Source organism: Oncorhynchus tshawytscha, linkage group LG27 (assembly GCF_018296145.1).
Source record: "Oncorhynchus tshawytscha isolate Ot180627B linkage group LG27, Otsh_v2.0, whole genome shotgun sequence".
NCBI lineage: Eukaryota > Metazoa > Chordata > Actinopteri > Salmoniformes > Salmonidae > Oncorhynchus > Oncorhynchus tshawytscha.
In genome coordinates, this window is record NC_056455.1 from 8,364,063 (window position 1) to 8,619,682 (window position 255,620).

General features: G+C 45.2%; 8 protein-coding genes across 9 annotated transcripts in view; all 8 read right to left on the reverse strand.

Moving 5' to 3' along the window:
* LOC112225983 (zinc finger protein 385C-like) overlaps nt 1-12,082 on the reverse strand; it is a 211,588-nt gene extending 199,506 nt beyond the window's left edge. Inside the window, exon 1 of the mRNA XM_024390153.2 lies at nt 11,868-12,082. Coding sequence (XP_024245921.2) covers nt 11,868-11,916 — 49 coding nt within the window. The 5' untranslated portion in view covers nt 11,917-12,082. The remainder of the gene's footprint in view (nt 1-11,867) is intronic.
* A 47,570-nt stretch (nt 12,083-59,652) lies between these two features.
* Nucleotides 59,653-64,943, reverse strand: LOC112225985 (probable ATP-dependent RNA helicase DHX58). 2 transcript variants are annotated; one of them, XM_024390155.2, is made up of 12 exons: nt 64,803-64,943; nt 64,437-64,649; nt 64,028-64,232; nt 63,506-63,696; nt 63,242-63,355; nt 63,017-63,149; nt 62,673-62,858; nt 62,287-62,537; nt 61,851-62,162; nt 61,414-61,604; nt 61,178-61,268; nt 59,653-60,142 (listed from the first exon to the last, which is right to left on the reverse strand). In XM_024390155.2, the coding sequence occupies exons 2-12, from the start codon at nt 64,611-64,613 to the stop codon at nt 59,957-59,959; spliced, it is 2,037 nt and encodes a 678-aa protein (XP_024245923.2). In that variant the 5' UTR covers nt 64,614-64,649; nt 64,803-64,943; the 3' UTR covers nt 59,653-59,956. The 2 variants fall into 2 exon arrangements, with proteins under 2 accessions (XP_024245923.2, XP_024245924.2); XM_024390156.2 differs by having other exon boundaries at nt 64,437-64,943.
* Nucleotides 64,944-65,445: 502 nt separating this feature from the next.
* Nucleotides 65,446-76,216, reverse strand: LOC112225726 (histone acetyltransferase KAT2A). Its single transcript, XM_042307562.1, has 18 exons — nt 75,883-76,216; nt 75,440-75,566; nt 72,328-72,473; nt 72,120-72,209; nt 71,837-72,018; nt 71,412-71,603; nt 71,154-71,260; nt 70,894-71,001; nt 70,566-70,702; nt 70,178-70,386; nt 69,937-70,063; nt 69,655-69,765; nt 69,425-69,568; nt 69,134-69,248; nt 69,003-69,039; nt 68,799-68,862; nt 68,034-68,118; nt 65,446-67,802 (listed from the first exon to the last, which is right to left on the reverse strand). Exons 1-18 carry the CDS (start codon nt 76,105-76,107, stop codon nt 67,609-67,611), a joined length of 2,400 nt encoding a protein of 799 aa, XP_042163496.1. The 5' UTR covers nt 76,108-76,216; the 3' UTR covers nt 65,446-67,608.
* A 701-nt stretch (nt 76,217-76,917) lies between these two features.
* On the reverse strand, nt 76,918-92,274 carry LOC112225986 (ras-related protein Rab-5C). Its single transcript, XM_024390157.2, has 6 exons — nt 92,117-92,274; nt 81,309-81,666; nt 79,599-79,750; nt 79,320-79,442; nt 78,994-79,087; nt 76,918-78,429 (listed from the first exon to the last, which is right to left on the reverse strand). The coding sequence occupies exons 2-6, from the start codon at nt 81,472-81,474 to the stop codon at nt 78,305-78,307; spliced, it is 660 nt and encodes a 219-aa protein (XP_024245925.1). The 5' UTR covers nt 81,475-81,666; nt 92,117-92,274; the 3' UTR covers nt 76,918-78,304.
* A 903-nt stretch (nt 92,275-93,177) lies between these two features.
* Nucleotides 93,178-131,374, reverse strand: LOC112225987 (potassium voltage-gated channel subfamily H member 4-like). The gene is made up of 16 exons (XM_042307522.1): nt 130,786-131,374; nt 112,776-113,009; nt 112,096-112,229; nt 111,801-111,923; nt 109,975-110,218; nt 109,249-109,406; nt 108,251-108,458; nt 107,345-107,539; nt 104,369-104,568; nt 98,977-99,226; nt 98,460-98,674; nt 98,319-98,357; nt 96,232-96,614; nt 95,903-95,982; nt 95,566-95,642; nt 93,178-95,072 (listed from the first exon to the last, which is right to left on the reverse strand). Exons 1-16 carry the CDS (start codon nt 130,859-130,861, stop codon nt 93,993-93,995), a joined length of 3,696 nt encoding a protein of 1,231 aa, XP_042163456.1. The 5' UTR covers nt 130,862-131,374; the 3' UTR covers nt 93,178-93,992.
* A 2,437-nt stretch (nt 131,375-133,811) lies between these two features.
* On the reverse strand, nt 133,812-136,353 carry LOC112225833 (orexin-like). Its single transcript, XM_024389933.2, has 2 exons — nt 135,722-136,353; nt 133,812-135,010 (listed from the first exon to the last, which is right to left on the reverse strand). Exons 1-2 carry the CDS (start codon nt 135,785-135,787, stop codon nt 134,621-134,623), a joined length of 456 nt encoding a protein of 151 aa, XP_024245701.1. The 5' UTR covers nt 135,788-136,353; the 3' UTR covers nt 133,812-134,620.
* Nucleotides 136,354-140,423: 4,070 nt separating this feature from the next.
* On the reverse strand, nt 140,424-241,603 carry LOC112225988 (inactive phospholipase C-like protein 2). Its single transcript, XM_024390159.2, has 6 exons — nt 240,855-241,603; nt 182,936-185,425; nt 168,793-168,996; nt 166,446-166,521; nt 149,431-149,540; nt 140,424-142,443 (listed from the first exon to the last, which is right to left on the reverse strand). Exons 1-6 carry the CDS (start codon nt 241,176-241,178, stop codon nt 142,033-142,035), a joined length of 3,615 nt encoding a protein of 1,204 aa, XP_024245927.2. The 5' UTR covers nt 241,179-241,603; the 3' UTR covers nt 140,424-142,032.
* Nucleotides 241,604-253,526: 11,923 nt separating this feature from the next.
* Nucleotides 253,527-255,620, reverse strand: part of LOC112225727 (signal transducer and activator of transcription 5B-like) — a 129,933-nt gene continuing 127,839 nt past the window's right edge. The window contains exon 20 of the mRNA XM_042307452.1: nt 253,527-254,112. Within this exon, the coding sequence (XP_042163386.1) occupies nt 253,989-254,112 (124 nt within the window). The 3' untranslated portion in view covers nt 253,527-253,988. The remainder of the gene's footprint in view (nt 254,113-255,620) is intronic.

Below are 255,620 nucleotides of genomic sequence, written 5' to 3' on the forward strand. Positions count from 1 at the left end.
GCCCCTTTCTTCCACCTAGATATATATGATTTAGATAGATAATATACGGATAGAACTAATCTTGAGGAAGTGCTTGAGCTTTTAGGGAATAAAGACTCAAACCAACAGTTGTTGAAGGTGAATGTATTGTAGGTGTACATGTAAAACAAGTCTCTGAAGCATGAGTGTGTGGGGGCTGAACAATGTACAGTTATTACAGCTAAATCTATATCCTGAGCACAAAACAGACATGAAGGATGATTTGACTGTTCCTGTCCATACTTCCTGAATTCTTACTCTTGCTCATTTTCCAAACGCTCCGGGTCTAAGGGGAGTGGTCCGTGTTTGTGTTGAGGTGCTGGGGTGAGGTGTCATGTAAAGGCAGAGAGGGGTTAGGAACCAGGGCTCCCGTTAAAGAGTTCAGAAATCTGCATTTACAATATGCAGACCATTGATACATCTGCGCTTTAAACCATTTCAGCTGTGTTTTATATTGAAAGTCAACCGTGTTGTTTTGCTTCAATACACTGACCAGGGACCTGCAACTATAGTTTTCCTTCGCAGAAAATACATTAGTGCAACACAGTCGGCAGAAAAATAGCTTCATTTTCATCAGATGACAGAAGTGCAACGCTATTTGCCAAGCAGCCACACAAGTAAATGAGTTTACAATGAAAAAGCAAGCTCAATTCCTTAAAGTTTTGCTAGAAGTTAATCTTGCATTTTACCGAAGTAAACATAGAGCACGGGCGCCAGGGTAGCCTAGTGGTTAGTGCATTGGACTAGTAACCGAAAGGTTGAAAGTTCATATCCCCGAGCTGACAAGGTACAAATCTGTCGTTCTGCCCTTGAACAGGCCGTCATTGAAAATAAGAATTTGTTCTTAACTGACTTGCCTGATTACATTTTGAAAAAAAAATAGGCTACACTGAGAAAAGTACCATAGAAAAACAGCTACACATCAGTCAGAGTGCTGTTTGCTGACAGAATCCCAGTTCGTGAAAAGTGCAACTAAGATCTGCGTTTACAAAACGCAGCAAGATATTTGTTACGCGTTTTATTTATTTTTCTGCGTGAAAAACGCAGAATTCTGTTTTTTTGGCAACCATACGGAGATGCAGCTCCCTTGGAGTTGTGAAGAAACAGATGGATCCTCGCCAGCTTTTTAAAGAAACTTCCTCACAATCTCTCACCCCAACACGACTTAGCTGTTTACCCTAGGGTGTTACTCAAATATACACACAAATAAACACACACACACAGCAGCTGCTCTTATGGAACGACTCACATGCATGGTCACAGACTTTGTTCAGCACATGGACAAGCTGGGTTCACATCTAATGCATATATGGTCAAATGCAGGTATATATACGCTTGTATTCTAGTGAAAGGTCATGCGCTCAGAAACGCATTTCATTTCATCTCATTCTTTCCCAAATGTTTTTGTTGGTCTGTGTGTGTGTGTGTGTGTGTGTGTGTGTGTGTGTGTGTGTGTGTGTGTGTGTGTGTGTGTGTGTGCGTGCGTGCGCGCATTTGAATCTTGCCATAAAAGCAGCTGTGTGTATATTTGTTTGTGTGTGTGGTTAGAAGTCTCTCTAGGCTGTTTTCATCATATGAATACATTCTGGTAACTTCCATTTTCATCTCCTCTATCCCTGCCTGTATTTTCTAACGCGGTTGACATTTGTTTCTCTCTTAATGCTTGTCCTATTATCATGTACCTTTCTCTCTTAATGCTTGTCCTATTATTCTGTACCTTTCTCTCTTAATGCTTGTCCTATTATCATGTACCTTTCTCTCTTAATGCTTGTCCTATTATTCTGTACCTTTCTCTGTTAATGCTTGTCCTATTATCATGTACCTTTCTCTCTTAATGCTTGTCCTATTATTCTGTACCTTTCTCTCTTAATGCTTGTCCTATTATCATGTACCTTTCTCTCTTAATGCTTGTCCTATTATTCTGTACCTTTCTCTGTTAATGCTTGTCCTATTATCATGTACCTTTCTCTCTTAATGCTTGTCCTATTATTCTGTACCTTTCTCTCTTAATGCTTGTCCTATTATCATGTACCTTTCTCTTTTAATGCTTGTCCTATTATCATGTACCTTTCTCTCTTAAAATGCTTGTCCTATTATTCTGTACCTTTCTCTCTTAATGCTTGTCCTATTATCATGTACCTTTCTCTCTTAAAATGCTTGTCCTATTATTCTGTACCTTTCTCTCTTAATGTTTGTCCTATTATTCTGTACCTTTCTCTCCAGGATATTCACTCACTTTGCTGTGTTTTATTCAGAACTGTATTGTGTGACTTAGGTAGGAGAAAATGTCCTTGGGTTTGAGAAAGGCATAAAACACATTATTTATTGCCGTAATTCTTATCATCCAAAGTCAAAACCCGCAAGATGACAAACTTGCCACTTTACACACCCACGTGAAAAGTGCCGCCACGGCCCCATCAAGAAAAGCCATTTACAAAGGCTGAAGAGTGGGTTCAGTCTGCTCTCTGTGGAGATCACAGTACAATAGGACATGCACTCCGTACACTGACTGAGGTAAACCACTCTCAGGTTTAGATAAAAGCCTCGCGGAAAAGGGCTCTGAATGATTCACTGCAGTTGAAAAATGCATACAACATAATCATAGCCTTCATATACATCTCTGTTGTCCTTATCCTCTATTTCTCCGAGAGCCACGTTGTCAACCAAACACTTTGTAGTGAGTTTAAAACACAAACCCGTCACAAACCCACAACCGTTATGGAGCACGAAGAAGAAGAAGGGACCAATGGACTCTCTGAGCTTGACTGTAATCAACCAATCACAGAGTATTAGTCTTCAGTCAAAATTCCCAATTGTGTTCTTACATGCACACCTAGACATGAATATGCATGCAGGCAGTCTTTTATATGGAACCTGTGATATAATCAGTTTAGACAGGGTCCCCACCCTTCCTGTTGAATAGTGACGGGGCCACAAAACAACCAGGCTATTTAGTGCTCCTATTGGGAGGGGGAGAGGGTCTGCCTGCCTACCTGGCCTCACACACTGACCCTCTGTTCAGCTCACGAGCACCACAACCCGCCAACTGCCATGGAACATAGACAGGCCACTGTGTGTGTGTTTGCGCGGGCATGTGTGTGTACGTGCATGTCTAACACTGGGCCCAGTGTGTGTGAGGGTCATTACGGAGGTGTGAGAGGGTATGTGTGTCCGTGTGTGATGATCACGGCTCTGAGGTAGGGAAGTAGGGGTCTGGCACTCTGTGTTAATTAGGATAATTATCCTGTAACGAGGAATCAAAACCCCTGCGCCAGGATCGAAATACAGGATCAGATAAAGCTCCACACATAGGTTCAATCTGCTGTTCATTGGGAGCTTACCCTCTGACATTGTCTCCCTCCTCTGACTCAGAGGGTACCTCTAGGCTCCCTTCTATTGGCCTGTTCACCTCCTGGTAGATCTTGGTGGGTAGGAGGAAGTACAGAAGGGATCAGGAGGGGACTGTGGTTAGGGAGAGTGACTGGGGACAGAGAGGTTCATGTGTTAGTAGCAGTAACACTCTATACCCTCTGCCCAGAGGGCACATACGAGGCATAGTGAAACCTTAGCCCTCCGACAACGCCAACCCTTCAGCACCCAACTGAGGAGCTAGGCAGTCTTCTGCTGAGTCGGTCCCAGCCGTGAGCACTGCCGGCCGGGCATGCCATTCAGCCAGGAGGAGGGTGGCTTTCTCCAGGAAAGGGCAGCCTGCTTGCCCTGAGGCGGGCTTCATGCAGCTGTCAGCAACTCTGACCCCCCCCAGCCTCCCTGGAGCCCCCCTACACACACACACCCGTCCTCTGCCACTAGTCGTACAGTACAGTGTGATCAGGGTGGCAGCGAGGGCTGGAGTGACCTCTCCATCTGTCTGAGTTAGGCGAGCGGAGAGCGGCCGGAGGGGGGATGTTCACGCCTGTTTATAGATATTTGCCCTTTTGAGTTCACCTGTCACCCAGCCTGGCTCAGCTGGGCTCCAAGCCTCCACTCCACTGACTCTGCTCATCTGCAACAATGGCTCAGGAATGATGACGGGTTTCACATCCCCCCTCCTCTAAATGCTATGGTTTTGCTTTGAGCCTCCTGCTTCGTGTAACAAGGCATCTGATTTGGATTATGTTTGATCACCAGGTGAATTATACTATGACGGTGTCACTGAGTCCAGGGCAGACAGACAGAACGACAGGACACTGACATACCTCCTGCTGTTATCCAGCATCCCCTGGCTAATAGGGATTTAACTGTGTGTTTGTGCTGGCAGGAGAAGAAGCAGCCAGCAGGGACGACACAGAACTTTTCACAGAATCACACTGAAGGTCGCTGTGATCCAACGTAACCTGAAATGAAGGACATCAGACCCACAGGATGTTCTTAAACTCACTCACTCGCTCGCTCGCACACAGGCACACACACACACACACACACACACACACAGAAAAAAGCAAGCTAACTAATGTACCCACTCCCCCATCACTTTGGCTCAGCAGGAGATGACATGGAGAACATCATAGAGGAACACACAACAGGAGGTCCCAGCACAATGGGGGAAAAAGGAGAAGGACATCTGTCTGGAGAAGAGGTCTACTCAAGATGTCAGACAGAGATGTCAGAGTGGTGTGGCACCATGGGAGGGAGAGACGCAGAGAGGGGATATGTCGAGACAGCGATAGAGCACTGTTTACGTTGATGAAAGAAAGTATCGGTGATGTGTCCTAGCATGACTGGTATAAGGGTTGCCTATTCTGTAGGTCAAGCTGTTATGTTTATTACCATATAATTGAGTCAGGCGCATTGAATACACCCTACAATTCATACTTAACTGTAAAAATGTCAAAGTACTATTTATAAAACAACAAAAGAAAGATGAATGTAGATAAATGTTGTTGACAAAGAGAGAAAGAACAACAAGTAGAAGAGGTTTGTGAGAATTGTGAAGGGATCGGGCTCCTGTCAAAAAGCCATCCTTAGCAATATAAACTTTGAATCCCCTCAAATCTAAAACAAGGCAGTACAAAGAAAAGAGCTACAGTTCCTCCTGACTTCAGGACACCTGTACCTCCCACACAGCAGCAGTTCATTTTGTGTGTGTGTGTGTGTGTGTGTGTGTGTGTGTGTGTGTGTGTGTGTGTGTGTGTGTGTGTGTGTGTGTGTCAATCTGTTATTTACAGTGAAACTGTAAACTGGGTATAAAAAGAAAAGGCACAGTATCCCCCCAAAATGCATATATATTCAAAAATAGAAATACATATTCATACATATAAATACATATTCATACGGATACATATTCATACTGTACATATAAATACCCACATGCATACATACTACACAGTGGTCTTGTCAGTGGGACCAACCCAGCTACCAGCCCAGCTACCAGCCCAGCTACCAGTCCAGCTATCAGCCCAGCTACCAGCCCAGCTACCAGCCCAGCTACCAGCCCAGCTACCAGCCCAGCTACCAGCCCAGCTACCAGCCCAGCTACCAGCCCAGCTACCAGTCCAGCTATCAGCCCAGCTGATTAAGTCCCAACATGATCCCCTCGTTGGGAGTGGAGGGGAAGGAAGCAGGGCGGTGTGATACACAGTGAGACACCAGCAGAGAGACCAGACCACTGCTAATGTAGCATCCACTTAATTGGCATAATGAGAGTGTCACTGTTCCGCACTGTAAACCACTCGCTGTGTCACAAATAATTTAGTCTTACCTTCATCAAGATGTGCATGTGGACTCTTTCTTTGTCTACAGATGCAGCCCTTGCTCTCTTTCTTTCTTTTGCTCCCTCTCTCTCTCTCTTCCTCTCTCTTGCTCTCCCTCTCTCTTCCTCTCTCTTGCTCTCCCTCTCTCTTGCTCTCCCTCTCTCTTCCTCTCTCTTGCTCTCCCTCTCTCTTGCTCTCCCTCTCTCTTCCTCTCTCTTGCTCTCCCCCTCTCTTGTGTTCTCTCTCTTCCTCTCTCTTGCTCTCCCTCTCTCTTGCTCTCTCTCTCTTCCTCTCTCTTGCTCTCCCTCTCCGCTCCTTCTCTTCCTCTCTCTTGCTCTCCCTCTCCCTTTTTCTCTCTCTGTCCATACATTGTCATTTCCACCATTCCAAATATACTTCTCCCTTCTCTTTAAATGTTTAAATTGCACACACTTTTCTTGCTTGGACAGTTGTGCAAATATTTGTCTTTGCTCAGTACGTAAATAGTTTCTGTTGGTTGTATATGGATGAGCAATAGTGAGTAAACTGTCTCAAAAATATTTTTTTACCCCAAAGAATTGTGATGATGCGCAATGGCCCCACAATGGACTTGACCTAGAGAGAGAGAGTGAGAGAGTGAGAGAGACAGACAGTGAGAGAGAAAGAGAGAGAGACAGTGAGAGTGAGAGTGTGTGAGAGAGACAGACAGAGAGAGAGAGAGAGAGCGAAAGAGAGAGAGAGAGACAGAGAATTGGTCCTCTGATAACATAGGACTGGTTGCTTTACTTCAGTGTAGCAGAGATCTAACCCCCACCGTGGCCATTCAAGCTGGAGATGGGACTGTGGTGTTGCACCTGTTGCCTGCTATAGCAGTACAGAGACACTCTGGACACCTAAGTGACAGTTTACGGCAGAGTAATCTCTGAGCACAAACAGCATGGACATATGTCTCTTGGCACAGCATTTCTTAAATGATCTCTATCAACATACAGTGCAAACAAAGCAGGCACCACAGTGTGTGCAACACACAGGTACACACACAGGCACACACACAGGTACACACACAGGTACCCACACAGGTACACACACAGGTACCCACACAGGTACACACACAGGTACCCACACAGGTACACACACAGGTGCACACTCAGGTGCACACACAGGTACTCACACAGGTACCCACACAGGTACACACACAGGTGCACACTCAGGTGCACACTCAGGTGCACACTCAGGTGCACACTCAGGTGCACACACGGGTACACACACAGCTGCACACACGGGTACATACACAGGCACACACTGGTAGTTACACAGGTACAGACACAAGCACACACACACAGGTACACACACAGGCACACACACACAGGCACACACACAGGCACACATACACAGGCACACACACAGGTACACACACAGGCACACACACACAGGCACACAGACACAGGCACACAGACACAGGCACACACACACAGGCACACACACACAGGCACACACACACAGGCACACAGACACAGGCACACAGGCACAGGCACACAGGTACACACACAGACAGGAACACACACAGGCACACACAGGCACACACACAGGCACACACACGCAGGCACACAGACACAGGCACACACACACAGGCACACAGACACAGGCACACAGACACAGGCACACACACAGGCACACACACAGGCACACACACAAGCACACACACAGGTACACATACTTCATAGTACTCTCACCAAAGACAGGAAAAGACAACTCCTCCTTCATAACGAAAATAATAATCTTGGGAAACAACTGCGACAAAACACAAGTGACACTAACAGAGTACCGTATGTACGCAGTCTGTCACAGCAACAATAACACGGGCCTCCATATTATTCATCCATAGGCATTCAGCAGGAGTAGCGGGCCTTAAGGTGGCGTCCATAAATGCTCTCCTAACCGCAGCAGCCGTATTTCACCTTCCCGGACTGAACATGTTGATATTTGCCTTGATGTATCTGCGTTCTCCTCAGCTAGAGCGAGTACAGAGTGCCCACAGCACAATAAACTCACATTAGAGACTACATCAAGCCAACAACTGACACTCTTTCAGAAGCCATCCTGGGACTGCTGAACTTGTTTCTCATGTCAGTCAGGCCTCACAGGGGGACATGGATGTTTGACTGCTGTTTGGACTATGTTATAGTAGCCTAGATCAGGGCTCACCAACCCCGTTCCTGGAGAGCTACCCTCCTGTAGATTTTCACTCCAACCATGTTCCTGGAGAGATACCCTCCTGTAGATTTTTACTCCAACCATGTTCCTGGAGAGCTACCCTCCTGTAGATTTTCACTTCAACCCTGTTCCTGGAGAGCTATCCTCCTGTAGGTTTACACTCCAACCATGTTCCTGGAGAGCTACCCTCCTGTAGATTTTCACTTCAACCATGTTCCTGGAGAGCTACCCTCCTGTAGATTTTCACTTCAACCCTGTTCCTGGAGAGCTATCCTCCTGTAGGTTTACACTCCAACCATGTTCCTGGAGAGCTACCCTCCTGTAGATTTTCACTTCAACCCTGTTCCTGGAGAGCTATCCTCCTGTAGGTTTACACTCCAACCATGTTCCTGGAGAGCTACCCTCCTGTAGATTTTCACTTCAACCCTGTTCCTGGAGAGCTACCCTCCTGTAGATTTTCACTTCAACCCTGTTCCTGGAGAGCTATCCTCCTGTAGGTTTACACTCCAACCATGTTCCTGGAGAGCTACCCTCCTGTAGATTTTCACTTCAACCCTGTTCCTGGAGAGCTACCCTCCTGTAGATTTTCACTCCAACCATATTCCTGGAGAGCTAGTGAAAACCTTTTAGTGAAAACCTACAGGACAGTAGCTCTACAGGAACAGGGTTGGAGTGAAAACCTACAGGTCAGTAGCTCTACAGGAACAGGGTTGGACTGAAAACCTACAGGAGGATATCTCTCCAGGAACAAGGTTGGAGTGAAAACCTACAGGTCAGTAGCTCTACAGGAACAAGGTTGGAGTGAAAACCTACAGGACAGTAGCTCTACAGGAACATGGTTGAAGTGAAAACCTACAGGTCAGTAGCTCTACAGGAACAAGGTTGGAGTGAAAACCTACAGGTCAGTAGCTCTACAGGAACAAGGTTGGAGTGAAAACCTACAGGTCAGTAGCTCTACAGGAACAAGGTTGGAGTGAAAACCTACAGGTCAGTAGCTCTACAGGAACAGGGTTTAGAGTGAAAACCTACAGGTCAGTAGCTCTACAGGAACAAGGTTGGAGTGAAAACCTACAGGACAGTAGCTCTACAGGAACAAGGTTGAAGTGAAAATCTACAGGACAGTAGCTCTACAGGAACAAGGTTGGAGTGAAAACCTACAGGTCAGTAGCTCTACAGGAACAGGGTTAGAGTGAAAACCTACAGGTCAGTAGCTCTACAGGAACAAGGTTGGAGTGAAAACCTACAGGTCAGTAGCTCTACAGGAACAAGGTTGGAGTGAAAACCTACAGGTCAGTAGCTCTACAGGAACAGGGTTAGAGTGAAAACCTACAGGACAGTAGCTCTACAGGAACAGAGTTGGACTGAAAACCTTCAGGAGGATATCTCTCCAGGAACAGGGTTGGAGTGAAAACCTACAGGTCAGTAGCTCTACAGGAACAAGGTTGGAGTGAAAACCTACAGGTCAGTAGCTCTACAGGAACAGGGTTAGAGTGAAAACCTACAGGTCAGTAGCTCTACAGGAACAAGGTTGGAGTGAAAACCTACAGGTCAGTAGCTCTACAGGAACAAGGTTGAAGTGAAAATCTACAGGTCAGTAGCTCTACAGGAACAAGGTTGGAGTGAAAACCTACAGGACAGTAGCTCTACAGGAACATGGTTGAAGTGAAAACCTACAGGTCAGTAGCTCTACAGGAACAAGGTTGGAGTGAAAACCTACAGGTCAGTAGCTCTACAGGAACAAGGTTGGAGTGAAAACCTACAGGTCAGTAGCTCTACAGGAACAGGGTTAGAGTGAAAACCTACAGGACAGTAGCTCTACAGGAACAAGGTTGGAGTGAAAACCTACAGGAGGATATCTCTACAGGAACAAGGTTGGAGTGAAAACCTACAGGACAGTAGCTCTACAGGAACAAGGTTGGAGTGAAAACCGACAGGTCAGTAGCTCTACAGGAACATGGTTGAAGTGAAAATCTACAGGACAGTAGCTCTACAGGAACAAGGTTGGAGTGAAAACCTACAGGACAGTAGCTCTACAGGAACAAGGTTGGAGTGAAAACCTACAGGTCAGTAGCTCTACAGGAACAAGGTTGGAGTGAAAACCTACAGGACAGTAGCTCTACTGGAACAAGGTTGGAGTGAAAACCTACAGGTCAGTAGCTCTACAGGAACAGAGTTGGACTGAAAACCTTCAGGAGGATATCTCTCCAGGAACAGGGTTGGAGTGAAAACCTACAGGTCAGTAGCTCTACAGGAACAAGGTTGGAGTGAAAACCTACAGGTCAGTATCTCTAAAGGAACAAGGTTGGAGTGAAAACCTACAGGTCAGTAGCTCTACAGGAACAGGGTTGGAGTCAAAACCTACAGGACAGTAGCTCTACAGGAACAGGGTTGGAGTGAAAACCTACAGGACAGTAGCTCTACAGGAACAAGGTTGGAGTGAAAACCTACAGGACAGTAGCTCTACAGGAACAAGGTTGGAGTGAAAACCTACAGGACAGTAGCTCTACAGGAACAGGGTTAGAGTGAAAACCTACAGGACAGAAGCTTTACAGGAACAAGGTTGGTGAGCCTTGGCCTAGATCAAAGTTTGACTGCTGTTTGGACTATGTTATAATAGCCTAGACCAATGTTTGAAATGAAAGGTGTTTCTGTGGATGATCATCATTATCATTGTCGTCATGTGACCTGGATGCTCCAGCCTCTGTCGAAGGCCATTGTTCAGCCCAATACCTACTTTTTAGGTCTTTAGGGTCTTTAGGGTGATCTTAATAATGAAAAGCCCTATATAAATTAAATGTTTTAGCAATATTATTATTATTATCATTTGACTGATTAAAAACAATGCCAGTGTCCAATTCCAATGTCATAAGAGTAGAGGTCAACTGAGATAGGCATTAAAACTGAAACTGCTGCCTACTGACATAAATGTAAAGTATAGCAAACTAACATTTGTCATGGGTCCCAGTGGGTGATAGCTGTGGAGTATGCAATGCCCAGGCCTGTGTTTCCAGAATACCTCTTGAAGCTTTAGAACTCTGTCTGATAAAGTTTGCCCTTCTTCAGAATGATTAGCCACCGGTTGCTTTCTTACTATACGTGATTAATTCATTCAATTCTAGGGCCTTATCGAATGCCCTTATCCGAGTGTAAAGATTTAAATAAACGGATGTTTTGTCAGATTAGACGTTCTTGAACCACATCACACACTTGAGAAATGGCTTTGGAATACGGGTGGGTTAAATAGTCTACTACAGATGATGGCGGAACATAAGTTTCATGTTTACAGTTTTCTATTGAGGGAATGCCTGCCTGCATCTGGCCATTGAGAACCACAAGCACCGGCTCACCCCATGCGGAAACACCCAGCCCGGTTGCGTGACGGGGTAGACGATGAACGGTCGAGCAAATATCATATTTTATTCAGTGAGTGATGAAGTATGAACAAATAAGCCCATTCAGATCGCCTAATGTGCAATTTAAATGATCAACGTGCGCTCAAATAGCCTCAAGGCGCAACAATTACCTAAAACATTTGCTTCGTAAGATACAGACAATACATTACATCGAAGCTGTAATCATATAAAACTACTAAAGGTGTTTTGATTAACAATCAAATCAAAATGAATATTACATGCATATTTAAAAAAGTCTAGCCTGCCCATGACAACAAATTGCCATGTCAGACATAAACAAATCCAACAATCGGTCGTTTGTCCATTCAGTGTAAATAAAATAGCTAGGCCTATACATGCATCTGCCTCGTAAAATGTATAATTTGGCCATCTCAGAATAACTTTATAGCTAATCATTCCATTATGAATGGAAAATAGGCTACTGTACACCCGGTAGACTGATAGTGGTGCGTGAAGAACTGTCACATGGGGGCCACAAACTTTGAATAGTAAACAGCAATACGTTAATATGTAAAAACAAACGCTACACTGTATATGTTGTATTTCTGCCTACCTGTCCCGTTCCGTTTCAGATTGTCCCTGTGGTCGTCCGTACCCAACATCTTTCGAAACGATGTGTGACAAGACTGACTGTCAAAGCCGAAAGCCCAGCTCGCACTCTGGAGTCACGGGTGTCAGAGCGCGCAGCCACTCTACACACGAATGCGCACTCAAAGGGTCTTCAACGTTATCACCGCCGCGCCTATACAATTTGATTTATGTTATTTATCACTTTGCCATCGATTATTTTATCTTGAAAGACAGGGAAGAAGTTAGTAATTCTATTAATATACACTACATGACAAAACCTATGTGGACACCTACTCGTCGAACATCTCATTAAAACAATCATGGGCATTAATACGGAGTTTGTCCCCCCTTTGCTGCTATAACAGCCTCCACTCGTCTGTGAAGGCTTTTCACTAGATGTTGGAACATTGCTGCTGGGACTTGCATTAGTGAGGTCGGGCACTGATGTTGGGCGATTAGGCCTGGCTCGCAGTCGGTGTTCCAATTCATCCCGAAGGTGTTTGATGGGGTTGAGGTCAGGCCAGTCAAGTTCTTCCACACCAATCTTGACAAACCATTTATGCAGGGGCGCATATCCCCCCCACATTCTGAAATTGCATTTTTGTCCCCCCCCCCAGTTTTATCATTGGAATGTGATATAAAATGAGGCAACGGTGAGCTTTAGTACTATGCAGATGCCTCTGAGGGGTTGGATTGGCTATTTAAGATATATATATTATATCCCCCCACTTCTAAAACCAAAGTTGCGCCCCTGAATTTCTGTATTGACCTTGCTTTGTGCATGTCTAGAATGTCATTGTACTCTGTCATTTTAAGATTTCCCTTCACTGGAATAAGGGGCCAAGCCCGAACCATGAAAAACAGCCTCAGACAATTATTCCTCCTCCACCAAACTTTACAGTTGGCACTGCGCTTTCGAACAGGTAGTGTTCTCTTGGCATCTCGCCAAACCCAGATTCATCCATCGGACTGCCAGATGGTGAAGAGTGATTCATCACTTCAGAGAACGTGTTGCCACAGCTCCTGAGACCAATGTCAGCAAGCTTTACACCACTCCAGCCAACACTTGGCATTGTGCATGGTGACCTTATATTTGTGTGTGGCTGCTCGGCCATGGAAACCCATATCATGAAGTACCCGACAAACAGTTACTGTGCTGACGTTCCAGAGACAGTTTGGAACTCGGTAGTGAGTGTTGCAACCGATGACAGACGATTTTTACACGCTATGCGCTTCAGCACTTGGCTCTCCCATTCTGTGAGCTTGTGTGGCCTACCACTTTGCGGCTGAGCCGTTGTTGCTCCTAGACGTTTCCACTTCACAATAACAGCACTACTTTTGATCGGGGCAGCTCTAGCAGGGCAGAAAGTTTAGGGAACTGACTTGTTGGAAAGGTGGTATCCTATGACAGTGCCACATAGAAAGTCACTGAGCTCTTCAGTAAGGCCATTCTACTGCCAATGTTTGTCTATGGAGATTGCGAATCTGTGTGCTCGATTTTGTGTACCTGTCAGCAATGGGTGTGGCTGAAATAGCCGAATCTACTCATTTGGGGTGTCCACATACTTTTCTATGCAGTACATTCTGAAAATATTCAGACCCCTTGACTCTTTCCATGTTTTGTTACATTACAGCCTTATTCTAAAATGGATTCAATTGTTTTTTCCCTTCATCAATCTACACACAATACCCCATAATGACAAAGCAAAAATAGTTTTTTAGAAATGTTTGCAAATTTATCAAAATGTAAAAATAATACATTTACATAAATATTCAGACCCTTTACTCAGTACTTTGTTGAAGCACCTTTGGCAGAGATTACAGCCTTGAGTCTTCTTGGGAATGACACTACAAGCTTGGCACACCTGAATTTGGTGAGTTCATCCCATTCATCTCTGTAGATCCTTTAAAGCTCTGTCAGGTTGAATGCTTGGCATTCAGGCCAAATATTTACATCTTGGTTTCATCAGACCAGAAAATCTTGTATCTCTTGGTCTGAGAGTCCTCCAGGTGCCTTTTGGCAAACTCCAAGCGGGCTGTCATGTGCCTTTTACTGAGGACTGGCTTCCGTCTGGCCACTCTACCATAAAGGCCTGATTGGTGGAGTGCTGTAGAGATGGTTGTCCTTCACAGAGGAACTCTGTAGCTCTGTCAGAGTGACCATCGGGTTCTTGGGCACCTCCCTGACCAAGGCCCTTCTTCCCCGATTGCTCAATTTGGACGGGTGGCCAGCTCTAAGAAGAGTCTTGGTGGTTCCAAACTTTCTTCCATTTAAGAATGATGGCCACTGTGTTCTTGGGGACCTTCAATGCTGCAGAAATGTTTTGGTACCCTTCCCCAGATCTGTGCCTCAACATAATCCTGTTTCAGAGCTCTACAGACAATTCCTTCAACCTCATGGCTTGGTTTTTGCTCTGACCTGCCCTGTCAACTGTGGGGCCTTATATAGACAGGTGTGTGTCTTTAGAAATCATGAGCAATCAATTGAATTTACCACAGGTGGACTCCAATCAAGTTGTAGAAACATCTCAAGGATGATCAATGGAAACAGAATGCACCTGAGTTCCATTTCGAGTCTCATAGCAAAGGGTCTGAATACTTGTGTAAATAAGGTATTTCAGATTTTATTTATTCTTTTATAAATTAGCAAACATTTCTAAAAACCTGTTTCCGCTTTGTCATTATGGGGTATTGTGTGTAGATTGATGAGGACATTTTTATTTATTTAATCCATTTTAGAATAAGGCTGTAATGTAACAAACTGGAAAAGGGGAAGGGGTCTGAATACTTTCCGAATGTACTGTATATACTGTAGTGCATTTTAGTACATGTTTTTAAAATTGTGTTTACACAGTTTATTGTAGTTTACTAGATTATAATAAATCACCTGTCATTACAATATGCAGAAATCAATTTAACTTGTTTTCTTCTGTTGAGTTGTACTCTATTTGACTTTTCCTTCACATATGTAATAAAAACATTCTACATATGTGACTATAAAGATGAACCCACCGGGTTGTTTAAAAATGGCGAAATGATAGGGATATTATAAATCTATGGCCCCATCAGACTTGTCAGAGCCTGGCAGAAATATATCTCTGTGAGATATCAGCCATGTAGTATTCCTTCACTGAGAGATGTCTATAAATTAAACATGAAATAGGACATCTATCCGCATGGTGTCCTATGTCAGGGACTGGCATTCACTCCTAGGAAATATCTAATGTGATAGGCCCATATGTATCCTGTCGGAGGTGCTCATGTTGGCAGATTTGGACAGTCATTTATAGAGCGTTGGATAGGAACAACATCTAGTGTCTGTTTATTGGCTCTGCTTTGTCTCGAGAAAGACAGGTGGAACTCGGCTTTTGTCAGATGTTAATGTACAAAGCTCGTCGGTTGGCTAAATTCTTTGCGTTTTGCATCTTGAATAACAATTCATCAAAATAAGATTCCTTCGATACCCTGCTTCGACATCCTGCATGTTTTAAATAAATAACTGGTCAATTGTAATTTCAAGTATGTCTATTCAAATTACAATAGGCTAAAGGCAAAAAGCCATGGGCCGTTTCCACTCGCCAAAGTGCGAGCGGAAGACTTTCTTTCCCCAACGCCATGCCACGGCTTTAACTCACGGGTCCGCGAGAGGCTTGTCAGCCGGAGGGTGATGGAAAAACTTGGATAGGCCTACATACTTGGGAGCTCAATATATCCTTCCCAAATGCGGGTGCGCTGGCACGCTTGTTCAAAGACTAGGCTCATATAAATAACCCCTGAGAACATTACCGCGACCGAGGACGTAACACTACCCCAGCCCAATGTCTGCCTCTCACTCACCGGTCACCGCTGCAACACTGGCACCTCACACCCTTATTCACATTTTTATTTTAAATAATATTTACCCGCCATCGTTATGTAAAACCATAGTTAACATGATACCCAGTGGTGGGGAAAGTACCCAATTGTCATGCTTGAGTAAAAGTAAAGATACCTTAATAGAAAATGACTCAAGTAGGCTAAAAGTGAAAGTCGCACAGTAAAATACTACTTGAGTGAAAGTCGTAAAGTATTTGGTTTTAAATATACTTAAGTATCAAAAATAAATGTAATTGCTCAAATATACTTAAGTAGCAAAAGTAAAAGTATAAATCATTTAAAATTCCTTATATTAAACCAGACAGCACCATTTTCTTGTTTATTAAATGTATATATAGCAAGGGGCAGCCAATACTGAGAACAAACAAAGCATGTGTGTTTAGTGAGTCCATCGGATCAGAGACAATAGGGTTGACCAGGGACCTTCTCTTGATAAATGTGTGAATTGGACCATTTTCCTGTCCTGCTAAGCATTCAAAATGTAAAGATTACTTTTGGGTGTCAGGGAAAATGTATGGAGTAAAAAGTACATGATTTCTTTTAGGAATGTAGTGAAGTAAAAGTAAAAGTAGTCAAAATGATAAATAGTAAAGTACAGATACACACACATTTTTACTTAAGTAGTACTTTAAAGTAGTTTTACTTAAGTACTTTACACCACTGATGATATACTATGACAAAATAAAATATACTGTTAAGCCTATATGCCTCCATCCATTGTCACGGTTGTTAGAATGGACGGATCAAGGCGCAGCGTGAGTTGGGTTCCACATATTTATTTGCAGTGAAACTTAACCAAAAACAATAAACACACAACGACGTGAACTACGTGGTGCAACAGGCACATACACAAAACAATATCCCACAATGCAGGTGGGAACAGGGACACCTTAAGTATGATCCCCAATTAGAGACAACAAATAATCAGCTGCCTCTAATTGGGAACCACACTAAAACACCCACATAGAAATAAAATAACTAGAACACCCCCGAGTCACGCCCTGACCTAAAACCACCATAGAGAACCCCGAGGGCTCTCTATGGTCAGGGAGTGACAGTAACCCCCCCCTCCCCAAAGGTGCGGACTCCGGCCGCAAAACCTAAAACCAAATGGGGAGATGACTAGTGTCGGTGGTGGCTCCGGTGCGGGTCGTAGCCCCAACCCAGACCCAACCCAGACCTCTCTTTCTTTCTCTCTCTCGGAGGACCCGAGCCCTAGGACCTGAGCTCCAGGACTACCTGACATGATGACTCCTTGCTGTCCCCAGTCCACCTGGCCATGCTGCTGTTCCAGTTTCAACTGACCTGAGCCCTAGGACCATGCCCCAGGACTACCTGACATGATGACTCCTTGCTGTCCCCAGTCCACCTGGCCATGCTGCTGCTCCAGTTTCAACTTCCACCTGACTGTGCTGCTGCTCCAGTTTCAACTGTTCTGCCTTATTATTATTCGACCATGCTGGTCATTTATGAACATTTGAACATCTTGGCCATGTTCTGTTATAATCTCCACCCGGCACAGCCAGAAGAGGACTGGCCACCCCACATAGCCTGGTTCCTCTCTAGGTTTCTTCCTAGGTTTTGGCCTTTCTAGGGAGTTTTTCCTAGCCACCGTGCTTCTACACCTGCATTGCTTGCTGTTTGGGGTTTTAGGCTGGGTTTCTGTACAGCACTTTGAGATATCAGCTGATGTACGAAGGGCTATATAAATAAATTTGATTTGATTTGATTTGATTTGATTTGATTTGACCATGGATCCGGCCATGGAGCCGGCCTGAACACCATGCCCGGACTGGGCATCAGTGCAGAGGAAGGCACCTGCCATGGAGCTGGGTTGGACGCCGTGCCTGGACTGGGCATCGGCGCAGAGGAAGGCTCCTGCCATGGAGTGGGACTGCACCCTGTGCCTGGACTGGGCATTGGCGCAGAGGAAGGCTCCTGCCATGGAGCGGGACTGAACACCGTGCCTGGATTTGTGCATAGGCGCAGGTTGCACTGGACTGATGACACGCTCCTCAGGTCGAGTGCGTAGAGTCGGCACAGGACGCTCCGGGCTGGGGAGGTGCACTGGAGGCTTAGTGTGTGGAGCCAGCACGGGTTTCACTGGACTGATGACACACACTTCAGGGCGAGTGCGGGGAGCCGGCACAGGGCGTACCGGGCTGGGGAGGCGCACTGGAGGCTTAGTGCGTGGAGCCAGCACGGGTTTCACCAGACTGATGACGCACACTTCAGGGCGAGTGCGGGGAGCCGGCACAGGATGTACCGGGCTGGGGAGGCGCACTGGAGGCCTAGTGCATGGAGCCGGCATAGGTGGCACCGGACTGATGTAACACTCCTCAGAGTGAGTGCGGGGAGCCGGCACAGGACGTACCGGGCTGTGGAGGCGCACTGGAGGCCTGTTGCATGGAGACGGCACAGGTGGCACCGGACTGTTGACTTGCTTTTCAGGAAGAGTGCCCAGGAACCGGCACAGGACATACCGGGCTGGGAAGGCGCTCTTCAGGTCTTCAGGGTGAATGCGCTGCAGAATACACCTCACCAACAAATCTCTCCGATCCCTCTCCCCCAACTGCTCCATCGCCTCCCTGACGGTTTCTGGCTCTTCAGGGCGAGTGCGGGGAACTGGCACAGATGGCACCGGACTGGTGACATGCTCTTCAGCACACCTGTGCTGCAGCATACTCCTCGCTAACAGCTCTCTCCGGAATCCTTCATTGAATTCCTCCACCGGCTCTGGCACTCTCTGTGTCACATTCTGACCTTTATTTCCATTGTTTTGTATTTATTTAGTATGGTCAGGGCGTGAGTTGGGGTGGGCAGTCTACGTTTGTTTTTCTATGATTTTGGGATTTGCTTCACGGTCGTTATTTAGTTTATTGTTTTTGTATAGTGTGTTTCAGTGTTCAGTGTTTTCTTTATTAAATTTCATCATGAACACATACTACGCCGCATTTTGATCCTCCGATCCTTCTTGCCTCTCCTCTTCATATGAAGAGGAGGACGCCCGTGACAGAATCCCCCACCAACCAAGGACCAAGCGGCGTGGTAAAAGACAGCGACGACAGCAGCAGCAACAACAGCGGCCAGCATCACAGGACTCCTGGACATGGGAGGAGATATTGAACGGAGAGGGACCCTGGGCACAGGCTGGGGAATATCGCCGCCCCAAAGCAGAGCTGGAGGCAGCGAAAGCTGAGCGGCGGCGATATGAGGAGGCAGCACGGCAGCGCGACAGGTACGAGAGGCAGCCCCCAAAAATGTTTTGGGGGCACACGAGGTGTGGGGCTAAGCCAGGTAGCAGACCTGAGCTCACTCCTCGTGCTTATTATAAGCAGCGCGTTACTGGTCAGGCACCGTGTTATGCGGTTAAGCGCACGGTGTCGCCAGTACGTGCCCATAGCCCGGTGCGCTATAGGGCAGCCCCCCGAAAGTGTCATGCGAGTGTGGGCATCGAGCCAGGGCGTATGGTGCCTGCTCAGCGTGTCTGGTCGCCGGTACGCAGTTTTGGTCCAGGGTATCCTGCGCCGGCTCTGCGTACTGTGTCTCCGGGGCGCTGGGAGGGTGCAGTGCGTCCTATGCCTGCGCTCCGCTCGTGCCGGGCAAATGTGGGAGTGGAGCCTAAGGGAGAGGTGCGCGTAGTAGGCACTAGATCTCCCGTGCTTACCCACAGCCCGGTTCAACCTGTGCCTGCACTCTGGCGGGTCCGGGCTAGAGTAGTGATCCAGCCTGGGGGAGGGGTGCCCAGGCTGCGCACCAGAGCTCCAGTGCTCCCCCACAGCCCGGTCCTTCAGGTACCTCCTCCTAACACCAAGCCTCTTGGAGGTCTCCCCAGCCTGGTGGGTCCTGTGGCAGCCCCACGCACCAGGCTGTCTCTGTCTCCTCCCTACAGGTTCTCCCACCTATCCGGTGCTGCCGGAGTCTCCCGCCTGTCCGGTGCTGCCAGAGCTTCCGCCCCTCAGTCCAGAGGTGCCAGAGCTCCTCCATCCAGCGCCGCCTGAGCCACCCGTCTGCCCAGCGCCATCAGAGCCGCCAGTCTGCAAGGAGCCGCCAGTGCCGCCAGTCTGCAAGGAGCCGCCAGTGCCGCCAGGCTGCAAGGAGCCGCCCGTGCCGCCAGGCTGCAAGGGAGCCGCCAGTGCCGCCAGGCTGCAAGGAGCCGCCAGTGCCGCCAGTCTGCAAGGAGCCGCCAGTGCCGCCAGTCTGCAAGGAGCCGCCAGTACCGCCAGTCAGCCAGGATCTGCCAGAGCCGCCATTCAGCCAGGATCTGCCAGAGCCGCCATTCAGCCAGGATCTGCCAGAGCCTCCATTCAGCCAGGATCTGCCAGAGTCGTCATCCAGTATGGGGCTACCCCTCTGTCCCGAGCTGCCCCTCTGTCCCGAGCTGCCCCTCTGTTCCCGAGCTGCCCCTCAATCCAGTGGGGTCATTTGGAAGGGTCGCCGCGGTTAGGAAGCCATGGAGGCGGACAATGAGGCGGACTAAGACTATGCTGAAGTGGGGTCCACGTCCCGCGCCAGAGCCGCCACCGCGGACAGACGCCCGCCCAGACCCTCCACTATAGGTTAAGGTTTTGCGGCCGGAGTCCGCACCTTGGGGGTACTGTCACGTTCTGACCTTTATTTCCTTCCTTTGTTTTGTATTTATTTAGTATGGTCAGGGCGTGAGTTGGGGTGGGCAGTCTATGTTTGCTTTTCTATGATTTTGGGATTTGTATGTTTCGGCCTAGTATATGGTTCTCAATCAGAGACAGGTGTCATTAGTTGTCTCTGATTGAGAATCATACTTAGGTAGCCTGGGTTTCACTGTTTGTTTGTGGGTGATTGTCTATGTTGATTGCTTGTGTCAGCACACTTCTCATTAGCTTCACGGTCGTTATTTAGTTTATTGTTTTTGTATAGTGTGTTTCAGTGTTCAGTGTTTTCTTTATTAAATTTCATCATGAACACATACTACGCCGCATTTTGATCCTCCGATCCTTCTCGCCTCTCCTCTTCAGATGAAGAGGAGGACGCCCGTGACACTTTGCTGCTCATCCGACCGCCCCTTTGTGCCACCCCCCAAAGTCTTGGGTTCTGTGGCCGCAGACCCCGGCGTTGTCTCTGTCCATCCAGATTCCTCTGCGATTCTCTCCAAGGAAGGGTCTAACATCCTCCCATGATCTCCTCCCAGTTCCAACTCACCTTTTCCTCCCGAGCACACTGCTTGGTCCTTGAATGGTGGGATATTCTGTCACGGTTGTTAGAATATTTATTTGCGATGAAACTTAACCAAAACCGTGAACTACGTGGTGCAGCAGGCACATACACAAAACAATAACCCACAATGCAGGTGGAAACAGAGAAACCTTAAGTATGATCCCCAATTACCTACGTATGTGCGCCGACAGAGATGGCCGCCTCGCTTCGCGTTCCTAGGAGACTATGCAGTTGTTTGTGTTATTTCTTACATTGGTACCCCAGGTCATCTTAGGTTTCATTACATACAGTCGAGAAGAACTACTGAACATAAGAGCAGCGTCAACTCACCATCAGTACGACCAAGAATATGACTTTCGCGAAGTGGATCCTGTGTTCTGCCTTTCACCAAGGACAACGGAATGGATCCCAGCCGGCGACCCCAAAAAACGACTTTGAAAAAGGGGAAAACGAAGCGGTCTTCTGGTCAGACTCCGGAGACGGGCACATCTTGCACCACTCCCTAGCATTCTCCTCGCCAATGTCCAGTCTCTTGACAACAAGGTTGATGAAATCCGAGCAAGGGTAGCATTCCAGAGGGACATCAGAGACTGTAACGTTCTTTGCTTCACGGAAACATGGCTCACTGGAGAGACGCTATCGGAGTCGGTGCAGCCAGCTGGTTTCTCCACGCATCTCGCCGACAGAAACAAACATCTTTCTGGTAAGAAGAGTGGTGGGGGCGTATGCTTTATGGTTAACGTGACGTGGTGTGGCCACAACAACATACGGGAACTCAAGTCCTTCTGTTCATCTGATTTAGAATTCCTCACAATCAAATGTAGACCGCATTATCTACCAAGGGAATTCTCTTCGATTATAATCACAGCCGTATATATTCCCCCCCAAGCAGACACATCGATGGCTCTGAACGAACTCTATTTGACTCTTTGCAAACTGGAATCCATATATCCGGAGGCTGCATTCATTGTAGCTGGGGATTTTAACAAGGCTAATCTGAAAACAAGACTCCCTAAATTTTATCAGCATATCGATTGCAAAACCAGGGCTGGAAAAACCTTGGATCATTGCTATTCCAACTTCCGCGACGCATATAAGGCCCTGCCCCGCCCTCCTTTTGGAAAAGCTGACCACGACTCCATTTTGTTGATCCCTGCCTATGGACAGAAACTAAAACAAGAAGCTCCCGCGCTGAGGTCTGTTCAACACTGGTCCGACCAATCTAATTCCACACTCCAAGACTGCTTCCATCACGTGGACTGGGATATGTTCCGTATTGCATCAGACAACAACATTGACGAATACGCTGATTCGGTGAGCGAGTTCATTAGAACGTGCGTTGAAGATTTCGTTCCCATAGCAACGATTAAAACATTCCCAAACCAGAAACCGTGGATTGATGGCAGCATTCGCGTGAAACTGAAAGCGCGAACCACTGCTTTTAATCAGGGCAAGGTGACTGGAAACATGACTGAATACAAACAGTGTAACTATTCCCTCCGCAAGGCAATCAAACAAGCTAAGCGTCAGTATAGAGACAAAGTAGAATCTCAATTCAACGGCTCAGACACAAGAGGTATGTGGCAGGGTCTACAGTCAAACACAGATTACAAAAAGAAAACCATCACCGTCACGGGCCAGGATGTCTTGCTCCCAGGCAGACTAAATAACTTTTTTGCCCGCTTTGAGGACAATACAGTGCCACTGACACTGCCCGCAACTAAAACATGCGGACTCTCCTTCACTGCAGCCGACGTGAGGAAAACATTTAAACGTGTCAACCCTCGCAAGGCTGCAGGCCCAGACGGCATCCCCAGCCGGGCCCTCAGAGCATGCGCAGACCAGCTGGCTGGTGTGTTTACGGACATATTCAATCAATCCCTATCCCAGTCTGTTGTTCCCACATGCTTCAAGAGGGCCACCATTGTTCCTGTTCCCAAGAAAGCTAAGGTAACTGAGCTAAATGACTACCGCCCCGTAGCACTCACTTCCGTCATCATGAAGTGCTTTGAGAGACTAGTCAAGGACCATATCACCTCCACCCTACCTGACACCCTAGACCCACTCCAATTTGCTTACCGCCCAAATAGGTCCACAGACGATGCAATCTCAACCACACTGTACACTGCCCTAACCCATCTGGACAAGAGGAATACCTATGTGAGAATGCTGTTCATCGACTACAGCTCGGCATTGAACACCATAGTGCCCTCCAAGCTCGTCATCAAGCTCGAGACCCTGGGTCTCGACCCCGCCCTGTGCAACTGGGTACTGGACTTCCTGACGGGCCGCCCCAGGTGGTGAGGGTAGGCAACAACATCTCCACCCCGCTGATCCTCAACACTGGGGCCCCACAAGGGTGCGTTCTGAGCCCTCTCCTGTACTCCCTGTTCACCCACGACTGCGTGGCCACGCATGCCTCCAACTCAATCATCAAGTTTGCGGACGACACAACAGTGGTAGGCTTGATTACCAACAATGACGAGACGGCCTACAGGGAGGAGGTGAGGGCCCTCTCGGAGTGTGGTGTCAGGAAAATAACCTCACACTCAACGTCAACCAAACTAAGGAGATGATTGTGGACTTCAGGAAACAGCAGAGGGAACACCCCCCTATCCACATCGATGGAACAGTAGTGGAGAGGGTAGTAAGTTTTAAGTTCCTCGGCGTACACATCACAGACAAACTGAATTGGTCCACCCACACAGACAGCATCGTGAAGAAGGCGCAGCAGCGCCTCTTCAACCTCAGGAGGCTGAAGAAATTTGGCTTGTCACCAAAAGCACTCACAAACTTCTACAGATGCACAATCGAGAGCATCCTGTCGGGCTGTATCACCGCCTGGTACGGCAACTGCTCCGCCCACAACCGTAAGGCTCTCCAGAGGGTAGTAAGGTCTGCACAACGCATCACCGGGGGCAAACTACCTACCCTCCAGGACACCTACACCACCCGATGTCACAGGAAGGCCATAAAGATCATCAAGGACAACAACCACCCGAGCCACTGCCTGTTCACCCCGCTATCATCCAGAAGGCGAGGTCAGTACAGGTGCATCAAAGCTGGGACCGAGAGACTGAAAAACAGCTTCATCAGGCTAAAACAGGCCATCAGACTGTTAAACAGCCACCACTAACATTGAGTGGCTGCTGCCAACACACTGACTCAACTCCAGCCACTTTAATAATGGGAATTGATGGGAAATTATGTAAAATATATCACTAGCCACTTTAAACAATGCTACCTAATATAATGTTTACATACCCTACATTATTCATCTCATATGTATACGTATATACTGTCTCTATATCATCTACTGCATCCTTATGTAATACATGTATCACTAGCCACTTTAACTATGCCACTTTGTTTACATACTCATCTCATATGTATATACTGCACTCAATACCATCTACTGTATCTTGCATATGCCGCTCTGTACCATCACTCATTCATATATCTTTATGTACATATTCTTTATCCCCTTACACTTGTGTCTATAAGGTAGTAGTTTTGGAATTGTTAGCTAGATTACTTGTTAGTTATTACTGCATTGTCGGAACTAGAAGCACAAGCATTTCGCTACACTCGCACTAACATCTGCTAACCATGTGTATGTGACAAATAAAATTTGATTTCATTTGATTTGATTCAATTAGAGACAACGAATAATCCGCTGCCTCTGATTGGGAACCACACCAAAACACCCACATAGAAATAAAACGACTAGAACATCCCCGAGTCACGCCCTGACCTAAACCACCATAGAGAACCCTGAGGGCTCTCTATGGTCAGGGCGTGACATCCATTGACATTTTCTCTCTCTCTCTCGTTGACGTTCACATTGTTCAGGTTCCTCAGATGCTTGTGTGGTTGCTCTCCAATCAGAGCTCCAAGGAGCATGGAGAGCAGGATGAAAGCCAAGGAAAAGATCTTAAAGGTACCCGATTGGCTACTCGTGCCAAAACACGCCTCTTCTTCAGTCATTACCCATACTGTGTGTCTTTCACAAGGCAGTAGTTGCTATACTGTACAGATATAGGATAGATATAGGGTTCAAACATCAATCTTATTCTTATCAGAGTTTGAATACATTTTCCCTTGTCTTACTCTCATAATATTGCATCGGTCTGTTCCATTAGGACTGAATGGAGAGTAATTAAAGTCTAAATCTAATCTAAGTAATTAAGTCTAAATGATGCTGATTGTGTTCAGTGCTTTTGTTCTCAAACAAAATAAATGATCTACAAACAGCACCTATATTTCAGAATGTAAGTTTTGGATTTCCATAATTACTCACTACAGTAGAAATGAAAAATATTCCTTGCCTTTCAAACTCTCCCGCCACTTGCCCACACCCATCCCTGATTAGGATTACCTGGTTCCCACAGTAACAATCTCCAAAACAGCACAGGGTCCATCCAGCATAACATTCTACTCTAAATGGAGCAGAGAGGAACAGAAAAAGGTTGCACAGCTGCACTTCAGGCAGCTGATTAACTCCAGTGTGAGTACAGGGAAAATGGAATATATAAACTGGAATATGAAAATGTTATGTTAAACTGCTGGCTGGAGAGAGAACAGATGATTCTGGGGTGGCAGGGTAGCCTAGTGGTTAGAGCGTTGGACTAGTAACCGAAAGGTTGCAAGTTCAAATCTCCGAGCTGACAAGGTACAAATCTGTCGTTCTGCCCCTGAACAGGCAGTTAACCCACTGTTCCTAGGCCTTTATGCAGTTTGACATATTTCTACAGAGTTGTCCAACAATCAGTATAGTTGTTCAACTACAGTTTTTAAGAACCTACTGCTCATGCTTGGTGAAATCAAGCAAGAGCTTCTAATATAACTGCGTGTACAAGATTCCCCACTAAAATACCATTTGTTGACTCAGACAAAGGTAACAGTCCTGTCCTGCCTTCCAGGTCAGGATGCCCCCCCAAACTCAGTGAGATGACGACATCAGACCTAGTGCTGTCTCTCATCAGTAGAGGCCGGGACTGCACTACAGTACAGGAGTGGTGGTGTTTAGGTGAGTAGGCTAGGCAATAGTTTTAATTAGCAGAGTCCGGTGGGTCCACTATGCAGCTAATTACACCAGCTGCCAATGGAACCACTAATGACCGACCAGCCTGGTCCGAGGACACACGGAGCAGGAGTCACTGACCCAGGCAGAGGAGAAACACAACAAACACAAACAACATTACGGAGAAAGGAAAGTCTGCTCTTTCTATCTCTCTCGAAGTCACCCCCGTCACTACTCATTTACACCCTCTGCGTGTCTCACACCATCTTGTGTCTCTGTATCGCTCTCAAGGCGCCCATTCTGGTTCAATCAATTTACACAGTTGCAACAGCGCACCAGCTCACAGTGACAGATTAATCTGCTACTGACAGGTACCTAATGCGAGATCATTGTTGGAGATGGAGCAGGAGGCAATGTGGATACCCTTGGTATATCTAACATGGAACACAACCACCTACATATCTCTCTCTTACACACACACACAATCATTGCAAAAAAGGCCATGCCTGTGCCTGTGCACATGAGGTCCTGTTAGGGTGTTTTCTCCCCTTCTCAGCTATCTATCACAGCATCCTGGTTTCCACCAATCAGAATGCCCGAATGCATATTTGGACTCTGACCGCTCCCACTCCAGGTCAGAGTGGGTATCGTTGTCAACAGATGAAGACGTTTGGCTACCAACCAGTGGGTTTTAATCTAGAAGTGTTGTGTGTGTGCATCTGCAATATCCATGAAGATCACTTCTTGTCTGTGTGAGTATGCTAATGTGGGGTGCTAACCAAAAGCCAATAAAACTCTGGATATGGAACTAGAGGTCTTCACGGATCCACCTGTACCCAAATACTCGAGACCCGATCTGCGATCCGAGCGGGTCCAGATCCAGAATTCAAAATAATGTCACGTGTCTGGGTCGGATCTGATTGTCACTGTCACGGGTATGTGTAATTTTAATTGACTTGTCCAGAAAGACATGATATTACTGCTCTTTGTTTTTCCCGAGAGTGGCGTGTGTTAGCCAATCACAAGTCATCAACGCGGCAATAGGCTACAGTTACAGAGCCCCCGTGTGGGGCAAAGGTTAGGAGATATCTAAACAAGGGAGGAAGACGGAATTAAAATGATGGAATGAAAAGTTAGAGGAGAAGGACCAAGAGCCAACAGGTAGGCTCCTACTTTATATTCTGAATGGAGCTGTTGTCATTTTTGCAACTGTGTAAGACGAGAAAGCACATAAACACACAGAATTATGCCTGGCAGGTCAGTCAGTATGGCTGAAGCTGGAACAAAGTACTGTAACATTCTCCCTCACAGAACACACACATGGCCTGACCTTGTCCTGCTATAGTAGGCAATGGATGCATACACCTGACGTGTGTGAATCAAACACCTGACCTATACCTCAGGAGGACTGGACAGACTCAGTACATCAAGTCTGGCATCAAGTCTTGAACAGATTCTATCCCCAAGCAGTAAGACTGATAAATAGCTAACAAAAGAGCTACACGGACTTTCTGAGTTAACCTTGTATCCTTAGTGACCTTTTGTTTTTTTGCACGGTCTCTATGCACACTCACAGGGCCCTACACTCTCACTCCATCACTCCCACTCTGCTCACTCGCACATACATTTATACTGACGCACGCACGCACACACGCACGCACGCACACACACACACGCACACACACACACACACACACTGCTGCTACTCTGTTAATCTTAAATCCTGTTGCCAATTCACCTTACCCCTATACATATCTACCTCTATCACTCCAGTATCCCTGCACATTGTAAATATGGTACTGGAACTGACCCTGTATGCTTACTTACTTACTTATTGTGTTCTTCATATTTCTTCTTATTTCTTATGTTTTTTTTCTAGTATTACATTGTTACTGATTATTGCAATTTGGGGTTTGCGAGAAAGGCATTTCACTGTACTTGAGCATGTGACATTAAAACTTGAAACTTGACTCAGCAGCTCCGCTACTCCCCGGCTCAGAGCCTTTATATTAAACTGTGTAATAAAACATAATCGATTAGACAGAAAGACTCACTGTGCCGGATCCTTCAGCTTCCTAAAGGTGACTGATCAAGAGAGAGCCAAGCTGTGGCAACTCAAAGGGCCCTAAAATAAAGTACTGAAGCTGTCCACTAACAATGGCCACATAGACTGTGATGTATGACAGGCCATTAGTACCCTAACCAAATAGCGCAGAGCTGCATTCTCCCCGCAGACTCCATGTGACTTTCACAGCTACACGCTATCTATGAACTAAATGGCACCCTATTTCCTTTGTAGTGCACTCATTTTGACACGGGTCCATAGGGGTTTTGGTGAAAAGTAAGTGCACTATGTAGGTACCAGGGTGCCATTTGGGACATAGTCTTCTCAGCCATGTGTCTGTCTGTCAGAGAGCCAGCTGGAGGTACGGTATGGTACAGTACAGAGCCGCTGTGCTCCCAATGTTAAACATTAACAGCTTTTTATTCTGCCAGGAGAGGAACACTCACAAAACGACATACATATTAATAAGCAGCAGGAATGCATACTCCCACACCTGAAAATAAGGCCTTGGGCTCAGAGCTGCACTACAGTCTATGAAGTGGCCTAGAGAACAGTCACCCCCTGGCATGTAAAGTGTCTGTGTGCAAACCTCTTGATAATACTATGAAAGAATACCTCACTGTGGCTTTATAAAATGTCCTGTTGAATAACATTATAGATTCTACGAAAATATAAATCATATAGGTGATGATTATCAGTTTGATCTCATCCACTTTAGAAAAAAAACTAAACAAAGCCAAACGGTTATGACGCATGGGATGGAGAAACCAAGTGTCCTCAAACTATGGAGATGCGTTTTATTATTCCACAGTAAGAAAATCTTATGTATGCTCTCTCAAGCCATTTGGATAAAGGCCTGTTTAAATGCAGGCTAAGTAACGTGGAGTGTTGTGCTTTAGAGGCTCAACGGTCTGAGTTTTTAATGGCATATCTGAAGGAGTGCAAGCTATTGTTAATCACTTCCTGTTCACAGGCACTTTCCCCACGGCACTAAAAACTGCTATCGTGAACTGCTTCTGAAGAAATGTAATCTAGATTCTTCAGCTCTTAGCAATTTTTGGGCAATCTCCAACCTTCCATTCTTAAGCAAAACTCAAGAGAAATTGGTTTTCAAAGAACAAAATAGTTGTTTTAGTGCCAACTCTATTTTTGAAAAATTCTAATTTGGTTTTCGTGCCAACCACAGCACAGAGACATCATTAATTAAAGTGGTAAATGATCTTAGAGCCAACACAGATGCCAAACAGCTCTCTGTCCTTGTACTCTTAGATTTAAGTGCTGCATTTGACTCTGTTGACCATGATATCCTTCTGGACAGACTGGATACGTAGGTTAGCCTCTCCGGTCCAGTTCTAAATTGGTTTGGGACCTTTTTTTAAAACTTTTTTTTTTAACTAGGCAAGTCAGCTAAGAACAAATTATTATTTACAATGACAGCCTAGGAACAGTGGGGTAACTGCCTTGTTCAGCTCGGGGATTCAATCTAGCAACCTTTCGGTTTCTGACCCAACGCTCTAACCACTGGGCTACCTAATCCCCCTATTTAATTGGTCAATAGTTTTTTATCACCCTTGGTGAACAATACATATCACGTGGCGTTCCACAAGGTTCGATTTTGGGTCCGGTACTGTTCAGTTTATATATGTTACCTCTGGGCAGCGTTATCATATTATACTATATTGTTTTTCACTGCTACGCAGACGATACACAACATTTCTGTTTCACCAAAGGATGTTATCGCCACAGACAAATTTTAGACTGTATTAGTGATTTAAATACTTGGATGGCTCACAACTTCCTCACGCTAAATCAAGACAAGACTAAGGTACTTATTGTTGGAGCCAAAGCACAGAGAGAATCTAGCCGCACATTTTAATTCACAGGCAATAAAGATAAAACACCAGGTAAAAAAAACAAGGGTGTTATTTTAGATTCTGAACAAAATTTTGAATCCCACATTAGGAATGTGACCAAAATAGCTTTTTACCACTTGAGGAACATTGCCACGGTCTGGCCGTTTCTCTCTCAGGCTGATACAGAGAGACACATCCATGCTTTTATTACAAGCAGGCTTGACTACTGTAATCCTCTCCTGTCAGGTCTACCCAAGAAAGCCATTGGTCAACTGCAAAACATACAGAAAGGAATACTGCAGCACAGGTACTGACCAAGACCGGACAGAGAGCAAACATTAAACCAGGTCTCTACACTGGCTGCGTGTGAGTTTTAGAATTAATTGTATGATTATTCTATTGGTTTTTAAATACATCCAAGATTGTGTACCGCAATACATGTCAGACATGCTTTTAAGTTATGTACCCAGTAGGCCCCTCAGGTCCTTTGGCCCTGGCCTTTTAACTATCCCAAAGACAAGGACCAAGAGGCATGGAGAGGCAGCCTTTAGTTATTATGCCCCCAGCCTCTGGAATAGCCTGCCAGGGAACCTGAGGGGGGGCAAAACTGTGGACATATTTAAAAGAGATCTTAAAACGTATTTTTTTAGCTTTTATTTTCCTTAGGGTGCTTTTTAGTAGTTCAGTTTTGTCATTCTTTTGCTTTTCATCTTATGTTTGTCGTGTAGTAAATATTTCTGCCAAAAAAAGACAACCTGTAAAGCACAAACTGTGTTGCATTCCATGTCTGAAATGAGCTGTATTAAATAAAGCTTTATTTGACACAGGGGAGAGGGGCAAGGTTGCTCTGAAATGTCACGTACCTTCTCCACTGCACTCTGTGGCACTGAGTGGCCGCAGAGAGGCACTCTGGAGGCAGACTATTTAATAAGGGTTGAGTGGCCCAATCCTCCTCTGGGTCATCACAGACACCCTGGTCTTCACATCCTACCTGCGAACCAGGGACTGATGTTCAGTGTCTCAATGTATCTTTCCTGTTGATTTGAGACACACGTTTGAAGTACCTTGACTTCTGAAGTTGCGTGAAGTCGAGTCCCAGTGGTGAAAGTACATGTCGTTTCTACCGGAGATATCTGATGGTTCAGTTCTGCTCTGGACCGAGACAAGGTGGGTGTTGAATTAGAGGCTTGTTGAGTGTCTTTCTTGTGGATTTCAAGAGGAAAGGTAACAATATTTCTGTAACAGCTGAAGAACGTGAAAGAGACTGAGAAATGGCCCTTAACTTCACCTGAAAAGTGTGTAAGCATTTGTTCAACGAAACATACCTCATGCTCAAAGAGTGACTCATCTCAGGAGGGGACTTGTTCACAATCTTTGGCTAAAATCTCGCTGTAGAATTTGGACGACCCTCTTCATTCAGAACATCTAGAATTCTATTGTAAATAACAACACACGTGCCCGTAACGCATCACAGAAATCCCTGTGCAAATTGCTATTGATGGTGGAATCTTCTTCACTGTCCTTTTCATCATGCAAGCCCAGAGGTGCTCTCAGATTCCACACTCTGGAGGAATAACGTGATTCCACGTCACGTGATCATTGGACTCCTTGTGAAATAATGCAGTGTTCCATGCCAAGCCAAGCGTCGCAATAACAACATTGATAGTTCCAGACGCTAGCAAACCAAACCCAATTCGTTCCACTAATCCTTAATTTGACCATTTTCTATTTTCAATTTGGTCCCCCCCAAAAAAAAAGCTGGAATCCCTCACTATGATTGAAAACGAAGCCATAGCTGCGTGGCACAAACGATTTATTGACATAAGTGATAGTTTGCTCGGAAATACTTGTGCAATCATACCAAGACAGAGACGGGAGAGACCCTTCCTGCTGTGCTACATTTGCCTGTCAAGTTTATTGAGGGGGGAAAAAAGAAAAATGTTACAATTGTAAAACATAGTCTTTATTCATTTAAAGTCGGTTGCCGTTATCTTTACATACATCATTGCATGATATTCAAGGTTGAGTGGGTTGAAATGGTTTGATAATGGTATTTAAGTAGTGCTCTGTACTGAGAGACTGGGTGAGGTTTTTTGGGTACAACATGTTCATTGTTTGAACCTTTCACAGAAACCACAAGTAGGCGACGGCCCGAATCATGCTGTCAGTAACACAACAGTGCCTTCATTCTCTCTCCCTCCATTCCTCACCATCTCCACCTCCACCTCTGTCTGTTTTAGTAGCCCACAGCTCTTACTTTACCACAGGATGTTGGTGGCACCTGAGTTGGGGAGGACGGACTTGTGGTAAAGGCTGGAGCAGAATAAGTGGAATGGTATCAAATACATCAAACACATGGTTTCCATGTGTTTGATGCCATTCCATTTGCTATCTTCCAGACATTATTATGAGCCATCCTTCCCTCGGCAACTTCCTGTGTACTGTACCTACTGTATGTGAACATGCCTCCTCCCTTTACTTCTCTCCATCCATCTCCCTCTCCCTTGTCCCTTCCTCTCTCTTTCTCTCTAGCTATACCTCCCTCTCCCTCTCCCTGCCACACCCTCTTCCTGCTCTCTCGCTCCCTCCCTCGCTCGCTCTCTTTTTTCTTTAATCTCTCCGTTTTCTCCTGAAGGTTAGTCGTGCCTGCAGGGGTATGAAAATGTCAGAAAGGCCCACTCCATTTTCAGCTACATAAATAGCTATTTCCCGCCAGAGCAAACCCACTTTCAGCACTGACCCAACAGCTCCACTTCCCACCTCCCGTTCCACTCAAGCCTGCTGCTACTGCTGCTGGGAGAAATGTACATGAAATATCTCTCTTTCACCCTCCCTCCATTTCTATATACCTCCCCAGTCCCAATGCTTCTCTGCACAACATTTTTCTCTCAGATTTCCAAATATTATAAGAGATGACCATGTACTTTCTTACCGCTTTGAAAATTCAGATTTAGTACCTTTTTCATTGTATTGAGACTGTACCAAAACATTACATAACCTAACATAAAAAGATAATTTATGAATATCTTTAGACTGCAACTTCAGGAAGAACGACAGTGAAAGAAAATGCTCAATTCACTTTTAAAGTGACCCGAACGAAGGCTTGAAATATACTGTTTCACCCTCGTCTCAAAGCAGCCATTATTCCCCAACCTGAAATGGCCAATTCATATTGTAATTATGATTTATCAGCACAGGAGAAAATATAGGGAACCGTTGCTCATTGACAGACAAAGGCTGAGCACTTACAGTGTCTGGGAGAGTGACAGTTAGTGAAAGGACGCCTCTCTTCCCTTTTCAATATATGAGTTTCAAATGTGGGACACAAAAGGTAAGTCCTGAGTCCTAACACAACAGGGAGGAATGCTCTTTTGCTATGTGTGTGTGTATGTTTCTCTGTGATTCCCCAGAGTATAGAATGCTTTCTACGAAGAGTGTTGGCATTGATGCAGGGTTATGAGGCCTGTCACTGTCAGGTATGACAGGAGAAGTGTTATAGAAAGATGTGTTATAGTGGAGATATAGAGGATCAATGTTATACATAGAACCTTACCATCCCTGTGAATTTACCACTGTTTTATTCAAGCTAGAATTAGAAGCACCTGTTTTATGCCTTAATAATGAGCATAAATCCAGAGTATTATTCACCTCTTGACACTTCCTCTACCTCCATCACCTAGCCAGGTCTCTCCAGTCCACCACACCAGACTGGTTTATTTCTGTGTGCTCTCTCTGTCCCAGAAAGAACCTGACATGTCGCCGTCGCGCGTCAATATTGTCATCCATGTTTTGTTTCCTCCAGGAACATCCTCCCCTAATCTTCCCTTTCAATTTTCTGGCTGCAGCTCCCCAAGACAATGAGAGGAGGCGTCAAAGACTGTAGGAAGACATTGGTAGCTCAAAGTCACAGCAGGAAGAGACAATTCCAGCTTCACGCTTGAGGTTGTGCAAAATATAATTTTCCATTACATTTGCAGCACAGTGTCCTCGTTTGGTGTTCTGTTGTGGAGCAGACAAAGATAGCTGTTCTGGAATCAGCCGCTAGCCAGCTGCCTGGGCTGGTGTTGTGATGAATAGTGGAAAGCCTTTAGAGAGATTAAGGAGGAGGTGGCTCATCTCTCTCAGCAGACACAGGTTTAAATCTATAGTATAGATCAGATAGACACAGGTTTACCTCTATAGTACAGACCAGATAGACACAGGTTTAACTCTATAGTACAGACCAGATAGACACAGGTTTAACTCTATAGTACAGACCAGATAGACACAGGTTTAACTCTATAGTACAGACCAGATAGACACAGGTTTAACTATATAGTACAGACCAGATAGACACAGGTTTAACTCTATAGTATAGACCAGATAGACACAGGTTTAACTCTATAGTACAGACCAGATAGACACAGGTTTAACTATATAGTACAGACCAGATAGACACAGGTTTAACTATATAGTACAGACCAGATAGACACAGGTTTAACTCTATAGTACAGACCAGATAGACACAGGTTTAACTATATAGTACAGACCAGATAGACACAGGTTTAACTATATAGTACAGACCAGATAGACACAGGTTTAACTATATAGTACAGACCAGATAGACACAGGTTTAACTCTATAGTACAGACCAGATAGACACAGGTTTAACTATATAGTACAGACCAGATAGACACAGGTTTAACTATATAGTACAGACCAGATAGACACAGGTTTAACTATATAGTACAGACCAGATAGACACAGGTTTAACTCTATAGTACAGACCAGATAGACACAGGTTTAACTCTATAGTATAGACCAGATATACATAGGTTTAACTATATAGTATAGACCAGAGAGGCACATGTTTTACTCTATAGAGGAGAGCCTAAGGAGTGCCGGGAGTAAGGAGACTAGGAAATGGAAAGAGATGCCTCTTGGGAGATCTATTTTCTCAAAGGACATACACATGTATCACACACTGTCATACCACAACCCGGCACCAACATTATCATACTCATGCATACACGTACCCAAAACATGCACGCAAACAGAGTAAACCGGACAGATGTCCACAAAAACATGATATACAGTATGTTGTTTAAATTATATACCGTTCCAAACAGAATACATGCAAACCACACGACATAAAAACACAGAATGCAAACATTACTGCTATGGTTTGAATAGAGACAAATGATGACTTCCTGTCTTATAGTAAAAAAAATTAAAAAACTCCATTCTTTCTCTCTGCCCCTTTTCTGCCTCTTCTTCTGTAGTGTCTCATAAATGTCATGCCCACCCACCTGTCCTCTCTCCTATGAGATGTAACATACAAAGGCCAAATTGAAAGCTAGATGGGAAATTACCCCCGGTACATTCAGGCTAATTTGCCTCTTTTTTTTACTGGGTGATGACCATTTCTCAACAATACACAGCAGAGTCCACACTCTCCTTTTCCAATACTCACGCTGTGATTCCAAATGACTTCTACAGCTTGATAGAATTAATTGGCTGACTTTGAGTAGCATGGGAATAGATAGAACATTAGCTATTGAAAAGGGAAAAGATTGACAAGTATGCTGTTCGCTGTTTTTCTCGGAAATAATTGAGAGGGAGGGTGAAAATAATTCTCTCTCTCGCCAGATGTGTGCTGTGCTCACTCTCTCTCTCTCTCTTTGTTGTGAAGTGACTCACTCCTTTTCTCTGACACAGAACCTATCATTTTGACTTTTTAATATGGACAGAACAGAGAGCAGCTGACCTACAGAGACACAAATAGATGGTGAGGGGTGTGGAGGGGCTGAGGGGCATGGAGAAAAGAATTCTTGGTCTGAGGCAGGACTTCAAGGAACAATTGTCCTCAACTATTTCTGTACTTTAACCAAGAAATATCTCATCGGCATATTTTTGCATTTACTCTAACACAAACAAGGGAGAGAACATGGTTTTATTTTAACCTCTAGTTTGAGGGCAATATCAAAGTCCTGAGTGCTATATAGTATCATAGGCTTTAGGAGAGACCAGGCAGCAGGAGGGGGCATGGGGAGATTTGGATGGCTGGCTACTATTCTGGGTGTGTGTCTGAGGCAGGTAGGCAGGTGAGCGCTGGTGGGCTGCTGGGGGTTGGTAGGTTGGTTGGGGCCGGGGGGCACTGCCATGGCATGGCAGAGTGATGGAGCGTTCTCTATAATTGGATCTGTAAAAACTCTACCCACGGTTAATGTGCAGCCGCCGGCTGACGTGGCCGTCAACCAGACCTCAGGCTTATCGCCTGTCTTGCCCCTAGCAGGCAGCTCTCTCTGCATGATTGATGGCTCTGTTTGTCTGTTATTGTTTGTCTGAAGGACTCTGCATCATGGCCTCCTATCCAATTAGAGTATACTTGGAGATTACAGTAGCCTGGTCTCTCCTCTTCTGTCCAGTTCAGCTGGAGAAGGGGATCCATGTCACATTCTATCAGAAGGACCTCAGTCCAGAGAAGTGTCCCTCTCTCCATCCTATATCCCTCTGTCTCTCTCCATCCTAAAAACCCTACGTAACTCTAATATCAATCTCTCCTTTCAACTCTAAAAGCTTACATCAAATGAACACAGCTGCCACTAACAACCGTACGCGTAATCCTGTGTCACAATGCATATAATACAGAGGCAATCATCAACTAGATTCAGCCGCTAGCGGATTTCTTTCTTGAGTGGATGGTCGGGGGGCCGGAATATAATTACAAATCATTTGTAGACTACAATTTGACCACAAGAATCCCAAACAGATATAATATTAAAACATGATCATTTCAAACCTTCCATTTTTATACAATCATGTGTCTCTCTATTATGCGTGGGAATACATTTCCAAAATTAAAATTGGATCACTTGGAGCTGATTTCCTGGTGTGTTTACAGACTTTTAGGTCCAACAATTAAAAAAATAAAGCAATAATTTGGCCCGCGGGCCAACAGTTGGGGTACCAGTATCATTTTAAATAAAGACTGTGTATTGGACAAAGACAAAAGGTATAGAGTGAAAAACAAGGTAACTGCCCAAAAAAAGAAACACTTAAGTAAATGAGGGATACAAAGTATGTTGAAAGCAGGTGCTTCCACACAGGTGTGGTTCCTGAGTGGATTAAGGAATTAACATCCCATCATGCTTAGGGTCATGTACTGTATAAAAAGGCCCAAGTTGCCCATTATTTTGGCAGCCATGGCTAGAAGGAGAGATCTCAGTGACTTTGAAAGCGGGGGTCTCAAATAGGGTTGCAAAGCTACCAGTAATTTACCGGAACCTTTAGTCATTTTGGTAATTAACAGAAAATCTGTCAATCTATCGTAACTTTGGTCATTTATTCTTCTATAACTTTGAAAAAATGTGTTCATACAGTTGAAGTCAGAAGTTTACATACAATTAGGTTGGAGTCATTAAAACTTGTTTTACAACCACTCCACAAATTTCTTGTTAACAAACTATAGTTTTGGCAAGTCAGTTAGGACATCTACTTCGTGCATGACACAAGTAAAGTTTGCAACAATTGTTTACAGACAGATTATTTCACTTATAATTCACTGTATCACTATTCCAGTGGGTCAGAAGTTTACATACACTAAGTTGACTGTGCGTTTAAACAGGTTGGAAAATTCCAGAAAATGATGTCATGGCTTTAGAAGCTTCTGATAGGCAAATTGACATCATTTAAGTCAATTGGAGGTGAACCTGTGGATGTATTTCAAGGCCTACCTTCAAACTCAGTGCCTCTTTGCTTGACATCATGGGAAAATCAAAAGAAATCATCCAAGACCTCAGAAAAAAATGTTGACCTCCAGAAGTCTGATTCATCCTTGGGAGCAACGTCTGAAGATACCACATTCATCTGTACATACAATAGTACGCAAGTATAAACACCATGGGACTACGCAGCTGTCATACCACTCACGAAGGAGGTGCGTTCTGTCTCCTAGAGATGAACACACGATGCGAAAAGTGCAAATCAATCCCAGAACAACAGCAAAGGACCTTGCGAAGATGCTGGAGGAAACAGGTACAAAATTATCTATATCCACAGTAAAACGAGTCCTATATCGACATAACCTGAAAGGCTGCTCAGCAAGGAAGAAGCCACTGCTCAAAAACCTCTATAAAAAATCCAGACTATGGTTTGCACATGGGGACAAAGATCGTACTTTTTGGAGAAATGTCGTCTGGTCTGATGAAATAAAAATATATTGGATATATTGATATATTGGATATATTGAAGCAACATATCAAACATCATCCAGAAAGTTAAAGATTGGTCACAAATGGGTCTTCCAAATGGACAATGACCCCAAGCATACTTCCAAAGTTGTTGCAAAATGGCTTAAGGACAACAAAGTCAAGGTATTGGAATGGCCATCACAAAGCCTTGACATCAATCCTACAGCAAATTTGTGGGCAGAACTGAAAAAGCGTGTGCGAGCAAGGAGGCCTACAAACCTGACTCAGTTACACCAGCTCTGTCAAGAGGAATGGGCCAAATTTCACCCAACTTATTGTGGGAAGCTTGTGGAAGGCTAGCCGAAACGTTTGACCCAAGTTAAAGAATTTAAAGGCAATGCTACCTAATACTAATTGAGAGTATGTAAACTTCTGACTCACTGGGAATGTGATGAAAGAAATAAAAGCTGAAATAAATAATTCTCTCTACTATTATTCTGACATTTCACATTCTTAAAATAAAGTGGTGATCCTAACTGACCTAAGACAGGGACTTTGTGTAGTAGGATTAAATGTCAGGAATTGTGAAAAACTGAGTTAAATGTATTTGGCTAAGGTGTATGTAAACTTCCGACTTCAAATGTAGCTTCTGCTGGTACTCCAACCCAAGTTCTCTTCTCTTTCTCACACAATGTGAGATCATCTTTCTTTCTTTTGCTCCCTTTATATTCTTTCTTTATTTGCTCAGGAACGTTTATGAAATAATGTCCTGTAACCGACAAGAACTTCTAGACATTAGATTGGAGATCACTCATCACAATTTCAACTTCCCAGACCTGGATCCTTTGTTTTGACTATACGAAGCAGCTCCATTCATCCGAGGTGCTCTACCAAAAAGATGCCACCAAAAGAGAGGATGGAGAGTTGGCATTCTAATCACATTCAAAAGTGAATACTGGAACAATATTTCTAGCATAGAACATGGGGAATGGTCAGAGGCAATCTATAGAACACTAATGTTATTTTGTGATGTCATTAAAAAGGTTCTAAAGGAAATACTGTAACTTGGAAAGAATACCCACTACATATATGAAGTTTCCATACTCTGCATTGTGCATGTAATGTGAAAATTGATGAATGTGTTTTTGTTAAGACAGGGATGTGATTTGAGAAGCTATAAAAGATCATTGTTTTACCTAACTTTGGACAGTGAGTAGTTACCGCCCGGAGTGAGGTCAGGGAGCATGCCAGCCTGTTGAAACTGCCCCTGTTGAGCGAACTGTATAAATGATGTTTTAATAAAAAAACATTTAAGACCAGAAAGACATGAAGCTGCAGCTGCAGCTGCACGTTTAAAGTGGTTTGAACTTTGAATCTCAACACGAGGTGGAGACGATAAACTCACCTCCCCGACAATCACTTGTATGGCTGATTAACTGTCCTAAGTAAAGTATCTTCGAAAGCGAATTTAAGTAGGACCATCCTGTTACTCTGCTCAAACCATCGATATGGCAGGCTAGCCTATTTTCAAAGAAGCCCCATCAAGAGTGAATGGAAGGAAAGTCAACTCTGTAGTTTTGTTCAGGACTACACGACAAGTCACCGGATACCAGACAACTACAAAGAAAGAGAACAACAGAAGAACCGTTTCAGACAATCAGAGCCTTACAAGCCCAACCCCCTTTCCAAGGCTGCCCTGTTCACCGAGAGACCCCCGGCGAACCCAGGAATTTCACGTAAATTTGTGTGCGGTTCGTGTGCAAAGTACATGGTTACTGTAAGTGAGAGTAGTTTCTGAATGTACCAATGTTAAGTGTCTCGGTCCTTCTCCATCTCTTCTTTAACAAGCATCAATGTTGTTGTCATTCTGCTAGGGATCTGTTTTCAGAGTATTATGTATCCAGTCCTGTGTTCCCATTTAATTAGCTAGTAAATAAATAATTAAACCAATGTGTAGTACTGAATCATAAGTAAGGCTTGGGTTTTTGCAGATGCAAGGAGGTTATTACTGTTCAGAATGATGATATGATACGAGGTTATGATTAATTAATAAGTTGACTGTTTATAGATGTGATAGGTAAAGACCTTTTAGAGTTTAATTCAGGAGATGATAACGGGAGATGATAACTCTTTAAATAACCACTCTCGTGGTGTATAGATCCTAATGAGTTAATTGTTACATGATTCATTTAATCAAGTAACAATTAAACATAGTTAGTTAATTAGATAAATAAGCGTCTTCAGATTAATGTTATAGTCAAGTTACGACAGATGGATGAAATCATACCTTGAAGGCAGAACCCAGTGTGTCAGTGAGCAATGAGCTGTCTCCCACTCTCAGCTATGATGTGGGCGTGCCCCAAGGGTCAATACTGGGGCCCCTCCTGTTCAGCCTGTACATTAATTGTCTGCCTTCTGTCTTTACTGGGTCTGAAGTTCAAATGTATGCAGATGGTACAGTGATATATGTGCATGCAAAGAGGAAACAACAAGCTGCACAACAACTCACTATTGTAATGGTCCAGGTTACAAAAAGGCTCAGTGACTCATGTTTGCATCTCAATGTGAAAAAACAGTCTGCATGTTCTTCACAAAGAGGGCAACTGAGCCAGATGTCTATGTGTCAGGGAAGAAGCTCCAAGTGGTATCCGATTTTAAGTACCTTGGCATCATACTTGATTCCAAGCAGGTGAAAAGGTAGCTAAAATAACCAAATTCAACCTAGCTAATTACCGATTCATACAACATTTTTGACTACAGAGGTAACAAAACTGTACTTAAATTCTATGATACTCCCCCAGTTAGCATACTGCTTGACTAGTTGGGCCCAAGCTTGCTGTACAACATTAAAACCCATTCAGTCTGTCTACAAACAGGCTCTCAAAGTGCTTGGTAGAAAGCCCAATAGCCATCCTTACTGTTACATCCTCAGAAAGCATGAGCTCCTGAGTTGGGAAAATATTGTACCAAATCCTAAATGGCTTGGCTCCCCCTCCACTTAGTACTTTTGTTGAACAGAAAACCCAACCCCATGGCAGCAGATCCACAAGGTCTGCCATGAGAGGAGACTATAGTCCCCCTAAGGAAAAGCATCGTTAGTCAATCTGCTTTCGCACTGAGAGCTTCCCATGTCTGGAACACACTGCCATCAGACACACACAACTGCACCACCTATCACACCTTCACAAAAAACATGAAGACATGGCTAAAGGCCAATGAGACTTGTGAACATAATCCCTAGCTGTGTATTGCCACTTTCCATGTTATCTGTTGTCTGTAGCTTGTGAGGTGTCGCTTTTAAAAATGTAGTTTTGTTGCTTTTTGTGCTATTGTTCTGTCTGCGTGATAAGTGTTGCTTGTCCTATGTTGCTCTGATTGTGCTCACTGCTCATTGTTTGTCTGTATTGTTATTGTAATTGTTTTTAATAACCTGCCCAGGGACTGTGATTTAAAATTAGCCGTCTGGCTGAAACCGGCACTTTTACTGAAACGTTGATTAATGTGCACTGTGTCCCTGTAAAAATACAAATAAACTCAAACTTCAGACACTCACAGATTATAAAGGGAAAACAAGCCATGTTGAGGACACTGACACGCCACTCCCAGACAAACTTAACATATTCTTTGTCCGCTTCGACGATAACAACAGAGCCACTGTCATGGGCCCTTGGTGAACATGAGGACAGCGGGCTCCCGATCTCTGTAGCTGACATGAGTAGGACTTTCAAGAGTGTTAACCCTCGCAAGGTTGCCGGCCCAGACAGACCAGCTGGCTGGAGTTTTTACAAACATATTCACCTCTCCCTATCCCAGTCTGTTGTCCCCACTTCCTTCAAGATTCCCACCATTGTTTCAAGATGTTACCATTGTTCTTGAATCCAAGAAAGCTAAGGTAAATTACTATCGTCCTGTAGCACTCACCTCTGTCAACATGAAGTGCATTGAGAGGCTAGTCAAGGACCAATTCACCTCCACCTTTTCTAACAGCCTAGACTCATTACAATTTGTATACTGCCCAACAAAATCCACAGACAACGCAATCGCTGTTGAACTGCACACCACCCTTCCACCTGGACAAAAGGAATACCTATGTGAGAATGCTGTTCATCGACTACAGCTCTGCTTTCAACACCATAGTGCCCTCCAAGCTTGTTACTAAGCTCAGGGCCCTGGGTCAGAACCCCTCCCTGTGCAACTGGGTCCTAGAATTCCTGACGGACTGGCCCCAGGTGGTGAGGGTTGGCAACAACACCTCCGCTATGATGATCCTCAACACTGGGGCCCCCAAGGGATGTGTGCTTAGTTCCCTCCAGTACTCCCTGTTCACCCATGACTGTTTGGCTACGCACTGCTCCAACTCAATCATCAAGTTTGCTGACGATATGACAGTGGTAGGTCTGATTACCAACAACAAGGAGACAGCCTACAGGGAGGAGGTTAGAGCCCTGTCGGAGTGATGCCAGGAAAATAACCTCTCCGTCAACAAGAAAAAAACAAAGGAGCTGATCGTGGAGTGCAGGAGACAGTGAGCCCCAATCCACATCAACTGGACCGCAGTGGAGAGTGTCAAAAGTTTCAAGTTCCTTGGCGTTCACCTTGGTGAAGAAGGCTGAAGAATTCGTCATGGCTCGTAAGACCCTCAGAAACTTCTACAGGTGCACCATTGAGAGCATTTTGTCGGGCTGCATCACTGCTTGGTACAGCAACTGCACTGCCCTCAACCGAATGGCTCTTCAGAGGATGGTGCGGTCAGTCCAATGCATCACCGGGCGCACGCTGCCTGCCCTCCAGGACATTTACAGCACTCTGTGTCAAAGGAAGGGCAAGAAGATCATCAAGGACCTCAGCCACCGGAGTCATGGTCTGTTCACTTTGCTACCATCTAGCACACAGAGATGGTACAAGTACATGAAAGCCTGGGCCGAAAGACTGAAAAACAGATTTTATTTTCTAGCCATTAGACTGTTGAACAGCCATTACACAATATCCTGTAGTAACAGACAAAGATAGACTCACTCACACAAAACACACACAAAAGTTCACACACACGCAGACTCCTGTACTTACATGCACACACATACAGCCAACTCTGGTGCCCCATGTACAGTGCATTCGGAAAGTATTCAGAGCTGTTGACTTTTTCCACTTTTTGTTACTTTACAGCCTTATTCTAAAATGGATTAAATAAAAAAAATCCTCATCAATCCACACACAATACCCCATAATGACATGCGAAAACAGGTTTTTAGAAACATTTGAAAATGTATTACAAATAAAAAACAGAAATACCTTATTTACATACAGTAGGTATTCAGAACCTTTGCTAGGAGACTTGAAATTGAGCTCAGGTGCATCCTGTTTCCATTGATTATCCTTGAGATATTTCTACAATATGATTGTGGTAAATTCAAGTTGGTAAATTCAATGGATTGGACATGATTTGGAAAGGCACACACCTGTCTATATAAAGTCCCACAGTTGACAGTGCATGGCAGAGCAAGGGTACCAACATTTTTTTACACAATTGAAATCCCCCAAGAACCCAGTGGCCTCCATCATTCTTAAAAGGAAAAAGTTTGGAACCACCAAGACTCTTCCTAGAGCTGGCCGCCCAGCCAAACCGAGCAATCGGAGGAGAAGGGCCTAGGGAGGTAACCAGGTTAGGGAGGTAACCAAAAGCCCGATGGTCACTCTGACAGAGCTCCAAAGTTCCTCTGTGGAGATAGGAGAACCTTCCAGAAGGACAACCATCTCTGCAGCACTCCACCAATCAGGCCTTTAATTGTAGAGTAGCCAGACAGAAGCCACTCCTGAGTAAAAGGCTCATGACAGCCTGCTTGGACTTTGCCAAAAGGCACCTAAAGGACTCTCAGACTATGAGAAACAAGATTCTCTGGTCTGATGAAACCAAGATTGAACTATTTGGCCTGAATGCCAAGCGTCACGTCTGTAGGAAACATGCACCATCCCTACGGTAAAGCATGGTGGTGGCAGCATCATGCTGTGGGGATGTTTTTCAGCGGCAGGAACTGGGAGACTAGTCAGGATCGAGGGAAATATGAACGGCACAAAAGTACAGAGAGATCCTTTATGAAAACCTGCTCCAGAGCACTCAGGAACTCAGACTGGGGTGGCGACAATGACCCTAAGCACAAAGCTAAGACAACGCAGAAGTGGCCCAGCCGGAGCCCGGACTTTAACCCCATTGAACATCTCTGGAGAGACCTGAAAATAGCTGTGCAGCGATGCTTCCCATTCATCCTGACAGAGCTTGAGAGGATCTGCAGAGAAGAATGGGAGAAACTCTGAGAATATAGGTGTGCCAGACTTGTAGCATCATACCCAAGAAGACTAAGACTGTAATCGCTGCAAACGGTGCTTCAACAAAGTACTGAGTAAAAGTACTGAGTAAAGGGTCTGAATACACATGTAAATGTGGTTTGTTTATATATATACATATATACAGTGGGGCAAAAAAGTATTTAGTCAGCCACCAATTGTGCAAGTTCTCCCACTTAAAAAGATGAGAGAAGCCGGTAATTTTCATCATAGGTACACTTCAACTATGACAGACAAAATGAGAAAAAAAATCCAGAAAATCACATTGTAGGATTTTTAATGAATTTATTTGCAAATTATGGTGGAAAATAAGTATTTGGTCAATAACAAAAGTTTATCTCAATACTTTGTTATATACCCTTTGTTGGCAATGACAGAGGTCAAACGTTTTATGTAAGTCTTCACAAGGTTTTCACACACTGTTGCTGGTATTTTGGCCCATTCCTCCATACAGATCTCCTCTAGAACAGTGATGTTTTGGGGATGTTGCTGGGCAACACGGACTTTCAACTCCCTCCAAAGATTTTCTATGGGGTTGAGATCTGGAGACTGGCTAGGCCACTCCAGGACCTTGTACCAATGATGAACATTACAGGCCTCTCTCATCTTTTTAAGTGGGAGAACTTGCACAATTGGTGGCTGACTAAATACTTTTTTGCCCCACTGTATGTATGTGTATATATATATATATATATAGACATGTATATATGAAACCTGTTTTTGCTTTGTCATTATGGGGTATAGTGTGTAGATTGATGAGGGAAAAAAACAATTGAATACATTTTTAGAATAGGGCTGTAATGTAACAAAACATGCATTTCACTGCACCCGTTATACCATCTGCTAAACTGTGTACACAACCAATAAACTTTGTTTACATTTTGATTTGATATTATTTTCTCACCCTCCTACCAAAAGTTGCTGAATAATTTCTCTCTCTGCAGTCTGCATGACCTTGGTTTCGTGCCTCTCCTCTCTCCCTCCATGTGTTCCGTCTGTCTAACAGATTCTACAAGAGTTTCACAGTGTTGATAAAGCTACTACTCTCCAATAGTGTAATTTCTAAGACATTTGTCAGAACAGCCGTGGTCTAGCCATGCTCTAGTTCTATGTTATTTTGGAGCTCTGCATTAAAATAGACTTAGTAGGCGATATCCGTGTGCCCTCGTCTCTTTAGTTTGCTGGTCCATGAGAGGGAGGGAGGGACATATTTGTGTAAGCCCTACTACCCTCAGTGCTAACCTCAGGCCTGGCCTCCTTTCCTAGCCCTAAACCCAGGCAGTGCTCAGTGGTTCATCAACCATTCTCACATATTCCCCACTCCGCAGCCTTGCCCTGAACAACATCGACACACAAGCACGCACATGTAGCAGAGTTTAAAAACTACCCTCATTGAGTTTTATGACTTCAACCCACATTTTTTCACACTCACAAATGCACACACTAGCACATGCAAACAGTACAAAGCTATGAAAAAATAAGCGAAACTATACATGTATTCTTCACATCAACCTCATTTGCTGGTGAGCGTAATAGATAGTTGTCACGACTTCCACCGAAGTCGGTTCCTCTCCTTGTTCGGGCGGCGTTCGGCGTCACCTGTCTTCTAGCCATCTTCGATCCACTTTACATTTTCCATTGGTTTTGTCTTGTTTTCCTACACACCTGGTTCTCATTTCCCTCATTAAGTGTGGTGTATTTAACCCTCTATTCCCCCAATGTCTTTGGGTGGAATTGTTTGTTGTAGGTGCACATGTTTACTGGTGTGCGTCGGGTTTTGTGCCCATGTTGGTTTATGCTTTATGCCGTTGGTTTTGAAATTAAACTGCTCCGCCTATTATGTAGTTCTGCTCTCCTGTGTCTGACTTCACTGCCACCAGTTACACACCCCATTACAGAATTCCACACCTCACCATGGAGTCAGCAGGAGCAGGTACCCCGGTTACAGGAGTCGAGGAGCGTGTCAGAGAACACATGGCGATGCTACAACATCTCGGCGTTGCGATGGACCGCGTCGTCCAGACCATGGACCGCTGGGAGAGACAGGGAGTCCCTCTAGCGCCTCCACCAGCACAACAAGGGTTCCCACTACTCGCCCCTCCTGTACCCGGTCCCAATGGGATGCGTCTCGCCCTTCCCGGAGAGTATGATGGGACGGCGGCACGGTGCCAGGGGTTCCTGCTACAGCTGGACCTATAACTGGGCACCATTTACCCGGCTCCCTCAGGAAGGGAGAGGGTGTCCGCCCTCGTCTCGTGCCTCTCAGGGAGAGCTCTGGAGTGGGCTAACGCCGTGTGGGGAGAAGGACATGCAGCGTTGGATGACTTCACGGAGTTCACCCGAACGTCTTTTCCACCTGAGGCAGAGGACGAGGAGCACCCAGGAGTTTGCCCTGGAATTTAGGACCCTGGCCGCAGGAGCGGGTGGAACGACTGGGCCCTTATCAACCACTACCATTGCTGCCTGCGCGAGGATGTCCGTCAGGAGTTGGCCTGCAGGGATACCACCCTCCCCTTCGACCAGCTGGTGGAACTGTCCATTCGGTTGGATAACCTGCTGGTCACCCGCGGACGTCCAGAGAGGGCTCTGTCGATTCCCTCTCCCAGCCCCAGCGCTCTGGTGCCTATGGAGCTGGGAGGTGCTGCGCTCAGGGAGGCCGGAGGAGGGGCTTTCACGTGTACCATCTGTGGCCGCAGAGGTCACACTGCTGTTCAGTGCCGGGTTGGTTCCTCTAGGGGTCGTGGCAGCAGGCAGGGCACTCTGGCATAGCCCCAGGTGAGCATGCACCTGGGAGGGAGATGAGTGGGAGACGGCATTCAGTACGACCTCAGGGCATTATGAGTACCTCGTCATGCCGTACGGGTTGATAAATGCTCCATCAGTCTTCCAAGCCTTTGTAGATGAGATTTTCAGGGACCTGCATGGGCAGGGTGTAGTGGTGTATATTGATGGCATTCTGATATACTCCGCTACACTCGCCGAGCATTTGTCCCTGGTGCGCAGGGTGCTTGGTCGACTGTTGGAGCATGACCAGTACGTCAAGGCTGAGAAATGCCTGTTCTTTAAACAGTCCGTCTCCTTCCTAGGGTACCGCATTTCCACCTCAGGGGTGGAGATGGAGAGTAACCGCATTTCAGCCGTGCGTAATTGGCCGACTCCCACCACGGTAAAGGAGGTGCAGCGGTTTCTAGGGTTTGCCAATCACTACCAGAGGTTTATCCAGCGTTTTGGTCAGGTAGCGGCTCCCATTACCTCACTGCTGAAGGGGGGACCGGTATGTTTGCAGTGGTCGGCTGAGGCGGAGAGGGCTTTTGGTTTACCTCGGCTCCCGTGCTGGCCCATCCGGATCCCTCTTTGGCGTTCATAGTGGAGGTGGACGCGTCCGAGGCTGGGATAGGAGCCGTGCTCTCTCAGCGCTCGGGTACGCCACTGAAGCTCCGCCCCTGTGGCTTCTTCTCAAGGAAGCTCAGCCCGGCGGAGCGAAACTATGAAGTGGGGGACCGTGAGCTGTTGGTTGTCGTCAAGGCGCTGAAGGCGTGGAGACATTGGCTTGAGGGGCTAAACACCCTTTTCTCATCTGGACTGACCACCGCAATCTGGAGTACATCCGGGCAGCGAGAAGACTGAACCCTCGCCAGGCAAGGTGGGCCATGTTTTTCACCCGTTTTGTTTTCTCACTTTCCTACAGACCAGGTTCCCAAAACGTGAAGGCAGATGTACTGTCCCGGCTGTATGACACAGAGGAGCGGCCCATGGATCACACTCCCATACTCCCGGCCTCCTGCGTGGTGGCACCGGTAGTATGGGAGCTGGACGCGGACATTGAGCAGGCGTTACGTGCAGAGCCCGCTCGCCTCCAGTGTCCCGCTGGGCGTCTGTACATTCCGTCTGTTGTCCGTGATCGGCTGATCTATTGGGCCCACATGTCACCTTCCTCTGGTCATCCAGGCATCGGTTGGACGGTGCGCGGTCTGAGTGGGAAGTACTGGTGGCCCACATTGGCCAAGGACGTGAGGGTTTATGTTTCCTCTTGCTCGGTGTGTGCTCAGTGTAAGGCTCCTAGGCACCTGCCCAGAGGTAAGCTGCACCCCTTACCTGTTCCACAACGGCCATGATCGCAACTGTCGATCGATTTCCTGACCGATCTTCCCCCATCACAGGGAAACACCACTATCCTGGTTGTTGTGGATAATTTCTCTAAGTTCTGCCATCTCCTTCCTCTGCCCAGTCTCCCTTCGGCCCTACAGACTGCGGAGGCCTTGTTTACTCACGTCTTCCGGCACTATGGGGTGCCTGAGGATATAGTGTCTGATCGGGGTCCCCAGATCACTTCGAGGGTCTGGAGGGTGTTCATGGAACGTCTGGGGGTCTCGATCCGCCTTACCTCGGATTTTCACCCTGAGAGTAACGGGCAGGTGGAGAGAGTTAACCAGGATGTGGGTAGGTTTCTGAGGTCTTATTGCCAGGACTGACTGGGGGAGTGGACGGCATTTGTGCCCTGGGCAGAGAGGGCCCAGAACTCGCTCCGCCACTCCTCCACCCCTTCCAGTGCGTACTGGGGTATCAGCCGGTTCTAGCTCCTTGGCATCAGAGTCAGATCGAGGCTTCTGCGGTGGACGACTGGTTCCAGCGCACGGAGAAGACATGGGATGCCGCTCATGTTCACCTTCAGCGCGCTGTGCTGCACCAGAAAGTTCACAGTGAAACCTGCCCCTCCACCTGCCCTGCCGGAACCTGGGTCCGCGGTTTTTGTGGGGCCATTTAAAGTCTTGAGGAGACTGAACGAGGTGAGTTACAGGTTACAGATTCCCCCCGATTACCGTATTAACCCCTCGTTCCATGTGTCTCTCCTCAGGCCGGTGGTGGCTGGTCCACTCCAGGAGTCTGAGGTGCGGGAGGTTCCTCCACACCCTCTGGTCATCGAGGGGGCCCCGGCGTACTCCGTTCGATCCATACTGGATTCGAGGCGTCGGGCGAGGGGCCTTCGGGACCTCGTGGACTGGGAGGGGTATGGTCCAGAGGAGAGATGCTGGGTTGCGGTGGAGGACGTGTTGGACCCTTCAATGCTGCGGGAGTTCCACCGTCTCCGTCCGGATCGCCCTGCACCTAGCCCTCCGAGTCATCCTTCGAGGCCGGTGTCGGCGCACTGCTGGAGCCATGCGTCAGGGTGGGGGGGTACTGTCATGACTTCCACCGAAGTCAGTTCCTCTCCTTGTTCGGGCGGAGTTCGAATGGCTTTCTCCAGTAATCCTCCTCATGCCCGTATGAGTGATTGCCTGGACAGATTAAAGGGCGAGATTCAAACTAAAGGATCTGTTTTCTGGGGGGAAAGGAAGAGTGAGAGAAAATAATTTCCGTCCGTGCCAACACGATCACACATGTAACATTCAACACAAATCACTTCCTACACAGATATACAAGTATCAGTGCCCACTGAAAGATGACTGGGTTTCCTTACAAAAAGAGTATCAATATCAGTCTCCTGCACCATTAAAAAATATATATTTATCTGGTTCTATAGGCAATACCTTACAATATGTTTCTTTAAGGGAGTAACTCACGGGCAGCCAGGTGGGCTGGTACCTTTTTAGCCTAGTGGGCCTATCATTTTTTACTGAAAATAATGGTCCTGTGTGGGAGCCTCCAGCAAATAAAAGGGCCTTTCTGTTAGAAATGCTAGGACTGATTTTTGGTCCCAGTCTGCCCCTGGGGTAACTTGTAAAGGGTTTATAAACAGTTGATTATCAGTTAATATGTTGTTTATGAATTAGTCATTGCATTCAAGTCATGCTATATTCCTATCCTCATTCTGCTCTCAATCAAACAGTGACAGGAACACAGTGGGGTGTGATGAAGGCGACACGCCAATTAAAGTTCCTAATCTCACAGGCAGTCCATCCAGTCTCCGAGAGAGACACGGAAGGGGGAAAAAAACAAGTGAGTCGGAGACAAAAGCACAGCCACTCTCAGAGTGGCACTGAGAGAAGGCTTCCCTTTTATCAGGGCCATAATACAGCATGAAGTAGCCTTTAAAATGAGTTAACTCCTGGCTCTGAAGTGAGGTCACGGCTAGCAGACCACTGACTCCAGCCCACACTGCATTTTAGAGAGCTCTGTTTGGTTCAAAGGAAGCAGAAGTCAACAAAGATGTTCTTCTTGATGTACTGGTTTATAATCATTTTCATGTTCCCTCCACAAAAAAGAAGCACTCCTAATAAACTGAGTTACTGTGTTTTCAAATATGCTTTCTCCTCATACAGACGATGAGAGACATGATTATGACCTTTGAAATATCCACTGAGCACTCAACTCAACTCTGAGCTTTGAGTGACTTCACAAGACAACAACAACAGGCCGTGTTTTGTCATTCTGAGTGTGATGGCGTGCTACACTGATCTGTTAGACTGCTCTGATGGTCAAATGGTGTTTTAGAGCTTAAAGTGCCTCCAAAGCACGCACGCACGCGCACACACACACACACACACACACAATACTGCCCATGTCATCGCCTGCCTTAGTGTAGAATCATGTGGTGGCGTTAAAACCAATTGTAACTGGATCCACTGCAGTGGCAGGAGAATAAGGCTAATGATGCCCGTCACCTGGCTCCAGGTCATCTACAAGTCCATGCTAGGTAAAGCTCCGCCTTATCTCAGTTCACTGGTCACGATGGCAACACCCATCCGTAGCACGCGCTCCAGCAGGTGTATCTCACTGATCATCCCTAAAGCCAACACCTCATTTGGCCGCCTTTCGTTCCAGTACTCTGCTGCCTGTGACTGGAACGAATTGCAAAAATCGCTGAAGTTGGAGACTTTTATCTCCCTCACCAACTTCAAACATCAGCTATCTGAGCAGCTAACCGATCGCTGCTGCTGTACATAGTCTATTGGTAAATAGCCCACCCATTTTCACCTACCTCATCCCCATACTGTTTTTATTTATTTACTTGCTCTTTTGCACACCAATATCTCTACCTGTACATGACCATCTGATCATTTATCACTCCAGTGTTAATCTGCAAAATTGTAATTATTCGCCTACCTCCTCATGCCTTTTGCACACATTGTATATAGACTCCCCCCTTTGTTTTCTACTGTGTTATTGACTTGTTAATTGTTTATTCCATGTGTAACTCTGTGTTGTCTGCTCACACTGCTATGCTTTATCTTGGCCAGGTCGCAGTTGCAAATGAGAACTTGTTCTCAACTGGCCTACCTGGTTAAATAAAGGTGAAATAAAAAATAAATAAATAAACCTGGTTCTCTGCTGGGAAGGGAGGGGGACTGAGCGGAGGGTACAGCAGCACCAGTTGACTCATTGGCAGGCAGCAGAGCACAAACACTCAGCCTGGCTGGGCAGCTGGCTGCAACAGAACATATCTCAGGGGAGACCATGTCCTGGTGACTGGCAGTATGTGTGTGTTAAAGTGTATGTGTGCATGTGTCTCTAAGAGCCTGTCTGTCAGTGTCCGTGTGTGAAAATATTGAGTGTGCCAAGTGTGTATGTGTCTGTACAGCATGTGAGAGTATTTATGTGTGGATGTGTGAGACAGAGGAGAGGCCAGACCCAGCAGGCTTTTCACTGTGCTTAAAAACAAAACAGCATGTAGAGGTAATTCACACACAACACATACGTAACAGGGGAGACGTCTTCGAGAGAGCCAAGCGGATGTTATAAAAAGACAAACTAAAGTATAATCGGAACCATTTAAATGTTGACACAAAGTGCCGTTTCTTTTCCAGTAATCCCTGCTGTGCTCATTTCCCCACCTCTCTACCAGACATCCTCTCCCTGCTTCTTCCTCTAACCTGTCATACTGCAACCTCTATTAATCATTCAACATACTACAGTCCAAGATCTAAACCACCTGCCCACCCAGTTCGGACAAATAACGTACCATTACATTCACCATGTGTTAGGAGGGAACATGTTGCTTTGGGCGGCATGCATTACAACATCCGGTAACAGAGTTGTTCTTACTCCTCTAGACCCTGAAAATAAACAAAATGAGCTGCCTTGGCCAAGCCTTCACCCAGAGAGAGAGAGAGAGAGAGAGAAAAGGGAATATTCCATGATAGACAAAGGTATGTTCAAGGCCTGTCAGTATCATTCTTTCTCCACGCAGCTATTCTAAATTCACTTCCAGGTCATCTCTCACATTGGAGTGGCTTTGACATTGGAAGTGTCAGGCAGTTATCATAAGTATAAACTATGTGGAAGTGGTGTGCCGCTGTCACTCAAGTCAATGTCTGCACTTATCTGATCAACTCCTTCACACAATCACAGACTGCCATCAGACGGCCTTGGCATCATAAATAGTTGCTCAACAACCTTGCTTTCATGTCAGACAAGGAGCTGATTGCAATTAACGTGAACAGAATTAGCATCAGCCAAGTAGTCAGCTATGATTACAGAGCCCAGGCCTGATTAAGCCAAATCACATCAGCTATTCTGCACATCAGCTATTCTGCTCCCTGTCGGTCTTCTTGTCTCTGATTGTGTCGGTGCATCTGTCTGTCTGTCTGAATATAGTGGATAACCCCACATGAAAAAAAAATAGGCCCTGTTTTGCAGGCTTTTCTGGCTAAATCATCTCCTATAATTCCTAGTTGTTATAAAACATGTCCTAGAGAGACAGTGGTGCTCAAAAAGCTCCTACTCTGCTGATCTTTTTGAAGGGATTAGTAATCATGTGACACGGTGAAGGTGCTCCTCAACATGCAGCCCAACTCCAATGAGATGTACATATTGTGGAGTTGAGAAACACAGCCAACCCCAATGAAGTCTTTTTTCTTTCAACAGTAAATTGTTTCAAGAAAATAATAACTGAACCAAAAAAGGCCATTCAAAAGACAATTAATCTTGTAATTAGGTGGCTAAATCTGTCATTTAGAAGTTGCTAAACCCTAACAAGTGTTTTCAAGAATGGAGATGAGGAGCAAAGAAAGCTTTGCACTGGAAATAAATATTGCCTTTCATGATTGACAATCTCTCCCCACACTAAACTAAATATCTCTCCCCATACTAAACTAAATATCTCTCCCCATACTAAACTAAATATCTCTCCCCACACTAAACTAAATATCTCTCCTCACACTAAACTAAATATCTCTCCCCACACTAAACTAAATATCTCCCCATACTAAACTAAATATCTCTCCCCATACTAAACTAAATATCTCTCCCCATACTAAACTAAATATCTCTAACCATACTAAACTAAATATCTCCCCATACTAAACTAAATATCTCCGCATACTAAACTAAATATCTCTCCCCATACTAAACTAAATATCTCTCCCCATACTAAACTAAATATCTCTCCCCATACTAAACTAAATATCTCTAACCATACTAAACTAAATATCTCCCCACACTAAACTAAATATCTCTCCCCACACTAAACTAAATATCTCTCCCCATACTAAACTAAATATCTCTCCCCACACTAAACTAAATATCTCTCCCCACACTAAACTAAATATCTCTCCCCATACTAAACTAAATATCTCTCCCCATACTAAACTAAATATCTCTCCCCATACTAAACTAAATATCTCTACCCACACTAAACTAAATATCTCTCCCCACACTAAACTAAATATCTCTCCCCACACTAAACTAAATATCTCTCCCCACACTAAACTAAATATCTCTCCCCATACTAAACTAAATATCTCTCCCCATACTAAACTAAATATCTCTCCCCATACTAAACTAAATATCTCCCCATACTAAACTAAATAACTCTCCCCACACTAAACTAAATATCTCTCCTCACACTAAACTAAATATCTCTCCCCACACTAAACTAAATCTCTCCCCATACTAAACTAAATATCTCTCCCCATACTAAACTAAATATCTCTCCCCATACTAAACTAAATATCTCTCCCCATACTAAACTAAATATCTCCCCATACTAAACTAAATATCTCTCCCCATACTAAACTAAATATCTCCCCATACTAAACTAAATATCTCCGCATACTAAACTAAATATCTCTCCCCATACTAAACTAAATATCTCTCCCCATACTAAACTAAATATCTCTCCCCATACTAAACTAAATATCTCTCCCCATACTAAACTAAATATCTCCCCACACTAAACTAAATATCTCTCCCCACACTAAACTAAATATCTCTCCCCACACTAAACTAAATATCTCTCCCCATACTAAACTAAATATCTCTCCCCACACTAAACTAAATATCTCCCCACACTAAACTAAATATCTCTCCCCACACTAAACTAAATATCTCTCCCCAACTAAACTAAAAATCTCTCCCCATACTAAACTAAATATCTCTCCCCACACTAAACTAAAAATCTCTCCCCATACTAAACTAAATATCTCTCCTCACACTAAACTAAATATCTCTCCCCATACTAAACTAAATATCTCTCCCCATACTAAACTAAATATCTCTCCCCATACTAAACTAAATATCTCTCCCCATACTAAACTAAATATCTCTCCCCATACTAAACTAAATATCTCCCCATACTAAACTAAATATCTCCCCATACTAAACTAAATATCTCTCCCCATACTAAACTAAATATCTCTCCCCATACTAAACTAAACTAAAAACTATCTCTCCCCATACTAAACTAAATATCTCCCCATACTAAACTAAATATCTCTCCCCACACTAAACTAAATATCTCTCCCCACACTAAACTAAATATCTCTCCCCACACTAAATATCTCTCCCCAACTAAACTAAATCTCTCCCCACACTAAACTAAATATCTCTCCCCACTAAACTAAATATCTCTCCCCAAAAACTAAATATCTCCCCACACTAAACTAAATATCTACACTAAACTAAATATCTCTCCCCATACTAAACTAAATATCTCTCCCCATACTAAACTAAATATCTCTACCCACACTAAACTAAATATCTCTCCCCACACTAAACTAAATATCTCTCCCCACTAAACTAAATACTAAATATCTAAAAACTATCTCTCCCCATACTAAACTAAATATCTCTCCCCATACTAAACTAAATATCTCCCCCATACTAAACTAAATATCTCCCCATACTAAACTAAATATCTCTCCCCACACTAAACTAAATATCTCTCCCACACTAAACTAAATATCTCTCCCCATACACTAAACTAAATATCTCTCCCCATACTAAACTAAATATCTCTCCCCATACTAAACTAAATATCTCTCCCCATACTAAACTAAATATCTCTCCCCATACTAAACTAAATATCTCCCCATACTAAACTAAATATCTCTCCCCATACTAAACTAAATATCTCTTCCCCATACTAAACTAAACTAAAAACTAAATCTCTCCCCACACTAAACTAAAAATCTCTCCCCATACTAAACTAAATATCTCCCCACACTAAACTAAATATCTTTCCCCACACTAAACTAAATATCTCTCCCCATACTAAACTAAATATCTCTACCCACACTAAACTAAATATCTCTCCCCACACTAAACTAAATATCTCTCCCCATACTAAACTAAATATCTCCCCACACTAAACTAAATATCTCTCCCCATACTAAACTAAATATCTCTCCCCACACTAAACTAAATATCTCTCCCCACACTAAACTAAAAATCTCTCCCCATACTAAACTAAATATCTCTCCCCACACTAAACTAAAAATCTCTCCCCATACTAAACTAAATATCTCTCCCCACACTAAACTAAATATCTCCCCACACTAAACTAAATATCTCTCCCCACACTAAACTAAATATCTCTCCCCACACTAAACTAAATATCTCTCCCCACACTAAACTAAATATCTCTCCCCACACTAAACTAAATATCTCTCCCCACACTAAACTAAATATCTCTCCCCATACTAAACTAAATATCTCTCCCCATACTAAACTAAATATCTCTACCCACACTAAACTAAATATCTCTCCCCACACTAAACTAAATATCTCTCCCCACACTAAACTAAATATCTCTCCCCACACTAAACTAAATATCTCTCCCCACACTAAACTAAATATCTCTCCCCACACTAAACTAAATATCTCTCCCCATACTAAACTAAATATCTCTCCCCACACTAAACTAAATATCTCTCCCCACACTAAACTAAATATCTCTCCCCATACTAAACTAAATATCTCTCCCCATACTAAACTAAATATCTCTCCCCATACTAAACTAAATATCTCTCCCCACACTAAACTAAATATCTCTCCCCATACTAAACTAAATATCTCTCCCCATACTAAACTAAATATCTCTCCCCATACTAAACTAAATATCTCCCCATACTAAACTAAATAACTCTCCCCACACTAAACTAAATATCTCTCCTCACACTAAACTAAATATCTCTCCCCACACTAAACTAAATATCTCCCCATACTAAACTAAATATCTCTCCCCATACTAAACTAAATATCTCCCCATACTAAACTAAATATCTCTCCCCTTACTAAACTAAATATCTCTCCCCATACTAAACTAAATATCTCTCCCCATACTAAACTAAATATCTCTCCCCATACTAAACTAAATATCTCCCCATACTAAACTAAATATCTCCGCATACTAAACTAAATATTTCTCCCCATACTAAACTAAATATCTCTCCCCATACTAAACTAAATATCTCTCCCCATACTAAACTAAATATCTCTCCCCATACTAAACTAAATATCTCTCCCCATACTAAACTAAATATCTCTCCCCAGACTAAACTAAATATCTCCCCATACTAAACTAAATATCTCTCCCCATACTAAACTAAATATCTCTCCCCATACTAAACTAAATATCTCTCCCCATACTAAACTAAATATCTCTCCCCATACCAAACTAAATATCTCCCCATACTAAACTAAATATCTCTCCCCACACTAAACTAAATATCTCTCCCCACACTAAACTAAATATCTCTCCCCACACTAAACTAAATATCTCTCCCCATACTAAACTAAATATCTCTCCCCACACTAAACTAAATATCTCTCCCCATACTAAACTAAATATCTCTCCCACACTAAACAAAATATCTCTCCCCACACTAAACTAAATATCTCTCCCCACACTAAACTAAATATCTCTCCCACACTAAACTAAACATCTCTCCCCATACTAAACTAAATATCTCTCCCCACACTAAACTAAATATCTCCCCACACTAAACTAAATATCTCTCCCCACACTAAACTAAATATCTCTCCCCATACTAAACTAAATATCTCTCCCCATACTAAACTAAATATCTCTCCCCATACTAAACTAAATATCTCTACCCCACACTAAACTAAATATCTCTCCCACACTAAACTAAATATCTCTCCCCACACTAAACTAAATATCTCTCCCCACACTAAACTAAATATCTCTCCCCACACTAAACTAAATATCTCTCCCCAAACTAAACTAAATATCTCTCCCCACACTAAACTAAATATCTCTCCCCACACTAAACTAAATATCTCTCCTAAACAAATACTAAAAACTAAATATCTCTCCCCACACTAAACTAAATATCTCTCCCCACACTAAACTAAATATCTCTCCCCATACTAAACTAAATATCTCTCCCCACACTAAACTAAATATCTCTCCCCACACTAAACTAAATATCTCTCCCTAAATACTAAACTAAACTAAATATCTCTCCCATTCTAAACTAAATATCTCTCCCCATACTAAACTAAATATCTCTCCCCACACTAAACTAAATATCTCTCCCCATACTAAACTAAATATCTCTCCCATACTAAACTAAATATCTCTCCCCATACTAAACTAAATATCTCTCCCCATACTAAACTAAATATCTCTCCCCACACTAAACTAAATATCTCTCCCCATACTAAACTAAATATCTCTCCCCATACTAAACTAAATATCTCTCCCCACACTAAACTAAATATCTCTCCCCACACTAAACTAAATATTTCTCCCCACACTAAACTAAATATCTCTCCCCACACTAAACTAAATATCTCTCCTCATTCTAAACTAAATATCTCTCCCCACACTAAACTAAATATCTCTCCCCACACTAAACTAAATATCTCTCCCCATACTAAACTAAATATCTCTCCCCATACTAAACTTAAGGGCACGGATTAGGGAAGGAGGGAATCTAAAACCATGAGCTCTCTCTACTGCAGGTATGGAAGTAGACATTGGAAGGCTAAGACCGCCATCTTGTGGAAGAGTGTATGAAGACAGCAATGAAGGCAAGATCTATATACTTCTATTATCTATTAGTTATTTTATTTTTCATTTATAACATTCAATATAGACATGTTCAGACAAATAATACCAAATTATTTATCAAGAACAAATACAAATATTACAGTAGATCATTTCATTAATTTAGGCAAGGAAATCTACACCCTTGTCAACACACATTAAAATGGTACACGTGGAATATATTGAATTCCCAATTTTAACATTTTTCATACATGATCAAGTAGCATAAAATATCAAAGAGTATCAGGCGAGGGGAATAAGTTTCAGGTTCAATCTAAAACAAAGACAGTACCGATTCACAGTAAATAACATTCATGACAAAATATGGACCATGCTGATACTACTTTGCTAAAAATAGAAAAACAGATAATTTGAGTTCATGTTAGAACAGGGTTGCTAAGTTCACATGTTTCTGCGTGCTTGGCTGTGATGGAGCAGAAGAAACCCAGGAGAGAGAGAGGGAGGGGGAGGGAAAGAGGGTAGAGAGGACCTTGGGCATAAACAAAGCTGACGCACTAATTCTAACCCTGACCATTGTGTAACATGCTTTAGCACACTGCAGCGTCACACTGCCTATAGCAGTGTGGAGGCCTGGCAAGACATAATTTAACAGGGCCAACCATACCCAAGGCACTGCATCTCTCCCCCTGTAAAACTAAATGCATGCTCTTCAACCGATCGCTGCCCGCACCTGCCCGCCCGTCCAACATCACTACTCTAGACGGTTCTGACTTAGAATATGTGGACAACTACAAATACCTAGGTGTCTGGTTAGACTGTAAACTCTCCTTCCAGACTCACATTAAACATCTCCAATCCTAAATTAAATCTAGAATTGGCTTCCTATTTCGCAACAAAGCATCCTTCACTCATGCTGCCAAACATAACCTCGTAAAACCGACTATCCTACCGATCCTTGACTTCGGCAATGTCATTTACAAAATAGCCTCCAACACTCTACTCAGCAAATTGGATGCAGTCTATCACAGTGCCATCCGTTTGTTTATTCCATGTGTAACTCTGTGTTGTTGCTTGTGACGCACTGCTTTGCTTTATCTTGGCCAGGTCGCAGTTGTAAATGAGAACTTGTTCTCAACTAGCCTACCTGGTTAAATAAAGGTGAAATAAAATAAAAAATAGGACAATGACACACTTCAGGATCATGCATAAGTAACACAATGGTAGTCTAGACTAAGCAACACAGACTGACAGACAGAGAGAGAAAGGAAGAGAAGGTTAGTGGAAAGGTGAAAACAGTACGAGGTGGAAACACCATGAAAGCCCCCCAGTTACAGTCCTTCCTCCAGTGTAATAGCGTATCAATCCAACATGTTAGGGAATTTGTTTTGACAGTACATGCTGAAGTTAAACTCCTCCACTGTAAACTCAACTTTCTTCCACTTGTTGGCTAATTTTCTTCCCTCCGGAGTCTCCATGGCAAAGTTCTCGATGGCCAGAATGGGCAGCAGGGCAATCTCCTTATATACCATTTCCCTTCCCCATTGCTGTTCAGATTGAAATACATAAACAAATATACTGATGAAGATTTCCATATATAAGCATATTAAAAGACAATAGAATAATCCTAGCACCATAAGATAAACGGAATGGCTGCTGGTCCAACTTTAACTGGACCTTTCTTCCCGGGGGCTAAAGGTTTCCGAAGTTTCTGCGCATGTGCAGGATTCTGTACTTACGTACAGTCTCTGTTCTAATCGTATAGAACAGGCTACTCTGGCAAATGGTGCTCGTTTAATATAGGGAGATCAAAGCTGAATCAATGTCGGCAAGATCACATAATGATAGTATTGCACATAGCAGAACTGAATATACACAGTGTACAAAACATTAGGAACACCTTCCTAATATTGTGTTGCACCCCCTTTTTGTCCTCAGAACAGCCTCAATTTGTCGGGGCATGGACTCTACAAGGTGTCGAAAGGGTTCCACAGGGATGTTGGCCCATGTTGACTCCAATGCTTCCCACAGTTATGTAAAGTTGGCTGGATGTCCTTTGGGTGGTGCACCATTCTTGATACACACAGGAAACTGTTGAGTGTGAAAAACCCAGCAGCGTTGCAGTTCTTTACACACACAAACCGGTGCACCTGGCACCTAGTACCATACCCCCTTCAAAGGCACTGAAATCTTTTGTTTTTCCCATTCACCTCTGAATGGCACACATTCAAGACTTAAAAATCATTATTTAACATGTCTCCTCCCTTTCGTCTACACTGATTGAAGTGGATTTAATGAGTGACATCAATAAGGGGTCGTAACTTTCACCTGAATTCCCCTGGTCAGTCGATGTCATGGAAGGAGCAGGTGTTCATAATGTTTTGGACACTCAGTGTAATAGCATAACATTACTGTAAGACAAAAAACACCACCTCAGGTTTTTAGGATGATTGTGTGAATGGCTGCATTTCTCTCTCATGTGTCCACAACCTCAACAGCGCACGCCACTAGGAAAAATATATGCCTACGGATCCGCAGTCTCGGCCTAAAATAAAAAGCTATAGATTAAAAGTCAACCTCACCTTGCCACAGGCAGCACAGCTGATCACACGGCCTGGCTCCCAGTCCTCAAAAGTCTTTAGCGGGGTCTGCTCACCGGTCTTATAGTACTTCCTGAAAACAAACACACATGCACAGGTTACCTCCTCACACACACTGATGCAAAACCACTTCAAACATGTGCTCTTTTAGCCTTGCAATGTGGACCAATAAGTCTTGTGATCAGTATCAGGACAGACATGAAAGAAACACAACTTACTCAAAGTCCGGGTTGATGTTGACATGGTGTGCGTTTTCAATGACTTTAATGTCATTGCCGAAGGCCACGGGCACAAAACAGTCTCGACACGAGAGCTGAACCGTAGCAGCACTGAAACGACTCCTCTTCTTGATCTTCAACTGTTCTGCCAACTGTCTGGTCAACATGGCTTCTGTCTGGAGATCAGTGATCTAAGAGTGGAGGCAGAGAGAGAAGAAATCAAGTGAAAACAAGATTAGATAATGAGGAACGGGAGTGCTCAACTCAAAAGTTTGTAGTAACAAAAATCATTTTGGTGCCGGGTTCAAAAGGCATATACATGAAAAAAGCAAAGTGAGTGAGTGTAGGTCTGTCCTTTTTCCCAAAGAGATTAGAGACATGCAGGGGTAGAACATGGAGAAAGATACCAGCCTCACCACCATGAGGAATCGCCTTACCTTAATTTGGAACTCCCTGGGCTCCATCCTCTGCACTTCGCCGATGGCCCTGCCAGTCAAGTCCTCCAGACATTCATTGAGGAGTTCCCGACGCACCTCCCGCCCCCCCGCCTGGGCCACCACAGAGTAAACGCTGTCACTCGCCCGAGCCCGGCCACTGGCCTGCTGTTGTGCGATCTCATTGGTCAGCAGCCCGTAGCGCACCACCAGGTTGCATTCTGGGATGTCCAGGCCCTCCTCGGCTACGCTGGTGGAGATCAGGAGGTTGAGGGAGCCCAGGCGGAAGTTGCGGATTGTGTCCTTCTGCTCATTCTATAAGCGCACCCACAGAAACACACAAACAGAGGTCAGTTGTTGGTATAACACAGGTCTTGGCACTTTCCAACCCACCTTGCTATACCTCCAAAAGTTCTGACTGTGTTTAATGTCAAGTTACCTGGGTCATGTAATTGGTGCCATTGCCAGCGCCAGTCAGAATGGCTGCCCTGATACCAGCACGCTGCAGTGCTGGGTTGTTGGACACCCAGTCATACAAGCAGCAGATGCTTTTACGGGTCTTGGAGAACAGGATGCCTCTGGAATGTTCACCCTGGTCAAACTGCTCCAGCAGGGTGTTCTGAAGCTTCCCCATTTTAGGGTTTTCAAACCGGGCATCGCCTGCCAGTTTCCTCAGCTCCACCTCGTTCTCTGTTGAGGAACAGAACACTGACTATCAATGTTCAGAAGTTGAACTTCCTATACCCTTAACATTCCAGAGAATCACACGCATACAGTATGTGAGAAGGTCAGAGAGATTGTTCCAAGGGAATTGCAGGTTCTCACCCTGGTAGAGCCCAAGCAGGAAGAAGTCGGTTCCATCCGTGGCGGTGGAGGTCTTGGTACTATAGTAGGACTCCAGGACCCTAAAGGCATCCACCATGCGCACAGTGTCGTTGATGAGCAGGGCGTCGTTGTATTGACGCAGGTGGAGAGCACACTGGGCCAGCAGTCTGTTCCTGTCTGTCACACCTACACCAGGAAACACACATCCAAAATAGGTTTTAATACAGTATTCAAAACTATGACATTGACTGAGGAAGGTTGCTTGTGTGATTTGGTGCATGAAAATAGTTCCTATGCTTAGGTTCTATAATGTGGTATTAATTCATACTGAGAGGATGATTTACCCTTCTTCTCCAGAATCACCACGTCTGCCTCGTACTCCTGCGTGCCAAACTCCTTGACAGGAAAGTCAGGCCCTAAGGCCATGAAGTCATGGATAAACTGCATCATGAACTTCAGGTGATCCCCAAATGGGTCCTTGAGACAAAACAACAGGAGTTTGTTGAATTCAAACCAATACAGCTCTCAAGTTCAAAGGCTCTATGTTTACAGAACAGAATTGAACTCACCTGAGGTCTTCTGTCAACGATGTCAAACCTTTTCCTGGGTCTGGGGACCTTTTTCTTCAGCTCAGGGGCGTACACTTTGGACGACACAATCACTGAGTCCAGGTTGGCACAAATCTGAAGGCCATAAATAACGAAATGAGCTGAATGTAAAGGGTGAATGTAAAGGGTTCGATGAGGGACATTGTTCGTTTTTTTACTCAGGAGGAAAGTTTGGGCTGAATAAATAGCATGTAAAGACCACCGGAGAGAGAGAGAGAAACTGACCTGCAGCACATGCTCCACAGCTCCTTTGATGCTCTTGGCTCCCCCTGTCCCAGGAGAGGCAGTGAGGCCCAGGATCTGCGGCAGCTGTCTCTCCCCCTTCAGCTTCTGTGCCACATAGCGCCCCATGATCTTATTGTAGACACCCTCCTTATGAGTGTGGTGGCACTCATCAACGATCAGCAGAGTGAACTCTATGGTTGGGAGAAAGGAACACAATGGTATTGTGAACTCAATGGAATCCAGTGGTTTTACTGTATAATATTTCAACATATGGTTTAAACCTAAGATATGGACCCGTCTTTAAGGTGTGTTAGCTTAGGTTCCAGGGCTTTACTGTGTCAGGTATGGGTACTCCTTATCATGAAGTGTCTGTCAATTGGGATTGATACCAAGGGCTACTGGTGCACAGTTCAACAAAGCCTGGGAGCCAACAACCTCACTTCTAAATAATCAGTAAAAAGTAGTGTGTGCTACACACACACCTCACAGCAATATGTGGAAGGAGGCAGAGCAGCCACTCACGTGAGAGCTCGACATGTTTTCCCTCCTCCTGGTTGGTCAGGGCATTCTCCAGTATCTGTGCTGTACAGATGACCAGGTCAGAGTTCTTGACCTCGCAGCCAAAGAAGTCTTTCTGGTCACAGTCCCCACTGATAGACACCAGGCTATAGTCCCGACCCAGGTAGGGTTTGAACTCTTTGTTGTAGTGTTGTTCAACCAAATGAACCTGGAAAACATCATGTCAACAACAGTTAGCCATGGTTTCCCCGGGAGTAGTGGAACCTTTATTTTCTGGTTTTGTATAGAATTAACACACCTATACTAAAAATACTACCTAGATACAATTACACAGATGGGTCAGTTACCTGGCCAGTTACTCTGAAACATCTGCTAAATCGGCCCAAAGCTCTAGTAACCCCTCCCTACCTACCATGTTGACCAGCACAGCCACCTTAGCTCCAGGGTTATTCTCCAGATGTTTTTTGGCCACATACACAGCAGCCCGTGTCTTTCCTCCTCCGGTGGGCAGCCAGATGATGACGTTCTCCCCCCGTAGAGCCCGTTGAACCACTTCCTCCTGGTACTCATAGAGCCCAAAGTCTGCCATCCTACTGGTCTATTGGTCCACACACAACTCCTTGTCCTTAGAAATAAAAACGCTCAGACTAAAGGCAGTGCACCACAAGGCTATTTTTAAACTGAAATGCAATACACACTGCAAATGTCCCTCCAGTACGACTACCATTTGTGGCAGTCAGCTACAGATGAAGTCAAGCCAATTTCAAACTCAGCTCACCAAGTGTTTCTGAAGCAGCTCTATGTTTTGGATCAGCAGCAGACAATGTCCATGGTCCATTGTGGCCAGGTTACAGAGGGGTTTTCACTGATACATTTCCACCCCACTGACACCCAAACAGAAAAACAAAACCAAAAGCACTTCTGTCTCATGTGAAGAGGGGGTCCCATTCAAGGGAGTTCTTGAGGGCCAACAAAGTATGTCTAAGTAAAAGAAGTGACACAAGGATGTGAATTATAGTTAGAGTAGAAGAGTTGTAGGGATATCAATACACATAAGGAGCCGTATCAGATATGAAATCTACCAAACTGCAGATGTGTTAATCTAGTGGCATTTTGTATAGAGAGGGACTGGTATGTCTGTAACTATCTGAAGTCCAGGAGAAATCTGTTGCAGATTTCTGTCAGCCCGACAAAGCACTCAGAGCCCTTAATGGGCCCCATTCTTACCAGTTGTGACATCAGGAGAACAAAACTGCAAGACACCATGAGAAACACAAGTAAAGCATGTCTTCAGGCATTTAAACAGCCTGAATAAACCTTATGGTCAAACCTACTAAACAACACTGCGTGGTTACTGGAACATAAAAAAACATGTGTTTACTGAAACTAGTTGCCATCTTATAAGATAATAAGCACAGAAATATTTGACTATAAAAACTTTATTTTCATGAACAGTATTACAGTAAAGAGCTCTTCAAACCATATAACTAAAAGAAACTGTAGCAGTGCTAATATTTTTACATTTCACTCACACAGTATTCTCAGAATCGTAATGCAGCATACATAGGTAGATTGAGAGATACATAACTGACAACCCTGAATAAAGAAACATTGACATCACTTTAGTTGCTCAAAGCTAGTCATGATTCAAGTACAAACACACACACACACAACAGTTCAGTGGAATACTCAACCACCCCAGCACAGACCAGTCATTTCCCCCCAAAACGTTTTACAAAATAGCAGAGAACCAAAGGCATCTCAAGAGGCAGACAATCAGACACCGACCATGAACAAGAAGTGGGTGTGTGTGAATAGCCGTGGCCATCTCAGTAACAACAGAACAGAAATGGATGTTCTCCACCATGCAGTACTGCTTGCGAGTATGGAGTGAACACCAAACCGGACACTTGTTTTTTGTGTGTTTGTCAGCCATTATCACATTAACACAATGCATATCCACCATAGAAGAGACAGAACCAGCAGGGAGGGTATGTGCTGTGCATCACCCACATACTGTATTGACAGGGCTCTATGGCCTTTCAGCAAAATACTGACAAACCAAACGGTCATGTTTACCACTGTGGTTGGATCCTGTGCTTCCATCAGAAACAGGTTATTTCTAGGACGAACAGAAACCTAAACAAAAGGGTGGCCAGTAACCCTCAGAGTAGTCTCCCTAGGCAGACGGGTTGGCTCCCACATTAACAACGCTCCTGCTGTTGCCCTTGGTCTGGGATACCAGAGACTACCACTACCCTCAGATCAGGCAACACCATTAAAACAACAATGACACATTACTACGCCATCTCTGATATTTCCCCAAGAAAAACAACCATGTTTGAGATCAGTGACATGGCCATACTGGCCCAGAAGAGAATGGAAAAAGAACAGTATTGACGACTACACTAACATTAGGCCTAAGTATCTTCAAATGTAGCGGTAGGTTTTCATTATACTGTTCAGGTGAAATAATAAATAAATACAAAGTTCAACATACAGTAGTTGTCGGGAAATTATTCGAGGGCAACCATGAAGATGAAACATATAGGAAAATTGGAAGTTTTGCTACTGACATGATGGCAAATCCAACATAACGCGATGTCAGACAGGGATATCTATGGTCACGCTTCAGGCTGACTACATTTCAGTTGTTGCATTATATCAACCGATGGTTAGCGTGTCCTGTTACATGTGGTTAAATGATGGTTAAATAGCTATCCGGGCATTGTGAGGTGTGGCAGGCGTCTGCGACGTAGTCAGCCTGCAACGTGGACATTATCTGTGACTGCGACCGGACTTTGACAATGCGAGTCGGAAAATTTCTCGTCTTGCGTTTCTACCCTCCAAGTCTACTGGCCTCTTTTCAAGTGTATGTCAGTACAGGAAGGCAACAACGGCGTAGGTCCCCCCCCACCCTACTCACGTTTCCACGACAGTACCAAAAAATACAACCCCCATCTGGAGGAGCTGCGAGTGTGAATGTCTAAGCGGGCATTATTTCATCCGATTGAGAAACAATCCCGTGAAAATGCCATCCTATAATTTGAACGTAACCTATGTGGAAAGTGTGACATGATCTGCTGTGGGACCAGCCGTTTAGGCACAGGAATACGATACAGCTCCTCCTGTGTGTCACTTAGAGCAAGGATGAAACCAGAATGAGACGGCAACACACAGAGATTCTATACTACAGAGGGTAGTGAGACGGGGATAGAGGGAGACAGACAAACAGAGAGTGAGAGATTGATGGAGAGTCATTTCGACACATTAACAAACTTAACCTCGCCCATAGAGCCTTTCCAATTACCTCCACGATTGTGTTGTTTTACTCCACTGTTCCCTTCAACCACCAGTAATATAAACATGCATAAACACACACTGCCATTTAATAAAGGCTTCCTAAAAGAAAAGACGAGGGGAAAAAGGGTTGGAATATGGCTAGCAGTGACCCCCTGACGATGTCATCACAAGACAGTGTGTGTGGGTGTGCGTGCGTGCGTGCGTGAGTGAGTGTCCACGAGCGCTCCTTCCTGCTGTTCCGCAGTGGGGCCGTCGTGCATGGTGACCCTGTGACCCTAGCTTCACTTCTCGATCAAGCCCCCTTCCTTCAGCTTAAAGTAGAAGAACTTCTCCAGGGTGTTGGCACACTTGCAGTACTCGCTGTCCGGGGGGTTGTATTCACGGCAGTTGGTAATGACACGCTGCAGGTCTGCTATGAACAGCTTCTTGGTCACATAGTATCTGTTCTTCAGCCTCTCCGTCATGGTCTTCAGATCTACAGGAAGGAGGGAGAGAGGAGAGGGGGACACGTAGGTTATATTTGAAATATTCCTTCAGCGGGTTTACTGACATATCCAGACAGACTTACAATTAAAAGAGCATCGAGTTGGTGCATGGAATGCTTTTTTTCCTATTTTAATATCAAAATGGGTTCAAAGAGCTGGATAATTGTCATGGCTGGGACATATAAACAAGCCAGGGAATAATGAGCAGATGATCTACTCACCAATGGGGAAGCGTATGATCTCGTAGTAGTCTGGAGCCTCAGTCTTTTTCACAGGTTCCATGAAGGGCCAGGCATCAGGGTGAGTCTGGGATAGGAACACAACCACACCGTTGTGACTTTCAGTCTGAATCCCAAATGGTCCCCTATTCCCTACTGAGTTTACTACTTTCGATCAGGGATGCCATGTCTTTTTTTTACCCCCTTTTTCTCCCCAATTGTATGGAATCCAATTGGTAGTTACAGTCTTGTCCCATCGCTACAACTTCCGTAAGGACTCGGGAGAGGCGAAGGTCGAGAGCTATGCGTCCACCGAAACACGACCCCACCAAGCCGCATTGCTTTTTGACACAATGCCCACCTAACCCGGAAGCCAGCCGCACCAATGTGTCGGAGGAAACACCGTAGCGTACAGCGTACACTGTCAGCGTACACTGCGCCCGGCCCGCCACACGACTTGCTAGAGAGCGATGAGACAAGGACATCCCGGGCCGGCCAAACCCTCCCCTAACCCGGACGACACTGGGCCAATTGTGTGCCGCCTCATGGGTCTCCCCATTCGCGGCCGGCTGCGACACAGCTTGGAATCGAACCAGGATCTGTAGTGACACAGCTAGCACTGTGATGCAATGCCTTAGACCGCTGCACCACTCGGGAGGCCTTTGATCAGGGATTATATAGGGAATAGGTTGCCATTTGGGATGCAGACCCGTCTGACCACTCCTGAGGTTGAACACTGGGTTGTATCGGTGCGTGTCAGTGTTTTACCTTGACCTGTGCCAGGAGATTCTTCAGCATGTTGTACAAAACGTCAGGGTCTTTCAACTCTTTCCTACAAGACAGGATAGGTAATAATATATGAATTCAATGACATGAGTGTGATTGTAAAGGCTGCCAGTTGTTTTAGGACAATACTGCACATCATTTTTTTTATTTTTTTTTATTTCCTGATAGACCAAACATTCAGCTTACACTTTCTCCTTTGCACTGGGCTTCCAGCCTGTCTCCCCTAGGGAGAAAAAAATCATTAAAACATGACATCAGACAAGGCATTAATAGTCTATACCCTGAACAAGGTATTAGAAGGTCCCACACCCACTTACTGATGCCAGGGATGCTCTCCACAGGGATCTGCCGTACCCCTTCTTTGAAGCAGGTGAGTCCTGGGTATACCTTCCTGATCTGGCTCTGCTTCCTCTCAATCAGCTTCTTAATGATCTGACCAGTCATGGAAACACAGGGACATGTTGACCAAAAACACACCAACATGGACATTAACACTGTCCTTTCATCAACAGATGGAGAAAGGTACAGAGATGCATAACCGTCCAATGACATTCACCTCAACCTGTGTGCCCCACAATGTGAGGACTTCCTACAGAGAGTCCTCTCACCTCTTTCTGCCTCTTGATGATATGAGAGAGCTCCGTGTAGGGGATTCTGGGATTCAGCTCACACTCCATGAGGGTAGCCCCCTCGTAGTCCTTGATGTAACCAAGGTAACGACTCTTAGTCACTTTGATGTCTTTGGAAAAACCCTGCAATGGCAAAAAGAGCCAGAGGAGAGAGGTCAAAGGAGAGGTGAGGAAGAGAGGGAGGTACATGTCATCATCCTATACCATACCTGCTTCTTGAAGTAGCCAATGGCGTACTCATCAGCGTAGGTGAGGAAGTACAGGATGCTGTGCTTGATGTGGTACTCCTTTAGGTGGTTCATCAGGTGAGTACCGTAGCCCTGCAACCACAATGGCAAACAATCAGGGGGAAATGTTGGGCTCTTAGTCCAACATACATTCAAACTCTGACAGATACCGTAAGTACAATAACCAGCCATTAAGTCCAACTTACCCAGGTAATTGCTTCCAGTATTTTTGCTGTTGTATGTAAAGGAGAGGCGCGTCCATACCTTGACTTGCTCGTTGGATGTGACGGCACAGAAGACGATCTCAGTGAAGCCCTGGGTGGGGAACATCCTGAAACAGATTCCCCCGATGACACGGCCATCTTTGATTAGGGCCAGCGTCTTGTGCTTCCTGGACAGAGAACGGTCCAAGGCAGCGGGGAGAAAGGGTCACAAAAAGTTCATTTCAAGAGGCTTCACTGAAGACGGGGTACAGGTGAGAGACACCGTTCAAATGTTTACGTACGGGTCAAACACTAGGCGTGTGATGTACTCTTTGGGCATGCGAGGCAGCTGGTGGGAGAAGACGTTCTGCAAGCCCACCAGCCACATCAGAATCTTCTTGTTGGACTTCTGGGAAAGGGAGTTCCCTATGACATGGAACTCTATGATGCCCCGCCTCTCCTCTAACCGGGCTGTCTCATCACGAGCAGCATTGGCAGACAGCAGACTCGTCTAGCAGAGAGTGACAGTGATGATAAACAGTCAATTAATTATATTCATTCTAACAAACATCCCATTTCCATACTTAGATGTTAAGACTAGATAAAACATATCCGCAGTCAACGTAAATATCCATGTTGCACTGGCGAAAGGACATTAAATGATGCGTCTCAGTCTTGGGAAGAACTCACCTCTGGGCCCAACATGGCAGCCGGGTCAGTGATGGTCATCATCACCTCGTTGACCAACTCCATCGGGATGTCTCCCATCACTCTGATCCTCTTAGCATCCTCCAGGGTCAGAACTTCTGGAAGCTTCCTCTTCTCTCCTGAGGAGAGACAGTACAACCACCATTCATTTAGACGCTGTTTATGTGTGAGGCTATATCCCACAGAGGCATGGGAAATAAAAGCTCCCACGTGGGACAGATAAGACATAAAATTTAAAAAACATCAGCTATTACTTCACACCTGGTGCAAAGCAAAAAGTTAGCTTGGCGGGGTTGCCAGAGTTACTGACCTGTTATGGGCTCGGCCACGCCAGAGTCCAGCCCCAGACTGCCTAGCGAAGGGCCACTGTTGCCTTTAGAGAAGGAGGGCGAGCCCGACACTGCAGCAGGGCTGATCACTGCCATGATCAGAAACACAGCACAATGACCGAAACCAGACAGAATTATTGAAAATGGAGAGCGGGAAATCATTCATTACATGTTGTACAACCTATAAGTGCCTTTTTGGATCTTATGAGGACCACTTATTTAGTTGTTAGGTGCCCCTCACCTAACTGGTGACCCAGCTGGCCCCCCTCGGAGGCAGGCATGGTGAAGTCAGCCTCCCAGATGGGAGAGTTTTCCCCATAGATCTCCTCCTCTAGCATAGACAGAAACCTGGGACACAAACCCTTTGTTACAAGCCACAGATACACGGCGTCCATCTCACTCACTCCAGAATCTTGGTTCGATTGTCACTCGAGGGAGAAACCACAATAAGTATCAACTTTCCAAGCGGATTACTACGGATTGGTTGCGCACCACGTACTTGGGAAAGTGTGTGAGGATGAGTGTGCGTTTCTCTGGGAGGAGCTTGTCCTTCTCCACTCGGAACTTCTCCAGGAGCTGGCGGCGCGTCACGGTGAAGATTGACTTGAGCAGACTGCGGCCAAACACCTGGGTGGTCTCATAGCGCGGCAGACTGTCGTTACTCTGGGGGACATGGCAGTAGCATAGCCACCTGGGAAACAAGACACAGATTAGATTACAGTAGTTGTGAGTCACTAATGATGGGAAAAAGAAGAGCAGAATGCAGTGAGACCTTTACATTAACAGAAAATAAACCAGATGCAATACAACAATATCAAAAAAGCAAGATGCAATACGCTGCAAATTAAAAAATATATATTTTCCACAACACATGGCTCACACACACACACACACACACACACACACACACACACACACACACACCTGGTGTAGTCCACTTTGTAGGCTGTGCCATCATCCTTCTGGGACCGCTGGCGGAACTGTGTGGGAGTCTCCAGCTTCCAGTAGTTGAGACACAGGAGGAACATCTTGGAGAGCTCAAACATCGTCTGCCTCTCTCTTGGTGCCAGGTGGCTGAATTTGTACTGAACGAAGTTCAACACTCCCTGACGAACAAAATAAAACAAACGTGTACAAAAAGTACTTTACCGTCGGGGAAGAAGGAAAGAACAGCTTGAGATACAGGTAGGAAGGAGACTGTTACTACCTGCTCAATGTTGGGCTTCTGAAAGGGGGGACTCCCCAATGATCCCTCCACTATCGGCTGACTCATCTGCAAGATGCATTTTCTCAGCAGCTGGGGGGGATAGAGACCAACAGAGAGAGAGGGTCAAGATGTGCTAAGCCAGAAAAGTAGAGGATATGGCCATCTACACTTGTCTGTCTGGTTGGAAAGGAGGGGGGTGATTTCCTACCTTGAAGAGGTAGAAGTAGACCTGCTTGGTGTCCGTGTCCTCCTCCTTGTGCACAGACATAAAGAGGTTCTCCACATCCACCACCATGCCCAGCAGCCGGTTGATCTCCTCCTCTGACACGTTCTCCAGGTGGGACACATGGGCCGCTGCACAGGAGGGGTTCAATAACAGATCAGCCTCTTAAAGCGTCAATCAGCAGTTGAAACAATGACAAAGGACCCCCTCAAAATGCTGAGGAATGGGGCTGGAGAAATGTAACTACTCTCAAATTCATAGACAGAGCTACGGATGCAAGGACTGACCATCCGTGGTATTACAATGATAGTTTTACCCATGTTTTTAGGCTCTACATTGTTTCACCTCATACAAGTACTTGGGAGTAAGGCTAGACGGTACACTGTCCTTCTCTCAGCACTTATCAGAGTTGCAGGCTGAAGTCCTAGAAGTCCTCTATCGTAATCGCTCCTCTTTCACCCCTGCTGCTCAACTAACCCTGATTCGGTGTACCATCCTAACCATGCAAGATGTCATTTATAGATCGCCAGGTAAAGGTGCTCTCGAGCGGCTAGATGTTCTTTACCATTCGGCCATCAGATTTGCCACCAATGCTCCTTATAGGACACATCACTGCAGTCTAGCAGCGACTGGAACAAGCTGCAACAAACACTCAAACTGGACAGTTTTATCTCAATCTCTTCATTCAAATACTCAATCATGGACACTCTTACTGACAGATGTGTCTGCTTCGAGTGATGTATTGTTGTCTCTACCTTCTTGCCCTTTGTGCTGTTGTCTGTGTCCAATAATGTGTGTACCCTGTTTTGTGCTGCTACCATGTTGTGCTGTTGTCATGTTGTGTTGCTGCCATGCTGTTGTTGTCGTCTTAGGTCTCTCTTTACGTAGTGTTGTGTTGTCTCTCTTGTTGTAATGTGTGTTCTGTCCTTTATTTTTATTTCATGTATTTTTCATCCCCATCCCAGCAGGAGGCCTTTTGGTAGGCCATCACCGTAAATAAGAATTTGTTCTTAACTGACTTGCCTAGTTAAAAAAAGGTTAAATAAATAAACATAAAATACAAAAAAAACTTATATTTTGGGTTCTGATGGGGTACGACGGTGAACTAAGCTCATTAAGCAAATATAAGTTATATTCTTCAAGAATCAATAGGTCTTCAAGGTCTTCGAAAGCCAAGTTAACAAACAGATCACAGACCGTTACGAATCCCACCGTACCTTCTCCGCTATGCAATCTGGTTTCTGAGCTGTTCACTAGTGCACCTCAGCCACGCTCAAGGTCCTAAACAATATCATAACTGCCATCGATATGAGACAATACTGTGCAGCTGTATTCATCGACCTGGCCAAGGCTTTCGACTCTGTCAATCACCGCAGTCTCAACAGCCTTGGTTTTTCAAATGACTGCCTCGCCCACGAACTACGACTCAGACAGAGTTCAGTGTGTCAAATTGGAGGGCCTGTTGTCCGGACCTCTGGCAGTCTCATGGGTGTGCCACAGGGTTCAAATCTTGGCCCGACTCTTTTCTCTGTATACATCGTTGATGTCACTCTTGCTGCTGGTGATTCTCTGATCCACCTCTACGCAGACGACACCGATCTGTATACTTCTGGCCCTTCTTTGGACACTGTGTTAACCAACCTCCAGATGAGCTTCAATGTCATTACAACTCTCCTTCCGTGGCCTCCAACTGCTCTTAAATGTAATTAAAACTAAATGCATGCTCTTCAACCGATCGCTGCCCGCACCTGCCCGCCCGTCCAGCATCACTACTCTAGACGGTTCTGACTTACAATATGTGGACAATTACAAATACCTAGGTGTCTGGTTAGACCGTAAACTCTCCTTCCAGACTCACATTAAGCATCTCCAATCCAAATTAAATCTAGAATCGGCTTCCTATTTCGAAACAAAGCATCCTTCACTCATGCTGCCAAACATACCCTCGTAAAACTGACTATCCTACCGATCCTTGACTTCAGCCATGTCATTTACAAAATAGCCTCCAACACTCTACTCAACAAATTTGATGCAGTCTATCACAGTGCCATCCGTTTTGTCACCAAAGCCCCATATACTACCCACCACCGTGACATGTATGCTCTCGTTGGCTGGCCCTCGCTTCATATTCGTCGCCAAACCCACTGGCTCCAGGTCATCTACAAGTCTTTGATAGGTAAAGCCCAGTCTTATCTCAGCTTACTGGTCACCATAGCAGCATCCACCCATAGCACACGCTCCAGCAGGTATATTTCACTGGTCACCCCCAAAGCCAATTCCTCCTTTGGCCGCCTTTCCTTCCAGTTCTCTGCTGCCAATGACTGGAACAAATGGCACAACAACAAAAAAATCACTGAAGCTGGAGACTCATAGCTTCCCTCACTAACTTTTAGCACCAGCTGTCAGAGCAGCTCACAGATCACTGCACCTGTACATAGCCAATCTGTAAATAGTCCATCCAACTACTTTATCCCCATACTGTTTTTTTTTTTTTTTTTTTTTTTAGAAAATATTTTTGCTCCTTTGCACCCCAGTATCTCCACTTGCACATTCATCTTCTGCACATCTATCACTCCAGTGTTTAATTGCTAAATTGTAATTTCTTCACCACCGTGGCCTATTTATTGCCTTACCTCCCTGATCTTACCTCATTTGCACATACTGTATATAGATGTGTTCTATTGTGTTGACTGTATGTATGTTAATTCCATGTGTAACTCTGTGTTGTTGTTTGTGTCGCACTGCTTTGCTTTATCTTGGTCAGGTCTCAGTTGTAAATGAGAACTAGTTCAACTAGCCTACCTGGTTACATAAAGGTGACATATACATTTAATGAAATGTTTTAAGTACACAAATGGATGTAGCAACTGCTGATTTCCCCTTTAAAAAGGGAGGATATCTAAGTATTTTACTTTACTACTCACTCAATAAAGATATGAGACTGAAACCTACATTGTGCAAATCATATTATAATTATTGCTATTATGGAATAGCATACAGATTCTATATCTATGATGTGTATTGATAACATTAGGTTCAGTGTGATCATGGAGCGTATCTATCCTTCAAACTAGTGTTGAGTCATAAGGCAGCCTACCCAGGGCATGCCCGCAGCTGCGGCAGGACTCGCTAAGGCTGGCCGCTTGTTGCTGTAAATCCATACTTCGGGTGGCAGTCGGCGGTTGTGGGTTCTTCCAGCCATTGCACTTGCATGTGTCACTAGCCTAAAAAAAAAAGAGGAAAGTAAATCAGAATCCCCACACTAGCACCATAAAGCAGATTCATGCTCGTTGGCTGTCTAGTTAGCAAAGTTGGTTAACCTTGCTGTTGCTAACTATATTCTTGACAGTAACGTTAGCTACGCCATATACATGTATGAAGGCTATTGTTGCATGTTAGAACCCAAATACAAATGGTGTTTTGTTTCTGTTTGTTGAGACTGTTATACCAGTAGGGGAAATGGCTAGTTAGCTAGTCATTGTTTTGGTGAAGTTGGCTATGCTAGCTAGCCTAGCCATATAGCTAACGTTAGCTAGCTACCTTGCAAGCGGAGAAGACGCCGAGTTTCTCGAGCTTTTTCGCCCGTGGAAAAGCTCTGACTTGGGCTTTTTTCTGACTCGCCCGCTGTTGTTGGCTAAGACCTGGTCTGACTGGGTCACTGTTCCCCGATCCAGATCCCACCGCAGCAGCGTTAGACCCAGCAGTCCCACCAGACTGAGCTTGATGTAGCCGGGGTTGCAAGGCCTGTGCCACCGGGTCCGACATATCAAAACGCACGCTTCACTGCTGCTTGTTCCACTCAATGGTGCGTATACACATCATTGGTTCCACTCCACCCCTGCTTGGGTCGCTCACCTCTCCCCTCGCCCTGGATCTGAAGAAAGGCAGTATGGGTACTGTAGTCTGTGGCACCTGCAGTTTGCCTAATGTATTGAAAGTAGCCGGAGTAGTCAAAGTATGCAATAAAAACATAGAAATGCATTTACATAGAAAAATACGTTTTTACACTGTTGAATTAGGTACACTATTTATTGAGCAACATTGAGTATAAATCCAACTTGAACGATCCAGTAGAGGTCAGTAGAGGACTGAGGACTGTTGTGAGAGGTTCTTATGTAACATGTAGGATAAATAATCGAAATAACTTAATGTGTACTTATCCCTTTGCTTTTTTAAATTAAAGGTTTCAGCTTTGGGGCAACAGCTGTTTACAATTAGTATGGGAAAATAGAATCTGCCCTAACTATTGCTGTTAAGTCAGAGAGAGCAAAGGGGTTTTGGCCAACTAAATCCACTGGGATGGGATGGGGGGAGCAGGAATGGGAGGAATTCAGTCAGACCAGTGTTAGACTCACTGAGCTCAGCTGGCTTCTTTTGAGCAGATCTTGATCTATTGAGCAGATCTTAAGCAAGATCGAGAATTAGAGAACAAAGGTTGGAATGACTGGAAACTACTATACGCTCAACATGTTGGTAGAGATACGAATAGCTGTTAGATTTCAACCTAACAGTGAAAAAAATCTACTCAAATACCCATTGTCATACAACAAATGAGAAGACAGGCAGACAATGAGATACCTTCCCCCTTATTTATTGGTAAAATGACAATTTGTTGTTTTGCTTTGTTTTCCCCCCTGGCCCCCATCTCACAGCAGTGACAGCTGCAGGTATGGTTGTGCTAGTAGTTGATGTCATAACAGACGCGGACTGGTCAGAGGAATCCCGCCCTGATAGGAAAAAGTAACAAAAAAAACCACAAAAAAAACAAAAGTGAAAGAAACTGAAGAGAACGTCTGAAACCACAAGAGGTGAAAGAAGCAGTGCATCCAATACCAGAGACTCTTCAGAAAACAAAAGAGTTGTACACAAAATAAAAATACATCTTCACATGACAAAAATAATTGAGGATGACAAAGCATCATGTTGAGATTGGGAAGGTATTGTATTGACAGTAACTACTGATTGGTTACATGTTTGAAGAAAATCATTATACAAATAATAGCAACATGTTTTCAATACACAATTGTGATTTTGGTCAGGAAAACAAATCTTGCTTTATCCTTTTCATCATTGTATATGAATGATTCAAAAACATTACATTAATGCTAATAAAAATGACTTATTGGTGACTGATGTTAATGCACTATGCATATGGTTGGATATCATAGATTAATGATTGGAAAACCTTAGGCGGTCTAGTCTTTGAAATCATACTGTTTAACGTGTGCCAAAAATAAGTCAACAATAATAATAACAATGTAATAGTTCAGTTCATCTACACAACTGCTATATCTGGAAGGAAACAACTGTTCTCCTAACTCCTTTTTGGGGGTTGAACACCTCTCCCTTCTCTTGCCCAAGGCTGACGATCGGGAACAAGGAAAAATGAAATCATGAGAATTGCTACATTCACCCACCCCCAAACTAAAATAGGGTTAGAAGTGACAGAAGACATACGTTGAAATACTGTAGCATTATGGTAAAGAAAGATGTGAGTGAGAGAGAGAAAGGAGAGGGCCAAAGAGCCTGTTCATTATTCCTCCCAGTTGCGTTTGATTTTCTTCTTACAGAAATACAGTGAAACAAAAAAAGAACAGTGCTCTGTTAAGTGCGATTGGTAAGGATTGATCTTTTCCCCCCTCCCTAAGTGGGTTGTTGTTTTTTGCCTGGGTGATGTCAGATGTCCATCGTTTGGTTGGTTGGAGATAATGGGTTATGTCCTCGGGCATGTTAAAACAGTTGTAGGTCGTCATGTTGGTCATAATTGTGTCATTTGTCTGATCATTGGAACCTTGGAGTTGTGTGTTGACAGCTGATTGGCCTGTGAGCTGGTTTGCTTATCAGTTGATCGGTGCATGGTGGTTGGTCAGACCGTCAGTTGGTTTGACCGTGGGATGTGTTTGTCAGCTGGTCTAATCAGTTGGTTGATACTGTAGGTTGGTTGGTGTGTCGGTCCAGTTGGTTAGTTCCCACCACAGCACTTGCTTCCACCAGCCTGTGGGGCGGCTTCCTGCAGGTCCACTCCTGCCCGACCACCAGCCCGGCCACCGGCTCCACCCGCTGGCTCGTTCTTAGGAAGCTTCTTGGCTACAGGAGAAGGACAGAAAGAAAAAAACAGTGAGTAGGAAGCCTTTATGGTTTCTACACATTTCATTTGTTCTGGGAAGAAATGTACACCGAGTATACAAAACATTTTGAACACCTGCTCTTTCCATGACAGACTGACCAGGTGAATTCAGGTGAACACTAGGATCCCTTATTGATGTCAATTGTTAAATGCCCCCAATGAATTGAGGCTGTTCTGAGGGCAAAAGGATGGGTGCAACTAAAAATTAGGAAAGTGTTTCTAATTAAGCAATAAGGCACCAGGGGTTGTGGTATATGGCCAATATACCACAGCTAAGTGCTTTTCTTAGGCACTATGCCCTGGATACAGTGCTCAGCTGTGGTATATTGGCCATATACCACAAACCCTTAAGGCGCCTTATTGCTATTATAAACTGGTTACCAACGTAATCAGAGCAGTAAAAATAAATGTTTCGTCATACCTGTGGTATACGGTCTGATATACCACAGCTGTCAGCCAATCAGGATTCAGGGCTCGAATCACCCAGTTTTATAAATGCACATACAATATTGTGGTACACGTACCTATGGCCATAAAGATCTCATTGACATTCATGGCCGTCTTGGCTGAAGTCTCCATGAAGAGCAAACTGTTGTCATCTGCGTACGCTTGTGCTTCCTACACACAAAACAAAGGGAGGACAGAGATCTTTAGAGCTCCATCACAAACATGTCGATACAATCAGTAATAACCCATACGCTTTGAGAGTTCGTGAGCCTTCTTGAACATCAACAGAAACTATAAAAATGACATTTCTAGGACATTCTCCTGTCTAAACAAACTTATCATTGACATGTTCCACTAATAGTCCAGTGGGAGCAGCATCTAATTGTTAGGAGTTCCTCAGTACCTGGAAGTCCACAGCTCTTTTGTTGGCCAGGTCAGCTTTGTTCCCTGCCAGTGCAATAACGATATTAGGGCTGGCTTGTCGTTGGAGCTCCTTCACCCAGTTCTTTGCACGTGTGAATGTATCCTGCACAGGAAAAAAAAAAAAATTCTTAACATCATAAAAACATTTGTGATATGATGAAATACATGACAAAGGCAGATTACACAATGGATGTTTGTTTTTCACACAAGAGCTCTATTTATACATCTACAGAAGTGTGTTACGAGAGCTGTCACTCACTGTGTTAGTGATGTCATAGACCACGATGGCAGCTTGCGCTCCTCTGTAGTACATAGGGGCCAGGCTGTGATACCGTTCCTGCCCTGCAGTGTCCCAGATCTCAAACTTAACTGTTGTGTCATCCAAGCAGACAGTCTGTGTGAGGAAGGCAGCTGGATGGGTGTAGAGACAAATCATAGACTTAGTTTGAGGGTCTATTTTTATTTTGAATTCTGAAAATGCTCTACACATAGGAAATAAGTATACATTTTACTTTGCCTGTGCATTTCCTCACAGTGGAGTAATACTCAGTATCTGCACAGGACAGGTATTCTGTTTTCTTCCTTAGATAGGGACAACTATACCCCCTAGGACACTATTTGACAGGACAGATTTAAACTAGCACAAGGCAAACAGAACCCCCAACAGCCAAGGCCATGAGACGGTTAAGAGGAAATGTGAACAGTGGCTTAATGAGAACTCGTGAAGCTACGAAGCCAGCGCTGAGGAGAATTGGGAGCCTTCCAACGTTAGAGAGAGGAGGAAGGGACAATTATGTAAATAAACAAGATCGAATCGCAGAGCACTAAGCACCGGGTAAAAGGTTACTGCGAGAAATGTAGTGAGAGTAATAAAAAAAAAAGTGACGAAGAGAACAAAACATGTGGCTGTCTATTGGCTAATCCATGGAACACAAAGAGAATGCTAATTCAGCCCGTTGTGTCACATGGCTGAGGGAAATGTACAGCAGCACTCAGAGGAAGCCTGCTCCATACTAAAAGCTCGGTGACCTTTGACCAGACAGCTGACAACAGGTTTTTAAAATGTTTTTAAAATGCTGACTCGTCCTAAGGCTTTGGCTAGTGTAAGCACCAAGCATCCTGCCTCTCCAGCCTCACCCTGCTGTGGCTTCATGATGCGACTCCAATTTATTTATTTATTTATTTATTTATAGGAAGGGTAATGCATAAATCATGAAGAAAGCAATCTAGCTAGTAAACCACTAAAACATCATGGAAATTCCCAACACCCGTGTGTAGGTTTGAAACTCTAGGTGAAGCTGAAAATAAATAGTTACTCATTAGTCATTATCCAACTTTTGCAGTGGAATTCTTTGAATGTTAAAACCAGAAACTTGAGCCATCAAGTATTGGCTTCCAGATGGATAGATATTAGAGCAGTTCCAGGACAGGAAATCCCATTGTTTGACCGACTTCCTTCCTGTTTTAAGAGCCCACAGGGAGAGACCCCCTTCTCGCTGCTCCACTCCGACTAGCAAGTCAATACATACCTTATTAGGCAGATGACAAGTACCTCTTTCTCACACTTACCTATTTTCAGTTTTGGTTTGAACATTCTCTATAAGGCTTTCTGTGGCCAGGAGTAAGGACCTTTCACTCCTTGTGGCATATTTAAAAGTGTCAGTCAGAGGCTTGGCTGTTCATGCAAGAGTCAGGTGATCAGCTGCCAAGAACGACCTGGTTCTGTAGCTCAAGGTCTACTCCTGACCTGGCCTTGACAACAGCCAGGGTAAGGGCTGCTAGCTAGCAGGAACATAGCCCCGGTTACCAAGGCATTCAAAGTGGTCTTCCTTCAGTCCACTACACATTCTATTTGATCTTTATAACATGATACTGACTCAACACAAGGACAGCTGTAAAGCAACACAAAACCTGACTAAGACACAGTCAGAAGAATGACAATCCCAATGCCAACGGCGTGCCTACTCACCTCCGATGGTGCTCTCCTGGTACTCGTGGAACTGGCCCTTGACGAAGCGCAGCACCAAGCTGGACTTGCCCACCGCTGACTCTCCCAGCAGCACCAGCTTGAACTGGCAGATCTTGTTGCTGGCCGCCGCGCCGTTGGTCCGTGCTGGTCCTCCTCGACCTGCCATGCTGCCGAGCTTCACCGGGGTAAGAGGCTCTTGGTGGAGGATGAGGCTGCCTTGGGCGGAGGACTGGGGCTCTGAAGCTGAGCAGGGACTGGAGCCGAGACAGGGCCAGGCGAGGGTGGGCTAAGCTGGGTCAGGCGAGTCTAGGCCAGGCAGTGAGGGGGCCGGAGGAAGAGGGGACTTCACCTGTGGGAGCTGGAAGAAAGAACCGACTGAGTAATAATATCACTAGTAGGCAGCCAGTGTGAAAGAAACTTTAGTAAACTAGAATGCCTTCAGAAAGTATTTATACCCCTTTTTTGTTGTATTACAGCCTGAATTCAACATGGATTAAATAGTTTGTTTTCAACCATCTACACACAATACCCCATAATGACAAAGTGAAAACATGCTTAGAAATGTTGCTCATTTATTGAAAATTAAATCTCATTTACATAAGTATTCACACCCCTGAGTCAATACTTTGTAGAAGCACCTTTGGCAGTGATTAAAGCAGTGAGTCTTACTCGCTGAGTTTTCCACACCTGGTTGTGCAACATTTGCCCATTATTCTTTTTCAAAATTCTTCAAGCTCTGTCAAATTGGTTGTTGATCATTGCAAGACAGCCATTTTTAAAGTGTCTTGCCATACATTTTCAAGTAGATTTAAGTCAAAACTAACTCGGCCACTAAAGAACATTCACTGTCTTCTTGGTAAGCAACTCCCGTGTAGATTTGGACTTGTGTTTTAGGTTATTGTCCTGCTGAAAGATGAATTCATCTCCTAGGGTCAGCAGACAACCAGGTTTTCGTCTAGGATTTTGCCTGTGCTTAGCTCCATTTTGTTTATTTTTTATCCTGAAAGGACTGGAGGATCTTAACAATTACAAGCATACCCATAACATGATGTAGCCTCCACTATGCTTGAAAATATGGAGTGTGGTACTCTGTCTTGTATTGGATTTGCCCCAAACATAACATTTTGTATTCGGAATAAAAAGTGAAAATGCTTTGCCACATTTTTTGCAGTGTTACTTTAGTGTCTTGTTGCAAACAGGATGTACGATTTGGAATATGTTTTACTCTGTACAGGCTTCCGTCTATTCACTCTGTCAATTACGTTAGTATTGTGGAGTAACTACAATGTTGTTGAGCCATCTTCAGTTGTCTCCCATCACAGCCATTAAATACTCTGTTTTAAAGTTACCATTGGCCTCATGGTGAAATCCCAGGGGGAGAGACTCACCCCACCCCCCAGACCTCTGTCTAGACACATTAGCCTAAAGCGGAGTTCAACTGTGTTCACATCCAACCCAATGCAACCTGTGTGTGTGTGTGTGTGTTCTCAGAGACCACAGAGCTGAGGACCACAGTGAAAATACAGAACAGGAACTGATAGTCTATGAGCTGCTTGCCCCAAGGACTCCTGTTTCTGTGTACAATCCAACTTGGGCCTGCACACATCCATCTTAATGTCAATAGTCACAGGATGATGTGCAGATTGTCATCTTATGGTTGGGCCAGTGTACTCAGAGTCCAAGTGTTGTTCTTTACATTGACTGTGGAATATGACTACAGAAAGAAAAACTTAAAAACACATCTTCCATAGTGCTACTTTACACGGTCAGTCAGCTTCTGCTTGTTGAAAGGGACAGGACACGGAATGAATATCAAAGCAGGAAGTGAACATTGCAGAAGGACAGAGTAGCACAGACAGACAGTTGGCCAGTTACACTAAACCATTAACTGTTAGGACAACCAGCCTAGGTTAGCCTACAATGCTAAAATCCATAATTAAGTGTGAAACATCACAATAACATCACAAAATAGGTCTACATGACACTACAGTGTATAGGTTTATACTCTAGGCCTGTCTTTCAACAGTGAGTGCAGATTGAACACACTTGACTAGAGGGGGAGAAAGAGTTTTCTGGAAGACATTTTCTGGAATATTGTTGAATTCTGTTTAAATTTTCTGAATTCCGTGATTCCGTCCACAACATGGATTTTATAGGGTCCTGGTTGAGGAGCGAGAGAGCGAGAGGGGTAGGCCAGCCAGAGTAGGGTTGCTGTTGGCACTCAGTCTTTCCCAGGCCAGGCAAGGCCCTAATCTTCTGCATGTGACAGAAGATCACACTGTGTTGGTACCACACACTGGCCTGAGAGGGTCAGCCCAGCACAGAGCAGACAGTACAGCAAGGTAGCACAACAAAGGCCTAGACTACTGCCACATACACACCATCCGAGGGATTCCTAGACGCACCACAGTGAGTGTGGAGAGAAACAGCTGCATGTTCATTGGGTCAACATGTACGTGCTAACATGATGAAGCCGAGGTGCAAACGAGAGGAAGTTGTAACAAAGCCAACATAGACCAGGACTGTGGAACTAAGCCCAATGTTCTTGTGTTTCTGAGAAGAACATAGAAACATCCTGGTATTTCTTCTAATTAAGCTCCTGAATGGCACAGCGGTCTAAGGAACTGCATCTCAGTGCAAAAGACGCGTCACTGCAGTTCCTTGTTCGAATCCAGGCTGCAGCACATCCGGCCGTGATTAGGAGTCCCATAAGGCTGCGCACAATTGGTCCAGTGTCGTCCGGGTTTGGCCCGGAGTAGTCCGTCATTGTAAATAAGAATTTGTTCTTAACCTTTTTTTAACTAGCAAATCAGTTAACAAAAAAATAAATACAAAAGCTAGCCTAAACAGGTCACTTCTGTCAAACGTTTTGAGGCACTTTTTACACAACGCGTTTACCCTTACCAGTATGTCTACCATTCTAAGGCAAAACAACAGGTGTGACTGCTCTCCAACCCGGATAGTCTACTACACACACTATGGAAATGAAGAGGTCAGCATGCCTCACTGCCCCAGGACAAGGCTCCATAGCCAAGGACTGGGAGAAGAGGGAGGCTGGAGTGATTCCCAGCCTGAGATAAGGGCTTCAGAAACAAACAGGATAAGAGTGAAAGAACATTTAACCTAGGCTAGTCATATATGAGGCCATATTGTATAATAGTGTCAGTAACACGGATGTTAACACTCAATATAATATGAACACAGAGGACAAATAACTGAAAATCTGAGCAGCATCAAAAGCCTGTGTTCAATCCACCATCATAAACCAAAACAGTGGATTTAGGCCTAAGAGTTTAGGACATGGTTATTGAACAGTATAGTGAACAGGACGGCACACAATTGGCCCAGCGTCGTCTGGGTTTGGCCAGGGTAGAGCGTCATTAACTGACTTGCCTAGTTAAATAAAATTAAAAATACAAATTAGCCTTGGTAATATGATTGACTGATTGCTAGAGGGCTGCAGTGGCTAGCCCAACTCTCACACACTCCTGTTCTGAGAGTCACTCAGAGCAGCATCCTGCTTCTAAGCAGCTCTCTGCTGGCATCTTTAATGGGCTCTGGAGACCTCCACACACTGAAGTGGGTCAGAGAGATAGAGAGATGAAGGGGAGAGAGGCTGGGTCAGAGAGAGTAGGCGAGAGGGATGGAGAGAGAAAGGTAGGGAGAGACAGTGAAATATTCATACAGCCTCCCGTGGGCTTTGCTGCTAGCTTGATATCCAAGCACTTAGTAAAACACAGCCACTGAGAACTGGTAGCAGCACACACACACACACATACACAATTAACTACATACAGATATTGCATGCATTGCCCTCATGATGCGACAGTTTCTCACTCGCATGCATGGGGTAGATTTTAACGCTATACAAGACAACGCATGCACAGATATAGCAAATGAAGAAGCCACGTTCATGATGGACAAACCGACTCCGCGTGTGCACGTTGGTTTTGTCTATCCCCACCAGACGTGTTTCATGCAGGTTCAAATACCAAAACCAACTATATTAATTTGGGGTCAGGTAAAAACACACATGAAACATGATTGGACATTTAGCTAGCTAGCTTGCTGTTGCTAGGTAATTGGTCCTGGAAGATAAACGGTGGGTTGTTATTTGACCTGAAATACACATGGCCCTTTTTTGATTTACTGGATCTTTGACCCATTTGGAGTCATAGAAAATGTGTTCTCTACTCCGACAATTAATCCACAGATAAAAAAATTTAAAAAGGGAAACCTAGTTAGTTTTTAGTCAAATTATTTTTCTTCTGTGGATTTTACATGGCGGTTGGCAATCAACTTTAGATGGGAGGTAGATGGGAGAGGCGGGACTTGCAGTGCGCCAAGAGTCTAAAATAGAACCAAGTTCTATTAGCGCCTGGCTACGCAGACGCACGTTAACGCACACAAGTACTTTGGATTAAATGATTGAATAACAAAATATACACATTCATGTTATTCAACATGGTCAGTTTTGTCAGAATGTTAGTAAGTCTGGAAAAGAGTGTGGGGGAGAGGGGGAAATTCTCAGTAACTTCAGTTTCTTTTTAACATGACCAGTGAAATCACTTACCATCACCTTGTGGGTTTCCTCTTATACTTGACATACCAAACATTTTACACACACACGATGACTGGTCCACCCACATGGCCTTAAATTGGCTAAATATGAGAGTGGGTACTTCAAATATTAGCCATGAACCCCATCTGCTATTCCCCACACTCTTAACTAGGGCCGGGACCCTACCACTATTGCAATACTCGTTAGTATCGTGGAATCAAAACAAAGTGGATTTAACTTTAGGAAAATAGCCATAATGTTGGAAACAAACATTTTATGTTGTCATCCAGGGTCACATTTATTTTCCAAGCTTTAGCACACTATTTTAAATGCAGCAGGTTTTTGAAGGACCAAAGAGTTAGATCTGCTTCGTGTTTTCATTTTTGACATTGAAAACATATCCTGGTATCGTCCCGGCCCTTACTCTTAACCTCAGAGCCCTCACAGCCAACCCCATTATTGACCACAACTAGCCTAAAGGTATGCTTCAGTCACAGCTCACAGTCCCACTGTTCTCTGCTGTCAGGTACAACTTAGCCTGGGAGCCGGTTAGTTTCTGCTCTCTTGTCAACTCGTTATGGAATTGTCATACCAAACATTGCTGAAAGGCTTGTCAATGACATTGGATTAGGCAAAAACACAAACAGATCTGGAATCAGGCTACGTAAAACTCCTAGGCCAGTGCTGTTCATGGTAATCAGCAAGGGGTGAAATGGGTGATGATCAGAAAGAGTAACGGATGCTACTGGACTGGGTAGAATGAAACAACCGATTAGAATATTTATTTATTTGACCTTTATTTAACTAGGCAAGTCAGTTAATAACAAATTCTTATTTTCAATGACGGCGTAGGAACAGTGGGTTAACTACCTTGTTCAGGGGCAGATCGACAGATTTTTACCTTGTCAGCTCTGGGATTTGATCTTGCAACCTTTCGGTTACTAGTCCAACGCTCTAACCACTAGGCGACCTATTGTAAGCACTGCTAACAATACACACCACCATAGGCCTATGAGCTGTGTTCCCAAAGGACAATTCAAACTAGAGGTCGACCGATTAAAATCGGAATGGCCAATTAATTAGGGCCGATTTCAAGTTTTCATAACAATCGGAAATTGGTATTTTTGGGCGCCGATTTGTTAAATGTATTTTTATACCTTTATTTAACTAGGCAAGTCAGTTAAGAACACATTCTTATTTTCAATGACGGCCTAGGAACGGTGGGTTAACTGCCTTGTTCGGGGGCAGATCGACAGATTTTCACCTTGTCAGCTCGGGGGATCCAATCTTGCCTTACAGTTAACTAGTCCAATGCTATAACCACCTGCCTCTCTCAATGCACTCCACAAGGAGACTGCCTGTTACGCAAATGCAGTAGAAGCCAAGGTAAGTTGCCAGCTAGCATTAAACTTATCTTATAAAAAACAATCAATCATAATCACTAGTTAACTACACATGGTTGATGATATTACTAGTTTATCTAGCGTGTCCTGCGTTGCATATAATCGATGCAAAGCTGCGGGATGATTTAACAAAAAAAAAAAGCAATCGTTGGACAACTGTACCTAACCATAAACACCAATGCCTTTCTTAAAATCAATACACAGAAGTATATATTTTTGCATATTTAGCTAAAAGAAATCCAGGTTAGCAGGCAATATTAACCAGGTGAAATTGTGTCACTTCTCTTGCATTCACTGCATGCAGAGTCAGGGTATATGCAACAGTTTGGGCAGCCTGGCTTGTTGCGAACTAATTTGCCTGAAGTTTACGTAATTATGACATAACATTGAAGGTTGTGCAATGTAACAAGAATATTTAGACTTAGGGATGCCACCCGTTAGATAAAATACAGAACGATTCCGTATTTCACTGAAATAAATAAACGTTTTGTTTTCGAAATTATACTTTCCGGATTCAACCATATTAATGACCAAAGGCTTGTATTTCTGTGTGTTATTATGTTATAATTAAGTCTATGATTTGATAGAGCAGTCTGACTTAGCGATGGTAGGCAGCAGCAAGCTCGTAAGCATTCAGTCAAACAGCACTTTTGTGCGTTGCCAGCAGCTCTTCGCAAGCACAGCGCTGTTTATGACTTCAAGCCTATCAGACTAATGGCTGGTGTAACCGATGTGAAATGGCTAGCTAGTTAGCTGGGTGTGCGCTAATAGCGTTTCAAACGTCACTCGCTCTGAGACTTGGAGTAGTTATTCCCCTTGCGCTGCAAGGGCTGCAGCTTTTGTGGAGCGATGGGTAACGCTGCTTCGAGGGTGGCTGTTGTCGATGTGTTCCTGGTTCGAGCCCAGGTATGGGCGAGGAGAGGGACGGAAGCTATACTGTTACACTGACAATACTATCGTGCCTATAAGAACATCCAATAGTCAACGGTATATTAAATACAAATGGTATAGAAAGAAATAGTCCTATAAATACTATATTAACTACAACCTAATACCTCTTACCTTGGAATATTGAAGTCTCATGTTAAAAGGAACCACCAACTTTCATATGTTCTCATGTTCTTAGCAAGGAACTCAAACGTTAGCTTTTTTTACATGGCACATATTGCACTTTTACCTCACACTTTGTTTTTGCATTATTTAAACCAAATTCAACATGTTTCATTATTTATTTGAGGTTAAATAGATTTTTATTGATGTATTATATTAAGTTCAAATAAGTGTTCATTCAGTATTGTTGTAATTGTCACAAATAAATAAAGCATAAAAAATTGGCCGATTAATCGGTATCGGCTTTTTTGGGTCCTCCAATAAATCGGTGTTGAAAAATCATAATCGGTCGACCTCTAATTCAAACAGACTCCCACTCCTAGACCCCAGTTGAAACATCAGCTAGCCCATTTCCTGGCACAGCCATTATCTACAGATGTGTCAGCATGTGACCGTGTCAATGTGCATTCGTCATCAATGCCATGGAATTAGTGGTGCAACAAGCTGTCAGGCAGGCAGAATTAATTTAACCAGTTACCTAGTAATAAGTGGTGACATGAGAACAGGTTCTCTGAACTCCAAGGGCGGAGGGACCAGAGGAATTAGATGTAACAGGGAGGGAGGGTGGAGCTAGCAGCAGCCATACCAGTCAGCATCCCGGTATTAGCTTGGCTTTCATCTGAAGTATAAAAGGGTCGGGCCTGCATGGGAAACCGTCAGGGAGGATAAACCCAGCGACAGAAGAGAAAGCAAGAAACCCCAATCGAGTAGCACAGTGGACAATTTCAATATGTATGCAAGATAAACTATAGCCTAATGACTAAGGGATGGGTCAATTGGAAGAGGAAAGGAATGGTGACTAAGGCTGAGTATAGACAGGCAGTCCAAATTCCTTTATTTTTTTTCCACTCATTGGTATTTTGACCAATCAGATCAGCTCTAAAAATTATCTGATGTGAAAAGATCTGATGTGATTGGTCAAAAGACCAATGGGTGAAAAAAATATCAGAATTGGGCTGCCTGTCTAAACACAGCCTAAATCTCTGGGAATGCAAACAGGATACACATCACTAGCAAATGGGGGCAGGCAAGGGGGAAATCATTTCCTTCTCTTTCTGGCTCCCTCTGTGTGTGAAACATGACAGCCAAGCAAAAGCCTGTGCAATACAATTCTACTCCGATAATTTTGGCCTACCACGTTAAAGGGAAATATAGCCAAAAAGTTGTGGAAAAAGACAACAATTTCAGAGTTAATTGAAAATAAAGCCATTGTTGATTAAGACGAGAAAATTCCTCAAAAAAAAAAAAGTGTATATTGAACCATATGGTCCATCTACTAGAATCTCGTGGACAATATGGACACAGATTTTTTAATGAATACTAATATGTATAATTAAAGTATAAATTACCAAACTTACCAGGTAATCTATGACCAAAAATGACCAAAGATTCAGGTGACAGTTTTAAATTACCGGTAGCTTTGCAACCCTAAGTGAGATTTTTTTTAAAAGCATTTGTTGTTGCATAAACCTACTAGACTAAACCCCAACCCCCCCATTCAGTTTGAGCATGGGGCTAGTGAGAGAGATAAGAACCCCAGACAGTGGCTCAGCTGCAGAGATAAAGGGTCAGGGTGGGGTTAGTGGGTGTCTCATCTGTCTGCAAGGAAGCACACCCTTAATGATTAATGACTCAAACTTAAAGAAATAATTTCCCATTTGTTTAGGCCTAAATGGTTGTGGTTTAATCAATAGGGGCCATACATAGATCTTGTAAGTCTCAAACAAGTCTGGTAGCAAACTGACCAGTAACCCACTCTGCACATAGAACTCTTCAGCTCGGGTAATAGAAAAAAAAAGTTGCACCTACAGGATGTCTTCAGTCTTTTGAGGAGTAATCAGAATGACCCGTTGTGAATGGGCATGCTTCTCCTCCTACACACCCGATTCATTCATTCCTCCATTGACTCCAATGCATTACAACCTTTCTGACCACACTAACGCATACCAATTAGGCTTACTTGGGATTAAACATTGAAAAGGGTTGGGTCTCACGCAGATGTGTTATTTTACTCGCCATTCTGTCAGGAATATTTGGAAATATCAGAGAAACTTTCTTAACTAGCCATACAACACCAATTCAAAACCATTTTATGCCACCTAGTAATATTGCCTTTTATATAATGTTTGCATGTGTCACCACTCTCTAAGGACAAGGTCCACACCATAACATGGCAGCAGCTTAGGCAAGTTATTAAAAATCCATTCTCTAGTCCTGTTATTAAGCCATAACACACCAATGAGTTTCCAATGAGGATTTACCCTGGTGTTTACCCAAAAGACACAATCCCAGTCCACTTTTCAGCCTGCATTTACATAAATGTTTAAAATGTGAACTTTAACAGCTTCTCACAAAGAAACGGTCTTGAATGATGCAGAGGTTGACTCTGCTTGCCCAAAGTCTTAGTGTCTCACTCCTGATAGAAACTCAATTACACTAGAGCTTACATTAATGTGGCACTTCAGTCTCCTCACCCCATTTAACAAATGACTTACGTAACAAAAAGGTACATCTCAAGACAAGTTGGTTATTTGAATCAGCCGTATAGTGCAAAGGAAAAACGTGCACCCAGGGATTGGGAAACTCTGCACTAAGATATGCAATCACTGACATTACGAGGAAACCGGACAACGCACTACCCAATTCCATAGTTGCACCTTGTACATTCTACTATTACAACTTTCAAGAGTAAGTAGAAAGCCGAACTGAGTTCTGGGGGTGAGGGCTACATCAGACAACTGACCTACCTGTACCACCATTGACACACCAAGTACAGACCAAAACTGTAACTCAGCATTGATGGCATTCAAAATGATGAGCCTAATTAGAGACAGCCATGGACTTTGAACTCCAATTATGCAAAATATGCTTTGAGACCTAGCCAAGTAAACGATTATAATCAGTGGCAAGATAACAATTAACGTAAAATACCTGGTGACATGTGGGTTTCTGCAAGATGGAATGTAGATTCGTTTTCATTACCAGGCAGAAACCATAAATAGCTATTAAGTTGGTGGGTTTCAAACTTCCTCATTTACTATCGGTCATCACCGCTGACACCAATGGCAATGAGCTAAGATACTCTGTTGAAAGCTTGAAATTAACATATGAAAGGTTTATCAAATTGATTGGACCAAATGGAAAATCTACTCGCTATATAGTTAGTTAGCTGTCAGTTAAAGGCTAACTAGGTATGAAATACAAATACAAATTTAACACGACATTTCTGTAATTTCGCTAGCTAGCCCACCAAGCTACAGTAACTAGCTAGCTTTTTAAAGCCATAATTTTTTTAAATTGTTATATAATGTCAATAAGAGCTGAAGTTGAGTAGCTAGTTAGCTGAGCAGACAACGACAAAAATATGTCTACTGTAAATTAACGTTTCTGCCAGTAAAAACCTAATTGAACGACACTGACGAAAGCTAGCTAACGCTAACTAACTTGGCTAAGTTTATGATGACATCACAAAGAAAAGACGGGGTAAACCAAACATCTAAAGATAAATAACTATTTGGTCAAATTATGAACAAAGCTTTTTATTGTTTGCTAACTAGTTACATCATTAGCTATCTGGACAAGTAATCAGTCCCATTTAACATATCAATCTGACAGTCGTTGGCTAGCGACGTATCTCTGGCTAGGTAGCTAGCTAACGTTAGTTTACTGGCTGGTTGCTTGAGCAAAATTTGACAGTGGAAATCTGAACCAAAATAGTATAGTTAACAGCTTACCGTTAAAGGCAAAGATCAAACATGCGTTCCCTTTTCTTCGTATACTCTCACTTTCCACAATTTCGACTTTGACGACTTTTCTCTCTATCACAGCTCACTACGACTGCTCAACACATAGGCCCCGGCCTTCACTTCTGCTTAGAGCATTTTTTCCGGGATCCTCCCACTTCCTGAAGGTGTGGCCTCCCTCTGATTGTGTCGTTGGGAACCTGGGAGCTGTAGTCTACTAAATCAATGAACACAAATTTGGTCAGGGCTGATTATTTAGGAGTCGTCTCCGTAGACAGACTTGTTGGCTCCCACAATGTATCAATGCTACTGATTTGGCTTATGATCGGGTTTACGAGACTAATTTAGGAGTGGCAAGCAGTGGCATTCCCCAGCGCAATATAAAAACCATATCCGAGATTTTTTTAAAGATATATATAAAAAAAACATCCAACTAGCGTTTACACAAGCAGCCCAGTTCTGATATTTTGTACACTCATTTGTATACCAATCACATCAGATATTTTAACATCAGATCTTTTTCAGAGTTGATCTTTTTGGTCAAAAGAAACACCCCTGGCAATCAACTACTCAGATTCGGTCCCATAGTTTTTCAAATGTATTTAATAAAATATTTACAGCAGTTTGCTTTAAATGTATAACCATCTGGTGGCGCTAAAGACCATGATATTTGCCATCACCTGACATCAGTTCAGATCTACATTTTGTTCATAAAAGTAAACTCATTGGCCCAAACGTGTGTTTTAGGGCAGGTTTATCTAAAGGCATTGGTCTATTTAAAGAGATATTGTTGGATGTTGAGTGAATGACTAACAATACTTATGTAATTGTGTACCACTACTGTGACCTGCTCAGTTTAACCTTTCAAGTTATTTCATTTTTCACTTCAGATGTAATTGTATTTCTCAGAGTCCCTGTTTTAAATATATATATATATATATATATATATATATATATATATATATATATATTAATATTCTGTTTGCATCTTAAATTGTTTTATTTTACAACTAATATCAGTTACAAACAAACAAAATGATATACTACAACTCTTTCAGACAGCACACGTTGTTCAACTCATTGCATGTCTTATTACAGTCTCTGTTACCAAAGAAACAGTCAAATATACAGCATAGAAAAAGTCAGAAAATGATCCAGACACCAGAGCAAAAAGAGATGCAGAGCTATGAATAGCCATATTGCAGAAGAGGGAAAAACACAAATAACCATAGGTCCTCTTTGGCCAGCAATCCTCTGGCAGGCTAGCCAAGAGACAATTTCTTAAAATAATGAGCACAAACATTGGTCGTATGCTGTAATGTCCAGACAGCTTGTAGAATGAGCTCCACAGTGTGTTCACAGACAATGAAATCACCTAAAACCACATGTCAAAATGCTCATTAGGTGATGATACTTTCTATGTAAACACAATATAATGAAGGAAAGGGGTGGGGTTTGCTGTTTCCATGGCTGCCAAGTCTCAATGTGATATGTCTAGAGATACCCTCCGGTTAGTAATACCTAACTTTCAGTTCAGTTCACAAGAAATACATAATAAACACAAAGATGAATATTTTTGTAAGCTGAGTCAGCTTGTCTTCATAATCTCTGGTCCACATCAATGCTGTATTTACAGTCAAATTAAATAAACAGTACATCAAGTACAATCAGTGTCGATATTATGTAGCGTGATTGCTGTCTAGTGAACGTTTTAGACTATCAAGCAATCATTCATTTCTCAGATGTAAACTCGAGTAGCATGAGAGGTGCAATCAAAAAGGGAGAGTTGAGTTGATGGGCTCAGCGTTACTTTGCAGCAGTAATGACCCGTTTATTTATCCGGTCTCTGTGGGGCTCCAGACAGCTGCTAATGTGTCACCTCCAAGCCCCAGAGAGGCTCGACTTCCAGGGCCTGCTGTGTGCTGATGTTGGTCCCCTGGGTCTGGGACTCTGCCTGCTCAGCATCACACTGCATCCTCTCAGGTCTCTCCCTGCCCTGTGGGTACTCAGTCTTAGGCCCTCCACAGTCTGGCCCTTGCCCTGCTGGCTGCCCTGCCAGATGTAGGGATGAGTCCAGTGTGTGGACAGGGCTGGAGCCCACCAGGTCATTCTTCCTAGCTCTGTTGAGCAAGCCCTGCCCCTGGGTGGTTTGGTTGTGCGTCTGATTATATGTTGGGCTGACAGACGTGTAGACCCCAGACTGAGAGCTGAAGGCGGTATGGAGCTGTGGTTGGCCGGTAGGGGTCAGTGAGATGTGGATAGGCGTTGGGGAGATGGACGGTGAATGGCTGCGGTCAGAGTTGAACTGGACACTCAGGGAGGGGTGGGACTGGCTGAGGCTGCCTGGGGAACATAGGGGACGAAAGGTACTGATGGTGGGGATGGAGGCTTTGTACTCAACTTGACCAGGACCCGCACCTGAGGGTACTGGGAAGGCAGAGTTGAGGTTCAGAAGAGATGGCCCAGTCCGGCATTGGGAGTGGCCCATGTAGGGAGAGTTGGGTGTAGTTCTGGAGGTCGGGAAAGGCCTGTACTGGGCTTCAAGTCCCTGACCAGTGGTTATGCCTCTGTCCGAGCAGCACGGATGTAAACAGGATGACCTGGGATTGGACGTCTGGTGATGGTGTTCAACCTCCACCTTCTGACCTCTGCCCTGGGGGGGCACCCCACCATAGGCCCACATGTTCCTGGCAGGGTGGCTGAGGGGGACATGTTGGACGTGAGATGGGTGAGGTCCAGCAGGCATACTGAAAGGCACCCGTGTCTGCCAGTCATTGGCAGCAATCATGTTGCTGTTGGGGTTGGGGTTAGGGGCCATCTGCAGGCCAAAAGGATAGGTGGAGATGGCAGAGGGGTAATGTAACATGGTCACATGGGCCTGCAGGAAATGCATCATCTCATGGAGCTCCTTGGTCAGGTTGGACACCTCCTGGTTAAGGGTATTCATCTGGAAAAGAGATGGCACGCAGAATAATGAAAGCTACAATCTGTTGCTTGGTTGAATAGTAATTATTCCAAGGCAGGAGACATAAGCATTAGAGTTCTATTGTCTCTTTCTAGGTCAGAAATGGTGGAAACCAAAAACAAGCACAGCCATAAATTATCAGTCGGTGTTACGTGAGCTTTCAAATCTGGAGCATCTCCAATTTAACAATCCTACATTTTATTTGAGGAAAAATGTCTTTCAATGTTCTCTTGCCTACATAGCCTGAGTGGTGTATTTAATGCTGAAAGTGTGTCAGGGATGACCTGTTTTTAGACACTCTTTAGGGTAGAGCGAAAGTGGAGTACGGAAAATGAACTGGGAGAACAAAAAAGTTTGTGTCTCTTGAGGTCTCTCTACCTAGATGGAGCATATCATTCATTTATCAGTTCATTGATACATCATTATGTTGGCTTATGTGTCCCTTTACTCTGTCAATGTGATTGTATGTTCCTACCTCTTTGTTTAGCTGGCTGATGTTCTGTCTCACCTCCTCTGTTTCCAGAAGTAAGTTGGCGCTAACCTGGAATGGGTCTATGGGGGGGATGGGATGGACAAGGATGGATGAGATCAGTGCTTTCACACCCCACGCCAACATAAAGTACTTTGCTCATACCATTTCATTTGTATGAGTAGCCTACTTGTACTGCTTTGGATCATTCTAATAAAGCAATTTTCTGACCAATCATTTCAGTATCCTTGCCTAAAACACGTTTCTATTTACTGTTAGAAATCCACTGATAGAAAAACATAGTTTTTTGTAGTTAAACCATTGTTTAACCTGAGCCCATTACCTTTGCTATTGGTCTTTGCCTCGCCTTGATCCACATTGAAGTGAAAAGACTGCCCATTATCCTCAATTCCATCCACAACCCTAGAGGAGATAGGAAAGAGAGGTTCACACTTAAGTGGGTTATGATTAAATATGAAGTGATTTTCAGTTAAATAAATTTAACTGTAATCTGTCTTTGCTGTTATTACCAGGTAAATCGATTGGAAAATGTGATTTACTTTTTGGTTAATGGTTATAGTCTTATCATCCTACAAAACGTAGGCTCAGGTACTGGGCTAATGAAATACAAACGCTAGTCATTTTGATTGACAGTTATGTCTCATTACTCACCTGGGGCTGAGGTCCAGAGGGCTGACACAATGTAGGGAGGGTATGAGCAGCTTGGCTGGCCTATGGGATGAGTTGTGATCTGTGACCATGGTGGGCACCGGGGCTAGAGTAACCTCCTCATTGGACAGCAGCTGAGGGGAGGGGCTACTGCCTCTGCAGCCCTGGGCTGGAGAGCGGCAGAGACGGAGTGTATTGACACGTCGAAGCTCCTCCCCCAGCAGGCTGCTGAAGCCCGGGTGGCAGACGGGGCTGCTCAGGCCATGCATCAGTAGCAGCCGCCCTTGGTGGGATGCACCAGTGGGACAGTGGCTCATGTCCTCACCAGACTCCACGTCTTCTGCCTCCACAACGAAGGGAAGCTTGTGGTCCTTATCAGCTCGCTCCTGAGGGGCAGAGGGTGGGAGAGGAGAGGCATGAGTAACAGGTTCTCTGTAGTTCTCACAAACAATCATGCATGTCTTCCAGTAGCCTATTGCTAGTGGAGGAGGAGAGACAGTGTGGAGTGAAACACACAGAGTTTAATTTGATTTTAGCTGCCGGTAATGGGTAGCAGGGGCATCATGCACCCTAAAAATCTGAGGGGGCACAGAGTATGTGAGGATGGCTGGGGGGGTTGTCCGGAGGGGAGCTGGTTGGAGAATTGTTATATTTTCAAACACCTGAAACAGCTTTCTCCTGCAATCTAGAGCCATAGCATTTTCTATGAAGTCAAGTTTAGCTAGCCAGCTAAAGCCAGATACTTTTAGATACTTTTATCTCCCAACCTCATAACTAGCTACCAAGCCATTTTAGGCTGTCAAAGTTTGCTAGACTCTAGAAAACCAAGCAATTACTAAATGTACTGAATAAACTTAGTCTTTCACCCAGATTTTAGCAGAGATGCAGAGAAGCATATTTTGTTTCTTTAAAAAATAACCACCAGTCAAGAGGTACGCTTAGATATAGAAAAATACTAGGAGGTAATATCCTAGGCATGTTAGTGCAGTATATTGAGATTTGTGTAGAATAGAATTAGGTATAATGATTATGGCTCTAATTTGAAGGAACATTTGTTTCAGGTGTTTAGAAAATGCTACATTCTCAGGGTCCACCCCCCCTCCGGACCACTATCGCTCCATCCTCACCTACTTCGGTAACAAGAAATGGTGTGTAATTTCCTTCTAATATCTGTTCTGCTGTGAGTCAGTGCTGTTCCTTTCTCTTAGTGGCAAACATAGGAAATTAGGTGCACTGAGGTGAACTGCCTTCTTGGCATTTTCAGTAGGAGTCAGATTATTTAGCTGTTATGACCTCATCGTGGCTTATAATTGTTATTCTTCAGAGTGACATTTTTTCTGTCAGATTATTATTTAATTTTTTTACGTTTATTGCTACCAGACAATTTTCACATTCTGGTAAATTAATTTTGAGAGAATCAGTTAACTCCCACGCACAATGTAGAAACATTAACACGTGGACACTCGCATGTCATAGGAACACACATGCATGTGCACACACAAGGTCACACACACTAAGGCATATGCCTAGTCCAACACCCACTCAAATACAAAAAAACAAGAGTACAAAATCCGCCTCACAGAGATACCGAGACACACTAATGACAGCCCTTTGTTAAGCTCTCAACAAAGGTGGAAAAATGGGGCTGTGAGAGTTGCAATCATGCTTCTTTCAGAGTGAAGTTCTATCTGGGAATGGGCTAGATCAGAACATTGTGTGCAGTCTTTTATCAAGTTATATGTTCACCTAAGAAGGAAGGGCAACAGGTCAGGGCCCAGAACCCTCATATCCACTTCAATCATTTAAATGTCTCTGTCCCAGACCAAATATTCAAACACTTTGAAAAATGTAATGATGAGTCAAAAAGCCTATTCACATCTCAAGGTGTAAATATTTTACTTGGACATTTAGCTTAAAATATTCTGGCTATGACTACAAACGTTCTGAGCTCTGAATTGTTCTGAGCTCTGAATTGACAATATTATGTTGGCTGTGGCTGTAGGAGCATCCCTGAGTTATCTGTCAGTAGCAGACTGATAGGTCATAGTAATCCCCATCTGTAGTATAGTAATAAAAAGGCACACATTTACCTGAGAGAGCCAAGGGGACCGTGAGAACCTTGTCAGCCCCTGGACAGTGAGTCAGAATGAGTCACAATTCCATTACAGTTTACACAGGCCACACAGAGTAAAGTTTGAGTGAGTGATTGAGTGAGCATGTGGGGTTCTCACCTCTGCCTCGCTGCCCTCTCTCAGGTTGTAGGTGAGGTTGTGGTGGATATCAGAGCTGAAGCGACTGCCATACTCTGGGTAGAGGCCCAGGACCTCCCTCAGGGCACGGACACTGATGTGCTGCAGGTCACAGTAGGTCAGAGCCTTCACGTCCGCATTGGTCTTGATCACCTGGTCTTGCGCTGTCAGGTCTGCCCCAATCAGATCACCTTTGCCTAGAGACAGATTACCCAATTAATAATCTGACTTGACTTGATGCTTCTCTCATACACTATAATGACAACCTCCATATTGCTGGGATAACAATTGAGGGATAAAGAAAACTAGCTCCCTATTCCCCGTATAGTGCACTGCTTTTCTGGCCAAAAGTATTCCACTATAAAGGGATTAAGATTCCACTTCAGACGCGGCCAAAGAGTTGAAAACAGAGACGGATCGCCGACACGAGAGACAGAGAAAGGAAATTATAAAAAGAAAGTGTACTCCAGAACAGGGAAGTGAGTTGTCTAAGACGTACCCAGGATAGCAAGGACCATTTCGTCCTTCAGCACCTCTAGAGACCCAGAGCAGACAAAGTAGTTGGCCTGCAGCGCGTCCCCCTGGCGGATGAGGTACTCTCCCGGGGCACAGAACGAGGTCTTGATGTGCAAGGAGAGGGAGCGCAGACACCCCCTACTGGCCCGCTCAAACACTGGCAGCTGCAGGATGTCCTTGTTCAGGTGCATGGCGATGTCCGCACGCAGTTCGTCTGGGAAGTCATGCAGCAGCTGACAGGAGGAGAGAAGGAGGACTTCAGCACCCACAATGCAATGGTTTTGTATCAGATTACAGATCAGATTGTATCAGATTAGAGGTACCAGAGAGGGACAGTGGTGTCCGAGGATCAAGGCTAAAGGAATGCTCTTGTCATATGAGATGCGAGACAGTATAAACCAAGTTCAAGCCTATGAACACTGTGTGGACAGCCAATCAACAGTTATTCACAAACATGTATTCTATGTATTGTTGAAACACACAATTCTCAGTGAGTATAAAATATCTTGTATTTTGTGTTGGACTCTAGCTACATTTTGGCGAGTGGCTACACACTTCAATGTACAGTAGTTGTTTTCATGGAAGCCTTCTTAGATGACTCAAATCTCTACGTATAATGTGCACTGTTGGTCTTGTTTCACAAACGCTAGCCTGGCAGTAAGCACCAGCTAAGAGGTGTAATACATTTGCAAGTTCTCGGGTCCTTCGTAGCGTCTGTTGTCGCGCCTTCAGCGGAGAATAAATTATGAAGCTGATGTCGAGAGGGTGTAAATGAGTACCAACATGTTTAATCCTATCGCCGTAGTCTAAAATGTTTTATGAACTTGTATTTATTCAGGGTAGCCCAAGTGAGACCATGGCCTCATTCACAATGGTGCCCTGAGTACAAACACCTTCTCACAAACAGGAAGAAAAATGTGCATTACAAATAAATAAATAAATAACCACACCTCAACACCACGATATCAACAAATAATACTCTAGAATCAATCGAAACAACTGCAATCCCAAACTGCCGAATCAAGGTGAAAGGAATTTTGTAGGTCGTTCCTACAATAGGGAGCACTTTTAGGCAATACTAGATCTAAGCCCATCACTGTGAACAAAATACTACTTTCTAAAAGAACCAATCTAACCACATTGGGCAGAGACTGAGAGAAGATTGGGAAATAAAGGTAGAGATGACCTAGATGTAAAATGACATGTCTGATTTAGAATCCGCCATCCCACACGGAGACACGACTAGACCACGAGGCCATTCATGTCTGAATGTGACAATACACACCCACACTGTCAACACCATCTGATCGAAAGACCTTGGCAGTGATACAAAAGGTTTCTTTCGAAAAGATTTCTTTCGAAAACTACTCCCAACATAAGGTGTACTCTTTCTGAAAGGCTATTTATTTACATCTGAAAATGTATAAAGACCAGTCTGTCAGTACAGTATGTTTGTCTACCCTAATGGCTGCATCCCAACGGTCCATCGTTATCCTAAAGTGTGCACTTGCCCACTCCCCATCAGGGATTTGAACTAATGAACTAATCACTGATCATAATCTTGATGTGATTGGCCTGACTGAAACATGGCTTAAGCCTGATGAATTTACTGTGTTAAATGAGGCCTCACCTCCTGGCTACACTAGTGACCATATCCCCCGTGCATCCCGCAAAGGCGGAGGTGTTGCTAACATTTACGATAGCAAATTTCAATTTACAAAAAAGAAAAATGACGTTTTCATCTTTTGAGCTTCTAGTCAGGAAATCTATGCAGCCTACTCAATCACTTTTTATAGCTACTGTTTACAGGCCTCCTGGGCCATATACAGCGTTCCTCATTGAGTTCCCTGAATTCCTATCGGACCTTGTAGTCATAGCAGATAATATTCTAATCTTTGGTGACTTTAATATTCACATGGAAAAGTCCACAGACCCACTCCAAAAGGCTTTCGGAGCCATCATCGACTCAATGGGTTTTGTCCAACATGTCTCTGGACCCACTCACTGTCACAGTCATACTCTGGACCTAGTTTTGTCCCATGGAATAAATGTTGTGGATCTTAATGTTTTTCCTCATAATCCTGGACTATCGGACCACCATTTTATTACGTTTGCAATTGCAACAAATAATCTGCTCAGACCCCAACCAAGGAACATCAAAAGTCGTGCTATAAATTCACAGACAACACAAAGATTCCTTGATGTCCTTCCAGATTCCCTCTGTCTACCCAAGGACGCCAGAGGACAAAATTCAGTTAACCACCTATCTGAGGAACTCAATTTAACCTTGCACAATACCCTAGATGCATAAAAACAAAAAACATTTCTCATAAGAAACTAGCTCCCTGGTACACAGAAAATACCCGAGCTCTGAAGCAAGCTTCCAGAAAATTGGAACGGAAATGGCGCCACACCAAACTGGAAGTCTTCCGACTAGCTTGGAAAGACAGTACCATGCAGTACCGAAGAGCCCTTACTGCTGCTCGATCATCCTATTTTTCTAACTTAATTGAGGAAAATAAGAACAATCCGAAATTCCTTTTTGATACTGTCGCAAAGCTAACTAAAAAGCAACATTCCCCAAGAGAGGATGGCTTTCACTTTAGCAGTGATAAATTTAATGAACTTCTTTGAGGAAAAGATCATGATTATTAGAAAGCAAATTACGGACTCCTCTTTAAATCTGCGTATTCCTTCAAAGCTCAGTTGTCCTGAGTCTGCACAACTCTGCCAGGACCTAGGGTCAAGAGAGACGCTCAAGTGTTTTAGTACTATATCTCTTGACACAATGATGAAAATAATCATGGCCTCTAAACCTTCAAGCTGCATACTGGACCCTATTCCAACTAAACTACTGAAAGAGCTGCTTCCTGTGCTTGGCCCTCCTATGTTGAACATAATAAATGGCTCTCTATCCACCAGATGTGTACCAAACTCACTAAAAGTGGCTGTAATAAAGCCTCTCTTGAAAAAGCCAAACCTTGACCCAGAAAATATAAAAAACTATCGGCCTATATCGAATCTTCCATTCCTCTCAAAATTTGTTGCGCAGCAACTCACTGCCTTCCTGAAGACAAACAATGTATACGAAATGCTTCAGTCTGGTTTTAGACCCCATCATAGCACTGAGACTGCACTTGTGAAGGTGGTAAATGACCTTTTAATGGCATCAGACCGAGGCTCTGCATCTGTGCACCTAGACCTTAGTGGTGCTTTTGATACCATCGATCACCACATTCTTTTGGAGAGATTGGAAACTCAAATTGGTCTACACGGAAAAATTCTGGCCTGGTTTAGATCTTATCTGTCGGAAAGACATCAGTTTGTCTCTGTGAATGGTTTGTCCTCTGACAAATCAACTGTAAATTTCGGTGTTCCTCAAGGTTCCGTTTTAGGACCACTATTGTTTTCACTATATATTTTACCTCTTGGGGATGTAATTCGAAAACATAATGTTAACTTTCACTGCTATGCGGATGACACACAGCTGTACATTTCAATGAAACATGGTGAAGCCCCAAAATTGCCCTCGCTAGAAGCATGTGTTTCAGACATAAGGAAGTGGATGGCTGCAAACTTTCTACTTTTAAACTCGGACAAAACAGAGTTGCTTGTTCTAGGTCCCAAGAAACAAAGAGATCTTCTATTGAATCTGACAATTAATCTTAATGGTTGTACAGTCGTCTCAAATAAAACTGTGAAGGACCTCGGCGTTACTCTGGACCCTGATCTCTCTTTTGAAGAACATATCAAGACCATTTCAAGGACAGCTTTTTTCCATCTACGTAACATTGCAAAAATCAGATACTTTCTGTCCAAAAATTATGCAGAAAAATTAATCCATGCTTTTGTCACTTCTAGGTTAGACTACTGCAATGCTCTACTTTCTGGCTACCCAGATAAAGCACTAAATAAACTTCAGTTAGTGCTAAATACGGCTGCTAGAATCCTGACTAGAACCAAAAAATGTGATCATATTACTCCAGTGCTAGCCTCCCTACACTCGCTTCCTGTCAAAGCAAGGGCTGATTTCAAGGTTTTACTGCTAACCTACAAAGCATTACATGGGCTTGCTCCTACCTATCTCTCTGATTTGGTCCTGCACGTACGCTACGGTCACAAGACGCAGGCCTCCTAATTGTCCCTAGAATTTCTAAGCAAACAGCTGGAGGCAGGGCTTTCTCCTATAGAGCTCCATTTTTATGGAACGGTCTGCCTACCCATGTCAGAGACGCAGACTCGGTCTCAACCTTTAAGTCTTTACTGAAGACTCATCTCTTCAGTGGGTCATATGATTGAGTGTAGTCTGGCCCAGGAGTGGGAAGGTGAACGGAAAGGCTCTGGAGCAACGAACCGCCCTTGCTGTCTCTGCCTGGCCGGTTCCCCTATTTCCATTGGGATTCTCTGCCTCTAACCCTATTACAGGGGCTGAGTCATTGGCTTACTAGGGCTCTCTCATACCGTCGCTGGGAGGGGTGCGTCACCTGAGTGGGTTGAGTCACTGATGTGATCATCCTGTCTGGGTTGGCGCCCCCCCCCCATGGGTTGTGCCGTGGCGGAGATCTTTGTGGGCTATACTCAGCCTTGTCTCAGGATGGTAAGTTGGTGGTTGAAGATATCCCTCTAGTGCGTGGGGGCTGTGCTTTGGAAAAGTGGGTGGGGTTATATCCTTCCTGTTTGGCCCTGTCCGGGAGTGTCCTCGGATGGGGCCACAGTGTCTCCTGACCCCTCCTGTCTCAGCCTCCAGTATTTATGCTGCAGTAGTTTATGTGTCGGGGGGCTAGGGTCAGTTTGTTATGTCTGGAGTACTTCTCCTGTCCTATTCGGTGTCCTGTGTGAATTTAAGTGTGCTCTCTCTAATTCTCTCTTTCTCTCTTTCTTTCTCTCTCTTGGAGGACCTGAGCCCTAGGACCATGCCTCAGGACTACCTGACATGATGACTCCTTGCTGTCCCCAGTCCACCTGGTCGTGCTGCTGCTCCAGTTTCAACTGTTCTGCCTTATTATTATTGGACCATGCTGGTCATTTATGAACATTTGAACATCTTGGCCATGTTCTGTTATAATCTCCACCCGGCACAGCCAGAAGAGGACTGGCCACCCCACATAGCCTGGTTCCTCTCTAGGTTTCTTCCTAGGTTTTGGCCTTTCTAGGGAGTTTTTCCTAACCACCGTGCTTCTACACCTGCATTGCTTGCTGTTTGGGGTTTTAGGCTGGGTTTCTGTACAGCACTTTGAGATATCAGCTGATGTACGAAGGGCTATATAAATACATTTGATTTGATTTGATTTGATTTTGAAAGCATTGGATTGTTGTAATCATTGGCCGGAGTTTGCTACCACCATTGTTAAATACATATGTGTCATGTGACCCACCTCGTTGGCGTTGATGCCGTTGTTGACAGACCAGGTGGTCTGGAAGTACTCCAACATCCTCTGTTTCAGCAGCTGGGGCAGACGGTGCACACGGATAAAGTCCTTGATGTCCTTCATACGCGTGTGGTAGAGCGAGCGCCGAGAGTACATGCGCTGGATAATGGCCGTCACGTTACCGAAGACCACTGCATGCATCAGCGCTGCAGGTCGGAAGAGGAACAGGGAACATGGGGGTCAAGGAGTATTACAAGATTACTAATTTGAGCTCAAAGCACACACATATGCAGAAGAGAGTCATACCCAGCCATCACTATGCCTTAAGACTTTTTTCAAGAGATTTGTGAAGACATCTTAATAAGTGTTTTCAAGAAGTCTTAATTAGACAGCTTGTCTCTCAAGATGTCTACTAACACTGCCTCGCTTCCAATGAACTTATCCCCATGAGCCTCGCTTCCAATGAACTTACCCCCATGAGCCTCGCTTCCAAAGAACTTACCCCCATGAGCCTCGCTTCCAATGATGAGCCTCGCTTCCAATGAACTTATCCCCATGAGCCTCGCTTCCAATGAACTTACCCCCATGAACTTATCCCCATGAGCCTGAGCCTGCTTCCAGCTTCCCCCCATGAGCCTGAACTTATCCCCATGAGCCTCGCTTCCAATGAACTTATCCCCATGAGCCTCGCTTCCAATGAACTTATCCCCATGAGCCTCGCATGATGCAGATGAACTTATCCAATGAACTTATCCCCATGAGCCTCGCTGCTTATCAATGGACTTACCCCCATGAGCCTCGCTTCCAATGGACTGAGCCTCGCTTCCCCATGAGCCTCGCTTCCAATGGAGCCTGATGCACTTACCCCCATGAGCCTCGCTTCCAATGGACTTACCCCCATGAGCCTCGCTTCCAATGGACTTACCCCCATGAGCCTCGCTTCCAATGGACTTACCCCCATGAGCATGATGCAGATGAACTTATCCCCATGAGCATGATGCAGATGGACTTATCCCCATGAGCATGATGCAGATGGACTTATCCCCATGAGCATCGATGCAGATGAACTTATCCCCATGAGCATGATGCAGATGAACTTATCCCCATGAGCATGATGCAGATGAACTTATCCCCATGAGCATGGTGCAGATGAACTTATCCCCCCATGAGCATGGTGCAGATGAACTTATCCCCCATGAGCATGATGCAGATGGATGAGCATGGTTATCCCCCCCATGAGCCTGACTTATCCCCAATGAACTTACCCCCATGAGCCTCGCTTCCAATGAACTTATCCCCCATGAGCCTCGCTTCCAATGAACTTACCCCCCATGAGCATGATGCAGATGGACTTATCCCCATGAGCCTCGCTTCCAATGAACTTATCCCCCATGAGCATGATGCAGATGAACTTATCCCCATGAGCATGATGCAGATGGACTTATCCCCATGAGCATGGTGCAGATGAACTTATCCCCATGAGCATGGTGCAATGAACTTACCCCCATGAGCATGATGCAGATGAACTTATCCCCATGAGCATGGTGCAGATGAACTTATCCCCATGAGCATGATGCAGATGAACTTATCCCCATGAGCATGGTGCAGATGAACTTATCCCCAATGAGCATGATGCAGATGAACTTATCCCCCATGAGCATGATGCAGATGAACTTATCCCCATGAGCATGATGCAGATGAACTTATCTCCCATCAGCATGATGCAGATGGACTTACCCCCCATGAGCATGATGCAGATGTACTTATCCCCATGAGAATATTATAGATGAAATTATTCCCCATGAGCATGATGCAGATGTACTTATCCCCATGAGCCTCGCTTCCAATGAACTTATCCCCATGAGCATGATGCAGATGGACTTATCCCCAAGAACCTCGCTTCCAATGAACTTACCCCCCATGAGCATGATGCAGATGGACTTATCCCCATGAGCCTGATGCAGATGAACTTACCCCCATGAGCCTGAACTTATCCAATGAACTTACCCCCATGAGCCTCGCTTATCCAATGAACTTACCCCCATGAGCCTCACTTCCAATGAACTTACCCCCATGAGCCTCGCTTCCAATGAACTTATGCCCATGAGCCTCGCTTCCAATGAACTTATGCCCATGAGCCTCGCTTCCAATGAACTTACCCCCCATGAGCATGATGCAGATGAACTTACCCCCCATGAGCATGGTGCAGATGAACTTATCCCCATGAGCATGGTGCAGATGAACTTATCCCCATGAGCATGGTGCAGATGAACTTATCCCCATGAGCATGGTGCAGATGAACTTATCCCCATGAGCATGGTGCAGATGAACTTATCCCCATGAGCATCATGCAGATGAACTTATCCCCATGAGCATGATGCAGATTAACTTATCCCCATGAGCATGGTGCAGATGAACTTATCCCCATGAGCATGATGCAGATGAACTTATCCCCATGAGCATGGTGCAGATGGACTTATCCCCAATAAGCATGATGCAGATGAACTTATCCCCCATGAGCATGATGCAGATGAACTTATCCCCATGAGCATGATGCAGATGAACTTATCTCCCACGAGCATGATGCGGATGGACTTACCCCCCATGAGCATGATGCAGATGTACTTATCCCCATGAGAATATTATAGATGAAATTATTCCCCATGAGCATGGTGCAGATGAACTTATCCCCATGAGCATGATGCAGATGAACTTATCCCCATGAGCATGGTGCAGATGGACTTATCCCCAATGAGCATGATGCAGATGAACTTATCCCCATGAGCATGATGCAGATGAACTTATCTCCCATGAGCATGATGCAGATGGACTTACCCCCCATGAGCATGATGCAGATGTACTTATCCCCATGAGAATATTATAGATGAAATTATTCCCCATGAGCATGATGCAGATGAACTTATCCCCATGAGCAAGATGCAGATGAACTTATCCCCATAAGCATGATACAGATGAACTTACCCCCCATGAGCATGATGCAGATGGAAAAGATCTTCTCAGCATCTGTGTTGGCACACACATTGCCAAAGCCCACACTGGTGAGGCTGCTCAGGGTGAAGTAGAGGGAGGCGATATAGGCACTGGGCATGGAGGGGCCGCCCATCGTACTGTTGATGTACGGGGTTTCCAACCGCTTCCCGAGCTCCTGCAGCCAGCCTGGAGAGTACAGCAGGACATGGTGGACAGAGAGTGGGAGAGGGAGGGAGAAAGAGAGAGGGGGGAAAAGGAAGAGGGAGGGAGGGAGGGAGGGAGGGAGGGAGGGAGGGAGGGAGGGAGGGAGGGAGGGAGGGAGGGAGGGAGGGAGGGAGGGAGGGAGGGAGGGAGGGAGGGAGGGAGGGCAAAGAGAGAGGAGGATAAAAAGGAAAATGCATTACAGGGATCTGATAGAAGTCCCATGAAAGAGATTGGGTTGTTTTTTCCTTTGTGTCTGCTTGACTCTCCATCCAGAGGTGATATTACAGAGTGTGAGGCATTCTGGCTGGGAGTTAAATTAGATAGTCACTGTAGGGGGGACCAGCCAAACAGTCTCTGTCCATTACTCTGTGACCTACACTTGCTGTGAGGTTGACTGGGAGGGTGTTATGGAGGGTGATGTACTGAGAGACCAGTTCAGAAGCATTTAGGCTTGTCAAGGGACCGAGTGTGCAAGGGGGCTATAGCATCTAGCTGTCAGGCAAGTGAAACGAGTTACTGTGTTACAGACACATGTAGAGGAAATAGTGGTCACACATGGCTGCTTCCTACAGTAAGCCGAGGTGCTCGACAAAAGGAAACGTTCTGTTGATGTGTCTACTGTGTGAGAGTGGTGCAACAACCACACACAATATACAAACATTCACACGCAAACACAAACAAACAGGCGCTCACCTATATCCCAGGTGACAGGGTCGCTGCTCTCTATCTCCTTGCGGCCGATGACGTACCAGACGCAGGCCATCCAGTGGGCAAGCAGGGCGAACACAGACATGAGCAGGGTCAGGACCACAGCACTGTACTGGGAGTAACGGTCCAGCTTCTGTAGCAACCGCAGCAGCCGCAGCAAACGCACCGTCTTCAGGAGGTGGACCAGCGAGGTCTGGACAGGAGGTAACGTACATGTTTACATGCAACGATTCATGTAGAGATGACCATTTGCATTGTGACAAGTGTAAAGGTCAAAAGAAGTTAGAGGGTTGAGTCATAGTCCGGTTGAAGTCGTCAGACATTATATACAGTATAGACGATCTATCCTCTGTACTGAAATGATATCTCCAGAGGCTAAAGATGCATTCATCCGTAAAGAACAGCACATCTCTTGGAAAGCTTGAGAAACAAATGATTGGTGGAAAAAGGGGCAGTTGAACAGTGAACAGTGTCACATCTCAGAAGCCCAGGTAAGATTAAGTGAGAAGGCTATTGGCTGAGATTTTAACAGTAAGACAGAGAGAGAGAGACCGATGGGGTGTGCAGCTAGTGGATAGTGGGAGGGACACTGGAGAGAAGGAAGGAGCAGTCAATAAAGCATGGAGGTGGCAAGACCTAACCTGTTACAATTCAATGCTCAGGGGAAATAAAGAGGACCAACAACATATTTTAAGAGGGAAAACGTTTATTCTGGGAAGGGCTATCAAACAAGCACTGTCTGGCCTTTCTAGGGAGTTTTTCCTAGCCACCGTGCTTCTACACCTGCATTGCTTGCTGTTTGGGGTTTTAGGCTGGGTTTCTGTACAGCACTTTGAGATATCAGCTGATGTACGAAGGGCTATATAAATAAATTTGATTTGATTTGATTTGTTCAAGATAGGATAAGGAACTGCATACACACGCAAAGCCAAATGCCCATGACACCCATACATGCACAGTCGATGACACCCATACAAACTCACCACTGTGATGTTGAAGGCGTAGAGGAGGTCAAAGGGCAGAGCAGCAATGAGGTCTATAAAGAACCAGGTGCCACAGTAATGGAGGTAGATTGAGCGGGCATCGTACACCACCTGACCCGACTGACTCACGAAGGTGGTCCTAAAGTTCAGGATGATATCTGGGGAGGAACAGAAAGGAAACCCAGCAGGACATGAGCAAAATAATATTTTATCCTTTACTCAAATACACAACAAGTGTGTAAGGTGAGTGGATAGGCTACTACGTTCCAGCATTTTTCCAGGTGAGCTGTAAATGCTAATTATGGCATGACACCAGCGGTTTAGAATAACACACGATGTGATGATAATTTTGTACATGAATGTCACTGCACATAATTACCATTTCCTCAACTTAAAAAAGCCTGAGCCCCATCACAGCTGTTTTAGGATCACACATCCATCGGAGACAGGAAGTCTCTAATTGTGGCTCAAAATGGGAGCTGTAACCAGGGGTGACACAGACACCATGATGAGTTGGTAATGCAGGTGGGTGAGCGAGTACAGTCAAGTGTGACCGATTTCCAAGGAAACACCCACTGCCACAGCAGGAAAGAACTGTTATTGATCAACTATATTCCAGAGGAGCTAGATACTGGTGCCAATTCATTTAGCCACCGGAGTGATATGACATTTACCATTGGAGTACTATGTTGCCACTCTCAGTACTGTTATACAACAGTATGTTACCTAGAATGAAGAGCATTTCCACTGCAATGTCACTGGCAATGGTGCTACGGGAGTCCCAGTCGGTGTCGTCCTGGTGACTGACGAAGCAGACATTGAAGGGCACGGTGACCGCCACGTAGAAGGTAGCCAGGAGGATCAGCCAATCCCACAGGGCCTTGGATAAGCTGTAGTGGAGCAGGATGAAGCGGGACTTCTGCACCGCCGCCACCTTGTACTCTGGGAGAGAGGGCTTCTGGAATACACTCTGCAGGGAGACAGGGGTCAAGGGTCACAGGTCATAGGTCCCATGTCACAGACAAAGCCCAAGACACCACAGTGGCACATTACATCTCAAGAATGCAATGACACCTAATTGCCCTAGCTACATCAAAATCAGTGTCTGCACTCCCTTGGCCCCAATCCAAACTCCTCTGTGGCACAAGAGAGGAGAAGTAAATGTTCCTTTTCGGAATAAAGGATGTCAAATCAAATCAAAGTTTATCGGTAGCGTACACAGTTTAGTAGATGGTAAAGATGGGGGCAGCAAAATGATTGTGTTACTAGCGCCTAACAGTGAAGTCAAAAATGTAAATTACCCAAATAAACAAAAATCAAGAAACATCTTAAGGGTTCAATGGCATCTTTTCAAGACAGAAATAACCATCATGTAATTCATGGCCATAGGCTCACAACAGTAGTAAGTTCAGAAACAGTAGCAGGTAATCTAACAGGCCTGGGGATCAAATGGAAGCTCATTTAACAATACATGAAAGACCAGTAGAGACAATTATCAACATGTTCTGTTCGACACATATGCAGAACCATTGACTTTATCCTCCATAAATGACTCAGTATGAGGGAGATGAAATACGGATGAGGTACTACGGAGATCCCTTGAGGTAAATGAGATCTGAAAGTAAATTCCCTCTGTCGTTCTTCAACATGACTAGAGAGGCTGCTGAATAGGTCGGCAGAACCTCCAAGTGGGAACCCTTGTTGGGATAATAGCTGGGTACATTATGGGAGATAATTACTTGGTAATTGCACATGGAGGATTTAGATGCACAACAACAGCTGAATGTGTACAGAACTGTCACAGCAAAAGCGCATGTTAGAAACTTTTTCAAACAATGCCACATAGCCCATGCTGTTGTCAATGGTAACCTCATTTTTGACAACATCTTAAAAAACTGATCCCCATCAAGTATGGAAAAGGTAGTATTTGGAAAGAGTGAATTGTCATACATTTCATTGATATTTTAAAGTTTTAAGTCTCTCAGCATTTAACGGTACAATTGACGTATCTTTAAATAACAACTACCTCATATAAGACGTGTTTAAGAGAGGAAGAGGGAAAAGGTTGAAAATCCTTGGTTCTATCTGTCCACTGCTGTGTCATACTGTGACAACTCTTCCGGTACTTTCCTTTAATTAGTGAGATGATACCCCAGCTTTCCCATGTCCCAATCTGCAAAAGGCCACACTGCGTCTTTCTGTTGCTCTATATATACCAGCACTACAAAGACCACACACAGCAGACCGGAGCTTCAAAGGCTGATCAATTCCTCTATCTGGGCCAAGCTCAACCTTCCTCAAATGGATAGGTAAATGTCACCACGCTCTTATATGCTCCCTAACACGTCTGCTCAAATATGTTTTCATTTGAATGCGGTAAGAATGTGATTTTACATGTGGTATGAAAACAAAAGACGTCATGTTTCAGAAAGCAGTTGGTAATATAATGAAATTGATGCCTTTTTCCTCTAAAGAAACACTTCCTTTTTTGTTGTTGTAAATGAGTCAATACACTCTACTGTACAGTACAGTGAGATCCCGGGGGAACTCACATTGGGCAGTTTCCCCTTGCCCCTCTTGGAGAACTGGTTGGTGAGGTGGTACAGGACAGTCCTTCCCCTTTCCCTGGCTTGGGAAAAGTGGGAACTGCTGCGTTTTCTGCTCTGATGTGTGTCCTCTGAGATGCCTGATGACATAAGGACAATAATGAGAATGGGTCTTTACACTTTTTAAAGCCTTCCTTTTATGCAATCATCGTAGAAAGTACCATAGTCTCAAAGTATAAACGGCTCAATAAAGGTGTAAGCCACGGTGCTGCAGAGTTAGTAGGATACCTGTGGCCTCCACCCCTCTCCTGTTGCTGTGCTGGTGGCTTTTTCCATACGACTCAGTGACATCCTTGAAGGAGAAAAGGAATAGAACCACTTCGCCCTTCTCATTCTTAATTGGCACAATGTCAAGAAGGCACCAGAATGGTTTTCCTGCGGAAGCAACATTACAGAAGAAGTTAGATTTCGTGGTATTCAAATGTTTTCAGCGGGGACCAAATTTTGTCCCGCCAAAACTTCTGGGGAACCCATTCTTTTCCCAATTATTTCTCATGACCCAATCCCCTCCCACCCCAAATCTAATGACACAACCTACAACATCTGTAAATGTATGTTTACATCAACAAATAACCGTCAATTCATTGCATTTTCATCTCTTATCAAAATGAAAATGAACCAAAATACATTTACTCAATAAAAATTGTGTTTTTCAAATGATCTTTCTCAGAATGCTTGTATATTGTCCCCTTAAATAATCTGCACTCTTAATTTAAATGACTTTGAATACCACTGAGTTCAATTATAATGACACGTGGAGTTGAGGAGAGTATTTTACTCGACTCCCTCTTCATATTGTGCAGAGGTGAACTTGGTGTATGTTGCATCCTCTGTCCATAGTTCTAAAAATACATTCAAAAAAGATAGATCTGGTTGGATGATGCTGTATGGAAGGCCACCATGTGTAGACTGAATGCTCACCGTTCTTCATATAGAAGCACACCTCCCCCTGGTACTCCTGCTGTCCATCCAGGGCCTTGTCCACCTGCTGCCTCACCCTCTCACTGGTCTCCGCCCCGTGCAGGAAGCGACATGTGCACGTTTTCTGCATCACCTCAGTGCGCACAAACCCCGTCAGCTCGCAGAAGCCGTCCGAGCAGTACACGATGGGGTAACCTTGGCGACCCTGGGCATTCCCAAGAAGGAAGTTGCTGTCTGTGGAAAGCAAGGAGAGAAAATTAGAGACATGATGTACTGTACCCTAACTCTGTCTGCGTAATGATTGCTGTATAAGTGGTCAACCAATTATTTCTGTCCCTCGAGTACACTGTGTGATTCAGACATTAAATGGATGAATGTCATTGCCCCTGGATGCTGAATTAGGCTATGTAATTAACAATCAAGCTTGTGTTGAATACAGCCATCTATGAAGGTGGAACATAGCGTCATTCAGTCGATTTCAGGTTTCTTTCTGAATCTCTCTCTCCTCTCACTCATTTTCTCCTCTCAGGGTCTATTTCATCCTTTAGCTGTCTGAAAAAGAGCTCTGTCTGTCTCGGTCTCAGTCAAACTAACTAACTAACTAACTAACTAACTAACTAACTAACTAACTAACTAACTAACTAACTAACTAACTAGCACATAGAACCCACCCACAGCAGCTTGCAGGGACATCAGAGCAGGCTTTGAAGTTTAGGCCTGTGAAGTCTGGTAGATGTGATAGGAGAAAAGAGGGGACCCAGTTCACTCTATGGGGGCCCACAGCCCAGGGGGCCCCCCAGCAGGCGCCTGGGGACACTAATGGGGATAGGAAATGAGCATCATGTGTAGTATCCTCACATCCTCCTGCCCATGTAACCAAAGAGAGCGCCAGCCAATCACAGGACAGGAGCTGCCTTTTGATTCTGTCAGACTCTACTGAAATACCAACCACCTCTCAGAGCTGCTCCCATCTGTTGAACTGTGCAGGCACATGTACTTTCAGCAGTGAGAATACAGGTGCGATATGCCCAAGTCACGTTTCAGCTATGAATCATTTGTGTTGTGTTGTTCTATTTGCGTTTTAGTCATTTAGCAGACACTCTTATCCAGAGCGACTGAGTGTGTTCGTCTTCATCACAGACACTATCAGCAAAAAAAAGTCAAGCGCGAGTGTTAGTTCACAAAAGGCACGGGTGTTATAGTTCTTTATAGACGCCTTTATTTTTATGGGAGGACGGAGGGTGCTGTGGGATTATTTAACATACTCAGTTTTTTGTTCAAATTTGATTTGCTTGATTTCAATGTACCTCTATTTATCTGCTATTTACCTGCTTACTCTGTTCAGAGAGAAGACCGTTGTGTATTTGGTACAGCTGTAAACATGTATGAATGATATATTCCGCCATAGTGAGTTGAACAACTCATCTCCATAAAATAAATGTTTTGCAGGCAGCTGTTAAACGGACCTTCTCCTGCCCCTCTGTTCCACCCTTTCTGAAGGGCAAAGTAGACCGTAGTGTAGCACAGCCCCTCATTGTGCAGAGACAATTGCCGATCACAGATGTCTCCCACAATCCAATGCCTGTCCGTTGTCACCTGTCCCCAACTATCAAGTCCATTGGGTCACTGCTGTATAGAGTTTCATAGGAAATGATTCCACTGACTGAATTCAATTCCATAATTGATCTATTCATCCACTGCTGTTCCACACAGGGGTGGTTTGAGTTGGACAAGACAGAATTTCGTGGTCAGAGTTTCCTATTCTCGCTGTACATGTGATGATGGTCTGATCGTACCCTGTCAATCAATACACTAATGATCTCCGTTTATTATTAGATGCGTAGTGCGTAAACACCGAGGTCACAGTTTGAAAGTCTTTTCATAAGCAGCCCATTATCATTAGCTTATCTGAATAAGTCCTCCATGAGACACAAGGACAAAATAGACATTTGCATTGACAATACTGCAGATGTTGTGGCAGATAAGTATTACATACACACTTAGTACACAAGTCGAATTGATCATTAGTTCACACGGAGTGGTGAAGAGGACCTAAGTGCTCCAGATCTCTTGTTAAGTGAACTCTGTCATTTGAGGCGAGCCACAGTCCGACCCCCAGCCTACACTCGCCTACTGAGCCATGCACGGCTGTTGTTGAAAGGTGTATAGATGGAGGATATCTTTAGATTGAGGTAGGTTGTATACTGTTACATTTTACAAGGCAAGTCAGTTCAGAACAAATGATTATTTATAATGAAAGGAACAGTGAGTTAATCGCCTTGTTCAGGGGCAGAACGACAAATGTTTACCTTGTCAGCTCGGGGATTCAATGCAACAACCTTTTGGTTACTGGCCCAACGCTCTAACCACTAGGCTACCTGCCGCCGCAAAAACATCAAACTCCTGAAATGTCAGTCTCTTAAGTGACTGATATAGAGATAATTAGTACAGAAGCTACATGAGGCTTTATGTGCCCAGGATTGGGTTGCCATAGCAATTTATAATTGTTTTAATAAAAAGCATATGGCAAAGCTGTTATTTCCACAGGGAGGAGGTAACCAGGATACGGTCCCTTTTTTATACAGGAAGAACACAAATAGATTCGCAATAAGTTAATCCTACGGGAAAACATACTGATTATTAAACAACTGGAGCAGCATTTGGACCAATAGAGTTTTTTTTTTTACAGTAGCTTCATGATCATCATTGTTACTTGGCTTAGACTGATAGAGACAAGTGAAACAAGGTTGTTTTTCTAAACCAAAGCAAACAGATGGTAAGCTCTTTCTCCAACATGACTGTATTATTCTGCTAAAATGCATCCAGTCTACCAGTCTCTCTCTCTCTCTCTCTCTCTCTAAGAGCTTCTATTTCTCTTTGCCTCTCTCATTTTCTCCCAGAATCATTTCTGAAATGACCGTCCACACGACAAAAAGGGACTTCTCCATTGTAGTGAATAACTGGCCAGTTCTATTACATTTCTATTACTTTTATATGTACATTTCAGGTTCTACTCTGTGGATTATGGTAACGAGATGTCAGAGCGGAGTTATCGATTGCAGCGTATAGTTATAGTTATATTATATTTATATTTGTGTGCACAGCAGAAGGCTAAAGCTTTCATTGTTGTCTCGTTGTTCATGCATTAGCTTCGGTAATTGACATCAGGTGACGAAGAGCAAAACCCAATCCAATCTACTTACATTGCACAAGCAAAAAGCCAGGCCCTTTGCGTCAATCACAACAACAATAATCACAATATGTGAATTGAAATGGAGGGGAAATGCTATTAAATAATTGTATGCCTCAATGAGGAAGGGAAAGCTGTGTGTAGCTCCCAGCCCACGCAGATAATTAGACTGAATCATTCTGTGGAGCAACAACAAGACAACAATGAAAGCTTTAGCCTTCTGCTGTGCACACAAATATAAATATAATATAACTATACAAATACAACTATTGCTGTGTATACGCTGCAATCGATAACTCCGCTCTGACATCCCGGTACCATAATCCACAGAGTAGAACCTGAAATGTACATATAAATGGGAATAACTGTACAAGGTGTGCTGTACGTTCCTACTGTATATAGTAGTTTGTTTGCATTCTGGCAACGACTAAATATTGTATTAGGAGTGAAATGAGAAATGATATAATGGATCGTTATAGAGGGAACTTTCCTTTATTACAGAGTGTATTACAGCGTATAGTCCACCAGACATTGGGATGGGATTGATGGAGTTACTTATCAGCCTATTTTTACAGAGAGTGGATGACTGATATCGATACCCAGATGCTGTTTGATTGGCGCTTAACCCATGCATAATTAACTGTAATTTATGTCCCTGCTCACGTGCTGGGATCACTTGGCTGTCACTTTCATTCATTCTGTAATCGCTTGGTCTATTCACGTTACACAAAGGAGAGGGTCATTTAGTTGAGGGAGGCAGTCATACATACAGTGGGGCAAAAAAAAGGATTTAGTCAGCCACCAATTGTGCAAGTTCTCCCACTTCAAAAGATGAGAGAGGCCTGTAATTTTCATCATAGGTAAACTTCAACTATGACAGACAAAATGAGGGAAAAAAATCACATTGTAGGATTTTTATTGAATTCATTTGCAAATTATGGTGGAAAATAAGTATTTGGTCAATAACAAAAGTTTATCTCAATACTTTTTTATATACCCTTTGACAGAGCAATGACAGAGGTCAAACATTTTCTGTAAGTCTTCACAAGGTTTTCACACACTGTTGCTGGTATTTTGGCCCATTCCTCCATGCAGATCTCCTCTAGAGCAGTGATGTTTTGGGGCTGTTGCTGGGCAACACGGACTTTCAACTCCCTCCAAAGATTTTCTATGGGGTTGAGATCTGGAGACTGGCTAGGCCACTCCAGGACCTTGAAATGCTTCTAACAAAGCCACTCCTTCGTTGCCCGGGCGGTGTGTTTGGGATCATTGTCATGATGAAAGACCCAGCCAAATTTCATCTTCAATGCCCTTGCTGATGGAAGGAGGTTTTCACTCAAAATCTCATGATACATGGCCCCATTCATTCTTTCCTTTACACGGATCAGTCGTCCTGGTCCCTTTGCAGAAAAACAGCCCCAAAGCATGATGTTTCCACCCCCATGCTTCACAGTAGGTATGGTGTTCTTTGGATGCACTCAGCATTCTTTGTCCTCCAAACACGACGAGTTGAGTTTTTACCAAAAAGTTCTATTTTGGTTTCATCTGACCATATGACATTCTCCCAATCTTCTTCTGGATCTTCCAAATGCTCTCTAGCAAACTTCAGACGGGCCTGGACATGTACTGGCTTAAGCAGGGGGACACGTCTGGCACTGCAGGATTTGAGTCCCTGGTGGCGTAGTGTGTTACTGATGGTAGGCTTTGTTACTTTGGTCCCAGCTCTCTGCAGGTCATTCACTAGGTCCCCCCGTGTGGTTCTGGGATTTTTGCTCACCGTTCTTGTGATCATTTTGACCCCACGGGGTGAGATCTTGCGTGGAGCCCCAGATCGAGGGAGATTATTAGTGGTCTTGTATGTCTTCCATTTCCTAATAATTGCTCCCACAGTTGATTTATTCAAACCAAGCTGCTTACCTATTGCATATTCAGTCTTCCCAGCCTGGTGCAGGTCTACAATTTTGTTTCTGGTGTCCTTTGACAGCTATTTGGTCTTGGCCATAGCGGAGTTTGGAGTGTGACTGTTTGAGGTTGTGGACAGGTGTCTTTTATACTGATAACAAGTTCAAACAGGTGCCATTAATAGTGGAGGACAAGAGGAGCCTCTTAAAGAAGAAGTTACAGGTCTGTGAGAGCCAGAAATCTTGCTTGTATGTAGGTGACCAAATACTTATTTTCCACCATAATTTGCAAATAAATTGTGATTGTGATGTGATTTTCTGGATTTTTTTTTCTCATTTTGTCTATCATAGTTGAAGTGTACCTATGATGAAAATTACAGGCCTCTCTCATCTTTTTAAGTGGGAGAACTTGCACAATTGGTGGCTGACTAAATACTTTTTTGCCCCACTGTACATTTCATGTTGCAAATCCACCCACTAGTTGTCGCGCATGATATTAGAATATTGGTGTCATAGGTCATAGGTCGAAGTCAATTATCTATTATACACTGTGTGGGCTCCCGAGTGGCGCAGCAGTCTAAGGCGCACAATTGGCCCAGTGTGGTCAGGGTTAGGGTTTGGCCAGGGTAGGCCATCATTGTAAATAATAATTTATTCTTAACTGATTTGCATAGTTAAATAAAGGTTCAATAAAAAATTAAAATGAGGAAGCTTCCCAGAACTCGGAGAGAAGAATGTCAAAGTTTTGGACAATTTTATCAGCTCCCTACAGACATTTCAAGCTCCGACTACATCTCTTCCCTTTGGATCACGGCTCCCTGCACCTCCCACTTCCCCCAGACCGGTTCAGTCTTGTCCATTAAAGCTTTTGGCCAGCTCCTCCACCCACACCATGACACGGAGGGCCTGTAACCACCAAACTTGTGAAAGACATTATTCTGACTCTGTATTTGTGTGGGTGTGTGTGTGTGCAGCCTGGTCTCATAGACTAGACGTATTAGTATGATATGTTACATTTGGTATGGTTACATGAGACAGCAGTCTACTTATTAAGGGACAAATGAAAGTAGGGTGGTTGGTCGGGGTGGATGGGTAAGCAGGCGTATAACACGAACGTCTAGCAACCCACAGGTAACATGTTCGAATGTCATTATGGATAACATTAGCATTTTAGCTCATTAGCAACTACTTAGCATGTTAGCTAACCCTTCCCATAACCTTAATTTACTAGTTTATTGTACTTTTTACCCATTTTTCTCCCCAATTGGTAGTCTAAGTCTTGTCCCATCGCTGCTACTCCCGTATGGACTCGGGAGAGGTGAAGTTCGAGAGCCATGCGTCCTCCGAAACACAATCCAGCCAAGCTGCATTGCTTCTTGACACACTGCTCGCTTAACCCGTAAGTCAGCCACATGTGTCGGAGGAAACAACGTATAACTGGCTACCGAAGTCAGCGTGCAGCGTGCATGTGCCCAGCCCGCCACAGTCGTCGCTAGAGCGTGATGGTACAAGGACATCACGGCCAGCCAAACCCTTCCCTAACCCGGACGATGCTGGGCCAATTGTGCACCGCCTCATGGGTCTTCCAGTCTCAGCTGGCTGCGACACAGCCTGGGATCGAACCCGGGTCTGTAGTTACACCGCCTTAGACCGCTGTGCCACTTGGGAGGCCCAACCCTAACCTTAACCCCTTACCCTAACCCCTAGCCTAGCTAATCTTAGTCACCTAGCTAACGTTAGCGATAGCTACCTAGCCACCTAGCTAACGTTAGCCACAACAGATTGGAATTCATTACATATCATACATTCTACAAATCTGTAGCATATTGTATGAATTGCAATGCATTGCATATCACACAAATTGTAAATTATAACATATCATAGGAAATGGGATGATGGACATCCACAAATGAATACATACCATATGAAACGTAACATATCATATCATCCTAATTGGAGTGTCCTGGGTTTACATTTACTATGCTACATCTACTCCTGAGTCCAGGTTGGTGTGTGTGTGTGTGTGTGTGAGTGTCAGTGTGTGTAATAGAGAGAGTGTGAGTGTGTTTGTCGACACACTGAATTCATTAACTCAGCCAGGACACAGATCGGCGGCCACACGCTAGCAAGATGTCATGTCCCACTTCTTGTAACCCACTGAGAAGAGCGTGACCCGATCTGACCATGGGAAAGTGCATCATGTAGCTTGGACAGTAGTCCATAAGTGACATATACTTGTTGTACAAACCATTAGGAACACCTTCCTAATATTGAGTTGCCCCCCCTTTTTGCCGCCAGAACAGCGTCAGTTCGTCGGGGCATGGACTCTACAAGGTGTCGAAAGCATTCCGCAGGGACGCTGGCCCATGTTGACTACAAAGATTCCTACAGTTGTGTCAAGTTGGTTGGATGTCCTTTGAGTGGTGGACCATTTTTGATACACACAGGAAACTGTTGAGAGTGAAAAACCCAGCAGCATTGCAGTTCTTGACACACTAAAAACGGTGCGCCTGGCACCTACAAACATACCCCGTTCAAAGGAACTTTTGTCATGTCCATTCAACCTCTGAATGGCACACATACAGTGGCAAGAAAAGTATCTGAACCCTTTTGCAATTACCTGGATTTCTGCATAAATTGGTCATAAAATTTGATCTGATCTTCATCAAAGTCACAACAATAGACAAACACAGTTTGCTTAAACTAATAACACACAAACAATTATAGGTTGTCATGTCTTTACTCAACACACCGTATAAACAGTCACAGTGCAGGGTGAAAGTATGTGAACCCTCGGATTTAATAACTGGTTGACCCTCCTTTGGCAGCAATAACCTCAACCAAAGTTTTCTGTAGTTGCTGATCAGACCTGCACAACGGTCAAGAGGAATTTTGGACCATTCTTCTTTACAAAACTGTTTCAGATCAGCAACATTCTTGGGATGTCTGGTGTGAACCGCTCTTTTGAGGTCATGCCACAGCATCTCAATCGGGTAGAGGTCATGACTCTGACTGAGCCACTCCAGAAGGCATGTTTTCTTCTGTTGAAGCCATTCTGTTGTTGATTTACTTTTGTGTTTTGGGTCGTTGTCCTGTTGCATCGCCCAACTTCTGTTGAGGTTCAATTGTCGGACAGATAGCCTTACATTCTCCTGCAAAATGTCTTGATAAACTTGGGAATTCATTTTTCTGTTGATGATAGCAAGCTGTCCAAGGCCCTGAGACAGCAAAGCAGTCCCAAACCATGATGCTCCTCCACCATACTTTATAGTTGGGACGAGGTTTTGATGTTGGTGTGCTGTGCCTTTTTTTCTCCACACATAGTGTTGTGTTCCTTCCAAACAACTCAACTTTAGTTTCATCTGTCCACAGAATATTTTTTGCCATTTGCATTGTGGAACATCCAGATGCTCTTTTGCGAACTTCAGACTTGCAGCAATGTTTTTTTTTGGACATCAGTGGCTTCTTCCTTGGTGTCCTACCATGAACACCAATCTTATTTAGTGTTTAACGTATCATAGACTCATCAACAGAGATGTTGGCATGTTCCAGTCTTTAGCTGACACTCTAAGATTCTTCTTAACCTCATTGATTATTCTGCGCTGTACTCTAGCAGTCATCTTTGTTGGGCGGCCACTCCTAGGGAGAGTAGCAACAGTGCTGAACTTTCTCCATTTATAGACAATTTGTCTTACCATGGACTGATGAACATCAAGGCTTTTAGGGATATTTTTGTAACCCTTTCCAGCTTTATGCAAGTCAACATTTCTTAATCTTCGGTCTTCTGAGATCTCTTTTGTTTGAGGCATGGTTCACATCAGGAAATAGGAAAATAGCAAACTCACAATTTTGTAAGTGTTATTATAGGGCAGGGCAGCTCTAACCAACATCTCCAATCTCGTCTCAATGATTGAACTCCAGGTTAGCTGACTCCTGACTCCAATTAGTTTTTGGGGTTCACATACGTATTCCAACCTACACTGTAAGTGTTTAAATGATAATCATTTGTGTGTTATTAGTTTAAGCAAACTGCGTGTGTCTGTTATTGTGACTTAGAATAAGATCAGATCTAATTTATGACCAATTTATGCAGAAATCCAGATAATTCCACATACTTGTTCTTGCCACTGTACACAATCACTGTCTCAATTGTCTCAAGGCTTAAAAATTGTTCTTTAGCCTGTCTCCTCCCCTTCATCTACACTGATTGAAGTGGATTTAATTAACAAGTGACATAAATAAGGCATCCTAGCTTTCACCTGGATTCACCTGGTCAGTCTATGTCATGGAAAGAGCAGTTGTTCCTAATGTTTTGTGCACTCAGTATATATCCTATGGTCAAATGCAGAGGTGCTTAAAAGATGGACAAACAGAATGCATGAACTGTGAACACGTATGACTAATAATAAAAGAGCTTTTAGATTGTGAGTGAGCTAAAAGAAAGGGGAAATAGGGATACAGGTACTGTAAAGGGATACTTCAGGAGGAAATGAAGACCTTTATCTACTTCCTCAGATTTGTATGCCTCTGCGTGCAGTTTGAAGAGAGTTGCTAACTAGTGGTAACGCAATTGCTAACTAGCGTTAGCGCAATGACTGCAAGAGTCTGGTTTTGCACTGACACAAGTTAACATTGGCTCGGTTCATTGCCAAAATCCCGAAGTATCACTTGAATGAGGAGCAACAGATACAGCAAACACACAACAGCCCAACAAGTGGCACTTCAATCCAAAACAACAGCACACCCACTCCTCCTCTGCTGAGCTCTCACCACTCTCTCCATCACTGTCACAGCCTGAATTACTGTCTTGACTGGCTACCCCTCTCCAGTACCACTTACACTCAGTGTTGACTGGCTGCCCCTCTCCAGTACCACTTACACTCAGTGTTGACTGGCTGCCCCTCTCCAGTACCACTTACACACAGTGTTGACTGGCTGCCCCTCTCCAGTACCACTTACACACAGTGTTGACTGGCTGCCCCTCTCCAGTACCACGTACACACAGTGTTGACTGGCTGCCCCTCTCCAGTACCACTTACACACAGTGTTGACTGGCTGCCCCTCTCCAGTACCACGTACACAGTGTTGACTGGCTGCCCCTCCCCAGTACCACTTACACACAGTGTTGACTGGCTGCCCCTCTCCAGTACCACGTACACACAGTGTTGACTGGCTGCCCCTCTCCAGTACCACGTACACACAGTGTCAACTGGCTGCCCCTCCCCAGTACCACTTACACACAGTGTTGACTGGCTGCCCCTCTCCAGTACCACTTACACACAGTGTTGACTGGCTGCCCCTCTCCAGTACCACTTACACACAGTATTGACTGGCTGCCCCTCTCCAGTACCACTTACACACAGTATTGACTGGCTGCCCCTCTCCAATACCACTTACACACAGTGTTGACTGGCTGCCCCTCTCCAGTACCACTTACAAACAGTGTTGGGGAGTGGTGAACTACATATAGTTCTACCAGTAATTTAATTACATTTTGTAGTAGTAGTGGAGTGATAGTTGGACTAAGTGGTAGTTGAACTAAATTCAAATCTAGGTAGTGTTTTCAGTAGTTCATTGTTTGCTTTGCCATGCAGTGGTGTAGCTTCAATCTATAGCTAGTTGACTCCTAATATCGCTAGTAGTAATAAGTATAATTTTGTCTTCATCTAGTGTTGTTTAGTATTGTATTTTTGCTAGCTAGGGCCATTTACTTTAAGTGCTGTCTGTCTTTCCAGTAGCCTACTTAGCCTACTTAGTGTATGAACTGCTGACTGCTCAGCATCCGCTAGGATACCTGGGGTGGCAGGTAGCCTAGTGGTTAGAGCGTTGGGCCAGTAACCAAAAGGTTGCTATATTGAATCCCCGAGCTGACAAGGTAAAAATCTGTTGTTCTGCCCCTGAACAAGGTAGTTAACCCACTGTTCCTAGGCTGTCATTGTAAATGAGAATTTGTTCTTAACTGACTTGCCTAGTTAAACAAAGGTTAAACTTTAAAAAATGACTTGCAGCTGATTGTTGACACATCAACCAGGAATAAAGGGCAGGGCAATTTGTGACTGTTATTGTTTTGGTAATCAGTGGCTGTATTGGAGGGGGAGTGGTTTCTCCTCTCCTATGCAATCAGCAATTAGTACCGGGAGGTGTGCTCTTCACCTCAGCTAGGCAATTAGCAATTAGTGTCAAGCCAGTCAAGGCTTCAAGATGGGTCACTCAACTGAGACTGCTCTCCTCTGTGTCAAGGAGGCTTTTCGCTCTTCCAAAGCTGACTCTCTCTCCTCTGTTCTCATCCTCCTCGATCTATCTGCTGCCTTCGACACTGTGAACCATCAGATCATCCTCTCCACCGTCTCAGGGCTGGGTGTCTCAGGGTCTTCACACTCTTGGATTGCATCCTACCTGGGAGGCCACTCCTACCAGTTGACTTGGAGAGGATCTATGTCTACACCACTTACTCTCACTACTGGTGTCCCCCAGGGCTTGGTTCTAGGCCCTCACCTCTTCTCTCTATAAGTAGCCAGGTGGTAAAAACAAGTAGCTGTATTCATTTATATCCACTAGATGGCACAGTCCCTTTAAGAGATCCTTAAATAATGTGTGAGAGAGGTTATAAGACTGTGCATGCACAGTGTGTAAGAGTGAGAGCAAGCAATTGCATCGGAGAGCTGTTGAAATCCATCGTGGGTCCAACGATACTTTAGATGGGTAAATACTGCATTTTATCTTACTCTTGTACCGGAATATATCATATTCTGTATCACCTGCAGTGTATAAGATTTTGTTTTGTAATATTTATGCAAGATGGTCATGCTAGCTTGTTGATACTTTCAGATTGACATGAGGATGTTAGCTTCTTGCCAGCTGAATACCAGTGCTCTCAGAACCACATGGTGGAGTTGATAACATTATCTGAAGCGTGAGTAAATATCAGAATGACATTCTATTTCATGTAAAGCTTCAGGGTGTTGTATTTTGTTTGATTTTTTAATCATAATTGAAATATTGATATGATATTTCCCCCAGTCCATTCTGGGTGAGATGAGGATCTACTCTTCCATGAGGATGTTAGGGCATCACGTGGACAGTGTGTTTGTAAGTATTCCTATTGTTTTAGGACTAAATGTATTTTTGTTTTTCATGCACAATGTCATTCTGTTTATGGTCATCTTGTACCCAGATATCTGAAATGTTAGAGGTCCATTCTAACTGAACATTGTGGTATTTTCTTGTGTTTCTATAGAAATCAAATCAAATTTTATTTGTCACATACACATGGTTAGCAGATGTTAATGCGAGTGTAGCGAAATGCTTGTGCTTCTAGTTCCGACAATGCAGTAATAACCAACAAGTAATCTAACTAACAATTCCAAAACTACTGTCTTATACACAGTGTAAGGGGATAAAGAATATGTACATAAGATATATGAATGAGTGATGGTACAGAGGAGCATAGGCAAGATACAGTAGATGGTATTGAGTACAGTATATACATATGAGATGAGTATGTAAACAAAGTGGCATAGTTAAAGTGGCTAGTGATACATGTATTACATAAGGATGCAGTCGATGATATAGAGTACAGTATATACGTATGCATATGAGATGAATAATGTAGGGTAAGTAACATTATATAAGGTAGCATTGTTTAATGTGGCTAGTGATATATTTACATTTCCCATCAATTCCCATTATTAAAGTGGCTGGAGTTGAGTCAGTGTCAGTATCAGTGTGTTGGCAGCAGCCACTCAATGTTAGTGGTGGCTGTTTAACAGTCTGATGGCCTTGAGATAGAAGCTGTTTTTCAGTCTCTCGGTCCCAGCTTTGATGCACCTGTACTGACCTCGCCTTCTGGATGATAGCGGGGTGAACAGGCAGTGGCTCGGGTGGTTGATGTCCTTGATGATCTTTATGGCCTTCCTGTAACATCGGGTGGTGTAGGTGTCCTGGAGGGCAGGTAGTTTGCCCCCGGTGATGCGTTGTGCAGACCTCACTACCCTCTGGAGAGCCTTACGGTTGTGGGCGGAGCAGTTGCCGTACCAGGCGGTGATAGAGCCCGCCAGGATGCTCTCGATTGTGCATCTGTAGAAGTTTGTGAGTGCTTTTGGTGACAAGCCGAATTTCTTCAGCCTCCTGAGATTGAAGAGGCGCTGCTGCGCCTTCTTCACGATGCTGTCTGTGTGAGTGGACCAATTCAGTTTGTCTGTGATGTGTATGCCGAGGAACTTAAAACTTGCTACCCTCTCCACTACTGTCCCATCGATGTGGATAGGGGGTGTTCCCTCTGCTGTTTCCTGAAGTCCACAATCATCTCCTTAGTTTTGTTGACGTTGAGTGTGAGGTTATTGTCCTGACACCACACTCCGAGGGCCCTCATCTCCTCCCTGTAGGTCTTCTCGTCGTTGTTGGTAATCAAGCCTACCACTGTTGTGTCGTCCGCAAACTTGATGATTGAGTTGGAGGCGTGGGTGAACAGGGAGTACAGGAGAGGGCTCAGAACGCACCCTTGTGGGGCCCCAGTGTTGAGGATCAGCGGGGTGGAGATGTTGTTGCCTACCCTCACCACCTGGGGGCGGCCCGTCAGGAAGTCCAGTACCCAGTTGCACAGGGCGGGGTCGAGACCCAGGGTCTCAAGCTTGATGACGAGCTTGGAGGGTACTATGGTGTTGAATGCCGAGCTGTAGTCGATGAACAGCATTCTCACATAGGTATTCCTCTTGTCTAGATGGGTTAGGGCAGTGTGCAGTGTGGTTGAGATTGCATTGTCTGTGGACCTATTTGGGCGGTAAGCAAATTGGAGTGGGTCTAGGGTGTCAGGTAGGGTGGAGGTGATATGGTCCTTGACTAGTCTCTCAAAGCACTTCATGATGACGGAAGTGAGTGCTACGGGGCGGTAGTCGTTTAGCTCAGTTACCTTAGCTTTCTTGGGAACAGGAACAATGGTGGCCCTCTTGAAGCATGTGGGAACAGCAGACTGGTATAGGGATTGATTGAATATGTCCGTAAACACACCAGCCAGCTGGTCTGCGCATGCTCTGAGGGCGCGGCTGGGGATGCCGTCTGGGCCTGCAGCCTTGCGAGGGTTAACACGTTTAAATGTCTTACTCACCTCGGCTGCAGTGAAGGAGAGTCCGCATGTTTTCATTGCAGGCCGTGTCAGTGGCACTGTATTGTCCTCAAAGCGGGCAAAAAAGTTATTTAGTCTGCCTGGGAGCAAGACATCCTGGTCCGTGACTGGGCTGGATTTCTTCTTGTAGTCCGTGATTGACTGTAGACCCTGCCACATGCCTCTTGTGTCTGAGCCGTTTAATTGAGATTCTACTTTGTCTCTGTACTGACGCTTAGCTTGTTTGATAGCCTTGCGGAGGGAATAGCTGCACTGTTTGTATTCGGTCATGTTACCAGTCACCTTGCCCTGATTAAAAGCAGTGGTTCGCGCTTTCAGTTTCACGCGAATGCTGCCATCAATCCACGGTTTCTGGTTAGGGAATGTTTTAATCGTTGCTATGGGAACGACATCTTCAACGCACGTTCTAATGAACTCGAACACCGAATCCTGACGCAATACGAAACATATCCCAGTCCACGTGATGGAAGCAGTCTTGGAGTGTGGAGTCAGCTTGGTCGGCCCAGCGTTGGACAGACCTCAGCATGGGAGCCTCTTGTTTTAGTTTCTGTCTGTAGGCAGGGATCAACAAAATGGAGTCGTGGTCAGCTTTTCTGAAAGGAGGGCGGGGCAAGGCCTTATATGCGTCGCGTCGCGAAGTTAGAGTAACAATGATCCAAGGTTTTTCCACCCCTGGTTGCGCAATCGATATGCTGATAAAATTTAGGGAGTCTTGTTTTCAGATTAGCCTTGTTAAAATCCCCAGCTACAATGAATGCAGCCTCCGGATAAATGGATTCCAGTTTGCAAAGAGTCAAATAAAGTTTGTTCAGAGCCATCGATGTGTCTGCTTGGGGGGGATATATACGGCTGTGATTATAATCGAAGAGAATTCTCTTGGTAGATAATGCGGTCTACATTTGATTGTGAGGAATTCTAAATCAGGTGAACAGAAGGATTTGAGTTCCTGTATGTTTCTTTCGTCACACCATGTCTCGTTAGCCATAAGGCATACGCCCCCGCCCCTCTTCTTACCAGAAAGATGTTTGTTTCTGTCGGCGCGATGCGTGGAGAAACCCGCTGGCTGCACCGCCTCGGATAGCGTCTCTCCAGTGAGCCATGTTTCCGTGAAGCAAAGAACGTTACAGTCTCTGATGTCCCTCTGGAATGCTACCCTTGCTCGGATTTCATCAACCTTGTTGTCAAGAGACTGGACATTGGCGAGAAGAATGCTAGGGAGTGGTGCACGATGTGCCCGTCTCCGGAGTCTGACTAGAAGACCGCCTCGTTTCCCTCTTTTTCGGAGTCGTTTTTTTGGGTCGCCGCATAGGATCCATTCTGTTGTCCCGGTTGAAAGGCAGAACACAGGATCCGCGTCGCGAAAAACATATTCTTGGTCGTACTGATGGTGAGTTGACGCTGATCTTATATTCAGAAAGCGGAGCCACTACCGTTTATGCATTTCACTTTGTACTTATTGTACTCATTGTTTTTATGCACTTTACTAACAGATTTATTTCACTTGATCGTGATTTAAACTGAACTTTACGGTGACTTCAACTTGCGGTGATTTCCCTCCTACATTATCCTATTTGAAATGTAAGCCTTGACAGAATAAACAACCCAAAATTAGTTAGTGTCCTGTGGAGGGTTTACTTTCGCCAGGCTACATATACACAGGGTTGGGGATGTAAGGGATTACAAAAAACGGTAACTGTAATCCGTTACGTTACCAGCAAAAATATTGTAATCAGACTACAGATACTTTTGAAAAACTAGATGATTACTTTTAAATTCAGAAAGGATGTTTGCGGGAAAAAGTGTGACACTTCTCTGTTTTCTTAATGACATTCATATCACCATTGTAAAAAGGCGCAACATTAAGTTTGTTCCACCTGAGCGTGTCTGACCACAAGTCAGAGACCACTATGATGACACACCAAATGTGTTTGATGGATCGTGGAAAAATATCAGAAATAGGCTTTTGTAGGCTACAGTCCAAGCTATATCTTCCAATGGTGCGGACGGCTGTCGGCATCCAAAGATTATGCAACTTGAATAAACGCTTGGAGGTCAGGATGACAGCAGTGACGTTTTCCACGGCGATACGGATATCACTTATTATTGGTACCTGTAGCGCATTGATGTGAATCACACTGCTGCTCTCTCATTTAGCTATTTGTGCCTTACGGCTTGTGGTTGTCGTGGATGGCTGTTCAGAAATCTAAATGTGTATTTGAACCCAATAATGGTTGAATTTAAGATGCCTATCAATCTTTGTTTTTGAAACCAGTGGACAGCCAGGGAAAAATGCTCTTTTACAACAGCTGCATAGTGCGGATCCCAGTCTATGGAATAAAATTGGGCCTTTTATTGCTCAATCTAATTCATGCTGATAAAAAACAAAATCCATAGGCCTAATGGACACACGCTCAAACTCGTACACTTTTGATAGACTTAATAGGGCAATCTGTAGTTGCTACATCCATTTTTGGACTTATAAATTATATCTAGTAATGTAAAGACAAAATTGAATCATATTATTATGTCACGCCTGCTCCCACTCTCCCTCCCGGGCACTCGAGGGCGCCAGGCTGCCCAGCACTACGCGCTCCTGCCACCATCATTACGCACACCTTTTTCCCTCGTTACACTCTTCAGTAATTCATTGGACTCACCTGGAGTCCAATGAATGCCTCCAATGAATGCCTCTTAAGGGAAAAGTAACTGAATGTAATCCGATTCCGTTACTGAGTTTGGGTAATCCAAAAGTTACGTTACTGATTACAATTTTGGACAGGTAACTAGTAACTGTAACAGATTACATTTAGAAAGTAACCTACCCGACCCTGCATGCACACCAAGTCACTCGGCTCCGTCATATCCTCACATGGTCTCTCCTATCATTGCTATGCAGATGACATTGAACTCCTTTTCTTCTTCAGCCCCTTCTGACACCCAGGTGGAGACACACATCTCTGCGTGCCTGGCAGATATCGTGCCTGGCCCACGACCTCAAGCTCAACCTTGACAAGACGGAGCTTTGTTATTTCTCCTAGATATAGGACAGACACTTCAAAACCTTTTTCCTTAGGATTTCATTTTTTTTAACTGTCTTTTTTTTGCCATTGATGGATGTGTTATTCAATGTGTTTCTGTGGTATTTGGTACTGAAGGCCAAATTCAATATTTTATCAAATACTTTTAAAATATATTTTTGGTATACCTAAAGGGTCCTAAAATGTTAAATCAAATAGCTAAATGATCCATGGTAGGACCATCTTAAAACAATTCCATATGCCAGTTCATGACTCACCCCCAACATCTTTGAGAATTTGTGTTAATCCCACAGCAGCCCCCCCAAAAAAAAAAAAAATGTTTTGCTTCTCGATGGTTCTAATGCTTGACACCATGTGATTTGAATGAGATAGTCATAAATATATTTAAATCCGTATCGCTGTAGTTCTGAGTTAATAGAATGTAAAGGTAGCGGCTAATTGAGCCCACATACGCAGCATTTGCAGTCTCCACGAACGCAGGGACATTGCCTTTAAATCGAGCTATAACACTGATCTTCCTCAATTCTTTGGCGATACGAATTGAATCCTGCCCAAAATCAAAGCTAAAAGTTAAAGGTGGTCATATTTTCATTGACCCGCTGACACAAAATCAAAGTGGAAATGTATTAAACACAACTTGTTCACAACTTGTAAATGACCTCACCAGTAAATTACAACCAATCAAACCCATTGTAACACTGCAGGCATCCCAATTAGGTGGGCTCAAAGGCAGAAAGGCTTGAGTAAAGGGTATACTTACGGGTGCCATCAAAGTGGTTGGCGATGGTGTCCAGGAAGGTGTTCTGGGGGGCCAGGAGGCCCTTCATCACAGGCATGTTGTCCAACGATGAAGACAGAGCTGGGCTCACCAAGTCACTCCATCCCCGAACAGACAGAGCTGAGAGGAGGGCGAGTCAGACCAACGTGACTCTGCAGTCTGCACTTCAACAGATACTTCTCCTTGATCCTGCCTCAGCACTCAGCTACAGGTCAGCTGGGTATCAGTGGCATTTACCTCAGTCTCAGGTTTATAGTCTTCCTTCTTCCACCTTTCCTCTTTATCCCAAGTAAGGCTGCTAATCTTTCTCTTTAGCTCCTTCCTTCTCTGTAGTGTGGGTAGTTATTCTTCTCACCGCGGATCAAGCTAAGGTGTTGTAACTCACTGTCAGCTTCGAGTCATCAAGTTAGGTAGTGTATCTCTCTGTTCTTCGCTCCTCACAGATCAGTCTGAAGTCTCATCTAGTCCCAGCAGGAGAGCAGGATGCGCACGCCACTTCCGTTATCTGAGTCTGTACTCTCTCTCCCTCTATCACACAGTCTTTGCCATTCTCTATCGCTCTATCTATCGCTCTCTCATCCCTCTCTCCCTGTTTCTGTTTCTTTGTCTCTCTCTCTCTCCCACCCTCTACTCTCTTTCTCTACCTCCCATTCCTCTTTCTCTTTTGTCTCTCTCTCTCTCCCACCCTCTACTCTCTTTCTCTACCTCCCATTCCTCTTTCTCTTTTGTCTCTCTCTCTCTCCCACCCTCTACTCTCTCTTTCTCTACCTCCCATTCCTCTTTCTCTTTTGTCTCTCTCTCTCTCCCACCCTCTACTCTCTTTCTCTACCTCCCATTCCTCTTTCTCTTTTGTCTCTCTCTCTCTCCCACCCTCTACTCTCTCTTTCTCTACCTCCCTTTCCTCTTTCTCTTTTGTCTCTCTCTCTCTCTCTCTTCCACCGAAAGCGAGAGCCCCCTGCTTCTCTCCACTTCTCACTGTTTATTAACAATCAATTACTCTGTTCGTTCTCCTTCTTGCGCACGCTCTATACCTTATTTTACTCTGTCCTCTCGTCATCTCTCTCCTTCACACACTAATAGACACTCTCTCTTGTTGCACCCCCTCTAACAGAAACACTGGCAGTCAGTAGAACAGTGAATCTCATCTGGCTTTCTCTTTCGTTGTGCCCCATCCCCTCCCTCTTTTTCTGCTGTGCACACCACTGCCATCATCCACTTCTGATCCTGTATCCTTACTAGGAAATAGGGATGAGAATACCCATGTATACCTGTTGACATGCACAGGGAGGCAAATTGTACACGCATGCATGTAGGCACACACGCACGCACACACACACAGCTTTAGAATATATAAGGAACAATATTCACATGTATATACATAAACACATACTGTACATCATCAAAAGCCTCTAAGGTCTTATAAGCATCTTACCCAGCTAGCACATAATGTTCTGAGAACCATGTTTCTTTGCGCTTGGTGAGAGCATGGTTGTCCTCTGGTTGTTTTGCATACAACCTTCCCACAACGTTCTGGGAATGGTTCAGGATAGTTGCTTGGCCTTGGAACACTCTCAGCACATTTTAAGGAGCTTGACAAAAAAACAATTTTCTTTGTATTTAATTTCTTTAACAGAACATTTCCTAAAAGTTCAAACCTGGTTATATTTAATTTAACTTTTGGTAATGTTTTAGAAACGTTCTCCAACTGGTTTGGCATTGGGAATGTTCTCAAATAGTTCAGAGAACATTGAGAAACAACGTTCTTCTGTGGGAATTTCAGTACTTCAGCATAACATTTCCTACAGGTTTCCTCATGGTTCTCGTGGTTTAAAGTAATGTTCTCAATTTTTTCCAAGTATATTAAGAAACAATGGTATTCTGTGGGAATTTCAGTACTTCAACGTTTTCAGTACTTTAACGTTTTCTTTAGGTTTTCTCATGGTTCTATATAAAGTCATGTTCTCGGAACATTAAGAAGACTTTCCATAAAAACCACAAGAAAACATTAGTAACGTTTAAAGAATGTTTTAAGAATTATTTTTAAAACATATCCATTCTGTTCTCAGGGTCAACAAGGGGTCTCTCTATCCTCTGTCTTGTTAAGTGTGTTCAGCTGTGTTGGCCGAGTCCACTAATTGGCCACACCTGATGTTAATGAGCGCTTGTTTCCTTTGAAATGGAGTCTGTTTGAATAGACTAAAATGAACAGCTTTGTATGAATGAAAAAACATGCCATGCTAGCTCCATCCTGGTGGGCCCAGTGGACTAATTCCTTAGATAGAAGCTCAAAGGTTCAAATCCCGCTGATGCCGTGCCACAATAAAAAAGAAATGGGTTTGCATGACTAATGCAAAGCAAATGAATTTCCATATGTCCTATCTGTGCTTGGAGTTCAACACAATTAACCTAAGCTAGCAGTGTTATTAAAAGTCTTATTGAAACAGTCAGTGAACATTTAGGAAACTACAAAAAAAACTACAAATAACCTTTACATTTCATTATCAGATTGTTAATGAAACCTCCCAGGAAAACTTTCAGGGAACCATAGTAAAATGTTCTCTAAACCTCCCTGCAACCTAAAAATGTACATTCCCAGAACCCCCCCCAAACGTTCAGTTTTACCAGTCAGGAAAATGATGGCTTCATTCTCAGAACCAATGGGAAACCTAAAATGTACATTCCCACAACATGGAAGGAACCAAATGTGCTTGCTGGGTAGCTTGGTACTGCATGAGTAGATGAATATAGAAATGTGTCCCAGACAGACTCCCTCTCTCTCTTAAGCATCTGCTCTAATTAGCACCTCCTCTATACCTACCAGGCGGTCTGACACATAACCGAGAGAAAACATGGCACGGTGAGCGCTTGTTGGTCTATTTCTGTCATATGGCATGGTGAATTGTCAGTGTGTTTGTGACCAGGTGAGTGGATGGAAGTACTGTACGCACGAAGAACACACAAACAAGACTGCAGAATAGCCTGAAACTTTACTTCAATTACACTGGTTACAATGCTGTTTTTCAGTTATTAACAATATATAAAGTACAAACATTTAGAAAGAAGCTACAAGGTGAGAAGAGAGGGACAAAAAATGTGGCAAGAGAATGTAATGCAATGATGAAGAAATACAGTGGGTCTTGACCTCGGTCTTTGGCTATACAACAGACTACAATATGTGCCCTCTGAGTAACACAGAGATCCACACAGACGTGAGCCTTGAAGCAGCTCCATGCTGCCCCCATGAGAAAAGCTGTGAAAGAGGAAGAATCCTTGAGTGAGTTTGGAGAGAGAGGGCAGGTTAGAATGAAAGAGAGATGGAAAATACAGCAGACCTCCAGCTTTCACAGAAACCAAGGTATTTCTGGGAAAAGTTAATTTCTGGAACATACACTCGAACAAACACACCTATCCATCCAGACATGTGCTCATGGCTGATTGAGGGGTTGATGATTTGGGCTGGTTGGGGCTATTGGGGTTGTCTGACTGTGATGCCAGTGATGTGATGCCATAACATAGACACAACTAGATGACTCAACCCTCATGACAGTCACTTTCTTCATATTTACTTTCCCATCACCTAAAATACAGAGACACCAGGGAAGCAAGTTCAACTGTGCTACGTGAACATTATCACATTTATTACACCAATGAGATCATATACAATATTTACAACATTACTAACAACATTACTAACACCTACTCCACAAACAAATTCAATCTTAAAGGAAAATTTTACCCAAAACCCATGTTTTCATATATACATGTTTGACGCAGTCCCTCAAAAATGATGCATCAACATTGATGTTTTCCAGATGAGTCACTTGAACGGTAGTTGTAAAACCAACTGGGCCATGGTAGTGGGGGCCGTCTCTAAAATGGGAAACAAGCGCATGAGCGGTTCTGCTGTGTCTTCGGTCCTCTTCCCCATCGTTAAGATTCCCTCCGCTTGGTTCCGTGACCCATGGAGTAGCTGACTCAACCGGCTCTGGAAGCGACGTTCATCAGTTTCTTTCCGTTTACCGAGTGTCAGGATTCCAGCGGCTGCGTCATCAGTGAGGGGTCCCCTTGTCCCCGTCCCATTACCTGAGCGACAGAGCAGGACGTAAAGACGGCAGGAGTGGGATTTCTGTCTGCAACAGTTGGCAACCTCCTGAGCGTCACAGGCCAGATGAGAGACGAGTAGCAACAAGATGAGCAACTTGAGCTTCTGTCAGTAAAAGCAGATACAATATTTCAGTGTTAGAACTTCATGAGAGAGAGAGAGAGAGACAGAGAGAGAGAGAGAGAGACCGAAAGAGAGAGATTCACATTGTTTTTTTATGTCACATGCAAAGTACAGTGAAATGCCTTTCTTGCAAACTCAAACATAAACAAAGGAGAGAGTGAGATAGAGAGAGACATGAATAGGCCTATGTTAATATCATTTTATGGTTAATATGAAAAAATGAAAGCTAAAACGTACTCAGGGATATTAATTGAGATACAATCTCAGAAAGCTTTCAGCCATGTCTGCCAACAACCATCAGTTTTAGAACATTTTCTTCAGACAAGGTCTTGCTATTTTTGAAAGACGATGTAATCGCGTAATACCCTTAAACCCATTACCAAAAACCCTATTCAATAGACTGAACTATTCAATAGACTGAAAGGAACTAAAACCCCGAAAATGTCATGGCAGCGACTGACACGCTAAGTGCAAATAGTGGTGTTCCATCTCTATTCTAAAAACACTCCATGCAAATTGGGGAGCATTAGCGAGCATTACCATTCATATTTAAATGCATCCAAAAACAATCCCTGATGTACTTTTCTGAACACCCCCTTACATGACCTTTGTCTGAGGCCCATAATAGCAGCTTAAATTATTCCACAGTAAAAACATCTGTAATAGAAAGCTGAGTTACATCGTCGATCCTACCTTGGTGGTTGAGCATGCTGTGTCCATCCCTGGTGCTGTAGGAAGATGCTTTGTGTTGAAACACATGTTCTGCCAAAAGGCTGTGGGGTCCACTTCTACTCTCACCTCTCTCTGAAGCCGCTCTCCTTTTGTAAGGCCCTATGTCGTCTCATTTACACCCTCCATGGACGTCATTAAGATATCTTTAGTCCAGTCGACGGGGACATCAACAAAAAGACTGTCCATCAGTGTGCATGTTCTGTTTGACTCGTTTGCTCATTTGATGGGTCTATCAGAAGTCCTTATTAATGACTCTCATCCTGCCACAGACCATCTCTAGGATATTTCCCGGGTTTTGAATGAAGTAGTGGAATGCTATTATGTCAGGGTGGCGGTGAGCTTCGTTAGGACATAGCGCTATGATTACTGGTGACGGAGACATGGTTAATTAGCTGCAGCAATAGACATGGTCTCATCAAAGGTATGAGGGAACACAAAGAACCATCCCTGATAACCTTTAGAAGCTGACTGACTGAAATGGTCTGTAATTAGAGGGTCACCTAACAGTCCTAATGAGGGCTAATGATCATTCTCTCTATTGTATTAAATATGACATGTGTCGCTCCGGGAATACTGACACACCTAGAACAGTGTGTTTGTTGTTTTATCCCCCTAGCTATTGGTGGTAGAGGCACCTTGTTCCCCTTACCCTTTCCCTATAGGGCGGCAGGTAGCATAGTGGTTAGAGCGTTGGGCAGTGCTTCATTTGTAAATCGGGAGGTCCCGGAACACATAGTGAGCGTGAGGGGGTGTTATCCAGGGGCTCTGAGTTATCGGAACACATTGAGAGAGATAAAGTGTCAAACGCAACATAGCAGCACAGCAGACAGAGTAAACAGCCAAGTAGCCTACTATCTATGGTGGTGAAATGGACAGCACTCTCCAAGGTGCTGATCAATTCACGTCACTGCAGACCCACCCACATATTTGAGTGTAGCAGCGAGGCTTGCACAAGTCCACGTTTTATGTAGCCTAATTTTCTAGACATCAATGTACAGCAACATTTTTAAACGTCACTGCAGAACACCGGACATATGCGTATGCATACATTCACAGCTGTGGGGCTTGCAAGACCCGAATCAACGTAGCAGTAGAACAAATATCACAATATTGGAAAATAACTTAAAGTAAATTAAATCAATGTAGACTACAGCAGAACACACATAGAAGAATATATAGGCTTCCAGCCTATGTGATATGACACACCACTATATGACCAAACTTGCTTCCAACTTGCTTGGGACTTGCTTCCATTCAGCCACAAGAGCATTTGTGAGGTCGGGCACTGATGTTGTGCGATTAGGCCTGACTCGCAGTTGGCCTTCCAATTCATCCCAAAATCATTTCTGAATGGACATCGATTTGTGAACGGGGGTATTGTCACGCTGAAAATCATGAAAAAGAGCCCCAGACCATTATTCCTCATCCACCAAACTTTACAGTTGGCACTATGCATTGGGGCAAGTAGCGTTCTCCTGGCATCTGCCAATCCCAGATTCGTCAGTGGGACTGCCAGATTGTGAAGCTTGATTCATATCTCCAGAGAACGCGTTTCCACTGCTCCAGAGTCCAATGGCGGCGAGCTTTACACTACTCCAGCCAACGCTTGGCATTGCGCATGGTGATCTTAGGCTTGTGTGCGGCTGCTCTTGTTCAGACGTTGCTTCCAGAGGCAATTTGGAACTCGGTAGTGAGTGTTGCAACCGAGTACAGAAAATGTTAACACTATACGCGCTTCAGCACTCAGCGGTCCCGTTCGGTGAGCTTGTGTGGCCTATCACTTTGCGGCTGAGCCGTTGTTACTCCTAGATGTTTTCACTTCACAATAACAGCACTTACAGTGGACCGGGGAAGCTCTAAGCAGGGCAAAAATCTGACGAACTGACTTGTTGGAAAGGAGGCATCCTATTACGGTGAAAGTAACTGAGCTCTTCAGTAAGGCCATTCTACCACCAATGTTTGTCTATGGAGATTGCATGGCTGTGTGCTTGATTGTAGACACCTGTCAGCAACAGGTGTGGCTGAAATAGCCAAATCCACTAATTTGAAGGGGTGTCCACATGCTTTTGTATATATAGTGTATGAGAATATATAGGCCTCTTGCCTGTGTGATCATATGACACACATACAGTGGGGCAAAAAAGTATTTAGTCAGCCACCAATTGTGCAAGTTCTCCCACTTTATAAGATGAGAGAGGCCTGTAATTTTCATCATAGGTACACTTCAACTATGACAGACAAAATGAGAAAAAAAATCCAGAAAATCACATTGTAGGATTTTTTATTAATTTATTTGCAAATTATGGTGGCGAATAAGTATTTGGTCACCTACAAACAAGCAAGATTTCTGGTTCTCACAGACCTGTAACTTCTTCTTTAAGAGGCTCCTCTGTCCTCCACTCGTTACCTGTATTAATGGCACCTGTTTGAACTTGTTATCAGTACTGGGAAGACTGAATCTGCAATAGGTAAGCAGCTTGGTTTGAAGAAATTAACTGTGGGAGCAATTATTAGGAAATGGAAGACATACAAGACCACTGATAATCTCCCTCGATCTGGGGCTCCACGCAAGATCTCAACCCGTGGGGTCAAAATTATCACAAGAACGGTGAGCAAAATCCCAGAACCACACAGGGGGACCTAGTGAATGACCTGCAGAGAGCTGGGACCAAAGTAACAAAGCCTACCATCAGTAACACACTACGCCGCCCTGCTTAAGCCAGTACATGTCCAGGCCCGTCTGAAGTTTGCTAGAGAGCATTTGGATGATCCAGAAGAAGATTGGGAGAATGTCAGATGGTCAGATGAAACCAAAATATAACTTTTTGGTAAAAACTCAACTCGTCGTGTTTGGAGGACAAAGAATGCTGAGTTGCATCCAAAGAACCCCATACCTACTGTGAAGCATGGGAAACATCATGCTTTGGGGCTGTTTTTCTGCAAAGGGACCAGGACGACTGATCCGTGTAAAGGAAAGAATGAATGAATGGGGCCATGTATCGTGAGATTTTGAGTGAAAACCTCCTTCCATCAGCAAGGGCATTGAAGATGAAATGTGGCTGGGTCTTTCAGCATGACAATGATCCCAAACACACCGCCCGGGCAACGAAGGAGTGGCTTCGGGGTTGAGTCTCCAGATCTCAACCCCATAGAAAATCTTTGGAGGGAGTTGAAAGTCCGTGTTGCCCAGCAACAGCCCCAAAACATCACTGCTCTAGAGGAGATCTGCATGGAGGAATGGGCCAAAATACCAGCAACAGTGTGTGAAAACCTTGTGAAGACTTACAGAAAATGTTTGACCTCTATCATTGCCAACAAAGGGTATATAACAAAGTATTGAGATAAACTTTTGTTATTTGACCAAATACTTATTTTCCACCATAATTTGCAAATCAATTCATTAAAAATCCTACAATGTGATTTTTCTGGATTTTTTCCCTCATTTTGTCTGTCATAGTTGAAGTGTACCTATGATGAAAATTACAGGCCTCTCATCTTTTTAAGTGGAAGAACTTGCACAATTGGTGGCTGACAACATTTTTTTGTTGCCCCACTGTATTCTGGCTGTAGTGTCTATTATGATTTATTTTGAGCGTTAACTATAACCTGGGAGGCTTCTTTAGACTTGTCTACGAGACTTGCTGCCACCAAATGTCCCTTGGTTCAGGCATGTTCAAAAACCTTTTTTTATGGCCGTTTATTTTGAGGCAGAGGATGTTATTCTGAGGCAGAGGATGATAATGTCCAATCCACCCACTCTTTTGCTAGTTGAATCACTCCAGTCGTTTCTAGACTCAGGCTACCTGCCCTTTTGCATGTTGTACAGCCCAGCTTTGAATTTTACATGACAAGCCAGAGTTATACGTTTGTTTCATCTTGAACTGCAAATTGCACCTTCTCTGAGCACTTCGCCTGTGTATGATGCACTGCAGGCTTCCTTATTTTCCCTCTGTCAATTAGGTTAGCATTGTGGAGTAACTACAATGTCGATACATCATCAGTTTTCTCCTACCACAGCCATTAAACTCTGTAACTGTTTTAAAGTCACCATTGGCCTGTAGGTGAAATCCCTGAACTGTTTCCTTCCTCACCGGCAACTGAGTACAGCGATGAGGTAGTCATAAAAAAAGAATGTGAAACACTATTATGGCACACAGAGTGAGCCCTGAACTAATTTAGGCTTGCCATAACAAAGGGATCAAATACTTATTTCAGCTTTTCATTTAGAATACATTTGTAGAAATGTATAAAAACATAATTCCACTTTGACATTATAGGGTATTGTGTGTAGGCCAGTGACACAAAATCTCAATGTAATCCATTTTAAATCCAGGCTGTAACGCAGGAAAATGTGAAAAAAGTCATGGGGTTTGAATACTTTCTGAATACACGGTGTAAAACAGGACAAATATAAGCATCCCCTATTTGACCTGGACCTATCGTACCTGACTTTGGCAAAAGGATGAATCCCTCATAGACACGGTCACTCATAACATGTTCCCTGCTATTTGTCGCCACCTTCTGGAGTTGCCTCAGAATGTCTTCATGCAATTATATTCCCAATTCTTTTACTGCAGAAGGAATCCTACATATTCATGTCAGGTAGGCTGCCAGCATGAAGACACTGACAAAGTGGAAGAATTGAAGAATAGGAGTCAGGACGAACAATGAAGCCAGTTTTAATGGGCCATTTTAAGGAGCTCATACAGAACCACACCACTTTGCCAGTGAAACACAAGTCAGGTTATTGTTTGATCCAATTTTTGGAATGATGACCCCCAACCCAAACCCACCCTGACCTCTAACCCCAACACCCAACATTCCACACCACCTGTCTTGATCTGCAGCACAGAGCAACAGGTATCAAGTCACTGTATATGTAGAAGCAATATACTGTATAGAAAATAATTGTAATATGAATATAACTAACATCAATTATAACAATAATAAGAATATCAACGGGATGTTTTGTTTCAGGGAGAATTATCAGAGATAAATGTAAAGTGTCTCTTCATTACTTATACATACATACAGTATACATCTATATAGAGTCATAGTTTCTCTTTTAGGTTAGGTGTGTGTTTGATTGACAGCAGGAATCTGCCCCAGGTCCATGTTTCTCTTGTGATCTTTGACCTATAGTCTCCGCAGCGCAGACGGGGTCAACAGACTGTTCCAGTTAAAACTGGTTGGTGAGCTCTAGCTAGTAGCTACCTCGCAGAGCACGGCCACGCTCCCTCCGTCCATGGGGCGACGACAGCAACATACGGGACGTTACGCACACAGCCCCTTGAGAGGCGCTAGGGAGACCCCCTACTAAGCATCCAGGCATGTTGTGATTGACAGTTAACAAAAATACAAATCTTAATTAAGGGCACTGTGCAAGTGTATGGGGTCCTGCGGAGGTTGGAGTCTCCAGCAGGGAGAGCCAGTGCATCATTGTAGAGGCCAGGTAGGTAGTGACAGACAGAGAGAGGCTGCAGAGCTGCAGTCCTTTAACGTCTCTCTCACAGACAGCGGCGTTGGTTTGTGCAGTAATGGTCCTCTAGCTCGGATCCCTACAGAGTCCGTGTGAGCTGCTCTACGTTGTGCATTTAAATGGCAGCCTCCTCCTCGGCAAGAAGGGCAAAGGGTTGAAGCTCAGGATGACGCATGGAAGGGCAGATCTACAGGTATATGGAGTAAACATAAGGGAGAAGATAGAGGAGGAGAGAAAGAAAGGGTCCTGGGCATGCTATGGGTATCCTAGGGGAATCCAAAGGCGAACTTGTGCGGTATGAAATGCCAATGTACGGTGCCTGTACCCGCAGGGCACTGCCCAGAGAAAGACAGCGAGACTCTCCTGACAGACTGACTGACTCAACGAATTGACTGACTGAGAGACTGACTGAACTCGCTAATATGGGTGCTATTCGCTCTTTCCAATCCAAGAGAGAGAAATAGGAAAGGGGAGAGAGCTGACAGAGACATTTCTTCTTTGTCTCTAAAACAATACATTTTCAAACTTGTGTCTCTTGTCTTTTACGGTGAATTTTCTTCCCCGTCCCTTGCTCTATTTGCTGTTTCTCTTCTGCTATTTCCTTCTCACCATCTCTCTCCCTCTCCCTTTCCTTCTCCTTCATTCTCTCCTCTCTGTCCATCTTCGGGGGTGTTAAAGGAACCATCCATGTTCTTTGCTCTTCTCCTCTCTGCTTCTCAAGCCCCCTCTCTCTTTCTATTCTCCTCTCCCTGTCTCTCTTTGGCTGGACTCCACTGCGGCTACAGGCAACGGGTCAGCAGGAACCATCGCTGGCCGTCTCGTTCTCAGAGATGGCATCGTGAGAGCTTGCTGCCCTATACTGTGGGGGCTGGGGTGGGAGGGGAGGCAGGAGCGGACGCTGAGACAGGGTATGAGTATGGAGCTGGGCCTGGAGCTGTGGTTGGGCCTCGGCCTGGGGTTCAGCTAGGTGTTGGGACAGAGGCTGGGCCTGGGGTTGGGTCTGGGCCTGAGGATGGAGATGGTGAGGTTGGGGTGGATGGTGGGGCTGGGCCTGGTACTGGGCCTGTGCTTGCAGTGGATGGTGTTGAAGCTGAGGGGAGGTAGCTCCGTTCTTGCTCAGGCCACAGGACTGGGTGGCACAGTGGATCTGACGCAGCGTGTCCAAAGCCTCACTCTTAGCGTGCTTCAGGAGGTCCGCCTGACCCTGAGAGAGAGAGAGAGAGAGAGAGAGAGAGAGAGAAAGAGAGAGAGACAGGAAAGAGAGAGACAAAGAATTCTCAGAGAGAGAATGCTGTCACTCATGTGTTTCAGTAATGCCCTCTATATCAGACGTTGTCAGAGGAAGACCCAAACATTTTTCAGACTCCAGCCACCCAAGCCATAGATAGTTCCCTCTGCTACCGCACGGCAAGCGGTACCAGTGCACCAAGTCTGGAACCAACAGGACCCTAAAGTAGCTTCTACCCCCAAGCCATAAGACTGCTAAATAGCTAATCAAATGGATACACACTGCTACTTCTATTATCTATCCTATTGCCTAGTCTCTTTAACCCTACCTATATGTATATAGCTACCTCAATTACCTCGTACCCCTGCACATCGACTCAGTATTGGTATTCCATGTATATAGCCATGTTATTTTAACTCGTCATTGTTATGCGTTATTCCCTGTGTCACTATTTCTGTTTTTTATCTTTTCTCTGCATTGTTGAAAAAGCAAGCTTTTCACTGTTAGTTTACACCTGTTGTTTACAAAGCATGTGACAAATACAATGGACTACATTCTTTTAGCCGGCAGATGGCAGCCTACAACCATGCTGCAGTGTGGTTGGTGGAATTCTCTGCGGTTCCTCAGAGCCCCTTCAAAAGTAATCTGTTGATAAGTGATCCCACACCATCATTATCATCCTCTTTATTTAGGAACACCCCAGAGATTAAACCGTGCCAGATGGGGAGGAAGTGGTCAGGGCAGGCATCCCGCTTTATCTGACATCCCGCTTTATGGCGTTGTAAAGTCAATCAGGGCAGTTTCTGTGGCTGCCTTGGTTTCTGAGTGAGAGAATGGGCAACTGCAGCCCCCGCTGGCTCTATTCTGTAGTGTTGTGGGCCTGGATTCATCTCCGTAGACACTCAGACTGGAAAGACGTAGAGGCTGCATCCTCAACAACAAAACAAAACCAGCCCCCCTACGGAACTTGTGTCCCTAAAAAAAAAAACACAGACCCTCACTACTAAACCCTTAACACTCCCCACTTCTCTTCCTTGTCTTCTCTCTACATCCCACCCACCACATCCCTTCAAAGCCCACCTCAACAGCAACCGTCCCTTATTCTCTGACTCGGGTTGTCTCTGAAGCTCTCTTGAGTCTCATCACCACCCTGCCGTCGTCAGCAGTTAGCTGGCTAAGGGAGCCTGAGCGACGTCCCTGTGGGACGATGCTGTTTGAGGCGGGGACCAAGGAATATGTCCTGCCTGTACTAGGTGTGTCTGCCTGCCTGTCTGTTTGTCTGTCGGGCTGTACTACCCATTGCCACTGGGCAGACAGGTTAGAGTGGCGTGTAGCATAGGGGGGTTGAGGGTACAACTCTGGACAAAATGCCTCTTGTTCCCTTCTCACATGAGGGTAATGCTTAGCGACAAGTCTTCTACATGAAGGGCCTCAGAACACAATCCACTCCAACAACATGAATAAATCAGATGTTTGAGAAATGATGTAACGTTCCCGTGGGAGTCACAAAGCTGGTGCTGCTGTGCCAGTCAGGGGTCTTGGCTGGTGGTACCTAATCACCATGGGTTGAGCTCAACCATGGCTACGGGTCCACTCACCCCCGCAGCTGGCCTGGCCTGCAGCACAGCGTTCCATTGGGGGTTAGCCACGGCTGAGGCTCCACAGAACCACCAATCACACATCTCCATCTGTAGAACTCCTAACCAGTCACAGTTGTTCCTTCCTCGTCCTTAACACAGTCCATTCACCTGTTTCTATGATTATTTATTTTTATGGGAAGGTTTATCTCAACCTCCAATTTGCCTCCAGATCTGAATATATGGGTCAGAGGACTCAGTGAGATTATAGATTAGCTGTGGAGAGAGCACTAGGCATAGAGACAGACTGGTGACAGGAGGAGCTTCAACATGGACAGTCCTTTAATCATTGACTTCTAAGTTACAATGCTTCAAGAATAATACTGTATCTAGAGAATCAGACTAGCTGGAGCTGCTGGGGGGGGTGTAGTGAGCTCTACAATCCCATAGATTCTTTGGAGCTTCTTAAAGAATCCACAATTTTCTCTTCTTGCACCTTCTTTTATCCTCTCTCTCTCACACTCTCTTACTCTCTAGCCCCTACCACAGCTGGCAGGCTGGGTACCCTCATGGAGTCTGTGGGCTGTGAAACCAGTGAGTTGGGCTGAATGGAGAGGTGGCTGCCTGGACTTGGGCTGCCAAGCCTGGCTGGCACACACAGACCACACTGCCTCATACCAAATGTTCACCACCATAAAGAGAGGTATTTTGGCTGATAATGTGCCCGTATCTGCTGTGCTATGTAGATACGGACATGCAGCCTGTACCCACAACTCCCCGTACAGAGACGAGGAAGGAGGAAGGAGGGAGAAGGATGAGGGGTGGAGGGATGGGTAAGGTCTTAGGTTTTGTGTGTCCACGTGAGGCTTCTTAAGTGCTTAAGTCCTTCAGTTCTATAGAGTGAATTAAAGCTTAACTAAGATAAGACTGCCAGCCACATAGGCTGCCAACGAACAATGAGTCCAAACAAAATAGGCTGAGCAACACACTTTGCATCTCGAACTACTGTTAACATTGTCTCGTGGCTCTCCCTTTGAGCTATATTATATATTATATATTATATCTATTTCCATCCTGTCTTCTATCCTTTTCCATTTTTTCTTTAACTTTGTTTCTGGTCCTGTTTGATGCAGCCCAGACGTCTCCCTGATAAAAAGGTCCTGGGGAATCAAATGTATCCCTGGTCACATCCTCCCTCTCTCTCTGGCTGCCAGCCTGGCAGAGCCCCAAACCAGGCTAAACACTTCACTCAATCCTGAAGAATTACATCCAGATGAGATCGAAAACACACATCACACATTCCCTCTATGTCCTTATTTGTGTCTTGGCGAGATGGTGGCGAGGCTTCGTGCTTTATCAGTGTTGCTATTACCACGGGTAATGATTCATTGAGGCTGTGAAATGAGGGTGTTGGGCCCCGCTTTATATGATTGTGGGCCTGTGTTTACAGGCGAGGAGACGGGAGAGAGGGCAGAGAAGGGAGAGAGGAGAGAGAGGGAATATAGAGGAGAGAGAGGGGACATAGAGGAGAGAGAGGGGACAGAGAGGGGAAAGGAGAGAGAGATGAAGAGGGGAGAGAGAAGGGGGAGAGTGTGACACCAATGGCCCACCTAAGGGCACGTCTGCTGGGTCAAAACTCCAGGGAGAGCGGGTGATGGTGGAGAGGGGTGGAGCCTACTGTGCATGTCGGCTAACAAATGGTGTGCAATGGTATCATCCTACATAAAAAAATACTACAATTTACTATAGAATATTACAGTACTTACCATAGAATTCTATAGTAAAAAATAGTATACTGTAGAATACTATACTACACACTGTGGTATCCCTCAATCATGTGTAGTATTTACTATAGAATGTTGTAGTATGCTGCAGAATACAGTCGTGGCCAAAAGTTTTGAGAATGACACAAGTATTCATTTTCACAAAGTTTGCTGCTTCAGTGACTTTAGATATTTTTGTCAGATGTTACTATGGAATACTGAAGAATAATTATAAGCATTTCATAAGTGTCAAAGGCTTTTTACTGACAATTACATGAAGTTGATGCAAAGAGTTAATATTTGCAGTGTTGACCCTTCTTTTTCAAGACCTCTGCAATCCGCCCTGGCATGCTGTCAATTAACTTCTGGGCCACATCCTGACTGATGGTAAGCCCATTCTTGCATAATTAATGCTTGGAGTTTGTCAGAATTTGTGGGGTTTTGTTTGTTCACCCGCCTCTTGAGGATTGACCACAAGTTCTCAATGGGAATAAGGTCTGGGGAGTTTCCTGGCCATGGACCCAAAATATCAATGTTTTGTTCCCCGACCCACTTAGTTATCACTTTTGCCTTATGACAAGGTGCTCCATCATGCTGGAAAAGGCATTGTTCGTCACCAAACTGTTCCTGGATGGTTGGGAGAAGTTGCTCTCGGAGGAAGTGTTGGTACTATTCTTTATTCATGGCTGTGTTCTTAGGCAAAATTGTGAGTGAACCCACTCCCTTGCCTGAGAAGCAACCCCACACATGAATGGTCTCAGGATGCTTTACTGTTGACATGACACAGGACTGATGGTAGCGCTCACCTTGTCTTCTCCGGACAAGCTTTTTTCCGGATTGCCCAAACAATCGGAAAGAGGATTCATCAGAGGAAATGACACCAGTCCTCAGCAGTCCAATCCTTCTACCTTTTAGTGGACTTTCTTGGGCGCCCTGAAGCCTTCTTCACAACAATTGAACCGCTCTCCTTGAAGTTCTTGATGATCCGATAAATGGTTGATTTAGGTGCAATCTTACTGGCAGCAATATCCTTGCCTGTGAAGCCCTTTTTGTGCAAAGCAATGATGACGCCACGTGTTTCCTTGCAGGTAACCATGGTTGACAGAGGAAGAACAATGATTCCAAGCACCACCCTCCTTTTGAAGCTTCCAGTCTGTTATTCGAACTCAATCAGCATGACAGAGTGATCTCCAGCCTTGTCCTCATCAACACTCACACCTGTGTTAACGAGAGAATCACTGAAATGATGTCAGCTGGTCCTTTTGTGGCAGGGATGAAATGCAGTGGAAATGTTTTTTTGGGGGGAATCAGTTCATTTGCATGGCAAAGACGGACTTTGCAATTAATTGCAATTCATCTGATCACTATTCATAACATTCTGGAGTATATGCAAATTGCCATCATACTGAGGCAGCAGACTTTGTAAAAATTCATATTTGTGTCATTCTCTAAACTTTTGGCCACGACTATATATACTACAGTTTTATTTTACTATAGTATTTATACTATAGTTAACTGTAAATACTGTAAATACTACAGTATAATACTACAGCAAAGTCTGCAAAAACACTACAGTGAATACTCGACCCCATCCCAGTGAATACTCGACCCCATCCCCTTCTCAAGATCATCTCTGGAGACCTTCTCCCATTCCTTACTTCCCTCATCAACTCATCACTGACCACTGGCTGCGTCCCCTCTGACTTCAAAATGGCCCGAGTCGCTACCATCCTCAAGAAACCAACACACTACTCATCTGGCATCAAAACCTACAGACCTGTATCCCTTCTTTCTTTTCTTTCCAAAACACTTGAGCGTGTTGTCTCTGATCAACTTTCTCGTTATCTCTCTCAGAACGACCTTCTTGACCCTAACCAGTCAAGGCTTCAAGATGGGTCACTCAACCTAGACTGCTCTTCTGTGTCACGGAGGATTTTCGCTCTTCCAAAGCTGACTCTCTCTCCTCTGTTCTCATCCTTCTAGATCTATCCGTTGCCTTCGACACTGTGAACCATCAGATCCTCCTTTCCACCGTCTCAGGGCTGGACGTCTCAGGCAATGCCCACTTTTGGATTGAATCCTACCTAGCAGGCCGCTCCTACCAGGTGACATGGAGAGGATCTGTGTCTGCCCAACGTATTCTCACTACTGGTGTCCCCCAGGGCTCGGTTCTAGGCCCTCTCCTCTTCTCTCTATTCACCAAATCGCTCAGCTCCGTCATATCCTCACATGGTCTCTCCTATCATTGCTATGCGGATGACACTCAACCCCTTTTCTCCATTCCCCCTTCTGACACCCAGGTGGCGACACGCATCTCTGCATGCTTGGCAGATATCTCAACTTGGATGTCGGCCCACCACCTCAAGCTCAACCTCGACTCTTCCTCCTGGGGAAGGCCTGCCCGCTCAAAGACCTCTCCATCACGGTTGACAACTCCACAGTGTCGCACTCCCAGAGTGCAAAGAACCTTGGAGTGACACTGGACAACAACCTGTTGTTCTCTGCAAACATCAAAGCAGTGACCCGCTCCTGCAGGTTCATGCTCTACAACATCCGTAGAGTACAACCCTACCTCACACAGGAAGCGGCGCAGGTCCTAATCCAGGCACTTGGCCTCTGCCTTCTGGTCTACTGAAACTCGCTGTTTGTTGGGCTCCCCGCTTGTGCCATCAAACCCCTGCAACTTATCCAGAACACTGCAGCCAACCTGGTTTTCAACCTTCCCCAGTTCTCTCATGTCACCCCGCTTCTCTGACACTCCACTGGCTTCCAGTTGAAGCTCGCATCCACTACAAGACCATGGTGCTTAACTACAGAACAGCAAGAGGAACTGCCACTCTCTACCTTCAGGCTATGCTCAAACTCTACACCCCAACCTGAGTACTCCATTCTGCCACTTCTGGTCTCTTGTCCCTCCCACCCCTAGGAGGGCAGCTCCCGCTCAGCCCAGTCAAAGCTCTTCTCTGTCCTGGCACTGCAATGGTGGAACCAGCTTCGCACTGAAGCAGCAGAGTCCCTGCCCATCTTCCGAAATCATCTGAAACCCTACTTCTTCAAACAGTATCTTAAATAACCCTCGTACTCTGCTAAGACCCCTCACCCCCCTAAAATGTAAATAGTACACTAAGGTATTCTTTCATGTGGGATGTGTTATCATGTTAGTTACTGCTGAGCCCACTGATACAGCTGTAGGCTGGAGCTGCACCATTTAATTAAGAGATTTAAGGATTACAAAGAAGGGAGGTGCCAATTAGCCAAATTGCTGTTTTAAGATGTAATCTCTTGGGAGAGTAGAGCAGCAACATCACTTCTATAAATTACTGGAAGTTGTTTCAAATCAATAACCTTGTGAACTTATGCAGACCGAAGCAGTATTTCTAAGGAATGATGCACTAGTTATACATTGCTAGTATTATCTTGACAAAGTGTGTGGATGTACACGATACAGTACACTATCCATTAGTCTTTAATAGTACAGTATCTTGTCAAAGAGTTTCCTGTGTTTTAGGATGGATGGATGTACTGTACTCATACCTTGAGGACGGTGATGTTCCAGGCGTAGCTCTCCATGGCTTTATGTAGCTTCCTGTGTTTTAGGATGGATGGATGTACTGTACTCATACCTTGAGGACGGTGATGTTCCAGGCGTAGCTCTCCATGGCTTTATGTAGCTTCCGGCCTTTCAGGCCCTCCTTCGCCCCAATCCTGTGAAGGTCTACATGGAAATCCAGTCCTGGACAAACACAAACACAAGAGGTGAATGAACTGTTCATAGGGTACAGGCAGCCAAGGTCAGAGGGGTTAGGATAAAGTGGAAGTCTGTTGGACCGTCTGTCCATTTGGACAATAAAATAATGTTATTCATCTTCAGCTGTAGGTTGTTCTGTACCATCACCACCCCGGATGGTCCCATGGCCTGTAGGGCGTACTGTACCAACACCGCCCCGGATGGTCCCATGGCCTGTAGGGCATACTATACCATCACCACCCTGGACGGTCCCATGGCCTGTAGGGCGTACTGTACCAACACCGCCCCGGATGGTCCCATGGCCTGTAGGGCATACTATACCATCACCACCCTGGACGGTCCCATGGCCTGTAGGGCATACTATACCATCACCACCCTGGATGGTCCCATGGCCTGTAGGGCATACTATACCATCACCACCCTGGATGGTCCCATGGCCTATAGAGCTTACAGTAATATAACCACCCCGGACGGTCCTATGGCCTGTAGGGCATACTATACCATCACCACCCTGGACGGTCCCATGGCCTGTAGGGCATACTATACCATCACCACCCTGGATGGTCCCATGGCCTATAGAGCTTACAGTAATATAACCACCCCGGACGGTCCTATGGCCTGTAGGGCATACTGTAACACACCACCCTGGACGGTCCTATGGCCTGTACTGTACTGCTGTAAATCTGTCCACTGTCCAGATCATCTACCACTGGATTGGCACTGACTTCTACAGTACACAGCTACTGTAATGCTGAGTACAGCTGCTTCGCTGGACACTTTTTCAGAGTTTGAGGACAAAGTCTAAATACAGAGCAACTTCCCACTACAAAGACATGTCCCTACCCTTCATGTTCTGTGCTCCACTTAAAAAGTCCCCTCAACAAAGTATGCCATCACCATTCCGGTTCCCCATGGCACACATTGGCACACCCTTTTCTCCATCCCTCCAGCAGAGCCACCCCCTTGACAGGCACACGCCTATAAAACCCCACACACACACACCACCACGGTTCAGTGGCTGAGAATCACCCGAGCCGAGAGGCATGGAGAACAAGAGAGGGAAAGAGAGAAATATATTATTAGTGAGCTGCTTCTGAGCAGTAGTGTAACTGGGTTATTCAGGTGTTATAAATAGCACCTGGGCGTGATACGAACAACAATAATAATGGTGAGCAACAATACGTTTCTAGCCATCCATCTACTCATCTACCCATCTCTCTCTCTGTGCCCAGCCTTATGACACGCTCTCCTCCCATCCATCTACTCATCTACCCATCTCTCTCTCTGTGCCCAGCCTTATGACACGCTCTCCTCCCATCCATCTACTCATCTACCCATCTCTCTCTCTGTGCCCAGCCTTATGACACGCTCTCCTCCCATCCATCTACTCATCTACCCATCTCTCTTTCTGTGCCCAGCCTTCTGACACGCTCTCCTCCCATCCATCTACTCATCTACCCATCTCTCCCCTGTGCCCAGCCTTCTGACACGCTCTCCTCCCATCCATCTACTCATCTACCCATCTCTCTTTCTGTGCCCAGCCTTCTGACACGCTCTCCTCCCATCCATCTACTCATCTACCCATCTCTCTTTCTGTGCCCAGCCTTCTGACACACTCTCCTCCCATCCATCTACTCATCTACCCATCTCTCTCTCTGTGCCCAGCCTTCTGACACGCTCTCCTCCCATCCATCTACTCATCTACCCATCTCTCTCTCTGTGCCCAGCCTTCTGACACGCTCTCCTCCCATCCATCTACTCATCTACCCATCTCTCTCTCTGTGCCCAGCCTTCTGACATGCTCTCCTCCCATCCATCTACTCATCTACCCATCTGTCTCTCTGTGCCCAGCCTTATGACACGCTCTCCTCCTATCCATCTACTCATCTACCCATCTCTCTCTCTCTGTGCCCAGCCTTCTGACACGCTCTCCTCCCATCCATCTACTCATCTACCCATCTCTCTCTCTCTGTGCCCAGCCTTCTGACACGCTCTCCTCCCATCCATCTACTCATCTACCCATCTCTCTCCCTGTGCCCAGCCTTCTGACACGCTCTCCTCCCATCCATCTACTCATCTACCCATCTCTCTCTCTGTGCCCAGCCTTCTGACACGCTCTCCTCTCATCCATCCATCTACTCATCTACCCATCTCTCTCTCTGTGCCCAGCCTTCTGACACGCTCTCCTCCCATCCATCTACTCATCTACCCATCTCTCTCTCTGTGCCCAGCCTTCTGACACGCTCTCCTCCCATCCATCTACTCATCTACCCATCTCTCTCTCTGTGCCCAGCCTTCTGCCATGCTCTCCTCCCATCCATCTACTCATCTCTCTCTCTGTGCCCAGCCTTCTGACATGCTCTCCTCCCATCCATCTACTCATCTACCCATCTCTCTCCCTGTGCCCAGCCTTCTGACACGCTCTCCTCCCATCCATTTACTCATCTACCCATCTCTCTCTCTCTGTGCCCAGCCTTCTGACACGCTCTCCTCCCATCCATCTACTCATCTACCCATCTCTCTCCCTGTTCCCAGCTTTCTGACACGCTCTCCTCCCATCCATCTACTCATCTGCCCATCTCTCTCTCTCGCCTGGCCTTCTGACATGCTCTCCTCCCATCCATCTACCTATCTCTCTCTCGCCTGGCCTTCTGACACGCTCTCCTCTCCTCTCCTCCATCTACTCATCTACCCATCTCTCTCTCTCGCATGGCTTACTCTACTGCCCGTTCTTTCAAAGTGATAATAATCACTGTTGTTATATTAAGCTGTTTGGTTCCCATTTATTTGACGATTGAATATTTGTGTACTGTGTTTCCACGAGCTGTCAGTGAAATGAATCAGTGAGATATCATATCCTGAACCTCAACCCATTAATTTATCTCCTTTATATTCACAACAAAACCAAAAGTAAAGGTGTCAGACTCAGTTCTTAAAAGGGGAGATCTGCAGTTGCTACATCCATTTTTGACCTTATGAATTTATATATATTTATATACCTGTTCCTTCTTGAAGAATATAACATACAAATGAGCTTAGTTCAACTGTCAAATCCAATCAGAACCCAAAATATAAGCTTGTTTTACCAATGTTTGTAAACATTATACATGTAAACAAATTCTCTACAGCCTCAAAACATGCTTAAAAATATGTTTTTTATATATTAGATGGTCAGTCCTTGCATCCATAGCTCTGTCTATAAGAGTGTTTACATTTTTCTCCAGGCCCATCCCTCAGCTTGATGAACCTTGTGGCACACAGCCTCTCGGACCATTTCATTTTTCAATTGTCCTGTTCCCCTCCTGTGGGACACTTGTCCTGTTCCCCTCCTGTGGGACACTTGTCCTGTACCCCTCCAATGGGACACTTGTCCTGTTCCCCTCCAATGGGACACTTGTCCTGTTCCCCTCCTGTGGGACACTTGTCCTGTTCCCCTCCTGTGGGACACTTGTCCTGTTCCCCTCCAGTGGGACACTTGTCCTGTTCCCCTCCAGTGGGACACTTGTCCTGTTCCCCTCCAGTGGGACACTTGTCCTGTTCCCCTCCAGTGGGACACTTGTCCTGTTCCCCTCCAGTGGCACACGTGTCCTGTTCCCCCTCCTGTGGGACACTTGTCCTGTTCCCCTCCTGTGGAACACTTGTCCTGTTCCCCTCCTGTGGGACACTTGTCCTGTTCCCCTCCAGTGGGACACTTGTCCTGTTCCCCTCCTGTGGGACACTTGTCCTGTTCCCCTCCTGTGGGACACTTGTCCTGTTCCCCTCCAGTGGGACACTTGTCCTGTTCCCCTCCTGTTGCACACTTGTCCTGTTCCCCTCCAGTGGTACACTTGTCCTGTTCCCCTCCAGTGGTACACTTGTCCTGTTCCCCTCCGGTGGCACACTTGTCCTGTTCCCCTCCAGTGGCACACTTGTCCTGTTCCCCTCCGGTGGCACACTTGTCCTGTTCCCCTCCTCTGGTACACTTGTCCTGTTCCCCTCCGGTGGCACACTTGTCCTGTTCCCCTCCGGTGGTACACTTGTCCTGTTCCCCTCCAGTGGGACACTTGTCCTGTTCCCCTCCTGTGGGACACTTGTCCTGTTCCCCTCCGGTGGTACACTTGTCCTGTTCCCCTCCAGTGGGACACTTGTCCTGTTCCCCTCCTGTGGGACACTTGTCCTGTTCCCCTCCGGTGGTACACTTGTCCTGTTCCCCTCCAGTGGCACACTTGTCCTGTTCCCCTCCTGTGGGACACTTGTCCTGTTCCCCTCCGGTGGTACACTTGTCCTGTTCCCCTCCTGTGGGACACTTGTCCTGTTCCCCTCCAGTGGGACACTTGTCCTGTTCCCCTCCAGTGGCACACTTGTCCTGTCCCCCTCCTGTGGGACACTTGTCCTGTTCCCCTCCAGTGGGACACTTGTCCTGTTCCCCTCCAGTGGCACACTTGTCCTGTCCCCCTCCTGTGGGACACTTGTCCTGTTCCCCTCCAGTGGCACACTTGTCGTTTCTAACTGTCACTTCAAGTAATGAACCCCTATGGCATACTCTACTCTATCACAGCTGAGTCTCACACTTTGCTTCTCGTGTGAAGAGAGAGGGAGAGAGACGGGCGTGTCAGTGCTGGGATGTGCTCAGAGAGATACCGACGGGATGAGGGGCAACAAAATGTCCCCGCAATCTTCTCTCTGAATGCTCCTACACACACAGACTTATGCTCCATATGCACATAGGTAAAGGTGGATACCCAGTCAATTATACAACTGAATGCATTCAACTGAAATGTGTCTTCCACATTTAACCCAACCCCTCTGAATCAGAGAGGTGCGGGGAGCTGCCATAGTCAACATCCATGTCTTTGGCGCCCAGGGCTGTCACGCCCTGGCCTTAGTATTCTGTGTTTTCTTTATTATTTTGGTCAGGCCAGAGTGTAACATGGGTATTTATGTGGTGTGTTTTGTCTAGGGTTTTTTTGTAGGTTATGGGATTGTGGTTAGTGAAGTAGTCTAGGAAAGTCTATGGTTGCCTGGAGTGGTTCTCAATCAGAGGCAGGTGTTTATCGTTGTCTCTGATTGGGAACCATATTTAGGCAGCCATATTCTTTAGGTATTTCGTGGGTGATTGTTCCTGTCTCTGTGTTTGTTGCACCAGATAGGGCTGTTTAGGTTTTTCACATTTATTGTTTTTGTATATTGTTTGTATTTTCATCTTTGTTAAAGATGTTTATAAATAACCACGCTGCATTTTGGTCCTCCTCTCTTTCACCGGAAGAAAACCGTAACAAGGGCCTTGCTCAGGGACAGAACGACAGATTTTTTTACCTTGTTGGCTTGGGGATTCGATCCAGCAACCTTTTGGCTACTGGCCCAAAACTCTAACCACTAGGCTACCTGCCGCCCCAGGCGGGGAGAGAAACAGGGGGAGAGATAAGAGTGAGTAGTAAAATAGAGCAAAAGAGGAGTGAGAAAACGGGACTAACGAGAGAAATGAACAGAATAGAGAGAGAGAGATATCAAAAAAGAGAGGCTCCGAGCCGAGCTTCCTTTATTTATTATGAGTGATGTGCTGCGAGGGAGGGAGCAGCCAACACCGGATTTCATCACAGGACACCGCAGAGAATGGGATTTTCTCTGTCTGGAACGGCGGCATTGACTATGTAAAGACAGGGGTCTCTTTATCGCCTGCATTTCCATGGTAATGGGATCCATGGTGAGAGGCTGCTAACCATACCAACGCAGCCAGAGGTGGCGGAGAATCTCACCAAGGGACAGAGAGGGGGAGGGGAGGAAGGCATATCAATAAATAAACATAGCCATGTCCATGCAGCCGGTGCCTCCTCCCTCCATCAGTCCTCCTGCCCTATACCCACGCTAGCTAACGCCAGTCTACTGCTGCTGTCTCTCTGGTGCCAGGCCTGGAAAAACCCATTAAAACGGGTGATATGAACTCCGTGGTTGTCTTAAACATGATCGCAGGATTTGAATAAGCAATTTTAGGGGTATATACATGATGTGCATGTTATGAAAAGCACCATGTATGCACGTATACACACACACACACACACACACACACACACACACACACACACACACACACACACACACACACCCTTGTGCACACAGCCACAGGTAGCATCTGTGTGCCAGAACGTATGTCACAGATGCCTGAGTGGTCATTCATTAGTGCGGCCGGTGTTGTGGTGAGCCATCAATAGAACCCAGGGGGGTTTGTTAGGCAGACACCTCTGTAGGTGCATGCAGAGAGGAGTTAGCGGGGACATCTGGTCGCCTCACGTCCCGCCTCTCTCTCACGCTCTCACTCTCTCTCCCCTCATCAACACATCAGCGCCACTTCCCAAATTAAAGTGATTAGAAGCAATAATGGCTGGGCATAATGATCACAGAGAGGGGTGGAGGAAGGAGGACAGAGAGGAGAGCCATTCAAACAGAGTGCTGTTTTCTCTGCCACATATATTACAAACGGATGTGTGTGTGTGTGTGTGTTTACGTATGTGTTGATGGAGGGGACTGTCATCAGTGATCAAAGCTTGATCAGCTTGATCAATTACAAGCGGCACGATGACACACGTGTCCCACTGTGACGGCACCACGCTGACATGTACCTCAAATAACCAGTGTAGGCGTCAGCTGCAATCAGACATCATGGTAGACAACACACCTAAAAAACCTTTCTGTCGATCACTGCCAGCTTATCTGGGTTGTAATATCCCTCTTTTATGGTTTCTCACCCAGCAACTAAATGCTAATTATACCTTTTGCTATCAAAATCTATTATAGGACATAAACCTTCTATTCCATGTGAATGTACCTCTCCCACCCCCTCTTCTTGCCCCCCTCTCTCTCTCTCTGCATATCCCCATCTCTTTAGGCTCTTAACATGTAAAGTGTCTATGTTGACTATCACACAGTCCTGAGCTGACCTCTGCATGTCCTCTGAATAACTTAGTGAACATAGATGGTTAGGATATCAACCTACAGTGGCTAAATGGATTCCTATTGGGGCCCGTCGGTCAACATGTAACCCGTTTGGACTGTGGGTTCAGGGGGCCATAATAGACTGTAGTTCCAACTTCAAACAAGTTATCCTTATTAAAGCCAGGGGGACACACACTGAGACCTGAGTTTACATTGAGAGCTGTCGGGGTATGATAACCTGCCTCCCCATCCTCTGCAGGCTGGCAGGGCCTAAGGCCCTAATTCAGTGGGCAGATAGCTAGGAGATGAGTTCCACACGGACACACAAAGCTTCAGAGCATCAGCCGTTTGAAATGGAAGACGGCACCGCTGTCGCCCAGCTGTTGGACAGACGGAGAGAGGGAGGGAGAATGAGAGAGAGAGGGGGTTGGGCTGGGAGGGACGAAGGGAGAGAGGGAGGGATAATGAGAGAGAGAGGGTTGGGCTGGGAGGGACGAAGGGAGAGAGGGAGGGATAATGAGAGAGAGAGGGTTGGGCTGGGAGGGACGAAGGGATTGAGGGAGGGATAATGAGAGAGGGTTGGGCTGGGAGGGACAAAGGGAGAGAGGGAGGGAGAATGAGAGAGAGAGAGGGAGGGAGAATGAGAGAGAGGGAGGGAGAATGAGAGAGAGAGAGAGAGAGAGGGTTGGGCTGGGAGGGACGAAGGGAGAGAGGGAGGGAGAATGAGAGAGAGAGGGTTGGGCTGGGAGGGACGAAGGGAGAGAGGGAGGGAGAATGAGAGAGAGAGAGGGAGGGAGGATGAGAGAGAGAGAGGGTTGGGCTGGGAGGGACGAAGGGAGAGAGGGAGGGAGAATGAAAGAGAGGGTTGGGCTGGGAGGGACGAAGGGAGAGAGGGAGGGAGAATGAGAGAGAGAGAGGGAGGGAGGATGAGAGAGAGAGAGGGTTGGGCTGGGAGGGACGAAGGGAGAGAGGGAGGGAGAATGAAAGAGAGGGTTGGGCTGGGAGGGACGAAGGGAGAGAGGGAGGGAGAATGAGAGAGAGGGTTGGGCTGGGAGGGACGAAGGGAGAGAGGGAGGGAGAATGAGAGAGAGGGTTGGGCTGGGAGGGACGAAGGGAGAGAGGGAGGGAGAATGAGAGAGAGAGAGGGTTGGGCTGGGAGGGACGAAGGGAGAGAGGGAGGGAGAATGAGAGAGAGAGAGAAAGTTGGGCTGGGAGGGACGAATTGAGAGAGGGAGGGAGAATGAAAGAGAGAGAGGGTTGGGCTGGGAGGGAAGAAGGGAGAGAGAGAAAGAGAGAGAGATAGGTAATGGCGCAAGGGTTGATGGCTAAATTGTGCCACACTGTGTTTATCACTAAACACACTCATCAATCTGCGGACTCTCCTTCACTGCAGCCGACGTGAGGAAAACATTTAAACGTGTTAACCCTCGCAAGGCTGCAGGCCCAGACGGCATCCCCAGCCGCGCCCTCAGAGCATGCGCAGACCAGCTGGCTGATGTGTTTACGGACATATTCAATCAATCCCTATCCCAGGCTGTTGTTCCCACATGCTTCAAGAGGGCCACCATTGTTCCTGTTCCCAAGAAAGCTAAGGTAACTGAGCTAAACGACTACCGCCCCGTAGCACTCACTTCCGTCATCATGAAGTGCTTTGAGAGACTAGTCAAGGACCATATCACCTCCACCCTACCTGACACCCTAGACCCACTCCAATTTGCTTACCGCCCAAATAGGTCCACAGACGATGCAATCTCAACCACACTGCACACTGCCCTAACCCATCTGGACAAGAGGAATACCTATATGAGAATGCTGTTCATCGACTACAGCTCGGCATTTAACACCATAGTGTCCTCCAAGCTCGTCATCAAGCTCGAGACCCTGGGTCTTGACCCCGCCCTGTGCAACTGGGTACTGGACTTCCTGACGGGCCGCCCCCAGGTGGTGAGGGTAGGCAACAACATCTCCACCCCGCTGATCCTCAACACTGGGGCCCCACAAGGGTGTGTTCTGAGCCCTCTCCTGTACTCCCTGTTCACCCACGACTGTGTGGCCACGCACGCCTCCAACTCAATCATCAAGTTTGCGGACGACACAACAGTGGTAGGCTTGATTACCAACAACGACGAGACAGCCTACAGGGAGGAGGTGAGGGCCCTCAGAGTGTGGTGTCAGGAAAATAACCTCACACTCAACGTCAACAAAACTAAGGAGATGATTGTGGACTTCAGGAAACAGCAGAGGGAACTCCCCCCTATCCACATCGATGGAACAGTAGTGAAGAGGGTAGTAAGTTTTAAGTTCCTCGGCGTACACATCACAGACAAACTGAATTGGTCCACCCACACAGACAGCATCGTGAAGAAGGCACAGCAGTACCTCTTCAACCTCAGGAGGCTGAAGAAATTCAGCTTGTCACCAAAAGCACTCACAAACTTCTACAGATGCACAATCGAGAGCTTCCTGTCGGGCTGTATCACCGCCTGGTACGGCAACTGCTCCGCCCACAACCGTAAGGCTCTCCAGAGGGTAGTGAGGTCTCCGGGGGCAAACTACCTGCCCTCCAGGACACCTATACCACCAGATGTCACAGGAAGGCCATAAAGATCATCAAGGACAACAACCACCCGAGCCACTGCCTGTTCACCCCGCTACCATCCAGAAGGCGATGTCAGTACAGGTGCATCAAAGCTGGGACCGAGAGACTGAAAAACAGCTTCTATCTCAAGGCCATCAGATTGTTAAACAGCCACCACTAACATTGAGTGGCTGCTGCCAACACACTGACTCAACTCCAGCCACTTTAATAATGGGAATTGATGGGAAATTATGTAAAATATATCACTAGCCACTTTAAACAATGCTACCTAATATAATGTTTACATACCCTACATTATTCATCTCATATGTATATGTATATACTGTATTCTATATCATCTACTGCATCTTTATGTAATACATGTATCACTAGCCACTTTGTTTACATACTCATCTCATATGTATATACTGTACTCAATACCATCTACTGTATCTTGCCTATGCTGCTCTGTACCATCACTCATTCATATATCTTTATGTACATATTCTTTATCCCTTTACACTTGTGTCTATAAGGTAGTAGTTTTGGAATTGTTAGCTAGATTACTTGTTGGTTATTACTGCATTGTCAGAACTAGAAGCACAAGCATTTTGCTACACTCGCATTAACATCTGCTAACCATGTGTATGTGACATATACAATTTGATTTGATTTGATTTAAATGTACTGGAAACATTGACTCATTGCCTAACATCGAATTCCTTTCGATCCTTTGTCATTGGTTAACTGGCTGAACCCCTGCGATTGTCACTGACCAAAATCACAAGATGCATCCTGATCTGCAGTCGGAGGGGAATCTTTGGTTCTGTCTTGAATAACTGGCTGATCTCAAAATAGCTGTCTGATCTGGCCATGCAGTCAAGCGGCTCTCTCCTCCCTGACTGGTTCTGGTGGTTGGCCTTTATTTTTGATTGGCTGGCAAACGGCCATATTTATGTGTGGGCTGGCTGGTTGACCTCTGCCCTCCAGAGTTCCACACTACAGCAGAGACTCAATGAGGCATCCACACAGTCGCTAGGGGCCCTCCCTACTTCCTGTCCTGGCCGCTTTATTAAAACCATACATACACGTTGACGCACACACGCACGCACCCACAGACACACACACATACACATGCACTGAATGAGCCAACCATCCCTCTTCTAGTTTTCCCCATCGTTGGTTTTATTACCGGTGGTGTAGCAGTGCTCCCCATGCCCAGGTGCCTTATGGGTAAACAGCGGTGTGCTGTCGTCTCTCCGTGGGGCTGCTGAGAGCCCAGCCATGTGTGTCACAGCTGCTTCAGCTTCCTGTGTTTGTAGTTCCTTCGCCGCACACTTTTTATTTTTCCATTTCATTTTGTTCCGCCTGGCCAAGCAATACCAAAACAGCGCCCTTGTCAGAAAGCATGAGCTGGGATGCAGAGACATGGGAGAAGTTAAGTCTCAGAAATCTGTGTGAATCCAGCAGAGAGGTGGGGGAGAGGGGAGGGATGGCTGCAGGACATGTCTTTTTACGACTGGGCTGGGTGAAGGGTGGGGTGGAGGAGGGTGAGGGAGGGAGGGAGGGAGCTGGATGTTAGATAAAGTGTTTGGCATGAGGCTGAGGGCCCCTAGGGGTTCTTTTTCTCCAGTTCCCCAATGTTTTCTTATTATATTATTATATTACACAACCGACCCTTTGACATCCCACTACTGACACCAACACACAGCTGTGTGACTGTATAGCTGTGTAGTTACTGGTGGGGTTTCAGCCATGCTGAGCCCAGGGCTTCTTATGGGGCTGTTCTATGGAGGAGCGGGGGAGTGCATTCTGATTCAAGCCCAGCTTTCATGCTCCATCCCTGGGTAATAGGGAAGCACGACACTGGCACAGGGACATGGGGCTGCCCACATGGTGGTGGCTGGGCATGGGCATGAGCCTGTTACTGTGAGACTGAGGGGAGGCCTGTGGGGTGCAGGCTCACCTCATCTGATTTGGCACACTGGGTGGACATGTGCAAGCCTGTCCAGTGGCTTCAGTGTCTGATGAATTCCCCCAACCATTTCAGTATCACTCTTAAACACACACACTCTCCCTCCCTCTCTCTCACTCACTCACTCACTCACTCACTCACTCACACACACACACACACACACACACACACACACACACACACACACACACACACACACGCACACACACACACACACCCTAAACCTGTCGCTGCCTGGTTCTGTTAACATGTGGATGTTTTTCATTCCATCCACAGTTCATTCTGAATATGATATATATAGTGCCTTCAGAAAGAATTCAAACCCCTTGACTTATTCCCAGATTTTGTTGTGTTACAGCCTGATTAGAACATGTATGAAATGTATATTTTTTTCTCACCCATATGCACACAATACCCCATAATGGCAAAGTGAAAATATGTTTTTAGAAATTTTTGCACATTTATTGAAAATGAAATAGAGAAATATCTAATTCACATACGTATTCACACACCTGAGTCAACACATGTCAGAATCACCTTTGGGAGCGATTACAGCTGTGAGTCTTTCTGGGTAAGTCTCTAAGAGCTTTGCACACCTGGATTGTACAATATTTGCACATTATAATTTTTTTTATTATTCAAGCTCTGTCAAGTTGCTTGTTGATCATTCATTGTTACACACCCATTTTCAAGTCTTGCCATAGATTTTCATGCCGATTTAACTCAAAACATTAACTAGGCCACTTAGAAACATTCAATGGTGTCTTGGTACTCAACTCCAGTGTATATTTGGCCTTGTATTTTAGGTTATTGTACTGCTGAAAGGTGAATTTGTCTCCCAGTGTGTCACGCCTAGTCTCTATTTCGGTTTGGTCAGGGTGTGATTTGGGTGGGCATTCTATGTTCTTTATTTCTAGGTTTTGTGTTTCTATGTTTTGGCCGGGTATGGTTCTCAATCAGGGACAGCTGTCCATCATTGTCTCTTGATAAGAATCATACTTAGGCAGCCTGTTTTGCCACCTTAGGTTGTGGGATGTTTTTTGTTAGCTCTGTGTAGCCTTCAGAACGTGACGTTCGTTGTTCTTTTGTTGTTTTGTTTCGTGTTCAGTTGTAATAAAAGTATGAACACTTCCCACGTTGCACCTTGGTCCACTTCTTCCGACAAGCATTACACAGTGTCTGTTGGGAAGCAGTTTTTCCTCTAGGATTTTGCCTGTGCTTAGCTCTATTCCGTTTCTTTTTATCCTAAAAAACACACTAGTCCTTGCCGATGACAAGCATACTCCTAACATGATGCTGCCACCACCATGCTTGAAAATATGAAGGTGGTACTCAGTGATGTGTTGTGTTGGATTTGCCCCAAACATAACACTTTGTATTCAGGACATAAAGTTCATTTCTTTTCCACTTTTTTTTGCAATATTACTTTAGTGCCTTATTGCAAATAGGATGCAAGTTTTGAATAATTTTACTCTGTACAGGCGTCCTCCTTTTCACACTGTCATTTAGGTTAGTATTGTGGAATAACTACAATGTTGTTGATCCATCCTCAGTTTTCTCCTATCACAGCCATTAAACTCTGTAACTGTTTTAAAGTCACCATTGGCCTCATGGTGAAATCCCTGAGTGGTTTCCTTCCTCTCCGGCAACTGAGTTAGGAAGGACTCCTGTATTTTAGTAGTGACTGCGTGTATTGATACACCATTCAAAGTGTAATTAATAACTTCACCATGCTCAAAGGGATAGTTACTGTCAGCTTTTTTCATCTCCTAATAGGTTCCCTTCTTTGTGAGGCATTGGAAAACCTCCCTGGTCTTTGTGGTTGAATCTGTGTTTGACATTCACTGCTCGACTGAGGGACCTTACAGACAATTGTATGTGTGGGACACAGAGCTGAAGTAGTCATTCATAAATCATGCTAAACACTAATATTATAAAACTTATTATGTGACTTGTTAAGCACGTTTTTACCCTTGAACTTATTTAGACTTGTCATAACAAAAGGGTTGAACACTTATTGACTCTAGACATTTCAGGTTTTCATTTGTAATCTATTTGTAAAAATGTCGAAAAACATCATTCCACTTTGACATTATGGGGTATTGCGTGTAGGCCAGTCACACCCCTTCTCAATATAATTCATTTTGAATTTGTTGTAACACAACAAAATATGGAAAAAGTCAAGGGGTGTGAATAAATATATACTGTACACTCCCCTACGTATCTATTTGGCCAGTGAAGCTAAAACGTTTAATTTGGCTCTATACCCGAACAATTTGGTATTATATGTACGATAGTACATACCTGCTTTCATACATACATATCTGTTTCAGCATTTAGAAATGAATGCACTTCATGTATCTAGTCATAAATATTTGGACAAATTCACTTAGTGTTTTCAGTTTAGTCAAAACGTTTGCATTTGGTCTCTTAGCACACGATGACTACATCAAGCTTTTGACTACAAAGTAGTTGGGTGCATTTGCAGTTTGTTTTGGTTGTGTTTCGGATTATGTTGTGCCAAGTAGAAATGAATGGTAAATGATGTATTGTGTTATTTTGGAGTCGCTTTTATTGTAAATAAGAACAGAATACGTTTCTAAACACTTCTACATTCATGTGGATCCATGATTACAGATAATCCTGAATGAATCGTGAATAACGATGAGTGAGAAAGTTACAGTGTCAAAGATCATACCCCAAAGACAGGCGAGCCTCTCACCATTACCAGGGGGTGATATTTATGCCTCTGTAACAAAGCTGGAGTCTTTGACAATTTGTTGGGCCTTCCTCTAACACAACCTGGTATTGAGGTCCTGGATGGCAGGGAGCTCGACACCAGTGGCGTACTGGGCCGTACTCACCACCCTCTGTAGCGCCTTGCAGTTGCCGTACCAAGCGGTGATGTAGCCAGTCAAGAACTTTTGGAGGATCTGAGGGCCCATGTCAAATCTTTTCAGCCTCCTGAGGGGGAAGGGACGTTGTAGTGCCCTCTTAAAACTGTGTTGGTGTGTGTGAACCATGTTAATTACTTAGTGATGCGGAGGAACTTGAAACTCTCGACCTGCTCCACTACAGCACCATCGATGTGGATGGGTACGTGCTCGCCCCTCCGTTTCCTGTAGTCCACGATCAGCTCCTTTGTTTCGCTGACGTTGAGGGAGAGGTTGTTGTCCTGGCATCACACTGCCAGGTCTCTGACCTCCTCCCTACAGGCTGCTTCACTGTCCAAATAAAAACGTTAGGAGGTGTACACATGTGCCCTCGCTGCTGGTTTAATATCCATGGGCTTAGCAGTGCAGATGTACTATCTGTGTTATGTCTCGCCTTCAGAGGCGGGCAGATACAAATACTGTAGGTAAACAAACATAATGAGGATAAATCAGGAATCCTGATGCATCTTCATCTCATCTTCTCTGCCATTTAGAAGCGCTGTCTGTCTGCAGCCATCTGTCTGTCTGCAGCCATCTGTCTGTCTGCAGCCATCTGTCTGTCTGCAGCCGCTCAGTACTGCAGTGGGGGCAAACTGCAATTACAGCCCCGCGCAGAAGATGGCGAGCCAGGAGAAAGACAATCATTGGCCCCCTAATTTGGAGCCATTTTGTACTTAAAAGATCTCATTATAGTCAATTACAACCACGCACCAAAAGCCTTAGTCACCGCTATCGTCCACAAGCCACTTAAAAAAAACAGTATTGACGATTCCCTGCTTCCATTCTCTCCCTCATTCTATCTTTCTATCTATTACTGTCCTTCCTGTCCTCTTTATTGACTCAGTTTATTCACTCCTCTTGTTCCATTCAATGCCGTCTTGCTCGGTGAGTGAATGCACATGCCGACTGACGTGTTAACCACCCAGGGCCTGAAGTCCCTGAAGATACGTGGTAAATTACTGGATGGCTACAGCAATAGCAATGACAGTGACTATGATGAAATCCCCACAGGTACAGTTGAAGTCAGAAGTTTACATCCACTTAGGTTGGAGTCATTAAAAATTGTTTTTCAACCACTCCACAAATGTCTTGTTAACAAACTATAGTTTTGGCAAGTCGGTTAGGACATCTACCTTGTGCATGACACAAGTAATTTTTCCAACAATTGTTTACAGACAGATTATTTAACTTATAATTCACTGTATCACAATTCCAGTGGGTCAGAAGCTTGCATACACTAAGTTGACCGTACCTTAAATCAGCTTGGAAAATTCCAGAAAATTATGTCATGGCTTCTGATAGGCTAATTGACATCATTTGAGTCAATTGGAGGTGTACTTGTAGATGTAAGGCATACCTTCAAACTCGGTGCCTCTTTGCTTGACATCATGGGAAAATCAAAAGAAATCAGCCAAGACCTCAGGAAAAAAATTGTAGACCTTCACAAGTCTGGTTCATCTTTGGGAGCAATTTCCAAATGCCTGAAGGTACCACGTTCATCTGTACAAACAATAGTACGCAAGTATAAACACCATGGGACCATGCAGCCGTCATACCGCTCAGGAAGGAGATGCGTTCTGTCTCCTAGAGATGAACGTACTTTGGTGAGAAAAGTGCAAATCAATCCCAGAACAACAGCAAAGGACCTTGTGAAGATGCTGGAAGAAACAGGTACAAAAGTATCTACATTCACAGTAAAACAAGTCCTATATTGACATAACCTGAAAGGCCGCACAGCAAGGAAGAAGCCACTGCTCCAAAACCTCCAGAAAAAACAGACTACGATTTGCAACTGCACATGGGGACAAAGTTTGTACTTTTTGGAGAAATGTCCTCTGGTCAGATGAAACAATCATAGAACTGTTTGGGAATTGGGAATTTTTACTCTGATTTAAATGTCTGGAATTGTGAAAAACTGACTGAAAAATGAATTGTGAAAAACTGATTCCACTGCTGTGCCTATGAATCTAAGCAGGGTTGGTCCTGGCCGTTCCCTGAATGAGAGACCATGTGCTGCTGGAAGTGTTGTTATATAATATCTCATTGCCTTGTGTAGGGTGCTGTCTTTCAGATGGGAGGTTAAAATGGGTGTCCTAACTCTCTGTGGTCACTAAAGCTCCCATGGCACTTATTGTAAGAGTAGGGGTGTTAACCCTGGTGTCCTGGCTAAATTCCCATCTGGCCCTCATACCATCATGGTCACCTAATCATCCCCAGCTTGCAATTGGCTCATTCATCCCCCTTCCTCTCCCCTGTAACTACTCCCCAGGTCATTGCTGTAAATCAGAATGTGTTCTCAGTCAATTTACCTGGTAAAAAAATGTAATAGAAAGACTGATCAGCGACCAGTTTGGGATGGGAGTGTCTGGGTTTGTTGAAGCTCCTGACCCGTGGCATAGACTGGTCCGAGATCTGTTTGTGCTGTCTTGCCGACCTTAGGAGACAGCACTTTACCAGGCTATGTCACTGATAAAGTGAATACTACAAAGCCTTACCTGCCCGTTGTGCTTGTGTAAGCTTGGAGTAGACCACGTCAGCTGACTCGATCAGCGTCCGGCTTGTCTGAATCATCTATAGAGAAATAAACGGGACAAGATTACGCAAAAGGAAGTGAGGTCGTACAGCATCAAGCAATTCCTGTGTCGCAGGGGGACTTCTTATGCCATGAGTCCTACTGTAGACAAGGCTAAACAGGACAATGGAAACAAAACCTCTTGGTAAAGAATAACACAGAATTATCATTGAATGTACGCATAGCCAAACATGGGGGAATACCATAGGAATAATGAATAACAAAGTCTAAAGGGAAATTCTTCTCAGAGACATTCGATGGAAGAGAAAGAGGGTATGTCAACATTTCACAAAGCCCTTGGATCATTCGCTCTTATAAACTTTTTTCTCCCTGTGCAATTGCCAGACCCTGGGAATCACACCCACACACACAGAGACAGAGACAGAGACAGAGACAGACAAAACACACACACACACACACACACACACACACACACACACACACACACACACACACACACAGCGAGTCCTGATCATGTGGTGACACAGTAGAGGATAGGAGGTGAGAACAGTCTGGGTGCATCCTAAATGACACCCTGTTCCATATTTAGTGCACTACTTTAGACCAGAGCCCATAGGGTTCTGGCCAAAAGTAATGCACTACATAGGGAATAGGGTGCCATGTTGTGATGCAGCCCCCGTCTGGTTCCCTACCTGTGTTCCTGGAAGCATTGAGCCAGCCTTACAGCTTTAGCCCAGTTCCAATCCCCAACCCTGTGACCTGAACTGAAAACCTTCTGCTTTTACAGCCTCTCTCCCTCCCATAGACAGCGAGAAGCAGCTGGCCTGACCCAGCAGCAGGAGAACGCTAATGAAGTTTCACACTTTAGTTAAGAGCACAGAGACAAGGAGCAGGCCACTGTGTGTGGGCTGGTACAGGGCCACTGGATCTGGGATCATATTGGTCAGCAGACAGGACAGGGGGCTGGCTCCCATTGGCTCAGGCTGAGCTGGGTCTCTCTGGCCTGGCCTCAAGGGCGCTGACCACAAAGTTCCAATCTGCTGATGCTCAGTTCACTCCTAGGTTACGGCGCCTGCGTCCAACCAGCCCACAGGAGGACAACCATTAATGTCTTAATGGCTAGGGCTGGTACACACACACACACACACACACACACACACACACACAAACGGATACACACACACACCCGCAAACACTGGAGCCTCTGTTTTTGAGAGTGGGGTGTGTGCCAATGGACTAATCTTTGGAAGCACACAGTAACACTCAGCTGACTGACCCTGTGCTCAGGACAGGCAGCCTCTGTCTCAGACACACTCAGCCTCACTGTAGATTCATCTCCTCAGCTGTCGGGACTCTGCTAGCTAACGCTGGGAGGCTGGGAGCACAGGAATGTTGCAATGGAACAGCATTGGAATTATTTTTAGGCCCTTCATTTAGGCCCTTCATTAAAGCCCTTCACATGTGAATGTAATGTACCGGGGCCATACGAGGTACTCAAAGACAAGCCCAGGGAGAAAGCTGATTAAACTACAAAGCTATTTAGAGCCTCAGCTATGGGACTTATATGAGGTTGTTGCACTCTAGGTGTCGGCAATAGGAGTGACTAGAATATGACAGTAATGTCATGTAGCTACAACACCACAACAGTTCCTCTGGGATGACCCAGTTCAATAGGTCAAACCAATCTCCATCAGGGGAGTGGAATAGTGGGGTGTTGACTTGCTCTGAGCGCTGGGGGGGGGACTTTAACCACCCCTGTGTTGGCCTGCACCAGTAGGTGCCTGGTGAATAATGAATAAGCTGGTTGTCATCACAGATCAGACAGCAGCCAGGATGGAGAGTGACGGCTTGGGGAGACACAGGGCATGATGGGAAGCCGTGCGGAAGCGCAGCAGGGTGAACTGCTCCGGGATGAGTTAGCATTTATCACAGCGCTGCAGCAGCTATAGGAAATGGTTTGTTCACTCCCTGTGGTGGAGGTCATCTGTGGCATGTTGCCTTGCTGTGTCATAATGTGCTAACATTTTATAACATTTTCCTACACTGATAGTATTATTTTAAGGCATAGTGCGCAACAGACTCTTAAAGACTGTATAGTGCACGAGGGTGTTGTAGCTTGTCACCTTTCATTCCACAGCACCTTTTTAGTGAATAACGTTCGCACGCCTATTAACCACCAATGAACGTTGCGCTTGCGTCACTCGTTCAGCATTTACCCACAAAACGTATCTCTCTGAGTACAACATAGACCTCAACAGAGTGGTAGATCTGCAGTGCATGTTATGCCTATGTGGTGCTGCTATAGATACCATGTCGTAGGCGTTGAGGACCTTGCGGAGCAGCTCGGGGACGGGCCCTTGGGCCTCCATGGTGGGGTAGGCTTGACTCAGGTCCACGGTCACCCTGAGCGCTCGCTCGCTGTTCATCAGCCACGTGGACACGGTCAGGATACACTGCTTCATGTTGGCCGCCGGCGTCAGACCACACAGCTCCTTGAACGACACCATGGCATTCTGGTAAATAAACAGAGAGGATCATGGATGAGGGTTAGCATCACGGAATCTGTAAATATTGAAAGAGATTGTAAGATAGCGGACCCAAGGGACAATTCAAACACAGAGGACGGTTTATTGATTCCAAGGTGATCATGGGACAAGTTCACCGTTATTACTACATTGCCCACAGCAACTTAAAAAACAATAATCATTGTGACCAAAATGTCCCACAAGACCGTACTCTGCACATGAGATAAATGTGGTCAAGCGTATCCTGATACTCTTCTCAGGCCAGAGGGAACCTCAGGAGAGGAAGAACGGTCCTGATTACATTTGTGTTCATTAGTGAACCGAGCGGTTTCCCATGACATCACAGCCTGCTCGTTCAGTGGTGCAACGCGGCCCAGGAGCCTCCACCTCTGGCTGCCTGGCCCTGGTTCTGGCCCTGCCACAACGCCTGCCTCTCTGCCTGCACCTCCAGCCCTGCGTGGCTGTTCACATCACAGCCCAGCATTGTTCCCTCCAGCATGGGAACCTGAGCCCTGATTCGGGCCCACCGGGCCATTCACTCAGTACATCACCATTCACTGGCCCATCCAAACAAGGGAAGGAAAAAAAGCAATGGGGGATGAAAGAGAGACCAAAATTGGAAAGATAGAGTGAGAAGGGAAGAGAGGGATAGAGAAGGGAGACGGGAGGGAGGGAGAAAGAGAGACAAGTGGGGGAAATCAGTCGTAAGAGAAAGAGGAAAAGTGGGAGAAAGAAAGGGAAAGACAGAATAAAAGAAGGAGGGTGAGAAACAACAGACTGAGGGAGGAAGAGTGTGTGGTGATGGTAGTTTGGAAGTGGTCAACAAACCAGGCAGTGTGGGAACCGGGCTGTGTCCCCCTGCAGGACCTCCGGTCCAGGAGAAAGGCTCTTTTCTCCCCCTGGAGAATGGCTGTCATTTTGTGGGCCGACATAGGCATCTGTATGCACACACAGCCTCAACTAAAGCTATTAACACCCTCCGGCTGAGATAGCACAGCCAAGGAGAGCGGCTTTTACTGTTGAATGAGAAATGGAGAAGACGTGTATGGGTTTCTCACTGTAGTGTAGGTGTAGATGTGTGTGTGTGCCTGTGTGTGTGTGTGTGTTCGCGGAAGTGTGTGTGTTTGTGTATGCGTGCGTGTGTTTCTTTGTGCCTGTGTATGTGCGCATAGTACGTTTCTGTGTCTGTCTCTGTATGTTTGTGTGAGCACACGCCTCTGTGTCTGTCTCTGTATGTTTGTGTGAGTACACGCCCCTGTGTGTGTCTCTGTATGTTTGTGTGAGCACACGCCCCTGTGTGTGTCTCTGTATGTTTGTGTGAGCACACGCCCCTGTGTGTGTCTCTGTATGTTTGCACACGCCCCTGTGTGTGTCTCTGTATGTTTGTGTGAGCACACGCCCTGTGTGTGTCTCTGTATGTTTGTGTGAGCACACGCCCCTGTGTGTGTCTCTGTATGTTTGTGTGAGCACACGCCCCTGTGTGTGTCTCTGTATGTTTGTGTGAGCACACGCCCCTGTGTGTGTCTCTGTATGTTTGTGTGAGCACACGCCCTGTGTGTGTCTCTGTGTGTGTCTCTGTATGTTTGTGTGAGCACACGCCCCTGTGTGTGTCTCTGTATGTTTGTGTGAGCACACGCCCTCTGTGTGTGTCTCTGTATGTTTGTGTGAGCACACGCCCCTGTGTGTGTCTCTGTATGTTTGTGTGAGCACACGCCCCTGTGTGTGTCTCTGTATGTTTGTGTGAGCACACGCCCCTGTGTGTGTCTCTGTATGTTTGTGTGAGCACACGCCCCTGTGTGTGTCTCTGTATGTTTGTGTGAGCACACGCCCTGTGTGTGTCTCTGTATGTTTGTGTGAGCACACGCCCCTGTGTGTGTCTCTGTATGTTTGTGTGAGCACACGCCCCTGTGTGTGTCTGTATGTTTGTGTGAGCACACGCCCCTGTGTGTGTCTCTGTATGTTTGTGTGAGCACACGCCCCTGTGTTTGTGTGAGTACACGCCCTGTCTCTGTATGTTTGTGTGAGCACACGCCCCTGTGTGTGTCTCTGTATGTTTGTGTGAGCACACGCCCCTGTGTGTGTCTCTGTATGTTTGTGTGAGCACACGCCCCTGTGTGTGTGGTTGTTGTTGCTCTATACATTCCATACTGTATCCAGACTGCAGGGGCCACAGAACCAAACAGAACAGTTAGCCACTGTCTTTAATTATCCTCATCCCTTCCTCCTCTACCCCTCCAACATTACATTCCCCAAATGAGAACTGCGTGTCTGGTTTCACTGCTGTTTTTGTTCCCCTCTTGCATTCTCCCCCCTCTCTCGCTCTAATCCCTTTCTCTCACTCTCCGGACTGCAGTTTGGAGTTGGGAGTGAATGCAGCAGGCCCTTTACTGGAACGCATGCTGCAGGAACAGAGTATGGGGCCGTCTCTCTCTCTCTCTCTCTCTCTCTCTCTCTCTCAATTTAATTCAAGGGCTTTATTGGCATGGGAAACATATGTTAACATTGTGAAGTAGATAATAAACAAAAGTGAACTAAACAAAAACAGTAAACATTACACTCACAGAAATTCCAAAAGACATTTCAAATGTCAGATTATGTCTATATACAGTGTTGTAACAATGTGCAAATAGTTAAGGTACAAAAGGGAAAATAAGTAAACATAAATATGGGTTGTATTTGCAATGATGTTTGTTCTTCACTGGCTGCCCTTTTCTTGTGGCAACAGATCACAAATCTTGCTGCTGCTATTTCACCCAGTAGATATGGGAGTTTATCAAAATTGGGTTTGTTTTCGAATTCCTTGTGGATCTGTTTAATCTGGGGAAAATATGTGTCTCTAATATGGTCATCCATTTTGCAGGAGGTTAGGAAGTGCAGCTCAGTTTCCCCTAATTTTATAGGCAGTGTGCGTATAGCCTGTCTCTTTCTCAATAGCAAGACTATGCTCACTGAGTCTGTACATAATCAAAGCTTTCCTTAAGTGTGGGTCAGTCACAATGGTCAGGTATTCTGCCACTGTGTACTCTCTGTTTAGGGCCAAATAGCATTCTAGTTTGCTCAGTTTCTTTGTGAAATTCTTTCCAATGTGTCAAGTAATTATCTTTTTGTTTCCTCATGATTTGATTGGGTCTAATTGTGTTGTTGTGCTGGGGCTCTGTGGGTTCTGTTGGTGTTTGTGAAAAGAGCCCCAGGAACAGCTGGCTTAGGGGACTCTTCTCCAGATTAATCTCCCTGTAGGTGATGGCTTTGTTGTGGAAGGAATTGCTTCCTTTTCGGTGGTTATAGATTTTAACGGCTCTTTTCTGGATTTTGATAATTTGCGGGTATCGGCCTAATTCTGCTTTGCATGCATTATTTGGTGTTTTATATTGTACATATTGTACATATATTTTCAGAATTCTGCATGCAGTCTCAATTTGGTGTTTGTTCCATCTCTCTCTCTCTCTCTCTCTCTCAAACACACACACACACAACACACACACACACACACACACACACACACACACACACACACACACACACACACACACACACACACACACACACACACACACACACACACACACACACACACACACACACACACACACACACACACACACACACACACACACACACACACACACACACACACACACACACACACACACACACACACACACACACACACACACACACACACACACACACACACACACACACACACACACACACACACACACACACACACACACACAAAGGCACACACACACAAAGGAAAGGGAGAGTTAAATCCTAAATAGCCTGAATGGATTTCCTGCCACTCCTACAGAGCCTCTCTGTAACGGCCAGTCTCCTCGCCCACTCTCCTCCTCTCCAATCCCCTGTAAGAGGAACGCACTTCACTCTGTTATTGTTCAGAGTCGATCACCTGGAAAAGTAGTTCTTTGAGATGATCAATCACTCTTTGTCAGAGGTCACTGAAGTGTGATAAGGCATTTCTTAATACCATTCCATGCGTATTATGGGGTGTGACTGTAGGCAAAAAATAATGTCATTTATCAGATGCTCTTATCCAGAGTGACTTACAACTGGCCAGAGTGACTTACAGCTGGCCAGAGTGAATTACAGCTGGCCAGAGTGAATTACAGCTGGCCAGAATGAATTACAGCTTGCCAGAGTGACTTACAGCTGGCCAGAGTGACTTACAGCTGGCCAGAGTGACTTACAGCAGGCCAGAGTGACTTACAGCTGGCCCGAGTGAATTACAGCTGGCTAGAGTGAATTACAGCTGGCCAGAGTGAATTACAGCTGACCAGAGTGACTTGTGTGTGTTTCTGTGTACGGCCAACATTTTAATTAAAAGACTGCACTACACTCCCGAGTGGCGCAGCGGTCCCAGGCTGTGTCACAACCGGCCGTGACCTGGAGTCCCATAGTGCGGCGCACATTTGGCTCAGCGTCGTCCGGGTTAGGGGAGGGTTTGGCAGGAGGCACTTTACTTGGCTCATCGTGCTCTAGCGATTCCTTGTGGCGGGCCGAGCGCCTGCAGGCTGACTTGGGCCGTCAGTTGAACGGTGTTTCTTCTGACACAATGGTGAAGCTGGCTTACGGGTTAAGCAGGTGGGTGTTAAGGAGCACAGTTCCGCGGGTCATGTTTCGGAGGACGCATGACTCGACCTTCGCCTCCCGAACCCGTTGGGGGAGTTGCAGCGATGAGATAAGATCGCAATTGGACATCGTGAAATTGGGAAGAAAAAGGGGGTAAAAGAAAAATAAAATAAAAAGATTGCACTATACAGTATCTATCTGCATGTATACATTTACGCATGAATGGGTGTGCTATTGTGGTGCTATTTTGCTGCTATTGTGGTGCTATTTTGCTGCTATTGTGGTGCTATTTTGCTGCTATTGTGGTGCTATTTTGCTGCTATTGTGGTGCTATTTTGCTGCTATTGTGGTGCTGTGACAGTGTGTGTTGAGGTTTCTCTCATTACCATGCACCCTCAACACAGGCCTTTGTGAAGAAGACTTGAAGTCTCCTTGAAGTTTCCCTTCTTTACTCTGTCCTGTGTGAGTCAGTGGCTGTGTGTCTCAGGGGAGAGGAGGCTCTTTATTGGAGGCCAGACTACACTGTGTGACGCTGCCATCTGCCAGCTCTGGTCTCCTCTACAGGTGATAATATCATCCAATGGGATTTGGCTCCCCTCGCCTCTGGGTCCTCCTGCCCCTAGCACCACAACCTCTACCTTCACTTACAGTGCCTTGCGAAAGTATTCGGCCCCCTTGAACTTTGCGACCTTTTGCCACATTTCAGGCTTCAAACATAAAGATATAAAACTGTATTTTTTTGTGAAGAATCAACAACAAGTGGGACACAATCATGAAGTGGAACGACATTTATTGGATATTTCAAACCTTTTTAACAAATCAAAAACTGAAAAATTGGGCATGCAAAATTATTCAGCCCCCTTAAGTTAATACTTTGTAGCGCCACCTTTTGCTGCGATTACAGCTGTAAGTCGCTTGGGGTATGTCTCTATCAGTTTTGCACATCGAGAGACTTTTGCAGACTCCATCAGGTTTTCTTCCAGAATGGTCCTGTATTTGGCTCCATCCATCTTCCCATCAATTTTAACCATCTTCCCTGTCCCTGCTGAAGAAAAGCAGGCCCAAACCATGATGCTGCCACCACCATGTTTGACAGTGGGGATGGTGTGTTTAGGGTGATGAGCTGTGTTGCTTTTACGCCAAACATAACGTTTTGCATTGTTGCCAAAAAGTTCAATTTTGGTTTCATCTGACCAGAGCACCTTCTTCCACATGTTTGGTGTGTCTCCCAGGTGGCTTGTGGCAAACTTTACACAACACTTTTTATGGATATCTTTAAGAAATGGCTTTCTTCTTTAGAGGGACGGCCAGGTCTTGGTAGATTTGCAGTGGTCTGATACTCCTTCCATTTCAATATTATCGCTTGCACAGTGCTCCTTGGGATGTTTAAAGCTTTGGAAATCTTTTTGTATCCAAATCCGGCTTTAAACTTCTTCACAACAGCATCTCGGACCTGCCTGGTGTGTTCCTTGTTCTTCATGATGCTCTCTGTGCTTTTAATGGACCTCTGAGACTATCACAGTGCAGGTGCATTTATACGGAGACTTGATTACACACAGGTGGATTGTATTTATCATCATTAGTCATTTAGGTCAACATTGGATCATTCAGAGATCCTCACTGAACTTCTGGAGAGAGTTTGCTGCACTGAAAGTAAAGGGGCTGAATAATTTTGCACGCCCAATTTTTCAGTTTTTGATTTGTTAAAAAAGTTTGAAATATCCAATAAATGTCGTTCCACTTCATGATTGTGTCCCACTTGTTGTTGATTCTTCACAAAAAATACAGTTTTATATCTTTATGTTTGAAGCCTGAAATGTGGCAAAAGGTCGCAAAGTTCAAGGGGGCCGAATACTTTCGCAAGGCACTGTATACTACGGGTACAGGCAGGGTCCATCTGGGGAGACCATCTACAAGAAAGCATTGATGCCAACCACAGTGTGCTATGACGCCATCCATCTCCACATCAGGCCTGTTTGGCTGTTTGCCCGTTTCTATCTCTGTTCCTCTGAGGGAGATGGACATTTTACATCTCCCTTTATGGAACAGGGGCAACTACACACAGGCTTGCAAAAACACAAGCACACACACACACACACACACACACACACACACACACACACACACACACACACACACACACACACACACACACACACACACACACACACACACACACACACACAGATCTTGTCACTTGCTGTACCAGTTACCAAATCGTAATTGTCTTCTATTTTCCTATCATAACTGTCTTATGATAGGAAAATGAATAGCTCCTGCATGCACACAAAAACGTCACAACTAACATGTCTCGCTTGTGTATCATTTCCATGCTTAGTATAGACCCCCCCCGATTTAATGTGGGGTGTTAGCTTAGACTGAGTCATTGTCACTGGCCTATTTTGAACATTGTGCAATCCCAACTTCTGACTCACACACAAGCACAGCTTTGAAATATAATGACTGGTGACACTTTATTTGGATAGTCTGTAGAGCATCTAGAGATGGTGTTTGTAATTACAGACTATCAGTAACATTTCAACCATCTACTAACCCTACACCTAGCTCTAACCCTAACCTTAATCCTTCTCCTAACCCTACATCTAGCTCTAACCCTAACCTTAATCCTTCTCCTAACCCTAAATGTAGCTCTAACCCTAACCGTAATCCTTCTCCTAACCCTAAATGTAGCTCTAACCCTAACCTGAATCCTTCTCCTAACCCTACACCTAGCTCTAACCCTAACTTTAATCCTTCTCCTAACCCTAAATGTAGCTCTAACCCTAACCTTAATCCATCTACTAACCCTACACCTAGCTCTAACCCTAACCTTAATCCTTCTCCTAACCCTAAATGTAGCTCTAACCCTAACCTTAATCCATCTACTAACCCTACACCTAGCTCTAACCCTAACCTTAAACCTTCTCCTAACCCTAAATGTAGCTCTAACCCTAACCTTAATCCATCTACTAACCCTACACCTGTAGCTCTAACCCTAACCTTAATCCTTCTACTAACCCTAAATGTAGCTCTAACCCTAACCGTAATCCTTCTCCTAACCCTAAATGTAGCTCTAACCCTAACCTGAATCCTTCTCCTAACCCTAAACCTAGCTCTAACCCTAACCGTTAATCCTTCTCCTAACCCTAAATGTAGCTCTAACCCTAACCTTAATCCATCTACTAACCCTACACCTAGCTCTAACCCTAACCTTAATCCTTCTCCTAACCCTAAATGTAGCTCTAACCCTAACCTTAATCCATCTACTAACCCTACACCTAGCTCTAACCCTAACCTTAAACCTTCTCCTAACCCTAAATGTAGCTCTAACCCTAACCTTAATCCATCTACTAACCCTACACCTAGCTCTAACCCTAACCTTAATCCTTCTCCTAACCCTAAATGTAGCTCTAACCCTAACCTTAATCCATTTACTAACCCTACACCTAGCTCTAACCCTAACCTTAATCCTTCTCCTAACCCTAAATGTAGCTCTAACCCTAACCTTAATCCTTCTCCTAACCCTAAATGTAGCTCTAACCCTAACCTTAATCCATCTACTAACCCTACACCTAGATCTAGCTCTTACCCTAACCTTAATCCTTCTCCTAACCCTAAATGTAGCTCTAACCCTAACCGTAATCCTTCTCCTAACCCTAAATGTAGCTCTAACCCTAACCTGAATCCTTCTCCTAACCCTACACCTAGCTCTAACCCTAACCTTAATCCTTCTCCTAACCCTAAATGTAGCTCTAACCCTAACCTTAATTCTTCTCCTAACCCTAAATGTAGCTCTAACCCTAACCTTAATCCTTCTACTAACCCTACATCTAGCTCTAACCTGAATCCTTCTCCTAACCCTACACCTAGCTCTAACCCTAACCTTAATCCTTCTCCTAACCCTAAATGTAGCTCTAACCCTAACCTGAATCCTTCTCCTAACCCTACACCTAGCTCTAACCCTAACCTTAATCCTTCTCCTAACCCTAAATGTAGCTCTAACCCTAACCTGAATCCTTCTCCTAACCCTAAATGTAGCTTTAACCCTAACCTTAATCCTTCTCCTAACCCTAAATGTAGCTCTAACCCTAACCTGAATCCTTCTCCTAACCCTAAATGTAGCTCTAACCCTAACCTTAATCCTTCTCCTAACCCTAAATGTAGCTCTAACCCTAACCTTAATCCTTCTCCTAACCCTAAATGTAGCTCTAACCCTAACCTTAATCCATCTACTAACCCTACACCTAGCTCTAACCCTAACCTTAATCCTTCTCCTAACCCTAAATGTAGCTCTAACCCTAACCTTAATCCATTTACTAACCCTACACCTAGCTCTAACCCTAACCTTAATCCTTCTCCTAACCCTAAATGTAGCTCTAACCCTAACCTTAATCCTTCTCCTAACCCTACATCTAGCTCTAACCCTAACCTTAATCCTTCTCCTAACCCTAAATGTAGCTCTAACCCTAACCTGAATCCTTCTCCTAACCCTAAATGTAGCTTTAACCCTAACCTTAATCCTTCTCCTAACCCTAAATGTAGCTCTAACCCTAACCTGAATCCTTCTCCTAACCCTAAATGTAGCTCTAACCCTAACCTTAATCCTTCTCCTAACCCTAAATGTAGCTCTAACCCTAACCTTAATCCTTCTCCTAACCCTAAATGTAGCTCTAACCCTAACCTTAATCCATCTACTAACCCTACACCTAGCTCTAACCCTAACCTTAATCCTTCTCCTAACCCTAAATGTAGCTCTAACCCTAACCTGAATCCTTCTCCTAACCCTAAATGTAGCTCTAACCCTAACCTTAATCCTTCTCCTAACCCTAAATGTAGCTCTAACCCTAACCTTAATCCTTCTCCTAACCCTAAATGTAGCTCTAACCCTAACCTTAATCCATCTACTAACCCTAACCTGTAGCTCTAACCCTAACCTTAATCCTTCTCCTAACCCTAAATGTAGCTCTAACCCTAACCTGAATCCTTCTCCTAACCCTAAATGTAGCTCTAACCCTAACCTTAATCCATCTACTAACCCTACACCTAGCTCTAACCCTAACCTTAATCCTTCTCCTAACCCTAAATGTAGCTCTAACCCTAACCTGAATCCTTCTACTAACCCTACACCTAGCTCTAGCTCTAACCCTAACCTTAATCCTTCTCCTAACCCTAAATGTAGCTATAACCCTAACCTTAATCCATTTACTAACCCTACACCTAGCTCTAACCCTAACCTTAATCCTTCTCCTAACCCTAAATGTAGCTCTAACCCTAACCTTAATCCTTCTCCTAACCCTAAATGTAGCTCTAACCCTAACCTTAATCCATCTACTAACCCTACACCTAGCTCTAGCTCTAACCTTAATCCTTCTCCTAACCCTAAATGTAGCTCTAACCCTAACCTTAATCCTTCTCCTAACCCTAAATGTAGCTCTAACCCTAACCTTAATCCATCTACTAACCCTACACCTAGCTCTAACCCTAACCTTAATCCTTCTCCTAACCCTAAATGTAGCTCTAACCCTAACCTTAATCCATCTACTAACCCTACACCTAGCTCTAGCTCTAACCCTAACCTTAATCCTTCTCCTAACCCTAAATGTAGTCCTAACCCTAACCTGAATCCTTCTCCTAACCCTACACCTAGCTCTAGCTCTAACCCTAACCTTAATCCTTCTCCTAACCCTACACCTAGCTCTAACCCTAACCTTAATCCTTCTCCTAACCCTAAATGTAGCTCTAACCCTAACCTGAATCCTTCTCCTAACCCTACACCTAGCTCTAACCCTAACCTTAATCCTTCTCCTAACCCTAAATGTAGCTCTAACCCTAACCTGAACCCTTCTCCTAACCCTAAATGTAGCTCTAACCCTAACCTTAATCCTTCTCCTAACCCTAAATGTAGCTCTAACCCTAACCCTAACCCTAAATGTAGCTCTAACCCTAACCTTAATCCATCTACTAACTCTACACCTAGCTCTAACCCTAAACTTAATCCTTCTCCTAACCCTAAATGTAGCTCTAACCCTAACCTTAATCCTTCTCCTAACCCTAAATGTAGCTCTAACCCTAACCTGAATCCTTCTCCTAACCCTAAATGTAGCTCTAACCCTAACCTGAATCCTTCTCCTAACCCTACACCTAGCTCTAACCCTAACCTTAATCCTTCTCCTAACCCTAAATGTAGCTCTAACCCTAACCTGAATCCTTCTCCTAACCCTAAATGTAGCTTTAACCCTAACCTTAATCCTTCTCCTAACCCTAAATGTAGCTCTAACCCTAACCTTAATCCTTCTCCTAACCCTAAATGTAGCTCTAACCCTAACCTTAATCCATCTACTAACCCTACACCTAGCTCTAACCCTAACCTGAACCCTTCTCCTAACCCTAAATGTAGCTCTAACCCTAACCTTAATCCTTCTCCTAACCCTAAATGTAGCTCTAACCCTAACCCTAACCCTAACCCTAAATGTAGCTCTAACCCTAACCTTAATCCATCTACTAATCCTACACCTAGCTCTAACCCGAACCTTAATCCTTCTCCTAACCCTCAATGTAGCTCTAACCCTAACCTTAATCCTTCTCCTAACCCTAAATGTAGCTCTAACCCTAACCTTAATCCTTCTCCTAACCCTACATCTAGCTCTAACCCTAACCTTAATCCTTCTCCTAACCCTAAATGTAGCTCTAACCCTAACCTTAATCCTTCTCCTAACCCTACATTTAGCTCTAGCTCTAACCCTAACCTGAATCCTTCTCCTAACCCTAAATGTAGCTCTAACCCTAACCTTAATCCTTCTCCTAACCCTACACCTAGCTCTAACCCTAACCTTAATCCTTCTCCTAACCCTAAATGTAGCTCTAACCCTAACCTCAACCCTTACCCTAATCCTTTTTCTAAACCTCAACCTAAACGTAACCTCAGCAAGCAGTTAGTATGCCCATCAGTACGGTATCTAGAGATGGAAAAGCTGGACTATCCAAAATAAAGTGTGACAAAATGATTAGCTGACAGTATCTGTGTCAGGAATCTTGCTTCCATCCACATATAACAACTGCATGAGGCTTGTATCGAGTCCCAAAATATGTCCAGCTGAAAACATTTCTCTAAACATAGTACTTACTGGTATATATTGTATCCGGTCATTTGCCTGCAAATTACCCTCCACTTATCACATATAAGGAAAACTATTCCCCAAAATCACAGTATTAATTTTCCGTCTGGAACACAACAACATCTCCTTTTTCTGTAACAGTGCCTGGGTAAACGAGATACCCTTTTTGAAAAATAGAGAGTCAAGATCATCTGCATCAATTTCCACAAATGAAAAATGTGTGACAGCATGCCATAGGATCTCTAATCACATCCCCTGCTTAGTTATTGTGGTTCTTGGCTCTTATTTGCCATGTCCTTGGGCCTAGATTGAGGTTGGCTGGCGGGAGAACAGACCCACCTACCACAGCTCTCCAGCGATGCTGTTTTTTTTGGCTAAGACAGAACAACAAACAGGTATGGAGGCAGTCCTAAAGGCTCTGAGAGGATTACCAAGTATAGTTCCTGAGATCAGGAATCAATTGCGCTGATATCTGGGGTTGTGATTTGAAAACAGAGCATCTGGAAGCTGAGAAAGTAGGTGGCTCTATGTACCTGGGTTCATACCGATCACAGACTGAAGATACATAGTGACCTAGTTTCCTTCCTTCGCTAACTAACACAACGTCTAACAATCATACAACGTCTATCAATCATTTGTTACATGTGTTATTTACTGGTACAACAATAGCTTTTTCAGCGCTTGGAGAGACCGTGTAAAAGAATTGCTGCCAATAGTCATAATAAGTACTGATCTGAATTTCCCTGAGACCTAGCTATGGTATGGCATTGCAGCTCTCCTTTATGTAAAACTATCGTCTCAACCCTTGAGAAAACACATTTGCATGAACGCCATTCATAACAAACGATCATTACAGAAATATTCATTAAGAAAAGATCCTTCTTCTTCTTCAAAAAAAGAGAGCTATTGTCGAGTTGATGCAGCTACAGTACTAAAGGGATAGACGGAAACCCTATGACGATGCAGCCTAAGCTACTGCCAGTTTGAAATGATTTGAAATAGGCCTAAATCCCTCACATGAAACAATAAGTGCTCATGAGCTACTGTAGTAAAAGAAGGAAATCCTATGAAGAAAGATAAGTAGAAATGGAGCTAACAAAGAATAGAGGGAGGACACAAATAGAGAAATGTGTTTCATGATGCTCCGTGTTTTCACATGTTTATACGTTTTCCAAGAGCTGTGGCAGTTTGTTTATTAAGGAACCAGGTCCATTCCTCGGGCAAATCGAGTGTTGTTGATGGTGTTAAAAAGCCCATAACCCACCTGGGATATAAAGCAATGTCAGCAAACTATGAGTCAACGTCTGACCCCGATCAAGTTCAAAGTATCCAGAGAAATAGTCTATTCTCAAATCTGTCAGACAGGAACAAGAGGCCTGCCAGTCTAAACCAGACAGCTGATGTACAAAGTACACAGGGCGTGTAAAGCCTCCTCACTTCCCATCTTTATCATCACACAGACAGACAGTAGACCAGACAAGACAGAGAAAAGATTCATTTTACGCCCTTCAATCATGACAACAACAATTACAAGCTGTACTCGAACTGCCATCTTCTCCCGACAAAACATCTGAAAATAAATTGTTACGAAACATAAATTGATGGCCACTTGTAATCTCAGGGGTGGGGGTAGAGGGGGGAGAAGGGGGGGTTCATAACAAACTATTATGAAACATGACTGGTTTGTCATTTATCATTTCTGTAGGGGGTTCATCAGGGTGCTCACAGAGCCTAACACAGACCATCATCCGCTTAAAGACGACACTTTGCATAAGCCTTTTAATTGTCCAGCTTTACTGACATTCTCATTCATGGCTCCTGCCTTTTACATCATGTAAATACAACACAATTAGCAACTCTTCTCTATCCATCGGAGCGACAAACAGAGAACGGGCTGAGAGTGACCTCAACAATGTTTGGTTCCTATTCAGTGAGGTGCTGAGGGGTCACCTGTCTAGCTACTACTTGTGCTATACTATTTCTTCCCAGGCTCCCTCACTTCTAATTGGCGTCTCCTTCTATTGCTTGTGGAATGATTGAACAGTTTTATCGTATTCCATTACGGAAATGCAGCCTAAGAGGCAATCACGACTGCTTAATATCTCCACACAACCTGATGTCATTTCCAGATGTAATGTATGCAAGGGGAAGTGCCTGCCTTTAATGCTTCTTCATAATAATTTATAAAAATTGGTACATATAATGAATGTTAAGAACTTTACCTGGACGTTCTCCCGGAGGTCTGTGGCTTCCCTCAGAGGCTGGGTGGATGCTCTGAAGAGCTCGTCTACCACCTTGATACCGGTGGTCTTGCTGGAGGTGTACTCACGAGCCTTCTTGCCCTTCCTCACCGACAGGCCTCTCTTGTGGGCCTTGCCCCCTCCCCTTCTGTTGGTGATGGCCACATGTACGAACAGGGTACAGTTGGGTAGGAACTCCCCCGTCAGCGACTGCAAGGGGACATGCCTGTAGCCAGGCTGCAGACATTCAAAGGGGATTGTGTACTGGCCGATGAACTCGTCTCCGATGTAGTCGTCGTCCAGCACTACGAAGCGTAGCACCGCCAACTCCGGTAGGTTGATCTGGAACTCAAAGCTCTCGTCGAAGACAGGGTTGTCCCCGTTTTGAGAGACCGTCTTAGTCCTCTGCTCGGCGCAGTCAGCCGGGATGCCGTGGATCTCCGCATAGATGTAGGGTTCCACCACGTCTCCCTTTGCAGCGGAGCCCCTGGGCTTGGGCAGGTTCTGCCCGCTGATCACCTTGATGTGGAGAAGCTGGGCGGACACCCCTGGAAGGGATTCCCTGGCGTTGGCGCTGAAGTATGACACCTCCTCCCTCATGATGGCTGGCCGCAACACGTAGCCACAGTTCCCGTTCTGCCTGAACCATCCCAGGTTGAGGTCCATCATCAGGCCCGGGGTCTGGTAGTTCATGGCTACAATCTGGCAACCACACTTCCAGAAGTCCTGAGGGTTCATGTTACTGGCGTCGATCCGCATCGGAGTGGGGTACACCCTGGAGAGAAAGCGTTTGTTGTAGCACACAAAGTCCTCGGGGAACTCATTGGCGAACCTGTTGGCGTCAACCTCATTGAAAGAGCACATCTCCCAGTATTTCTGATCCCTCTTGGAGATGTCAAAGTCCCTGAACTGCACTGACTTACAGAGGGAGACCAGGTCCGACAGTTCCTTACACAGCCTCAGCCGTTTGCAGCCAAGGCCGTTGAGATGGTCCTTATCATCTGCCCCCACCCTCCTGGACATCTCCAGACCCTCCTCCTCATCAGTCACCTCCCCCTCTGACTCGGGGTAGTTTGGGGGCAGCCGCTTGCCCTTCAGCAGGATCTTACCCTTGAGTTCCTCTGGGGAGGGTAGGTAGTGGTCCTCTGAGCTGGGGGCATCCAAATACAGCTTGTCTCCAAGGATCTTCTTCATGTGCTGGGCCATGACCCTCTGCTGGGGGATACAGCAGTGTGTCACCAGGCAGAGGATGAGGGGGTACTCAGAGCTCTCAAATGCATACTGGTTTATAATATCCAAGACCTTGCAGAGGGCTAGCTGAGATGCCACCGAGTTCCCCACGTACACCACAGGTTCATTGTCCGGGCCGTCCCACACAATGACCTCCAGGCTACGGCAGCCCATCTTCAGGGCCCGGATGTAGCTGCTGATGTCGGAGGAGCCCCAGAAGTGGTCCTCGAGGAGGGAGGCGTTGTGCGAAGAGTTGATGTAGTAGTGGGAGAGCGGCTGGCTCATGTCCTGACACACCCGCTTGTGCTGGGGGTCGAAAATGTGACACTCTGAGGAGAGGAGGTAGTGCGTGAAGCCATCAATGGAGAGGCTGGCCTTCTCCCGGCCCTCGGCGGACGGCTCGTACTTCTGGACGATGCCCCGGCACATGTCCTCCGTCACGCCCTCCATGCCCTGCTCCACCTCCACAAACAGCATCAGGTCCTTGCTGTCCAGGTACTCCTTGTTGCTAGAGAACTGCACCAGCAGGAAGAAGATCTCTGGCCTCGTGCACAGCTCGCAGTAGGCCTCCACAAAGGTCTCCATGTCAATGTCCTCCCCATACTGGTCTTTGGCCTTTTGGAGCTCCTTGAACTTCAGCTCTATCCGGGACTCCTTCATGCCCGGATTGAGCCCCCTGATGATCTGGGTGGCCCTGAACAGGTCGATGTGGCCATTCCTCTCCATGTCAGCCAGCTCAAACACCGATCCGATCCAGGAGGTCCTCAGGCTGGGCTGGCTAGGCTCAACCACATCTACCGTGTGCCTCCCGTAGGAGACCAAGTAGCGGAGGCCCATCACCCAGGTGCTGACCACATCAGCTGTGCTGGCCACCAGGTCCAGAGACTCATAGTTGTCCCCGTAGATGATGGAGAATGCACACTCGTCTGGGAACTGGTCGGACAGGCCATTGCTGCGCAGCACAGGGGTCTTCTTCCCCAGACGGACCTCCTTGATGCTCTTGATCTCCAACTTGGCTTTCTCTGAGTCCTTCTTGGAGGGCTCCCAGCGGAGCCAGTGCATGTCCGGGTCCAGGAGGAAGTAGCGGTTGTACATGCGCGAGTTGGAGCGCACCTTCTTCATCTCGCAGCCCTCCATCATGAAGGCCATGCAGGCGGCTGTGCTGTTGATCTTACGGTCGTTGGGCATGGAGCTGAAGGAGACAGTCTTCTTCTGCCTCACCTGCCTCTGCTTGGAGCCATCCTGGAGAGAGAGATCGAGAGAGCGTTAGCAATACATTGACTTTTCTCTTTCCAAACACATCCACATAAAACAGATTGATGAGACTGATATATAACTTTGATGACATAAGCCAGGAGAGTCAAAAACTAGGGAGACAGAGCAGAGCAGACCTTTCATCGCAAGGAGAGTTTACATCTACGTGGATGGATGTGTACACTGTGGACACAAAGTTTCAACACAGACTGTCCCTGTGCTGCTGGCAGGTAAAGATGGATCTGATTTACCTCCCTCTGAGTTCTGCTAAACCACACTGGTCCTGACAGCAGGCATTAATAACCAGTCATCAGAAGACCAGTTATGGAGGACATGGTGGGCATTTCTGTTTTCACGCAGCCGCCACCTTACTTCCCCTGCTCACCCCTCACCAAGCCAAGCCCCCGGAGGCTTGGTCATTAGTGCCAGCCCAGTGCCATGGACGCACCATGCCGTGCCTGCTCTGACACCTGACTGCCGGAAGAAATAACTAAATCAATGCTATTTTTAACAGATTCCTAACATTGTGCAACACAAAGACATTGGCCTTTGGGATGATACTCAGATGCATGTTTAAAATGTATATTTCCTTGTCTGATTATTCAGCTCCCAGTTTACATTGTGTAACTGCGTGGTGAAGGCTCCCACGGTCTCTCCTCAAGACAAATGGTAATATAATGCAGGCCGTACGAGGACTGTTTCCGTTTAGAAGTGCATCACTCAGTTTAATGATAGGACTATGAGGCAGCGGATACCATTTTGTTTTGGCTCATGTTTCAATAGTGTAATTCCTCAAACACTCCTAAGGGCTTTCAAAACTCATTTCCAAACTACAATAGAGCTGCAAATGAGATTCTGATATTTTTCTTATTGCACACTCACAGGACTCTACACATTCACACACTCACACTCACACTCGCACACGCACGCACACACACACACACGCACGCACGCACACTCACGCACGCACGCACGCACACACACACACACACACACACACACACAAAAATATCGTATTGGAATTGATCAATACTTACTTACTTTCTCGTGTTCTTCTTATTCTTTTTTTTCTCATGTGTTTCTGTTCTACTTTACGTTATTTGATAGTGCTACAGATATTGATTACTGCATTGTTAGAATAAGAGCTTGCAAGAAAGGCTTTTCACTGTACTTGTGCACGTGACATTAAAACTAGAAATTTATCAGGGGGGGGGGATTCATTAACTTTGTATATTCATTTCCTTGTTAGAGGCAGACAACAGGCACTAGCAGAGCCTGTCTGCAATATTTGCAAAGCCCAGTGCACTTCTAATTAGTCTTATCTCCCTCAGTAACTCCTGGGCAGCTCTGGATCCTTACAGATTATAAGACTGGGGGAGACAGAGATAATGAGAGAGAGATAAACAGAGAGAAATAGAAAGACAGAGACAGGCAAAGAGGCTCCATACCTCCTGCCAAGAAATGGGGAAACTCATTTTCATTGTTCATTGTAACTGGCTTTCAGACCTACCACTGTACAGTATAGTAGATATTGTCCAATATCCCTATTGGACCTGTGTACTAAGATGGAGTGAGATAACACACACAGACACGGGGAATAATGACATCTGCGACACTAACTATTCCAAATGTGTATGAATCTGTACATCTCCTTACTGAAAGATAAAGTGGGAAAAGACTTGTAAGAGGTTTTCATGAAGGCACATCAGACATAACGAGCTATCGGCTTGTCACTTGCCATCGACTTAACTGAGCTCCAAAATCTTTAATGACACTAAATGTCGGAAAGATACTCAATCTAGCTCACTCACGTTCTACTGCCTGTGAATCTGAACGTTTTGTGAATCCTCTCTATTTGAATAAGTCTAAACTCTGAGACTTTACTTTGTGTTTTGGGAGGGAATAAGGTCACAGGGTCATCTAGGAGTGTGTATGTATGCCCCTCCCCTCCCCACCTCAGCAGATGCTTGTACAGACCTGACAAATCCCCCCCAGAGCAAAGCCATCCATCTTACACCTGACAGGCAGTAGCAGACGATTCCTGATGCGAAATCACGATTTCAACGAAAAACAAGCACATCTCCGTGAAATGTCAACAGAGTACTGAGTGTAACACAAGCTTTTTATTTTCAAAGCCTTTAACATTTAATTCAGCTTGTGTCATGTTCATTTTTTATTTTTGAGACCCACGGAAACAACTTTTCATATGACCACCACAACATGTCAAATCCTCAAAGCGGCGCCACTTTGTCAACAGAGCTCTGTTCTTATTATCGGATGTATTAGGTTACAGAATCCGACTTCTTGGACATAATGTTAGTGATATGTTAGGGAAAGACCCCACTGAACGACTCAGAACATATTTGTCTTGGTAAAATACATTTTATAACATAGGGAAGTGAAATTTCACCAAAGCACGTTTTCACCCACTCTGGGCAGAGTGGGTGAATATCATTGAATTTCAACCTTTTGAAGTCAGAAGGTATTAGCCCTGGTTGAAAATAATGAAATGCCTAGTCCATTATGGATTCTCAGCACAGCATGTTAAAGCGTCTCAGTAACAGATGGAGTGTTGGGGAACAGTACACAGACCACCCAGATCAAAGGGTAAGCACAGCAGGCGTTTAAAAAAACAAAAACAGCCTCCAGTCAACGGCGAAAACAGGCCTTGGCTTTACCAGGGCACCCCACCACAGGGGCAGTGTCATGGGAGCCATAAACAATCTAAGGAAGGATAAATGCAGGTGTTTGTTTTTCGTTTCCCATACAGTTGTTGTGCGAAACAGTGGCAGGAATCATCGGGGTATAGTAAAACATAAACCACCTGCAAGACAGTCTGTTGGTTCAGCTGGGTTTAGATCGTCGTGAGACAGGTTAGTTTTACCCTACTGAGGGTCAGGTCAGGTGCTACTTCACTCTCACTCAACAGACACCAGTGGTACAATAATAATAATAATAATCATCATAATAATTTGTCCTATGTGTTTTTGCATATCCCACTCCCCCTGACACACCCTTGGAGAGTGGGGTCACGGCCAGGGGTCAGCCATTATTGACTGTGACCCTGGAGAAAATGAGGGTTAAGTGCCTTACTCAATGGGACGTCAACAGATTTTTTGAACCTAGTCAGCTCGGGGATTCCAACCAGCAAGCGTTCGGTTACTGGCCCAATGCTGGCCCAACGCTAGGCTACTTGCCCCACACCTAACAGGTGATATAGAGGTGGAGGGACTGTGTGAACCACTTCACAGAGGGAGTAAGATCGTGTCCCAAATGACACCCTATTCCCAAAATAGTGCTCTACTTTTGATAAGGGTCCAGTGCACTACATAGGGAATAGAGTGCCTTTGGGACGCAGTTCACAACATCATGGAACACCACACCACCACCCACCCTGCATGGGCTCCCCACCCCCTCCCCCTGCTCCCTTTCCTCCGACACACTCCCCTCTCTCCCCCTAGCGCCCACATCGATGACGCAGGTGGCAATAATTACGAGATCACATTTCACCCCCATCCTGGACTCTTTAACCATGGCTTCCAAGTCCCTCCCCATTTGGCTTCTTCACGGGACAAGAAAACTACAGACGGCGTCTGAAAGGTCAAAGGGTGTGGGTAATCTTGTGTTTCATTAGCCGACCCTCCGTGAAGTTATAATTAGCTTGAGGGCTCAGCAGGACAAGCTGTTGCTCTCTGATCTCCCTACATCACATTAAAGCAGGCACACAGAAGGTGCGTGCGTGTGGGATCTGTGTGTATACATGCCTGGGCGTGGGTGTGTGTGGACTGCAACATTTTCATTGTCACACAGATACTGTTTGTTGCGTTTTCGTCTTGATTTAACCTACAACAGCCGCATTGACTGCCAGAGATGGTTGGGGAACTTTGGGCTTTGGGTTGTTCGAATGTTCAATTAAACCACAGCCTTAAAAGGACAGCAGGAGACAAGAAGGTCGCGATAACAATCAACAACAAGAAATGAAATACAATAATTAGTCAGTTAGGACGAAACTCCTGACCCTTTCACATGTTTTTCTCGGCCACTTCCGTTTAACCTCCAATTCCTGTTTCCTAGACCCAAGCACAATGCACACACCAATAAACCCATCCATGCATCTCTCTCTGTCCGTCTCCCTCTCTCTGTCTCTCCCTTCAACCCCTTCACTTCATGTTCTCACCCCTCCCTCCAGGCTGTTTCCTAGCAGAGGTGTCAGTTAGTCCCATCCCCGTTCCGGTGGTCAGCTCAGCTGCAGGTCAACTTGGCCTAATCTCGCCTCCCTCACCTGTTGCTGCTGTTGCTGGGGTGACAGGGGGTATTTTGGTAGTCGTGTGTGAAGGCGGCTGAGTGCCCCCAGCGGGGTTCGGGGTGGGTGGGGATGGGGGGGTAAGGGGGGTTTATGACTGGGCCTGATGGAGGGGTGACGCTGATGGGGACAGGCAGGCTGTGAGACAGGCCCCATCGTCCAGTGAAGGGCAGCGTCACACCCGCTCTCCTCACATCAACCCTGTCTGTCTGTCACACGCTCCTCTGACTACCGCTAACCCTTAAACAGGTCCGACGTGGAGAATGCTCCCCACTTAACTTTAAAGACAACCAGTGTGACCAGCCTTGTGAGGTCCACTGTAGCGGGTACACAAGACTGGTTTGTTAGATCTGGACGAAGATATGTCCTGTTTGACATAAAAGGTTGACTCGATTGGCTAAAAGTCAAGTCAGTTTATAATAGAAATGCATTTATTTCATTTTTATTTCACCTTTTTTTAACCAGGTAAGGTAGTTGAGAACAAGTTCTCATTTACAATTGCGACCTGGCCAAGATAAAGCAGTTCGACATGTACAACAACACAGTTACACATGGAGTAAAACAAACATACAGTCAATAATACAGTAGAAACAAGTCTATATACGATGTGAGCAAATGAGGTGAGATAAGAGAGGTAAAGGCAAAAAAAGGCCATGGTGGCAAAGTAAATACAATATAGCAAGTAAAATATACTAATATACAATATACCACGGCTAAGGGCTGTATCCAAGCACTCTGCATTGCGTCTTGCCGAAGAACAGGCCTTAGCCGTAGTATATTGGCCATATACCACACCCCCTCGGGCCTTATTGCTTAAATATCCCATTGACTGCATATTATGAACCTTAACCACCTCCCATAAAGAAGACTTGGGAGGCTGCTGCAAGGTATATGTACTTCTTTATCCATCACTAGGATCCATCACAGAATCCATTAGCTCCTCTCCGAATCGCCCATACCTTTCTCATGTGTCCCTACCCTCTGTCTATCATTCCCTCCCCAGCCTGTGTCGTTGTAGGAATGTGTCGTTGTGGCCCTGCCTGCCCCTCCCCAGGGCCAGATGGGAGTCTGCGAAGGACCTCGGGGGTGCCCTGTCTGCCTGACCTCTCCCACTACAGCATGGCTACACAGGGCTGCTCAGAGAGAGAGGCAGTGGAGCTGCACACTGCTCTTACATACACAAACAAACAGCTCAGACACTCAAATAACACACATCTCCACACAGGATAGATAAGGCTGCTGCCACATGCCAATGCACAGGCCTGTAGAGTGTGAAGGCCAACTGTGTGCTTTGCTGTGCTGAATCCACAGTGTTGAATAGGACAGTGATGACTGCGTCCCCTTAGGGATGGTTATCTCTTCCTGTGGGACTTATTGCTCCATTCACTACGCCACTGCACCGGCAGGCCTGTCTGGGATGCTTAGTACTAGAGCAAAACGACTCTGCTAAATTCCTTGTACCACATCCTCTGCAACAAGTAGAATGTCATGAAGAACTCCATGGATCTCTAGCTGGAGCCATGAATAACACACACCACAGGGCCGTGGGGGAAAGGGAGGAAAAGCGGAACAGAGGGGAGTGGATGACGTCATCTTTCTCTATCTCTCCAAACAAACAGTGACTCATGGGGGAGATGAGCAGAGGAAGGGATCAGAGCATGAAAGCCTACACACAGACACACGCAATGGGACAAGCAGTCACGGCTCCGGCTACGCTACACAGTCCTGCATACATACAGTACAGACAGGCAGAGGAGCCAGACAGCCATAAGCCTGGTGGATTTGACAGGTCAGCGTGGCCGGTGAGGTGAGCCCTGCAGCTTGTCCCAGCACCGTGACAGGTCAGCGCGGCCGGTGAGGTGAGCCCTGCAGCTTGTCCCAGCACCGTGACAGGTCAACGCGGCCGGTGAGGTGAGCCCTGCAGCTTGTCCCAGCACCGTGACAGGTCAGCGCGCCGGTGAGGTGAGCCCTGCAGCTTGTCCCAGCACCGTGACAGGTCAGCGCGCCGGTGAGGTGAGCCCTGCAGCTTGTCCCAGCACCGTGACAGGTCAGCGCGGCCGGTGAGGTGAGCCCTGCAGCTTGTCCCAGCACCGTGACAGGTCAACGCGGCCGGTGAGGTGAGCCCTGCAGCTTGTCCCAGCACCGTGACAGGTCAGCGCGGCCGGTGAGGTGAGCCCTGCAGCTTGTCCCAGCACCGTCCCAGCACCGTGACAGGTCAGCGCGGCTGGTGAGGTGAGCCCTGCAGCTTGTCCCAGCACCGTGACAGGTCAGCGCGGCTGGTGAGGTGAGCCCTGCAGCTTGTCCCAGCACCGTGACAGGTCAGCGCGGCCGGTGAGGTGAGCCCTGCAGCTTGTCCCAGCACCGTGACAGGTCAGCGCGGCTGGTGAGGTGAGCCCTGGCTTGTCCCAGACCGGTGAGCCCTGCAGCTTGTCCCAGCACCGTGACAGGTCAGCGCGGCCGGTGAGGTGAGCCCTGCAGCTTGTCCCAGCACCGTGACAGGTCAGCGCGGCCGGTGAGGTGAGCCCTGCAGCTTGTCCCAGCACCGTGACAGGTCAGCGCGGCTGGTGAGGTGAGCCCTGCAGCTTGTCCCAGCACCGTGACAGGTCAGCGCGGCTGGTGAGGTGAGCCCTGCAGCTTGTCCCAGCACCGTGACAGGTCAGCGTGGCTGGTGAGGTGAGCCCTGCAGCTTGTCCCAGCACCGTGACAGGTCAGCGCGGCTGGTGAGGTGAGCCCTGCAGCTTGTCCCAGCACCGTGACAGGTCAGCGCGGCTGGTGAGGTGAGCCCTGCAGCTTGTCCCAGCACCGTGACAGGTTATCAGGGGTTAGACTCCACTGATCTGGTATTACCACACCATGCAGGCATTACCCAACCCCCTTTCCCTCATCACCATCACACACTGGGTGATACCTGAATCCAGCTACAGCCTGTGCTGAGCACATATCACTCACCTTTTACAAGGGCAAAACGCAACAGGAATGATGTGGAAAGAGATTGGCGAGGAGAGAGAGAGAGAGGGGAAGAGAGAGATTCACACAGCCCGTGTCAACATTCTGGTATTTGTTAAGCTAATCTCTCACATGAAGGCAGTTTAGAGTCTCACATGGTGAGTTTGAATCTCACCCACGCGGAAGATGTTCATGAGAAAACCTGTCTTAACAGAATCTCAGCGAGCCAGTCTGAGGAAATCCCACTCGGTGAAGCCATCCAAACCCACAACTCAGCAGCATTGTTCCAGTTTTAACAGACATACTCTACCACTCAAAAGTTTGAGGTCACTTGGAAATGTCCTTGTTTTCCAATGAAAACATACATGAAATGAGTTGCAAAATTAATAGGAAATATAGTCAAGTCGTTGACAAGGTTATACATAATGATTTGTAATTGAAATAATAATTGTGTCCTTCAAACTTTGCTTTCGTCAAAGAATCCTCCATTTTCAGCAATTACAGCCTTGCAGACCTTTGGCATTCTAGTTGTCAATTTGTTGTGGTAATCTGAAGAGATTTCACCCCATGCTTCCTGAAGCACCTCCCACAAGCTGGATTGGCTTGATAGGCACTTCAAACTGCTCCCACAACAGCTCAATAGGGTTGAGATCCGGTGACAGTGCTGGCCACCCCATTATAAACAGAATACCAGCTGACTGCTTCTTCCCTATGTAGTTCTTGCATAGTTTGGAGCTGTGCTTTGGGTCATTGTCCTGTTGTAGGAGGAAATTGGCTCCAAATAAGCGCCGTCCACAAGGTATGGCATGGTGTTGCAAATTGGAGTGATAGCCTTCCCTCTTCAAGATCCCTTTTACCCTGTAGAAATCTCCCACTTTACAACCACCAAAGCACCCCCAGACTAGAGGTCAACCGATTGATTTTTCAACACCGATGCGATACCGATTATTGGAGGACCAAAAAAACCCGATACCGATTAAATCGGACGATTGTTTTATATATATATTTGAAATAATGACAATTACAACAATACTGAATGAACAATGAACACTTATTTTAACTTAATATAATATATAAATAATATCTATTTAGTCTCAAATAAATAATGAAACATGCTCAATTTGTTTTAAATAATGCAAAAACACAGTGTTGGAGAAGAAAGTAAAAGTGCAATATGTGCCATGTAAAAAAGCTAACGTTTAAGTTCCTTGCTCAGAACATATGAAAGCTGGTGGTTCAATATTCCCAGTTCTTCCATATTCCCAGTAAATAAATATTAGGTTGCAGTCAATATAGGAATTATGATGCGTCGACTATTTCTCTCTATACCATTTGTATTTCATATACCTTTGACTATTGGATGCTCTAACAGGCTCTTTAGTATTGCCAGCCTAATCTCGGGAGTTGATAGGCTTGAAGTCATAAACAGCACTGTGATCAAGGATTGCTAGAGCTGCTGGCAAAAGCAGTAAAGTTTGAATGAATGCTTACGAGCCTGCTGCTGCCTACCAGCGCTCAGTCAGACTACTCTATCAAATATCAAATCATAGACTTAATTATAATATAATAAACACAGAAATATGGTCATTAATATGGTCAAATCCGGAAACTATCATTTCGAAAACTAAACGTTTATTCTTTCAGTGAAATACGGTACCGTTCCGTATTTTATCAAACGGGTGGCAACCCTAAGTCTAAATATTGCTGTTACATTGCACAACCTTCAATGTTATGTCATAATTATGTAAAATTCTGGCAAATTAGTTCGCAACGAGCCAGGTGGCCCAAACTGTTGCATATACCCTGACTTCCCTTGTTAATATTGCCTGCTAACATGAATTTCTTTGAACTAAATATGCAGGTTTTAAAATATAATTCTGTGTATTGATTTTAAGAAAGGCAAAAGATGTTGATGGTTAGGTACATTCGTGCAACGATTGTGCTTTTTTCACGAATGTGCTTTTGTTAAATCATCACCTGTTTGGCAAAGTAGGCTGTGATTCGATAATAAATTAACAGGCACCGCATTGATTACATGCAACGCAGGACAAGCTAGTTAACCTAGTAATATCATCAACTATGTGTAGTTAACTAGTGATTATGTGAAGATGTATTGTTTTTTATAAGATAAGTTTAATGCTAGCTAGCACTTTCCATGGCTCCTTACTGCACTCGCGTAACAGGTGGTCAGCCTGCCACGCAGTTTCTTTGTGGAATGCAATATAATCGGTGTCCAAAAATGCAGATTACCGATTGTTATGAAAACTTGAAATGGTTGACAGATGGCGTCCAGCACTCCTCCAGTATCTTTACATTTTTTCTGCATCTCACAAATGTTCTTCTTGGTGATCCGAACACCTCAAACTTAGATTTGTCTGTCCATAACACTTATTTCCATTCTTCCTCTGTCCAGTGTCTGTGTTCTTTTGCCCATCTTAATATTTTCATTTTATTGGCCAGTCTGAGATATGGCTTTTTCTTTGCAACTCTGCCTAGAAGGCCGGCATCCCGGGGTCACCTCTTCACTGTTGACGTTGAGACTGGGGTTTGCGGGTACTATTTAATGAAGGTGCCAGTTGAGGACTTGTGAGGCGTCTGCTTCTCAAACTAGACACTAATGTACTTGTCCTCTTGCTCAGTTGTGCACCGGGTCCTCACTCCTCTTTCTATTCTGGTTAGGGACAGTTTGCACTGTTCTGTGAAGGGAATAGTACACACTCACTTGGAATAGCCTTCATTTCTCAGAACAAGAATAGACGAGTTTCAGAAGAAAGTTCTTTGTTTCTGGCCATTTTGAATCTGTAATCGAACCCACAAATGCTGATGCTCCAGATACTCAACTAGTCTAAAGAAGGCCAGTTTTATTGCTTCTTTCATCAGAACAACAGTTTTCAGTTGTGATAACATCATTGCAAAAGGGTTTTCTAATGATCAATTAGCCTTTTAAAATTATAAACTTGGATTGGAACACAGGAGTGATGGTTGCTGATAATGGGCCTCTGTAGGCCTATGTAAATATTCAATTTTTAAAAATCTGCCTTTTCCAGCTACAATAGTCATTTACAACATTAACAATGTCTACACTGTATTTCTGATCAATCTTATGTTATTTTAATGGACAAAAAATGTGATTTTCTTTCAAAAACAAGTACATTTCTAAGTGACCCCAAACTTTGGAACACTAGTGTAGCTAGTAGCTAAATCCCACTCAGTAAGTAGTTCACTAATGCAGTGTGTGTGTGTGTGTGTGTATGTGTGTGTGTAGGTGCGCTCTACTATGGATGTGCCCTAAAAACTAAAACCAATACAGTATGTGTTAACGCTCTTTCCATTTCTTCTCTAATAATGACAGGAAACTCTCTGGAGAACTTTCAACAAGCCTAACTGCACCGAACAATCCATTAAGAACAGGGCCACGGAGAGGCTAGCTGGTCAATGGTATTGAACTCCCGTATACCAAATGTAATAACAGGGGAGAGAGACTTATAGGCCGTTCTAAATAAATCAGTTACAACAGAATGTGTAAACGCTGTGTTTCTTTTTACTGTCCGTCATGAAACCCTTCGATACATGTAGTCTGCTGACAGTAGGCCGATGGTGGAGGCTGGAGGGTCGTTCATCATATCCCACCTTTCTGAATATGGGGAGGGAGGGAGGGAGCAGCTCTCCTCTCCTGTATTTCATCTGTCTCATTTCCCTGTTGATTGCCTCTCCTCTACCTCTCTTCTCTCATTCTCTCCATCCAGGCCCATGCATCTCCGATGGGGCCAATTATCTAGTCCTGTACATTACTATTTCAGCCCTGTGACGGGTAGAGAAACTGAACGGGGGAGGAGCATACGCCCTCTGAGGGGGACACTTACGGAGGAGGGAAGATGTAGGTGGGTGTAAGATGGAGGGGGGTTGGAGGGTGGTAAGATAGAAGGGTTGACATGGGGGGGTCGTTTCCTGTCTCATCTCTCAGAGGTTAGAGAATGTGCTTTCAACCATAATGTTTTAAATCACTCTTCCTAGATGTTCTAAGAAACATGGTATCCCCGTGGATTAGGTTAGATAAGTGTTGCTGTCGCCTGCACTGCAATGTCTCACATTGTCTCTCTCTGTTGAATCACATTCTTAATGCTTAGAAGGTACATTTTCTCTTAAGGTTTTCCCACTGTGTGTGTGGTTTGGTTTTATTATCTTTGTGGGGACCAGAAGTCCTCACAAGGAGTGTTGAACAAGGAAAAGTTGGGGGCATTTCGCCAGTCCAAAAGTTGGGGGCATTTCGCCAGTCCAAATGTGGGGGCATTTCGCCAGTCCAAAAGTCATTTCAAAAAGTGGGGGCATTTCGCCAGTCCAAAAGTGGGGGCATTTGTCCAAAAGTGGGGGCATTTCACCAGTCCAAAAGTGGGGGCATTTCGCCAGTCCAAAAGTGGGGGCATCTCGCCTGTCCAAAAGTGGGGGCATTTCACCAGTCCAAAAGTGGGGGCATTTCGGGGGGGGCATCTCGCCTGTCCAAAAGTGGGGGCATTTCACCAGTCCAAAAGTGGGGGCATTTCGCCAGTCCAAATGTGGGGGCATTTCGCCAGTCCAAATGTGGGGGCATTTCGCCAGTCCAAATGTGGGGGCATTTCGCCAGTCCAAAAGTGGGGGCATTTCGCCAGTCCAAAAGTGGGGGCATTTCAGTCCAAAAGTGGGGGCATTTCGCCAGTCCAAAAGTGGGGGCATTTCGCCAGTCCAAAAGTGGGGGCATTTCGCCAGTCCAAAAGTGGGGGCATTTCACCAGTCCCCACAAGGCCACAAGCAAAAAGGTTATTTTAGGCATAGTGGTTAGGTTTAGGGTTAACATTAGGGTTAGGGTAGGATTAGAGTTAGGGGTTAGGTTCAGGGTTATAATTAGGGTTAGGGTAGGATTAGAGTTAGGGATTAGGTTCAGGGTTATAATTAGGGTTAGGGTAGGATTAGAGTTAGGGGTTAGGTTCAGGGTTACAATTAGGGTTAGGGTAGGATTAGAGTTAGGGGTTAGGTGTTATGTGTATGACCTCTTGCACTTGATGTGAGCATTTTCTGAAGCTCACTGAATCTGCTCATTTTTGGTGTCTGCCATCTCAGATCCACCATGTCCCATCACCTCTGAATACCCCTCCTTAGCTGATCACAACAACCTATCACTGCTCCTGTGTGTGCCATTACACTTCGTTGGTGATTGGTGGACCAGTGGATCAATGGACATATTTCCAATTCAACATGTTCAGTTCATTTAAAAAATGGAATAGTAACATGAAAGCCTTCCAGTCATATTCCAGTCATGTTTGTCATTGTCACATTTTCCTACAGTGTGATGTTCGATTAGGTTTTACATGAATGGTTGTTTGCTCAGTTCCACATTGATGACTTCTGATGAAGGAGGTGTAATTGTTGACACTGGTGCGTTGACACATGGGTCTCTCCAAACCCCTTACCGATATCTGCCGTGCTAGCTAGTCACTGAGCCGCAATCAAGACATTAGATTGATGCTGCAGAAACAATTAAGGCAGGGCTAGTGGTGTGTGCTGGCATCGTTGGCATGTCCCCCACGGGAAATTATTCATCACCGCCCGAATACCAACTAACAGAGGCAGATGTTTTTAACCAACTCACAATGAATCGCATTTGAGAGAGAGAGAGAGAATGAGAGAGAGAGAGAGAGCGAGAGAGAGAGTGAGAGAAAGAGAGAGAGCGAGCGAGAGAAAGAGAGAGAGCGAGAGAAAGAGAGCGAGAGAGAGAAAGAAAGAGAGCGAGAGAAAGAGAGAGAGCGAGAGAGAGAGGTAAAGGAATGTGTGTGAGTGTGAGTGAGGATAGCCTACTGTTGACATGACTTCCATACTTCCTCCTCTCTGAGTTTATTGTAGCCATTCTAGATTTACAGGAACATTACTGCTACTCACCTTCTTTTTTTTTTCTTTACAAACTTATGATAAGGAATGTTGTAGCTCCTCGGCCACATGACGGAATGTCAAGACTGCTGTTCCCTAAATGCCTCAAACCTAATTTAAACACAGCAGCAATATCTTACGACTCGACTAGGCCTATACCTCCATGATCGGAACAAACAACACACATACAGCCTGTAGCTGTGTGGTAAATGTTACGGAGAGAACGAGAGAGTGAGCGTCAGCTTGGTTGATCACAGACAGAGGGAACAGATGAATGGGCAGTAGTGCGATTGATAGGAAATATCATGCTGCCAGTCCTTTGTCACACATCTCCACGGCATTTAGTCCCGCCTTGGAGAAAAGGCTTTCATGTGATATGACAGACAGCCAGCAGATCAAAGACACACAGAGAGAGCGGGAGAGAGGGGGGGGGGAGAGAAAGACAGAAAGAGAACAGAGGACATAGGGACACAGATTCTATCAATGCAATCAAATACAAATGAACTGGTTCCCCCCCGGTACCCAGCCCTGAAACTTCAACCGGTGTTGGAGTGTGAGCTGCAGCAGTCAGCATATGAAGGTTCTCTGGCTATAAATAAATGCATTATGGGACAGAGAGAGAGAGGCCGGTACGTTTTCCTAGTTGGCCTCTCCTCTCTTCGGCGCCCTGAATACCTCAGCCCATCGCCGCGGCGACTGTGGTAACCTTGACTGCAGTCTGCAATGCAGCTGAAGGGGAAAGAGAGGTGCCCCTTCCTGTTTGATTGTCGCCTGAGAGTTGTACAGCTGCTGCAGTGCACCTCCACTCCAAGGCAGGAGGGGAATCCTGTCCTGTTCACACGCAGACACACACACACACACACACACAATCTAGTTTCTCCAACATCTCCTTTTTCGAGGTCATCATTGATGTCCTGAATCCATGCATACAATTACTACAATATGACACACACTCAATACAGTCCGGCAATCTATTCTTGACCTCCTCATACATACATACACTACCGTTCAAAAGTTTGGGGCCACTTAGAAATGTCCTTGTTTTTGAAAGAAAAGCACATTTTTTGTCCATTAAAATAACATCAAATTGATCAGAAATACAGTGTAGACACTGTTAATGTTGGAAATGATTATTGTAGCTGGAAATTGCAGATTTTTTAAGGAATATCTACGTAGGCGTACAGAGGCCCATTATCAGCAACCACCAATCCTGTGTTCCAATGGCACGTTGTGTTAGCTAATACAAGTTTATCATTTTAAAAAGCTAACTGGTCATTAGAAACCCCTTTTGCAATTATGTTAGCACAGCTGAAAACTGTTGTCCTGATTAAAGAAGCAATAAAACTTGCCTGCTTTAGACTAGTTGAGTATCTGGAGCATCAGCATTTGTGGGTTCGATTACAGGCTCAAAATGGCCAGAAAAAAATACTTTCTTCTGAAACTCGTCAGTCTATTCTTGTTCTGAGAAATGAAGGCTATTCCATACAAGAAATTGCCAAGAAACTGAAGATCTCGTATAACGCTGTGTATTACTCCCTTCACAGAACAGCACAAACTGGCTCTAACCAGAATAGAAAGAGGAGTGGGAGGCCCCGGTGCACAGCTGAACAAGAGGACAAGTACATTAGAGTGTCTAGCTTGAGAAACAGACGCCTCACAAGTCCTTAACTGGCAGCTTCATTAAATAGTACCCGAAAAACACCAGTCTCAACGTCAACAGTGAAGAGGCGACTGCGGGATGCTGACCTTCTAGTTGTATTGCTTCTTTAATCAGGATAACAGTTTTCAGCTGTGCTAACATAATTGAAAAAGGGGTTTCTAATGATCAGTTAGCTTTTTAAAATGATCAACTTGGATTAGCTAACACGACGTGCCATTGGAACACAGGAGTGATGGCTGCTGATAATGGGCCTCTGTACACCTACGTAGTTATTCCATAAAGACAATCTGCCATTTCTAGCTACAATAGTCATTTACAACATTAACAATGTCTACACTGTATTTCTGATCAATTTGATGTTATTTTAATGGACACATTTTTTTTCTTTCCTTTCAAAAACATTTCTAAGTGACCCCAAACTTTTGAACGGTATGGCACATGCATTCATAAACACACACCAGGCAGCAAGCATGGACACACACACACTGTCAGAGGGAGGGGCGGTCTAATTGGCTGCTGTTCAGTAGAGCTCAGTCACCTGAGTAGGAGTTGAGGAGGGAGTGGTAGAAGGCCAGGCAGATTACTACACAATGAGCCAGAAGCTTTTGTAAAAAAAAAAAAAACTATTTCTCTCTCTGTATTTGGCTAAATAAAAATATGTCTCGGAGGGCTTTTGGTGAATGATGCGTTTTCTCTCTGACACATTCCACGCCCGCAAAGCGCGTGCCAGTGAAGCCCACTCAACTCTATAAATACTCCCCAGCAGCCTGCTCCTCTCCTGGGCTCCTTCTGTCTCCGTCTCCCTGAGAGGCCTGGAGATCCAGCAGCCCTTCGCTATCATTGTTCCTGCCTTCTCCAGAGAGAAGAACTCACCCCAGATTCACCATCCAGGCAGGCAACATTTCTCTCTCTCTCCTACAGTGCGGGTAAATCTTAATGGGTTAGGGCTGACTTGTAGTGCCAGAGTGGAACTTGTAATAACATAGTATTACAACCTAGGTCTGTGTTCAGAACAGGGAAAGGGGAGGGGAGTTAGATACTGTGGCTGTCTCATTGACTCTAGTTAACCAACATCACCTGTTAACTCTTTTTATCTTCCATGATTAGAACAGCCTCTCCTTCATTGAAGTGAGATAATTCTGTCTTGATGAATTACATTAGCTTTGATACGATTTACAACTTCATTGCACAGCTCCTGTGAAGGAGACAAATGTAGGCCATGGTTGAGTAGGAGGCTGGAGGACTCAAGGTGATGGGGGGCTGCAGCCTGCCCAGGAAGGGATCGACTGCAGCGGGGATGGAGGAGGGATGTCAGGGTCAGGTCTGCTGATGGATGGAGAGGAGAGAAACCAGAGAGGAGACAGAGTGGAGCCCGCTATCCACCCATAGGGCCAGCCAGGGGGAACGCAGGGAAAGCTTGAGGGAGCGGACCCTATTTTTAGAGCTGCCACAGCACGTTCTTAAACCACCCATCTGGCATCTCTTCGTCTTCTCTAAAGGTCAGGATTCCCTCAGAGAGCGGGAGTGGGGGGAGATGAAAGCAGAGAAGCCGGGAAAAGCTTTAAGAGCACAAGCTGACACCTCTGCCCCCCGTGTCATCTGACCCACTTTCACTGCATGGCAACCTGATTCCCCTGGTATGTAAGGACACAAAGCAGTGGGACTGGTAGGAGGCTGCGACTGAGGCTGGGGATGAGGCTTGGACTGGAGCTGAGGCTGGGGCTGAGGTCAGGTGAGGGCAGCCTTGTGGCCTGTGCGTGTCTGCAGGGTGTTAGGGGGTGCAGAAGGCTATTATCTCCTCAGGCTCAGTGCAGAGAGAGGTTCCCTGCGGCAGGGTCAGGGACATCACACTGAGCGGTGTTATTGACTAACATCACATTCATTGATTCTTGGAAAATAGCACTGAGTGACACGGGAGAGAGACAAAGCGAGAGACAGACAGAGTGAAAAGTGAAAATCTGTGTTGGAAGGAGAAGCTGCCGAATCGTGTTTGACCAAAGAACAAGAACGTTTACTTGACATTTGGTCTAAGTGCCTTCTAAGGTAGGTAGCCCAGTGGTTAAGAGCGTTGGGCCAGTAACTGAAAGGTCGCTAGTTCAAATCCCCAAGCTGACTAGGTGAAAAATCTGTTGAAGTGCCCTTGAGCAAGGCACTTCAACCCTAATTGCTCCCTGTAATTCGCGCTAGATAAGAGTGTCTGCTAAATGACTCAAATGTAAGGTTTGAGCGTCAGGAGAGACTGATGCAACTGATGTCCCACTGAATGTCCGTAAATAGGCTCTTTATCCTATGACATTGGCTGAGACTATTGCGTTCATATGAATGCGACAGAATTCAGCACCGCCTGAACCTGTATTGAAACCCAAGGTAAGTGTGAGGGTGTGTGAGGCCTGAGGAGATTTGCGTCCTCCATCATTTCACCAGTCTACAGAAGCTATATCCTTAGTGTATTTATTTACGCCAATGTACCTCAACCAAGGCTGTGTTCTCATTTTCTCTCCTTCTACGGGTCCAGGTATTGGATATGACTACACTTACAGAAAATATGACGCTATCTAGGACCTAAAAGGGTTCTTTGGCTGTCCCCGTTTTGGGTCCATGTAAAAACCCTTTCCACAGAGGGTTCTACATCGAAACCAAAAAGAATTCTACCTGGAACCAAAAAGGGTTCTCCTATGGGGACAGCGGAAGAAACCTTTAGGAACAGTTTTTTTTTCTAAGAGTGTACACAACCACTCACTCAGTTTATTTTATGCATCACAACACCACTCTGCACCAAGGAGTTCCTCGACAAACAAGCTGCTTTCTTCAGTGTGATGAGGGAACATCACGTAAACAGCAGAGACAATGATCTGCCTCACTTTCTCTCTCTCTCTCTCTCTCCTTCTCTCTCATCATCATTTACTCAGCATTACATCTAGCTAGGGTTGGGAAGCCACTGGTCATTTTCCAAAGTTACTGGAATCTTCGGTAATTAACAGATCATCTATGGTAATCTATGATAACTTTGATAATTTATACTCAAAATAATTTGTTGTAATTATTTACCGATTGTATTCATTTTGTATATCTATGTCCATATTGTCCATGAGTTTCTAGTGGATAGACCATATGGGTAAAAAAAAAAGCCTAATTAATCTAAATAATCTCTAATCAACAAAGGAATTCATTTAAATTAACTCTGCAAATTTTCCAACTATTGACTTTTTTCCACAACTGGCACCAAATTGGTGCCAAAACATTGACAGCAAATACATATTGACAGTCAAATAAATAAGTGTCAAAATATATAAAGGATATGTCATACTAAAAACCTCATATTTAACACGAATGGTATTCACACTAAGTTGATGGTTTATATTTAGGATCATGTTTAAGAGCTTCGTCATTCTATTTTAAAATTTTTAAATCATCTTATTTGATTATTTTATATATTTTATCCCCTAGACATCCTAGGTTAGAAATACTAACTTAGACACCTACCTTTTTGAGAAAAACATGTCATATTTGTTAAACAACATCTCTTTCTCTAAGCAACTGCAATTGCAATTTCAACACCATTAAGTTTGCTGATGACACGACGGTGGTAGGCCTGATCACCAACGACGATTGGACAGCCTACAGGGAGGAGGACTGTGACCTGGCTGTGTGGTGCCGGGACAACAACCTTCTCTTCAACGTCAGCAAGACAAAGGAGCTGATCGTGGACTTACAGGAAACGGAGGGCCGAGCACGCCCCCATCCACATCGACGGGGCTGTAGTGGAGCTTCAGGTTTCTCGCTGTCCACATCACTAAGGAATTAACATGGTCTACACACACCAACACAATCGTCAAGAAGGCATGACAACACCTGTTCCCCCTTTTAGTAGGCTTAAAAGATTTGGCATGGGCCCTCAGATCTTCCAAAAGTTCTACAGCTGCACCACTGAGAGCATCTTGACTGGCTGCAACACCACTTGGTATGGCAACTGCTTGGCATCCAACCTCAAGGCACTACAGAGGGTAGTGCGTACGGCCCAGTACATCACTGGGGCTGAGCTCCCTGCCATCCAGGACCTCTATACCAGGCGGTGTCAGAGGAAGGCACCCAAAAAAACTCCAGCCACCCTAGTCATAGACTGTTCTCTCTGCTACCGCACGGCAAGCTGTACCGATGCACAAAGTCTGGACTCTCAAACAGCGTTTATCCCCAAGCCATAAGACTGCTGACAGTTAATGAAATAGCTACCAGGACTATCAGCATTTTGCACTCTTTTGACTCAACACATACGCTGCTGCTAGTGCTTATTATCTATCCTGTAGCCTCATTGTGTATTTATTCCTCGGGATATTATCTTTCTACTCTTTTTCAATTATTATGCAGTCCTATGTGCCACAGTAGATGTGACCCTGGTTGACTCAGCTAACAGGGGACTTCTCTACCGCCTGTTCAATGAGAATCAGGACAAAACGCAGCCTGTCTCAACAGTTGTTTCACTACAACTAGCGCATATGAAGCATGAAGCACGTCAGATTCAGGCTGCCTTGGGTTAATTGCTAGACCTGTACCAAAACCAAAATTGAAAAAGTTTGAATCATTTAAAAATAAATCCTACACTAGCTGAATCACCTTTTGATGCAGTGCCAAAAAGAGGAGGATAAAAAGAGGAGATAAGATGCTAAGTGGTTCCTCCAGTGTTATTCCGGCTCCTCTCCTGCAGTGCATGTGTAGCCCCATGCTGTGTGTTGGCAGGCAGACTAACAGCACCACCACCACAGCAGCTCTACAGCCCAGCTCAGCTGCTACATCACAGTGATATTTATGGGAAGACCTGCCCGGGCTAGTCCCTCTCTACTCCCTGTCATTACTGTTCTCCACGGGGGCGCTCACACTGCTGTTGCCTGGTGATAGCCGGGATTGAGGGACACCTTTGCCCCCCTATCCTACCCTCCCTACCCCGCTCTAGCCCTCTCTCTCTCCTGTGGGCCTCAGACCCCTCCGTTTCCCTGCCTCGCTGACCACCACACCCTGTATGCATCACACCCTTGAGAGGAGAGTGTGTGTGAGAGAGAGAGAGAGAGAGAGAGAGAGAGAGGTTGGGAAAAGATAGAAAAGACGAAGATAGAGGAGGAAAAAGGACTTGTAAACTTGAACCTACAGTAGTTACAATATTTCAAAAGCACAAATTAAAGGACACACACACACACACACACAGTGCATTACTCACAGATCTCATGGGACCACATAAGGCATTTGTTTTGTTTGTTTCAAGAGGGAGAACAGTGTACAGTACTTGATGGCTTCAACAACGGCAGGCTTTATTTGTGGAGTGTATGCTTTGAAAGACCACCCGTGTTATGTGTGTGTGGGTGTTCAACAGCGTGGAGGGTGGACCAGGGGCAGGGCCGCTGACGGGGGAGGGGGGGCTGGGGGAGCGAGGGCGTAGGCAGGCAGACACAAAAAATCCTCATCATTACAAAGCATTATTAATCACATAAATGAACCATGTCACTCAAACTCCACATCCCTGATTGGAATATAAAGCTCAACAGCAGAGATATTGCTAGACTCAAAGATAAACAAGTTGCCATGAATTATTCAACCAAAACGAATCTGTGTGCTCAGTACTGAACCATTAAGAAATGTCTAAGTGAACAACAAAAATCAATAGTGTTTTGAGTGTAGGGAGCTCAGACTTGTTTTAGACTGTCTCTGCTTGGGAAATGAATGGTGTTTCCTCTGGCTTAGTGAACTCTCCAACCCATACAGTAGCGGTCGACCGATTAATCGGAATGGCCGATTAATTAGGGCCGATTTCAAGTTTTCATAACAATCGGAAATCGGTATTTTGGGCGCCGATTTGCCTTTTACACCTTTATTTAATCTTTATTTAACTAGGCAAGTCAGTTAAGAACATGTTCTTATTTTCAATGACGGCCTAGAAATGGTGGGTTAACTGCCTCGTTCAGGGGCAGAACGACAGATTTTCACCTTGTCAGCTCGGGGGATCCAATCTTGCAACCTTACAGTTAACTAGACCAACGCAATAACGTCCTGCCCCTCTCTCGTTGCACTCCACTAGGAGACTGCCTGTTACGCAAATGCAGTAAGCCAAGGTAAGTTGCTAGCTAGCATTAAACTTATCTTGTAAAAAAACTATCAATCATAATCACTAGTTAACTACACATGGTTAATGATATTACTAGATATTATCTAGCGTGTCCTGCGTTGCATATAATCTGACTGAGCATACATGTATCTAAGTATCTGACTGAGTAGTGGTAGGCAGAATCAGGCGTGTAAACATTAATTCAAACAGCACTCTCGTGTGTTTTGCCAGCAGCTCTTTGTTGTGCGTCAAGCATTGCACTGTGTATGTCTTCAAGCCTATCAACTCCCGAGATGAGGCTGGTGTGACTGAAGTGAAATGGCTGGCTAGTTAGCGCACGCTACTCGCTCTGAGCCTTGGGGTGGTTGATTCCCTTGCTCTGCAAGGGTAAGGCTGCTTCGATGTGATGGCTGTTGTCATTGTGTTGCTGGTTCGAGCCCAGGGAGGAGCGAGGAGAGGGACGGAAGCTATACTGTTACACTGGCAATACTAAAGTGACTATAAGAACATCCAATAGTCAACGGTTAATTAAATACAAATGGTATAGAGGGAAATAGTCCTATAATTCCTATAATAACTCAAAGGAACCACCAGCTTTCATATGTTCTCATGTTCTGAGCAAGGAACTGAAACGCTAGCTTTTTTACATAGCACATATTGCACTTTTACTTTCTTCTCCAACACTTTGTTTTTGCATTATTTAAACCAAATTGAACATGTTTCATTATTTACCTGAGGCTAAATTGATTTTATTGATGTATTATATTAAGTTAAAATAAGTGTTCATTCAGTATTGTTGTAATTGTCATTTATTACAAATACATAAAAATAAATAAAATCAGCCGATTAATCGGTATCGGCTTTTTTGGTCCTCCAATAATCGGTATCGGTATCAGCGTTGAAAAATCATAAACGGTCGACCTCTACCGTACAATACTTGTAGTAGCCTACACTCCACAGTCAGCTTGTCTGTCTACTGCCTGCAGGTAGGGAATTCTACAGGCCCGGGGTCCTCTTTAATCTATAAGAAGTATCTGTAGTCGTTTTCCTCCTCTTCATCCTGCAAATAGGCTGGAAGTCCCCTTGCGGCCCAGCAGAAATATTGTCGTTTCGTTCTTCTTCTAATCAGCCATGTCTTCAGAAAGTAGCACTATATTCACTGGGAGTAAATACGGCCACCAATTCTCTTTTCTTATCAACCTAATGTGTTCAGGCTACTGAACCTTCTTTAATCATTGGGGCAGAGGCATTGGTAGCCCCTGTGTCATTTTGCCGATGTTGGGCTGTGTGTGATTTAGCACGCGCCACCGTGACCATCACCCTGATTTACTAAAGTAATTATGGACAAGGGCAACGTCGGCACAGGTACGAGGCAACATTACGGAAACATTGCAGGAAGGTGATAACGCCAGACAAACATTTCAAAAACGTTTAGAGGGATGATAAAGGGGACTGAAACGGGGGGACAGAAAATGAGAACAAGAGCGTACTCTCTATCTTTCTCTCTCTCTCTCTCTCTCTTTTTTCTCTCTCTCTCTCTCTCCCTCTTTCTCTCTCTCTCTCTCTCTCTCTCTCTCTCTCTTTCTCTCTCTCTCCCTCTCTATCTTTCTCTCTCTCTCTCCCCCCTCTCTCTCTCCCCCCCTCTCTCTCTCTCTCTCTCTTTCTCTTTCTCTCTGTCTATCTTTCTCTCTCTCCCTCTCTCTCTATCTTTCTCTCGCTCTCTCTATCTCTCTTTCTCTCTCTATCTCCCTCCCTCCCTCCCTCTCCCCCCCCTCACTCTCTTTCTCTCTCTCTCTCTCTTTTCTCTCTCTCTTTCCCATCTCTCTCTCTCTCTCTATCTCTCTCCCCCTCTCTCCCTCCCTCCCTCACCCCCCTCTCTCTCTCTCTCCCCCCTCCCTCCCTCCCTCCCTCCCCCTCTCTCCCCCCTCTCTCTCTCTCTCCCCCCTCTCTCTCTCTCTCTCTCCCCCTCTCTCTCTCTCCCCCTCTTTCTCTTTCCGTTTGTAAAGGGAAGGACAGAGAGGACACCCGAAGGATGAGATGGCATACTGAAGTACATCCTCACACACACACACACACACACACAAACACACACGACTGAGCTAATCTGATCAAACACAAGGGAGAGAAAAAAGCAGCAATTGGTCTAATCCTTCAGACAGCAGACGTATTAATGAGTCTGAGTGCAGCAAGGGATTCACCTTCAACAGGAAAAACACAGGAAAACATCTCTGTATACAGTGGCCCAATACCCATACTTGAGTCCTGAATAGTAGGTCGTTTGAGTATGCAAAAAAATCAAGTTTAATACTATGCAACATTTTGAAAATCGAGTATACTTTAAATCACCGGATGTCAGACTCATTTCGGCTCTTCAACTAGTAGAATTCGATGCACCGTTCTCCACAATGCATTGGAAGAGGTGGGCTGTGAGTGATAGGCCCGAGTTCTTTTCAAAACAAGGCTACTTAATTGGGAAGATGCCCAAAGCTATTGCTGTGCTGTTCAAATGTGGAAAAAGTCGTTTTTGTTCTCCTTAAAATGTAAAATTATCCATTTATTTCCCCAAAATGGATGACTGTTTTCTCAATAAAAAGTGTTTCTTGGCCTTCATCAGAGCTTTTAAAATAAATAGTAAACCATCGTTTGATTTGTACATGCGTCGACCTATTCCATTCAAGCCTTTAGAGGTCTTTCTGATCTCATTCCCAATGATCAGTGCTTTAGTTTATTATGCTGCTGTCCAGTGGTCCTGAATTGGCGATGAACCCGACTGTTTCTACATGCAATAGCCTTTTTGATTTGAACATTTGAAAAGTTTTGATGTGTTACTTCATTTAATTCATATACTGTACATTATAGCACTTTGGTTTCACTAATAAACATGTTGAAATGGAACCAAATGATCTGTTTCTGTCACGTTCGTAGGACCAAAGCCAAGCTCTGATCTGGGTTCTTCTAAGTGAAACTCACAGCAAAACAAAACAATAAATGAACGAAATGATACGTGAGGAAAACGCAGTGCTCACAGGCACTACACAAAAACAATAGCCCATAACCCACGGGTGGAAAAAAATGCTACTTGAGTATGATCCCCAATTAGAGACAACGATAACCAGCTGCCTCTAATTGGGAATCATACAAATCACCAACATAGAAAATCAAACCTAGAACCCCACATAGAAAATATAAACTAGAGCAAAAAAAAAACCCTAGTCACGCCCTGACCTACTCTACCATAGAAAATACAGGTTTTCCATGGTCAAGACGTGACAGTTTCTGTCTTCAGTCCTTTTTTAAATAGAATAGATGGGCTCTTTGGTCCATTATGGTATGGGTCAAATGTGATGGTCTGCCTATAACCAGCCTGAGTAGGCCTATAACTCCATCCCTATTCTACTCAGAGTTTAGAGAAATTCATTAAATTGTAAATGAGCTATTATAAGGCTGGTTATTAATGCGATGCATGTCTGTTGAATATTGAAAAAAACAGCCACACTCGGCCTCGCCCTACCTTCTCAGCCAATCAGGAGCCGCGCTACTGAGTCGCGGCCGTGGCATACCGCATACTTTTTTGACTAAACTTTACGTGCTAAATAGTTTGCGATGATGAGTAAATAGTATTTAGTTTAAGTAGTACGCTCATTTGGGTATTCGGACACGGCCAGCCAATCAGGCTGCACCACAGAGGACAAACTACAGACTCCTTTAGTCCAGTGTGCGGCCTAGCATACATTACCTTGTTCTCATTCAGTATTCTCATTGGGCCGGCAAATGACTCCTAACCACATGACCTGACCAAGAAAAACTCTGTCACCCTCGTTCTAGACTATAACTTGTGGGGTTGCATGGTCAGGAAATCACCTTCCATAGTTTCAGAACCTTTAGGCAAACACCTGCTATAGGGCTTTACCCTCTATCTCGAGTCTCACTTTACGTTGATGGGCTAAATGTCCATGTCTATCAAATGATGATTGCTTCTGAAACAAGATAACTATCAGCTGCCAATTTGCTGGCATATGAGTGAATTCATTCAGAGCTAATGACCTTTTGACGACTTAGCTCAGCGTAGCCGCGTTGTGCTTTTCACTCATCAACCAGTCTCGGACAGATAGCAGGTAAATGATAAGCTGACAAATGATGCAGTGACAGGGAATGAGCTAAAAAAGATATATATATATATATATATATTGGGAGACTACACGGCAGTATTGAATTTCATTCTTATAAATAATAATGTGTTCTGTCACTGAAAGCGGTGAATTCTAAAACCATTTATCACAGACTAATAGCGTTTGGATAGCGTTTTCAGATACCGTGCTGGCTGCCTGCCTGCATACCACGAGGTATCGCTGTTAGAGGCATAAAGCCTTTGGAGAATGCTAATCTGGCTCTGCCAGCTAAACTCTGGACTATTTATTTCAGTTAATTCAAAAGCAAATAAGCAACATTGTGCCATGGAGTTAATGAGATTTCTGTCATGTCTTACTCAAGTAAGCCTTGTCCAAGCCAGAATGGCCATAAGGCCTGTTTCTGTAGCGTAAGGCAGCGTGATGTACAAGTATATCCACTGGACAGGACGCTTATATAGTCAGCCATTGTCTAGTCTGAATAAAGTCTGCCCTGTCGTTGTGAGACCCCCCCTGTCCTGAATACAGGGCTGTCCCCTTTCCCCAATATAATGTATGTGTGTCCTGACTCTAGTGGCAATCAGCAGGAGAAACAATAACAAGGCCCCTGTTTTGGTACAAATCTGAGGTACGGGTCTGGAGAAATGACAGAGCTATGGATGTAAGGACTGACCATCCATGATACAAAAATGATCGTTTTAACCAGGTTTACATTGTTCACAAACATTGGACAAAAACATGCTTCTATTCTGGGTTCTGCTGGGGTGCGACAGTTGAACGATGCTCATGGGGCATGTTTTGGGTTATATTCTTTGAGAATCAGTGCGTACATATCCATTCATAAGTTTAAAAAAAAAGGATGTAGCAACGGCTGATTGTCACTTGAACCTAGGGGCATCCGTCTTCCCACTATACACGCCTTGCCATGTCGGCGACGGACTGGCCCCTTAACACCTCTTATCTGGCCCCTACCTTCCTCCAGCCTACCCCATTAGCCCTATGTGGCGAATACAAACGCAGCTGAATCAAATGAGCATGCGGATCTGTATCCCAGGCAGGTAGGTATCCATTCTCAGTGTGGACAAAGGGCCTGACTGATCTCTCTCTGTATGGAAGCCTTTCTTCAACGGAGCCTTTCTTCAACGGAGCCTTTCTTCAACGGAGCCTTTCTTCAACGGAGCCTTTCTTCAACGGAGCCTTTCTTCAACGGAGCCTTTCTTCAACGGAGCCTTCCAAGCCCTGGGCCTGGCACAGAGAGAGGACATGCTAGCAGGATACCATGGCATGGGGAATCCATTTACATCCTGTTACAGCGTTACACACACTCTACACTCTTCGACCAGCCGTACCACTCCATTACTGGGCACAGCCCAGGAATAAGGGGGAGACGGGGGTGATGTACTGAGGTAGACATGCACAGGGGGAGAGATGAGGAGAAGGATAGCTCTATGTATCCTCCTTCACTTTATTGTGTTATGCCACGAAGAGTTCCTGGCGTAAAAATAGATTCAGGCTTTGTGTTGGAGACACGGACGCAAAGCTTTGATGTTGAGATTCTGCGGATTCATTCACTTTTACTGTGGTACCTTTTTGATTTATTTGACCCCCTTTTTTCACCCCAATTTCGTGGTGTCCAATTGTTTTTAGTAGTTACTATCTTGTCTCGTCGCTACAACTCCCGTACGGGATCTGGAGCGACGAAGGTCGAGAGTCATGCGTCCTCCGAAACACAACCCGACCCAACCAAGCCGCACTGCTTCTTTAACGCGGCGCGCATCCAACCCGGAAGCCAGCGCACCAATGTGTCAGAGGAAACACCGTGCCCCTAGCAACCTGGTCAGCGTGCACTGCACCCGGGCCGCCACAGGATTCGCTAGTGCGCGATGAGACAAGGATATCCCAAACCCTCCCTAACCCGGACGACGCTAGGCCAACTAACTGTCCGTCGCCCCATGGATCTCCCGGTCGCGGCCGGCTGCGACAGAGCCTGGGCTCGAACCCAGAGTCTCTGGTGGCATTAGACCACTGCGCCACCCGGGAGGCCCTACTGTGGTACCTTTCAAGTGATTTTCAACTTGTGGAACGGTTGTGGTTGTGCTCCATTTGCACCCTCTGACGTCTGGGAGTAAACTCTGTGAACAACTGATGCACTCCCACTGGTTGTCAATGCTGCACGCTGCTCCAGCTCCGGTCACGCGGCTAACACCTAGTTGAGATACAGGAACTAGATTCAAACAGAGGCAACAGCAATGCCGAACTACAAGCACCTGTGATCCCCAATGAAAAGGATATCATTCTCCCCTGCGCTTTAAATTCAATTGCAAATGAAAGACTGGTGAAGGGAAAAGAGAGATATTTCCCTCTCTTTTCAAAGTGATGATGACTTTGGCTTTCTGTCAGCGGAAAAGCGAAGGAATTGATTGGGCGCCGGCTTGTGTTGGTGAGATCCAGTGACGCTAATCGATGGCTAATAAAGTTAACAGTACTTGGAATAATGGATAGACATTCCACTCTGACATATGTTGCCGTGGGGGGCAGCACAAACCACTGTCAAAAAAAACCACAACACCGCTGATTGCTTGTGGTCGAACATCTACGGGCTTAATTATTAGACTTAACAGTCTCAGAGCGATGTTATTGCTCTAGAAGAGCCAACGCGAGGGTTCAGACACTCTAGCCAGTATCAGATGTACTGGGATGTGGACCGGGCTCTAGTGAACCACATACAAAATCTACAACATGGCTTAAAGAATGATTGGCTCGATATCAAAGTGAGGGACGGCGCGTCCCCACCTACACTCTCAGGGACGAGACTATAACACGCTTCCATTCTCCCAGCACAACCAGGGTCAAGGCCCAGAGCTGTAGAACACAGCAGCAGATGGGTAAGGGAATACAGTAGTGTACACTTTGTACTCTGCACGTATTTGCTGACAGAGAGAGAGAGAGAACAAGAGGGACACTGCAACCGCAATAAAGGACAACAAAAGAAACTTGAGCTAATGATGCAGAAATATAAAAGTCATTTTATTTCATGGCAGTAAGTATTTCTGTCTTAGTCTTCACAAGAAACAAAAATATAATGTCTGAATAAGATTTGTCAGCTGAATATGAGAGAAGAATTGACTTAAAGACGAAAGTTCACTAAATCTATTCGGTACCTCGCAGCCCCCTCATTAATTGAAAAAGGGGGAAGGTGGAGGGTTGAGGTGACGGTTGGGGTCGCCCAGCATCTTGATGCTTTCCATTAGTTAATTCATACTTACACAAGGTCAGCAGCACCTATAGAAACATAAACATGTTTTTTGATGGTGGAGCTAAAGATCCAGGCAGTAAGGTCACATTAGAATGTTCAACGAAATATCTTTGGGGTACGCCATTCAATTAGACTAGTTTGCTTTTACAACCAGAGTGGATGGGCCATTGATCTGGACTCAAAACCTGTTGTGTGACAGTTACAGGTCAGGGCATTCATCGTCAGTAGGACTAGAAGGAGAACGAACACTGATGCATATCAGTGAAGTCTCCAGTTCAGTATGTCCCTCTCTCATCGCCATGGCAATGAGGGTGAAGAGCATCCATCTCTCACTGAGAAGAAGAAAACAAACAGGTTTGCTATGTCGTTTCAGTCAGCACGGTAACATGAGTCATCGTGTTGAGTCATCATGGTGAGCCGTTAGGCACAAGGTTAGACATGATGATGACCATAAATAACTGAGAATCTACGGGGACTGAAGTTGTGAGAGCCCCATATATTTCAATAAATCAACATATAAATCAACATACCATTTTGTAATACGTCCATATATTACAAAATATACAAACATATTTAAATGTTTTGAATGGCATACAAGATATAGATATAGATATATGTAGATATATTATTTTCAGCATAGGGACTGGTGTTGTGAGTGCTCGGAGTGTATAGCTGCTGACTGGAACATATACTCTACTCAAGGCCGCCCCCGTGACATCTGTCTGCAGTGTTGAAGGGGAGATGTAGGGGATAGAGGGCAGTGAGAGGACAGTGAGACATAAGGAGTGGAGCTGCTGAGCTCACTTTCGTCGGTTTATTATGATGTGAGGGGGATGTGATGTCTCTCAGACCTCTGAGTAGTTTGAATAATGCTGAGTCAGCACGCTGGATGCACAAGTCATCCACATTCCAGTTTCTATATGAGGATTTAACAAAGTCAATAAACACGCAACACACTTACAGACCCTCTCTGAATGTTAGACTCCAGTCTGCCCAGCAACCTGCCCAAAAACCTAACCGCCCACAGAAAACCCTGTGAAGCATTAGCTTACAGCTGTTCCCGACACGCTACACGCTACACGCACGGACACACACACACACACACACAACCACAGCTGTTTTTCCGCCGATCCGTTGACTCAGCACTATGCCGCTGGTGTTCACCCTGCTTCCTATTAATGTTCTGTTTTTAAAGTAAAAACTAGGCCGCGTGCAGATCCTCGTTCCCTCGCCGCTCCCGTCAAACCTTCACGTCAGACAGCAAACGCTAGAAAACCAGACAAATCTCTGAGACAGAACGATGACACTTACAGTCTGTTACCATTCAATACCTTACTGTCTGAAACCAAGTATGATGGAGCCAGAATGATGTTACATTGTGAAACCGTGAAGCCTTCCATAGCTCCATACATCCAGGCAACTTCACACATTTCCTGAAACGAAGAACCTGGTCTGATGTCATGGGCAGACAGTCCAGATAATCTCCACAGCTGAGGCTGAGCCTGTTCCAATACCACCACCACAGGGATAGGGGATTGCATTAACCCCAGCCAGGAGCAGTAGCCAGCAGAGGAACAGGCTTTAGAGGCAGGAGCCTTGAAAAACACTCCAGTACACCGACTACCCTCCGTTCTCCATCTGGTCCAATGGACAGCCTGTCTCCCTGTGCTACCAATCCAAGGCCTTCAGCCAAGCCACCAGATCAGCCAACCAGGCCTGGGTGTGAGGACAGAGATAGTACAGAATGTCTAAAGGGCCAAATAACATGTTCATCTGCTGTGCTGAGGAGGACTATGATCCCTATTAGAGCTATGTGGAGAGGAAGTCACTACCCACTGGGCACACACTGATTGAATCAACGTTGTTTCCACGTTATTTCCATGAAATTACGTTGAACCAAATAGGAATAGACGTTGATTTGACACCAGTGGCCAGCAGGTAAGACGTGCATTGAAACCCATGTTATACCGTACAGTTCCTATATAAACAAACATTTTGAAAGCTACTCTGAAAAGCCACATTAAATCCTACACTGAAACCCCACATCAAGCTACATCAGATCAACAGTAATAAAAGTCGCTAAGCTCTCCATCGGCACTATATCCCAGCATTAGTCTCCCTCTCATAGAGACTCATCAGGAGAGGTAGTGACACCTCCGGGGACTGAGCTGAGGCAAGCCATTTGGCACCTGGAATCCCCTATCATCGGCCTCTTTAGTCTGCACACTCACTGACACATACGCAACAGGCTAGCTACACGCTAACTAGTGTACATGCATGACAGCCCCAACACGGAGATCGAACATAGAATACCCAAGTGACTGCACACAAACATGTTCATGCATCAGGATATGACATTGCGCGTCCTGTCAGAGTCAGATCAATACTGTGAGGCCTAGAAGAGGCATCTGCAGGCTGCACTGAAGATGCTCATGACTGATAACTGCACGGCTCCTATATCGCTTCGGCAGCGATTGCTCTGGGAAATGTGATCCTCTCCTCTCTCTCGTCTCCACGCACACACACAAACGCAAGCACACACACACACACACGTCTGCTGTGGAGCTGAACAGGGGTGCAGGAGGGAAGGGAAACTACTGGGGAGAAGAGGGAGGGGGACATTTTATTACAAGGACAAGCTCAAGTGCAGACAAAAGAGAATAACAAGGTTAGCTGAAAAAAGGAGATGAGGGAGGTTAGCTGAAGTGGGGGTAAGTGTGTGTGCTCTTACATGCGTGTGTCCAAGCATGTGTGTGCAACGTGCATACATGCGTGTGTGCGTACATGCATGAAATGTGTGTGTGCGCGCTTGTATGTGTGTATTAACGACTCCCGTGGCATGCAGGTCAGCCCTGGCATCAGCATTTGATAAACTAGCCTGTAATCCGATTGCTCTGCAGTTACCTCTCAATCTAATTTGGCACCTGCCCAATCTTAAACTGACCACCACATAACCTCCCTCCCCCTCTCTTTCACCTTGACATCTCCCTCAGTCCCTCATAAGACTGCAACACTCTGTGAGTATCCCTCCATGACCCCAAGCATATGTCTCTCTCTTCTCTCTCCTCTCTCTCTCCCCATCTCTCTTCTCTTTCTCTCTCTCTCCCTCTCTCTGTCTCTCCCCATCTCTGTCTCTCTCTCTCTCTCCCATCTCTCTTCTCTTTCTCTCCCTCTCTCTCTCCCCATTTCTCTCTCTGTCTCCCTCTCTCTCTCCCCATCTCTCTCTCTCTCCCTCTCTCCCCATCTCTCTATCTCTGTCTCTCTCTCTCTCCCCCCATCTCTCTTCTCTTCTCTCTCTCTCTCCTCTCTTCCCATTTCTCTCTCTCTCTCCCCATCTCTGTCTCTCTCTCTCCCCCCCATCTCTCTGTCTCTCTCTCTCTCTCTCTCCCCATTTCTCTCTCTGTCTCCCTCTCTCTCCCCCATCTCTCTCTCTCTCCTCTCTCCCCATCTCTCTATCTCTGTCTCTCTCTCTCTCCCCCATCTCTCTTCTCTTTCTCTCTCTCTCCCTCTCTTCCCATTTCTCTCTCTGTCTCTCCCCATCTCTGTCTCTCTCTCTCTCCCCATCTCTCTTCTCTTTCTCTCTCTCTCCCCCATCTCTCTTCTCTTTCCCTCTCTCCCTCTCTTCCCATTTCTCTCTCTGTCTCTCCCCATCTCTGTCTCTCTCTCCATCTCTCTCTCTCTCTCTCTCCCCCCATCTCTCTTCTCTCTGTCTCTCTCTCTCTCCCCATTTCTCTCTCTGTCTCCCTCTCTCTCCCCCCATCTCTCTCTCTCTCCCTCTCTCCCCATCTCTCTATCTCTGTCTCTCTCTCTCTCCCCCATCTCTCTTCTCTTTCTCTCTCTCTCCCTCTCTTCCCATTTCTCTATCTCTGTCTCTCTCTCTCTCTCTCCCCCCATCTCTCTCTCTCTCCCTCTCTCCCTCTCTCCCCATCTCTCTTCTCTTTCTCTCTCTCTCTCTCTCCCCATCTCTCTGTCTCTCCCCATCTCTGTCTCTCTCTCTCTCCCCATCTCTCTTCTGTTCTCTCTCTCGCTCTCTCCCCATTTCTCTCTCTGTCTCCCTCTCTCTCTCCCCTTCTCTCTCTCTCTCTCTCTCCCCCATCTCTCTATCTCTGTCTCTTTCGCCCCTCCCATCTTCTCTATCTCTTCTCTCTCTCTCTCTCTCCCCCATTTATCTATCTCTGTCTCTCTCTCTCTCTCCCATCTCTCTTCTCTTTCTCTCTCTCTCTCTCTCCCCATTTCTCTCTCTCTCTCTCTCTCTCTCTCTCCCCCTTTCTCTATTTCTATCTATCTCTCTCTCTCTCTCCATCTCTTTTCTCTTTTTATCTCTCTTCTATTTCTCTCTCTCTCTTTCTCTCTCTCCAAAGCAAGTGAAGAACAAAAGTGAATTAAGCAGTCAGAAATGAACAGGAAACATTACACACACAAAGGTTTCAAAAGGATAAAGACATGTCAAATGTTATATTATTTGCTGTGTACAGTGTCGTAACAATGTGAAAATAGAAGGGGAAATAAATAAACAGATAAATATTGGTTGGTTGTATTTACAAAGGTGTTTGGGCTCCACTGGTTGCCCTTTTTCGTGGCAACAGGTCCCTAAGGCATTCCTGATGATCCCCCTTCTCCTGCTTTCTTTCCCCCTCCATCCGTTCTCTCTTTCTTCCCCTCTCTTATTTTCCTGCATGCTCCGTCTTCACTTGCACTCTCCCTCTCAGAGCCCTGCTGCTAGCTCCATGTCGTGCCACCCTAGGGCTGCTGGGGATGGTGTCAACCTTTTGAAATGGAGCGAACATGTTGAATTGGAAATATCTCCTAGGAGGGATATTCAGAGGTGAAAGGAGATGGTGGATCTGGGATAGCGGATTCCAGAGATGAGCAGTTTCTCTCTCTCTCACACACACACACACACACACACACACACACACACACACACACACAGGGAAATATCTTAAAAGATCAAATGTGCTCTGTAAGCATTAAGAATGTGATTCAACAGAGAGAGACAATATGACAATGTGAGACATTGCAGTGCAGGCGACAGCAACACTTATCTAACCTAATCCACGGGGATACCATGTTTCTTAGAACATCTAGGAAGAGTGATTTAAAACATTATGGTTGAAAGCACATTCTCTAACCTCCGAGAGATGAGACAGGAAACGACCCCCCATGTCAACCCTTCTATCTTACCACCCTCCAACCCCCCTCCATCTTACAACCACCTACATCTTCCCTCCTCCGTAAGTGTCCCCCTCAGAGGGCGTACGCTCCTCCCCCGTTCAGTTTCTCTACCCGTCACAGGGCTGAAATAGTAATGTACAGGACTAGATAATTGGCCCCATCGGAGATGCATGGGCCTGGATGGAGAGAATGAGAGAAGATAGGTAGAGGAGAGGCAATCAACAGGGAAATGAGACAGATGAAATACAGGAGAGGAGAGCTGCTCCCTCCCTCCCTCCCCATATTCAGAAAGGTGGGATATGATGAACGACCCTCCAGCCTCCACCATCGGCCTACTGTCAGCAGACTACAGCGTTTACACATTCTGTTGTAACTGATTTATTTAGAACGGCCTATAAGTCTCTCTACCCTGTTATTACTTTTGGTATACGGGAGTTCAATACCATTGACCAGCTAGCCTCTCCGTGGCCCTGTTCTTAATGGATTGTTCGGTGCAGTTAGGCTTGTTGAAAGTTCTCCAGAGAGTTTCCTGTCATTATTAGAGAAGAAATGGAAAGAGCGTTAACACATACTGTATTGGTTTTAGTTTTTAGGGCACATCCATAGTAGAGCGCACCTACACACACACATACACACACACACACACACACACACACACACACAAATACCTTCAGACGAAAGAGCAGAAGTGGCAGGTAAGAGAGTGGTGGCTCCGCAGGGGACTGCATTGTCACAGCCACACAACGCTTTCCCACAATCCCCACATTCAGGCGGCCCTGACAATGTCCCTTCCTCACAGCCGGGAGGCACACAAACACAGACAGGCAGGTGGGTAAACACACACCTGCGTCCCCTTCACACACACACGCATGCAAGCATGCACACACATACAAACACACACATATACGCAAGCGGGCGAGCTTGCACACACACCACACACACACAGTCTCCCACCAGGAAATGACTATCCTTTCTCATCGGGACCTTGTGAGCGAATTCAATCAATCCCAGTGTGCAACATGGCTTTCTACAGCGCGAATGTTAATAAACTACCGATAGAGAGAAGCAGGGAAACAGTCAGCTGGGTGGAAAACAAGAGAAACCGGCTGGTTAACCCTTACAGTGCTGGTCCCCTGATCCACCCTTATAGGGCTCCTTGGTTTCCCTGAACCCCCTCTACTCGACATTCTCCCACAACGCAGCTAGTCTTTGCTCATCTAAAGCAGTCCTGTGAGCGTGTGCACACACATGCACACGCACACATACACACACACACACACACGCACACACACACACACTAGTAGGCCTAAAATGGCCACCTCACAGGTCTGGAGGGTTTGGATCTGTGCCAGCTTGTTTCTCCTCTCCTCTCCTCTCCTCTCCTCTCCTCTCCTCTCCTCTCCTCTCCTCTCCTCTCCTCTCCTCTCCTCTCCTCTCCTCTCCTCTCCTCCTCTCCTCTCCTCTTTGTCTCCCTTTGTCTCCTCTCTTCTCCCTTCGTCTCCTCTCCTCTCCTCTCATCTCTTTGTCTCCTCTCTCCTCTCCTCCTTTTCATCTCCCTTTGTCTCCTCTCCTCTACTCTCCTTTCTTCTCCCTTTGTCTCCTCTCCTTTCTTCTCCCTTTGTCTCCTTCTCCTCTCCTTTCTTCTCCCTTTGTCTCCTCTCCCCTCCCATAATTTCTTCTCCCTTTATCCCCTCTCCCCTCCTCCTATTCTCCCTTTCTCTACTCTTCTCTCCTCTCATTTTCTCTCCCCTATTCTTCCCTCCCCTACTCTCCACTCCTCTCCGGGGCTGCAGAGAACCAGGCCCTCAATTAGTCACTGGCTTTGGGATAATAAGGTCAGTTTGTCACCCCCTGTTGAACGATGGGTTCGGGGGACAGATGGAGAGAAAGAAAGAGACAGAGGGGTAGCAAGGCTGACGTTGAATTGGCCAATCACAATCACACATTCAACACCCACAACAGCCGTTACATAAACTAACAGGTCACTTCAACCTCAACCTCGCCTTGCTGGCCCACAGCATGCACACACTCACTCACTCACTCTCACTCAGACACAGATACTCTCAGTGAAAAGAAATGGAGCCAAGGCCCTGATCGTGAATCATTTGGAGGCGGAGAGAGAGAGGAGTAGGCCATGAATTGGGATGGAAAACACTAGGACGTATTCTGGTACAGGATTGAATGGTGAAGGAGCGGGGAAAGCGGGTGACCTTAATAAATGCTGCAAAACAAGGAAGTGGACACCGGCAGGGAAACATAATTCCAAACACAAACAAAACACAGACAAACAGAATCCCTCTCCTCCTCTCTATCCCTTCTCTCTGTCACCACCGCCGAACCTTTCCCTCCTATCCCCCATCACACTCTGTCTCTTCTCTCATCTGTGACATCTACTTTTCCTCACAGCAGGCAGTGATCCCTTAAAGTCTCCACTTAAAGTCTTACCTTTCCCCCAACCCCTTGAAATAACATTTAAAAAACGCATTCAGGGTGCGGTGAATTCTTCATAAGTATTCGTTCTGGGGTAAATGTAGTTATACCTGATCCCAACACTTTCTCACTAAGGCATACTTACCAGAAGTACACTGGCAAGCTCTGATAATGTAATTATGTACATCGCCAACAAATACAAATCTGGACCGTTAACTCACAGCGGAAAGGCGCAGAGTTCCTGACGTCTATTTCCACTTTTGCAGCGTCAGTTTGACAAGGAAACATAGACTCACATTCATCGTGGTATTGTTTTGGGAAGAAAAGTGCAATCATCTCCTTGAAAAGGAAGATTCGGGGCTCAATTCAATCCAACCCGCATGGCAGTATTTACACAGGAGTTATTTTTCCGATGGTCAACTTAACTCACAGATTGGCCTTGGGTCTTTTTGTAGTATTTTGTATTTTTTTATTACAGATCCCCATCAGGTGTATACAAAGCTACCGTACAAGCACCAGGGTGGCCCCTCTCACAGGTATGCTTTCACCTTTCAGAATTAGAAGTCTATTAGCACGCTTTAGGAAAAAATACAACGTGTTGCCATGACTACCATTGTCATCTACAGTGGGGAGAACAAGTATTTGATACACTGCCGATTTTGCAGGTTTTCCTGCTTACAAAGCATGTAGAGGTCTGTAATTTTTATCATAGATACACTTCCACCATGAGAGACGGAATCTAAAACAAAAATCCAGAAAATCACATTGTATGATTTTTAAGTAACAAACAGAGTCACATCTATTTATTTTGTAAGAGTTTGGTCTGCTTTGTGTTTTACTTTTTGCCATGGAAAATATATATTGCGATACTGGTATTGTTGCAGCCCTAGTAGAAGGGCTGTTGACGAGTTGCCCGGTTACCCAAAGTCCTTGCTCTGGCCAAATGCTATGCCCACGAACGTTCGTGTATTCTACGCAATCAGTCCTGATCTGAGTACCTCCCTGATGATTTCTAGAACGCAAACGCATTCTAACCATTCTGATTGGTCCCAGAAACCGATGGGTTGGGCCAGAGGCAGAACACACGTGGGTAAAGCTGAGTTTAGAAAATTTGTCATTGGCTTTGAAACTCTAATTGGTTAGAGATGGTCCAATTGCTGATGACTTTGTTTTTGTACAACAACCCTCATTTTGACGTCTCCACAAACGTCTCGGACTGAAGTATGGAACTGACATAGAGCAGTGAAATGATTCTGTTTAGTTGACAGGCAAGTTGACAAGGACTTCTACAGGCAATACACAGTTTACTGGGACTTTCCAAATGTTCTTGGCAGGGTTGAGGTCAAGTACATTTCAAGTGAGTCAATTCAGGAACTAAGTTCACATTCCAATTCTCCTGAATACTTTTCTATGAGACACATTTGTAATTGTAATTTCAGTTCACTTCCTGAATTGACTGAAGGGCATTTCCACAGTAACGGAATTATGTTGGGACTCAACGAAACAAAAATCATTGATTTTAAAGTTTAACAGAGCACTGTGCACAAGGAATACTTTTAACAATTTCCACATAAAATGTTACAAAAACACATTTATGTGAAGAACTGTGCATATATAAAGTTTGTAAAAATAATAAAACTGGGCCTTCTAAGTGGCGCACCAGTCTAAGGTACTGCATCACAATCCCAGGCTGTGTCACAGCCAGCTGAGACTGGGAGACCCATGAGGTGGTGCACAATTTGCCCAGTGTCGTCCAAGTTATAGGAGGGTTTGGCCGGACAGGGTTTCCTTGTCCCATCGTGCTCTAGCAGCTCCTTGTGGTGGGCCAGGTGCCTGCAAGCTGACTTGATCACCAGTTGAACAGTGTTTCCTCTGACACATTGTTGTGGCTGGCTTCTGAGCAGCTTGGCAGGGTTGTGTTTTGCCTCTCCCGAGACCGTAGGGGAGTTGCAGCGATGGGACAAGACTATAACTATGAAATGGATATCACTGAAAAGGGGTTAACTGAGGGAGATTACTGTCATTCTGTTATCAAACTTTGCATAGTTTTTCCAGTAAATGTGTTGTATTATTGTTTTGTACTTTTTCAATGTAATTATTGTGTATAGAGTTCTATGGTTTGTTTAACTTTGAAATCAATGGTTTTTGTTTGGCATACATTGTAAAGTGAAAAATCGGAGTCTCAGTGTAATTCCATTACTGTGGAATTGCACTAAAATGAAATGGATATGACCACAACCCTGGTCCTTGGTCCCTCTGTTCTCCTGGAAACAGGCTGTGAAAAAGGCTTTCTGGAAACATCAAGACCTGGTGAAGTTGGGTCTTTCTATAAACTAGGGGACCAGTGAGGATTTCCGACACTGGACAACGTGTTACAGCTGTTGATTAGTCATTGATAATAATCTTGATTTTCTTAATGTCATTCCCTTAAGAGGGGCAGCAGGTAGCCTAGTGGTTAGAGGCAGGTAGCCTAGTGGTTAGAGGCAGGTAGCCTAGTGGTTAGAGGCAGGTAGCCTAGTGGTTAGAGGAAGGTAGCCTAGTGGTTAGAGGCAGGTAGCCTAGTGGTTAGAGGCAGGTAGCCTAGTGGTTAGAGGCAGGTAGCCTAGTGGTTAGAGGCAGGTAGCCTAGTGGTTAGAGGCAGGTAGCCTAGTGGTTAGAGGCAGGTAGCCTAGTGGTTAGAGGCAGGTAGCCTAGTGGTTAGAGGCAGGTAGCCTAGTGGTTAGAGGCAGGTAGCCTAGTGGTTAGAGGCAGGTAGCCTAGTGGTTAGAGGCAGGTAGCCTAGTGGTTAGAGGCAGGTAGCCTAGTGGTTAGAGGCAGGTAGCCTAGTGGTTAGAGTGTTGGGCCAGTAACTGAAAGTGTTGGTAAAAATCTGTCCTTCTGCCCGGTAGGTCATTCTTCCCCGGTAGGTCATTCTTCCCCTGTAGGTCATTCTTCCCTGGTAGGTCATTCTTCCCCTGTAGGTGATTCTTCCCTGGTAGGTCATTCTTCCCCTGTAGGTCATTCTTCCCTGGTAGGTCATTCTTCCCCGGTAGGTCATTCTTCCCCTGTAGGTCATTCTTCCCCTGTAGGTCATTCTTCCCCTGTAGGTCATTCTTCCCTGGTAGGTCATTCTTCCCCTGGTAGGTCATTCATTCATTCCCCCGGTAGGTCATTCTTCCCCGGTAGGTCATTCTTCCCCGGTAGGTCATTCTTCCCCTGTAGGTCATTCTTCCCCGGTAGGTCATTCTTCCCCGGTAGGTCATTCTTCCCCGGTAGGTCATTCTTCCCCTGTAGGTCATTCTTCCCTGGTAGGTCATTCTTCCCCTGTAGGTCATTCTTCCCCGGTAGGTCATTCTTCCCCTGTAGGTCATTCTTCCCCTGTAGGTCATTCTTCCCCGGTAGGTCATTCTTCCCCGGTAGGTCATTCTTCCCGGGTAGGTCATTCTTCCCCTGTAGGTCATTCTTCCCCGGTAGGTCATTCTTCCCCTGTAGGTCATTCTTCCCCTGTAGGTCATTCTTCCCCTGTAGGTCATTCTTCCCTGGTAGGTCATTCTTCCCCTGTAGGTCATTCTTCCCCTGTAGGTCATTCTTCCCCTGTAGGTCATTCTTCCCCGGTAGGTCATTCTTCCCCGGTAGGTCATTCTTCCCTGGTCATTCTTCCCCTAGGTCATTCTTCCCCTGTAGGTCATTCTTCCCTGGTAGGTCATTCTTCCCTGGTAGGTCATTCTTCCCCGGTAGGTCATCATTGTAAATAAGAATTGGTTCTTACCTGACTTGCCTGGTTAAATAAAGATTAAAAAAAGAGAGGATCAGAACTATATTCAATAAAATTCCCATGTTGATTTAAAACATTATTTTTACATATTTAGTAACGATAATTTGAATATCAATACATTGGCGAGGCCTAAAAAATAAATCAAAAATGAAAGTGAAAGTCTTTGAATTTGAATAGTTAATGTCTGTATGAACCCTGCTTAAAGGATGTATAGTCCTAGTTCTATGTTGTTGTATAGCTGGAGTTATGGGCCAGTGTGCATGTATTCACTTTCAACCCTCTAAGTACACATGTGGAACTGAATGAAAATCCCTTTTTATTTTGTTTCAAACCATTTAAAATGTTTTATCCCAGTGTCACACATTATTTATAGAAATACCCAACTGCTTAGGGTGATGAGAAGTCCTAATGCACTAGCACCTGAAGCACTTTCTCTCTATCCCTTTATCAATGTGGTTCCTCTCCCTCGGCCAAGCTCTTTCCACCTCCTTCCGCCCTGTCTCTCTCTACCTCCATCCATGTTTGAACACTCCACAGAGCAGTCTTGTAGCAGGCATTGATCCATGTGTTATCCCCTTACCGCTGGCACAGCATGGGTTACTTCCTCAGTCATCTCCGGCCAATCCCTTGCCTAATCACCCACACACACACGCACACACACACACACACGCACACACACACACGCACGCACGCACGCACGCACGCACGCACACACACACACACACACACACACACACACACACACACACACACACACACACACACACACACACACCTTGTACTAAGACCGTATCTTAAGGCCCGCACACATTACACCGAACGTGACTCTAGCATTCGTCTGGCGATCTTTCAGCACGCTGTGTTTTCGGGACCACCCACTGTGGACGTCCGACTGCCAACATTTTCACACGATGTAGAATCGGTGCGCACTCTGTTCAGAGGTGCTAAGTACTCTCGGCCAGCTAACACTATTGGTGTGTCTGAGCCCTCAGCGATAACCATGTCTAACACCCAACACATATAAACACATGGACATGTTCGCAAACACACACACGCAGCATGGACAAAACACACACATACACACACACATCCTGACCCATTAGACCAACCCCGACCCCAATCCCAGGCCCAAATCCATCAATGCAGCAACCTCTAACACACACACACACACAATTGGATTCCTTCTGTCCTTGGCTTCTGATCCAGTCCACTGCACACCCTTCATCCCTCCCTCCCTGACCTGCAGAACCCTTTTGATTCCATCTAAAATGGTTCTAAAAAGGTTCATCCGTGTCCCTATCTAACACTCTAAACTGGGTCTCCGTATTAAGGTTTGTCCTGATGGTCTGATAGGATTCTGACAGGCTGTACTGCATGTCCCTTTCTGCTCATGTTATCCAAATCAACAAGTAAAGCAATGATGATCAACTTAGTGGCATCCATTTAATCATTCACCTGCCAGTCTGTTTTTTATCAATGCACAAAAAAAGACATGAATTAATAGACATTAGTTAATGGATTAAACTAAGACAAGATCAGCTTCTCCTCTACATGTCCCCGTAGCATTTTCTGGTGGTACAGAGAGACGTGTGTGTGTGTGTGTGTGTGTGTGTGTGTGTGAGTACTGCAGTACAGCTCTCTCCTTCTACTCTCTGCTGCTCTCCTCTCAGTGCTGGGTCTCTAGTTACTGCTCAGTCTCAGGATCAGATTACAAACTCAGCAAGCACTGCTTTTACCCTCTCCATCTCCCTCTCTCTCTCTCTCCATCTCCCTCTCTCTCTCCATCTCCATCCCTCTCCCCCTCTCCATCTCCCCCTCTCCATCTGACCTCTCTCTCCCCCTCTCCATCTCCCTCTCTCTCCCCCTCTCTCCATCTCCCTCTCTCCCCCTCTCTCCCCCTCTCTCTCCCCCTCTCTATCTCTCTCTCCCCCTCTCCATCTCCCTCTCTCCCCCTCTCCATCTCCCTCTCTCTCTCCTCCATCTCCCTCTCTCTCCCCCTCTCCATCTCCCTCACCCCTCTCCATCTCCCTCTCTCTCTCCCCCTCTCCATCCCTCTCCCCTCTCCATCTCCCTCTCTCTCTCCCCCTCTCCATCTCCCTCTCTCTCTCCCCCTCTCCATCTCCCTCCCTCTCTCCCCCTCTCCATCTCCCTCTCTCTCTCCCCCTCTCCATCTCCCTCGCTCTCCCCCTCTCTCTCTCCCCCTCTCCATCTCCCTCCCTCTCACCCTCTCTCCATCTCTCTATTTCCCTCGCTCTCCCCATCTCTCTCCCCCTCCCCCTCTCTCCCCTTCTCCATCTCCCTCTCTCTCCCCCTCTCCATCTCTCTCCCCTTCTCCATCTCCCTCTCTCCCCCCTCTCCATCTCCCTCTCCCTCTCTCTCCCCTTCTCCATCTCCCTCTCTCTCCCCCTCTTTCCATCTCCCTCACTCTCCCCCCTCCATCTCCCTCTCTCTCCCCTCTCCATCTCTCTCTCTCTCCCCCTCTCCATCTCCCTTTCTCTCCCCCTCTCCCTCTCTTTCCCCTCTCCCTCTCTCTCCCTCTCTTTCCCCTCTCCCTCTCTTTCCCCTTCCCCTCTCTCTCCCCCTCTCTTTCCCCTTCCCTTCTCTCTCCCCCTCTCCCTCTCTCTCCCTCTCTTTCCCCTTCCCCTCTCCATCTCCCCCTCTCTCTCTCCCTCTCCATCTCCCTCTCTGAGACACTGACTGACACATGCACTGACCATCGCAAACACACACACACACACACACACACACACACACACACACACACACACACACACACACACACACACACACACAGCATAACACAGCGTCCTCACAATCTTCCTCCCTCTCTCTATCTCTCTCCTTGAGACACTGACACAAACACAAATACACACACACACACACAGTGACAGGCTTTAATGCCCAAACACAAACATACGCGTCACACACAGAGACAGTGGTGTAAAGTACTTAAGTAAAAATACTTTAAAGGACTACTAAAGTTGTTTTTGGAGTATCTGTACTTTACTTTGACAACGTTTACTAAAGAAAATAATGTACTGTTTACTCCATATATTTAAAACCAAATACTTTTAGATTTTTACTCAAGCAGTATTTTACTGGGTGACTTTCACTTTTACTTGAGTCATTTTCTATTAAGGTATCTTTACTTTTACTCAAGTATGACAATTGAGTACTTTTTCCACCCAGTGCACACAGATCGTCTTGTTAGCAGAGCCTTCTGTTAATAAAAAGCTGAGGACAACACAAGACCCCTGGACACAAAGTTGATCCCTAACATATTATATATATTTGGTATACTTCTGGCTGATTTATACATTATTCTAAAGTAACACACACACACACACACACACACACACACACACACACACACACACACACACACACACACACACACACACACACACACACACACACACACACACACAGATAGAGACATGAGGGATATACTCGACCAGCCCCTTACACACATATGCAAATACACTCCAAAATGCATACAAATGATCTATGATTAGAGTTTGTGTGTGTGTGTGTGTGTGTGTGTGTGTGTGTGTGTGTGTGTGTGTGTGTGTGTGTACATGTGTGTTCGTACGAGTGTGTATGTATTTGTGTGGTTATAGCATCCGTGGAATGCCAGAGTAGCAGTGTGTGTCTGCGCCTCTGTACTGTAGAACAGAGTGTGAGTGACTGTACTGTGAGTGACACATGCAGAGACAAGAGCATGAATAAAGCAATGACTACTCAATACACAACCACATCTAGCACATTAGTTCCAAGGTGACAGAACGCAAGCCACCAGCGCTATGCATATGTTTACCTGTACCTATTTTAGCCACCAGCGCTATGCATATGTTTACCTGTACCTATGTTAGCCACCAGCGCTATGCATATGTTTACCTGTACCTATGTTAGCCACCAGCGCTATGCATATGTTTACCTGTACCTATGTTAGCCACCAGCGCTATGCATATGTTTACCTGTACCTATGTTAGCCACCAGCGCTATGCATATGTTTACCTGTACCTATGTTAGCCACCAGCGCTATGCATATGTTTACCTGTACCTATGTTAGCCAGCAGCGCTATGCATATGTTTACCTGTACCTATGTTAGCCACCAGCGCTATGCATATGTTTACCTGTACCTATGTTAGCCACCGGCGCTATGCATATGTTTACCTGTACCTATGTTAGCCAGCAGCGCTATGCATATGTTTACCTGTACCTATGTTAGCCACCAGCGCTATGCATATGTTTACCTGTACCTATGTTAGCCACCAGCGCTATGCATATGTTTACCTGTACCTATGTTAGCCAGCAGCGCTATGCATATGTTTACCTGTACCTATGTTAGCCACCAGCGCTATGCATATGTTTACCTGTACCTATGTTAGCCACCAGCGCTATGCATATGTTTACCTGTACCTATGTTAGCCACCAGCGCTATGCATATGTTTACCTAATCTGTACCTATGTTAGCCACCAGCGCTATGCATATGTTTACCTAAGCTGTACCTATGTTAGCCACCAGCGCTATGCATATGTTTACCTGTACCTATGTTAGCCACCAGCGCTATGCATATGTTTACCTAATCTGTACCTATGTTAGCCACCAGCGCTATGCATATGTTTACCTAAGCTGTACCTATGTTAGCCACCAGCGCTATGCATATGTTTACCTGTACCTATGTTAGCCACCAGCGCTATGCATATGTTTACCTAATCTGTACCTATGTTAGCCACCAGCGCTATGCATATGTTTACCTAAGCTGTACCTATGTTAGCCACCAGCGCTATGCATATGTTTACCTAAGCTGTACCTATGTTAGCCAGCAGCGCTATGCATATGTTTACCTAATCTGTACCTATGTTAGCCACCAGCGCTATGCATATGTTTACCTAAGCTGTACCTATGTTAGCCAGCAGCGCTATGCATATGTTTACCTAAGCTGTACCTATGTTAGCCAGCAGCGCTATGCATATGTTTACCTAAGCTGTACCTATGTTAGCCACCAGCGCTATGCATATGTTTACCTAAGCTGTACCTATGTTAGCCACCAGCGCTATGCATATGTTTACCTAAGCTGTACCTATGTTAGCCAGCAGCGCTATGCATATGTTTACCTAAGCTGTACCTATGTTAGCCACCAGCGCTATGCATATGTTTACCTAAGCTGTACCTATGTTAGCCACCAGCGCTATGCATATGTTTACCTAAGCTGTACCTATGTTAGCCACCAGCGCTATGCATATGTTTACCTAATCTGTACCTATGTTAGCCACCAGCGCTATGCATATGTTTACCTAAGCTGTACCTATGTTAGCCACCAGCGCTATGCATATGTTTACCTAATCTGTACCTATGTTAGCCACCAGCGCTATGCATATGTTTACCTAATCTGTACCTATGTTAGCCACCAGCGCTATGCATATGTTTACCTAAGCTGTACCTATGTTAGCCAGCAGCATACCACCCTGCATCCCGCTGCTGGTTCTGATGTCAAGCAGTTTTGGTCCTGGTCGGTCCCTGGATGGGAGACCAGATGCTGCTGGAAGTGGTGTTGGATGGCCAGTAGGAGGCACTCTTTCCTCTGGTCTAAAAAATAACCCCGGGCGGTGACTGGGGACATTGCCCTGTGTAGGGTGCCGTCTTCTGGATGAAATGTTAAATGTGCGTCCTTACCCTCTGTGGTCACTAAAGAGCCCATGGCACTTATCGTAATGATGTTAACCCTGGTGCTAAATTCTCAATCTGCCCATCATGGACACCTAATCATCCCCAGCTTCCAATTGGCTCATTCATGCCTCTCCCTTGTAACTATTCCCCAGGTTGTTGCTGAGAATGTGTTCTCAGTCAACTTACCTGGTTAAATGAATGTTTTGTCATTTTTGGGGCTGTACATGTGAATCAGTGCTATGATCAAATACTTGGTAGCCTGGCGGGTAGGAGAGTTGGGCCAGTAACCGAAAGGTTGCTGGATTGAATCCCTAAGCCGACAAAGTAGAAATCGGCCATTCTGCCCCTGAGCAAGGCAGTGAACACCCAACAACTGCTCCCCAGGTGCTAATAATGTTGATTAAGACAGCCCCCCCCACCTGTCTGATTCAGAGGGCTTGGGTTAAATGCTGAAGACACATTTCAGTTGAACGCAATGAGCAACTGACTAGGTTTCCCCTTTTCTATGTTGCTCAATCTCTCTCGCACAGACGAACACATGCACGTCACGTGCAAACGCACATGCATGTACACTCCAAGTCCAAAGGGAAGTGCTAAATTGGAATGAGACATATAATTAATCCATCACAAGCAACAAACTGGTCATTTTCTGTTTCTAAATCGACTGTCACAGAGGATAGGGAATTTTCCCCTTGTTGAGAAAAATTGATGTCTGCTCACTTGGCAAATTCCATTTCAGATGACACTCTACACAGCCAGAAAGACAGACACACTCAAAACACACACACACACACACACACACACACACACACACACACGCTTAACAAAAGACAACGAATGTCTTAAAGAAACACGTGACTGAGCACACAAGCACACACACCTCCTATACCCAGTTCCTCCTCATACTTTGCCATCTGTGCCAAGGCAAGCCGTGCCACCATCTGTGAGTGGCTGGCATGATCTGGCCTGCCAATCATCAACCACACAGGTCAATACACAAGTACTGGAATAGACTGACTGACTGTGTGAGCCCTCTGCATGATGGACCCCTCCCTATGAGGGCCCCTGTGATCTATAGACTACAGCAGGATGGTACACTAACCCCATCACATTTCACTTCACAGCCACAAAGACACACAGGGACGTGGTTGACAACATTGGACTTGGTTGAGGACATTCGGCTTGATTCAAAACATTGGGCTGGTTGAGGATGCTGGTTGGTTGGCTGAGAACAAATGAAAGACGTGGTCATTATTGTAGGGCAGACAATCTCGCCACAGCCTATAAATAGGCTGCTGACTGGGTCTAGGTCTGTGGACTGAGGTTTTAAGCACTGTGTGGGGATAGAGGAACTGAACTAAACGAGGCCACATGTGGCGGGAGAGGCAACACAGAAACAGCTCTTTAAACACAGCAGCAGAGGAGGCACAGGGAGACAAGCAGCACAGCACCAGCAGAGCCACAGGTCCCTGATCCTATAGGACAGTTTACACCTCCACTCCCATGCTCTGGTCCAAGCGACGAACACACACTTACAGAATCCCTGTGTTTAACCAGAGGGGCAAATAGTCCGCGCTGCAACATGTTTTGTGCAAAACACATTGTGACCGTGTGTAATGTCAAAGTCTCACTCTCAGCTCTCACTTATGCAAACACACACTCTGTAACACGCAGACACACACACACACACACACACGTTTATTACGCTTGACTAGAGCAGTGTCCTCTCTGACAGTGTCAGGGCACGAGAGCACTATAATTGCTACTCTGTGAACTAGGCAGGCTGGGCTGTGGGCCCATCAGAATTCCCCTGTCGCTGGAAAACTGGGTAGAGGCCTGGGTAGAGGTAGAGATACAGACCTCTCTACCCTCTAACACTCAGCTCCCTCCCTCACTGCTTATCATCCCCCTGGCTCGCCACACGGAAACTCAACCACGGGGTCAAAGGTCAGCGACCTCACTTCCTCCTTCCTGTTGTGTTAGTTAAGGTTCTATTATTACGGTTTTTTTTCTCGGCTCATTGTAGCTGTGAAGGATTTACCTCTCAATTATGATTGGCTTTCAGTATGTCTCAGACTACGACAGTATGTTTGTGGAGTAGCAGATTTCAGGAATATATCTGGCCCACATTGCTGACTGCTGAGGTCATTTTTCTTTGTTTTGGTGGCTAGCGCTAATAACGCTCGACTAGCCGGTGTGTGCTGCACCGTGACTAACCACAATCTAAAAGATTATGCTGAGCTCACTTCCTGTTGCGGAATGACTTGGGAGTATTCGGTTTCACCCCCCTTTCTTCTCCCCCTTCCCCTATCATTTACAGCCAGAAGGAAGTGCAGAGCTGGTTTATTCCGTGGACTAGTAACTAGGAAAACACCTGGGGAGGAGTAGAGAGGAAGTAACGAGGGAGACACGCATGCAGTGGTGTGGACGTGTAGACATTGTCCACCGCTGGCCAAATCAAACAGATCAGCTACTTGCCCAAACACAGCCAGGTAATCCAGGAGGAATCACTGTGGATCTACCTGTTATTCTCTCATTTTTACCACTTTAATTAAGGGGGAAAGAATTTAAAAAACCTGAAACAGAAAGTGTTTATTTTCTGTTCCTTAAACCTGGTTAGTGGGATTAGACTGAAGATGGAGTTCCTGTGTTTCAGGCCTCCTCCAATGGCATCTTACTGGGGGGATTGGATACTTAAGGTGTCAGTCTTGGGTGAGGGGTGAGAGAAAAAGAGAGGGGGTCGTGGCCCACGTTGAATGGGCTCGCGAGCGATTTTGGATCTCTAGACAACATTCCATCAAACACGCTGACATTACGCAACTGAGGGCAATGGAGGACAGAGTGTGAAGGGGAGGGCGAAACATCAAAGGTTAGTTAACCCCTGTTCGATCAGAAGTAATGCTAGAGATGAATACTTTTGGGAGAAGAAGCTAAAACTGTTAAGAGGTCACAAAACCTTCCGGAGGACAATCTTCTCAAATTCTTTCTGACGATTCCCAATTCGGATTCTCATCTCTGTCATACTTATTTCATGTTTTAAAATGACAACGAAAAGACATTTTGGTTTCTTTTCATTGTTGTACTTCAGCCTATCGACCACCATATCCTTTTTATGACATATGTTTTAATTCTCTCTGTTTTCCATGTCTTTCCTTCAGCCAAGACTCAGAACAAAAAGAAGAGCTAGACATCCAATCAAAGGAAGTCACTTCAGTCAGAGAGGGGGAAGTGAGATCTGAAAGGCCACCAAACGACATGTCAGATGACAAGAGACTGTCGGAGTGGCTGTTGCTACAGCGATACCGCCACATTCATTCATCACACCAGCGCCATAGTGGCCCAAAGGACCCTGGGAAATATTGAGCGGATAAAGTCTGAATATTACTCATCGTTACTTCTCCATTTCAAATGGCCCGAGTGCAGCAATTAACCCTCAGATCGGTAGATCACCCCGTGTCACGCCTCCAAAACCAAATACCGCTTCACTTCTCACATCAGACATCCGCATTTGATTCAAATTGAGACCTCATTTCAGAGACTTCAACAGACATTTTGATCAGACTTTTTTTCCAGAATCCGATGATATCCTAGCTGCTCTTCTGACATCCGAGGACCGAAATAAACCCTGTACACCAAATAACACTGTCCCTACCACTGCCACTACCTCTGTCTGTCAGCATCATCACTGTTGCTTTGTAAAGGCACGTTAAAATGAGGTGTTTACCCACACACCCCCAGTGTCCAAATAAATCAGATCAAAAAGCTTCTTTTTTTTTTTTAATCTGGGCCCCAATTTCACACACAGCTGATTGAGGTTCCTGTTCACTTAGATCAAGTCATTATCCCCAAGCAAAACAAATAAGGGAAAGATACGTAAGAAAACATTCAGGAGAGCCCCCCCCATGAAACGAGAGCATGGTTCTACTAGTCACTCTTCTCTCAGTACTGTTACAAGAGTTCTGCTCTGAAGCCCTGGCCAGGTGCCACAGTAAATCGTTTAGGGCCAAACAGGGATCTTTAGCATGACGCTTCACTGCCCATATGGGACAGACAAAGAGACCAAATGCTTCTGTGTGTTTGAGCGGCTAAGATGAGTTTATTTGTGAGGTACTAAAATATTCGACAAAACCTCACCAGTGGACATTATGAGGCATCGGTCTTCAAAGGAATTGGCAAGAAAAGATGTGCTTGAGAAAATGGCAGTCAGAGAAATCTGTTCACTGTTCAAACTGTGCTTTCAACTGGGATAGGAGGATGGGCATTTGCTAGTATTTGTGCTCGTGATCCACAAATATGGACTCAAGCATTATGGACTTTGAACAAAGAGTACATGCTATTTACTTTTCATTTATCGTGACATTTTACCTCCAAAAATCAAACTTGATGTCCAAGAGCTTTCGGTCTCCTGCTGTTAGTGTTGATCGTTTGAACTTGGGATGAGAGGAGGATTGGGATTAGGTGTGCCTGTGCACATGCATGACACATGCAATATGTTGGACCTTTGCATGTCAATGCTTCATTTTGAATCCAAATAAAGTATTTGAAATGTGTGTGTTTCACAGATGGCTGCTTTGAGATCAACAGCCAAGAGAGTCGCAGAAGACTGAGCATGCATATCCATCTGCCATGATCCAGATCCATCTTCATCTACCCCCCATCCTCTTCCTCATCCTTTGCCTCCCCTTCACCTCCTATTCCTCTGTCCAGAGTGAGACTGTGGCAACTTAATTTCCATGATGTCTCTGGGTGTTCTACCATAGTGATGGAGACGAGGAGACATTAACTGTGATCTTTAATATTCATAATCATTGAGAGCATCTTGACTGGCTGCAACACCACTTGGTATGGCATCTGCTTAGCATCCGACCGCAAGGCGCTACAGAAGGTAGTGCGTACGGCCCGGTACATCACTGGGGATGAGCTCCCTGCCACCCAGGACCTCTATACCAGGCGGTGTCAGAGGAAGGCGCTAGAAATTGTTAAAGACTCCAGCCACCCAAGTCATCCCAAGTCATAGACTGCTCTCTCTGCTACCGCACGCCAAGCGGTACCGATGGGATCCATCAGCATGTAATCAGTGTTATTTGAGAAGGTTCTGACTGAGTTCGGTGCTTCTCCGATCCTGGTGTGGATGAAGTAAATCCCAGGATTCAACGTTTGGGGAAAGAATTCCATGTTTGCCCAGGGCAGCATTTGGATCAATCTGGGGCTCGGGGGATTTGGGGATCTGGGGAATTTCTGGCACTCCCGAACTAGATAAAGGCTATGAGACATCTGGGTAAATTTCTAAGGGCTTTATGTATTTAATGACTGTAGGGGGTGGAGGTGGGGTTTTATCCAAAGCCATGGAGTGGTTATTGGGTAAAGCTCTAGAGCGGAATTTCCCCCACCACACCACCAGAACAGGGGGAATGGTTTGACAGACGCACCTCAGAGTCTATGCTCGATTGAGAATGAGATTCCTTTCTACATGTAAACCTAGAATCATCTCTTTCCTTGAATGGGACTGGAGCTGGATTCAGATAGGACCTAGATTTAAAGGAGTAAGTAAGACTGCTGCACTCAAATCAGAGTTCCTCAGATACCGCCGATCCAAAACATTCCTTAAAACATCATTGTAGACCGTCGCCATCTATTTCAAAAATATCCCCTCTCTATCTCTATAACAGACACATATCTCTCTCTATCAAAGAGAGAGATAGAGAGAGAGCGAGAGTCACATAGAGAACTAATCTCACTCTCACACTCTCTGAGTGCTTGACTAATGTATTATAGAGCCATGTGACGAGGACTGGTACAGGATAGAGAGCTGAATTCCTGTTAGCCAGACTGTTAGCCAACCAGCAGTAGGACACACTGGGTTAATAAAGGGGAAAGGGGTTTAATAAATGACAGGACGAGCTGATGTCCTGCCCCTCAGTGACATGACTGGGGACTGGGGTGAGGAGTTGGTGAAGAGCAGGAGAGGAGAGGTGTGGTGGCATGCAGTTGGGCTATATGGTAGGTCCCAACAGTTAGCTCCGTGACCACAAAGCCCCATGGTTAAGGTTCTGTGTATTACTCTGTACAACATCTGTTATTATTTGATCCCATCATGTTTTTGCTCTGCTGTTGTCATGCTGACAATGTTCATCTTTCCAGTAACCGCTCTGAATAAGACTGACCTTTTATTTGCTCCGGGGGTCAAAACCCCTCAGAACGTGCAATAGAGGGAGAGAGAGAGAGGGGGGAGAGAGAGAGAGAGGGAGGGAGGGAGGGAGGGAGGGAGGGAGGAGAGAGAGAGAGAGAGAGAGGGAGGGAGGGAGGGAGGGAGGGAGGGAGGGAGGGAGGGAGGGAGGGAGGGAGGGAGGGAGGGAGGGAGGGAGGGAGGGAGGGAGGGAGGGAGGGAGGGAGATAAAGAAACCCATTTTGGTCACAACAGTGCTGGGGGAAGATCCTTCCTATCCCTCTCTTGGTCTGTGCTGGCAGGCCGGCAGGGCAGACAGCCGTCTCCCCAACAGTCAGCTAAAGTGAGGCAGGCAGGGCAGGAGCCTGCAGCTGTCCACAGCCCTGCTTAAAAAAAACAGACTGGAACAGCCCCCCGGTCAACCTGTCCCCGTCCCCTCCAACCACTTTAGAAGCCCTCCCTTCCCTCCCACCATGGGACAGTCACTCACCACGCCAAGTGGGTGACAGCCTTGCAGGATTTGGCTGGTTCAACAATATACACACAGATGGGTTCTCCACTGCTCCCTCATGCCATACATTGACACGTCAAGTCCAAACAGGAGGTTTAAAAAAAATAACGAGTTTGTTTTCCAACCTCCGGAATAACTCTGTAATGAGCACAATGCTGTAATTGCTCATTTGCCTCTCTACCTCACTCCCCCCTTTAGTCCGCTCAGACCCCGCAGCTCATGTTTCAGGCTGATGAAACGTTAGTGTGTGTGGGTACTGACGCTCCAGCAGCACTAAACATGAACTACACTAGCACCACAACACACTACACGTGAACTACACTAGCACCACAACACACTACACGTGAACTACACTAGCACCACAACACACTACACGTGAACTACACTAGCACCACAACACACTACACGTGAACTACACTAGCACCACAACACACTACACGTGAACTACACTAGCACCACAACACACTACACGTGAACTACACTAGCACCACAACACACTACACGTGAACTACACTAGCACCACAACACACTACACGTGAACTACACTAGCACCACAACACACTACACATGAACTACACTAGCACCACAACACACTACACATGAACTACACTAGCACCACAACACACTACACATGAACTACACTAGCACCACAACACACTACACTATCACACAACACACACAACACACTACACTAGCACCACAACACACTACACGTGAACTACACTAGCACCACAACACACTACACGTGAACTACACTAGCACCACAACACACTACACGTGAACTACACTAGCACCACAACACACTACACGTGAACTACACTAGCACCACAACACACTACACATGAACTACACTAGCACCACAACACACTACACATGAACTACACTAGCACCACAACACACTAACACATGAACTACACACTAGCACCACAACACACTACACATGAACTACACTAGCACCACAACACACTACACTATCACCACAACACACTACACATGAACTACACTAGCACCACAACACACTACACATGAACTACACTAGCACCACAACACACTACAGGATAGAGTTGGGACAATAAATAAAAAATGATCATTTATTGCAGGCATTTTCCTGATATCGTTCATTACGATACGTAGCCTGTACTAGAGAAACGTGAAGTTTGAAATGAAATAAGTCTGTTAATGTGGGTGATTGTTAATGGGACAATTGATGGCTACAACCATCAGACTCGTAGTAAGTTAGTAGTTTAAAGGAAATGTTTAAAAAACTTGTTGCACATTAATGTTATAAACTATCCTTCTATTTATCATCATCGCGTCAATTCAGGCAATTTATCACAATATGGATTTTTTTGGTCCATATCGCCCAGCTCTACTACAGAGAGAACTGACCCAGATTCCCATCATGCCACCCTCTATCGGTGTGTTCCCCATGTTGTGACTGACGACGAAGTTCACTGTGTTGCGACGTTCCTCTCTGAATCTATGAATAAACATGCCCTCTTGGCTGCATTCGCAGCACAGTCTATCTAAAAGAACCTCTGACCCTAACTGTTCTGTGATAGCGGTTCCAGAACACTAGCCCTTTGGATAGACTATTTTACGCCCAGGGATACGAGTAGGCCTTTGGGAGACATACAGGAATAAAAGTGGACGTCAGTGTGCTGTAGGACCAACACATCCCATATTGGAATGAGAACAGGAAACAGACAATGATGCTCTGATGCGCTGCTAAAAGAGGACACGGTTATCTAATTGGGTTATCACACGCAAGCCTGACAGAGTCACACACTTAGAACCTATGGTGAGTTGTCTGTCATCTGGCATTTCACGCCTGGCATTCAAAGTGTTGACCCTAAATCCAGTGGTGAACTTTCCTCAACGTGAATCACGTCAGCCATACGGACAATTAACCCTTATCTGACTGGGTCGAGGCAGTCTCTACATTATAGACGCATTGCTCTAGCGAAGGAATGAGTCTCCTTTAATGGTTCTATTTGTCCAGCATCTTTGATGGTGCATCCTGGGTCCTTCCGATAGCAACAGTTGGAGAGAGAGATCAAAGTTGCCACACAGCTGAGCTGACTTACAGAAGAAAACCTCTGAACGTGTTTATCACTCTGTGCACCACAAGAAATAATGCAACAAAATCTTTATAAGTATAACAACACAACGCCCGATGAACAGGACAGTACATTCGGAGAATAAGCTTCAGAGGATTTAAGACCTAGAGCATGTTGACAACATGATCCGCTCTGCATTTTTGCCATATTTCTGTTATGAAGTTTGAACGTCAGTAGATGGCTCCAGGTCTTTTGGAGGGAAGTTCGAAGTGGAGGGATTTAGGCCTTAGCCTCGAATTATACTATTTCATGGAATTGTCTGGAAGAACTGCTTTTCATCAACAGGGCAAAACACCCTGGAGTGAAGAGAAGCAACACTTGGGGACTTGTTCATTAGCTCAAGGATTCCCCTACACCTCAGAGAAGCACATCAAACCAGAGAGAGCAGGCAGTGTTTAGATTTTTTCGCCAGCACATCCACAGGGAATTCAATAACAGGGGAAATAGATTAGCTTCATGGTTTTATACCAGTTGCTAAGCAAACTGGCTCATAATGACAGAATGCCACTCTCTCTCCAAAAACTCCCACCTACACAGAGCTTCTCCACAGAGCTTCTCCACAAGCCCCCCCCAGTCTGTCTGTCTGTCATGCTACACCATCTGACTGGCTAGGCCTCATCTTAACGGTCAACAAACAAGTTTTGCGTACGATTTCACATTTAGCATTGCCAGTTTTGCTTTTACATGGTACACTATTTACAAGTCTATTGGAAGAGTAGCGTAGTTCGACTATAGAGGCATGTCGTTACTATCCAGGGAGGGAACGTCATAACTGTTGAGACGCATTCTTTAGCTGCGCTCATAGCAGAGGACAACCTTTATTTCACCTTCGGTCACCTAACCTTGCAGCAGCAGACGCAGCGGCACCATCAGCACCTCAAGGCATGAAGAAGGAAAGCACGCAAACTTCCGAGCGTTGGATCAGTTGGTCCGACCTTCTTTGTAACAATGTAACTGTTTCTGAGACGTGTAGCCCAACCGCGATTGATAGACCACATCACAACATTTCCCTCAGCAAAATGTTTAGCCGGGACCAGACCACCAGTTTGTTACACAGTAACAACTCAGCATCCTTTATTATTATTATTCTTATTATTATAGCTTTGTCACTAACAAACAGTGCATCTAACCCTGGGTCCATAACAATAGAATGAATCACAATGAGGGCTAATCCCTGGCTACCTGAAGGCTTCATGTGGTTTTGCGAGAGCTGTGAGATAATGATTCCCTCATTAATGCAACCTTCAAGGAGCTTCCTATGATTGACGTGACATGATCATGTGGGCTTTATGAAAACAAACCAACCTTCATAATGCCGCAAGGTGTGTTCACGCCTCCATGACTCCTTTCGGCTGAATTGTCACGGCTGCTGCTGCCAGTCCGAGGACTCCCGTGGTCCATGTACCTTCCGTTGGTGTAAACTCCCTCCGCCCCATAGACCGGGTGCCCGTGGGCAAAGGCAGCCGCCGAAATGTCCAGGTATGCCCGGGTGCCAGTCGGAGGCAGCACGGTGGCGTCATTGTTGTTCAACCCCGCTATTTGTGTCGAGTCCTGTGCAGGAGAGGCTGCAATGGTAGGATTTAGCAAATGTCCCGAGACAGCCTCGGAAGCGTGTGCCTCTGCCATCATCCACGGACGTTAGAGCAACACATTCAACCTAGTGCATTGACCCATTGTTTCAAAACATGAGTCCACGGCTGTGTAGCTCACATAAGATCATCAGTCCACCGACGAAGCGCAGTCCACTGAATCTAGGATAGACTGATTGAACTGTCCGCGTCTCGCTGAACAAACTCTTGTCGCTCGAAAATGAGCAGATGGTGCTCCGTATGTGATCTGGTGTGATTAGCTAACTGCATGGATTCATAAGGAGTCCCCTCAGAAACAGTTCCGGATAATAAAAAGGCGTTAATTAGCCTTTACACGCGCTTTCGTTTTTCTCCAAGCTTCTTGTTTGCGCAGAGGCTGCATGCAGAAGAACGTCTTATTCGCCTGGTCCCTACTCTCCTATCCACTCTTGCTGATGTACATCCCCACGTGCATCCGCGGGATGCAGCTATATACAATGCGCTGTTATGTGAGTTGCTCGGTCCATATCCATTGTAAATAGGAATTTGTTCTTAACTGACTTGCCTAGTTAAATAAAGGTTCAATTTTAAAAAAATGTAATTCAGAAAGCCTCCTAACTTGCATTAAGAACAAATTGCCCTTTCTGGTGGCAAAAAGCTCCATTGAGGCTGATGATCCTCATATTATGTATCCCTATGGGCGTTATCAACTTAATCTCAGAACCAAATATTACATGCAGTCTCTTACCGAGACTATTGTTTTCAGGCCAGGCTTCAGTCCCAATCAGAGAGGGAGTGGCATATCATCAACACTAATCCACAGAGAATGTCACATGGCTTTCACTCACATAAACACCACACCAGGCACCTGCACATTATTGATTGGTGAGAATGAAAAACACAGGACTCAGAACAGAGCTATCCTTGCTGGTCTAGTCTCCTTCTCAGAATAGACCTATCTATTCATACTGTAGAACAAGTGGTACACAACCAATCCCTGTGCCACAGTTCAGAATTCAACTGCTGCGGATAGAAACCCACAATATCAGTAATGATTCAATTCTGACCACAAATTAGTCCAATTACTTTCACTATCGTCTTTCAACAAATCTGGGAAACAAGGGGGACAATTATCTCTGTGCAAATCGATGATGAATTCTACAAAACATCTTTATCGATCTACTTCAAGCCCATCACACGACTTCACAGAAACTCATCATTCTGTTAAAGTGTTTCACCCCTAATGATGCAGGACAAACCCACTGACGGGGCTTCATCCCAAATGGTACCCTATTCCCTATATAGTGCCCTACTTTTGACCACAGCTCATTTAGGGCCCTGGTCAAAAGTAGTGCATTATGTAGGGAATAGGTTGCCATTTGGGACGAAACCGGGATCCTCACCATCAGGCAGACATTCCAGGGGAGGAGGAAGGAACGATGAACAATAAGCACTCAGATAATACAGTTCAGTTATAACCCACTGAGAGGACAAATCGCACCACAGCCAATTGGAAGGAGAGAAATCGTGTGCTGCTGCGGTAGAGATGCTCAGAGTGTTTGGTCATTATTGTCGTACCAAGTCATTATAATCAAATCCTGCAGTATGGATGAGCGGTTAGATCAGCTGCTCTGTGGTTTTCTGTGACATTGACGTGTCTTTGAATTGAAGGAGTGTGAACTAGGATAGAGTGTGCATGTTTGTGTGTGTGTGTGTGTGTGTGTGTTTTTTCTTCCTTCCTGTAAACTTAAATGAGGGCAGAGGCATACATCCTGCGGCTGCCTCATCCGTCTTACACCAGTCAATCTGCCAGTCAGCCAGCCAGCTAGTCAGCCAGTCAGCCAGCCAGCCAGCGGGTCAGTCTATACTCATTGACCAGAAACTACTTCTCAATGTGAATTATTTATACACAGCTGATTCTTCTAGAACACAGTAGTTCAGATGCTGGGCTAGAGAGAGAGAGAGAGAGAGAGAGAGAGAGAGAGAGAGGGAGAGCAGTAGGATAGCGAGAGAGCAGTAGAGAGAGAGAGAACAGTAGAGAGAGAGAGGGAGAGCAGTAGAGAGAGAGAGAGGGAGAGCAGTAGAGAGCGAGAGAGCAGTAGAGAGAGAGAGAACAGTAGAGAGAGAGAGGGAGAGCAGTAGAGAGAGAGAGAGGGAGAGCAGTAGAGAGAGAGAGAGAGAGAGAGAGAGAGAGAGAGAGGGAGAGCAGTAGAGAGAGAGAACAGTAGAGAGAGAGAGGGAGAGCAGTAGAGAGAGAGGGAGAGCAGTAGAGAGAGAGAGAGAGAGAGAGAGGGAGAGCAGTAGAGAGCGAGAGGGAGAGCAGTAGAGAGAGGGAGAGGGAGAGAGAGAGAGATAGAGAGGGGGGAGAGCAGTAGAGAGCGAGAGAGCAGTAGAGAGAGAGAGAGAGAGAGAGAGAGAGGGAGAGCAGTAGAGAGCGAGAGAGCAGTAGAGAGAGAGAGAACAGTAGAGAGAGAGAAATGTTGGTGGAATGAACACATTGGGGAGGAAAATAAAGAACAATGGGGTGAATGGAAAGATCGAGGAAAGGTGAGAAGGCGAGATCGAGGTGAGGGATACTACTGATGAGAAAAATAAGTCAAGAAGGAAGGCAAGAGGTTGGAGGTAAGGTAGTCCCTCTCTATCTCTCTCTCTCTCTCTCTCTCTCTCTCTCTCTCTCTCTCTCTTTCTCTCTCACTCACTCTGATTCTTGCATTATGCATCTTCAGAAATAATTCAGAATAAGTCCTGCTTTTAAAAGTCCTGCTCCAAGCCTTCCAGCCAGGCTGTCTCACTTTAATGTTCAAATCCCTTTGGCTCCCAAGCCTCAAACAGGAGCCCCCCCCAGGACCCACACGGGGGAGCCACACTAGGACCTTATCTTATGCTGCATCACTGCAAACTAGTGTGCTAACACTCCTCCGCTTAGGGAAGAAAGATGTTGTGGTGAACAGATGAGGATGGTCCTACTCTACTGGGGAGGAGAATGGAGTTATTATTAATGAGAGCCGGAGATAGAGAGAGAGAGAGAGACAGAAAAAGGGAGAGAATAAAAGAGAGTCTGTGATCAACAGAAAAGGAAACGGAAAGCAGTTGCAGCTTTGTTTTCCATTTGACTATCATGCCACTAACAATTCAATCACACCCTGGTTGATTTCCATGGAAGTCACTTGTAGCTTCCTGTGGCAGGAAGTGAGCCGAAGTTGTGCTGTCTCCCTTCCCCCCACCCTCCCCCTTTGTGAACCACAGACATATGAAGGGATAGCCAGGAAGTGAGCCGAAGTTGTGCTGTCTCCCTCCCCCCTCCCCCTTTGTGACCCCCCAACCCAACCCTGATCCCTCGAGGCCCTTTCCAGGAGAAGCCAGATTATTTTAGATTGTATCCATCACAGCTGATGAAAGGCCCTTTGACTGCTGGGTAATCTGACGGTGCAGGTCCCACAGGGTTTTTGTCCTGGAGGTTGAGGTCATTAGGTTAAATCGTTACCATGGAAGTTTTTTTTTGTACATGTATGACCCGGCCACATCTTGTATTTAAGACATTTGACCACAGACGTTATGACCCTCTTACCTCATTCAGGCATGGTGAGAATTATTATGTATCAGTACAGGAAATCAACTCTGGGAACTCTGACACAAGATGAGGCTGAATAATCCCCAAAAGTGTCATTTGTTTTTTTTTTGTGAAGTGAGCTGAGACTCCCCACAGCAGGGGGTCTGAGGGCATTCCTCCCAGAGCATAAACCACCACACTTTCTGTTTCTCTTACACATCACTTCCTGTGCTCACTCACAAGACCTCTGTGGAGGGAGGAAATTAAACTCGTTCCTTAAACACCCTCCGTGTCAACACTCTTTACTTATCAATCAGAGCAGGGCTGTGGTTTTCTGTCCCGTCCTACAGCAACTGTGTCTGTGCCCTTTCTGCCCGGACTGAACCTTCCACTGGCGCCCCTAATTACTGGAGTTGATACAGAGATTCATTTGTATGCATAGACTAATACCATGGTAATTTGTGCCAATTTGCATCTTAATTATCTGATGAAAGATGTTTCCTGGGGAGAACGTCAAGCCCGTGAATAAATATTCACATTTCTGACCTGTAGGAGAGACTGAGGTTTCTGGAGCTGGGATGATGATATATGAACCTAACAGAAGTCAATTCAATTCAATTCAATTCAAGGGCTTTATTGGCATGGGAAACATGTGTTAACATTGCCAAAGCAAGTGAGGTAGACAACATACAAAGTGAATATATAAAGTGAAAAACAACAAAAATTAACAGTAAACATTACACATACAGAAGTTTCAAAACAGTAAAGACATTACAAATGTCATATTATATATATATACAGTGTTCTAACAATGTACAAATGGCTAAAGGACACAAGATAAAATAAATAAGCATAAATATGGGTTGTATTTACAATGGTGTTTGTTCTTCACTGGTTGCCCTTTTCTCGTGGCAACAGGTCACAAATCTTGCTGCTGTGATGGCACACTGTGGAATTTCACCCAGTAGATATGGGAGTTTTTCAAAATTGGATTTGTTTTCAAATTCTTTGTGGATCTGTGTAATCTGAGGGAAATATGTCTCTCTAATATGGTCATACATTGGGCAGGAGGTTAGGAAGTGCAGCTCAGTTTCCACCTCATTTTGTGGGCAGTGAGCACATAGCCTGTCTTCTCTTGAGAGCCATGTCTGCCTACGGCGGCCTTTCTCAATAGCAAGGCTATGCTCACTGAGTCTGTACATAGTCAAGGCTTTCCTTAATTTTGGGTCAGTCACAGTGGTCAGGTATTCTGCCGCTGTGTACTCTCTGTGTAGGGCCAAATAGCATTCTAGTTTGCTCTGTTTTTTTGTTAATTCTTTCCAATGTGTTAAGTAGTTATCTTTTTGTTTTCTCATAATTTGGTTGGGTCTAATTGTGCTGCTGTCCTGGGGCTCTGTAGTGTGTGTTTGTGTTTGTGAACAGAGCCCCAGGACCAGCTTGCTTAGGGGACTCTTCTCCAGGTTCATCTCTCTGTAGGTGATGGCTTTGTTATGGAAGGTTTGTGAATCGCTTCCTTTTAGGTGGTTGTAGAATTTAACAGCTCTTTTCTGGATTTTGATAATTAGTGGGTATCGGCCTAATTCTGCTCTGCATGCATTATTTGGTGTTCTACGTTGTACACGGAGGATATTTTTGCAGAATTCTGCGTGCAGAGTCTCAATTTGGTGTTTGTCCCATTTTGTGAAGTCTTGGTTGGTGAGCGGACCCCAGACCTCACAACCATAAAGGGCAATGGGCTCTATGACTGATTCAAGTATTTTTAGCCAGATCCTAATTGGTATGTTGAAATTTATGTTTCTTTTGATGGCATAGAATGCCCTTCTTGCCTTGTCTCTCAGATCGTTCACAGCTTTGTGGAAGTTACCTGTGGTGCTGATGTTTAGGCCAAGGTATGTATAGTTTTTGTGTGCTCTAGGGCAACAGTGTCTAGATGGAATTTGTATTTGTGGTCCTGGTGACTGGACCTTTTTTGGAACACCATTATTTTGGTCTTACTGAGATTTACTGTCAGGGCCCAGGTCTGACAGAATCTGTGCATAAGATCTAGGTGCTGCTGTAGGCCCTCCTTGGTTGGTGACAGAAGCACCAGATCATCAGCAAACAGCAGACATTTGACTTCGGATTCTAGCAGGGGAGGCCGGGTGCTGCAGACTTTTCTAGTGCCCTCGCCAATTCGTTGATATATATGTTGAAGAGGGTGGGGCTTAAGCTGCATCCCTGTCTAACCCCACGACCCTGTGTGAAGAAATGTGTGTGTTTTTTGCCAATTTTAACCGCACACTTGTTGTTTGTGTACATGGATTTTATAATGTCGTATGTTTTACCCCCAACACCACTTTCCATCAGTTTGTATAGCAGACCCTCATGCCAGATTGAGTCGAAGGCTTTTTTGAAATCAACAAAGCATGAGAAGACTTTGCCTTTGTTTTGGTTTGTTTGATTGTCAATTAGGGTGTGCAGGGTGAATACATGGTCTGTTGTACGGTAATTTGGTAAAAAGCCAATTTGACATTTGCTCAGTACATTGTTTTCATTGAGGAAATGTACGAGTCTGCTGTTAATAATAATGCAGAGGATTTTCCCAAGGTTACTGTTGACACATATTCCACGGTAGTTATTGGGGTCAAATTTGTCTCCACTTTTGTGGATTGGGGTGATCAGTCCTTGGTTCCAAATATTGGGGAAGATGCCAGAGCTAAGTATGATGTTAAAGAGTTTTAGTATAGCCAATTGGAATTTGTTGTCTGTATATTTGATCATTTCATTGAGGATACCATCAACACCACAGGCCTTTTTGGGTTGGAGGGTTTTTATTTTGTCCTGTAACTCGTTCAAGGTAATTGGAGAATCCAGTGGGTTCTGGTAGTCTTTAATAGTTGATTCTAAGATCTGTATTTGATCATGTATATGTTTTTGCTCTTTATTCTTTGTTATAGAGCCAAAGAGATTGGAGAAGTGGTTTACCCATACATCTCCATTTTGGATAGATAATTCTTCGTGTTGTTGTTTGTTTAGTGTTTTCCAATTTTCCCAGAAGTGGTTAGAGTAGAAGTTCTCATTTTAAAAAGTACCTCTGTCATGGTTTTTCTATTCCTGTTAAAACATGTTAATCACGTGACCTGTCCCACATGCATCCTATGCATACTGCTGACTGGCATTGTGCCTTGTTTCGTCGTTCATTTCCATTCCCTGTGTTATTGCAGAGTGCAGGAATCACATTGGGCACTGAGGACATCTAGTGGTCACAGGGTAGAACGAGAGGACGGATCCCATCTACTCCATTGTAAAAGCGGTTCATTTCAGTCCTGTGCAGCGAGGCTATACATAGCTGCTGGTGGGTACCAGACTTGCAACTCTCCCAGAGCCTTTTATCTTGAGTATATACAATCCAATGTCAAGTAAGATAGGGCTGTGAATATCTTATAATACTATATTTACGTAGTATACCTTATTATACTACAGTATATAATATTCTACTGTAATAACCCCACACATTCACCCTCTGATTCAGAGGGGTCGGGTTAAATGCGGAAGACACATTTCAGTTGAATGCATTCAGTTATACAACTGACTAGGTATCCACCTTTCCCTTTCTTTTCCCTCAATGCTCTAACCATTTCCTTTGTTGGAAAAAAAAAACCGGACACATCTCGCCTTACTGCTGTGTTACATTGAATTTTATTCTCTGTCCAACGCTTAAAGCTATTAAAGCTATTGTTGTGAATATTGAACAGTAACCAAGCAACCACGTGCAGTTTCGTATCCAAGCAACAGTCGCTCTCTGACCTCCAGACATGTCTGATGTTTTTAAAAATGGAAAACCAATTAATTAGAATATAGTAAATGTGATTGAGTTATTTGTTGAGAAGGCAAACAGTGGGTCTTGGATCTGTCTGTTTCATAGGAAATTGACAATCATAATATGTTTTATAGTAATCAATGGGGTCATAGTCGATTGCAGTTCATGCATTAGGTTAATTACATTGTCTAATCACTTTTCCATGTCCCCTTAGCCCTGAGGGACAGGTGAGAAAAGCCCCTCTGGCATTAAAGGGACAGTACCTACCAGTACAGTACTGTGTCTCAGAGACAATATATGTTCCTGCCACAAGATGGCAGATGTGAGTTGCCACTGGACAACCGATCACATAAACCAATGTAATAGCGGTACTATGATGCCCACACCCAGTCCGGAAGCTGTTGAAAGGCTAGCCAGGGTTTGGGTCTATTCCTTTTCAATTCAGAAAGTAATCTAAATTCAATGCTCAATGAGAAGAAATTAGAATTGGAATTTGAGTTTACATTCTGAATTGACTATTGAAATGGTCTCATGTACAGTATCGGTAAGGTGCAGTTCAAACAGACATTGAATGTGAACAAATAAACCATTACATTTATTCAGTCACAACTTATTTTTCATTATACATGTTAGGGTTGAAATTATTTATAAAACTTTTTTTTTTTCAATTGCAGTTTTCCTTTTGCAACACATCCAAAGTGCTAAAACCAAACCACAAATGTGGAACTAACACAGAACAGAACACAGCCTCATATACAGCTTCCCGAGTACATAGACTAACTAAAAGGTGAAGCAAAGACTTTGAGATGATCAGAATAACGTTTTTAAAAAAAGGAAACATCACAAGAATTCCCATGTAGCTTTGACTCTTCAAAAAATATCAGTAAAATCAAGAAATAGAAAAGAAGAAAAACTAGCTGTTTTGACCTGGAAAAATGAAAGAAACAAAGATGGGGAAAGACTAAATAATGTCAGCAGGACAAACACAAAAGCAACATTCTTCTGATTCCTGTTTGCAATATGGCTCTTTTCAGATACTTCAGATGAAACCTAAGGGGTTGCAGTGGCTGCCATGTTCTACGGACAACCTCCTCAGGTCATGCAAGGGGGTTACATTCAGAGGGGCGTGCCACAGACGTACAGTATACTGTAATAAAATAGAATTACGGTACAGAAAATAAATTCATATATGTTGTAAATAGATAGCAGAGGAGGCTGGTGGGAGGAGCTATAGGAGGACGGGCTCGCTGGAATGGAATCAATGGAACTGTATCAAACACATCGAACATATGGAAATCACATGTTTGACTCTGTTGCATTTATTCCATTCCAGCCATTACAATGAGCCCATCCTCCTATAGCTCCTCCTACCAGCCTCCACTAATAGACAGAGACTCTATTGGTCTTTTTTCCATTTTATGATACATCAACTAAGCATAGGGCTTCATTCCTGAGTGGGCAGAGCTTATGAGTAGAGGGGATGGGTTGTGTGTGTGTGTGCGTGTGTAATATGACTGTGGGGGTTGTGTGGGGCTATTGCCCAATGGTTCAGAAGTGTGTGTGTGTGTGTGTGTATGTGCGGTGGGGGGGGTGAACAGAGTAGCCACGGCAACAGGTGGATCTATCGTTACATGCTTTGTTAAACTGCGGTAGCTAAGGTGTACTATGGCAGACTAATCCTGCTGGGAGTATATGGAGAAAGACCCACTACAACATCTTGGCTGAAAGACAGGGAGTGAGCCAGTGCCAAAATATCCCAAACTTTATGGTAGCAACGGCCTTCATGCTCAGGACTGATGAGTCAAGTGTTCAAGCGCTTCGTATTGTCTGCACACATAGCTATATATCTGTACCTCAGGTTGTCAGTTGATGTTTTATGTTATATCACACAGAGACAGACATGCACATGCAGACTTAGTAACAGTGACCAGTAATAACAGCAAACAGGAGACAGGCTTACGGACAGAGATAGACAGAGAGAGAGAAAAAACAGACAGACAGACAGACAGACAGGAGTACCATCAGGGCTGGCTCCAAGCATAAGCAACATAAGCGGTCGCTTAGGGCCCGGGTCGGGTTTTGTTGGAACTCAGTTGGGGTCTAAATTTCTGTTGAAAGTTAGAAGGTGAAGGTTCGAATTGTGCATCAGCAGGTTTTTCTCCTGTTCTGTCAGTGACAGTCACTTAATTAGCCATGTCAGCTAACAGCTGACTAGTCTAGCTAACTAGTCTAGCTAGTCACACTCACTCAGATATCATTAACATGACATAAGTAATGGCAAAATGTGTAGAATTACAGGAAATTTGCTTTAAAACTGCAAAAATGTATCTCCACCCCATGGCAATACTGGTCGCATTGCAGGTAATTAGCTTTAAAACTTCAAAACATGTATCTCTGCCCCATGGTAAAATGAGTAGAATTGCATGAAATGTGTTTTGTTTTTTTAAACTCCGCCCCATGGAAAAATGTGAGGAACTGCAGAAAAATTGTTTTAAAAGGCAAAAATGTATCTCTGCCCCAGGGTAAAACTGGTATCTCTGTCCCAGGGTAAAACTGGTATCTCTGCCCCAGGGTAAAATGAGTTGAATTAGATCTCCACTAGTCATCTCAGGCTATGGATTGAGTAGTTAGTGTACTTCAGCAGATGAACAATACTAAGCCAATAAGGACCCAGTATAGAGCCTCTTCATCCATCAGTCCTAGTAATGGACTTTCCTACAGATCTCCCAACTAAACCCCGACCTCCACACACACCCCAGTGGCCTCAGCTCCTCTACACACATCCCAACAGCTCCCCAAATAGATTGTCAACACTAGACATCACAACCAATAACAAGACATGAGCAAATGAGCTGTTTAAAACACCAGGCAGACAGACAGAGTGGTAATGAGAAGTAGTGTTGATGGCACATGCATAATTTACAGGGGTAAGGAGGTAGATAGAGGACTCATCTTTTTATCTGTGCCATTAAAGTGTCTGTGTGACAGCATGGGCAGCACCGTTGAGGTACTAAAGTAGTAAATGTCGTTCTTCATTGGCTGATTGCTCCCAACTCGTAGGAATCCCAACCCAGTTGACAACTTTAAATTGGTGGAAGACCTCAATGGCAATGGCCATGTTAAAATGGGTTATATTAATGATGAGTCCTCTATCGATCTCTATGGGCTGTCCAGAGACCTGCCTGGCTGGATACATGCTTGTATTTACATTACATCTGTGTGCAAATACAGGAAATTAATATTAATAAAAAATTTATAAATTCCCTGTGAGTGAAGAGGGGGTCCAAAGTCCCCAAGTTTCAGCTGGAGCTGATGTACACTGCTCCAAAAAATAAAGGGAACACTTAAACAACACAATGTAACTCCAAGTCAATCACACTTCTGTGAAATCAAACTGTCCACTTAGGAAGCAACACTGATTGACAATACATTTCACATGCTGTTGTGCAAATGGAATAGACAACAGGTGGAAATTATAGGCAATTAGCAAGACACCCCCAATAAAGGAGTGGTTCTGCACGTGGTGACCACAGACCACTTCTCAGTTCCTATGCTTCCTGGCTGATGTTTTGGTCACTTTTGAATGCTGGCGGTGATTTCACTCTAGTGGTAGCATGAGACGGAGTCTACAACCCACACAAGTGGCTCAGGTAGTGCAGCTCCTCCAGGATGGCACATCAATGCGAGCTGTGGCAAGAAGGTTTGCTGTGTCTGTCAGCGTAGTGTCCAGAGCATGGAGGCGCTACCAGGAGACGGCCAGTACATCAGGAGACGTGGAGGAGGCCGTAGGACCGCTACCTCCGCCTTTGTGCAAAGAGGAGCTGGAGGAGCACTGCCAGAGCCCTGCAAAATGACCTCCAGCAGGCCACAAATGTGCATGTGTCTGCTCAAACGGTCAGAAACAGACTCCATGAGGGTGGTATGAGGGCCCGACGTCCACAGGTGGGGGTTGTGCTTACGACAGCTTGGCAAATACCAAGATTGGCAAATTCGCCACTGGCGCCCTGTGCTCTTCACAGATGAAAGCAGGTTCACACTGAGCACATGTGACAGACGTGACAGAGTCTGGAGACGCCGTGGTGAACGTTCTGCTGCCTGCAACATCCTCCAGCATGACCGGTTTAGCGGTGGGTCAGTCATGGTGTGGGGTGGCATTTCTTTGGGGGGCCGCACAGCCCTCCATGTGCTCGCCAGAGGTAGCCTGACTGCCATTAGGTACCGAGATGAGATCCTCAGACCCCTTGTGAGACCATATGCTGGTGCGGTTGGCCCTGGGTTCCTCCTAAGGCAAGACAATGCTAGACCTCATGTGGCTGGAGTGTGTCAGCAGTTCCTGCAAGAGGAAGGCATTGATGCTATGGACTGGCCCATCCGTTCCCCAGACCTGAATCCAATTGAGCAAATCTGGGACATCATGTCTCGTTCCATCCACCAACGCCACGTTGCACCACAGACTGTCCAGGAGTTGGCGGATGCTTTAGTCCAGGTCTGGGAGGAGATCCCTCAGGAGACCATCCGCCACCTCATCAGGAGCATGCCCAGGCGTTGTAGGGAGGTCATACAGGCACGTGGAGGCCACACACACTACTGAGCCTCATTTTGACTTGTTTTAAGGACATTACATCAAAGTTGGATTAGCCTGTAGTGTGGTTTTCCACTTTCATTTTGAGTGTCACGCCAAATCCAGACCTCCATGGGTTGATACATTTGATTTCCATTGATCAATTTTGGGTGATTTTGTTGTCAGCACATTCAACTATGTAAAGAAGAAAGTATTTAATAAGAATATTTCATTCATTCAGATCTAGGATGTGTTATTTTAGTGTTCCCTTTATTTTTCTGAGCGGTGTATATTATGCAACCGTGTGTGTGTGTGCGTGCGTGTGTGCGTGTGTGTGCGTGTGTGTGTGACATAGATACTCAGTGTGCTCTGAGAATGAAATGAGAGCCATTCTGCTTGGAGTTTAGTGTGTAAAGATTCAGAATTATTATAGTACTGATTGAAACTTCCCTTAGCAACAAATCCAATGATATTGTCAATAACAACAACAAATTATTCATTGAAGTTTTTCTCTTCTTTGGCAGAGGGCGGATTCAATAAAAAACAAACTTTGTTGATAAACCATTTACAATAATAAAATATCTAAACAAAAATAAAAACAGTACAACTGTTTAAATGTCTTCATACCGATTGTGGAGAGTGCTCTTCAAATATCTTTGTTACAATTATGACCCAATTAAAATACATGCATGAATTGAATTTTTTTCATACAATACTGTAACACTGTGTTTTTTTTGCATTTCTACCTAGTCTGTTTTACAGATACGCACGGAGACAAACTGAAAAAAGGTCACTGACGTGCACTTTGCATGCTGAGGAGAAAAAACAATCACAACCATTATTAACATTTCACATTATAGCTATCTGAAACAGAACAGGAGGAAAGGAATGGAATTAAACCAGCAGAAATGTCAAAAGGTGCAGGGTTCTTTTGTTGGTGTCAGGGGTTAGAGGTTGAGGGTCACGACTGCTGGCCGCTCCATTGGTTCTCCATCGGTCGCCGCAGCAGCTCCTCAACGTGTCGCGCCACGTCCATGGTGTCATCCAGGTCAAAGTCACCGTCAGCATCTAACATGGAGTCACTCCTGCCACAACACAGGGACCAGTTAGTAACACAGGAACCAGTTAGTAACACAGGAACCAGTTAGTAACACAGGGACCAGTTAGTAACACAGGCCATCAGACACACACACCTCACAACACAGGAACCAGTTAGTAACACAGGAACCAGTTAGTAACACAGGGACCAGTTAGTAACACAGGGACCAGTTAGTAACACAGGCCATCAGACACACACACCTCACAACACAGGAACCAGTTAGTAACACAGGGACCAGTTAGTAACACAGGCCATCAGACACACACACCTCACAACACAGGAACCAGTTAGTAACACAGGAACCAGTTAGTAACACAGGGACCAGTTAGTAACACAGGCCATCAGACACACACACCTCACAACACAGGAACCAGTTAGTAACACAGGAACCAGTTAGTAACACAGGGACCAGTTAGTAACACAGGGACCAGTTAGTAACACAGGCCATCAGACACACACACCTCACAACACAGGAACCAGTTAGTAACACAGGGACCAGTTAGTAACACAGGCCATCAGACACACACACCTCACAACACAGGAACCAGTTAGTAACACAGGAACCAGTTAGTAACACAGGGACCAGTTAGTAACACAGGCCATCATACACACACACCTCACAACACAGGAACCAGTTAGTAACACAGGAACCAGTTAGTAACACAGGAACCAGTTAGTAACACAGGCCATCAGACACACACACCTCACAACACAGGAACCAGTTAGTAACACAGGAACCAGTTAGTAACACAGGAACCAGTTAGTAACACAGGAACCAGTTAGTAACACAGGAACCAGTTAGTAACACAGGTATCAGACACACACCTCACAACACAGGAACCAGTTCGGAACCAGTAACACAGGAACCAGTTAGTAACACAGGAACCAGTTAGTAACACAGGAACCAGTTAGTAACACAGGCCATCAGACACACACCTAAACACAGGAACCAGTTAGTAACACAGGCCATCAGACACACACCTCACAACACAGGAACCAGTTAGTAACACAGGAACCAGTTAGTAACACAGGAACCAGTTAGTAACACAGGAACCAGTTAGTAACACAGGAACCAGTTAGTAACACAGGTATCAGACACACACCTCACAACACAGGAACCAGTTAGTAACACAGGAACCAGTTAGTAACACAGGAACCAGTTAGTAACACAGAAACCAGTTAGTAACACAGGAACCAGTTAGTAACACAGGAACCAGTTAGTAACACAGGAACCAGTTAGTAACACAGGAACCAGTTAGTAACACAGGCCATCAGACACACACCTCACAACACAGGAACCAGTTAGTAACACAGGAACCAGTTAGTAACACAGGCCATCAGACACACACCTCACAACACAGGAACCAGTTAGTAACACAGGCCATCAGACACACACCTCACAACACAGGAACCAGTTAGTAACACAGGGTATCAGACACACACACCTCACAACACAGGAACCAGTTAGTAACACAGGCCATCAGACACACACAC

Bases quoted from the DNA above. Each gene is read 5' to 3' on its own strand.
- LOC112225985 (XM_024390155.2), bottom strand. From the start codon at position 64,613: ATGGCAGACTTTGGGCTCTATGAGTACCAGGAGGAAGTGGTTCAACGG. The intron at 63,697-64,027 runs GTGAGTGGCTGC...TCCCAACCATAG, and splicing joins AAAACATGTCGAGCTCTCAC to AGTTCACTCTGCTGATCGTT. The intron at 62,859-63,016 runs GTAAATCATCCT...TTCCTGGTGTAG, and splicing joins GGTGATTCTGGAGAAGAAGG to GTGTGACAGACAGGAACAGA.
- LOC112225726 (XM_042307562.1), bottom strand. From the start codon at position 76,107: ATGTCGGACCCGGTGGCACAGGCCTTGCAACCCCGGCTACATCAAGCT. The intron at 71,261-71,411 runs GTACGTGGTGCG...TTTGTGTCCCAG, and splicing joins ATCCTCACACACTTTCCCAA to GTTTCTGTCTATGCTAGAGG. The intron at 67,803-68,033 runs GTGAGTAGATCA...TCCTTCCTGTAG, and splicing joins GATCATACGCTTCCCCATTG to ATCTGAAGACCATGACGGAG.
- LOC112225986 (XM_024390157.2), bottom strand. From the start codon at position 81,474: ATGGCAGGTCGAGGAGGACCAGCACGGACCAACGGCGCGGCGGCCAGC. The intron at 79,751-81,308 runs GTGAGTAGGCAC...ACACCCATCCAG, and splicing joins CCAGGAGAGCACCATCGGAG to CTGCCTTCCTCACACAGACT. The intron at 79,088-79,319 runs GTACTGAGGAAC...TTTTGTGTGTAG, and splicing joins AAAGAGCTGTGGACTTCCAG to GAAGCACAAGCGTACGCAGA.
- LOC112225987 (XM_042307522.1), bottom strand. From the start codon at position 130,861: ATGCCTGTGATGAAGGGCCTCCTGGCCCCCCAGAACACCTTCCTGGAC. The intron at 110,219-111,800 runs GTGAGTTCCCCC...GTCTCCCTGCAG, and splicing joins GCAAGGGGAAACTGCCCAAT to AGTGTATTCCAGAAGCCCTC. The intron at 96,615-98,318 runs GTAAATGTGTGC...TCTGCCCCTCAG, and splicing joins GGTCCCCTTGGCTCTCTCAG to GAGCGAGCTGATAAGGACCA.
- LOC112225833 (XM_024389933.2), bottom strand. From the start codon at position 135,787: ATGTGTTTCAACACAAAGCATCTTCCTACAGCACCAGGGATGGACACA. The intron at 135,011-135,721 runs GTAGGATCGACG...TTTTACTGACAG, and splicing joins CAGCATGCTCAACCACCAAG to AAGCTCAAGTTGCTCATCTT.
- LOC112225988 (XM_024390159.2), bottom strand. From the start codon at position 241,178: ATGATGGCAGAGGCACACGCTTCCGAGGCTGTCTCGGGACATTTGCTA. The intron at 166,522-168,792 runs GTATCTATAGCA...ATTTCTCTATAG, and splicing joins TCCTCAACGCCTACGACATG to ATGATTCAGACAAGCCGGAC. The intron at 142,444-149,430 runs GTATGAGTACAG...TCTCTCTCTCAG, and splicing joins GGAACATCACCGTCCTCAAG to GGTCAGGCGGACCTCCTGAA.